This window comes from Halichoerus grypus, chromosome 3, assembly GCF_964656455.1.
Source record: "Halichoerus grypus chromosome 3, mHalGry1.hap1.1, whole genome shotgun sequence".
Lineage (NCBI taxonomy): Eukaryota > Metazoa > Chordata > Mammalia > Carnivora > Phocidae > Halichoerus > Halichoerus grypus.
Genome location: NC_135714.1, coordinates 85,079,077 through 85,367,434, shown reverse-complemented (window position 1 = coordinate 85,367,434; position 288,358 = coordinate 85,079,077). Strand labels below are relative to the sequence as shown.

At 37.1% G+C, this 288,358-nt stretch overlaps 1 protein-coding gene, 1 long non-coding RNA gene and 1 other non-coding gene across 3 annotated transcripts; 2 read left to right on the top strand and 1 right to left on the bottom strand.

Annotated features, from left to right (window-relative positions):
* Positions 1–61,666: 61,666 nt before the first annotated feature.
* Positions 61,667–173,356, bottom strand: LOC118537397 (uncharacterized). The gene is made up of 5 exons (XR_004918122.2): positions 173,222–173,356; positions 161,940–162,031; positions 62,840–62,972; positions 61,984–62,072; positions 61,667–61,799 (listed from the first exon to the last, which is right to left on the bottom strand). It is a non-coding gene; the product is annotated as an uncharacterized LOC118537397 (long non-coding RNA).
* On the top strand, positions 169,180–172,366 carry LOC118537394 (uncharacterized). The gene is made up of 3 exons (XR_013446422.1): positions 169,180–169,532; positions 169,653–169,728; positions 172,199–172,366. It is a non-coding gene; the product is annotated as an uncharacterized LOC118537394 (transcript).
* On the top strand, positions 172,437–191,520 carry CXXC4 (CXXC finger protein 4). Its single transcript, XM_078069037.1, has 2 exons — positions 172,437–173,538; positions 191,381–191,520. The coding sequence occupies exons 1-2, from the start codon at positions 172,456–172,458 to the stop codon at positions 191,423–191,425; spliced, it is 1,128 nt and encodes a 375-aa protein (XP_077925163.1). The 5' UTR covers positions 172,437–172,455; the 3' UTR covers positions 191,426–191,520.
* The last annotated feature ends 96,838 nt before the right edge of the window (positions 191,521–288,358 follow it).

Here is a 288,358-nt window from a genome sequence, read left to right as displayed (position 1 = left end):
ATTTGTGGATGTTGAACCAACCTTGCAACCCAGGGATAAATCCCACTCCCAATCTTTTGGTACTGGTTGAGACCTGATTTGTGATCTAGGATGTGATCTATTCTGGAGAATGTTCCATGGGCACTAGAGAAGAATGTGTATTCCGTTGCTTTGGGATGGAATGTTCTGAATATATCTGTGAAGTCCATTTGGTCCAGTGTGTCATTTAAAGTCTTTATTTCCTTGTTAATCTTTTGCTTAGATGATCTGTCCGTTTCAGTGAGGGGGGTGTTAAAGTCCCCCACTATTATTGTATTGTTGTCAATGTGTTTCTTTGCTTTTGTTATTAATTGCCTTATATAATTGGCTGCTCCCATGTTAGGGGCATAGATATTTACAATTGTTAGGTCTTCTTGTTGGACAGACCCTTTAAGTAGGATATAGTGTCCTTCCTCATCTCTTATTACAGTCTTTGGTTTAAAATCTAATTTGTCTGATATAAGGATTGCCACCCCAGCTTTCTTTGGTGTCCATTAGCATGGTAAATGGTTTTCCACCCCCTCACTTTCAATCTGGAGGTGTCTTTGGCTCTAAAATGAGTCTCTTGCGGACAGCATATCAATGGGTCTTGTTTTTTAATCGAATCTGATAGCCTGTGTCTTTTGATTGGGGCATTTAGCCCATTTACATTCAGCGTAACTATTGAAAGATATGAATTTAGTGCCATTGTATTGCCTCTAAGGTGACTGTTACTGTATATTGTCTGTGTTCCTTTCTGGTCTATGTTGCTTTTAGGCTCTCTCTTTGCTTAGAGGACCCCTTTCGATATTTCTTGTAGGGCTGGTTCATGTTTGCAAATTCCTTTGGTTTTTGTTTGTCCTGGAAGCTTTTTATCTCTCCTTCTATTTTCAATGACAGCCTAGCTGGATATAGTATTCTTGGCTGCATATTTTTCTTGTTCAGTGCTCTGAATATATCATGCCAGTCCTTTCTGGCCTGCCAGGTCTCTGTGGATAGGTCTGTTGCCAGTCTAATATTTCTACCATTGTAGGTTACATATCTCTTCTCCTGAGCTGCTTTCAGGATTTTCTCTTTGTTTCTGAGACTCGTAAGTTTTACTATTAGATGTCGGGCTGTTGACCTATTTTTATTGATTTTGAGAGGGGTTCTCTGTGCCTCCTGGATTTTGATGCCTGTTTCCTTCCCCAAATTAGGGAAGTTCTCTGCTATAATTTGCTCCAATATACCTTCTGCCCCTCTCTCTCTTTCTTCTTCTTCTGGGATCCCAATTATTCTAATGTTGTTTCGTCTTATGGTATCGCTAATCTCTCGAATTCTGCCCTCGTGATCCATTAGTTTATCTCTCTTTTTCTCAGCTTCTTTATTTTCCATCATTTGGTCTTCTATATCACTGATTCTCTCTTCTGCCTCATTTATCCTAGCAGTTAGTGCCCCCATTTCTGACTGCACTTCATTAATAGCCTTTTTGATTTCGACTTGGTTAGATTTTAGTTCTTTTATTTCTCCAGAAAGGGTTTCTCTAATAACTTCCATGTTTTTTTTAAGCCCAGCTAGTATCTTTAAAATCATGATTATGAACTCTAGGTCAGACATTGTACTAATGTCCGTATTGAGTAGGTCCCTGGCAGTCGGTACTACCTCTTGTTCTTTTTGTTGAGGTGATTTTTTCCATCTTGTCATTTTGTCCAGAGGAGAATAGATGAATGAGAGAACAAAATGCTAACAGGGTAACAACGTCCCCAGAAAATATACACTAAACAAATCAGAAAAGACCTGAAGCCAGGGGAAAAGGGAAAGAAAGAAAAAAGAAAAAGAAAAAAGAAAGAAAAAGATAAAAACAAACAAAAACAGAACAAAACAAAACAAAAAAACAGAATATGATCAAATATGGTGAGGCTGGTGCATAGATCAGTGCCACACACTAGATTTAGGGTGTATTTTGGTCTGTTAGAAGAAAGTGCCTCCCAAAATTTTAAAGAAAGAAAAACTTACATATGTACAAAAATAAGGGTTGATACGATGAAGGGATGGAATATGACTGTAAAGATGAAAATTATAAAAAATTTTATAAAAGGAATTGATAAGATAAGTTGTTTGAAAAAAGAAAGAAGAGGATTTTAAAAAAAAGAAGAAAAAAAGGGAGAGAATGTGATCAGGCAGGAGACTAGAACAAAGCCATACACTAGAGATTTAGGGTATATTTTGATCTGTTAGAAGAAACTGTATCTCAAAATTTTAAAGAGAGAACAACTTATATATATATGCCAAAAATAAGGGTAACTACTATGAAGGTATAGAATATGACTCTGAAAATGAAAAATAAAAATGTTTTTAAAAAAGGGATTGATAAGATGTTGGTTGAAAAACGGAAAAAGAAAAATTAAAAAAAAAAAAGACAGTTAAAAAAAATTAACTTTGAAAGACTAAAGAATCATGGTAAAAAAGCCATGGACTCTATGTGCAGTATTCCCCTAGCACTGGCGTTCTGCCGTTCTCATTGATCGGTAAACTTGGTCTTGGCTGGCTGTTCTCACTGATCTTCTGGGGGAGGGGCCCGTTGCCGTGGTTCCCAAATGTCTTTGCTCGAGGCGGAATTGCCCCGCCCTTACCCCGACCGGGCTAAATAATCTGCCCAGGTTTGCTCTCTGGAGCTTTTGTTCCCTGCAAGCTTTCCATACAGCTTTGGAGGTGGAGAGTGAAATGACGGCCTCCCAATCTCCGCCCCAGAGGAGCCGAGAACTCAGGGCCCGCTCCCCAGTGAGCCCCCAGAGAAAAGCAGTCAGTCACTCCTGTCTCCTCGGTCTCTGGCCGCACTCCGTGCTCACCCGGCCTGTGACCGAGCGTTTCTATCTCTGGCACCCAACTCCGTGTGGAGTCTCCAAACCCAGCAGATCCCTGCAGTGTGCTCCCCTGCCACTCCTCCCGGGGAAGGAAGGTGAGTCTCCCCGCATCCGCTGGTCATTGGGTCCCTGCTGGAGGAGCAGTGGCCCAACTGTGCCTCGGATCACGGTTTATGGCAACCCTGAGCTGAGAGCCCGTGCCTCGGCTCCGTCTCTGCAGCCGGCTTCCCCGCTCTGATACCTGGGAGCTCTCCTGCACTCAGGCACCCCCAGTCTTTCTGTGACCCCGAGGGTCCTGAGACCGCACTGTCCTGTGAGGGTTCCACCCCCCGCTTAGCCACTGGAGCGATGTCCCTCAGCGGAGCAGACTTCTAAAAGTTCCAATTTTGTTCTCCCCGGCTTTATCACTTGCCAGAAGCGGCTGATGGAGACCCCCTCCCCCTCCGTCTATCTTCTGAATATCGCCTCGGATTCACTTCTCTGCACGTCCTACCTTCCAGAAAGTGGTCGCTTTTCTGTTCAGAGAGTTGCTGCTGTTCTTTTCTTCGATCTTCTGTTGAGTTCGTAGGTGTTCAGAATGGTTTGATCCCCATCCAGCTGAAGTCCTGGGATCAGACGAAATCCAGGTCTCCTACTCCTCTGCCATCTTGCTCCACCCAGCCTTTTCTTGTCTTTTTTATTTTCACCATTATGATAGGTATAAGGTAATACCTCATTGTGGTTTTGATTTGCATTTCCTTGATGATTAGTGATGAACATCTTTTCATATGTCTGTTGGCCATCTGTACATCTTCTTTGGAAAAATGTCTATTCAGGTCCTCTGCCCATTTTTTAATTGAATTTGTGTGTGTGTGTGTGTGTGTGTGTGTGTTGAGTTGTATAAGTTCTTTATGTACTTTGGCTATTAACCCCTTATCAGATATATCATTTGCAAATATCTTCTTCCATTCATTAGGTTGCCTTTTAGTTTTGTTGATGGTTTTCTTTGTTATGCAAATGATTCTTATTTTGATATAGTCTCTATAGTTCATTTCTGCTTCTGTTTCCTTTGCCTTAGGAGATATATCTAGAAAAATGTTGCTATGGCTGATGTCAGAGACATTTCTGTCTGTGCTCTTTTCTAGGATTTTTATGATTTCAGGTTTCACATTTAGGTTTTTAATGTGTTATAAGTTTATTTTTTTATATGATGTGAGAAAGTGGTCCAGTTTCATTCTTTTGCATGTAGTTGCTCAGTTTTCCCAGCACCATTTATTGAAGAAACTGTCCTTTCCCCATTGTATATTCTTGCCCCTTTGTTATAGATTAGTTGACTATATAAGCATGTGTTTATTTTTGTGCTGTCTATTCTGTTCTATTGATATGTGTCTATTTTTGTGCAGTACTATACTGTTTGGATTACTACAGCTTTGTAGTATATCTTGAAATCTGGAATTGTGTTATCTCCAGCTTTGCTCTTTCTCAAGATTGCATTGGCTGTTCAAGTTCTTTTGTAGTTCCATACAAATTTCAGATTATTTGTACTAGTCCTGTGAAAAATGCTGTTGGTATTTTGATAGAGATTGCATTGAGTCTGTAGATTGCTTTAGGTAGTATGGACATTATAATATTAATTCTTCCAATCCATGAACATGGAATATCTTTCTACTTGTGTCATCTTCAGTTTCTTTTGTCAATGTTTATAGTTCTTGGAGTACAAGTCTTTAACCTCCTTGGTTATATTTATTACTAGGTATTTCATTCGCTTTAGTGCAATTGTAAATAGAATTATTTTCTTAATTTCTCTTTCTACTACTTTGTTATTAGTGTATGGAAACACTACCGATTTCTGGGTATAAATTTGTATCCTGCAACTTTACTGAATTTATTTATTACTTCTAATAGCTTTTGATGACATCTTTAGGGTTTTCTATGTATAGTATGTCATCCACAAATAGTGACAGTTTAATTTCTTTCTTACTAATATGCCTCTTATTTCTTTTTCTTGTCTGATTGCTGTAACTAGGACTTCCAATACTAGGTTGAATAAAAGTAGTAAGAGTGGATATCTTTGTCTTATTCCTGATCTTAAAGGAAAAGTTCTTAGTTTTTCACCATTCAGTGTGATGTTAGATGTGGGTTTGTCATATATGGCCTTTGTTATATTGAGGTATATTCTCTCTGTACCCACTTCATTGAGAGTTTTTATCATGAGTGGATGTTGAATTTTGCCAAATGCTCTTTTAGTATCTACTGAGATGATCATATGAATTTTATCTTTCATTTTGTTGTGGTGTGTTACACTGATTGATTTGCAAATATTGAACCATTCATGCATCCCCAGAATAAGTCTCACTTGATCATGGAGAATGATCCTTTTAATGTATTGTTGGATTTGGTTTGCCAATATTTTGTTGAGAATTTTTGCCTCTTTGTTGATTAGGCTGTAGTTTTCTTGTTCTGTGGTATCTTTGTCTGGTTTTGGTATCAGGCTAATGCTTCCCTCATTGAATATATTTGGAAACTTTTCTTTCTCTTTTATTTTTTTGGAATAGTTTGAGGAGAATACACATTAACTTTTCCTTAAATGTTTGGTAGAATTTACCTGTGAGTCCATCTGGTCCTGCACTTTTGTTTGGTAGTTTTTTGATTTACAATTCAATTTCATTAGTAGAATTTGTCTATTCAGATTTTCTATTTCTCCCTGATTCAGTTTGGGAAGACTGTATATTTCTAGGAATTTTCTATCTCTTCTAGGTTGCCCAATTTGTTGGCATATAATTTTTCATAGTATTCTCTTATAATCCTTTGTATTTCTATGGTGTCAGTTAGTACTTCTCTTTCATTTCTAATTTTATTTACTTGGGTCCTTTCTCTTTTTTTCTTGATAAATCTGACTAAGGGTTAATCAATTTTGATTAACCAATCTTTTCAACAAACCAGCTCTTGGTTTCATTGATATTTTCTATTATTATTATTATTATTTTTATTATTATTATTATTTTTAGTCTCTATATAATTTATTTCTGCTCTGAATTTGTTATTTCCTTCCTTCTACTTACTTTGTTCTTTTTCTAGTTCCTTTAGTTGAAAGGTTGGATTGTTTATTTAAGCTTTTTCTTATTTCTTGAGGTGTGCCTGTATCTCTGTATGTCTTCTCTCTCAGAACTGCTTTCACTGCATTCCAAAGATTTAGGACTGTTGTATTTTCATTTGTCTCCATGTATTTTTTTAAACTTCTTCTTTGATTTTTTTTTGTTGACCCATTGGTAGTTTAGTATCATATTGTTTAGCCTCCAGTTGTATTTTTTCTGTTTTTTTTTCCTTATGATTGATTTCTAGTTTTATACCATTGTAGTCAGAAAAGATTCATGGAATGATTTCAACCTTTTTAAATTTATTGAGACTCACTTTGTGGTCTAACAAGTGACCTATTCTGGAGAATGTCTCATGTGCACCTGGAAAAAAAAATGTGTATTATGTTGTTTGGGGGTGGAATGTTCCATATATATCTGTTATGTCTATATGGTCTAATGTATCATTCAAAGATATTATTTCTTTAGTGATTTTCTGCCTGGATGATGCATTGACATATATGGGGTATTAAATTCTCCTACTATTATTGTAGATTTTATTTAAATTCCAGTTAGTTAACATTCAGTGTAATTTAGTTTCAAGTGTACAATATACTAATGCAACACTTCCATACAACACCTGGTGCTCATCACAAGTGTCTTCCTTAATCCCCATCACATATTTAAACCATCCCCCTAACCCCATTCCCTCTGATAACCATCAATTTGTTCTCTATAGTTAAGAGTCTGTTTCTTGGTTTGCCTCTCTCTCTCTTTTTTTCCCTTTGTTTCTCTGTTTTGTTACTTAAATTCCACATATGAATGAAATCATATGGTATGTGTCTTTCTCTGACTGATTTATTTCCTTAGCATAATACTCTCTAGCTCCATCCATGTCATTGCAAATGGCAAGTTTTGATTCTTTTTGATTGCTGAGTAATATCCCATTGTATATATGAGTCTTCTTGGTTGTAGGTGTTTTTCTTTTGGCATTTTGAATATATCACGTCATTTGCTTTTGCCTGTGAAGTTTTTACTGAAAAATCAGCTGATAGTTTTATAGAGTTTCTCTTGTGTGTAACTTTTTGCTTCTCTCTTGTTACTTTTAAAATTCTCTCTTTATTGGGGCAGCTGGATGGCTCCGTTCATTAAGCATCCAACTCTTGGTTTCAGCTCAGGTCATCATCTCATGTTTCTTTCCGTTGAGCCCCACCTCAGGCTCTGTGCTCAGTGGAGAGTCTGCTTGAAGAGTCCTTTCCTCTGCCCCTTCCCCCACTCATGCTTGCTTGCTCTCTCTCTCTCTCTCTCAAATAAATCAATATTAAAAAACTAAAATAAAATTCTCTCTTTATCCTTAAACTTTGATATTTTAATTATTATGTTTTGTGGTGTGGACCTTCTTGGGTTCATATTGTTTGGAACTCTCTGTGCTTTATGGATCTGGATGTCTATTTCCCTAGGTTAAGGACATTTTCGTCTCTATTTCTTCAAATAAGTTTTCTGCCCTTTTCAAATCTCTCTTCTTGCAAGACCCTATAATATAAATGTTTGTTTACTTTTGTCCAACAGATACCTTAACCTGTCCTCATTTTTTTAAGTCCTTCTCTCTTTTTGCTGTTCAGCTTGGGTGCTTTTCATTACCCTATCTTCCAGATCACTATACATTCTTCTGTATCTGCTAATCTACTTTTGAATCCCTCTCATGTATTTTTAAATTTCAGTTATTGTATTCTTCAGCATTGATTTTTTTTTTATATTTTATATCTCTTTACTGAAGGTCTCACTGAGTTCTTCCAATCTTCTTTCCAGCCTGATAATCACCTTTTTTTTTTTTTAAAGGATTTATTCATTTATCTTAGAGAGAGAGAGAGAGAGAGAGGAGGGTGGGGGAACGAGTGAGAGAATCTCAAGCAGACTGCTGAGTGCAGACCCTGATGTGAGGCTCAGCCTCATGACCCTGACATCATGACCTGATCTGAAATCAAGAGTCAGACACTTAACCGACTGAGCCACCCAGGTGCCCCCAGCCTGAGGAGCACCTTTATAATCATTACTTTAAATTATTTATCAGGCATATTGCTTATCTCTGTTTCATTTATTTGTTTTTCTGAAGGTTTTGTCTTGTTCTTTTAAAGCATATTCCTGTTTCCTCATTTTACTTGACTTTCTGTGTTTGTTTCTATGGATTAAGCAAAAGAGCTACTTTTCATAAACTTGAAGGAATGGTCTTGTGTATGGTCATCCCCTATGTAGACTGTATATGTTTGGTGACTTTTGCTGCCTGGCTGGACCTGTGGCTGGTGTGGGCCAGGGTTTCCTGGGGCTCTCTGTGCAGCAGGTGCCCTGGCAAGACAGCTGAAGTTTAAGTGGCTGCAAGCTGGGGTGTGCCAAGGCTCTACATGCCGAGGCATCTTGGCAGGATAGCTGAAGCCGAAGTGGGTGCTATCTGGGGTATCCAGGGCTCTCTGCACAGAGACAACTGGAGCTAAAGTGGGTGCAAGCCAGGGGATCCCCAGGCTGTCTGTGCAGTACGTACCCTGGCAGGAGAGCTAAAATCGAAGTGGGTGCAAGCCACTATGTCCCAGGGTTCTGTGTGCTTGAAGGCACCCTGGCAAGACAGCAGAAGCTGAAGTGGGTGTAAGCTGGGGTATCCTGGGGCACTCTGTGCAGGGAGTGCCCTGGTAGGGCAGTTGGAGTTGAGGTGGTATGTGAGCCAAGAGGGTCCTGGGCTCTCTGTGCAGAGGGTGCTCTGGCGGGATAGCTAACGCTGAAGTAGGTGCAAGCTGGGGGATCCCAGGGCTCTATGCACAAAGGGTGCTCTGGAGAGGCAGCTGGAACTGAGGTGGAGTAGAGGCTGGGGAGTCCTGGGGTGCTTTGCACAGGGGGACACCTTGGCAGGATGGCTAAATCTAAAGTGGTCATGAGCTGCTGTGGTCCCTGGGCTCTCTGTGCAGGACAGCTAAAGCCTAAGTGCTTGCAAGCCTGGGTGTCCTGGGGCTCTTCACACTGAGAGTGACTAGACAGGATATCTGAAGCTGAAATGAGTGCTGCCAAGGTATTCTGGGCTACTCAGCATGGGGGTACCCTGGCTGGGTGACCAGAGCTAAGACTAGTGCCGGTGGAGATGTACTGGAGTGCTCTGTGTAAAGGGCACCCCGGCAGGGTGGCTCAATCTGAAGTAGACATCAGCTGGGAGGTTCCAAAGTGCTCTTTGCTAGGGGTGCCCTAGCAAAGCCATCTGAGGCCAAAGTGATCTGGGCCTGAATTGTTCTGGGGTGCTTTGTGTCTATCACTGTGGTGCAATGGCTGGAGCTGTAGTGAGCACTAACCGGGGACGTCCCAGAGTGTACCACCTGGTGGCCACCTAGGTGGTATGGCTGGGCCTGGTGTGGGCTAGGGGCCCGGGGCACTGAGGCAGCAGGCCACTTAGGGCACCTGGATTTTGCACTGGTCTGTGTTTTCAAGGTGGAAGGGGAGCATAGACCATGTCCATCTGCTCCTCCCAACCAGAGAGAATTCTAGCAGCTATTCTGCCATTTGATAGAGTTCTATGCCTGGCTTTTTTATATGTTAGCTGTTTTTTTAAACCATGGGTTTTTTTTCTGTGCCCAAGGACAGACAAATCTGCTCCCGGTCCCTGAGTACTATCCCTCTCCACTGCAGTTTGCAGCATCAGGGGTGGGGTTTCCTTTGTTGCTGTGTCTCTGTCTCTCTTGCTGTTCTCTTTTGCGTTCTATCTTTTGTTGTACAGAAGCTGTTCAGTTAGCCCTCAGTTCTTCTTCAAGAAGAATTGCCCTATGAATAATTATACTTTGGTATGTTCTGTGGAGGAGGTGAGTTCAGAGTCTTCCTATGTTGCCATCTTGGACCCGCCCCCTTCCAGTTTGGGAATTTTTTTTTTTTAAGAGAAAGAGAGCGCCAGAGACACAGCACAGGTGGAGGGGAGGAGCAAAAGCAGAGGGAGAAGCAGACTCCCCACTTAACAGGGAGCCTGACCCAGGGCTCGATCCCAGGACCCTGGGATCATCACCTGAGCCAAAGGTAGACACAACCGACTGAGCCACCCAGGCGCTACCAATTTGGGAATTTTTTTTTTTTTTTAAAGATTTTATTTATTTGACGGAGAGAGAGACAGCGAGAGCAGGAACACAAGCAGGGGGAGTGGGAGAGGGAGGAGCAGGCCCCCTGCTGAGCAGGGAGCCCGATGTGGGACTCGATCCCAGGACCCTGGGATCATGACCTGAGCTGAAGGCAGACGCTTAACGACTGAGCCACCCAGATGCCCAATTTGGGAATTTTTTAAGTGATGATTAGACTAAAAGAAAACTCACCTTTCTATGTCATAAATACAACACTTGACGAGGGGAAAGAGGCTTGGAAGTGTTACTATCTCAAACATTTGTTTTTAATAGTGGAAAGTTATAGTTTGTAAATACTGAATTTCTCCTACACTTGAATATGCTCTAGCCTCTTAGATATAGACTATTATACGGTATGCCCCATGTTTCCAATTTCAGTAGATGCTAAGAGGACTTCCTATGCTCCACACACTCTCCCAGATCGAGAAGACAGTGGAGGCTGTATCAGTGTTAGTTAGCTGTCATTGTCCCCTCTTTGAGGTGGTGTAGACCATAAGAATATTTCCTTTTCAGTGGCCACTGGTAGGCTAGGAATGTAAAAGAAGGATTGTCTGCTGTATTCCCTTGGTGCAATTTTAGAATACTAATTTATAATTTCTAAGCTTTAAAAACAAAATTGATCTTCACAGAAGAATAAGAGATAGTATTTTGTATACTATCAACTCATCTTCTATTATCCATATCTAGCTCATTATCCAGTGGGTGGGAGTTTATTTGTTTAAAATTAATCCATAATTTTAAATGTTTCTTGCAGCCCTAGAAACTTCTCCATGTACTGCCTCAAAATAGATTTCTATATGTCTGCTATGATGAAGGCTTTTAAACAATGCCATTAAGACATCAAATGAAATGATTCAAAATTGTGAAATGACCTAACTTGAAAAGATTATTAGCTTATCTACCTGGGATGCTGGTTACCCAAAGTTAGGGCCATGGCTTAGATGATTTTGGGGTTCAGTAATTTACCAAAATAAATTTTATTTGATTTTTAAAATTGTTTTTAATTGATCTGGGTAGGCTTATTCATATCTTGTTGTCTTGCACAGTGATATGTTCAGAATTTACTCTTTTGATTCAGATGTATAATCAATTTAGTTTCCCGGTGCGAATGGATTGTCTTTTAGCCCATCTGTGTAACATACAGGTCAACAAATTTTCTGTCAAAGCCCAGGCAGCTCGATACAGACTGCTGAGGGTGCCAATGTGAATAAGGGAGAGATTCACTTAATTTTATACTAAACACTCTGCAACTGCACTATTTCTCTATTTTTTTAAGGTCTACAATGAACCAGCCAATATGGGTGCATTAACAAGAACTTCATAAAGGATACAGTCTCCAGAGGAGATGGTAAAATATGGCTGTAGATAGAAAGAAAATCTAGGTGTCTCCAACAACAAAACAGGGCGAATTGTAACAAAGAATAAACTGGCACATCTGACGTTACTTGGCAAAAATCTGCAAAGTAGCATGGACTGGGTGTGAGGAAATGTTTGTGGATAACTGGATGTGAGGGGGCATGGTAACATCACAGAGCCACAAAGGAGAGGAGCCACAGATTCTCAACATCTTTGGGGTTTACCTACAGTGTTCAGTCAGGCCTGTTATTTTCAGGCTGTTCAAAACATTTCTACTTTAACTCCTTCTGGCCTTTATCTGAGTCTGGCCATGAATCAAAGTAGAAAAACAATCTGATTAGACATTTTGCTATTAGCATGATGGCAAGCAATTATTTTGACCAAACACTCTTTTCAGCTTGAAAGAATGATACATTCTATAGTACCATCGTCTCTTTTAGGTGATGCTTACTATGCATGTGTGAATGTATGTGTGAGAATGAGTGAATGAGAGAATGAGAGAATGAGTGTGTGTGTGTGTGTGTGTGTGTGTATGTAATATGCTGGGAAACAAAAAAATAGATCAAGAGGGAAGGAGGAAGTCAAACTGTAAAGCCTGATATGGAGTAAGACTAATAAAAAATTTTTTTAAAGATTTTATTTATTTATTTGACAGAGACAGAGAGAGAGGGAACACAAGCAGGGGGAGCATCAGGCAGAGGGAGTGGGAGAGGGAGAAGCAGGCTCCCCACTGAGCAGGTAGCCTGATGCGGGGCTCAATCCCAGGACCCTGGGATCATGACCTGAGCCAAAGGCAGCTGCTTAACCAACTGAGCCACCCAGGTGCCCCAAGACTAATAAAAATTTAGGAGTAAGCAGAATAACTATCATTTGTCTGGGTTTCTAGGAAAGTTTCTCTGCAAAGTCAAATAATATTCCTAATTTCTCAAGTTCTGAAAATTCACATTTTAGGGATTTATTCCTCAGACCTAAAATTTTGTCTTTTATCCTAGCAATTTCGTCTCAATGTGAAGAAATCTGCTATCACTTTTTCTTCTTTTGCACATAGTTAATTCTTACGGAACACTTAACTCTAATCTTATCCCTCACACCTAATGGTTTAAGACCCAGTTCAAGTGTCTTTTAATTCAAAACCTTCCCTGAACTTTATAAGTGAAGTTGACAACTTTCTTCTGTAAGTCAAGTTTATACATAGTATCTAATTCTAATTATTGTATTCATCACATTAGATTGCATTCATTTTGCATCTTCCTCCCCATTAAACTATGAGTTATTAATTGTATACTTTATGCCTTGTGTGTCTTAATAATTCTAGCATCTGGCACTTGAGTCTTACGAATTGTTCATTGAAAGAATACATGATTAAATGAATGTGAGTTTTCAGTGAAGAGGAAAGCTTCAAGCCTGTGGGAGCATTCAGAGGAAGAGGTGAAAGAGAAAGATACTGTGTGTGCACTGAGATGAATTTCACTTACTTTGCAATTTCATTTAGGGTGGACCCTTTGTGCAGTTACCACCTGGACTAAGCTTTCTGTACCTAAAGTCAGGCCCTTGATTTGCAACCATTATTGTTATTTGCAAAACCTATAGGAGACTCTAACTCTTAGAGTCTACTGAAAGCTTTTTCTTTTTTTTTTTCAATTTTATTTTATTATGTTATGTTAATCACCATACATTACATCATTAGTTTTTGATGTAGTGTTCCATGATTCATTGTTTGTGTATAACACCCAGTGCTCCATGCAGTACGTGCCCTCTTTAATACCCATCACCAGGCTAACCCATCCCCCCACACCCCTCCCCTCCAGAATCCTCGGTCTGTTTCTCAGAGTCCATAGTCTCTTATGATTTGTCTCCCCCTCTGATTTGCCCAGCTTTATTTTTCCCTTCCTACTATCTTCTTTTATTTTTTTTTAAACATATAATGTATTATTTGTTTCAGAGGTACAGGTCTGCGATTCAACAGTCTTACGCAATTCACAATGCTCACCATAGCACATACCCTCCCCAATGTCTATTTTTTTCTTTTTTAAATTTTATTTTATTTTATTATGTTTTGTTAGTTACCACACAATACATCATTAGTTTTTGATGTAGTGATCCACGATTCATTGTTTTCATATATCACCCAGTGCTCCATGCAGTACGTGCCCTCATTAAAGCCTTTTCTTAAAGAGCTTTTCTGCTTGTTGCAACCACCTATTATGATTTGTCTTTCGTGCACTTTCCCAGAAGTTTTCACCAAATTGTTTATTCAATTAATCCTTGAAGAATTTCTTCTTCCATGGCCAAATAGATGGCTTCAAATATTGAAGGGCTAAAAATAAAATAATAATATTGCATGTAAGAGGGGGAAAAAAGTCTGATTTTAGACCTGTCACTTCTGAATGGGAGAGGTAATTTACAACAATTCAAGTTAATAGTCAGTGTCGGCAGACAACTCTGCCATGACATTGGAAATATCAAGGTAACAGTTTCAGAGTTGATTTTAAAATGAGTATTTGTAAACATATGAAAATAAATCTGGTACAAGAGTTTTCTTTATATAGGAATACTTTATCTGTAATTAAAAATCTGCCAGAGAGAAGCATTATTATATATTTTTATACATTATTTTATAATGTATTCTGGAGAGCTAGAAAACAGTTCAAGGTCACTGTTAGGTGTGTCCTCCACTCTCAAAGAAAATACTGTGGACTACTTAACAGCACTTGTGTCAAAAAGCAAGAAAACTCATGATGCTCTATCTTTATTACTTATCTGCTCCAATTTATTCACAGGAGGCATTGACTGAACCCTTATTACTTATGTACTTATTACCCCAAATGTATAATATTGAGAGGTTTTATCATATTAAATTCAGGAATTTTCAATTTACAAGTTTGACAACTTTGTTACACCTCAGACGTTTATGTAAGGAAATTGACTTCCCCAGCAAAATAGGAAGTTCTCTTAGAAATTTGGGATCATGACATACACTTTTTTACCCAATACATTGTGCTAGGTACATAGAATCCTGTGGAACTGAATTAGTTTGTAACAGATAGGCAAAAACATAGTTGTTGAAGAGGGAGGTGCAGCAGTAAAATTGGTCTTTGTTATAGGGTAAAATAAAATAATTGGACCCCCTCCCAGCTTTTGACAAATTAATAGGCATTGCTGGCTTCTTCCTCTGGATATAATTCGGTGGATGTGACAGAGGTGATGGTATGGTTGATTCTGAGAAACGAAAATGAAAAGACAGAATTCTTAGGAAGACATAAGGCGATTGGTTTTCATGCATGAAGAGAAAGAACAGCCTAGGTATGAAAAGAGCTGTGTGCAGGGCAACAGAAATTAGGGGAGGAACTTTTCAGATATAATTCCTGCTTTTCCTTGCATTGCCCTGCATGGATTATTGCTTATAGTAAGGAAGAAACACACACACACACACACACACACACACACACACAAACACACACAAACACACACACACACACAAAAACAGTAGCACCAGCCCAGCACTAGCTGGTGGGAAAATAGCAGAATGGCACTCTTGCTGAACAGGGGTGGAGGGTGGATCACAGAATCTGACACTGTAGCTGGCTCCTGAGAATTTTCTCCTGCCCACCATCCCTGCCAGGACTAGAGAAGAGGAAAGGAGTGTCCCCAAAGGTAAAGTTGCTTCCTGTGAGAAGGCGTACACAGAGAGTAGTTCAGCCCAGAGTTTAAAGTTAAAAATCTTGAGGCGCCTGGGTGGCTCAGTTGGTCAACCATCCGACTTTGGCTCAGGTCATGATCTCACGGTCCTCGGATGGGGCCCCATGTCAGGCTCCCCGCTCAGCAGGAGTCTGCTTCTTCCTTTGTCCCTCACCCCACTCGTGCTCTCTCTTTCTCACTCTCTCTCTCAAATAAATAAATCTTTAAAAAAAAAAAGAAAAAAGAAAAGGGGCGTCTGGGTGGCTTAGTCGTAAGCGTCTTCCTTCGGCTCAGGTCATGATCCCGGGGTCCTGGGATGGAGCCCCGCGTCGGGCTCCCTGCTCAGTGGGAGGCCTGCTTCTCCCTCTCCCTCTCCCCCTGCTTGTGTTCCCTCTCTTGCTGTATCTCTCTCTGTCAAATAAATAAATTAAAAAAAAATCTTTAAAAAAAAAAAAAAGAAGAGACCTAGTATGTTTAATGGAAGGTATGAGAGGAGAATTAAAATAATGTATAGAACATATGTAATAGAAAAAAATCAAATATGAAGATATTAAAGAGTGCTAGCAACAATTAAAATAAATACAAATGTGTCAAACTCACTATCAAAACAGAGAGACCTTTATAATGGATTAGAAAAACATCATCCAACAATATATAAAATATAAAAAAAAAACACTTGAAAAAATAGTGAAAGTTGAGAATAAAGATGAGGCTTACAATTAGAAATAATGTTGGATTAGGTTATTAGAACCAAGCCTCTAATTGTAGATAGCTAAATTACAAAATATTAAAAACATTTTTATATTCATGGAAGAGTTGATAAGACCAAGCCAAAATTGAAGGAAAAATGAGAGCCAAGAGAGCTTAACATGTACAAAACCTATTTTGACTAGGCAAATTTGAAATTTGCCTATACTTTGGGAACTGTACTTTTGTCTATTGAGGTCCTTTTTCACATATGCAGGATTCTAGAAGTCTCTGGGAATTTAGTTTCTCTTTGTGTAGCTCTTGACCAAGGGCTGACAGATGCCTGAGTATGACAGCTTAGCTTTCTTGCCTTTGGACAACAGTGAAATATAACTTTACCCCAGAGTTCCCTTGCAGGATCAGGCTGAATCTATTATATTCTGCAGGTCTTTGCCTGAGATTACACTTTTGCTTGGCTTTCTTGCCTTTCCCCTCCTGCTCTCCCCATTCTCTTGCTGGTCTCTCAAGAGAATATTGCCTTATTAAGTTGCTTGTTCATAAATCCTTACTTTAGGGGCTGCTTCTGGGAAAACTGACCTAAGATACCATCTCATTAATAATATCCCTTCCTCATTCTTTCTAATTAAAAAAAGTGGTGGTACTCTAATTAAATGTCTACTAAAAATTCATGTTATTCTCTGTATCTTTCTCTCATATTTTCCAACCCTGTGTTTCTATGTTGTGTTACAGATTATTTCTTCAGCTCTGTCTTCCAATTATTACATTTCCCATTAACTTCCAATTACTACATTTCCCATTGAATTCCCATGAGATTTATTATTTACTAAATTTACTATTTAGCCTATCCATTGAAATTTTTTGTTTCACATTTCTTATTTCCAGAAGTTTTATTTGGCTGTTTTGCAATCTGCTTTGCATTTTTGTAGTTTTACTATTTTATTTATTCAAACATGTTAAACTAATGATTTTGTATCTGGGTACAAAATCACTCCATCATCTGTTGTTTTTATTAGACTAGTGATTATTTGTGGGTATTGTTTCATAAAGTTTTTACTGTGAATCCAAATTCATTTTGGAAGTTTATCTGTAGGAATCCTTTGAAGTCTGGATGGGAGGTGTATTCACTCAAACAGAACTTTCCCAGGCTCATCTCTAGTGCCTAGAAGCACTACTAATGTGGAAGTACTTTAAATAGATTATTAGATATAATTTGTTGAGTCACCAAGTGGATTCAGCTACAAATCAGCATGAGGAGTTTATCTGTGAATACTCAAGGGAGATTTTTTTTCTGAACCTAGCAACAAAGTTATGGCAGAGAATTTTTGCTGTCTCATTCTATAGTGTGGGATTTTTTTTTTTTTTTTCTGGTACAGTCCACACTTAAGGTATGGTAGAGGTGTCCTATTAGATTTCTTGCCTTTGGTAAGTCCTAGGTTTTATTTTATGTGCCTTCTGTCCTGTGAAGCAGGAAAAGAAATGGAAACTAAGATTCAATAAGAGTAAATATCTACCCCAAGGTAAAAATGGTTTCAGTGCTTTTTTAAACTATCTAGATAACAATTTTAATTTAGTTTTTGATTTTGAAAAGTTTTTTTCTGTCTTGAAAGAACAAGGATATATAGTTATAATTTTAAATATATATTTTAACATTTCAGTTGTTTTTATTTCTAGCGTATCTGAGCTACTACTTTTCTCAGAAACATAAGTCAGTTTCTCTATTTTGTTTTTGTTGTTGTTACAATGACCACCACATATGTGTTTCTCCAAATTTCATGTTGACATGCCTTACTTACTTACTTATTGGCAAGTTTAGGGGGTTGGTCCATGTAATTCAAACACACTGCTGACTAATACTTCTATTAGTCAGGAAGCAGTATAGTTCAGTCAGTCCACTTACATTTTATAAAATTTATATTAAAGAATGCATTAATCATCAACAATTTAGCAGTGTCTGTGTTAAACTTCTGAAGATGCTGATGAATGAGATTTAGTGTTCACCTTCAGAGAGTGAAAACTTTAGCAGAGAAAACAGTAAAATAAACAATATATGGTGACAAATGTAGTGATAAAATCTGCTTTGAGAAGAGCAAACTTGATTAAAGAGACTTACAGTGAGGATATTACATTTGGCCTGACCTAAAAGGATAAGTAAGAGTTTCCCAATTTTATGAGACTGAGTTGTGGGGAGATGAGAGAATGGAAGTTTTTCCTGAAAATACATATGCATAAGCAATGTGAGGTTTACAATAAGTAAGTCCTTTATGGCTAAATCAGCAGGGTGTGTATTTGGTGGCATATCTGAGAAGCAAGGCAACAGAGAGATTATAAAGATTGTTGAAGGAGCAATTGTATCATTGGACTTATTATTGAAAAAATAAGCTTGGACTGATTTTCACAGCACCATCAATACCAAACTAAGTAGACTGAATTACTCTACAGGTAATGAATGGGAAGTCACTGAAAGATTTTTAAGGATAGGAGTGATGTGATAAATTCTACATTTTACACAAATATTTGGAATTAAGGAAAATAGAGGGAGTTCCTACTGGAATCCAAAGAAAAAATAATGAGGAATTGAATTAATTGAGCCAGAAAATGGAGAAGAGGATGAATGGGAGACACATTTTAGAGTAAGGACTGTACTGTTCTGTTTGGCAATTAGAATGTCATTCGTAACTTGTTTTCTGTATAGCTTTAAGAGAGAGATAAAAGTAAAAATAGAGACTACTTGGGGCGCCTGGGTGGCTCAGTCGTTAAGCATCTGCCTTCAGCTCAGGTCATGATCCTGGGGTCCTGGGAAGCCTGCTTCTCCCTCTCCCACTCCTCCTGCTTGTGTTTCCTCTCTCGCTCTCTCTCTCTCTCTCTCTGTCAAATAAATAAATAAAATCTTTAAAAAAAATAGAGACTATTTTTTCACGAATTTGGACTGTGAAGAATGAGGCAATGTCAAGAAATGATTTTTTAAGAACGGAGATATCCAAGCAGAATTAAATATGTAAGGAAAATAAGAAGAGGACAATGGAAAGGTGGAGATTGAAATAAATGAAACATTTGATTACAAATATTTTGGAAAAGGCATGACATTAAAATTGAATTTATCTGAGCTAACATATATATGTTCATCTGAAAGGAGTACACCAACTAACTGATTCTAAAATTCCTATGTAAATGCAAGAGACCAAGAATAGCCAAAATAACCTTGACACGGAAGAAAAAAGTTGTAGAGCTCACATTTCTAAATTCCAAAACTTATTACAAAGCTACTGCAATTAAGAAGTGTGGTACTGACATAAAAATAGACATATGGATGAATGAAGTAGATTTGTGGGTCTACAAATTAACCCTTACACTTGTGATCAATTCTTTTTTTTTTTTTTTCTTTTTTTAAATTTCCCTTGAGATTTCCTCTTTAACCCATGGATTATTGAGAAGTGTGTTGTTTGGTTTATGGGTCTTAGATTTTTCTGTTATCTTTTTTTTTTAATTTTTTATTGTTATGTTAATCCCCATACATTACATCATTAGTTTTAGATATAGTGTTCCATGATTCATTGTTCGTGCATAACACCCAGTGCTCCATGCAGAATGTGCCCTCCTCAATACCCATCACCAGGCTAACCCATCCCCCCACCCCCTCCCCTCTAGAACCCTCAGTTTGTTTTTCAGAGTCCATCGTCTCTCATGGTTCTTCTCCCCCTCCGATTCCCCCCCTTCATTCTTCCCCTCCTGCTACATTCTTCTTCTTCTTTTTTCTTTCTTAACATATATTGCATTATTTGTGATCAATTCTGACAAAGATGCCAAAGCAATTCAATGGGGAAAACAGTAGCCTTTTAAACAGGTAGTGGTGTGATAACTGGATACCAACATGCACAGGAATGAGTCTGTACCCCTACCTAATATGATACACAAAGATTAACTCAAAATGGGTCAAATACCTGAATGTAAGTGTTAAAACTATAAAATTCTTAGAGAAAAACATATGAGCAAATCTCTGTGACTTTGGATTATAAAATGATTTCTTTAACCATGACATCAAAAGCACAAGCAAAAAGAGAAAAGTGATAAATTGGACTGCATCAATCTAAATTTCAAACTTCTATGCTTCAATGACATCAAAAAATTAAAAAGAGAAAATATTTGCAAATCCTATTTCTGATAAGAGAATTGTATCCACAATATGTGAAGAACCTTTAAAGCTCAATAAAAAAAGGCAAATAGCCTAATTAAAAATGGGAAAGGGATTTGGATATTTCTTCAAGAAGATATAGGAACATCCAATAAACTAATAAATTAAGATGCTCAACATTATTAATCTTCACAGAAATGCAAATCAAAACCACAATGAGACACCTCTTTAAAACTCACTTGATAACTATAATTTTAAAAGACTAACAAAATAACTTATACAAACAATACATTATATGTTAAAAAAAAAAAAAGAAGAAGATAGCAGGAAGGGAAAAATGAAGGGGGGAATTTGAGGGGGAGATGAACCATGAGAGACTATGGATTCTGAGAAACAAACTGAGGGTTCTAGATTCTAATATTGTATGCCAATTATACTTCAATTAAAAAAAGACTGATAAATGTTGGTGAGGATGCAAAGATATTGAAACTCTCATACTTTGCTGGTGGGGACATTCATTGTTGCAGCTACATTGGAAAACAGTTTGGCAGTTCCTGAAAATGTTAAATATAGAGTTACTATATGACCTACAAATTCCATTCTTAAGTATTTACTCAAAAGAAACAAAAACATATCAATATCAAAACATGTACACAGATATTTATAGAAGCATTATTTATAATAGCCAAAAAGTTGAAACAATACAAATTTCCCACAACTGAATGAATAAACTAAATGTGGTGTATGTATACAATGGAATATTATGGTGCAATAGGAAGGAATGAAGTACTGATATATGCTACAACATCAATGGGCCTCAAAAACAGTATGCTAAGTAAAGGAAGCCAGTCACAGAAGACCACGTAGCATATGATCCCATTTATTTGAAATGTCTAGACTAGGCAATTTTATGAAGACAGAAAATAGATTAATGGTTGCCTAAGGCTAGGGGTGGGGAAGGTTGGGTGAGGGCAAATTGGAAGTGAATGCTAATGGGTACAGATTTCTTTTTGAGGTAATGAAATGTCCTAAAATTAGATTATAGTAATTATAGTGTACAACTCAATAAATATACTAAAAATCATCGAAGTTTAAATGAGTGAATATTATGGCATGTAAATTATATCTCATTAATCTGTTTAAAAGGAATGTACCTTCTTACTGCTTATTACTGAAAATGTGCTTAAAAAAAAAAAGTGCTGCTTAGGTTTAATTAGAAAGGCTTTTGTTATTCTGAAATTTTTTCCAAAGGCTGCTCTCGGTTGAGCCATATAGTGAGGGACTTTAATACTATTGTTTAGGGAAAATTGACTAAACTGTGGACCTAGGTTGTTGCTGAACTGTTCTATAATTCTGTTTCTGTTCTCAGAAGAGTGAAACAAAGGCAGTGGAAGGTTTTCAGGATGAAAGCTCCATATTATCTACCATTGTATGCAACCCAAAAGAGGGTTCTCACCAGAACCTGACCATACTGACGCCCTGATCTCAGACCTCTAGTCTCCAGAACTGTGAGAAATAAATTTCATTTATAAGCTACTTGGTCTATAGTACATAGACAGTTGATTATAGCAGCCTGAACTAACCAGGATTCATGTCAATTCTCTTGTAGAGAGAGGAAAAAAAAAAAAATCAGTTTGTGAGTATACACACCAAAAGGCATCAACTAAAGGTCAAAAAAAAAAAAAAAAGGCTTTGTTTCTGAATAAGAATTCTACTATTTGTGCATTTAGTGCAGAAGAATGTTAAAAGAAGCTTATTTTGCCCCAACTGCATTTGATTATCCCAGGGGATAAAAAACAAAACAAAACAAAAAAAGACTTTTGTTATGAGATGTTCAGGAAATTAAGCACTCAGAAGCAAAGCTTAGAGCTCTTATAAGATTCAAACAGGAGATTATCTCCACAATGAGCTGAAATTTCAAAGTGCCACGCCTTAGAGTGAGATTCATTGGAATAACAGTCTAGGTCATGAGTTTTTTGTGTAATCTCTGGTCTTGAATTGGCAGTACCCCAAGCAAACACAAGCATAACACTTGGAGGAAGGTACCATTATTGTAGTCCCCAAAGTATTTGGCAAATAATTTTTCAAATACAATTTCTAGCACATAGTAAAAAATGTCCAGACATACAAGGAAAGTGTTTCTATGAATAAAAGCAAAAATCCCCAGAAACAGATCAATAAAGGCATTATAACAGAGAATGCCAGTGAATTACAACAACATTAGAGCCTATTGACTACTCAGCTGTAGTGAAAATAAAGACTGAGCCAAGTTTTTATGAATTCAGGAATATATTCAGGGGTAAGTCAGAAGAAGTTGCACTAATTTTTCATACAAAACTTCAAAAAAGTAGGAAAAAAACTTTTATTTTTTTTTCTTTTCATAAAGAGAAGGACTAATAATATGACCTTACTATCTTTTCTCATTTGATGAGGTCCTCTTGTCCTGGAGGGAAGAAGTATGCTTCACTCTTGGATTCTACAATTTTGAATGAATGAATTGTTGAGGAAAACATTGCTTCAAATGAAATCAAATTGAGGTTATATGAGATATTAGTTGTAACCAGTATATAAACAAGAATATTTTTATTGATTTACTTCAAGGTTTAGTTGAGATTTTAGGCTGAGTCACAGATAGGATCAAAGCCCCATAAGGTGATGAAAGTAATAGACAATGAGCCCTGTGGACAAGTTCAAGAACTCCTCATCAATGTCACAAAGACAATGAAAAGGCTTAACAGTAGTTGTGTAGGTGGAAGTATTTTCTCCCTTTTTTTAGTGGTTTCTAATATTATTGCTACCAAGGATCATTTTTATTATTAATACCTATGACTTTGAATATTAAAAACATTTTAGTCCTCAAACTGTATTTAAGAAGTAACTTGATTCACTTTTCCATAGTCAAAGGCCTATATGATAGGACTTCAGAGCAACAAAAAGTAATTGCTAGACCACAGGGTTGATGTAAATTTAGACAGAAGCTAATCTATTTTTTTATTAATTAATTTACTTTTTTCATTCATTCTCCTATTCATTCCCCAATTCATTAATTATTGAGTGGTTTTCATGTATCAGAAACTACAGTGAGCTTGTGAATCTTTATTGTGGTTTAGTACAAAGTTCCTAAGAGCTTTCTGACATTGAAATAACTTAAAAACTCCCTACTATATACTCTGTAGATTGCAATTTTTAGAGAGCCTAATTTATTTATACAGAAAATTGAGACCTCAAGAGGTTAGGTGATTTACCCCAGATAGTACAGATAATTCATGGCTATATTAGCACCAGGTACAAAATGAATTCTAAATATATTAATAATACTTTAAAAAATTAAAAATGACTTATTTTTAAGTCTTCTCTCTTAGGATTCATCATTACACTTAGCTAAAGAATTGCTGCAGAATAATTTGTACCATAACTTTCAATTGTACCAATCAGTAACAATTTTTCTCTCTGACTCCTAATCAGAGAAACATACTTCTGGGTCTCAATCAATTGTAGTTACTTATAAACGGCCTTTGACTGATTAGTACAATTTAAAACTATGGTCAGGTAAGTTTGTCATCAAGCATGTAGGCATAGCCTGAGAGAGTTTGAAAAAATGCTGGAGCAGCCAATCTGTGGCAGCAGATCAAGACAATAGCTACATATCCAGGGCTGAAGAGAAAAAAAAAAAAGTGACAAAACATGGTATTTTTGTCACCTGTTCAAGAACCAACCTGCATCACATCTACTTAAATTTTAAAATCAGATAAAATCAGAATGATCCCACCTTCCTATAGGTAGGTAACTTCTTAAACATTCAACCCTATACTTTTAATAGAAGCTGACTGTGTCTTCATTATTTATTCATTCCAGGATGCTCTTATAAATATGAAATATCATTATTTGAGTTTTTATACCATTAGCTTTAAAATTTTATAAACTACTGGACACGTGACAAATTGGATAAGTTAAAGAGGTTTATTGTAAGAAAAGCATATCAGTAGGAAATACCCTTGGTAAAACAGAAAAACTAAAGAGTATGTAAAATTCACTAAGCACATTTGATAAAAAATGTATTTTCCAAGCTTTCAAAATGTTTAAGTTGTCTTAATGATTGAAATGTGTTTAAAGAAATCTTAAACCAGGAAATTTATTTCAGTTTACCTTTGCAAAAGGTGGTCATCTCACTTTGATTTTCACAAGTTCCCATTTGTAGGAATGTGCTCCATAGGACTCAAAAAGAAATTTATAATGAGCCATGGTTTTCTGATTGAGTATGCATGGATACTAGATTTTTTTCCTTTCTTCTTAAGAAACATTTTAAGTTCATTAAACTTGTTGGAAGTCTAAGGTCCATCCTTTTTATTGGGAAAAGTTTGGAAGAAATGGTTACTTTTGATTTAGTTTTGACCACCAAGGAAACTTGTTCAGTGATGTGACAGTAAAAGAAATTTTGGAAAAAAATATAAGAACTGGAAAAATGCTAAAACTAACAAAAATACCTTTTAATTCATTTAATAGTTAATAAGAATGACTAAGCACCCCTTCAGTACCAAGCACTCTGAAAATCTCTGCCAAAAATATTAGGTCCTTGCCTTCTAGCTTATAGTTAAATGGGAAATGCAGACATGATAACAGGCAATTACAATATAATGTGCTACATTCCATGGAAGACTGTCATGAGGTGTCATGGGACATAGGAAAGGTGCCTAGTTTAGGTGTGGAGGATCAATGAAGGCTTCTCAGGGAGATTATCTCTAAGATCTGATAAACGAATAAAAGTTAGGTAAGAAAGAGGTTGAGAACAAGAGGAATGTTCCCAATGGAGAAGACTTATATAAAGGCTAGGAATCATAATTATGAATGTAGAATAGATCTCCCTACTGCTTAGAAAAGATGGTGAGATGCTAGCAAATACAGACAGGAGACAGAATCATTTCACTCCTATTTTATCTGTCTTTGCCACTATGCAAAAGTTATTATCAAAATAGAACAGATAGAAAAACACAGTTGAGAGTGAACTGAAGTCCCAGAAAAAATAAAAAGAAGAGATTATAAAAAGCCACCCAGACATTTAAATGAATTCTAGTTTGCAGCCATAGACAAATTACATTCCAGGGTGTTGAAGCACTTAAAGATGCAATCACAGAATGATTGGCAGTAATCTACAGAAATCATAAGGAAAGGAAGTGGTGCCAAGAGATGTGATCTGAGCAAATATCACCTCAATAGGATGAAAAGGTAGATTCTAGCAACTATTAAATCAGCAATGTTGTTCATTAATAGCATTCTAGAATGGATTACTCTAACAAGGAATTGAGAGTATTTAGAAAATAATGAGACTATTTGTAGGATCCAGTCTGAAAGCAACAAAAACATTCCTGCCAAATTAACCTAATTTTGTTTCCTATAGATTGTGTAGCCTGGGAGATTTCAGGAGGTTGGGAGGTGGCAGTATTTGTATCTAGGTGAGGATCTGATGAGGTCATTCAGGATGTCTTTGTGAAGTAGTATAGAAATACGCCTGGATGATAGTAAGGGTAGATGGATGTGTAGTTGGTTGAAAAACTGCATGTAATTAATAATCTGGTGTTAGCTTGCAGGGGGTTTCTCATGGTGTGTACCTCATGGCTTTGTCCTTGGCCTTGTCTTGGTCACATTTTAAAATCTAATCTGGTTGAAGAAACATCTGTCTTGAAGAAATAAGCTAATATACTGACTGATAGAAACAAAATTTAAAATGTTTTAGAAAATAGAACAAGGCATAAATATCAGGACTTTGAGATTTAGCAATAGAAATGCATGTAAACTTTTGGCTTTTAAAATCAGTTATATTAGAGGGGCACCTGGGTGGCTCAGTCGTTAAGCATCTGCCTTTGGCTCAGGTCATGATCCCAGGGTCCTGGGATTGAGCCCCACATTGGGCTCCCTGCTCTGCGGGAAGCCTGCTTCTCCCTCTGCCACTCCCCCTGCTTGTGTTCCCTCTCTCGCTGTGTCTCTCTCTGTAAAATAAATAAATAAAATCTTTTAAAAAAATCAGTTATATTAGAGTTTATAAAAGTTCATTTCAAAGCAATACAAAGCAAAATTTTTAAAAAAATTAAGAATTGGAGACCTGGGTGGCTCAGTTGGTTAAGAGTCTGCCTTCAGCTCAGGTCATAATCTCAGGGTCCTGGGATCTCTGCAACAAGCCTGTCAGGGCTCCCTGTTCAGTGGAGAGTCTGCTTCTCCTTCTCCTTCCCCTGCTTGTGCTCTCTTGCTCTTAAATAAATAAACAAATAAATAAACAAATAAATAAATACAATATTTTTAAAAATAAAAAAAATTAAAATTAAAATATTTGTTAACCACAAACTCCAAAAGTTACACTGGCTTTAAAAAATAAAAAAGTGAATTCAAGCTAAGATTGCATTAATAGAGGAATATTTTCCAAAATGAGAGAAGTGGCAATAAGACTGATTCCTAATATTTCACTAAACTCAGAGTTTAGTCAGACCCATCCTGAGTATCACATACACTTATGGGCATAGTAGACAGAAGATATGGTTATTTCAGTGTCTATTCCACCTGCCCTGTTGATACTAGCAATAAGGTTTGACTGGACTTGACTTTATCTCAGCTTCAAGGGTAGGCTATGCCTAGCTAAGGCTGCCCAGGAAAATTCCATCTTTCTTTTCACTATAATTGGTTTAATTAATCTAGGCCTAAGCTTATCAGTGTGTGGCATTTAGGGATTGGTTCAGGGGTGGCCAATTGTTGTAAATCTCAGTGTTTTCTTTTTCCCAGCAGTTAATGGGAAGCAACTTGCCTCTCCTGCTGAATGAGGCATCATGCAGCACTAATTGTTGCTGGCAGGCATCCAACAACTATGACGGAAGTCAGTTTGGGGAGAAAGTTAACACGGGAGGTAAAGGCAGAGAACAGCAAACGAAGGAAAATAGACTCAGAGCTCTGACCAAACTATGCCTAAATTGCCCTGAGGCTGGAGGCTTTAGTTATTCTTTAAGCCAAATTGAGGGGTTTTTTTTGTTTTTTTTTTTAATCACCTTTAACTGAAAGCATTCTAACACATCCAAGGCAAAATTCTAAGATTATTATCAAAAGAGAGGGAGGTGATACCATAAGAAGGAAGTTTGGAAGAACTCAGGGAAAGGGAAACTTTCTAGTCACATGTCTTGTTTGGAAATATCTGCCCCATGGAAGAGACAGTGAATGGCTGTTATTCTTTAAGAAACCAAGGCTAGGCTAGTAATAAAAAAAAAATAAAAAGAAAGAAACCAAGACTAGGCTAGAATCCAGAGTTGTGCGAAGGCAGATTTTGACTCAATATAAGACTGAGAATTACTCTTTCAAAGAACATTTCTAATTTTTAGAGGCCTTCCATTGTAGGAAGAGCTGTTTGCCAATTACTGGAAGTGTTAAAGCAAAGAATAATGAACCATCTGTAAGTTCTCTTCAGCCCCAGGATTTGATGGTATTTTGCCATCCTTTATTATTTAAATGGAGATACTGTAGTTACTGGATTAAGAGAGCTTGATTCTTGCCTTGACTTCCCTCAATGACCTGATCTATGTTTACTCTGGGTCTGTATCCTCACTCTAAAGAGTAAATGGGTTAGGATAAATGGTTTCTAAAACTGTTACTACTTCTAAAAATTTTTGTCATCCAAAAAAATTACTAGAAGCACAGCAGCAAGGACCTTGGCCTGCTACCTCTCAAGAGAGTAGTAAAATCTAAAAATGGGTAATTAGAATATTAGCTTCCCATTAATTACATCACTTCTTGAAGTTAGAATGAGGGATTGCCCTAGGAAATACCACCTAGATCTAAATCCTGAAGATATCATGAGCATATTTCAGACATGGAATCTTCCCTTCAGCTAATTATCAAAAATTCAATCAATGAACAAGAAATTATTGAGCACTTATATCCCCAGGCTTGTGCTAGGCACTATGATAGAGGAAACCTTACCTGGCTAGCTTTGTCTAAGATGCAAAGTAAATCATAAGTTTTCAGGGCAGTACGTTCTCCATTATCCAGAGGCCAAATAATACCTTCCTTAGCTTTTACTCTTGGTACTGACCCAGGATATTGCTCAGATTCACAATTTGGAAAGAAAAAGAGAAGTATCATTTTAAGTGCTTATTAGATTCTTTTTAAAGTTCCAGAAATATCCTTTAAATAAAAGCTATAAATCTATACTATATACCCACACATATAATTTTTTTACTAACTTATTTAGGTATATATTTCTTTTTAGAAAATATGAACCAGCAAAGAGGGGTCATAAACACACGAGGTATCTATCTAATAAATTCCAACTATGTATTCATGACTGTGCAGGTGCTGTAGAATTTGTACAAAATGCTGTTGCTGACTTCTAGGAGTTACTATTGAGAAAGAATCAACTTTTGCCTAAATTCAGCAGGCAGGTGCTATTCTATGTGGTACATACCATGGGTATCCCAGAAGCATAGAAGAGAGGGGACAAAGAGATACAGTGTGAGAAGGTAACATGGAGATAATGGGTCTTAGCTGGGCCTTGAAGGAGAGGCTAAAATTTCAGAGGCAGAAGAGGTGAGGAAAGCTGCCTCAGTGGGGGAAGAGTTGTGAGGGCTCAGATACAATGGGTTTCCATAGTTTCATTGTGAGGATACTGACCTGATTGGACTGAGGAGTGGGGGCCTCCCAGGAAATAAGGATGTGAACAGATTCTGACATGTCTTAAAAGTTGAGCAAAGTAGTTAAGACTACACAAGTTTTGATGTAGGGAGAGCTAAAATGTTTTCAAGCAGGGAGTAGCAAAAGCAATGCTTAGGGAGGTGTGTATTGGCAGTGAACGATAGCATGAATTGGAGGATAAAGAGCCTTGCTAGGAAGCTGTTGTAGTAATCCCTGTGTGAGTGATGACATCAAGACATGGGTAGTTAAACAATTAAAAACAAGATTAAGACTTGTGTAGAAGGTTTTTTGAAGAATGAAAGAAAAGAAGTTTGATAACTGATTGCATACAGGTAATTCATGCCAGATCTCTCAGTTTGGAATACATTCCTTTCCCACTTAGTATAAATATATACTAAATTATATATTCAGGCCACCATCTGAGCTTTTATGTATGTGTCCTTTATCCCCAAGTAGATTATAAGCTTCTTGTAAGCTTTCTAAGGACAGCATGCCCTCCAGTCTATTGAAGAGATGAGAGGTAGAAAGGGAAAATAATAAACATTAATACCAAGGTTTATAACCTAAGTAACCAAGGGGTCTGATCTACCTCTCTCATACTTTCACAAGGATGGAATAATTAAATTTTTGAAGCAAGTGTTATATTTCAATACTAAACTATAAAACTGATGTTAATATTAACCTAAACAGTCATGAACTATCGTTCTAGACAACTCAGCTGACAACTCCTTTTGTAGGAATGGGATGGGAAATTAAGAAAATATATGTGTGATTGATCATACCAAACTACGCTGAAGGTATATGCATAAAAGTTTGCTTAGGCTCCCTTTACTTTTTAAATGTTGTTTTCATCTTTTCGTCTTGGGTGACATGTACAAACAGCTCAAGTTTCCTCTTCTGGTTTATATTGTCACCAGACACTTTGGAAACCAGGGTATACTTTGTTCTCTCTATATTACATGTTGTATGTTATGGATGTGGTTTTGGACTATGTACATGATTAATAATTTAAAACCTCAATATGCTGAGAAATGCAGAATTCATTATAGGAATCCAATAAGAAAGTGAAGATACTACATCTATTACTTATTTCTGCAATCAATCGTGTTGATATGTACACAATTACACAATTACTTTGGGAAGAATAAAACTACTGGGATAGTTCCCAAGAGGAAACAATAGATAAGCTGAAAATTAAACAAACAAACAAATAAACAAAACGTTGGATACAGGTTCACTTGGTTTTATTTTGTTTAAATTTTCAGTATATATAGTTGGTTTATAAATGGTACTAAGAATTATATTATAAATAGAAAAAAAAATGGTTGAAAGTGGCCTTAGACTGCCATCCCTTTAGAAAGGATGGGAGGCAGAGTATATGAGCATGGATGCAGGTAGCTGGAGGTTTGCAGGTGGGAGGATAAGGATGATCTCTTTTTATGGATTCTTATTGTCCAGGAAACAAGAGGCAAGATTATTACCTATGCAGGGTTAAATAGGTGATACTTCAGGTTTGTGGAGGAAGGACAGTGGGTAAAATTGTTACCCTGAACTGGGAAAGAGAACTAATTAGTAAAACAGAATTTCTAGGAGGTGCTGAGGTTTGCCTTTGCAAATTTAAAGTAAAATCTGACTGCATTTTTCTTCAAGTTCAGCTGCACAAGCAGGTGAGAGTGGGTGAACTGGATTCAGTGTGGATTAGAGCTGTATCAGGCAAGAAAGCCTGAGGCATAAAGGGGAAAAGAAATAGAAGGTTCATTCAAGGGATTGATTGTAAGAATAATGCATGGAATCCAAGTGGCAAGGAGAAAATAAAGCAGAAAACTTGTGGGAGTAGAGGTCCTGGAGGTTTGAAGTGGAAATCTGAGAGGTGGTGACCACACCGGGGGAGATTTAGAAGGAGTCATTATTGGTAATGACGAGACCTAGTGGGCACTCAAAAGGGTCGCTGGTGGAGGGGATGACATCAAGGAACTGTGAGGCCTTTGTGTTGAAAGGACCTTCCCCGTGTCTATTGAAGTCACTAAGATTGATGACAGTGATTTTAGGGCTAAAATGTTCCCTGAAGAAGAGGCAGTGGCTGGGAAGACAGGACAATGGCACCAAATGGTGGGAGGCAGTATGACATAATTAAGAGGATGGACTCTAAGAGCTGGACTGTCAGGGTTCAAACCTGGCTCTAATATTTTCTAGCTGACTGGACAATTAACATCCCAATGTCTCCAAATGGATCTGTAAAATAGGGTTAGGGATATATGTTATTGTGAAGGTTATATCACATCCATGTAATCATTATATAAATGCTATTAGCTTGTAGTAGAAACTGATAGGAGTAGTTTTCAGTGTGTGTGTGTGTGTGTGTGTGTGTGTGCGTGTGCGTGTAAGCATGCTTTTATCAGAGGCCATACATGAGTCAGCAATGAAGAGCAAAACCCAGCAAGACATAAGATGTCAGAGAGAAAAAAGCCATCACTTGAGAAGGCTTCAGGGAAAGTTGTAACCCTGGGGAGGATCAAGCTTCAGTGAGGACAAAGGTATCAAGGATGCTGAGCAGAGGCTGAAGATACAGGGATTAGATGATAACAGAGGATGAGTCCCAGACGGCAAAGGCGAGGATTTAGAGTGATGGAGGACAGCAGGGCATGTACAGAGCCATGCAGAGACGAGTGTCCTCATCGTGATGGATAACTTGGGAGGTGTGGCTGGTTCCGCTGAACCAGGTAAACTAATAACATGGAGTATGGGGACTATGGTCCTAATTATATTCCCTCCAGGGACTGGTCTCACAGAGTTTTCCAGAAGTTAGAGTGTGAAAGTCCTACAGAAAACTAGCAGAACTTTTCTGTTGCCAGTGCGGCAGCTGCAGGAGCCGTTGGCCAGCAGGAAGTCCAGAGCACTTTCAAGGAAGTGATGAGAAGTTAATGGATTAGGGCTAAAAAGGAATCCTGACAGCTAATTCAGGTCCCCAAGACTAGATCAAAACATTGTTATACGTTTTCAAAGCACTTATATGTCTTCTTCAAGCATGTATCATGATAGTCTTATATAATTAATTGTGTGTTTATTTAATGACCATTACTCCTCATGGAACGGGCAGGAAGTATGCCTCTTCTATTCACTGATGGAGCGTTGGAGCTTTACATGTAGTAGGCAGTGTTTCTATATGTACCTCTGTTTACGTGTATATCATTTCTCTTTGTGAGGGGATCATGTTAGAAGTTCATTTGCCAAAATAGATTTATTGGCAATGATCATATCTAATTTCAAAGTTTTAGTACTGAGGCCAGCTGCCCATGTCCACTTATCTACGGTAAGACGGGGTTGTTTTTGGAAGAGCAGCATAGTGAGTAATGGAGTTCCTGTCTACAGCTGTCCTGAGAGCTTTACTAGAAACATCTTTCTAGACTTTCCTCAGGAGAAAAACAAGAGACTTGACCTAAAGAATGAAACAGTTTTTGAAATATTTAAGCTTCACTAGCAGCGTATGATAAGGCTAGCAAAAATAAGAGTTCACTTGAGATGTCCTTTCCTCAATCAATGGACAAAGAGATTTTACTTTTATGTTGCCTAGAATTATTCAGTGATTATTTCATGTAAGCACATTTTTTATTCCCCAACTGGATAGTAACTCCCTAGTGACAAGAAAGAGTATCACTTAGGCTGGTGGCAGCTGAGTTTCTTTTGGCCAAAGCCAGTTGTTTCTTATTATACTATGTGAGCTATGTTTAGGAAAGTCAGAGTGGTGTCATGTAATCCTATATGAAAAAGGCCATCTTGTGGTCAGGGAGCTGTTGTTAATGGGTGAGAAAACAAGGTTGCAGAGCACAGCCACCTTTTTATTGGGGCCTTCTGGAATTAATGAGGCCATGTTCTCAGGGCATATGGGATGAGAGCAGACACCAAATCATTTACTGTTGAATCCCCCAGAGTACATAATACTGTCTACGGTCGCTATGGTGTACACTTTAATAATTATTTTTCTCAGTGACTGGAACTAGTATATATTTCATTGTCACACTCTCAAATAGCAGTGTAGCATTACCTTTTTGTACATGTAGTAGCACACTTGGTCGAAGCTGACAACTTTCTAGGGCTGTGAAAGCTATTAGGAGGCTTTGCTAAAATGATGCTGCTTGTGGTCTGTTACCCATGCTTCATTCACAAAGTCTAGTTGAATTAGCACCCAATTTAATGGAAGTATCTGCATTTAAATCAAAGGTAAAAGACAATGCCCAGGTGGGGACTTCATGGAAGAACAATAGTGCTTTTCGAATACCTGGAGTCCAGTGAGGTTGAAGAGTGAGCCAGACTAGACCAGGCTAGACCAGGCTAGACCAAGCAGCAGGACATATTCAGAGTCAATGGCAGGAAGTTGGGTAAAAAGATGGGGTGGGAAGAGGAGGGTATGGACAGTAAAAAAGTAAGCGTTATCATCAGGATCAGCTAGACCTGAAATAACTTGCACATTTGACTTCATGTCCTGTTCTTCTTTTCATCCTAGCCTTATCTGTTTATTTGGCTGAAATCTGTATCCCAAAGTAGCCATTTTAGGTGGAATTAAAAATGCAATTCTAAGAACTCTTTACATGGAGACTTGATTTAAATCCACTAAACTCACTCCTACTGATTTCATACTGTTACTTCTCCAGCTGACAAGCCAAACTGCCAAGATTTAAAAAGAAGGCTGACTTGTTCTTGGACTTTCCTCCCACATCTATCTTTTACCTGCACAAACAGTGCAGAAACATAATTCCACATGTTCATAGGGATTTTTGAATCTGGTATTCAAATGGTAACATACAAAACCATGCTATTTTGAATATATTGTTGTGTTCTAGTCTCTGTGATGACATTCTTAACTCTTATTTCTCATGGATCCTATTATAGCCTCCAGTCTCCCTGCTGCCCCCTTGCCTCTCTCCACATAGCAGCCAAAGTGGTCTTTCAAAAATTTAAATCACATCTTGGAAATCTTCTACCAAAAATGCTTTAACGAATTCTTATTTCTCCCAGAACAAAATCCAAATCCTTACCATGGCCTACAAGGTGTTGAATACTTTGCCTCCAGCCTCATCTCTTAATGTTAACCCAAGAAGCCATTTCCCACCACAGAGTCTTTGTTCCTACTTGTCCCTGCCTGGAATAATTACCTTCCACTGATTATTTTATTTATCAAACTTAGCAGCATTTCTAATTACTTTGATTATACACATGATTATTTTTTAAATACGTTTTCAGTGTTCGTCCTTCCCACTAGAACATAAACTGAATGAGGTCAGAAACCTTGTCCTATCCATTCATTGATTCCTAACACCTAGTACCATATTTGGTGCATAATAGGGGATTCTGTAAAAATATTTATAGATTGAGTGTATACTAGCTTAGAATTCTCAAAGCATTTTCATGGATGTGAAAGAACCACTTCCTTCTTTGACTCCCTTATTAATTTTTTTCTTTGTAATTGCTTATGAAACACATATTTGCCTTTCCAACTCCACATTTATAATTAAATAAGGGCCTGGTGTTGCCCTCTTCATAGCTGGGAACAATTCTTTTTATAATATCAATTATTCTCTCACAGGTATCCAGTAGGCTTCTCCACAATAATACCTTTTGACCTGGAAAACTGGGGCCCAGCTCTGAGTCCTGCACTCAGAGGCTGTCACCCTGGCTGTATGCTGACCTTATGTGGAGTTCGAAGTCCACAAGGCCAATGGGATGCACTCACCCAGAGCCAGAGCACTGCTTTCTTGAAAACATTTTACTACACAGGCCCTTGGAATTCCATGCTTGACTTGCTTGGGCCAACCTCCTGTTCCCATAAGACCTCCTTCTTCAAAACCTGATCCGGCATGCACCATACCCCTTGGCCTGAGGAGTGGCCATTAGCACAGGTGTGGACAAAGCTTGAACAAAGCAGGCTAGGGTGTCCACATGCCTTTGTGCAGGGTCAGAAAGACAAAGTGCTGGAATTGGGAAAAAGAGCAGATCTGGCCTTCAGTAATTCCAGAATTGGTGAGACAGACTTGGCCCCTAGAGTAAGGTGATCCTTGTTTCAAACATTTACTCTAAGACTTTTAGTATTTGTTCTATAAACTTGTTGGAGCTGGAATAAGAAAGAAGATTAGTCATAGAAAACTAAGATAAAAGAAAAATGAATGAAGTGTGCTGTTAAAAAGCTCTCAAGAGTTAAAGATTCCCTAAAGTGAAAATTACATTACCAGGAAGGTGATTTATTCATTGTTTTTTGGCCAGAGGATCCTCATTTTTAGATGAGTTTTTAGGATTAGTTTTTAGAATACTCCACATCCTGTATTTTACCTTTCCTCATGAGCCAGTTCTTGAGAAATGAAGGAAAAGTTACTTCTTGTTTATTCATAAGCATTCTTATAGAATTTAATATAGACGAGAAAGTGATTTTTAAAATGCTTTATGCCATTCTTCCCAAAATTCTGCTCACTTGTACTGATGACCACTGTATCTATAAAATGGCAAAGTTTGTGATTTTAAAGCAAAGTATAGACTTGTTCTGATCATTTAGAACCCACCTTAGTATTTCATGTTCAGGGTGGGAGGGTGACTATGGATCAATTTTCATGGAATAGGTCTTGCTTCCTGCCTGAAGAGACATGAAAGTAGCCTTTCACTCTGGACTAAAAGAGCAGCTATCTAGATTCATATCTACCCTTTCATTTTATTCTGGTTTATGTCCAAGTGTATGGGATTTAAGCAGTATGAAATATGTCCCCCCAGAACAAAATTTATAGAAAAATAGAGGTAAACTATGAACACATTTGCATTTTTCAGAGCGCCTTCAATTGATGAATTCCATGATTTCTATAGATAAGAGCCGTCATTGTACATAATTTTAAATTGTTTGAATAGAGACAGACGTGTTCATTGTATTTCCTAGGAACAATTGGATTTGACACTATATAGTTGTCAGTTAGATGTCCTTAGAAGTCTTGTAAGCATAGAGAAATAAGGTAATTTTTAAAAGCTTAATGAAATAAGTAAAAGCAGGATCAGGTAGGTGAAAGTGAATAAGGAAAATAAAGAGCTAAACAGAAATACAATTGGATCTATTGATAAGGGCAATAAAAGTAAATAATGTAAATTATTTTTACTAGCTTGGAGGGACTTGTGTTAAAAGTCTCCCTTTTCATATTAAAACAAAATAAAGCAAGCAAGCATCTTCCTTTCTCTGTCAGTTCACACAAATGCCATTGTCTCTATATGACCTCAGTAGATTGTGTGATCAGGTAGGAAAGGTATTTTGATAGTCCAAAAGGAGGTGGGGGCAAGAATAATATGGGTCACAAATTTTGCTAATGAAATTTTAAAAAAATCAAAATCCTTAAAACACATTTCAGGCACATTTATCTCAAAGTTGCTAAAGTAAACTATACAAAATGACATATTTTGATTTACAATTTACCTATTTTATTCTAATTTGAGTAACTTTGTAAATTACAAATTATTGACTTATATAATTTTTTGTGAGATGTGGTATTAACTGCTTTGTCTTCAATTAGTAAATATAGAGTTCATATGGGTGTAGTGAGTTCTGCTTATAGTGGGCACAAAATTTAAATGTTAAAACATTGAACTAGTACAATGGTGGGGTTTGGAATGAGGAGATGGTAGTGAAAGAGTATCTTTGATAGAATCCAAAATTATCACAGCAAGAAGCTATTTTCAGGTGCTATATTGCCAATCTGAAACCTCTCCGCCAAAAATTCAGGTGCTTACGTGAACACATACACAACACAATGGCACAGATTAGAAAATGCACAGGAGATGTCTTCCCCAGGAAATAAGCAGCTATAGTTGGTACTTTACAGAGCATATTGAAATAAGGTACACCTTAAATTTCAGCATTATGTGGACCAGGCAAGAACTGTAGAAATACTCTTGGTGAAATCTGGAGTTTGAGTACTTTCTGCCAGAGACTGAAATTCAGCACCATTCAATATGGCATGGCACACACATATAGACTCAAAACATTCAGACAAGACTAGTTTTGAGATTCCAGTTCCCTAATGTGAGTGGCAGGTTAACACTAGAATCACTTTGTATACTGTTTGTTGTTTTTGAAAATCTAACCAAATACTTTGTGAAAATATACTACTCTTAATAAATTGTACATAGTTTTTATAGTATGTATTTCGTGTGAAATTATTCATTCTTGTATAATTCGGGGATTATTTTTTTTATAAATCCTGAAAAAGGGGTCTGAAAAGTAGGTATTTTTAAAGACTTCTTTAAATCAGGTGGACTCACATTAAAAATTATAGTTAGGATTCAGATGCTCAGATATGAGAAACAGGTAAATATTACTCCAGCTGAATGGTGTTTAAATAGAATAAAATTTATAATTTTCTGGGTGGATTTCACATAATCCTTGAATGCATAGGATAAAATAGGCTTTAGTCTGTAGTTTTTGTACCTAACATCATTCAAACTTTACCAGAGTTAAATTGCTTTTACTTTCTTAATGAAAGTGCATCAAATACAGAGTCACAGAACAAGATAATTACAGAAATAACTTGTCCCTACATCTGGTCCTTGACCCTCTCTTCCAACCTTATCATTTTTTCTGAAAGACAGAATTAAAAGTTTTATATGATCCCACTCTGGCAAACTGGGACTAAGAGCTAATTGCTGCATTTCCTGAAGTGCAATATAAATATTCCTTCCTGGCCTCCTAGGATATCTCAGCTGTTTAGGATCATGGTTACTAGGCAAAATGCAAAACTAAGGCTTAAAAACATTCCACTTCCTGTTCACAGTGGAATTTAGTAGATCTTAGAAAACATGCATGTACTATCAATTCTCTTTTTTTTATTGATAATGGGTCAATAAGAGCATATGCAGTTTTAACTCTACAAATGGACACATAATAATTTGTATGTAAAATATTAAATTAAAAAAAAATCTAAGCAGCAATCATTCAAAATGCAAGTAGGTGGCCTTGTAGAAACACTTGCATTTCCCTAAATGTAACACATTCTCTCCTACCACTGTGCCTCCACATAAGCTCCTTAAAATGACCTCACCTCTTCTAACTTGGCTAATTCCTGCTCATCTGTTAAAACTTGGCCTGGCCATCACATTCTCCAGGCATCCTTCTTTGTCATGCTTCTGCCCAAGTCAGCTAGTTTGGTTTGGATAGTCTTCCTGTATGCTTCCCCAATTTCCTTGGCTTTTGTCTGTTATAAGACATTATCATTCAACATTGCATTCATCTCCTACCAGAGAACACCAGACAATGTCTTATGTCTTACTTAGTTTATGTCTTACCGGAGAAGACCAGATTTATCTTTTAACTCTGAATTATTGGAGCTTAAGGTGGTACCTGGCATATAATAAGTGCTCATTATAATTTACAGTTGCCAAAAAACTTTAAGTTGGTAGAAGAAATCCTACAGCATATGCAACAATGTCAAAATTCCAGGGATCAGGATTTTCAAAGAGACTCTGATATGTTAAGGGATGAAATGTTAGTTACCATTAGTGAAAATGTCTTATTACTTATTACCTGGAACAGGTCATATTTTATGAACCTAGTGAATATACAAGCTTATTTAATCATCACAATAATCTTATGAAATAGGCATAGATATTTTATACATACTACAGATGAGAAAATGAGGCTTAGGGGAGAATAAATAACTTGCACAAAGTCATGTGGTAAATGGATGAGATCGAATTCAAACAGTAGTCTATCTCCAAAGTCGGTGATCTTCATGTTGGACTATCTGCTTCCATCATAGACAGCCCAGATATGTTCATAGGTGTTTCGTTTTTTCACTCATTGCCTCTGCCAGGTATTTTCTAACTCTTCCCCTTTACAGCAGTGGATCCTATAACTGATTGTGCTTTCCCAAACCAAAATCCTGCTTCTTTCCTTTTCCAGTGCTCATCAAGCAGCAAGAATAATTGGTCAAGTTTGGGTAGAATCAAAGGAAAATTTGGTCTTCCCACTTTAAGTTCCTATTTGCAATGCTCCAGCTCCTTCTGCTCTGGTATTATGTAAAAGGGAACATAAAATTAAAATGAGAAGCAATGGGTTTAGAGGGGAAGGAAACTCCATTCTGCTGTTTCTGTCCCCAGTCCTACCCGATCCTCATGCCATCACCTACACTTCTACTGAAACACTTCCACTATAAATTATGTGTTAAAGAGAAAAGAAAGGAGAAAGAATGAGAAAAGGAACTAATGTGGAAAATATGAGGTTAAGTACCAATCGGCTTTTTCTTCCACCTCTAGCAGCCAAATTCTCCTAACTACCACACTCATTTATCCCTTATATAAATAAACATTTCTACTGAAATAGATACTTACAAAAATACACAAATCACAAATGTACACTTTGATGGATTTTCACAAAAGTGAACACACATTTGTAATAACTACCCACAACCACAAACAGAACATTATCAATAATAGTCGTGGTTTTAACTTGCATTTTTCTGGTGACTAATGAGGAAAAATACCTTCTCATGTGTTCAGTAGTCATTTCGATATCTTATTTAATGAGATGACTCTTAAAGGCTTGCTTATTTTTTGTGTTGTTTTTTCTTATTAATTTGTAAAGTGTTCTAAATATTCTGAATACAATCTTTTATCAGTTATATGTATGGCAAATTTTTTCTCCTTGGGTTGCCTTTGAATAAATACTGTCTTTGATGAACTGGATTTTTTTTTAATTTTAATGTTTTATTTGTGTGTAATTTAAAAAAAAAGACTTTATGTAACCCATAAAATTTTAATGTAATATAATTTGTCAATAATTTTCCTAATGGTTAGTATATTTGTGTTCTGCTGAAGAAATCTGTTGCTGCTAGTAGGTTATGAAGGTATTCTCTCATGTTATCTTCCAGAAGCTATATTTTCCCTCATATGAATTTATATCTACAATCCACCAGGAAGTGATTTTTGTGTGGTAGTGTGAATTATGTGTTAAGAATCATTTTTTTTTCTTCTAAATATACAGCTAACCCAGAATTATTTATTGAAAAGCTCATCTTTTCTTTACAGCACGGAGTCATATTTGTCCTAAGTCAAGTGTTGGTATAAAGAAGAATCTATTTCTGGACTTTCTATTTTGCTCTCTTGGTTTGTCTATCCAAGTGCCAATACCATGTACCTTATATTAATGTAGCAATGGAGTCTTCAAACTTTATTCTTCTTCAAAATTGTTTTGGCTATTTACATTCCCATTAATGTTAAATCTTGATTGTCCACTTTATAAAAACAAAGTACCTGCTGGAATTTGTACAGGAGTTCATTAAACAGATAAATCAATTTGCAGAAAATTGAAATCTTTAAATACTGAATCTTGCAATCCAAAAATATGGTATAACTTCTGATTATTTTAAGTTGTTTTAGTATTTCTCACAATATTTTATTGGGTTTTGTGTTGATAATGTCACATATTTATGTATATTTTGTTATACATAATGTATATTTTGTTATACACATGTATATTTTGTTATATTTCCTAGGTATTTGATTTTTTGATGTTATTCTAAGTGTTATTAGTTTTATCTTCTAATTGGTGGTACATATAAATGCCTTTAATTTTCTTTAAATTGCCCTTCTGTGCAAAGACATTCCTAAAGTCTCTTATTGATTTTAATGATTAAGCTGTATATACTTTTGAATTTTTATATATTATTATATAAACTGAATTAGTTTTATTTCTTCATTTCCTACTCTTAAACATTTTCTTTCTTTCCCTCCTCCCTCCCTCCCTTCCTTTTTCCTTTTGTTTTTACCTTTCCTGTACTAGTAGGGACCTTCAATATGATGATGGATATAAGATGTTAAAGAATACACCTTATCTTATTCCCAGTCTTAAGGGGATAGCTTTAAACATGATAGCATTAGTATGAGGCTTGCTGTAGGTATTATTTTATAAATACCCTGTATCATATAAATAAATTTTCTTCTAATTATAGTTTGCTGTGATATTTTAATCGTGGTGCTAACCCTAAATGTTTGTGGTTTGTTTTGAATCTATTGAGTTCATCATATGATATTTCTTCTTTATTCTGTTAACATGGTGAATTATTTTAATTTTAGAATATTAAAGCAATCTTGCTTTTTGGAATAAATGTAACTTTGTTATAATATTCTTTTAATAGACATTTGAATTTGAATTGCTCAGATTTTTTCAGGCTGTACATTATGTTTATGAAAGATATTAGCTTGTAAATTTCCATCTTATAATGAACTAACCATTTGCTATCAAGCTTTAATTGGCCTTGAAAAGCGATTTGAGAACAGTTACTTATGTTTTGCTTTTGTTTTTGTTTCTCTGGACTAGTTTGTATAGATGGTTGTTATTTTTCTTAAAATGTTTGGAAGAAATCACTATGAAGTTGTCTGGTTCTTACATTTCTTTGAAGTTTTTTGAAAGATTTTAGTTCCCACTTCAATTTGTTGAATTGATTTTCTAATTCTTTTTTTGGCTGTTTTGAAAAATGGCTAATTTTCTTGAATTTTTTTCTGAATTAAGAAAACTTATTTATACAAAGTTGTTTAAATTATCCTTTTATTTTTTATAATAAAATCTGTAAAAGAAACCCATCTTTCTGTTTCTGATGTTAGTAATTAGTACCTTCTATAATTGTAATATATATAATTTTTACATGCTTTATACTATATATATGGTTTCAAATACTCATTGTTGTATATAGAAAAGCAACTTTGTGTAATGGCCTTGTATTCTGTGACCTTTTTATACTCATTAATTTTAATAATTTTTTGATCAATTCTTTGACATTTTTTATATAGAAAATCATGCCATCTCTGAAAAGACAATTTTATTTCTTCCTGTTCAATCTGTATATATTATTTCATTTTATTATCTTATTACAATAGCTAGGATTTCCACTATGATGTTGAATAGGAGAGGTGAGAAAGGGCATCTTTGTCTTATTCCTGATCTCAGGGGGAAGATATCTAGATCTCAACCATAAGTATGATGCTAGTATTTCTGTAAATGTTCTTTATTAAATTGAGGAAGTTCCCCTCTATTTCCAGTTTGGTGAGGGTGTTTATCATGAATTGGTGTTAGATTTTGTCAAATGCTTTTTCTGCAACAATTAATGTAATCATATGATTTTTCATCTTAAGCCTGTTTGTATAGTGGATTGTACTGATCGATTTTTTCATGTTTAACTATCCTTGCATACCTAAAATAAATCCCATTTGGTCATTTTTATACATTATTGGGTTTAGTTTTCCAATATTTTGCTGAGGATTTTGGCATCTATGTTCATGAAAGATATTGATATGATTTTCCTTTCTTGTGATGTCTTTATCTAGTTTTAGCATTGGGCAAATGTTGGCCTCATAGGATGATGTAAGAAATATTCACTCTCTTTTCTTGAAAAGATTGTGAAGAATTGGTATCATTTCTTTTTTTCCTTTAAATATTTGTTAGAATTCACCAGTGAAATAATCTAGGACAGGTGTTTTTTGGTTTTTTTTGTTTTTGAAAGGTAATTATCTACTCAATTTATTTAATAGACATAGAAATACTCATTAGCTTCTCCTTATGTGGGTTTTGGTAGTGTGTGTCTTGCAAGGAATTTGTTCATTTCATTAATTTATTAAATTTATATGCATAGAAGTTTTCATAGTATTCCTTTGTTATGCCTTTATTGTCCATGAGACCAATAGTGATGACTTCTTTTTCATTTTTAATATTGATACTGTGTGTCTTCTCCCCACCCCCTTCTTGGTTAGCTTGGTTAGAGTTTTATCAGTTTTATTAATCTTTTCAAAGAATCAGATTTTGGGTTCATTGGTTTTATCTAATATTTCCTTTATATTCAATAGTTTCTGTTTTTATTTATATTGTTTCTTTTTTTCTGCTTGCCTGAGGCTAAATTTCTCTCTTTCTCTGGTTTCCTAAGGTGGTAGCTTATATTATTGACTTTAGACCATTCTGATTTTCTGATACATACATTTCATGCTATAAATTTCCCTGTAAACATGCTTTCACTGCATCCCACAAATTTTGATAAGTTGTATTTTCATTTAGTTCAAATTATTTTTAATGCCTCTAGAGACTTATTCTCTGACCCATTTGTTATTTAGAAGTATGTTTATTTAATCTCAAAATATTTGATGTTTTTCTTATTATTGATTTATAATATAATTTTATTGTCATCTGAGAACATATTTTGTATGATTTTTATTCTTTTAAATTTACTAAGGTGTATTTCATGGCCTAGAATGTAGTCCATATTAATAATGATGTTCCATGTGTGCTTGACAAAAATGTATATTCTGCTCTTATTGAATGGAATATTCTATAATGTCAGATCAGGTTGACTGATAGTGCTGTTCAAATCAACTGGGTCCTTATTGATTTTCTGCCCATGGGATCTATCTTGTTGAACGAGGGGTGTTGAAATCTCCAACTATATCAGTGGATTTGTATTTCTCCTTTCAGTTCTGTTTGTTTTCCCTCACGTATTTTGATGCTCTGTTGTTAGGCACATTCACATTAAAGATTGTTATGTCTTGCCAGAGACTGACCCTTGTACCATTATGTAGTGCTCCTCTCTATCCCTGATAATTATTCTTGTCCTAAGATCTGCTTTGTCTGAAATTAATAGAGATGCCAACTTTCTTTTGATTAGTGTTACAAGATATGTTATTCTTAGCCCTTTACCTTTAACTTACATGAGTTCTTATACTTAAAGTGTGTTTCTAGTAACAACATACAGATGGGTCTCCATGTTTTTTACATATATTCTGACAATCTCTATCTTTTAATTGGTGTTCTTAAACCATTCATATTTAAAGTAATATTGATATACCTGGGTAAATATTTGTCATAATTGGAACTATTTTCCATTTGTTGCGTTCATTCTTTTTTCTTTTTTCCTCTTTTTTCTGCCTTTTTAATCTTAATTGAGCATTTTATATGATTCCATTTTCTCTCTTCTATTAGCATATCTATTATACTTCTTTTAGAATTGTGGTTGTCATAGAGTTTGTAACCAATTGCAATTGGTTTTTAACCAACTTAATTCCGCCCCCAAATAGCACTGTATGGCTTCAAGTATAGTGTGATAACTTACAAAACTTACAAAAGAGTACTCCAATTATTCCCTCTCATTCCTTGTGACATTGCTGCCATTAATTTTATTTATTCACAGGCTATAATTGTCCGATACATTGTTTTATTATTATTCTTACTTTAACAAAGATTTTTTATAAATCAATTACAAATAAGAAAAATAAAAACATTATTTTACCTTTAATTTATTCCTTCTCTGACATTCATCCTTTCTTTACGTAGAGTTGAGATTTTTGTCTATATCATTTTCTTTCTCCTGAAGAACATCTTTTAACATATCTTCCAGTACATGTCAATTCCCTGTTTCCCATACAATATGAGGTAAGCACTATTCTTCTATCAGAGATGAATTCTCTCAGATTTCCCTCTGAAAACATTGTTATTTCACTTTCACTTTTGTAGAATAATTTTACTGGATGTAAAATTTTAGGTTGGTTATTTTTTCTTTCAACACTTAAATTTTTTCACTCTGCTCCTTTTTTGCTTGCATGGTTTCTGGTTTCTGAAGAGATTTGCTATATTTCTTATCCTTGTTCCTTGTAGGAAATGCCCCCCCCCCCAGCTTCTTCCGAGATTTTTTCTTTTTTTTTTTTTTAATGGTATGTTATGTAGAACCATTTATGTTTCTACAATTGCTATTTTAGAAGCCCAAATATTTTGGCAATATTTGCTGATACACCTTATATACAATATGAGGTAAGCACTATTTTTATGGCCACCTTACATTCAAAGAGGAATTAAGAGTTAGTAAGTGATTTGGTAGTCTTCAGATCTAATGCTCTTAATTATTATGCCATACTGGTTCTCACCAATAGCATAATCTCTCTACTGAAATAGTTTAGTAACAGCAAATGCTGAATGACCAGTCTTATCAAATCAAGTTCTTCCCTTTCACTGTGCTGCCTTCTTCTTATCTCCTGGGTTTCTGCTTTGAGCTCCTTCTAGATTCTCCTCCTTGAAGCCAGTAAGAAATCAATGCTGGGTAGTTTGTAGTTACCATTAACACTGTCTTATTACATGGGTTGCGTGTCTAAAAACAAAAAATAATATACATTTTCTTAACTACTTGTAACAAAATTGTAATTATAATTACTACTCTAGTAATGTTAATAATGTTAAGTTCAACACACATAATGTTGCATCAATATGCTAACATAGAATATTTTCCATTTAAAGGATATTCAGGTCTAATTTACCTATAGAAAAACTTACACAATAGAAATACTACTTGTTATGTATTCCTACAATTAATGACCCAATATCCTACTGTCTAGTAAATGAAAAAATGGCATGAAAATTCAAATTTTCCAAAGACATCCATCAGTAATATATAATTTCATTTGTTAAATTTTCCCATGATTAATGTGAATTTGTAGTTGTAACATTTGTTTTTACATATTACTTGACAAGAAGGCCATATGAGGTCATCCTCCATGCTGGAATCTTTAGTTCTGATCTGGAATATTGCCTTTTCTCCCCTCCCAGAGATTCTAAGGCTTCAGAAAGCTTCTTTAAGATGTTTCTCTATGGAAAGAATGTCTTTCTTCCTATAAAATACAAAATATGTTCTTTCATGTTAAATTGTTTTAACTGACTATCATGGTAGAATTTTTTATGAATCTTGTTTTCTGGTTTACGCCAATGACATTCATGCTTGAGTTACCTTGACTCTTAATCAGTATTCTTTTGTGAACAAATAAAAGAGAAGGGACACCCAGAATATATTCCTTCTTCCCAGTTCCTGTGCATTAATATTGCATATAATTGTTTTACTTAGCTAAATACTTAGCTAAATTTGGTAGTTTGGATATTTGTTTTTAAAATTAAGACTATGATAGACATGTAATGAATAATTTTATATTTATTTTTGAGAATTCAAAATATATGAGCTAAAAGAGAAAAGTAATATTTGCAAGAAAATTTCACTACCCACCTCCTAACTGCCCATTCCAGCTCTTGGTATATTTCAGGTCTGAGAGCTTCTCTTTAATTCCAAAGAAGAAGGTAAAGAAGGAGTTAGAGATTAGAATTGAATGTCTAACAGACAACATTGCGTCTTCAGTATCATATGATACATCCATCAAAGATAGAAACCAAACACAGTCAACTTATGTGTTTAGGTTAGTACAGGGAAAGAGATCACTGCTTTTAAATTCTTATATATAGAAGGAAAATGTACAGTAGTAAAATGGAGAAGGGAATCATTTGTGAAGAAAGCACTACAAGTTAAGTAGTATTTATATTTTATAGTCAATATTGAAAGATGACCACCAATTTCTCCTCTCTATGAACCACATTTCATATAAATTTCATATCAAAAGAAGCATTTGTTTCTCCTCTCCTTGTATCTGGGCTGGCCTTTGATCAACAAGAGTGCAACCAAGAAGAGGCATTAAGAGACTGTCAGCTTCTGCTTCTTTATTCTTGAAATATTCACCTTCTGAGAGGGGTACTCCCTCTCAGAAACCAGCCACATAGAGAGATCATATGGAGGAAAATTTAAGAGACCTTCTTGCCAGTAGTTCTCTCTGCCAACAGCTAGCAAGAACTTCCAGCCATGTGAGGGAGCCACTTTGGATGTTGCAGCCCAGTCAAGCCCTCAGATGACTACAGACCTGGTTGACATCATGTGGAACACATAAACCATCCAGCTGAGTCCAAACAACTTACAGAATGGTGAGAGAATGTTAGGTCACTACATTTTGGGGTAGGTTGCTATGCAGCAGTAGATAATTAAAACATACGTAATGGAAACAGTTCATCAGTTGTAAAACTGGTAAACAGAAGTCAATATGGAAGTAAACAATTAGGCTGAGGAGGACAAATGAAATTTAAGATAAATACCTGGCTAACATATTTATGCTAGTTAAACAAAATAGCTTCTTAGGGGACACAGAAGTTTTTCATTTTATGTATTTGAAAGTAAAGGAGAAAACTTTTGGAAGGCAGCCTCTTCATAATGCCATTTTGTACTTAATGTGGAAAGAAAAATAGGAGCATTTAGTGACTTCATAAAAGTCAAAGTTTCCTTGAAAATTTTATGTTGTTTAAAAGAAAGAGAGCAGAAACAAGCACACAAAATCTTAAATATAAGTTATTTTAAAAATATTTTTTCAAAAGTTTACTGAAGGTGATTAACATAACATAATAACAAAATAAACTAAAAAAAAGAAGTAAAATACAAACAACTAAAAAAAAAAAGTTTACTGAAAAATACTGTGGGGGAGGAAAGAAAATGGAATGTAATTATGGCTAAAAAATGTCACCTTCAGTAACAGAAGTGAAACAAAGTTTTAGGACATTACTATGTCCTCTTCGTTCTCATAATCCTTTTTCATATATGTTGTGGAAGTTATCACACTCAATTTTAATTCAATTTGTTTATATATTTGTCTCATGTCACTAAACCATAAAAATATACAGGGGAGATATTTGTCCTATTTATATTTATAAATTAGGTTAATATAGACATTAATGGATATTTGTTTAGTGAATGAATGAATGATTTAATATAAACTACTAAGCATGTAAAATTATTTGTGAAATGCAAAATCAACCAATTAGCAGAAGCATGCCCTTTGTCCAAGTAGCCTGTGTTATGGGGTGTTCTAATCCTCTTGGCCTGACATTCAAAGAAAGCCAGGAAAGCCCTCTTTTAGAGAACCCAGGAGGCTGACTATAACATATAAGAAAGAATGCATGTTTTAAAAAAAAAAAAAAACAGTAAATGTATATTCTGAAACCTAAAGCTTACAACACCTCTTCGAGTTGCAAACAAATTATTTATCAATGTCTTCCAATCATTTTAGGTCATTAAGGGCAACTATCTGTTAAGCATTTTGTCTGGATATGTGAATGTGATATTTAATGGTCCCTGCTCTGAAAAAGCCATAGTACATTGAGCAAGATTGATACATAAGGAGAAGGGAGGGGAAAAATAGGCAAAGTTTTCTAAGTGCCTATATGTACAAAGGATTACTCCAAAGTTCTCTGATTTTATTATCCTTTTTAAAACTCACACATTGGGAATAGCTTATTCTCATTTGTAGATAAAAAATTAGGGTGAGATGCAAATCAAAACCACACTGAGATATCACTTCACGCTAGTCAGAATGGTTAGTATCAAAAAGACAAGAAATAACAAGTGTTGGTGAGAATGTGAAGAAATATTGGGAATATAAATTGGTGCAACCACTGTGGAAAACAGTATGAAGTTTCCTCAGAAAGTTAAAACATAGAAATACCAGATGATTCAGTAATTCCAGTATGGGTATATATCCAAAGAAAATGAAAACATTAATTTGAAAAGATATATGCACCCTGTGTTTATTGCAGCATTATTGACAATAGTCAATATATGGAAGCAGCACAAGTATCTATCAGTAGATGAATGGATAAAGAAGACGTGGTGTGTGTGTGTGTGTGTGTGTGTGTGTGTGTGTGTGTGTGTGTGTAATGGAATATTACTCGGTCATAGAAAAGAATGAGGTATTGCCATTTGCAACAATATAAATGGACCTAGAGGGTATTATACTAAGTGAAATAAGTCAGACAGAGAAAGATAAATACCATAGGATTCCACTTATATGTGAAATCTAAAAAATAAAATAAATGAACAAACAGAAAAACAGAGTCTTAAATACAGAAAATAAACTGGTGGTTGCCAGAGAGGAGGTAGATGGGGGAATGTATAAAATAGGTGAAGGGGATTAAGAGGTAGAAAAAAATAGGATGAGAGATATTTAGTAACTTGTTCAAGGCAGGATAGTAAAAGTCAATACTTAGAAATCCATTCTGTTTTACTCTTTCTAACTCTGAAGCTTTAAGTCCCAAGACAATGAATTGAAAGTATTGATAAAGTCTATGTGAGGTACTATCAGGGCAGGATCAAAACTCCCCTGGAAGGAAGAGCTCCACATACATGAGATGCTATGAGAAGGCCCCACTGTATGCGCATCCCTATTCTCTACTGCTCTCTGCTGGTGTAGCTATTCTGTGTAGTGCGGATGGCAAGGAGCATTGCAAGTCTGGTAAATGTGGTAGATGTGCAACTTTGGAGAAGTTACTTAGTTTATCAGAACTTCTTTTTTCCTGTTCATAAAGTAAGAATAACAACATGGACCTGATAGAGCTATTATAAGGAAACACAATGAGATGTTTGTTAAGCATGTAACACAATATCTGGTATAAATACCCTCTTAGCTAATGGTGGGAATTAGTCTAATGAATCTTTCACTATAGCTATTCTGTTTTGTGATTTATATTTTGGTTCAGCATGTGTTCATAGGATGCTTTCCTAGACATTCGAGATTTTGGCAGATGTCCTTAGATACTCTTGCTAAAATAGGGGGAATAATGGAGTACCTTTTATGACCTGACAAATAATTACAACCCTTAAACTTTAGACCGTATCTCCAAGAATGAGGTATTAAATGTCCTTTGGAGACTCAGTCCCATACTTTATGATGTTTTTCTTTGATATTTGGAGAGAGAGGAAGTCACTCAGTTCACTTCATGGAGCAATTTCTCCCCAGCCTTCTCTGGTAGTTGCTTTTGGCTGTGGCTTTAGTGAGGCAAGCAGCACTGGCTCAATTTGTAGATATGAAAACTAATCCCTAAACAAATATTCTCATAGAATTTAAAAAATAGAGTATTTAATCAGGGATCTTTAGGGCCCATCTACTGGTTCATACTTTTACTAAGTCCCTGAATCTGAACAGAAATAGTTAATTTTCAGAAAGCTGTAAATAATAATAAAAAAAAATGCAGTGCTTATTTCCACCCCAATCCTAGCCTCATCCCAGCCAAAGCTGGATCTAGAATATTTAAAGTCTGAGTGTCTGCCTTCCATTCTCCTCAGGCAGCAGGACAAGGAGGGAGGTCAGAGCTCAGAATCCTGACTCCAGATAACACGGGAGGCATGGGAAAAATAAGAGAAAAGACATGAATTCATTAAAGAATAACAGCCAGTGCAGGCACTTACCAAGTGAATTGGGAAGGAAATTTCTTAGAAAGCCTTAAGAATGTGAAGGAAAAGGAGCAGTTAATCTGAAATACAAAATTGAAAGGCATGGCAGATGCATGATTCTAGTCTTCCAGATAAGATTCCTTGTGGAATTCAAAAGCATCTAAAGGAAACAAGACAATTGGCTGCCGGGCTCAATATGTAAACACAGTACTGGTTGACACAGTGAAGATGTTTATTAGAAAAGTTAATGCAATGTCAGGGCAGAAGATCAATGTTTAACCTGATTTCATTGCAATCTATTGGCCTGCCTTGGAATACAGAATGGAAAATTAGCAAACTAGAAAAAGGAAAATGTAAGAGACTTTTTCATAAGCAAACTGTCAAATCATGGACACTGGTATTTGTGATAATAAAAAGAAGTCAAGAATTATCTACATTTTTAGTTAATGCATGTCCCTTACATTGTATATTCACATGTATTTTATTAATTTGAAAATATATTAAAATTTTTACTTGCCTCAATATCCAGGTAAAGTCACTGAATTTTAGAGATTCACTGTGTTTGTCCTCTGATTTTATAAATTAAACCCTAAGGAACAGAGCTGTCTCATGACTTTCCAAGGTTACTCAATCAGGTAGAAGTATGATCAGTGAAATGCACTGACTCGCATTTTATAGGTGAAGAAAGGCGCATGAGACCAGTTAGAAAGATTGTTGCCTAATCCATGACTCCAGTCCTGTGTTACTACCTGGGGAAGCTGTGCTTGATGTATGAGGCATTCTCACTGTAAAAATACCTTTAGAATTCTTTGATATAAAATCCTCGGCAGGTGTTATTTAACTAATCCTCATCATTCTGTAAACAAAATAAAAATCATTCTTCATGGTATAGAAATAAAAATACATACTCAATTGCTGGGACTCAGAGATGTGTTAAAACAGCTTTTGATGCCCTCACATGACCTCTAGCCTCCCTTTTAATTTGGCAATTTGGGTAATACCTAATGGAGTTCTGGCAGTCTTTTCCTACAGAAATTATTAAAGGTGATATTTCAGTCTATATTAAGAAATTCTCACTGGAAAAGGAAACTGAGAAATGATTTCTTTTCATTGGATTATATTTCAGAAAGAGAAACCCTCAGAAAAAAAAAAAAATGCTATGTGTTTCCTGGGCACGAGGAAGCCTGTTAATGGCCCTGGGGAGAGAGAGTGAAGCATGTTTTCCTTCCAGCAGCACAGGGATGACCTCACAGAGGCTCTGCTGCAGAGCTGGCCTGTGGAACTCACTCCCGTCAGAGGCACGATTAGTACAACCCCCCAGCACAGCTGTCCATGGAGGGTGACCAATTTAAAAACAAGGAGACAGCCAATTAATTACATTGTCAGCAATAAATATAACAATGGGCTGTGGTGGGAATCCAATCCCGTGATGTGTCCAGACAGCCATCTGTATGTTGGTCCTTCCCCATCCACTTGGCACCGGATGCTGTAGCATCAGTTCCGACGAGTGGCTTAGCAGTCAGGTGGTGGCTAGGAACTGCCTCTCCTCCTCTGGGAGGCTGTCTACATTAAGTTTCACTCCTTCTAGGGGAATCAACTTTGAGTGCATGTTGGGAATTCAGCAACAGCCCTGGCCCTAATCATAAATCAGATCATTCGTTCAATCTTGGTTTTTTCATTTGCTAACATTTATTGAAAGACTTCTGTTTGCCAGGCACACAACAGAAAAGTACATATATCAGGAGACCTGAGCACATCTATTTGGTAGAAATTAATGTACATTAACATAGCAACACTAGTGATTTTCTGTGTATTTTGTGGCCAAGGCACTGGATGGTTTTCCCTCGGGCAAATACCTTTTTATGACCCACGTGGACAGTTAAAGTTACTGAGATCTTTTTTCCCAATTGTTTTTGCCCCTCCTTCTTTGAATTCTTTGAGTTTTGAAGGTGGTTATTAAAAAATATTAAAACAGAAAGGCAGCACAGAAAAGTCATGTAACATTTGTCTACTTATAATAAGAAAAATGAAATCTGTTACTTGATGTTATTAACATCTGATCTATTACCCCTTTAGCCAAAGATGATGAATTGCTGATTTGATGACCATATGTTAATTTCAACTAGATTTCATCAAATTCCAGAGGAATATCACTCTAGTCCTGCTTCTTAGTCATCAGAGAATAATTTAGAATCAGTTGGATCTTTTTCTTATTCATGCTCAGAGAAGAACATTTAGACTAGGATGAAAACAGCTGAAGAGCTTTGAACAAACATTACCTCTTCTTCTATTTCTTCTTCCCATGTATTGTCGTTCTTTTTCTATTGCTCTATTTTGATCTTTTTCCCCCATTGCTAACCAGATCAGTCTCATCCCTACTTCCTATCCATAAATATGAAGCATAGGTGTTTTAAATGAATGATGCTTAAAGTTTCTTGCTCTTAATTTTAAAAAGTGGGTGTGATAAATGTTCTATATTTGTCTCTTGCTCGAGGTTTTTCGTTTAACAGATCAGAGCTTTAAAAAAAAAAAAAGAAGAAGAAGAAGAAGCAGGAGGAGAAGAATAGGGATTTCAGTAAATCTACCTTAGTCCATTTGTTCCATTTTGCCTCAAATAGGTTTTATGATGAGTTAGCATTTTAAAATAAATATCCTATTACTCTGATGAGAGGAAGAGAACACACTGACATGTGATTTGAAGCAAAATGTAGATTTGGATGGAAAATGAGTTTCGATGATATTATAGTAACTGTCTTATTCTTTGAACATTCTTTTCTGGGAAGAAAGAAAATAAAAATAACCGTTCCTTTCTTTCCTCCTTCCTTCTCTTACTCTGTCTCTGTCTCTCCATCCTTTCTTCCCTTCCTTCCTTTTTTTTCATCTTTAAGTACTTAATATGTGTCAAGACTGAGCTAGAGGCTGGTGAAGAGGGACTGGTGAACGCACATAGCCTATGCCCTCGCAGACCTTATCATACAGTTGGGAAGATTGACAAGTCAAAAAGCAATTTCAATTCCTTGTTTAAGTGCCCTCAACTAGGATTTCATAAAAGCTCTTTTATAAAGGAGGTGCCTAACCCAGACTTGGTAGTGTCCTCTAAGTAGAAATCTGAAGATTGATGAAGCATTAGTTAGGTAAATAGAGATGTGAATTATTTTAGGGCATTAGAAACATTGAACAAGGCCACAGAGCAAAGAGAGAACACAGGACCTTCAAGATGACTTTCTCCTGTCACCTTCCCTCAACCTAATTATGGAAAATCCTGTGGGTAAGAGGGGTGCATGTGCATGTGTGCATGCATGCATCTGTGTGTTTGTTTAGAAGATCATAAAGAGAATTATACTTGTCCGGAGAATGTAGAATTGTCTTAGAATTCAGCTTAGAAATTTCTGGAGAGGAGAAAGAAACAGTTACTATATGGATAATAAATATAATAAAAGCTACTATTTATTGGATGCTTTAAATTGTGACAATCACTTTGCTAAATGATTTACTTTAATGAATTTAAATTAATTTAGGAAGAGGCTATTATTATTGTCATTATTATTATTATTTGGTTTATAAGCAAAGAACTTAAAGTTTTGAGGGTTTAAGCAACTTGCCCAAGGTGCCATAAATAATGAGAGTTTGAGGCTATTTCCAAATCCATCTGTTTGATTTGATAATCCACCCTTTTAAGAAAACCTTATACTGCCTCATGAAAATGTCATAAAGTAAAGATCAAAAAGAACAAAAACAGAGACACTATACTCAGGAGGAGGAGCATGACAGTCGTAGTACAGTATTTCCCCAGCACCTGCTACATGTAAAGTGCTATGCAGTACACTTTGGCAAAAATGTGAAATAATTATACTTCTTACATAATTCTTACATAGTTATTATTCTTATGTAATATCTTATGTAGTTGTTTCTTATATGGTTATATAATTATTTTTATATAATACTGACCTTATCTCTAATATTTTGTAATTTAGACAGGGAAACACAAATATGTACATAAAATGAATTCATAATACCGAGTAGCAATGATCATAAATAACATTTAATTGTGATTTGCAATTTCTAAAATCATTTTCACATAAATAAATTATTTGAGTTTCACAAAAGTAGGTAAGATGGTTATATCAATCAATTTGGGCTGAAACAAGGCTATGTAACAACCCCTAAATCTTAGTGGTTTACAGCTACAAACATTTTTCTCTTGACCTTTGATCTGCAGGTGGGTTTTGGTTTCCTGATCTTGTCTAGGCTTGCCTAGCTTTGGGGGAGGCGGGGTCATGCTTGACTCCAGGCCTCTAGTTAGGTTTAGTTCTACATAAATATGTCATTCTGAGGCCCAGGATAATGAAGTAGTGGCTTCCTGGGGCATGCTATCCTTAAAGTGGATCATAGGAGCACAAGGGCAAATGCAACCATGAAAGCACATTTAAAGCATTTGCTCATGTCATATCTCTTAACTTTCCATCAGCTAAATCAAGTCACATGGCCAAGGCCAACACCAGTGGGAAAAAGAAGTGTATTCCACCCACAATGGAAGGCACTACAAAGTTTCAAGGTAAAGGATATAGATGTATCATCCTACTATAGGGAAGAAAAGAAATGACAGCAATAATCCCATTTACAAATGAGAACAGAATCCCTAAGAATTTAAGCGACCTGCTCATGATTACACAGTTCATAAGTAGAGGAGCTGAGATTCAGCTCTTTGTCTTAGAATTCTGACTTTTGTTTGCTTTGCTGTGACACAAAATTGCTCTAAAAAGAGAAAGTGATTACTTAAGGCCAAGGAGTCTGAAAATTTTTTGGAGAGATGGGACTTGATATAGAATCCCAGTTTGGAAGATAAATTGTATGGTCACTTTAGGCTTTGACAAAAGATAGGAATAAGAAGTGTGTTTCATTGAAGTAGGATGTGCATAATTCCTTGTGCATAATTCCTGAAAGGGGGCAAAAATATACATGGTATGTTCAAATGCCATGAAAAGACTAGTTTGTTTGGTGTGGAGGCTACAAGTTGGAGAATGTTTGGACCAATTTGTTGGTTGCCAGACAAAGAAGATGAGGCTTATTTTCATAGTGAGTAGAAAGCCATTGAAAATACTGGAGCAAGATGGTGACAGTATTACCGGTGGTGATTTAGAAAGAAATGTAGGACAAATTGAATTTAAGAAAAGTATGGGGTAAGGGAGTCAGTTATTAAGCAAATTCATTTGTCTGGATATAATGTCATGATAGTCTAGACCAAATTGAAGAGAATGGACTATAAGGGACAGGTATTAGAGTTGTAACAAGAGAAGAGTATGAAACACCTACACGGAAATGTGGAGAAGTCAATTGGATATATGGAATTGGACTTGAGGGAGAGGTCTATGTTTGAGGTATAAATTTGAGAATGTAGTCTTGCCATTTACTGTGTGACTTTAGACAAGTTATGTAACCACTTTGAACTTTAGGTTTTTTATTTTAAAAAAATGGAGAACAGAGCCACACTTTGATGCAACAGTGAGTACCCACTCTTCTAAAAAATAAAAAGGTTAGCCATGATTATTCATTTGTACATTAAGCAAACTCTTATTGAATTACTGCTACATTATTGGCACTAAGGTATCTTGTCTAAGAAATACAGTGTTCATTAGAAACAGGTCTATTTTTAGGAGCTTATAGTCTAGTAGGAGAGATACATTTAATAAGCCAAAACAAATGACACAGAAGCACAGAGAAACATTGTTGAAATTGAGGTGGAAGTAATTTCCAGTTGTGGAAAGCATTTGGAAAGCAAATGATCTGGGCCCTAGGGAATTACTAGTATTTGGATATATATACAAAGATGATGGCAAGAACACATTCAGCAGAAGGACCAAAATAATAACAACAACCTCTAACTTCTAACTTTATATCCTAACAAAGCTTATCTTGTGGGTCTATGAAGAGAATAAGTGAGAAATAAGCTTGAGTGAGATCAGTGAGAGCCTCAGTGCTTTAAATATTAGGCTGTGGAACATAAAGAAGCCACACTGAGAGATCTGAGGGAAGAAGAAGAAATGGCATGATCAGAGAAGTGTATTATTTAGAAATATTTTAACCATATTTTAAATGAGTTAGTGTAAAAGGAGACTTCAGTTAGGAAGCCCTTGTAATAAATCAAAAGAGAAATTATTAGGACCCGTACCAGGATATAGGCAATGAGAATGGAAAGAAGAAAGTGGGTGAGAGAAATATTAAAAATATAGATTCAAAATTACTGAGAAAGTGGTTGGGTTGGAATGCAAGGGTCTTGGAGCAAGGGAAATGAAACAATCATTGAGAGAGCCAGGGTGATGAAGGGAGTTAGAGCAGAACACGGAGGCCAGAGCTTAGGGACAAAAGGAAGATGTGAGTGAATCTTTCTGTGGTTGTTTCAAGGATAAATAGGTTTAAAATATAGCAGTTTATCTATTGTGTTCACTGGGCTTATCAGGAACCCATAGCAGATCTTTAGTCTTAGAGAGATTTCTGGATCTGGGGACGGTGCTTGTGATCAATACCTATTTTTTAAATACTACTTGCCTCCACTTTTTGTCACAGTAAATGTTTCACTTGACCTTTATATTCCATAAAGAGAACATTTTTTGAAGTTAACATTCTAAGGTATTGATAACAGTTCTTCATAATTTTCTGTTTTTATTTAATTCACCCAAAGCTAAGGTCATTCCCCTTGGAATGAATTAGACTTTTTTTTTTTTTTTTTTTTTTAGTATAGTTGATACACAACGTTACATTCATTTCAGTTGAAACCTGAACTTAATTAAACTTCCAGCTTTCATTTAGAGATGAGGGTTCAGAACCTGCACCAGCTCCACTGCACAGGTATGGTAAATGTTGGGAATCTACTTTATGACAATGCGAAGTAAAGTGGCCACAGCAACAGGAGGGCAATGTTGCATCTTGGGGGCACTTTACCCCCAGTTAATATTAATTGGTTGTTTATGAAGTGTACCTCACTATAATATGTACCACTGGGAATTTTATGGTTTAGGAAAAACCTGATCTCTGCTCCTATTTTTTTTTTTTAATCTAAACCATCTAAAAGAATAGATAATATTCTGTCCTATGGAAGAGGGCCCTGATTCTTTTACTAAAATATTTAACCTTATAGAAGATACTGGATGTTCTCAAGAGGAGAAGAGCACAGAGTAGTGCCTTTGTAGCTTCTGGATTGTCTCAAAAGTTAATATTTCCAGGTTCTGTCCTTTTATTTTGTCCAGTTTTCTTTTTCACTTGTATCTGACTAGAAGGCATCCTACTGCCTACTACTCTGTTAGAACTTGGCCAAGATGTTAGCCCAGTTGTAGCTTCTTCTTGGTTAGGTGTGTTCCTTAGGAGCTGTACCCATCGATGTCTACCCCATCCCTTTCTACCCCTAACATAAGCCTCTTTCCCAAAACCTTGGGCAGTGGCATTGTGAAGGTCTTCATCTAAAGCTCCATCTAAACAGCCGACATTCCTGTAAAAGATGCCATGATGCTATAGATGTCTGTATGCATGGACTCTTCTCTTAAGTCTCCTACTTCTTTCTTAAGCGATACATATTCTTAACTCCAACTATAATCCTTCTCTCAGTGCAGACTTTCCCATTTCTTGCATGCTGTAGCAAATTTAAGGCAGGAAGTATAGTATGGTGAAAAGAGATCAGGAGGGATATATCAGACCAGGTTTCTGGCTTTAAGATTTTTATTTTGGGTAAATTTCGATCTTCTAAGTCTTAGTGGTCCCATCTGTGAGATGAAAGGTTGAGTTAGATAATCTCTAAGGACCAAGGCTAGACCAAGACTTTGTGTCCCTCTTTGCCAAATGATTTGGCAGCCCTTCAAACTGATAATCTTCAAACAATTTTTCAACATGCATTCAGTACAGCCAAGGTCAATAAGGTCAATATTGCAAGGATTTATTTTCCCCACTTGAGGTCCCTGTCTACATTGGAAGCAATGAAATCAATTTCTATTTTCCCAGTTATACAAGGACTCTCTCCTTCTTGTTAACTGGCCCTCCATTTCTTATGAACACTTGCCCAATTTCAGCACCATTTATAGATCAATGCTTAAGAGCACCCCTTAACAGAGCTCTGATAAGGTCCCTTTGATCACCTACAGGAGCCTAATTTAACCAGTGGTGCCCTGTCTTACCTATATTCTCTTACCTAAAATATCCTCACTATTCCTCTCCCCTCTTTATGCAAATGTTCCAATTTTTTTTCTTCTATGGACAATTTTCCTTCAACCTGTCAAGACAGAATGTTCTCAATTCTGTGCTCCCACATGCTTCTTCATACCTGTTTGTAAAATTTATGTTATTGCTATAAGTTATTTGTTTATACATCTATCTTTGTTAATAAACTATGAACCTGAGGAGGCTAAAATCCTTTATCTGATTTTGTGGCTCATATCCCTAGCTTAGAGCCTTTATTAATCAGTCAGCTAGTAAGAAAATTATGTTGTGCTGCATAATAAACCACCTCAAAACCCAATGGTTGTAATAATCCATATTTATTTTTTCTTCATGCATCTGGGATCAGCTGGGAGAGTGCTACTTCAGTCTGTAGGTCTGTGGGTTGGCTAGGGCACCTCTGTCTCATATACCATATTCTGAGGCCTGCTGGATGAAGGGACAGTGGTTATTCCTTTCACAGCAATGGCAAAAGAATAGCACAATTCAAGGTCCTACGTAAGTCCTGAGCACTATCTTCTATTGTCCAAAGCAAGACACATGGCTAAGTTCAAAGTCAGTGGGCATAAAAAAATACTTCTCTCACACGGAGGACATGAAAACAATGAGGATGCATAATAAAGAATCAAGACCACAAATTCAACCTACCGTAGTACTTGACAATATGTTGTTGAAAGAATGCATATACATGAATAAATTTCAAAATTAAGGATGATTCGACAAGGATAGAGTTTAGTAAGTGGGGAAAGATGAGGGCAAAGTGCTAATCTGAGCTGCAAGTTGTACTACTGTTTGAGACTGTTCACTGATTAATAAAATAGAAGCCAAATGACATGACCCAGCCATGCCCAGTGGCACCATGAGGCCCTAGAAAACTGCAGTGTCTGTGGTGATTCATTCCTTGATCTAGACCTAAGCTCAGGCATAAAAGAGGGTTGTTTTTTTTTTTTTCATATCCTGAGAGCAACTGTCTACAAGGGGGAAAAAGAACGAAGTAAATCCGGTATCCTATATAAGTGCCTGACACTGAGTGTAGGAAGTGATTCCACTCTACTATCACTATGCTCCTTAGTTTTCTGAGAGCCTCCCCTTCCAAATACAAATTCTCATTGGGATTAGTTAGCAAGAAATGATGCTTCTCTTTATTAAAGAAAACCTGATACCTAAACCCATAATTCTTTTCATTCTAAAACTGGACAGTAGACATCAGGTCAGCACATAAACTGTAAGTTTGGAATGGTGGAATAATGTCAGATAAAGGAAAGCCTGTTAATGAGGTAAAATGGCCAATTAGGGCTTTAGTATTTTACATGTCTGTAGAAAGACCATGAGAAACTCTCAAGCAAGGAGTCATGTCATGGATGCATGAGGATGAGGGTGAAGTCCTGTGTAAGCTTTTCAGAAATCTGTGTCCTGAGAGAGAGGAGGAAGAGCAAAAGGACTGGAGAATCCAGGAAGAATTAAACAGGAGGGAGCAGGCCAGGAAATCACCTAAGGGGGAATCTGGATCAAAGGCAGAAGAGGGGTGCAGGGAAAGAATACAAAGCTCCCCGAAGTGCTCCTTGGCATTCTGCTGAGTTGTGTGGAGGGCAGGGGACAGAGCAGCAGCTACTTCAATGGGAAGTGAAAGGAGCATCACCCAGGAAAGAGCACTATTCTTCCATAGAATAATGGATGTGGGAGACCCTGAATTGAAGAGTGCAGAGGTGGGATGCGAGACTTCACAGCCCAGAGTCTAGGCCTCTGAGCTTCAGGGCTTCAAAGCCTACAATAAGGTGTGCTACTTTAAAACCTGTGCCATTCAGCAGTGGGAAGCACGCTGGTGACTTTTCCTTCCCTGCACATAGTTTTTACATCAATATGCACTGATATTCTGAAAAGTCATGAACCAAGGGAGGAAAGTAAAGCCGGAAAAGAAAAACATGAGGGAAGGCAGTAGACACCATAAACTTGTTTCCTTCTCTTCCTACCTTCTTTCTTCCTTTCTTGTTTGGCAATTAAAAAAAAAATAGCCACAGTGCTTCTTCCCTTTCCCTCAGGATTTTGTAAAAAGTTATTTATAAATTATTGCAAAGCACTCAGAAAGGGTAAAGCACTTAATAACATTGCAAACCAGGCCAGGCACGGCAAATTTGCTGAGTGTTGCGAGGGATTTCTGTAGGTTTTCAAGTCCCAGTGAGAATGTGAAAAGACCAGTACATTTTTCCTTTACCTGAACTTTGGGTTAGTATGTGCATAAATAAGTAAAGTAAGGCTATTTGACTTTTCTCCAGACAAAGGAATAGGAACTCAGAATCTCACCTATATACATTTTTACACCTCTACCTGCACATCTCTGTCAGCTTGTGTTTTTGAAGTGTATACTCTTGGGAGATGGGGTGGTGTGGAGAAATACAAAAAACAAAAACAATAATAAGTAAACAGCAAAACTACCCAAACAAACCTGTAAATTAAATTTACTTATCTCTGCTTATATTCATTTGTTAAACAAATAAACAAAAAAGGCCGGATGAATGGGTAAGTATCAAATAGTCAGCAAACACATTCTGAATGCCATAAGTCTGTTCAGTTCTGCTCTGGGCACCTTGGAACTGACCCAAATATAAAGCAAGACTATTGTCTTCACAGAGCTTACGACTCAGTGGTAAAGAAGAATGAATACAAGTATGATGAAATGAAAAATACAAGAAAGTATGGTGTGGTACTCTCACACATGTGTGCACACATGTGCACGCATGTGTGTGTGTAACAAATTTCTGACACAAGACAGACATATAACTATTCGTCTTTTCTAACAGTTATAGTATAAAATGAAAGGCAAGAGATTCTTACATCAGCAAATTCTTTCGAAAGCCATTTTAGCCATGATATTTGAAGTAAGGATGACATAGATTATGGGGATGGGGATATGTGTGTGAGGTAACAATGGAAATCAAAACACCATATCAAAACAAAAATTGGTTAAGATTTTATAATTGAGTCATTTTCAATAGTGACCAGGCTTTGAGAGTATGATGCTTTCCCACATTAATACTAAAGAAGGTCTAAGGAAAATTTTGTGTCTGCCTTGCCAGACTTCTTAAAATGCTATTTGAGGTAGTATGGGTTGGTTTAAATAATTTCAAACTAGTCATTCTCCTTTATCTGGACTGTGTCAACTGCTCCAATATATGGAGACATACAGTGAAAAGTAAATGTTAGAAATAAAGCTTAAAGTAATTTTGGACCTGATCTCCCATCTTTCATGCCTCATATTGCCTCATTCATCTGCCTTTCTGCCTGCTTTCTCTGTCTCACACAAATGTCCTGGTTCATCAACATCTCCTGATTTATGGGCATCTTTATGTCCATGTCCTTGCTTTGTTGTTGGCAACTTCTTATACCTGGAATGCTCTCCCCTCCCAACCACATTCCTCAAGGACCAGTCCAGACAACAACCTCTTTATGAATCCCTTTCTGATGCATCCTTGCCACCCATTCTTCTGAGCAGAAGGGAATATGCTCTCCTCTGGGGTCCCCCAGCACTTTAAACGTATTTCTATTATACCACTTACAAGATTGTGCCAAGTCTCTAAAATTAGTTGTTTACATAGTTTTGCCTACTCCCTAGACTTGAGTTCTTTGAGGGCGGGCACTGAGAGAACTCTGGTTTTTCCAGATTTGTATCCCTAGAACATATATAGTGTCTGGCTGTTAGCTGGGATACAATAAACAATAAAGGGATGAAAAATAAAGAATAAATTTAAAAATGAGGTCTTATAGTCTACAGAGGAAAAAAGAAAGACAGGTCATCTCAGATTAGTATTCATACCAGTTTAGAAATTCACTTTCTATTTTAACGTCTCTCTCTTCTTTGAAACTTCAAGCTAAAAAAAATAGAATCTTTCTAGGTCATAGGACTGGCAGACTGGCTGTGACTGCCTTGATGTTTTCTGGAAGAGTTGATAGGCATGTACCTGTAAAAACATTGAAGAAAAGGCACAGGAAGGTGATTTTTCCATTAAGCGGAAGAGAAAATATAAATCTGTATAATACGTATTAATGTATATCTGCATATGGAAAAAATAAAAGCACAAAAACAATTCCTACCCAATAGTAGCCTTTGATTCAACATTTAATCTATCAATTAATTTTATTTACCCAGGGGCCATTTAAATGCTCATTCTCCAGGTCTTTGGCTTCTGTATCTTCTCTCTACAGCTACTCAGATTTCGATAATTTCAGTATTTCTTATACATCAGAAGATAGGTGATGATAGGAAAAAAATAGGAAATTTAAAAGTTAGTCAAATAGTTAGCCAATAAGATTTTTTTTTTTTCCCATGGATTTAGTCTGGACAAATATTTGGAGTTTTAAATTGATTAAATAGGATGCTCTTGGTTTCATCATCTCTTTGGTAATAGTTAGGTATAATCTAAACAATAGTTAAGTGCCAATTTTACTTCTACAATTTTTAAAGTTAAGCACTTTTATATTTTACATTGAGTATAGGCCCAGGTTTACTAGAAATACTGCATCTCTTGTTTGTTTGTTGGCATTTAAAAAATACTTCAAGTTCAGTTCCTGCTGGTCTGGTATGATACTTGGTCCCCTGTAGCAATAACTTTGGGGCTCCTCTGTGGTTGTATCAAACTTATCCACCATGACAACATATTAGGGGGTTTGTGGGGGAACCTTCTAATCTTGTATATGATTTTGTAATTCATCACACAGACATCCACTTTCCTGCCCACTTGGGCCCTTCAGTTCCAACTTTTGCTGCTTCTCTGCTTGGGGAACAAGACTCTTGGTCAAGGCTAGAGACCCCTGATTACCCACAGCTATTGCACTCTGGGCCTTGCTGCCACCAGGATACAGCCAGGAAGCTCCCCCAGGCCCTGGCCTGTCCAGGACAATAGACCTCACTTGTCCCCCACCTCCTCTCAATGTGGAGAATCCCTTTTAGGTTTGAAAGAGTTTTTCTCTTTTTAAATTTCTTAAAGATAGCTACCTCTACCTGTAACTCCCATTTTTCCTCCTGGGCTTTAGTTTTAGGAAACAAAAAGCGAAGAATTATTTTTGCAGAAAGCCACTCTTGCTGCTTTCCACCCTGCCACACACAGTCCTCAGTGCAATAAGCAGCGTCTCACCTGTTTGAATTAGGAGAAAGAAAAGGTGAAATTGGAGGAAAAAATGGTTTTATCTCAAAAGAGTATTCAGCTACAATATATAGAAGAGTTGCTAAGTGGAAGAATGAATCTACCTTTTTCTCAGAATCACTAATGACCGATTGCAGACACTCTCCACCACAACCCGTATTTCCCTGAAAAGTGCAACAATTTGGCTCCCATGAAGAAATTAAGGAAACAAGAAACTGAAATTGTATCAATTTCATTACTTACATTTCTTTAAAATACAACCAACGATGTGTGAAATTGTATAATTATTATATGAATATAATTTGTTAATTAATATTTCCACTGATAGTTAATTGGAAAGTTCTTGCTTGGCAAATTTTTATATTACTTTTCACTCCCTTAGGCGACATACATCTCTCACTATTGTGCATGTTTTTGGCCAAAATTATGATGCTTGTCTTGGCAAATAGAGAGTTATAAACCCAATGATCAATTTTTCATTTTGATTGCTTCTCTCTATCAGGAACATTGGGTTTGGAAGGAAGTGATTTTTTTTAAAAGACACAAAACATATCAGGATTTTGATATATAAAAGAAAGATTATAATGAAAGTATCTGTCTTGAGATGAACCCTGAGAAGTGGAAGTGATCTCATCATTTACAGACAAGGAACCTAAGTATGAAGAAGGATAAATAAATTTTTGAGTCACATAATGTTTGATGGGAGAAAAGAAACAAAATCCTTCTTATTTACCAACATCATTAACATTTTAAGGCTTATAAAGTACTTTACTATGCTGTGCATTTTCCATTCAAACTTCATAATTCTCTAAATTATTCCTTATTTTGTCCTCATTCCATATATAAAGAAACTGAAAGTCAGTGACTAAACAAGGAGCTAAAACCCACATAGCTAGAAAGAGCAACATAAGTCTCTGATTTCAAATACTGTGTATTTGCAGTAAACTATCAGGATTTTTCTAGATTATAGATTTTTACCACACCATGTGACTGTCCATTTCAAATACTACTATATAAAATAAGAATTACTGGTTTAGAAAATACCTACTTTGGTGACTTCATCTTTTACCACATCTACCCACACACATCCTTCTTCTGCAGGACAGACAGGTTGGATGGCATGCTCATGCACGACCCACGGTTATGTATAATTACCAGGTGGCACACTTTGACTTTACTGTTCCAATCAAGAAAGTATCCACAGTTCGCCAAACTCTGGCATTAAAGGTACAGTCCTCCGGATTGCAGGTCTGCCCAAGCCTTTTGATGCTAACTGCAAGGACTCAGGGTCTAACTACAAAGTCTGAGGGAAGATTCCACACAAGACCACTCCCACTTCTAACATCAACTGCAAGTTCAGGGGCCTCCCAAAACTACCCTCAGGTTTGGTAATTCACTTACAGAACTCATTGAAACCTTTTATATTCACAGTCATGGCTTACTAGGGAAAGGATGTAAATTAAAACCAGTCAAAGGAAGAAAAACATAGGGAGGATTCAAATGCAAAGCTTCCATTGTCTTCAGGATGCATATGATGCATCACCCTCCTGGCATCAATGTGTGATAATACACGAGAAGTATTGCTAACCTGGAAAGCTCTCCCAATCTTTGATACCCAGAGTCTTTACTGAGACTCATAATATAGACATGATGGTTTGACTGCCCACATAATTGAACTCTATCTTCAACCACCCCCATTTCCCCAGAAGGTGGCCTACTATCACATGAGCTTAGGGGTCTACCATGAGTCACCTCATTAGCATAATCTGTCAGGTGTGGTTGAAGGGGTCCACCATGAATAACAAAGACATTCCTATCACTTGGGAAGTTCCAAAAATGTAGAGGACTTCCTATGAGGCAGGCACAAAGGCCTGACTTCTCTTTGGGCCAGGCCAAAATCTTTACTACACGGAAGATATCAGCATGGAATGAGGTACTGGCATTATTTGAGAGAGAGCTTTGAATGTTCTCTAATTTATTTCAGTAAGTGAATCAGTCACATACCTCAGCACATTAATATTATTAGTAACAAGTTGCTCACATAATGCCACCCCACATATCAGCGTGACTCTGCAATGAAGTGAGACTGCTGCTCCAGTCACTCAGGAACTCAGTACACTCTCTGCACCCATGCTCGCACTGTAATCTCTTCACTGAAAGCACTTTTCAACACTACATGCTACATAAGAAAAACTCTCATTCTTCAGTTTAGTCTGCCCTCCCCTGTGTTGGCCCTAGCTGCTTGATGTGGTAGCTTCTGTTTGACCCAACACCATTCCCTGAATAAAGGGATGGCTGTGAGCTGTTACTAGCTAACATTCACAGAAGCTATCAAGATGTATCATGTCTGGGATGGGAGGGGTGGCTGGTAAAGAAGAGTGGGTCACCAACGGCATTTACTATAGTCTACCTATTGAAACACTTAAATTCACTTGCTTCTCAATTAAGTCTACTCAATCCAGGCACAGCTCAAAATTTTCTGGTCCGTCACAATTTCTGGAAAAACTTATAAGAAGTGTTAAGAGAAAAAACTATGGTTTTCCCTGCACCATTGGTCCTGCGTCTAGGACTGATACTCATCATCTTCCTCATCCTGCTGGTCTAAGCAGCTTGGCTGGTAGGTTGCCAGGAGGGGTCTGAGTTCTGGTTACCTTCTCAGATTATTACTGGGCATGGGCATGTTAATGGATGGATGACTTGAGTGTCAAATTTATTCCTTCCTATCCTCACTCCTACTTCTTCATGATTCTCGGGATCAATTATGCCTGCCAGAGATTCTGTTTTCTTTTCTTACTGGTTTACTGACATGAAGAGCCCAAAGCATTAAGATGGTAGCTACAGCATAAAGTTCAGGGGGACTCTTACTGAGTTCCTTGTGGAAGCATCCCTCCCTTTGGAACCTGGAACTCTAGACCTACAGAGTGTAAAGGTGAAGAGACAAAAAGCCCAAACTTCCTAAGTAGGTAAGGAGAATGGCAAACAAGACCACTCCTACTTCTACTCCTTGTTTTCTAGACCCAAATATTCTATATATTGGGTATGAGGTACCACATGGCGTAAGGTATGTACCTCATCTTGAAGAACACCATCTCATCCTGTCACCTCCAAGCTGTGCCTCTGATAAGACTTCTGGAGACCATTCCAACACTTTATCAGAATGGCACCTTCTGAATGTTATAATATGTGATTAAGGGCAGTGGATCTCATGGTTATATGCCCATTGCCATACTTGCTTTGCCATAAAATGAGTCCCTCAGTTTAAGACAACATTTTGAGAGATCCCATGTCCATTGCTCAAATACTCTGTGAGTCTTTGAACGGTGCTGGCTGTGTGGCACTCTAGGAAGGAAAGAAAACTCATTCCCAGACATGTTAATCAAGGTCATGATGGAATATTGCCCTTTCTAGGATATAAAGGGTCTAATGTAATCAACATGCCACCAGATTTCTGTTTGGTACCATATGGGGAATTCAGCACTAGATTCTGTCACTGGCAGGTTGGGTCCTTATGAGCAACAGTAGCTAGATCAACCTTGGCGAGAAGCAATCTGTGCTCTTGGGCCATCTTTTCCACGTGCTTACTCTATTCATAAGCCTATTCTACAAGCACTGAGATGGCCAAGGAGAGAGGCTGGCTGACATCTACTGGCCAAATTATCTTATGCCTTAGTTATTTCAGGTCTCTTTTTCAGTGGATTTTTTTTTTTTTTATGAACATTAATATGTGGTACAGAGCTCCTAACATGTTTTGCTTTTAACCATAGGTCCAGTCACTTGTACTTGCTTGTTTCTTTGAAGTGCCTGTTCCTGATTGTGGAATCTCCCCTTCCATGGTTCCAACCAGCAAGCTAAATCAGTCACCTCTGTCCATGAGGCTGTAACCTCAGGCAAGTTTTCTTTTCACTCAAAGTAGATGAGCAGACATAAAGCCCAAAGAGCTGTTCTTTGGGAAGATGTCCTCATTGCTGTCTTTGGGGTTATTGTTAAGTAGGGACTACAGCACAACAGCAATCCATGTTCTGCTTGTACCCACAGAGCATGCCATTAATGAGCCAGGTTCATGCTCTTTCCTCTGTGTATGGTTACTTGAGTAAATGACCATAGGCCCCTTTAAGAAGGAAAAGAGAAAACACTTCTGAATACACGCTATAGTTTCAGAGTCCTTCTTCATGAAGATCTTATCTCTCCTTTGGTTACACGTTTTGGTCTTAGAACTGGTATGAATCTGGAAACTGTAAGGGATGGCGACTTTCAGTGAGGACAGCTGATCTCAGGCTTCTGCTCATTCATTTTTTATCTCTTTTTAAGCAGTTCTCTCATTAGTGGCTTATCTTCCTTGCCTCTAAAAACATTCTATAAGCCACCTCAGTAAATTCCTGAAAATCAGCGGCTCCCCACCCCTACACCTCACTCCCATCTCTGGTACTGCCCTTTTGATCTTGCTGCCATTGAAAGTAAATCTGTCCACTTTGCTTCTGAAGCTAAGTGCTGCTCTCTAATCTCTGGTATTCTGGATCCTATCCCCTTTGCTACTAAGGAGGCTGGTTTTGTCACAGCATCTCCTACTATTAGTCCCAGTCTGGAAAAGACAGCCGCTACTGGGTTTTCAATGTGCCAATGCCCCTGCTCACCAGCACGTTCTTTATAACTCTGGTAAAATTTTGTTTGGCATGAGGTTATGGATTTGGTGGCTGAAAAAAAACTGGTTACTTGAGATATCAGACTGAATTTATTCAGCATTTTCTCAGAAAGGGTGAGAGAGAGAGACCTTGTACATCCAGTTATTAGAAATGTTCTCTCTGTAGTTGGACAGAAATAATTTATGAAGCTTAGTTCATGACTTGAGGGGAAAATTTCATAATAATACATAATTTTATTTCCTATTATTCTAAGTTTAGAAAGCATCCTTCTGATTATTCATCCAGTTTCCAGATACCTTGCTAATGAAAGATAGTGCCCAGAATAGCAGTCATATGGTTCTATTTTCTGATCTCCCTGGTGACCTGATAAATCCAGATTTCTAGGCCTGAAAAACATAATGCCAGCAGTAATAGGAAGCTCTTCATTCACTATAAGATAGAACAGAGTTCTCCATTCCCGAAAGTGCTTAGGCAGAAGTAAAGAATCATCTGTCATGGGTGTTGTAGAGTGGATATTTGCATTGGGTGGAAGGAGATGACATCTACAGTAGTGTTTGTCTTACTAGTGGGCCCTGTGATGTTTGACAGTAGTAATTTTTTTTTTTAAAGATTTTATTTATTTATTTGACAGAGAGAGACAGTGAGAGAGGGAACACAGCAGGGGGGAGTGGGAGAGGGAGAAGCAGGCTTCCCGCTGAGCAAGGAGCCCGATGTGGGGCTCGATCCCAGGACCCTGGGATCATGACCTGAGCCGAAGGCAGACGCTTAATGACTGAGCCACCCAGGCGCCCCGACAGTAGTAATTTTAAAACTGCTGTGAGTACAACTAGTTTGTGCAAAATTGTGCGCTATTGCTAAGTGTTTCATCTTCTGTTGCTAAACATCAGATTCCTCTGAAACCTTCCCCCTATGGATTTCTCAAGTTCAACTTTACACCCCAGCAGCTTCCTGAAATGTCGAATGTGCATTTTCTGTGGATTATGCTGAGCATGGGGGACATCCAACCAAGAGGATCTGGAGCCCGGCTGCTCTCCCAGTGTTAAAGAGAGGCTCGCTGCACTGTTTTCTGTTGGGAGGGATCTGCGCTACGAGATAAATGGTAGCTATAAAACTGCATACTTATCTGCTAGGTGGATGAAAGCAGGTGGACAACATAATGCCGTGAGCACATACTGAAGTTATACATCAAGAAATAGAGCAGCTATTGGTGGCTGAGAAGCAATCCAGAAAGGCTAGGACATAGTGATCAGAAAAGATGCACACATGTCAGGTGGCTGGTGGGCATCACTGAGAGCAGGGATGCTAGAGTCAGAGACTCCATCACTGACTCTATGTCTAGCTGGCTCTACCAAGCTGGACAGCATGGATAACAGCTTCAAGGCTACGTCTTCATCTGTTAATGAGGATAAAAAACTTATTGTGTTGCTGTGATGATTAAATTAAATGATACACTTAAGCACTCAAAATAGTGCTGAAGCACTTAACAGTGCAGTAACTATATTATTATGAGCAGTGCCATTATTACTAATAAGCAAATTCAGAAGCATAAGTAATTATGAAGCCTTGCAAATACCAATCACATCTAAAAGTCAGGGGTCTGAATGTATTTTTTGTATAAATGTTAGTAGGTGATTTATTAGCTTTATTGTTATTTACAATCTATACTGTCTGCTTGCAGACTTATCCCACTATCACCTTTACTTTTAAATAGGAAATATGACATATATATTACATATCACATATATATGTATCACATGACACATATCATATATATATATATATTTCATATAGATAGAGATATATATACCACAGATATATATACCACAGAAATATATATTGTTAAGTTTGTAAAAATAGTGACCTTTATCTCCTTGGAATCAGTTTCTTGGTCATATCCATGTTATAGTAGACATAAAAGATGCTATTTGTTCAGCTCCCTGGATCGGCTGGGAGTTTACTAAGTTGGCTGAGGATGCACAGGAAGGTGGGAGCTCTGGCTGTCCCAGGCTCCTGGAGACATTTGCAACCAACCATAACCTAAGATATGGTAGAATCAGGCAAAAAACATAACCTGAGTCAGAATCCTAATCTCATCAGAAGGATAGAATCATAGGAATTTTGACTGCCACTGTGGATTTTTTTTTTTTTTTACAGTACTCTTTTCTGATGACCACATAGCTCTGACTTGAACTCCATTAGTAGCATAGAGTTCCCACCTTTCTAGAGTTATTATGTCATTCTTTAATAATTTAATTTTGCCTTATTTCTTATCATGTTTAAATCTGCAAACCCCAGCTCCTCTCTTTCTCCCCCACCCCACATGTAACTTCCTAGTCCTACTTTCTGTTGTAGAAACTCAGGAAAATTCTCCTCCCCCTTCCACTTATCTAGTGGATTACTTTGTATATTTCTTTGGCTGCCCACCATTTGAACCCTTCCTGTGTTTAGAGAATTCACTGATTTGTGAATCCGAGGGGTGGGGAGGGCGGCTAAGGGAGAAGGAAAGGCAGAAATATTTATTTCCAGTCTCCCTTAGCTCAACTTTTAATCTGGTGCTAGTGACTGAGAAAGGGGGGAGACCACAGACCATGCAGCGAGCTGTGGCCCGGTTGCAGTTGCAGGGCTGTGTTTCTAAGGGTGGCCGAGCGGGAGAGCAGCTGCGGTGGTGTTCAAGGTTCAGAGTTGGGGTGATAGCAGTCAGTACAAGCCATGGGGTCCCTTGTCCACTAGTGGGTGCTCATTGGACTGGTTTTGTGGGATAATTTGGGACGGGATCCTGGCTGCTACTAAGCCGTCCTTGTTCATGTCCAGTGTCCAAGCCTGGTTCTGTAGTCTTACCAGTGATTTTGTCAGCTTACCCAGTACAGTCTCCACAATTTGCTTTCTGCTTAAGTCATTGAAAGTCCCATTTCTGTTGCTGGAAACCTGGCTGATACAACATGACAGCCATTTTTTTTTTTTAAGATTATTTATTTATTTGAGAGAGAGGGAGAGAGAGAGAGGGAGAGAGAGAGAGAGCATGAGAAGGGGAAGGAGCAGAGGTTGAGGGAGAAGCACTCCCTGCGGAGCAGGGAGCCCGACCCAGGGCTCAATCCTGGGACTCCGGGATCATGACCTGAGCCAAAGGCAGACACTTAACCAACTGAGCCACCCAGGCGCCCCTTAACAGCCATTTAAATAATCGGTGATAGCTGCTGCATCTTCCTCAGTTTGCTGTTCGCACTTCTTCAGAGATAAAAACAGTTCATACCTATATCCTCAGCAATATGTATTGTTTGCATTCATGTAAAGTCTGATGACTAAGAAATTTTTAAGAAACCTTATAAATTTGATATATTTTGGAATCATTCACAATCTGGCTATCTCTGCACATGGAAGAAGATGATTGAACTTCTTAAATATAAAATATACAGCATATCCTTTTTTTGGAAGCTTCCTATTCTCCTCAGAGGAGAGCAGCTTTTTCCTGGAATCTATTCTTTCTTGGTCTCCTGAGCTATGGGATAAAATGAGACTGTAACCTGTCATAATAATGGTGAACAATCAGATGAATATGAATGGAAGGAAATTATAAATTAATTGGAATTCAAAAAGAATATTTTTCATGCATTCTTTACATAAACTTTAAATTAAAAATAAGGTGCAATGAACGTACTGAATGTTTTCTATGTGTCCTTCAATAATCTAGGGGCTTTATTAAGATTTCTTATCATTTAAAAATACTTCTAGGTAGATCTAAATCCCACTTTCAAATGAGAAAACAGGCTCAGAGAAGTTGAACAATTTACCTCGAGGTCTGAATATTGATGGGTGGATTGGAATTCCATGTGTTTAAGACTCCAGAGCCCTTCCCTTATACGACATTGCTTCCTAAATGTGATCAATGTTTTAAGTTATTCCTCATATAAAACAGTTAAAATAGATTATCATACTCAATATCACTTATGATAAAATGAGCTAAATGTATGGTTGTAACTCTATGTATGTGTGTGTGTGTGTGTGTGTGTGTGTGACTGTGTGTGACACTAAGTTATTTTTGAACCATTCATATGTAAGACTGTCAGACACATGCATTTACACCACTTGACCTTTAAATTGAAACCTTTAAAACTGCTCTTGAAAATTCAACAAATCAGCAAAATAGAATCAGAACATAAAATCAAAACTTTTTTAAAGCCATAACTTTATATTTAATATACATTTTTACAACCAGGAGTGCCTTTGAAGCAATTTATTAAGATTAAAAGACACATTTTTAAAGGGATAAACTAAGTACTTTAAAATTACATAAAGACAACTTCAGAATGTCAAATAAAGTAAAGCAAACAATTTCAGAGGGAAAAAGTAATTCTCTTTGGCTCTTTTGTATACACTATGACCTTAAATGGACTCAACATCAGAAAACGTGGCTGCAGTGAACAAAATAAGTGACCTTGGGTCATTTCTTAGTCTCTTTGAACCTCAGCATCCTTATCTGTAAAATTAATGGGTTAAGTTGAATGATCTCTTTCAGCCCCAAATGATTTTATGATTCTAAGAATCTCTGTTTATAAGTGGAGAAACAAACCAGTAACTATTAGTTTAAAAAGTCAAAAGTATATGCCTATTGTTAGCATGTTATAAAATTAACTTAAGGGTCTCAGCAAAATTGGTTGCTATTGAATAATTAGGTTAAAAGATATGGCTAATTTTATATACATGTAAATCTGTCATTAGTAACTAGATATATTTATTTATGTAATCTATACATTACATATAAATATGCATGAAACATGAAGGAAAATTTACATCTAACTATCAAATCTGCATGTTAAAAGAGTATCTCAGAGGAGAGAACAAAAATTTTATTTTTAAAGTTAAAAATACCATTTCTGACAGAATAATGTTTGTTGTAGTAATATTAAAAATTACATATAAAGCAAAAATCTTTAATAACTCCATCACTTAGAGATAATCTTTACTAATCCATGCTTATATGTACTTAAATATTTTTTTATTCCTTGCTCACAAAAATGATGAGTTGCTGTGCATACTATTTTCTAATTTGCCTCTTCCATTTTAACAATGCATTTAAATGACTTCCCATATTAATAAATATTATCTAATGGCATCCTCCACCTTGTTTTCAAGATCAGTTGCTAATTCTGCTGCCCTTCTTCCAGGGTCAATCTAAGAGAACTCTGATCCATCAGTCAGATAGAGACCTAGATCAAGAGCAAGGAAAAGTACCATCGTTCCTAGAACTTTCGTTAGCCTCTTTCTTGAGCTTTCCTCACCCTGGGGTCTTTCTAAAACTGGACAAATGTGAAAACTTCCCATGTGGTGGCATATTTTTAAGGACTTTAGACATTATCTAATATGATAGAGTTACATAGTTTGGAAAATTTGATATAAATTTTTAAATTGGAGGCTTACAAAGTCAGTACCGTGGAAACTTACAGAGTAATCATAGGTATTATATCTAAACACAGCTGATGGAGCATATATTCTATACATTTTTAAGTATACTACAGTGGCAACATATGCTTGGTTAATCCCAAAGGTACTTTTATGAAAATACCACATGCAAATTAAAATGATGTTTAAAATAGTATAGCATCCAACCCAAATGATCTTTGTGGGGAAGGAGGAGGGCTATTAAAAATCAATTTTTGTCCACATGAACAGGCTTAATCTCAACTTTGGACCTTTTAAAAAATATTTCTCAGACTATTCCTAGCTATTTTTAGGAATATGGTTATAAATTATTTCTCTAATATTTTTTGAATTCAGAAATATCTGTAAATTGTATAGGAATGTTCATAGACACAATTGACATTTGGACCTGTAGGTTGGAGATGGACTATGTATATCCAGATGCTAAAAATTATAGAGAATGTATAAAATTATTTTTGAAATACTTTTTGTCTTTTACCAAGTTACCTTTTTTTTTACAATTTACATATAGTATTCAATATCTAAAAGTAAATTATTGTTGCTTGAGAAAATCAGACTAAAATGTGTCTGGAAAGAAAGTGTGCATTAAATTTGGAAGAGATTTTGGAATGCCCAGAGCGTGTGCCACTTGATGGAAAACCATTCTTTCGAAGAAACTAACTTACACCTACTACAGCATCGTTCTGGCTTTTGCCTTAGCATCAGCAACGATGCAGCCAGGGCTGCAAACAAGGGAGAGACATGAAAGAGATGTTGACAATAGGGAAATGTTTTCCCTCATAATGGAAACTTTTCTTTCAGAAGCCATGCCTACATATGTGTCAATATCTCAAACATTTTCACTCTTATATTTTGGCTTTAGGCTACCATTCCTTCCAGGAGAAACAACCTCTTAATTTATCCAAGTATTGTTTCCAGAAATGTTCCTTTCTTTCACAAATATTTATAGGGCTCTGCCATGTATAGTGTTATTTTAAAGTAATGCTCGGGGGCGTCTGGGTGGCTCAGTCGGTTAAGCGGCTGCCTTCGGCTCGGGTCATGATCCTGGGGTCCTGGGATCGAGCCCCACGTCCAGCTCCCTGCTCAGCGGAGAGCCTGCTTCTCCCTCTCCCTCTGCCTGCCACTCTGCCTACTTGTGCTCTCTATCTCTCTGTCAAATAAATAAATAAAATCTTTTAAAAAAATAAAGTAATGCTCATCATATGGTACTTATTGCACTTATTTTTAATGTTCATCTCTTAAATTTCAGCAATTGTTTGGGTGGCTAGGGAGATTTAAAAATAAAAGTCTTCATTTTTAAAGATGTGGCATGTGAGTAAAGATGAATTTTAATTGATTTGCCAAAGGTCAGAAAGCAAGTCAAAGGTAGTCTTTGACCCGAGCTCCAATTTGCTGAAATCAGCTCAGTGTTCTTAATCACATATATGTATTGATCAATTGATATTTTTGTTCCTCGATTACCTGTCTGAGAATTAAAGTGACTCATAGACCCTAATTTTATTTGCAAATTGTTAATTAATTAATCATTTAGTACATATGATTTCTAAAAATCTAATATTATTTGGTATAACCCACTTCTGGCTTGAAATCAAACAGCAGAGAAATAACATAGGTGGCATGCAAACACTTTTTTCTTTTCAGTAGGAAGCCTACTTTCTAAGTCAGGTAGATGAAATAAGTTGCTTTCATGTATTTTTATTTATAAGCATGGATACTCCATGATCTAGCAACTAAAATTTAAATATTGGCCAATTTGTGCAAGACTCTAGCATTATAGCAGTGTAGTGTTAGATGTTCAATATTTTTAATGTCATATTTACAGGGCCTCTGGTAAGTCCCATAGCAGCCCTTCCCAGTCCCCACCTCCCTCCAGACAAATTTCTTTCATCTTGCTCAGTTTGCTTTTAAATTCCTCTTACTTAGGGATAAAGATTTGTCTTCTACAATTAGTAATGACTTACTTAATAGGAAATAACCCAGGTAGAGTTGGCACGTTATGTGCTATAGAGAAATGATTAGAGGTGTTTCTCCAAAATGTAGGGCTTCATACATTGTTAGAAGGAAACCAGATTAAACAAATATGTGGAAGCAGGAAGGAAAAAGGAGACTTGGGGTTACTGAAAACAATTCCCATTTTCTGAGAACCCTGCTTCTGATGCTAAGATTGAGGAATGTGAGTAAGCACAGTGACTCCACCATCCATTCAGGTGAAGATGGTAAGAAAGTTAAAGCTGGGGTGCCTGGGTGGCTCAGTTGCTTGAACTTCTGACTCTTGATTTCCGCTCAGGTCATGATCTCAGGGTCATGGGATAGAACCCCACATCGGGCTCCGCACTGAGCATGGAATCTGCTTGAGATTCTCTCCCTCTCCCTCTGCCCCTCCCTCCACTCTCTCTCCCTCAAAATAAATAAATAAAATCTTGAGAGAAAGAAGAAAGAAAGAAGAAAGAAAGAAAGAAAGAAAGAAAGAAAGAAAGAAAGAAAGAAAGAAAGAAAGAAAGAAAGAAAGAAAGAAAGAAAGAAGAAAGAAAGAAAGAAAAGAAAGCTGATCGGTGCAAAGCCAATTTCCTGGCAGGGCTCTGCTATAGGTACTAGATGAGGAACAATGGGTGTATATTCAGGTCTCTAGTCTCATGGAGCTTTAGAACTAGAAGGGGGTGATGTTGAGTACTTCTTGAAAGAATGATTTCACTAGTTTCTAATGGGATGGTTTGGCATATGATTTCACTCATATGTGGAATCAGAAAAATGAACATAGGGGAGAAAAAAAAGATACAAACCAAGAAACAGACTCTTCTTTTTTTTTAAAGATTTTATTTATTTATTTGACAGAGAGAGACACAACGAGAGAGGGAACACAAGCAGGAGGAGTGGGAGAGGGAGAAGCAGGCTCCCCACGGAGCAGGGAGCCCCATGCGGGGCTCGATCCCAGGACCCTGGGACCATGACCAGCGCCAAAGGCAGATGCTTAACGACTGAGCCACCCAGGCGCTCCCAAGAAACAGACTCTTAATAATAGAGAACAAACTGAGGGTTGCTGGAGGGGAAGTGGGTGGGGGATGGGTTAAATGGGTGATGGGGATTAAGGAGGGCACTTGTGATGAGCACTAAGTGTTGCGCATAAGTGATGAATCACTAAATTCTACACCTGAATCTAATGGAATGGTTTGGTAAGAAGAATTAGGAAGCGTTATTTTCATGTTGACCTTCCTACGATGGCCCCCATGATGACTCTGGTCCCATATTTTCTGCTGTGCAATCTTTTATTCAATGTTATGAAGGCTAGCCCCAGCAATGTGATTGTCCTCTTTCTCACATGAACTATTTCTGCTCCTTTATGTCCAGAGAGCCTGATGCTTTCAATCATGTCAATATTGCTACCTCTCTTCACCATCTATTTACTTATTTATTTATTTATTTATTTAATATTTATTGGTATGCCACAGAAATTTCACTTTTATATTATGCCCTTCCAGGTCATTAATTAAAAGGTAACAAAAGTGCATCTATTTCTGAAATTTATGAGCACTTTTATTGTATCTTTTTTCTAAATCACCCAGCTCTCACCTTGTTCTGTTTCCTGCTTTTGTTCTTCTCTTTCTGAGAGGATATAAGAATTCAATTCAATAATAAAGGTAGCTAGTGTGGTAGGATTTGGTAGAAAAGAAATATAAAAATTCAGATGAGGGAATAATCTAGTCATGTCATTTTGTAGTTCACTGTGTTATTTCTCCTCCAAGCCCTCGTAAATACGCTATTTATGTTTACAGTATCCTTTCTCAGGTCTCCTTCACTTGGTTAACACCTATGCCTTCCTGCTCTACCCCACCCTCTCCTTGACTAGCCTGGGGCTGTCTTATACACTTCCTTAAATGGTTCTGGGTACCCTGGGCTTTGTGCTGTTTTTGCTGCCATCATACTGTTGATATTGCCACAACACTGGGAATTATTCAAGGGCAGTAATACATGTTTGCATGCCCTATTGTTAAATCTTACAATCTGGAAAGGAAATGTAATAAATATTTGCAGGTAAGAAGAAACATAGCAAGGAAGGAAGGAAAGAAGGCAGGAAGGAAGGATGGAAGGGAAAGAAAATACAGTTTGTAAGTGATTAAGGAACATTAAATAATGCCATTTTTCCTTCAGATTTTAACTCCACAGTGCTGTAACTGTTTTTATTGATTTATCAAAACACAGCTGGGGGCTGTCGGATGGAGCAGTTGTCTACTCTAAGCACAGCCTCAGAAGTGGAACATTTTTATTTTGGTTTTTAAAAGTAATATGGTGACATGATAGTTGGTAACATAATGACGGAAAGGGACGAGATGAATCAGTGTGAAATCCACACCCTGCAAGAGGGAGAGAAAGACACCCCCACCAGCCTGCTCCCTTGCTGGAGTATCTGGTAGGCAAGTATGCGTTTAATAGTCAGCTTGATGATGACGGTGATGAGGAAAGTAGCAATGGTGGTCGCTCCCACAATCCTTCCTTTCCGTATCACAATACACACGTGCCCTTGGGTCTAAGGGTAGTTCAGATTTACTCTCCTTTACTTTTATACTACCTCATTTAATGCAGCTAATTACAGATGAAACTCACTATCCTAAGGAACTTCAGAAATTTAGAAGCAGTGCTTACATCCTTTTTTTTTTTTTTTTTTTTTTTGCCTTGTGGGATGGTGCATAAACGCCCTATTTAGGAGAAAATGCCTATCATTTGTGATTTATCAAGCTAATGTTAACTCTTCACTAGATGATGTATTTCCATAGATTGCAAGACAGGGGTCGACACTATCCGCTTTGCACCCGCGACTCAGTTGTTGGTGCTAGGTATCTAAAGATGCCGAGGATTTCTTTTAAACACCTAGTCCGAGAAGAGTCCCCAGCTGGATTGATTCTTCACTCTCCTGAGCACACTCTCAAGAAACGCTGCTGAAGGCATTTCCTGTTTCCTTTGCACTTCTTTCAGATTTCTGTGACATACTTAATCTGGGTCTTGTGCCCTGTCAACTTTTAATAGTTATAATTGCCCAACTATCTGCTCTTGTGTGATCATAAAATCCTTTTAACATTTCACTTTTCCCCTCAAGAAAATGTATCCCGGTTTCCGGGACGTGACCTTCAGCTTCTTTCGTAAATACGCAGGCAGAGAATTCATTCAGGCTCTCAGCAACGGCAGCCTCATCTGTCACTGACTTCCCACTCATCCCCTTAATGGCCCTATGGATGCCTTGCTGGGTTGTGTGCTTTTAATGTCATAAAAGAGGTTTGTCCTCTGATTTGGTAATTTCTTTGCCTCTTTTTCTCCCCTGGGTCCTTTTAGAGTTACCTTCCAAAGTATAGAGGATTTGATTTTCTATTCCTTTAAAGATTTTGGATCTTGAAAAAGGGAGGGGGAGCCTTTTCTTTGCTGCATCATTCTAGAGACATTACTTTTCCACTTTGATCTTGTAAAATGCTAAACAAATTTACCACTTATTAGTGGGACTGGCATTCTGGGTGATGCTGTGTTTTTCAAAACCACTTCCTTGCAATTTACCCTGACCTTAATTCAGTGGCTTGTCTCTTTTTGAATTAATGATTATATGCTGTATTTTATTTTCTGTCTTCCTAAATTTCTGTGTTGTCTCTAAACACCTCTAGCTTCTATTTGGGATTAAATCATACACTTAATGAGATTTAATCACTGCTTTCCATATTCTCTCTTTTCTTTGAGTCCCAAGTATTATTTAATCCTAAATGTAGCCCTCTTTTCTCCCTTTTCGGATTGACGTACACATTAAATGAGAAAGCAGCTTTGCACCAGATCCAGCCCTACTTCCTCCACTTGATGTAATCCTGTCCTATGCGTAGGTAATTAAAATCTTCCACTATTACTACCCTGCCCTTTTCTTGCAGTATGTGTGTGTGGTATTTCATAGTTCGTTTCTGCAGAGACAGCGTATAATGTTTCTGTTATCACATTTTAAACCAAATTCTAATACGTAACTCCCGTCCTTCATCATGGCTTGTTTCAGAAAACTATCATTCAGGAATTATCAAATTTCCCAATAAACAAAGCCACGTATTTTTTAATTTCTGTTGATTCTCACAAATATGAGTGCCTAAATATAGAGTAGTCATTAAAAGGCTTATAAAAGCCCCAGGATTAATGTACTAACCTTAACAAGGTTTTGTTAAACAATAATTGAGCACTTTAGGTAAGCCATTACACATGGTGACTAAGAAATTATTAGGACATATGCACACGTCGCATGTGTGCTGATGACCTTATAAAATGGCCGCATATTTTAAAAAGAAACAGAGCCCTGCGTATAAAGGAAATTTTGAAAACCTAGGAGCAGTCTTTGGATTGTTTGCTGCCACTGCTTCTAGGCAACAGGCAAGAGATGTTTACAATCTGGGCTCTCCCCTGCCCCCATCTCTAGAAGCTTTTCATCTGCTGCCGCTGCCGCTGTTGATAGAAGTAGGAGACCCGGAGCCTGATAATGCCCCTCCTCCACCTCGCTTCCATCTCCTGGAGCCCAGCTGTTAAGGCCTATCTAGCTAATCACCCCTTTACCACCAGGCTCGTTTATGGAAGTTAATGTCATGTTCAGAGAGGACAGTGCTGCAGGGAGAGGAGAGGATTTGATTTCTCATTTTACCTGTGAGAAAAACAGCATCAGGAAGAAGGTGCCTCTTTTGTCCTTGATGCTTGACTCCATTGTCACTCACCTGCAGCTGCTTCAGGGGAGCCCAGGGAAGTGGGGTCCCAGTCCTCCAGCTGAAGGTAGAACTTGGAATCGGGACCCTTGACCTGAGTTTCACAGAACAGCTTTTCTTAAAGGGTATGCTCACGTTTTCCAAAATGATAATCAAACAGAAAGGAATGTGATTTTCATTTACTTTTTAAAAACATGTGACCTACATCTATTTAAGAAATAGAGGTGGGGGGGGGATTCTAACAACCAAGAGAATATCAAATTCTAAAGGTAACTTATTTCTGGCCTCAGAAACCAAACTCTAATTCTTTTTATTTATCTCATGGAAGGCAAGAGGAAGACATTTGGGAAAGGAAGGAAAGACATGAATGAGGAATTGAGGGAAAGAAAAATTGAGGACCGGGGCTGTTAGGCCAAGGTTGCTTTTCTAGTTGCCAGGAAACCTCCTTCACCTTGTTTTGATATCACCCAGAGCTGGTTCAGGCTGACCAGCTGAATTTTGAACATGTCAGCTCGACAGAGGCCGAATGACAATCTTTTAGCAATGTTGTAAGAGACGGCCTCCTTTTCTCCACCTGAGGGGAGGATAGACTAAATCATGTCTAGTATCTTTTCGTTCCAACTTTCACTGATTAACTATGCGCTCAGTATGTAGTGCCCAGTCAAATGGGGAGGTCGTCTAGTCTACTTGCTATGAATGCAGACTGCGGGGTCGGATGTCTGTGTTCCAACCCTGACACTGTTGCTTCTCCATGAGGTGAGTAATTGCTCTTTTGTGCTTCAGTTTCTTCATCAGTAGGGTGGAAACAGTACCTCTTAGGGCTATTATAATGGTTTAATGAGATGATACACACAAGTCGCTTAGAATATGGTAAGCACTCAAGAAACACTGGCTGTTATAATTAATATTCTTTTCGATGAATTAAAGGAAAGAATCGGTAATTAAAATGCATCTTCATACTATTTGCTATTGTAACATTACCAAATTTGGTTAGTATTAAGTATCACTGGGCCTGACATTTTCCACATTCTATCAAAATTAGAAGAGAATCCAACCAAAAGTTTGTATTTTAAAAAAATGAGCTTAAATGTAGACATCTCTGTTCCTTAGTGAGGTCAGGTTAGTACCTTTGCCATTCATATGCCTATAAATTCTTGTTTCCTTCAAACTCTGAAGAATATTAATAACACTTTATAGTGCATGATGCTTTCATGCATCCTCAACCCTGATCTTAAAATGGTATGGTGATTATTCCCATTTTACAGAGTGGGAATTAGGCTCACAGAAGTTCAGTGATTCTTCTGATTTTCATAGCTGTCAAGTGATAAAAGTTGAAGGCTCCTAAGTCTTCTGATTTTAAATCCTGCACTTCTCTCACTAGGTACTTGTGTTTCTTCCGTGGGAGATGTGGCATTGAGTGGGGGGTAGATTGAAAAGATGGAAAGAATGAATGAGGAGGCAAGAGAGAAAGAAGGAAATACATACATATGCAGAATATATATTATTTGTATTTGTACCCTGCGTAGTCAGAAACACATTGGTGAGAGGAAACCACCACAGACCCTAACATCTGAAATATTCAGGATCAGGGCCTTAGTTCTATTTAAAGACACATGGGGAAGGGCACCTGGGTGGCTCAGTTGGTTAAGCATCTGACTCTTGATTTCGACTCAGGACATGATCTCAGGACTGAGTGTGGAGCCTGCCTGGGATAGTCTCTTTCTCTCTCTCATTCTCTCATTCTCTCTCTCCCTCTTTCTCCCCATCTCTCTTCTTCTGCATGCATGCTCTCTCTCTCTCATAAAATAAAATAAAATAAAATATATTGAAATAAAAGACACATCAGGGAAAAGCATGACCCCCAACTCCTGGCCTTCACCCACCAGCCCAGGTACAAACAGAAGTCTCTTTTTCAAAGACTCCTTGTCTTTTCTGTCTCGATTTCCCTTGTATTTCAAACATTTACTCATATAATTCCAAGCAAAGCTTTATCAGGAGAACAAATTGAGAGTTTGGCTGGAAGTTTTGAACTACGATGCTCTAAATATAACATGTTTGGTTAAGGCTGTTGGTCATAGAGATTATGGGACAGCTGTACTTCAGAGCCAGTGCAAGATACCATTTCACTTTAATGTAAAAGTGTTGACTTTAACCTATAGGCTTTATTTGACTTGGTCCCTTGTTACCTTAGAGATCAGCTATCTTCCTTTACACCTTCATAGCAACTGGGAGCTACTAAGAAGCATTTGGTCAGAATGCTTTTAACTGCCAAAGGCAGGGGGGTGTGTATGTGTGAGAGAGAGAGAGAAATAGAGACAGAGACAGAGACTTCCTATTCGCTTTCCCAAGCCGTCCTCTTTAATACGTTTATAAGTTTTTCTCTACACAGGATTTGAACTCACAATCTTTCTTAAGTGGGCGCTTCAAATGGCCTGAAAGAATACCAGAAGCCACAATGTAGGTTGGCAGTTACCTATCTTATGTACTCTGGACCATTAACTGGGTCAGCAACTGAACTCTAGGGTAGAGATTTCAGGAGGAGAGATAGGTTAATGCTTGGCCCACCTCTCTGCTTGAAGACTTCCGAAGAAAGGGAATTTTAGATTATCATAAAACATACCTAACCTCACCAGAAAGGGAAGCTGCAGTGAATCTGGGTTAAATACTGTCCTGTCTTGAAATTGAGAGGGATTTCTGTCCTCTGTTTCTAGGAGTATTATTAGATTTTTCTTTTTTAAACATATTAATAAATATGATACTGACAGAGAATGAAGAAACATGTCCTCATTAAGATGGAAGTCATGAGAGAAAGGGAGAGCTGGAATCACCTGGGAATTAAGGAAAAGCAATATTTGGGAGGGACACCAAAGGACTTAGCAGGAAAGAATGAAGTGTGAAGCTCTAAAACCAGTGAGATTACAGGAACTGAGTAGGATTGCAGGATGATGTAGGACTACAGAGATCATAGAAATAGAATTGGAAGGCATCATGAGGGATTTAGGGTAATTTGTAAAAAATTTGGTAGTTTTGTGACTTGATGTGCATTGCACTATATAATTCTAAAATTTACTGATATTATTTTATATTAATTTAGCAACTTCCTTATATGTTGTTCTATTAGAACTTGCAGTTGCCCATGCTGAACTGTCCAAGGACATTATTTCCCAAGTTGGGAGATTGAGTCAATTGCAATTCTGCTTAAAAATACCTTGCACTTATGTGGACAGGCATGGTTCTGCTATAAGGGTTATAGTATACTTTACATTTCCATCCCTAGAAGCCAGGTCACATAACATCCTCCAGAGTGGTTGCACACCAAAGGTTTAATCTCTGATGAGACTGTACCAAAGAAGGTGGAGAGTCTTATGCTGAAAACAGTGAGATTAAGTGAAAATCTACATTCTGAATGAGACTCCTTCCCTACTTGAATCTGAGAACAGGGGTAGCCAGACCACATCCCCCAGACAAGAAAGTAAAGCATTCCTTTTGATAGAAGATATTCTAGAAGTATTGAGCATAATGGTCCAGGCACCTTACATTGCAGAGAACCAGTAAATAAGCCCAGGCTGTGAAGGAAGAGCATCCAAGCAACTTCTTAGCACCCCAACTGAAATATCAACAGAAAGCCCAGCACTCCAGAAACATGAAGGCAAAAAAAAAATCTCATAAGGTGGAAGACAGAGCACAAATAAACCAATGACAAAAAAGGTTTGAAGAATCATGAAACAGTTCAGAGTAGAATTTTTTTTAAATTTTGTAATTGATGTGTTCAAATAAATAGTGAAGATGCTGTGACCTTGAAATAAGAAGAGGAGGCTATTTTAAATGGGAGAAGAACATAAGAGTACTCTTGGAAATAACCACAGGAACCAAACATCTAAAGTATTAAATTATGAAGTTTAGCAAATCTCTCCCAAAATGGGAAAAGATACAGAATAAAATTAGTTCACTGTAGGAGATGAACATTCAAAAAATAGGGGTTGAAAAGGAGACAGAAGGGAAAAAAAATAAGGATAGAAAATTATCAAATACATTATTTTAAAATATTTTCCAGAACTTAAGGAGATAATTTTCAGATTGAAAGGGACTGTTAAGAAGATCTTGGCACATAACTGGCCCAAAAAGATGATTCTAAAACTTTATGAGAGGGGCACCTGAGTGGCTCAGTCGGTGAAGCTTTGAACTCTTGACTTTGGCTCAGGTCCTGCTCTCAGGGTGGTGAGATAGAGCCCCGTATCTGGCTCCATGCTGGGCGTGAAGTCTGCCTGGGATTCTCTCTCTCTCTCCTTCCACCTCTCCCACACTCATGTGCTCTCTCTCTTTCTCTCAAATAACTAAATAAATAATAGAAGTAGAACTTTATGAGAAAAAAAAAACAGATTTCATAAAAGGATTGGGAATCATAGTATCAGACTTCTTAAAACTAACTCTGGAAGCTAGGGGAAAAAAGTAGAAATGCCTTCAAAACCCTGAGGGAAATCATTTTATTTCGTTTTGTTTTGTTTTATTTATTTTTAAATTTTTATTTATTTAAGAGAGAGAGAGAAGGCACGAGCAGGGGGAGGCCGGGGGGGAGAGAGAATCTCAAGCAGACTCCCCGCTGAGTGAGGAGTCCAATGTGGGTCTCCATCCCAGGACCCTGAGATCATGACCTGGGCTGAAGTCAGATGCTTAACCGACTAAGCCATGCAGGCATCCCAGGGAAATCATTTTAAAAGGGAATATATAGAATTCTCATATTCAGTTGAATTCTCAATCGAATGTAAGTGTAATAATACAGACAGCATCAGATAAGCAAAATCTCAAGAAATTTGCCTCCCATTTGCTCTTAGGAAGTTACAAGATTCTGTGTTTACCAACAGAAGGGTATAAATGAAGTAGGAGGCAGATCTGGGGTGTGAGAAAATGGAATCTTTAACAAGGGAGCAGTATGCAGAGAAAGAAAAGTAAGTAAGAAAGAAGACAAGGGGGGAAAGTAGAAATAAAAGAATGTACATGGGATCATTATGATATACAGCTGAACTATGATGCTATTTACATAGCTTTAATGTTAAAACTGAAGATTACTTCAAACAAAAATTGTTATATGGCTATTAGGAAGTTGATATAAGGAGAGATGTGTGTGCACACACAAGTGCACGTGGAGAGAAGAGTTGTAGGCGATATAAAGGAGATAGATTTTCATCTTCCAAAGTAAAAAGTCAATAGTTAATATTTAAAACTGCAAAATCAAGAAAATTTTCAATGTATATTTAGGCATGTGGAAAAAATTACTAAAAAAATAGTTAAAATGATTAAAAGCATTTGTCTTAAACAGTTGAAAGATTGCTCTTTTTTTTTTTTTGTTCTTGATGTAATTGTTATAAACCGTGTGCAAATATTTATAAATTTCATGGGGAAAATTCAAAGCAGGAAATTTCCATACTACTAGAATGAGTAGTGAGAAACCTGATTGCTACATTTTGCTTGAACAGAAAATTTAAAAATTAATAGTACCAGATTGCTAATCAAAGTGTCTGAGGCATTTGCGAAGAAAAAGAAATTTCTAAATTGTCCCAGTAACGTTGAAAATGCTTTTTCTATGAATAATTTGCTGATACACTTAATATTGTGGTAGCCAAGTCTTAATCCACATGGACTCCACCTTTGCAGGAAACAAAGAAATTACACATAAATTTATGAAAATTTCTCATAGAGAAAAGATATGTTACAAAAGAAGCAGAAGTATCAAATTACGGATGTGTTCTGATGGAACAAATATCATGTGTAGAAGTCTGATAATTTTATTTGGTGTATACCTGGAAAGGTTTTTATATTCTCTTCCTGAAACATAGTTAGTCAAGTCTTCTGCTTTTTGACATCCACACAGTACCTGATATATGGTGAGCATTCAATAACTTTCTTTTAAATGAATGATTAAATAAGTAAATGAATAAAATTTTGGAAGGGATTTGGAGAAGTTAAAGCAAACAGGAGAGAAAAGGGCCTGTTCTATTTAAAAAGACTTATGTCATAGATTCTATAATCCTCATTCCTGTCTCTTAAAAGTCTCACTATCATAAAATGTCTTTTTATATCTAAATTAGACCTCTAGTTTCAGAGTTTAAGATCATTTCCTCTTTTCTACCCACTCATTTTTGGATATGGAAACTCTTCTAGCAGAATGGATCATGGGCAAGCTTGAAACCTGGGCAAGCTAGGAACGTGCTATGCCTGGAAAAATTTAACTCAGACATGTGCTGAGGTTTTTACAAACTTCTTGAACCTGGTGAGGAGTCAAGCACATAGCCAGAGTTTGAATAACACCTAGAAATAGCCAGAGGTTACAAAACCTTTAAGAATGACAAATCAAGTCTGTTTGAAGGATGTGACAGAATCCTCACTCAGATTAGGTAATATGCAAGTAGAAAGGCTGTTTCATGGACTTGAGTTAGGGGGCTTGGCTTGTCTCTCTGAGTGTGGCAGTGTTTTATCTGGCTTGTATAGCTGTCTGCTTGTAGTAAATTACATCTTTTACCGGCATTAAGAGAACTTCTATCCTTTGCATGTATGAGTTGGTATCTCCTGTTAATCACAGAGTCATCACCTTTTTGACAACCATGCAATCCTACAAGTAAGGCTCTTTCATATATGTGAAGATCACTCTACCTTTCAACTTTCTCTTCTCTGGGTGGAATGCCTTTTTAAAATGAGTTATTTTAAAGCCATCTAATTATCATTGCTTCCACATACCTGTCACTAACTTGTTCAAGCTTGTAGAAAATTCTTGATATCTTTTTTTCTTAACATTTTTAACCACAGTATCCTCTTCTTTCTCACTGTAATCCAGTAGAAAATGCATGATCTTGATATTAAAGTCCCATGTTCAGATTCAAGTTTCAGCCTGTATTCTGGGTTCTTTGGAACTTATTTCACCTCTGAGCCTAGTTTTTAAATGAAAATTATAGTAAATTGAGAAAAATCTACAATGCAGTTGTGAGGATTATAATGTGAAATGTGTTGAGCAATATACCTGATACATAATAAAATGAAAGTTAACTTCTCTTTTATATTTGTCAGTATATGATAGTTCTTAATATCTCACACTCATGCAAAGCATTTATTCTTTTTTTTTTTTAAAGATTTTATTTATTTATTTGACAGAGACAGAGACAGCGAGAGCGGGAACACAAGCAGGGGGAGTGGGAGAGGGAGAAGCAGGCTTCCTGCTGGGCAGGGAGCCTGATGCGGGGCTCGATCCCAGGACCCTGGGATCATGATCTGAGCCGAAGGCAGCCGCTTAACGACTGAGCCACCCAGGCGCCCCCAAAGCATTTATTCTTAAATCTTTGTCACAAGATTTAATTTTCAATGATTAAAACGAGACATGATAATTTACCACAGAGGTTGAAAAATGGTCTTATTGAAAAATATTGAAGTCTATAATTCTCTATCCATTTGTGATGGTTTTGTAAATGACAATTTAGCTAAGTTGAAATATATTTCCCAGAATTCTCTTCCCTGTATGGTTTCAAGTTAGGATTGGCTACAAGAAAATTTATGCAAGATTTGAAAGATGGAAGTGAAACATCAGCTAGTATGCTTGGAAGGTCAGCACAAAACCCCAGATGGCTGCAATTTACATACATTGTCTTTGATTTACAGATTTACTTTGTTGATTTCCAGCAGCAGGGTCTGCAGGTCCTTTGACTTTTGCTGGATGTTTTCCTTCAGCTTCTCTGAGACCCAGGCCAGGAACATACACAACTTTGAAGTCAAGTGTGCAAACTTTATATACAGGTTACCACGTGGCAAAATTTTCAAGTTAGGTAGCCCCTTTGCAACCCTGTTATGGTAATATAGATATATTGGCCAGAATATAGATAAGCATAGATCATTGTTGGTTTAGATGCAATGAGAGATAGCTGTGGGCAGTTTCCAGTTTGTCTTATTTGTTCTTCTTTATTCTTTCAGATTCCAATTTGCCTTTGCTTTCCACCCACTTCATGCCCAGCTTTTTATCTTATATGTATGCCCTGCTTACATCCTATGCTTCAGCCAGTCCTACCAGACACAGAGACAATACTTTTTCATAGATGTTATTACCAGTTCTCACAGTTCAATAAGTTCTAAAATATATCCCTCATTCCTTATCAGTCACAGTAGCTCTTCTTGCTGGATTGAATCCTAACTTTATGCTTTAGATAAGTGGCCCACTTTTCTCCAAAGTAGTCTTTTTTTTTGTATTTGTATAGATAAATTTTCTATATCTGAGACCCTGAAACTGATATTGTTTAATAATTTCAGAGCCAATTTTATGTGAGGCACCAAAGCATTGTTTGTGTCCATCTCCCATTTACATCTATTATTCTTTTTCCCCTGTTAGATACTGCAGATTTATTAAATTCTCATTATGTACCATGGACTATGCTAAGTAGCTTGCATTATTTCATTTCATTTAATTCACAGAAATTCCATGAGGTAGGTTACTATTACTACCCCCTGTAGGGATAGAAATGAGAAAAAAAACTTTCAGAGATGCTGAATTTGCTATTATCTCTGTTACTGGAGCATCGTTGGTGGCTCATTTGAAAAACTACCAACACATCAGTTTAGAGAAAATCAGAAATGTTATTTACAAAGTAAGAAGACATACCAAATTGCAGAGAGAGCAAATATTATCAATCCATCTGGGAAGAAGTGATATCTTAAAAATATTGAATCTTTCAGTCTATAAATCTTTTACATTTCTCCATTCATTTCCATCTTCTTCACTTTCTCTTGGCAAATTTTTGTGCTTTTCAGTACAGAGGATTTATACATCTTTTGTTAAATGTATTCTAATTACTTTCCTTTTATCATTTAAAGTATCTTCTAAGCCCAAATAATTAGATAATTTGGATTAAGACACAAAACCCATGGTGACGGAGTTGGACCAGGAAAGACTTGCTTATTAATTGCAACATTTTCAAGTTGAGTAGACCCTTTGCAACTGTCTTATGGTAATATAAACATGTTGACCAAAATATAGATGTGTAGATCACTGTACCTTGAATAAGTCCACAAAAATACATTGTTAGATGATACCCCAAATGTTGAATGCCTTCAATTATTTCTTTGTGAGTTGCTGGATGTTGGTGCAGGATGGCAGAGCAAAAATTATCAAATACTAAAGGGGAAGATGAGAAAATTGGTTCCATAGGCCATTTGACAAAGATCATCAAGATTCCAATCCAATGAATGGCGTAAATGGGGCTCTCAGATCAAGGCTGGTTTCAGTTTCAAGAGCTATAGGAATATAGAGTTCTTCATCCCCTCAAAATATGGGAGCATTTATGAGGGGTGACCTAGGGCTTATTAGAGCTTCCATCCAAGTGACTGCAGATAAGATGAGCATTTTGAGGATCTAGTGTCAGTTCCAATATTGTGACAATGAGAAGATAGGAAATGATCTTTCATCATGAGCCCATAGTATCCTGTTCATCCATATTAGAGTTTCCACCATGAAAATGAGTAGAAAATGAAAGGTATTTTTCAGAGTGCATTGACAATAATGTATACTTATTCACCAGTGTTAAACTAGAAGCTATAAAATAATGGTTCAGCAGCTGATTATAATTCTAGTATTAAGGATTTAGCAATAAAGAAGCAAATGCTCTTTCTGCTGGAACCACTTATAATTCTTGAAATTTTCTGTAGGGTGGCAGTCAGAGCTATTTGTGACACTCAAAATGTGGTATCTTGAAACCCAGTCCTTCCCTGCATGGATGTTTTGGCATGGTCTCATCAAGAGTGGTATATAATTCTTTGCTACTGGGCTTTAGGCTTAGCTACAGGACATGTTTGGTCAATGGCATATGGGGAAAGAAGTGACAAAGTGCCAATTCCAAGAGTAGACCTTAAGGGCCTCAAGTGTTTCACTCTTCTATTTGCACTGCTGCCACCATCGTAAGAAAAGCTTCCCTAGGTAGCTATTATTCTTTCAGCTAGGGTCTTGGAATGATCATATGTGGAGTAGACCTGAGTAAGCAACCAGGTTTAGCTGGACTTGAAGCTTAATGTAAGAGCCACCCAGCCAAGCCCAACCTAGATCATCAAACTCACATCTCTGAAAATAAATGATTCCTTTGTTTTAAGCTCTGAACATTGGAATTGTTTCTTTAGAAGCCTCATTGTAGCAATAACTAACTGATACAAACTTGGTACTGGAAATGGGGTGCAGCTATAACTAAAACACAAAGTATGTGCCATTGAATTTGGGACTGAACAGTGGGTGAAGGCTGGGAAAATGGTAAAGAAATTGAAATGTATTTGGAGATTTATATCTGGAAAACAATGGCATATAGTGAAGAAGCAAGATATTTAATTAAACTTTAACCTGCTATGACTTGGAAAATAAAAATTGTACCTCACCAATTTGTAGACTTGGGTAAGATAGTTTCTAAGCAAAATATAAAAAGTGTGAGCTGGTCTCTTATAGCTGCATATACAGTTGGTCCTCAAACAATGCAGGGGGTAGGTGTGCTGACCCCCTGCACAGTTGAAAATCCATGTATAACTTTTGACTCCCTCAGAATTTAACTACTAATAACCTACTTTTGACCAGAAGCCTTACCAATAACATAGACACTCAATTGACACATATTTTGTATGTTATATATATTATATGCTGTATTCTTAATATAAGGTAAGCTAGAAAAAAGAAAATATTATTAAGGAAATCATAAGGAAAGAAAATACATTTACAGTACTATACTGTATTGATTTCTTAAAAATCCACATTATGAGTGGACCCATGCTGTTCACACCTGTGTTGTTCAAAAGTCAACTGTAATCTATTTCTACAAGAAAGAGAGGAGATCAGAAAAGAATTTGCCAGTTTGTAAGCAGAATGTTATAAATCCAGAGATTACTGGCTTTGAAAATTAAACTATTCCTCATCTTCAGCTTCTCCAGCCAGTCAAAGATTCTCAGATTAAGATATAGGATGGGAGAGAAAATTAGATCAATATTAGTATACAGTCTTGAGTCATAGAATGAAACAGAGTTTCGCTTTCACACCATTTGTTAAGATATCTGAGAGAATTAAGGAGGTGCCTAATAGAGCTCCTCCAGCTATAAAAAAGAGCATCTAAAGAAAGGCTTTCCAGATAAAAAAGCCTGATTTTTTCAACTGTTTATTTATGACATATAAAACACTAACATTAATAACAATTTTATATGAATCTGGTGAACTTAGTTTTTAACATACATATTTTGAATTATACAAAAGAATCATGTCATATATTTTAGAAGGTTAATATTTTACTTTTGATAGAATACTTTGGTTTTTGATCCTCAGGAGCAATTTTTTTGCCAAAAAAAAACATAAAGAATTTTGGGGAAAATAGTCATGTTATGAAAGTTTACAGGCATAGTTCCACAGAAGCTTAGTGTCTCCAAGATTAAGAATAGAAAGAGAAGTGCACATTAGAGAAAATTGTGACTGCTTTTTTGGGCCCACAAAATATACTGAAAAAAAAAAAAAACCAGAGGACCCACAATATTTTTGAGAAATTTGACTGGCAAAAGTACTGAAATCCAGGACTGAGGGGGACTAGGCCTGTTGGAAATGTAAGAAGACCTCTGGATTCCAACTGTCTACAAGCAGGAAAGAGTTTGAGAAAGCTGCTCAGCTTCCCTAAATAGCATTTGAGACAAAGTTCTTTTTAGAAATGGCCAAAAAAGATAATTGGGGAAAGGATAGCCAAGTGGGTAGAGCAACAAACCAGGAGAGTAAGGTCTAAGGAACCACTCCCTGGAAGCAGAATTGGGATTTTTATCAAAGATCACACCTACCTCTAGAAGATGGTGCCTAGCAACATTTTCCCAATGGAATCTCAAAATCATTATAGACCAATGTCTACCATATCTCATTCTTCACTTTTCCCTTTTTCAAATGGGAAGGCTTACTGCAATTATTCTTTCTCTGTTCCAGCAGTGTGCATTGTGTTTTGGGGAAAATAGCTGGCCATTTTAACTCACAGGTTTCCAGATCAAAAAGGACCTCATCTGGACTGATGTTGATTACAAGATACTAGACTTTGTGACTAATAGGTGACATAAGATTTTTACAGGTTCTGGGAGGAGGGTGTTTTTGTTTTTGTTTTTGTTGTTTTGTTTTTACATGGAGGAGGGTTTGCAGAGGAGTAGTTGTGGCCAGAGTGTAGACTGTGGTAGATTGGAATTTTGTCTCCAGTTTTTCATCCTTTTCTACATCCATATTCTTCTATGACCTCATCTGGAGCATAATGCTCTTTCTTTTGCCTTGATTCTGACATTAGCCATGTATCTTGCTTTATCTATTTGCATGTGGAGAATAGTGGCAGTGTGCTCATTCTAAGCCTAGAGCAGAAGGGCGTTGTTATTTCTGTACTTGCCATCTTTGTATATCTGCCATCTCCACAGAAGAATGTCCCTGCTGCCCTGTTCGCCAGAATTAACTGAGTGAACCAAGCCCAAGCAGACCTATACCTTGAAGCAGAGCCACCTAGCTGGATTCAATCTAGATTAGTTGATCCCCAGCTGACCTGCATATATGTATGAGAACAGATTATTGTTCTTTTAAGCCACTGAATTTTGGAGTGGTTTGTTAAACAGCATTAGTGTGGCACTATGTAACTGATATGTAAGGTATCAATACTCACAAAGGAGGAAAAACATAGAATAGCATGAGCAGGAAAGAGTATATCTGCTAGTACAGCCATCTACCTGCCAATGAAACTACCCATTTTAGTTTCTGACTCCTTTTCTGTTCATCCTAACCCTGCTAAACCCTTTTCCATATTCAGATGACCTTAGTTTGCAGTGTCATGTGCTGAAGAACTCTAGAATGAAGTAGACTAACAATGTCCTCTGGGAAACAACAACAAAACCCACATTATCTTCTAGAAAGCATTATGAGTATGTGGTGATGGCTGATGTTTTTTCCTTGTGGTATGGACTGAATGTCTGTGTGGCTGCAAAATTCATATGTTGAAGTCCTAATCTGCAAAGTGATAGAATTTGGAGCTGGGGTCTTTGGGATATAACTAGGTTTAGATAAGCTCATGAGGGTGGAACCACCATGATGGGAGTAGAGCCCTTATAAGGAGAGGAAGAGACCAGAGCTCTCCCTGTTTCCAACATGTAAGAAGGCAAGAAGGCAGCATACTGCAAACCAAGACGAGGTCTGTTACCAGTCACTGAATCAACCAGCCCATCTTGCTGTTGGGCCTCAGAACCGCCATAAGTGAGAGAAATAAATGTCTGTTGTTTAAGCTACCCAGTCTATGATATTATGTTATAGCATCCCAAGCAGACTAAGACATCCTATTATTTGAAAATTACTTCAAAATGAGGCATTAAGGGAGTAATATTAGCTATTTGGCTGAATAAGATGTCCTTCATCATATGCTCTTCAACAACAATAATTTGGCATCCATCCATGAACAGATATGTCTTTGTGGGATCTGTGGGATCCAGCATCATACAGCAAGGCACCTAGGAGAAGTCTCATGTAACCTTACATTGGATAATAGGCAGATAGACATTGGTCTTAGCTGGGGACACCAAAGTGGCCAGTGAACTAGCTCCAGCTCCTCTTGGCCATGATCTGGAAGCCCTGGATAACACTATTTTAGACAGTCACCTACAGATGAGAGAGCCTTTATGAAAGTCCAGGTTCCAGGAAAGAAGTTCCAGCACACCGTTGGACACACCAAATATAAGTTTAGATGTATATAAGGAATTGTTTGACTTGACTCACATGACCCCTCCCCCAAGGTGCTCAGTGCCAAGAGAAATCTTCTCAGCCCCTGATTTCTCCCATAGGGAAGTGTGTGAGTGAGTTCTAGGCTTCCCCAGCTGTGTGGGATGCTGCCAAAGAGACTCTCTTACCCCATTTAGATTACTAAGGTTTGGGTGGGAGAGCAGCAGATAGTACTCCTGAAGAGCATTAAAGGAACATAAATCCTACTAGCTGCATCATGAGAGAACATCAAGTGGAATACCTTGCCCACAGATTCCCCCAACTGTACAATGGGCATCCCCGGCATTCTGCATGCCTCACCCACAAGCACTCCCACCCTATGGCTGGCTCTCTGTGCATACTCCCAGTGGCAACAAGAATGAGCTTAGACAGATAACTAGTGAGCACACACAGAAAATCAGCCCAAATTTGCAGACCAGGGAGAGACCACAAAATTGAGTTTTTCTCTGCCATTGGGAAAGCAACAGGGAAGCTTGTCAGCATGTGGCCTGGGTACATCACAGGATCTAGAGAAGGCATACATGCTTAAGAATTCTGTTCCAAGAGGAAGCAAGAAGTGTGGAGCAGGCATATCCATGGAAAGTCTGAGAGAGCGTAAGAATCCCTAGTAGGGCTGATAGAAGGTATTTGTCTCCCAAAGTCAGTTAATAAAGACTGGAGGAAGTGACTGCTGCTTCAGACACAAAGACAACATTACAAGACTTCAAGGAAAATGAAAAATCAAGGCAACATGTCACCACCAAAGAATCACAATAATCTTCTGGGAACCAAACTCAAAGATATGGAGATCTGCAATTTACCTGATAAATAATTGACAGTAGTTGTTTTGAGTAAACTCAATGAGCTACAAGAAAACACAGAAAGATTATTCAATAAAATCAGGAAAACAATACCCAAACAGAATGAAAAGCTTAACGAAGAGATAGAAATCATAAAAAAAGAAACAAACAGAAATTCTGGAGCTAAAGAATACAGTGAATGAAATGAAAAATGCAAGAGAGAGCATCAACAAAAAGAATGGATTAGCAGAATAAATGTGAATTAGAAAACAAGACCTTTGACATTATCTAGTCAGAGCAGAACAACAACAACAACCAAAAAAAAAAAAAAAAAAGAGTAAAGAAATCTTACATGACCTATGGGATACCACCAAAAGAAACAATCTGAATTATTGGAGTCCCAGAAGAGAGAGAGAAGAAAGAAGATAACTTATTTAAATAATGTCTGAGAACTACCCAAATCTGGGGAAAGATTTTGGATATCCAAGTTCATAAAGCTCATAGGTCACCAAACAAAATCAACCTAAAGAAATCCTCTCCAAGACACATTATAATAAAACTGTCAAAAATAAAAAACAAAGAATCTTAACAGTATCAAGATAAAAGAAGTTTGTAACTTACAAGGGAGCCCTTACAAGGCTATACATGTTTTTCTCAGCAGAAATTTTATGAGCCAGAATAGAGTGGAATGATATATTCAAAGTATTTAAAGAGGAAAAACAAACTGCCAACCAAGAGCCCTCTATCCAGCAAAGTTGTCCTTCAGAAATGAAGGGGATGGGAGCCTGGCTGGCTCAGTCAGTAGAGCTTGTGACTCTTGATCTCAGGGTTGTAAGTTTGACCTCCATGTTGGGTGTAGAGATTACTTAAAAATAAAATCTGAAAAAAAAAAAAAAAAAAAGGAAGGAGAGATAAAGATCAGATAAAGACTTTTCCAAACAAACTAAAGCTAAAGGAGTTCATCACCACTAGAAATGCCTTACAAGAAATGCTGAAAAGATTCTTTAAGCTAAAATAAAAGGATGCTAATTAGCAACATGAAAACATATGAAAATATACAACACAGAGTAAAGGTAAGTATATAGTCAAAATCAGAATACTATAATACTGTAATATGTAATACTGTAAAATAACTATAATGATTTGTTAATGAATATACAATATAAAAGATAAATTATGACATCAAAACTCTAAAAAGGGTGGTAAAAGAGTAGTTTTTTGTATGTAATTAAAGTTATTATTAACATAAAATAGAATTTATATCTGGAAGATGTTTTATATAAGCCTGATAACTACAAAGCAGGAACTTACAGTATATGCACAAAAAATGAGGAAAGGAGAATCAAAGCATGCCACTATGGGAAATCATCAATTTACACAGGAAGGCAGCAAGAGAGGGAGAAATAAGGGAACTATGAAACTCCCAGAAAATAACTTGGTGACATTAGTAATAATCAATATCAACTGATCATTATTAATATCAATAATTTCTCTAAATATAAATGGATTAAATTCTCCAATCAAAAGGCATAGAGTGGCTGGATGGATATTTTTAAAAAGATACACTATACGCTGCCTAAAGGGGATTCACTTCAACTTTAAGGACACACAGGTTCAAAGTAAAGGATGTAAGTGGAAACAAAAAGAAAGTGGGGGTAGTTATACTGATTTCAGACAAAATAAGCCAAAAACTGTAATGAGACAGAGGTCATTATACAATGCTAAGTGATCAGTTCATCAACAGGATGTAATACCGTTAAGTATATATGCGCACTGAGTGCTTAAATATATTAAACAAATACTAACAATTTGTAAAGAGAACTGATAATACAATAATAGTAGGGTACTTCAGTACACCACTTTCAACAATGGAATGATATCCAGATAGAAAATCAATAAGAAAACATTGGACTTCAACTATATTTTAGAGCAAATGAACCTAAGAAACATATACAGAACATTATATCCAATATCACCAGAATAAATATTCTTCTCAAGTGCACCCAGAACATTATCCAGGAAAGATCATATGCTAGGTTCCAAAGCAAGCCTTATGAAATTTAAGAATATTGGAATCATACCAAGTATCTCTTCTGACTAAAAGAGTATGAAACTAAAAATCAATAACAGGAGGAAAACTGGAAAGTTCATAAATCCATGGAAATTAAAGAACACACTCCTGAACAATGAGTGAAGAAGATATCAAAACGGAAATTTAAAAATATTTTAAAACAAACAAAAATGCAGACACAACATACCAAAATGTAGGGGATGCAGCAAAAGCAGTTTTAAGAGGGAAGTTTATGGGGGTGCCTGGGTGGCTCAGTGGGTTAATCATCTGACTCTTGATTTCAGCCCAGGTTATGATCTCACGGTCATGATCTCAGGGTCATGAGATTGAGCTCCAAGTCGGGCTCTGTGCTCAACGGCAAGCCCGCTTGTGATCCTCTCCCTTTCCCTCTGCTCCTCCCCAAGCTCATACACTCTCTCTCTAAAATAAATAAGTAAATCTTTAAAAAATTTCAAGCACATTTAATTTTGACACATTTTAAATTATACAGAATCAATCAAGTTTTATTTTTAGAGAACTAATATTACTATTTATGATAGCATGCTTTGGCGTTTGGCCTTCAGGGGCAATTTTTTCTTTTATCACACAACTAAAATATTTCTTATAGAGGGGTGCCTGGGTGGCTCAGATGCTTAAGCATCTGCCTTCAGCTCAGGTCATGATCTCAGGGTCCTGGGATTGAGCCCCGCATCAGGCTCCCTGCCAAACAAGGAGCCTGCTTCTCCCTCTCCCTCTACTGTTCCCGCTGCTTGTGCTCTCTCGCTCTCTCTGTCAAATAAATGAATAAAATCTTTAAAAATAAATAAATAAATAAAATATTTCTCATAGAAATACATGATAATATTTCTTAATAGAAAATGAGTCATATTACCTGGAAATATGTGTGTGTTTAGAAAGCGTCAAATACTTGAAAACATTAGCAGAATCCATCCATCTGTTTGGGGGTGAGACATTTAAGTTATTCATTACTAATAACTCAAGTCAGATTCTTTGGAGAGTCTCATTCTCAGCCAATACTGGAAAAGTGTTGATGTATATTCACCAGAAACCTGTGCTTTAAATTGAAGCTATGACAATCTGGCCACATTAGACCATGAAGCTGGACGTGCACATCTGAAATGGATCCATTTAACTTTTTAAGGGAAGAAGTTGAAATCCCCTGAGGGTGTTCTTACAAAATGTAAATTCACTGCTATAAAGACTTCGGCATAAAACCCTTTATTTTACCCGATGGCTTTTTAACACCATCCTCTCCTAAAGAAAGGATAAAAGCAGGGTGAAAGAAAACTGATAACTTGAGAAAAGAGGCAATGTTTATAGAAAATATAGTGTCATTTTAAGATCAACAGATGACGGCTGGCCTTCTAGAAATTCTTTATGCTTCCATTTGAGGAAAAAGAAGCCCACATATTTATGTTGAATAACCTAAGTGCTCTCTGTCTGTCTGTCTCTCTCTGGCTCTCTCTCACACACACACACACCTGTGTGTGTGTGCAAGCACAGTGGTTACGAGACATAAATAATTCTGTTCTTCCCATTGAAATCTTTGTTTAAATTTCTTTCAGCGGCCTGGACTACAGTGGCAGTTCTGTACTGTCCATGATAGGATTTTGGGGGATAATTTCACCAGGCTAAGACGGAAGGGAATAGAAGTGAAAAACTGAAGAGCATAGGCTGGGAGCTGAGCTGAGCTAGTTGGATTCCCTTTCACCTTCACAGACAGTCTGACTTAGAGGGGTCACTATTTCAACCAGACCTCAAGGACAATATAGGATTCCGTATCTTAGAACTGTATCAGGACCTCATCCTAGAAAAGTTATTTCGATTCCAGATTGTTGAAAACAAGGCCTATGTTGTGCTGAAAGTGCCCCAAGATCTAAAAGTATGCCTAGAAAATGACAAAAGAGTGGGTTTTTGTGGGGGGGGTGGTTAGAGAGGGAGTAGGTTGGGGGGTGGTTTCAGCAGCCTAAATCCCCCATCAAACTATCCTTTCCTTTCCATTTCCATGACTACTATTCAGTTTTTGGCCAAGAACCTAGGTACACGATAATAAGCTCCAAATTAACCTTCCAATCCTGGTATTGTCTCTCTCTGGTCCCTATATCATGATTAGGTTAATTATTAATTAATAATCCCAGATTAGATTAATTATTAATTAATAGTCCCAGAAATCTGATTCAATAGGTCTGGGTCAGGCCTGGAAATTTGCATTTCTGACAAACTCCCAGGTGATGATGGTGCTATTTGTCCATGGAACACACTTCGAGTACAACTGCCTTACTCCACTCATCTCCCAGCTACATGGGTTTGGACATGTTACTTAGTCTCTCACTGTAAAATGGGGATGCTAACAGTATTTCATTGGACCGTTATGCAACTTGCACAAATCAAAGTATATTCCATGTTTGTATATACTGGCAATAAAAATTAATTGGTCCACTTCCCCTTTCTCTGATTTTTCTTACCTATTCAGTCAACAGTATTAATTCAGGGTCTGTTGTACGGTACTTCCTTAAAATAAATTCAACGCGGATATAAATTTAGATGGTGGTATGTTGTGGCTCTCTAATTAGATTATAAGTCACTCAGGACAGGTGGCATAGCCCCCACGAGTGCTTTGTACAGTATGCCTGTCTGGCCCTCTTTGAAGAGGCAGTGGGGTGACAGGGTTAAGAACAGGGAAGCGTGGCACCCAGCTACCTCCGTGTGAACCACAGCTCTACAACCTGGACTCTGTGTGACCTCAGGCAAGGTATGTAGCCTCTTCCTCAGTTTCACACTCTGTAAATTGGGGATGATGATAGTAGCTTCCTCAAGGTTTGCTGTATTAAATGAGGCAATGTATGCAAACACTTGAAAAAGTGCTTTACCCAAGGTAAGAATACAGTCTGTAGGTGTTGGTTGTTATTATTAAACTCATTTTTCAATTTCTCCCAGTAGAAAGACCAAACATTTTTAAAAAGTGAATCCATGTGGAAAGCGGAGGTAGTATAAAACGTACTACTAAAAATATATATATATATATATATTTTTCATTTTGAAGTCTCACAAGGTAAAGTTCAGTTTTCAGGTTGTTCTGGGTTCACAAATATAAGTTCACATACATAAATCCTCAGCTTATATGCTAACTAAACATTTAAATCTCCTTCAAATTTATATCAGCTGCGAGTATCAAAGATGAGCTCATCATCTTCACTCATGGTACACAGCTACTTTGTTCAAGACCTTTCCTGAGCATCCGCTTCCTAGAAATTGTAAAAAGTGGCCTTGGGGTATGACTAAGAAAGAAAACTCGTGTGCAAAACTGTAAACCATTGAATCAGCTATTGTATAAACACAAGGGGTGGAGCATTAAAATATACCCATTGCCACAGTATTTCCTTCACTGCTTTATAACCGTTCACTTGTCCCCCACCTCCACCAAAATGTAACTGATTCAATCACATGCATTGTACATTTTCCATAAGCCAGTAAGAGTGCGGATATCACAACAGAAAGAAACAAATTTTAGAGTCAGTCTGCTGTGACTTTAAGTCAGATCTTCTTCAAACCAGCTATGTATAAGTGGGAAAGTACAAAAAGGAAATAAAACTTGTGGATAGTATCACTTACCATCGAAGTATCATAGTAAAGATAACATTTGATAATGTATGTAGAAGCACTTGGCTCAGAGTAGGTATTCAATTAATAGTAGTTACTATTCTTTCTTGTATTCTTGGCATCTACCATGGTGAGTAATATAGCGTAGGCACTTGAAAATGTTTCTTGAAATAATCAATGTATAAATTCAGCAGCTTGGTAGTGCTTCATTTTCAGTGTTGATTAATTCCAGATCACAAATCAGCATGTTCCATAGCACCAAGTCACTAAGTCACAGCTCCCCCCACATTTTCCCTAGAAAATTATGACAATTGCAGTTCCCTCAGTTCATTAAATGAATAACTGAATTATTTTGTGGGTTAGTTCAACCCAAGGACTCAATCATATACAATAAGAAACTCTGACTATACTCTTGTGCCTCTCTGCAAGATATTTTTCCTATTCTGTTTTGTCTCCATGGAAGGCAATAAAAGTTACTTCATCTCAATAGGATAAACACCATTTAAAAGCAACTTTATTGCAATAGGATGAACCCCATCTAAAAGCAACTTCTGAGGGAATTCCAAATAGCATGTGCTACAGTGACCATAATTATTGGTTGTGATTCTCTGGTCAAGTTACTTGAAATGTTTCCAAGCCTCAGATTTCACATTGGTCTAATCGTAATGGTAATATTCACTAAACTGCGCTATAATGAGGATTTATAAGTCTATCTAGCTCTTTTCCTGGCTTTTTCTTTTTCTTTACAATAGCTAACTATTGAAGAAATCTTGATTATCCTTTTTCCTTCTGTTTAGATAGCATACTTATGTGAAGCTCCCATTCACAGTTGTATATATTGCCTTATAGCCAGACAGTGGGGATGTGGCAGCGTCAGCCGCCTGGACGTTGAAAGTCACGTGCTCTTCCTAGAGTATATGGTACCAGGGCCTGGAAACAGCTGCCCAGCCAAGGCGACATTCATTTAGGTGTGGCCACATGGCTAGTTCTCTCCGAAGAAATGTAGGCCAGAATGGTTAGACGGTGGGCATGCCTTCTCCGCCCCCTCTTCCACATCTGCCAGGTGGATGCAGAGGACTTGAAGGCCCCAGGAAATGGTGGGGCTCTAATCCTGGATCACTGAGTAGGGAAAAGCCTCTGCTGAAAGGGAACAAGGGTACCAAACCATTACACGAATGAGAAAGACATTTTTATTGTGTTACGGCACTAAAATTTGGGGGTTAGAGCACCTAACATTACCTTAACACAGTTTTTTTTTTTTTTTCAGAATGGCCATGGTATTTCTTAGAGTGTACATAGACCTGGAAGAAGACCTGATACTGAGAAAGGAGTAACACACTGTTAGATAAGTAGTAATAAGTGGAAGTTATACATTTCCAACCTTCAAGTTATAGGGGGCCTGCAGAAGTGTTTAATTTGGACTGCAGTCTTTATAAATATTGAATGAGCTGCCAACGTGTTCTAAATAGCAGATTGTCCATAAAAATCTGAATGTTCAGCCTCTTTAAAAAATTCATAGGGTTTGACTACTCTGTGCCCATGTTCCTGCAACGCCCCAATCAGCCCACAGGTGAAGAACAGGTGACCAGAAGGTTCCGACCATTTCCTGGAATCTCATCAGTTATTCTTGTATCAAAGCTTATGGATTCCATGAGATAGAGCCTAAACAGGAATACGGAAACCCAAATTGTAACATAGGGAACTAGTGACACAGGTAATGGAGGAGAAGAGGGAATCAGAGATTGACACAGCAAGGAGCTACTACTACCACTTGGCCAGAGAGAAAAAGGAGACAGTGTTGCAGGAGCCCAGGAGCCATGGCTAAGTGGTACCCACAGGAGATGTGGTGGGTGGAGAAGCTATGAGAGGCAGAGAAAGGAAGGCAGGAAGAACTTGACTTCCTTCTTTATCTTGCACTCCAGTCTTCTACTGTTGACTTCACCCGGCAGAGAGCCAACTTACTCAAGAGCCTGGGAGTGTATCCTACAGGAGTGAACCCTTCCCTGATACAGAGCAGAGCAAGAAAAAGACCTAGGTATCTGAAGGCAAGCAAGCCCAGAACCTGGATACTCATCTGCTTTCATCATTTATATTGTCTTCCCTGATCCCTGTCAAGATTTCAGCTTGACGTGTCTGTTATAGGGTGAGAAGGTACCCCTTTTAATGTCTTTTCAGAGGAGTAGCAACTTTCCCACTTCTTTTTCTTCTTGTTTCAATGCACGGGTATTGAGAAAACACTATTTGGTTTCTTAATTTAAATTGCATTTTCATATGACATAAGAATACTTTCTCTAACCTTAAGAGTTATGTCAGGTAAGATAGAAAAATACATACAATAGTAATAGCTACCATTTACGGAATGCCTACTATGTATCAGACCCTGTATTGTGTGGCTAATTATAACAACAATATTGCAAAGTCAGTATTATTCTCCTCATTTTACTGAAGAGAAACCTGAATCCCAGGTGGGTTAAGGAAATTTCCAAGGTCACATAACAGAAGTAGCAGAATAGAATTCCAACCCAGGTCAGCTAGACTAATTTAGACACTGCTTGATTATTATCATTCATTATTGATCATTATTCATTCTACCTCTTAGGGTAATCTTCTTATTTGTCTTGCTGTGGAATTCTTGGTATATGGTTGTCCTGAATGCCTGATAACCACCTGCCTTATTGTTTAGATGCCAGAGTGCTGTGATTGCATAATTTAACTCTGGTTGTATGTACAATAGCAAATAAATGCTTTCACTAAGAGATTTCGCTGATAAGGCCAACACACTTGTATGAAAGAAAAGTTTGGTTGTTAAGGGAAACTGGGATTCTAGTTCAGGATATACCAATAGATGCCTTCCAACATGTATATTGTTACTGTACTGACAAAGATATAAATACAGATACTGAGAGACAGAGGAAGGCTCCAAGAAAACATATCGTTTTTGGAGAATACATTGAGAAGTTTTAGGGATGAAAAAGATTCCATATTGGGGTTGTGATATAGGTAAAATAATAACTATTATTATTATAACAAACACAACAACCACAGTTTTAGTTACCTCAGAAATTAAGTATGTGATATTTCGTTTTTCCCCTCTCATTTATTATTTCAGTCACTACCCAAGACGGATAATCCAGTGAATACTAGAGTACCTGGCTTTTCAAAGCTCATAAATAAAATCCAATTCAAATAAAGGCTGAATTTTCATTTTTCTTGCATTTGATTTTTCTGCTGTGTTTCAAATTAATGGCCACTCACTCCATTCTGTGTGAAATTCGTTCCTTTCCTTTTTTTTTTTTTTTTTTCTTCAGACACTGTCTGCTTTCAGGTCTCCTCCATCTTGAGCACAGTTGTCCAAATTCCCTAAGGTGTCTGCTCTCATTCTGCTGGGAGACAGTGCAGTATGGTGTGGTGGTTCTGAGCGTGGGCTCTGGAGCCAGACCTCCTGGGTGTGAATCCTGACTCTGCACTTACTATCTGTCTGACCTTGGGCTGTTTACCAAACCTCCCCTTAATAGGTGCTTGTGGCACAGAATACACATTAAGATTGAAAAGTCTAATTTTAATGTCTACTAGATATTTACAAGGATCTAGATATTTACCAAGTCTACACAAAATTCTCACACATAATTTAAGCTTTCAAAGTATATGCATAATGTCAAATCCTTTTCGGATAAGACATAAAGAAAGGGCATTTGTGTGTTTATAAATGAGCAAGTCTAGAGAGCTAGCTGTGCTGTCGTTCTGGGTAGATCCTGGGTTTTTCACTGGTTCTGTGAGGCCACAAGGACCAGGCTCTTTCTGTCTACTTGGCTGCCCACACTCAGATTCTATTCTCAGGTGGTTTCCCTATTGTGGCAAATTTGCCACCAGTGGTAATCTGGGTTTTCTGCCTATTCATGTGGCTTGGGGCAGGGGGAGTGTCAGGGGGGTGAGGAGAGGTCAAGAGTAAAGAGAGGAGATCCTGAATTCCTGACAGGAACTCCTTTCCCGGAACCTGCAGCAAGTCTCTCCTGCTCTCTCACTAGTCACCATTGCCTTAATCCTCCCTATCTCTAAGAAGGGGAAAAATTAGCATGATTGGTTAGCCTAATCAGCCTGAGGAGGAGGAAAATAACTACTACAGGGCCAAACTTCTTCATGTGCAATGGTAAGACTTTCTGACATGAGAGTATTTAGTTAAATAAAATATATTTTGTTATAAAAATTACTTCATAATCATGTGACTCAATTTATGTATTTAAAACTTCTTGGCAGCTTTAAACAAGACATTTTCATTTAAATTATCATTTTTATGTGGCCTATGATTGGACAATTTTAATTGCTGGACTACGAGGGAGATGGGGAAAAAAAAAGATGAATTACCATTCTGTGTGCAACTAACGAAAATAGAGGCCAACTGAAAAAAAAACAAAACAAAAACAAAGGCTATACTAGAGATTACTGTCTGAATATCAATTCTGTTATGAAAAAAATATACTGTGAGTAACTAATACACATTTCCCTTTTTACATCTGCCTCAACCAGAAAAAAACATTTCCCATAATCATTCAAAGTAGAAGGCACATAAAATTAGAATGAATTGGAAAGCCAACTGAATTCTATTGAGGTATCTTCATATTCATATCACACACACAAAATCACAAGTATGACTTAGTTGCCTAGGAATTAATATTGGAAAATGAAATATAAATGGCACTTCTCTGACTGACTTTTAGAAGACCAGCGGTATTATAAAGCTCTAGAACTACTTCGTAGACTTCTAAACCCCTCCAAGATGACAGTTTCATGTTCCAAGGATAACTGGGATTTGTAAATTAATTTTACAGGCCAATGAGGGTGTCTACAGTTTTTACGGAATTATTAATGAATGTGAGAAATGCAGCAGGCAGAACATATTTGATTTTAGTAATCTGAGATAGAATCTTAAAATTAAGTTGTGTTGAATATTCTGGTGCCACCAGAAAAGAAAATTGATAGAAGAACTGTAAATGAGGAGTAATGATGAATAATGATATTTTATTTTGAAGAAATATCCAACCAAGCCATGAAGGGATTGACGTTAGGTATAGTCATGTTTTATATCTACATTAATCACCTGGAAATGGGAGTAAACAATATGTTAATGAAATTTGCAGATGATACTTAAATTGAAGGGTGCCGTTAGCATGCAGAATGACAGCATGGGTAAATGATTTTGAAAGAGTATATGTGAGTAAAAATGACCTTTTACTTTGAAAAATCAGATGAATGAAATGGCGTAATTTTTTTAAGAAAGTCATTCTATGAAAGGAAACATAAGGCATAGATAACATACAGAAAGAATTTAACATCTATTTACAAAAGATTTGACTTTGGTAATAATGTAATGGGGGCAAAAGCTAATATAATATTTGAGGACTAGCTCTGTTAAATGTTCTCTTTACAATGGGAGGAAAACACTGTTTCTCTCTATATTTCTGATGAGACCACTATTTAAATATTGAAAACAATCTGGTGTTTATCAATACACCCAAATATAAGAAAACAGAATTAAATACATCTGAAATGAGATGGGCAATAAAAATAATTAAGGAGTTAGCCTGATGAACTTCTAAGAAAAGATTAAAATAATTAATCTTATAGTCTGCAAACCCAAGAAAAGTAAGTGCAAAGGACAGTGTGTAATAAGTTTCTTCACTAAAGAATAGGACAGTAAAACCCCATTTATTCAAAGTGCTAGGCATAAAACAAAAACCAAACAAAACAGTAAACAAAAACAAAGTGCTAGGCATTCCTTGGAATACTCCAGATTATCTAGTATTTCATAAAAACAACAACTATGATGATATCTGTGACAGAAGGGTAAAAAAGCAGCTGTAACATGTTATACAGCTATTTACTATGTATTCCAGGGGTCATGTGGCAAAAGGAAGGTAATGTAATAAGAATCAGTTATAATACCAGTAAGTGCTGAACAGTTGGATAAATAGTTGTCCAAAAGCAGTTTGGACAGTGCTACCTTGGCCATTAGAGGAGGTGATGTTTTTCTCACCAGCTTTTAGGTGTGGCTACAAAACCAGTGCTGTTGAGATTATCCCTCTGACAAAAGCTCAAAATTTTTCCACGCTTCATTCTTTGAAAAACTTGTATGCTTATTTTACTCAACAGTTGTTTCCAAAAGTTAGTATCTTACTCATGTATTTCTTTTTTTGGTATGCTACTTGTTTTGTTTTAATCCTGGGAAATACAGATGTCAAGTGCGTGCAACAGTTACAGAGGCAGGAGTCTTCCCCTACTCAGGAAGAATTAATTTGAATAATCAGGCGCTTGAGTGGTTCAGTCCGTTAAGCATCTGCCTTCGGCTCAGGTCATGATCCCAGGGTCCTGGGATCCAGCCCAGGCATTGGGCTCCCTGCTCGGCGGGAAGCCTGCTTCTCTGTCTTCCTCTACCCCTCCCCCCCTGCTCGTGCATTCTCTTGTGCTCTCTCTCTCTCTCAAATAAATAAATAAATAAATAAATAAAATCTTTTGAAAAATATTTTAACAACAACCAAAAAATGGGTTCTTATCCAATTTGAGGACATTGAGGTTTTGACATTTATGTCTGACTCAAAAGTAGGGTGATCAGTAAAGACCACAGTTGCAACAAATAATTAAAGGGAACATTCTTGCAACATTTGTTCTTTATCACCCACCTCTGTAGCTGGCTGGTTTGTTCAATGAGCTGTAGTAGATAGGGGGAACAGATCATAACTCCGGGTAAAATGGAACAAAGTCTTCCCAATCACAGAACACCGTATGCCTATGTTGTGGAGCAGTTTTAACATGTCTTAAAAATATTTGGGAGGAAGAAAAGACAACACACTATTAAAAAAGTAGTTTAGGGGGATCTAGGAGACTGCTGAGTTAGTTCTCATACAACCTTTAGGGTTTTGTGCCTTTGGGGCTAAATTCAATGACTTACAAGGCCTTTTGTGATTTGTGTCTTCCAAATCTTTCGTGTCATCTCCAGCCACTCTCTCCCAATACACACACACACGCGCGCACACACACACACACACACACGTACACATACACACAGACCATAAATTACCCACACACAAAAACTTGATATTCCCCATACATGTTATACACATGTTGTTCCCTCTGATTAGAATGCTTTTCTTCCGGGGCTCCTGGGTGGCTCAGTTGTTAAGCGTCTGCCTTCGGCTCAGGTCATGATCCCAGGGTCCTGGGATCGAGCCCCGCAACGAGCTCCCTGCTCGGCGGGGAGCCTGCTTCTCCCTCTCCCACTCCCCCTGCTTGTGTTCCTGCTCTCACTATCTCTCTCTCTCTGTCAAATAAATAAAATCTTAAAAAAAAAAAAAAAAGAATGTTTTTCTTCCCTTTATCTGCCTAGAACATTTCTGTTGATCCTTCAAGACGCAGTTCAAGTGCCACCCCCCTTGGCAAACCTCACAGGACCTTCCCTAAACCACCTTCCCTGCTCACTCAGGCAGAGTCGGTCGTTATTTCTTTGTGTACCCACAAATACGTTCATACGTCATCACACTGATAACAAAACCACGACCACCACCACCACAATTGCAAGCATCACTGCTTAGGACCTAATATGCGCCAGGCACTGTGGTAGGTATTTTCAGTGTCTTATTATCTTTACAATAACACGCGAAAGTAGGTATCATTCTCTCAACAAATAATTTGAGACCCAGAAAAATTGAGGAATGTGTCCAAAGACATACAACAGCTAAGAGAGCCCCACTTAAGCCACTCGCTCCAAATCTGTGTTTTTCACGTAATCAGCTTGCCTCTTCTGCAGGTCTTCCTTCTTGCCCTTATAATTGAATTTGGTAATTTTTTATTTGTAAGAAGGCAGTAAGTCATTATCTTTCAAGACCAGGCTCTGGAGCCATATTGTTTGCTTTTAAATCCTGCTTCTGACTCTTATTAGTTGAGTGACCTTGACTGATTTATTTCGCCCCTCCATGCCTCAGTTTCTTTATCTGTAAAGTGAGGATAAAACAGCTCCTGCCTCATAGGGTGGCTTTGAGGATTAAATGAGTTAGTACTTACAATAAATGTAATAGCACCTGCCCTGTTATAAGTACTCCATATCTCATTACAGTACTCCATACTTGTTAGCTATGATTATTGGCTTATGTATCTCTCTTTCATAGAGACTATGAACTCCTCAGAGGTAGAAATAATATCTCATTTATCTTTTCATATCCTCCACCTACCACAGTGTCTTGCAAATAGCAGCGACTTGCAATGTAGAATTACAAAAGTAGATTTACGCCAACAGTAAGTGTGTGGGGGGCGGGGTCAGAGGCACAGGGAGGAGAGAGTCATGTGTATGCCACCAATATATGGTTGCTATGAGTCACTTTTTCCTGACAGGGGAAAAAAAAAAAAGAAAGAGCCTGTCAGCTGTGGTAGACTCCAGCGTTCCATAATTGCACTCTTCCAGCTGGGAAGCTACGATACATGCTGCAGAACCAATTCCCCCTTGCAAAAGGTACTGAAGAGATAGTGAAAAACTCTCAAGAGCTAAAGAAGGCATGCTAAGGTGTCAGGAGCTGCTCACCCGCAGCTGCTACTGATCCCCTGTCCCCTTCGCCCAGAGCTGCCAATTCTGCTTCTTCGTGCTGTGCCTAGACCAGCAATCCCGAATTGGTGCCTGCTACATGCAACAGTAGTAAAAAATCCCAGAGGAGGGATATGCTTCAGTGATTAAGGTCGACAGACTCTATACGATGCTCTGCTCTCCTGCTTGTTGTCCTGACCCTTTCTACTTTGATATATTCCCTGATTTCTGCCCACTTGTCCAGGATTTCAAACTGTCCTCCTCCTCAATCCCTCCAAAACGCCTTATATTCTTAGGGCCTTGTGCCCTATTATCTGTCTCCCTTCCTCAAGGCTGACTCCTGAACACACTGACACAGGATATTTATCCTTGCCGTGTTTCATGCTTGATGGCACTTTCAAGTCCTAATCCTGTGCCCAGCGCAGCAACACTGATGACCTCCCTAGCTGTAAGGAAGGAAATTTGCATCTGTTCCCAAGTAATGGACACTTCACACAAAAAAACATTCTTACGAAAGAAGCTGGGTAGAATAATAAATAGACAACAGTTAAAGACCTGGGAATCAGAGTCAGAGAGAGGTGATCCAGAGTCCCGGGTCTGTTATGCAGTCCTCTATAACCTTGGGCAAATTAGTTACATTCTACCTCAGTTTCCTCATCTGTATAATGAGGCACATAATGATGCTTATCATGTGGAATTGTTAAATCCAAGCATCTAATTAATATTTACAGTAAGTTAAAATTAATATTAAAAATAGATTCCCAAATTACTGGTTCAGAGATGAACTGCGGCTGAATATATGGCTCAAAAACTTAAAAATCACCATTGTTATGAAAGTATTTTAGACCTAGAAATGATCTTAAATATCGTCACCTTCTTAAAGAGATGAGGACGTTGTGAACCAGAGAGCAAGATTCATAGCTCTGCCACTAATTAAAGGAAAAGTCCCCATCCTAAATCCCAAATGAAGATTTTTGACCTGGATTTCATCACTACAATTTTGAATGTCTTCATTCACTGTATTCACATCTTCATCTATCCATTCATCCGTCCACCCACCCATCCATCCATTCTTTTAGGAAATATTTACTATAGAGCATCTGCTACAATGTCAATGACATGTGTCAATCTCCATTCTGAATCCTGGGAATTTACAATCATAATCCCTACCTTCATGTGCTCTTATTCTTCCTCCTTCTACTGCTTCTTATATCACTCTTTGCTTCTGTTTCTGCCATTAGAAAATGCATTAATGGCATTTCTGCATATCAAAAGTAACCTTTTTAGAAAGACATAAGCAGCAGCAAATTTCAAAGAAAAGTTCTCACTCTAAAAGTTCTCACTCATAGTTGAGTGAGATAAATAGATAAACCATTTTCATCAAAACATCACTTAGAAGCCTTTAGGTAAACATTTCTTCGTGCAAACATAGTGAACGGTCTTTTCATCTGTTTTTCCTATCTTGCCTTTGGTTTCCTTTCTCTCTCCTTATTACAGTTAGGTACACACCAGAACCTTAAACAAATGTAGAAACCTGAAAATTTTGTGGGTGTTTTAGTGGATTGTAATCCAAGCAACAGCAGTGGCTGAGTTTTATACCATTTTCGGACCCTTAGCACTTGGTAGGTGCTCAGTAAATGTATTGGTAATAACAATAAAGATTCAATGAATAGTTAGAAGATCTTCTGCAAAATGGTTAATTAATGACTATTGTTAGCAGCTGAAACTGTCAGCCTTTTGAGTTTAATTTTTGCTTTTGTCTAGGATGAGTGTGCTTTGGGATTAGTTAGCAGGTAGGGAAAGCAACTGTCTGGCAACTGATAGTAATCAATGCAATTAAAGAGGAGTTGTCCCTTTCAGCATTTATACCTCAAAGTGTCCCATTTATGACAATGCTAGGTTCACTGAGAAAGCTTTTTGACATCTTAAGAACCCTAGCTATTTGGAAGCTGAAAATATTCAAGGTAAAAAGGATGGGAATCTAGGTGGAAATTTTAGCTTTGTGGAAGCCATTCACAAGGGAATTGTTGAAGTGTTGGAAAGACACAATCTGTCTGAATCACTCCTGAGCAGTCTTGTTTGATATAGCACTGGGTGACAAGAAGGTTTCCCCTTTTGTCACAGGATAGAATTCATTTATGTATGCCTTTGTTTGTTAAACAAACAACTCACAGGTGTTCTTGGTCTGGCAAAGAAGAACCAATTTGTGAATCAGATGCTCCTCTTAAACCCCAGCAGAATATTCAGGCACCTAGCTTTCTTCCCCTCTCATACTTTCCCAGCTTCTCTCCCCAGTAAATCCACCCCATTGTTCAAGCCAAGAATCTTGGCATTATCCTCAATTTTTACTTATACTCCACGTCCACTACCTCATCAGGTCCTGTTGTCCCTACCTTCAAACTATATGCAGAATCAGACAACAACTCACCACCACCACTACCACCTTAGCTCATTAATCTGTGTTAATTCCACAGTTTCCTAACCAATTTTCCTGTTCTGTTCTTGCCTTCTTTAATCTATTTTCAACAAAGGAGCCAGAGTGATTCTGACAAAAAGGGAGTTTGTTCATTTCATTCATGAGCTACAAATCCATTATTGTTTCTCATCTCCCTCGGAGTAAATGTCTAATTACTTACAATAGCCAATAGGTCCCTACATGACCTGGCCCACATTACTGCTGTGACCCCATTTTCTACCCCTTGCTCACTCTATTGCTATTCCTTCAACACTTAGCAGGCACACTACTGCTTTAGAAACTTTGCACCTACTATACCTTCTACCTGCAGTCCTCTTTCCTCAATATCCTTATGGCTCACTGTCTGATCTCCTTTAAGTCTTTACTCAAAGATAAGCTTCTCAGTGTGACCTTCCCTGGTATTTCTATATAAACTTGTAATCCATGACATGTACTTTCTATCTCCCTTCCTACGCTTTTTTCTTCTTCTTGTTTGCATGCACCACTATCTAATATACTATGTATTATGCTTATTATTTATTGTCTGACCCTCAATGAAAATGTAAAGAGCTATGAGGGTAGAATATTTGTTTTGTTCATTGTTAATGCTCAGAAATGTACCCAAGACATAGAAGATACTTTAAATATTTGTCCAAAAACTGGATGAATGACTTTATAGGCAGGGTCTGGTAGATTAATTACATTGATATCCCATCCAGTTAATGACCTCCTGGTATCCCTTTTATGGCAGGTTCTGGTTTCCAAAGATGGTTGCAACAATATCTCCTCTATCATTTGTTCTTCTATAATGTAATCTTACCACTCTTTCATCAAGAGGTACACTGGGCTCATAACTGTTTCAACTAGTAGGGTCAAGATAAAGCCAAGGGTTGATGATAAAACCCTTTATTAAGACCTCAGGAAGATTAACAGTCACACTTCATAGGCCTTTCTAACAGAAATAAATCTTTCCATGGACTTAAGGGCATGCCTACCAGAAGGTTTCTATTAAAAATTAGGGTTCCTATGAATGTTAAGAGCATTGTTCCACAGTAGCCTGACTGGGAGCCTCTTTAGTTGAAAGATTTTCAGAATTAGAGAGAACTGGAGAAACTGTATTTTAGGATCTGTACTCAAGGGATTACACTTAAGAAGCCTCATCCATAGTGGGACCTGATTTAGATAATGAGCCACTGGATTTCAAGCTAATGCCATAATGCAGGTTTTGGGGTAAGGGGTGAATGTATTTTGCTTGCTGGGGGAATGTGAATTGATGTAGCTAAAATGCAGATTACAGCAGAGTGCATTTTTCTAAGGTGACTAAAACAGTATCTCTTATCCTACATAATCATCTACAATGGGGTCTTGGTGTACTCTGTTATCAAGAGATGGATGCTAATTCCTCTCCCCTTGAGTCAGGGAAGGCTTGTGATTGCCCTGACTAATAAAGTATGGTGGGATATTTTCTGTATGACTTCCAGGGCTGTGTCCTAAAAGGCAATGCAGCCTCTGCCTTGTAGCTCTGGGTCTGGAGCCCTGAACTACCATGTAAAGAGATTGACTACCTTTTGGCTGCCATACTATGAGGAAACCAAACCACATAGAGGCGCCACACACAGGCTCCCCATTTAGCCCTCTTAGTCTTCAAGTCACCTTAGCTCAGGTCCCAGACATGTGAGTGATGAACCTTCAGGTGACTCCAGCTTCCAGGTGCCAAATCCCTTCTAGGTTTCAAGTCTTTCTAGACATAATGGAGTAGAGATGAGCCACCTACATTCCGTCTAAATTCTTGATGCATAGAATTTGTGAGAAACATCAAATGGTTGTTTTAAGCAACTATGTTTTGGGGGATGTTGTTATGCTACAATAATACCTGGAACAAATCTCTTTACAATGTGACTTTGCAACTCCTCCAGCAATAAGTGGGGCCTATTTTCCATCCCTTGAATCTGGTCTAAGAATGAGGCAGAAATGAAGGTGTATCTGTTCTAAGCCTAGACTTCAAGAGACCTGTGTACACTTCTGCTCTTGGAACTCTGACTGCACCCCAAGTTTGGGCTAGCCTGATGGAGGATCAATGACCTAGACTAGCTTACAGACAATCGATCATGTGAGAGAGCCCAGCCTTGACCACCGGAGCTATGGCCTTGAGCTGCACCTGACTGCGGGTGCACTAGGGAGCCCAACTAAGGCCAGAAAAACAAGCCTGCTGACTTACAGACTCATGAAAAATAATAAATGTTTATTGTTTTAAGCTATTGAGTTTCTTTTTTTTTTTGAGTGGGGAGGAGTAAGGAGGTCACTACACAGCAATAGCTAAATGATACAAGAGGAGAAAGACTTTCGGGTAACTAAATTCATGTATATTTTTGAGTGGGAAAAACTATGGCTAGAACATTGAAAATAAGGATTACTGTTTATTTGTGGTCAACAAATTATTCCCAGTCTTCTCATACCTATGCTTCTACGCTCATAGTACAGGCCAAGAGAACACGCAGGAGGAACTATATCATCCATGAATGGGATAAAATAATTCTTCTTCTTCTTGCTCTGCTATTCTACTCCTTGTATCAAATCCAATGAACCTTGGGGGACTTTATAACAACCCACTTCCTCTGTAGGATCAGACTTAACACATATAATGACATAAAGTGCTATACAAACAAGCAGTGTTACCATGTTCCTGAGCCTAGAACTAGAAAGAAGGAATAACTTTTAAAGTGCAGCTGAAGAATTCAAATTTTTTCCAAGCCAAATTGGAATATGGAAAAAGATTTTTAAAAATTCTAAATTTAGGTGCAATGGTTTTCATGTGTTTGGAATCTGGCAAACCAGCTTCTTCTCTGTCCTACTTTAAAAGGTTGCATACAAGAGGAAAAAGGAGGTTTTGTTTAGTTGTAGGGGAACCTTTTATGGTCCCCCCAAAATAATAATGCATGTATGTTCATATCATCCAAATGTCAGGAGGAAGAATTAAATGTATCATTTTAAGAGCATCTATTTTTAAATTAAGATACATTGTTTTCCTTGAAAAACTAAACATGCAGTTTTTTTTATGTAGAAATAATTTGTATTTTTCTAATACAGGAAGGTGTCTTTTATAGACTACAAACTTTCTATCCTTGGAGTAAGAATGATACAATGGGGAAAAATAAGTATGTGACATAATGAAAGTAAGAATAATGCAAATAATGCACTAAGAATTTGGAGTGGGTATTTTACATTTCTTCAAAATGATGATATTTTAACGATGACTTTATAAGAATAAAAGTAACCTACAATCAATAACTTGCCTTTTTTGTTGCCACACATATGATAGCTGGTTAAGCCCATAGTCAACTAACTCCCAGCCCATCACTGGACATAGAACATGAAGTTAGTATATGGGTAACTGTGTGTTTTCTCATTCTTTTTTTCTGAGTCAATGCCTTCTGGAGGAGAGGGTTAGGTTTCATGTAGAAGGAAATTATTAGTTTTATTGTATTAGTTTTGTTGAACTCTAGTTTCCTCTAGAATGTTCAGAAGGAGATATTTGGCCTGGAACTCAGGTAGATAATTGCTACAGATATTTGTTTCAATCATGAAAGTATATGAGCTTGCCCTCAGAGCAGCAGAATGTGAGAAGACAAAGGGAGACGGTAAGGAACTGCAGTGTTGGAAGGTGATTGGAGAAGGACCCAAAGGAGGTGACTAGAATATAACAAGGATCAATTTGTCCAAGGAGGTAAATACCAAAGAGGCTGATAAAGTCCATTATATCTGATGACTAGGACACCATTATAAGGACATTAGCAAGGATCGTTCTGGTGGGATCATAGAGGTGGAAATCAGAGATCTGAGATGTCAATATTGTTGAGGAAACATTGTCATGGGTATAAAAAATTGTTAGGAATTTTGTATGGAAAGGAAGAAAAGAAGAAGAAATATGGGAAGATCAAGATAAGTAGTGAGAGAAAAATGAGGGACCAGTTGCAGAACTGAAAAATTGATAAACCAGTTATTGGGACCCTTGCCCACTTTGTTCTTACTGCATATATATCCACTTGTCATTTATGGCCTCTTCCAAGTCACTGATAAAAATGTCCATCAGAACAGAGACAATAAAAGGATTCCTGAAACATGCTGCTGAAATCCTCTGCCCAAAGTTCCTCCACCATTAGTTAAAACATATTCATATATCTTGTTTCAACATTTTTTTTCACTCCGTGACATTTTCTAGTCTCAACTGGGTGACCTATAGCATACTTACATTCATGTCTCCTTTGTCTTTCATTTAAATTCCCCCATAGCTTCCCATGGGCTTCTCTACAGTTATAGAGGCCCTTGGTATTCTATGCTACTTTGCTTCCCCCACCCCCATCTTTATCTTTTAAGCCAAGAATCATTCTACTTCCACTTTCCACATATGGCCTTATCTCACAAAAGTTCAGTTCTGTTTTTTACTTCCTTAGTTTAAAATCTCAAGTTAACTAAGTTTATATACCAGACATACATGAGACTGCAAGTTTTGTTTCTCACACCATCCCCAGTGTATGTTCTGGTGAATTATAAGTCACTTTCACCACCAATAATCCTTATCCGATGTTTTACCCAACAAAGGCTATAGTACACACAGAGATTATATTTGGAAATGTTCCTCTCTCTTCCTCAAATTTTAGATTAGAATTTCCCTCTTCTCCCTCTTTCAGTTTTTAAACATATTACCTGATTTCTCAGAGCTGTATCACTAGTAGATTAATTAATTCTGATTTTTTGCTTAATTATGAAAATTGGTTTATTTCTGGCAAGCAATGGGACATGGAACAGGAGAGACAGCAGGCAGGACCCAGGAGCAGGTGTACAGAGCAAGAGGAGGGGAAAGAATCAGAGTTTAACATTTCTCCGCAGCCACCTGACTGAGTCGGTACTCCCTTGACCCCCGTACATTGTGATAAAATCTCTCTGGAATTGGCTTATCAAGAATAAGTCATCAAAAACTAAGCCTTGCCTAATCGGTTCTGAGCCCCTCTGTAATAGGACCCATATCCTCATGATTTCTATATAATTTAAAATTACTCTGCTTACCTCATTCCCAAAGCTGGCTTCTCCATAGTTTTCTATGGAAATATTCTAATTTGACTAAAGGATTACCATAAGATTCTGTGACATTCTGGCTTATTCACTTCTTTGGGTTTTAATCAATAAAGCTCTAGGATTTTTTTATTCTTTTTCTTTTATCCTATACAATTAGAATGGAAAATATTTTTTCCATATTTTGAAATTCCCCTACCCATTTTTAAAATGTTTTTACTCGTTACACATTTGAAGAAGGCCACGAGTGTTTACACACCTCGGAGTCAGTCCTACACCAAATGAATCCCTGGACCCTGGTTGCTCTCAGTTGTTCAAGCTTCAAAAATTTTAAATCACATTTGTTTTATTGAGCCCAGAAGTGAATGATATCATTTTAACAGAAGCCTCTGAGAAGTATAATTGTGTCTGAGTTAAACTGGGAAAGTTGTCTGTATTGACTGAAAGAAGAAACTTGGAAAAGGCTAAAGTTTGGAAAGACTTCTGAATAATTAAGAAGAATGATTGCTAAGCCAAGTACCATATTCTTAGTTGTATAGTCTATAGAAATTGAGAGTGGGAAACAGATGGAAGTTGAGGTGTAGACTCAATATCACTGGGAATGTCAGATCAGAAATTATTTTTGGAAGTGTAAAAGGAGCTTTGTGTGTGGGAGGAGCTCAAGAGGTGGGATATGAATCCCAGGAGGTACTAGACAAAGAATGAAAAACCAAGGCTTGGGTGGTAAGTTGGGTTTATCTGCTTTGTGGAGGAGCTATTCGATATTTCTCTAAGTACTGATAACACATTTTTTCAAATCCCATAGCTTTTGAATTTTTAAATTTCAGTGCAAACCCAGATGATTTATAACTATTTCGTAGCAAGAGCAGGGAGTTTTTTATGAGATTTCCTTCGCTTATGCTTTTCCTCCCTACCTCTCTGGTGTTCTAGAGGTATCACATTTATCTAGATTTAATTCTCATGTGGATTTTTGGCTCCTGAAGATCACAAAGTAGATGGAGCAGCTATATGGGAAAGGCAAAATAATAAAAGGATTTACCAGACTTAAGGACCAGAGGAAGAGACTGAACACAAGGGGAGCTTCTGTGTGTGCATGCTTGACAGGACTTGCAGTACTCATTCAATCTTGGGGAGGAACAAAGGGCTGGCAGGTGAAAGAGAGCAGCAAACACTGTCAGGCCAGGTGTTCGGCATTAAAACTCGGCTGTACCAGGGATCCCAGATGGCTTGAAAGAGAGGTGCGAATGAAATGACCCAGAGAAGGCAGGAGATGGGAGAGGAAGGCAATAAGCTACATTTAGGGTCCTTGCAATTAGAGGGATTTCAATTGCTTGGCAGGTATCTAAGCGATAACGAGTGTTTGAATCATTCTTGAAGAGTGGATAGATCTATTTTTTGAGGAAGGATTGTCTAGCCTCTCGTCTGCAGCTTTTCCCAAGCCCCTCTCAAATGTTTTCATTTTAACAGAACATGAATGTATTTAACGACTCTTAAAAGCAGAATGAAAAGCAGGATTTTTCAATTAAACATATGCTACATAATCATATGTATTATCAAAATATGAGAATCTAAAATACTAAAAACAAATTATCCATACTGAAATATTACATATAACCTATTTATTATGGGTACTATAGATATAAGATACTATGCATTTTAGAGAGAGAGAGAGATAGATGGGCCACATTTGTTTCATAATGGTATGCTGGTGGGGTTTTTCTATTTTTCTTTTCTGGAGATGTAAACATCCTGAATAATCATACCTATTATGTGTGTATGTGTGTGCATATCGGTAGCAAACTGATTTATTTATTGCATATGAATTTTAATTTTGCTTAACAAACAATATTCTCCATGATTTTCAAAAGTAGCATAAAGTAATGTTGTGTATGTTTTCATATAATGAGAATATGTGAATTTCAAAAGAAAAAATTGATATAAATTTCATGAATAGAATTCTAATTCTTCCATTCTTCCAAGTGCTATTTTCTTATCTTGACCTTTTTTTTTTTTTTTTTTTTTTTTTTTTTTGCGTTTTGACTGAGATAGATGCTTGACCTATTTATTTGGAGATTTATTCTTTAAAAACACTAAACTATATTTTACAAGACTCCATGGCAAGGACAAAACACAGGCACAAGGTAGCTCTAAAAATGCCAAAAACCGGATTCATTTACTTATATGCTTTATGTATTTGGAAAACTAAAAAACTGGTTCAAAATCTTAAAACATAGGCAGGTATTGTCACTAGACATAAAACATTAAAGCTGTAAAAGAAAAGGGAGGTCATGTATCCCAATAAGGTTAATGTGAATATGTAGTTTAGTATTTATTTTATATGCTCAGAAATTATCACAAAGTACTAAACATATTGCAAATGATTATTGGGTGTCTTGAGCATCTTGCATTTCTGCACATCTTGGGAGTAAAGTACCAACTACCCTTTGTTCTGGACCACCTTTTAAGGATTTTTTGTATAGCAAACATCCTTGGGAATTAGATATAATACCTTCCTCCAGAGTAGAGGGCAGACATGATATCTTCCCATTATAAAGCATTCAGGACCTCTAAGTTCAAAGTTCTTCTGTAATGTAACCTATTGGGTATGAAGTTGTCACCTGGCCCCATTAGCATTATACTGTGGCAAATGGAGCTTGAAGAACCAGCACAAGAAAATGCTGTTACTCTGACTCTTGCTATTGCCACGAGTAAGAAAGTCCTTTATCTCTATCCCAGAACTGCATGAGTGTGGGACAGCATTCATGGAACTATGGCAAGCTAGCTTGTTACCCAGAAAGTACAGCGGAGTCTCAGATTCTTCAAAGTCCTTGGCAATTATCATTAGGAAGAAAGTACAAGTAAAGTAACCTGAAAGTGAAGAAACCCTTTACTACACGACAACTTAAACAAAATGTGTACCTCACAGTAATAAAGTAGCAGGTGTATTAATTTTCATGTGGTACAAAATTTACATAGTTGTTACAATATAATGTGCCCTAATTTTTAAATAATTTTAAAGTTCTAAACAATGTGTACACTATATATGTGCACATATATACTAATTTTTAGCGATGTTACAGATTTTAATAGAAAAATCTGCTGAAATGTGTATTTTAGGGTTTATATTATAATGCCTATGAAATTTGAAATATATTTAAATGTGAAGGACATACTTCATATGAGTTGATAATGCAAAACGTGTGAGTTATAAGACATTTAGAGTATTATAGTACTTTCAAACAGAAGTATTACCAGGTTATATAGTGAAATAAATAAAGTGTGTTAGCCTCTTCTTTTTTGATGAGCACCTCTTTCCTTTTTAGCTTAATCATCGTACATTTCTCACACTAGTTGTTCTTTTCTTCTGTACATTCTAGTACATGCTCAAGATTTGTCCTTAAGGAAAACTATGGCTTGATTTTTCTTGGAAGTCTTATATTTCAAATGGGTTTCCTGAAGAAAGGAAAATTCCTTATGGGCCAGTTTAATCAATCCAAGATGGTAGACTCTCAGATGGATAGAATGAAACTTTTCCACATATACTGACACTGATACCAGGGTCTTACTCCAGTTCATGGAGGCTGTTCCTCCATCTCTTGGGTTCATAATTACATAAATTATGTAAAAAAAATTCAACATAATAGGTATAACAAACAGTATTTGGAATCAGAAGACCTGGCCTACAAATCCTACTCCAGGACTTAATAGTTGGATAAACTGGGGAGAGTTTCTGAACTGCTCTGAGCATCTTTTCCCTGATCCATAGGATAGGAAAATAATAACCAAACTTCCTTCTCATAGTTGTGATGGGGATCAAATTGAATGATGTGCCTAAATGTTCTTCTCAATCATTCTGTCACATACAAATATATTATAACTAGGAAACATAAAAATGAGCAAATAACTCCTGAGGCAGAATTGAATGATGTACCTATCTAAATACTTGCCAAAATCTCTATAAGTTTATATTGCTACATAAGTCTAAAGGTTTATCAGCATCACACATTTAATACTACTGTTCTATAGTTGAGCAGTTCTGCATTAAGAATGTATTGAAAATTCTTGTTTTATATCTTAAGAGAAAGATGCCAATGTGTGATTACTTTTCACTGCTGGCCCTTGATGAAGTTATTCTACCAAAGTACTCAACTGAAGTTAATTCTGAACAATCAATCCTAGACATAGTTTAGTAAAAATTGCTAAGTTTGTGGATAAAGAAAAATCCTTGTAAACAACAGACGGGGGAAAAAAAGACACCTGTAAAAAATAAAACATGGTGACTGGATATTTCTGTTTCACAATACTAAATTCCAGAACATAATCTGAAATATTAAGCTTCATAGGGCAAAAATATCACTTAAGAATTCTATGGCAAGTCAAATAGTTAACTATTTGTGAGGAATACAGCAGTTACACGTTCTCTAATATGTAAGTGCTTGGAAAAACCACACTCTTACCTTTATTGAAAAAAAATGTTATTAGTTATGACAATAAAGGTGAATAAATTAAACTTTACAGTTAGAAAGTTAAAATTCTTATTTGGAGTTAAAATATGTTTATATAAACAAGCAAGTTAAATGTCAAATAATGGGGGAAGCAAAATGCTTAAATAAACCAACACAAATCCATATATTTTAATGTTATCCAACAATTAAAAAAAATCACATTTAAAAATACCAGTTAGAAAATGTATAAAATAATATTTGATGAAAATGTAGAAAAAAAATAAAATGTGGATATCATTTCACTTCTGTCAAATATATTAGGCACAGAGAAGGCAGGAAAAGTATCAGTATGATGGCAGTAGTAATTGCTAGGTGGCATAATTATCCATGATTGTAAATTTTATGTTACTTTCAAGGTAATGTTTAATATCTAATATGCTATCATGGCCATATTTTACTTTTATAATCAAAAATTAAAGAAAGGAACATGAGAGAACCATCAACAAATCCTATAAGAAGTAAGCGTATGAAAAGCAGACCTGCAAAAGAGAATGAGAGAAAACAGATAGAGGAGAAATTGCCAAGAAAGGAGACAATATGAAGATGAAGGGAACAGCTAATAGTTTCAAATACTGCGGTGGGATCAAATAAGACAGGGGATAAAAAGAATCCATTGGGAAAGTCTAACTGAAAGAGTCTTGGGTGAGCTTGAGGAGTGCGTGGAGTGGAGGAAGAAATCATCGTCCATTCTGTTGAGGAACTTGGCTTTGAAAAGGAGAAATACTGGGTTTTGGCTAGAAGGTAATTATAAAACTAAAGGTTTTTGTTGATTTTATCCTTTGTTTGAAGGTATGAAAAGTTACGCAAGAATTGAATAATGTTACCATAGTGGTTAAAAACAAAGGATTTGGAATCAGATGAAGTAGATTTGAATTTCGGTTTCAGGAAGACCGTAGTATAGAGGGGAATGTACAGTAGACAGCATCCTATCCAATGTTATTAGAAACTTTAGTTGATCTCATTTCAAATATAGACTGAAATGGGGATTCATCAAGTATGACACATAGTTTTAAAGTTTATTTTAAGGTAAAGCATATAAGGGCACACTTTTCCATCACGCTTGCATATAGGTCAAAGAGTTTAGTTCAATAAATTACACTCATGAGACATCATTTATAATTTCTCAGTTGTGAATTCTTTAAAGTGGAATTAAACTTAAAGCCCTTAGAAAATAAAAGCTTTCTCAAACTTTTACAGACTGTTTCTGTCCACATCTAATTCAACTATAATTTATAACTTAACTTTATCAAAACTTTCAAAGCATTCAATTTAATTTTCATAGAAATAAATTGTGGTTTTTTTGTTTATTTCTCTCACACATACTTAAATGGTTTACAAAATATTTATTTAAATTTAAAGTGACAAGTGAAACGGAATAAAAATAACTTTGGGGGCAAACTCAACTAACTCCTGGTAAACCTGTAAGTCAGCTGGAGGGTACAGGAGTGCTCAAGGCTGTGGGATGGTGGCTGATCAGTCAAGAACACTGGTTGTTTTATAGAGGAATGGAATGTTGGTCACCAGTGTTTTGGTAAGTGGAGATAGGACAAGAGAGTCTATAGAAACCAAAGTGAATAAATATTGGAGCAAGGTATGTGACAAAGGTATGTATGTGACAGAGAAGATATGTTTCTTATCTAGAGCCCAATAGTAAAAGAGCATTGTAATTAACTGTAAATCATATACCTTAATGATATATGGGACTTTCTGAAGTATAAAATGATAAAAACAAAAAAAACCTGGAACCACATTTACTAGATATTGAAATATTAAATATCTTTATAATATCTCTAATAAATATAAATATCTATTGCATAATAAATGAGATTTTGAATGCTTCATTTGGCTTGAAGTTGAAGAGACATAATTTGAGCAGGAATCTTTAAAGCAATTGATTGAAAATAAGAGTCCGGTGATTTTTATTTTTGAGAAACCAATGTAGAATTTTAGTTTTTTTGCTATTTCCTCACTGCAAAATTTTATGAGGCAAATGGACAGTAGATCAAGTTATATAATTTTCTACTGTGATTGAAATCAGAATCATTTTATTAAAATTGCCCCATTAGTGTGCTTTCTTGCTAGCTGTATTTAAACAGAGGAGAGCGGTGTACATCCCATGATTCCTGCGTACATCCTATAGGACTACCGAGGCACATACACGAAGCAGGTCTGGGAGCCAAGGCAAAGAAGCATTTTCCAAAACAAGTGGTAGGCCAGAGGGGAAATTAAGCCATCAGCTGGGAAATGAAGAGAAACAGTAGAGAGCCAGAGAAACTGAACGATTGGTTTGCCAAACTGGAAAATCTAGAGCAGACAGCAGATTGCAGAGACAAAAAGAGATCAGGCTGAGACAGATGGTAGCTATGGGAGCTCAAGGGCCAGTTTCCAGTGTTATGAACATTGAATACTACTGCTACGTTTCTGTTTTCAGTGGGCTGTACTTCCTTTTTCTGGGATCATCCTACTGGGTCTAAAGGTGGAGTTCTTGCTTCTTGCTGCTCCCCTTCTTTCTGAGTTAACACAGGTCATCACAGCACATCATCCTCTATCCCTCATTTTACTGCTATTCTTCAGGACATTCTTTCTACCTTTCAACAATTTATCTCAGTTTATTACTCTAGCCAATACTGTCTTCTTATTTTTAGACCATTTCAGTATTTCAGCAAGGATGAGATTAGGGTGAGGCAAGTACAAAGTTTAAGGAGGCATGCACTCTCAGGGTCATGCCAGTTTCTCTTCACTGCCAATAACTGCAACCCCTTGATAACCTCCATGTCCTACATTTCCAAATCTTCCAGTACCCCAGTCCAATAAATCTCCAATCCTGCCAACTGACTGATCCTGTTACTTCAATAGCCCTTTATCCCCTTGAATCCTTCACTTTCTTTTTTAGTATCTTCAATTCCATCATCATCATCCCCCTATATATACACCTTCTGCTCCCTCACCCCTTTTTGGCTTTCCTTGTAAGGAAAAAAACACAGACCTGAATAAATTCAACCCTGCCTGCTTTACACTTGCACCTATGCAGTTGAATGTGGTTGGAGAAAAGCTTAAAATCATGCTGAATGCTTTTTCTTCACATTAATTTTACTAAGCTCAAGTAGGATCTCCAGACTGCTAGGAAATCATACCGTACTTACCTAGTTTCTTTACTCTGCCACCCGCCCCATGTGACAATTCCCTACCTTCTTGTCTCCTCTAGAACACCAAGGCCATCCTTCTGCATCTAATACTAGTTGTTGATTTTGCTTTCTACTTCCTACTTCATAGAGAGCATTAAACATTGAGGAACAAAAATTATATAGATGATAGAGAGATAGATAGATGATAGATAGATAGATTATGTGTATATATATATATATATTATATTTATATTTATATAGAGAGATTATATGTATCTCCACCCCCTGACTAGAATGTAAGCTCCCTTAGGGCAAAGATCATTGTCTGTTTTGTTCACTGATATCCTAAGAGTTTACTATAGAGCCTGACACCCATTCACTTTATTTTTTTTTAAGGTTTTATTTATTTATTTGACAGAGAGAGACACAGCTAGAAAGGGAACACAAGCAGAGGGAGTGGGATAGGGAGAAGCAGGCTCCCTGTGGAGCAGGGAGCCTGATGCAGGGCTCGATCCCAGGACCCTGGGATCATGACCTGAGCCAAAGGCAGATGCTTAACGACTGAGCCACCCAGGCGTCCCCCATTCACTTCAAATAAATATTTATAAATGAGTGAACAGAAAATATAAAAAATATTTTAAAATTATGCTTTATACCATAATACATTTTAGTTTTCCATAGTTAAATATTTTTTTAAAAACAGAGAATTGAAATTCATAAGAAAAGGCACCTAGGTGGCTCAGCCAGTTAAGTGTCTGACTCTTGATTTCAGCTCAGGTCATGATCTCAGGGTTGTGAGATAGAGCCCAGCATTGGGCTCTGCACTGGGTGAGGAGTCTGCTTAAGATTCTCTCTCTCCTTCTGCCCCTCCCCCCTTTCTGCCTCTCTTAAAAAAAAAAAAGGCGGAAAGAAAAAAGAAAATGAAATTCGTAAGAAAATATAAGTGTATATGTTTTTTACCGTGGGTCTGAGTGATGATTTTCTAAATTCAAAATTTCCAAATTTAAAAACAATGGGGAAAAAGCACAAGGAAACCAGACCAGATCACATAAAAATTTAAATTTCTCAATGGCATAAAACTATAAATACAATTTAAAAAGAGACACACATGGTAAATATTATTTATCATGAATAGAGCTTCAAGGAATTAATGTCCTTACCATGTAATAATAAAGTAACTAAACAGCACACACAAAAAATTAAAAAGCTCATAAACTTAGAGAAAATATTCAATTTTATTAAGCAATACAAATTTACACATTAGAATCTTAATATCTTTCAAATTGTCAAAGTAAAATAAAAATAAATGTAAATTGAATAATTTTATTAAATTTAATAATTAAATATTTGAATAAACTATTAATAGGTTTAGTACTATTGATTAGAATAATAATAATTTTAAAACGAGGGCTATAGTGAATTAGAAACTGATTTTTCTCCCAAGACAATTTGAAAATGTATTTTAAATTTTAAAAAAATTCCTATCTTTTTGATGCAATAATTTAACATCTGAGAATCATTTGGAATTCAAAAGAAAGTTATAGTTTGAAATATACATATATGAAATTATTTTATAATAGTAACTTTCCTAAAAGCAAAAATTGGTGGGGTTGAGCTTAACTTTACAAAAAAAAAGAAAAAGAAAATTTTGTGTATCCATAGCATGAAGAATAATGCATCCATTAGAAAATTTTTTAAAAGAGGTTATTTTTAAAAAGAGGCTTTGATAACATGAGAAATTCATTATATAATAATTTTAAAAAAGAATATAAACTTGTAATCAGTATGCTCTCAATTCAGAAAAAAATGTATCAAAAAAGATAGGAAGGAAATACAGCAAAATGCATACAGCCATTATATCTGAACAGTATTCCAGTGTTACAGGCAAGTTTGATTTTTTTTAAGTGTTTACATATTTTTCAAAGTTTCACCAATGAGCATATTTTACTTTTATAATCAAAAAGAGACTTCATTTTTGACAAAGAAAAGATATAGATATAATTAGCATAACATCATAAGCAAATCACCATATCTTGGTCATATCCTATAGAGAGTTAAGTAAAATTATATCTTTATAATTATATCCATATCTATATTCTCAGGGTAATCATTTCTGTTGACCTATATTTATTAAATATATTCCAGACTCTCTTTCCCTGTATTCTTGCTCTTTCCTAATTTACTTTACTTCTATTTCTAGACCCAGTCTGACAACTCGATCTCCTTCTGTCACTACCTTTGTAACAAATGATATGGGTAATTGCTTGAAAGGGCTCCTGGCAGCCTCTTTTTCTGCCTACTCTTGAGTCTCCTTCCTTCACGAAGTCAGCTTATCTGGTTCTTATGTTGCATGTCCAAGGTTTCTGCCTCTGTCCAGTTCCCACATCATAGAAATATAAGAGCCTTTTTTGGAGAGAGACTGTGGCAATTCAGGTTAGACTTTCCCCACTTCTGTCTGGGTACTACATGCTCCCCATCTCGACCACTTCAGGTCTATAATGATCTATTTCTAACCACTTAACATCTGAGCCATTGCAATTTTCAGGGCTTTGCCAACTGAATGCCTGATTAGCTTCACTTACACTACTGAGCATCTTCCTCTGCCCCCTTAACTAGAATGCCCCAATATAGCCAACATCTGGATACTTCCGTCTTCCCCACCTCCCCTTTTCCTCCTTTCTGTCCCTCTTTTCTCTTTAAGGGATCCTTCTGTCATTTGTTATTATCACCAGACTACCTGAGCCTCCAACCTCATCAGGCATCTCTTTTCTTAGGTATATCTTCATCTCTGGGAATTGTTCCTTCACAATAACATTTACACAGATCACAAAAACGTTAGAATTTAATTACAGCTCAATTCTGCTTTTCTTCAAATCAGAGGATGGCTTTTGAGGCTTTGAGGCAGGGAATAGTTAACTCAGGAGAATTTCCACATTCACATTGCATGTATATGTTAACAGGAAATTATGTTATAATCAAGTATTTAAAGATCACTGGGAAAAAGTGATGATAGGATCTTCATTACTGTTACTGATGTTGTTGTTATATTTGAAACTCAGATAAGCATTCATCTTCATACATTTAACAAGTTGCATTAATTAATTGCATGAATATAATCTATCACTGAGATTATTGTCCCGTTCATGTGAACAGAAATACCAATTTCTGAATTTATGTCATGGCCAATGAAACCCCAGTTCCTTATGTATGTAGAACTTAATCATCAGAAGCATAAATGGCTTTACTATGCTTCCCTCAAAACTTCATTTGTTTTATTCTTCTTCCAATCCCAAATACTTATTCATATTCTGTACACACATCCTTGAGATATTTCTGCTTAATGAAACAGCAATATTAATAAGCTCTACCACTCTATTGAGTTTAGCAAAGAGAGGAATATCTGATATATTAACAACAATATGCTGGTTGTTATCAAACTTCTGCCAATATATCTTATAGCTACTATTTCAACAATTCCAAGTTTACACATATATTATACTTATACGTATTTGCCTACCAACTTTCAATTAGGATGCAACCATACAACCTTAGGAAAATCATAAAAATTCACCAGCGCTTTCTTATATAACATAAGCAACTATATTTTCTATCATCCAATTATATATTTTAATGCCTAGTTTTTATTTTACCTACTTCAATTGTGCTTACTATCATTTATGTTTCCAAGCAATCTATCCTAAATTGCCACCGTCTTTCTCAAAAAAGTACTCTTACATCCTCCATGGGAGGGGAACTGGGCAGAGGCAGAAATCTGTGCAGTGTGAAATGTAAGAAGCAGATGAGCCACAGGCAAAAGAGCTCAATTCATGACACAAGGAGACTCAAGAGTAGGCAGAAAGAAAACACTGTCAAGAGCCATTTTAAAGCAATCCCCCCCCCACCCAGTACAATTTGATACAGGAGGAAACTAAGATGAGTGCTTCTTTCTAAAGAAGAAAATAATCATAGGATTCTATATATCATTCCTCTACATAGGGTTCTAGATATCATTCTTTTCACCCTAACATGATTTTGATGTTCCACAGCATTTCTTTTTCATGTGTATTTTTGAGGTACCTCTCTGCTTCTGGCATAGCTTCTCTCTCCTGGTCATCAGGAGGCAGTGCTAGAAGTAAACAGTGAGTCAGGGATGGTACCCAGAACTGCAGCCAGGTCCCAGGTCCACTTGTTGGTAAGTGTATCCCTTAGTTCACTAGGTGCTAGAAGAATCTGTCCCAGCATTGGCTGCCATAAATCATAGTACTTAGATGTATGAAACTTTATTAAATTCTTTTTGGAACAAGATGGAAAACACTTTTCATTTAGGATACTCTATCAAGGTAATATTCAGTGCTTATAGTTATTAGGTGAGGGGCTCCCCATGGAGTACAGAATCCTGCCTGATCCTATGTAGACCAATGGGAAAAAAAAAATCCTTCCAGGTGGCAGGAACTGTAGGTGAAAGCCACAAAATTAATACCTTTCTGTCATCAGTGTTTTTAATATGGCTGAGTAAGCTAGAGGAGATCCAGGAAAACTTCTCACTAAGACGAGCTCTCCAGGAGTTCAACTCCTGTTAATGGTTCTTTAAAATAGTCTGTAATGTGACCTGACAGTTGATCTGAACCATGTTCCTATAGATAATTTTTTATTGTAAATTTGCAGATGTGGGTAGGGTAAAATACAAGGTCTGAAAACTATAGAAACAATAGCATGGGACATTCTGAGTTGAAGTGTAGAATGCATTGATTAAATAAAACCATGGTAGTTGGCAAAGTACTCTAGCCATTCTGTCATTATGAAATATAGCACCATAGGAACTGCTTTTGCATGCTATTTATACAGTGAAGCTGGCCTTTAGGTGAGGATTGTTATTCAAATAGCAGAAGTACCTTGATATGAGGCTTGTTAAAAAATAGAGGTCACTAGAGGTCCAAGGTTCAGGATACTTGCTCTTGTCAGCTAATGTTGGGAAGAAATGAAATTTTTAAAGTGATATCCTTCCATGTTAGACAGTGTTCCTATAAACAGCCCTCCCCTGTTTCACCACACTCAGGCTACGCTCTATTCCTCTGCCCCACCCTGCTCTGTGCTGGCTCTGTCTTTTGAAATGTTCAGCCAAAGCCACACCTCCACCTTTTCTACTTTGTCCTCTTTGTCTTAGTTCTCCAACCATCATCTCTTTCCTGTTAAACCTCTGTCTTGTCTTTCAAATCCATTGCTTTTCTATTTTATAAACTTTGTTCTATAGAATACAACTCTTCGTCCAAAATGAAGGACTAAAGTACCTTCTTAGTGATAGGAAAAGGCACTGGTGAGAAAAAGGGTAGAGATGCACTGTTGCATGACTGCTCAAAGAGGTAAGAGCTGTTACTAGAAGCTCTGATAGAAATAGGGATATGGAAAATAAATATAACAAATGAAAGTGTGAGAAGCTAGACTGGCTGAAATTTCTTTCTTTCTTTCTCTTTCTTTCTTTCTTTTCTTTCTTTCTTTCTTTCTTCTTCTTTTCTTTCTTATGTGTTACCTTGACAAGATTTCATTCTTTTTGATGGATAATATTCCATTGTATATATACCACCTCTTCTTTATCCATTCATCAATGAATGGAGACTTGAGCTCTTTCCATAGTTTGGCTATTGTTGATAATGCTGCTATAAACATCAGGGTGCATATGCCCCTTCAAATCAGTATTTTTGTATCCCTTGGGTAAATAAATGCCTAGTAGTACAAATGCTGGATCATAGCGTAGTTCTATTTTTAGCTTTTTGTGGAACCTCCATACTGATTTCCAGAGTGGCTGCACCAGTTTACATTCCCACCAACAGTGTAAGAAGGTTCCTCTTCCTCCGCATCCTCATCAATATCTGTTGGTTCCCGTCTTGTTGATTTTAGGCATTCTGACAGGTGTGAGGTGATACCTCATTATAGTTTTGATTTGTTATTTCCCTGATGATGAGTGATGCTGAGCATCTTTTCATGTGTCTGTTAGCCATCTGTATGTCTTTTTTGGAAAAATGTCTACTCATGTCTTCTGCCCATTTCTTAACTGGATTATTTGTTTTGGGGTGTTGAGTTTGATGAGTTCTTTATAGATTTTGGATACTAACCCTTTAACAGATATGTCATTTGCAAACATCTTCTCCTATTCCAAAGGTTGTCTTTTGATTTGTTGATTGTTTCCTTCATTCTGCAGAAGGTTTTTATCTTGATGAAGTCCTAATAGCTCATTTTTGTTTTTGTACCCCTTGCCTCCATAGACGTATCTAGTTAAGAAGTTGTTATGGCCAATGTCAAAGAAGTTGCTGCCTTTGTTCTTCTCTAGGATTTTGATGGACTCCTGTCTCACATTTAGGTCTTTCAACCATTTTGAGTCTATTTTTGTGTGTGGTATAAGGAAATGGTCCAGTTTTATTCTTCTGCATGTAGCTGTCCAGTTTTCCCAACACCATTTGTTGAAGAGACTACCTTTTTCCATTGGATATTCTTTCCTGCTTTATTGAAGATTACTTGACCATGTAATTTTGGGTCCATTTCCGGGTTTTCTACTCTGTTCCATTGATCTGTGTGTCTGTTTTGTGCCAGTACCATACTGTCTTGATCACTACAGCTTTGTAACATAGCTTGAGGTCCAGAACTATGATGCCTACAGCTTTGCTTTGCTTTTTCGGGGTTGCTTTGGCTATTCTGTGTCTTTTGTGGTTCCGTACAAATTTTAGGATTGTTTGTTCTAGTGTTGTGAAAAATGTTGGTAGTATTTTGATAGGGATTGCATTAAATGTGTAGATTGCTTTGGGTAAAATAGACATTTTAACAATGTTTTTTCTTCCAATCCATGAGCATGGAATGTTTTTCCATTTATTTGTGTCATCTACAATTTCTTTCATAAGGGTTCTATAGTTTTCAGAGTATAGATCTTTTACCTCTTTGGTTCGGTTTATTCCTAGGAATCTTATGGTTTTTGGTGCAATTGTAAATGGGATTGATTCCTTGATTTCCCTTTCTCCTCTTTCATTATTGGTGTATAGAAATACAACAGATTTCTGTACATTGATTTTGTATCTTGTAACTTTACTGAATTTGTGTATCAGTTGTAGCAATTTTTTGGTGGATTCTTTATGGTTTTCTACATAGAATATCATGTTGTCTGCAAATAGTGAAAGTTTTACTTTTTCCTTGTCAATTTGGATGCCTTCTATTTCTTTTTGTTGACTGATTGCTAAGCCTAAGACTTCCACTATTATGTTAAATAACATTGGTAAGAATGGATATCCCTATTCTTGTTCCTGACCATAGAGGAAAAGCTCTCAGTTTTTCACCATTGAGGATGATATTAGCTGTGGGTGTTTTGTATATGGCCTTGATGATGTTGAGATATGTTACCTCTATCCCTACTTTGTGGAGGGTTTTTATCAAAAATGGATGCTGTACTTTGTTAAATGCTTTTTCTGCATCTATTGAGAGGATCATATGGTTCTTATTCTTTCTTTTACTGATGTGATGTATCATGTTGATTGATTTACAAATATTGGACCACCCTTGCAGCCCAGGAATAAATCACACTTGATCGTAGTGAATGATTCTTTCAATATACTGTTGGATCCTATTGGCTAGTATTTTGGTGAGAATTTTTGCATCCATGCTCATCAAGGATATTGGCCTTTAATTCTTTTTTAGTGAGGTCTTTTTCTGGTTTTGGAATCAAGGTAATGCTGGCCTTGTAAAATGAGTTTGGAAGTTTTCCTTCCATTTCTATTTTTTTGGAACAATTTGAGAAGACTAGGTATTAACTTTTCTTTAAATGCTTGGTAGAATTCCCCTGGGAAGCCATCTCACCCTGGAGTTCTGTTTGTTGGGAGATTTTTGATTACTGATTCAATTTCTTTGCTGGTTATCTATTCAGTCTGTTCAAGTTTTCTATTTCTTCCTGTTTCAGTTTTGGTATTTTACATGTCTCTTGGAATTTATCCATTTCTTCCAGATTGCCCAATTTATTGGCATATAATTGCTCATAATACTCTATAATTATTTTTATTTCTGTGGTGTATGTTGTGATCTCTCCTCTTTCATTTGTGATTTTATTTATTGGGGTCCTTTCTCTTTTCTTTTTAATAAGTCTGGCTATGGGTTTATCAATTGTATCAATTCTTTCAAAGAAACAGATCATGGTTTCATTGATCTGTTCTACTGGGTTTTTTGTTTGTTTGTGTCTATATCATTTACTTCTGCTCTAATCTTTATTATTTCCCTACTTTTTCTGGTTTTAGGCTTCATTTGTTGTTCTTTTTCTAGTTCTTTTAGGTGTAAGGTTAGGTTGGATATTTGAGATTTTTCTTGCTTCTTGAGATAGGCCTTTATTGATATATAATTCCCTCTTATGACTGCTTTTGCTGCATCCCAAAGGTTTTAGACCATCAGGTTTTCATTATCATTTGTTTCCATGCATTTTGTTTTTAATTTCTTCTTTAATTTCCACATTGTCCTTCTTTGGTAGAATGTTCCTTAACCTCCATGTACTTGCAGTCCTTCCAAATTTTTTCTTATGGTTGATTTGAAGTTTCCTAGCATAGTGGTCAGAAAATATGCATGGTATGACCTCAATCTTTTTGTACTTGTTGAGGCCTGATTTGTTACCCAGTATGTGATCTACTCTAGAGAATGTAGCATGTGCACTTGAAAAGAATGTGTTCTCTGCTGTTTTAGGGTGAAATGTTCTGAATATATCTGTTAAGTCCATCTGGCCCAGTGTGTCATTCAAAGCCATTGTTTCCTTGTTGATTTTCTGCTTAGATGATATGTCCATTGAGGTAAGTTGGGTATTAAAGTTCCCTACTATCATTGCATTGTTATCAATGAGTTCCTTTATGTTTGTTATTAATTGTTTTATATATTTGGATGCTCCCAAGTTGGGGGCATAAATATTTACAATTGTTAGATCTTGTTGGGTAGACCCCTTTATTATGATATAGTCCCCTTCTTCATCTCTCTCTTTTTTTAAAAAAAGATTTTATTTATTTATTCATGAGAGAGAGAGAGAGAGAGAGAGAAGCAGGCTCCCAAGGAGCAGGGAGCCCAATGCGGGACTCGATCCCAGGAATCATGACCTGAGCCGAAGGCAGATGCTTAACCATCTGAGCCACCCAGGCACCCTTCTTCATCTCTTGTTACAGTTTTTTGGTTTAAAACCTAGTTTGTCTGATATAAGTATGGCTACTCTGGCTTTCATTAGTGTGATAAATGGTTCTTCATCCCGTCATTTCAATCTGCAGGTGTCTTTAGGTCTAAAATGAGTCTCTTTTAGGCAGCATATAGATGGGTCTTGTTGTTGTTGTTGTTGTCGTTTTATCCATTCTGACACATTATGTATTTGATTGGTACATTTAGTCCATTTACATTCAGAGTGATTATTGATAGATATGAATTTAGTGCCATTGTATTACCTGTTAAGTTGTTGTTTCTGGAGATTTTCTCTGTTCCTTTCTGATCTTTGTTGCTTTTGGTCTTTCTTTCCCACTCAGAGAATCCCTTTAATATTTCTTTCAGGGCTGGTTTAATGGTCACAAACTCCTTTAGTTTCTGTTTGTCTGGGAAACTCTTTATCTCTCCTTCTATTCTGAATAACAGCCTTGCTGGATATTTTTCCCATTCAGCACATTGAATATATTATGCCACTTTCTTCTGACCTTCCAAGTTTCTGTGGAGAGATCTGCTGCTAACCTTCTTTGTCTTCCCTTGTAAGTTAGGGACTTCTTTTGTCTTGCTGCTTTTAGGATTTTTTCTTTATCTCTGCATTTTGCAAATTTAACTACAATGTGTCTTAGTGTTGGCCTGCTTTTGTTGAGTTTGACGGGAGTTCTCTGTGCCTCCTAGATTTGGATGTCTGTTTCCTCTCCCAGATTAGGTAAGTTTTCCTTTATAATTTTCTCAAATAAACTTTCTGCTCCTTTTCCCTCTCTTCTTCTGGGACTCCTATGATACAAATGTTATTATGCTTTATGGAGTCACTGAATTCCCTAAGTCTATATTCATGATCCAATATTTTTTCTTTCCCTCTTCTTTTCAGCTTCATTATTTTCCATAATTTTATCTTCTATATCACTTATTCATTCCTCTACTTCTTCCATACTTGTAGTCAGTGGGTTTCACATCTCAGTTGTAGCATTTTTAATTTCATCTGACTAGTTCTTAGGTCTTTTATCTCTGCAGGAAGGGACTCCCTGGTGTCTTCTATGCTTTTCTCAAGCCCAGCTAGTATCCTTATGATTGTTGCTTTAAATTCTGGATCAAGCATATTACTTATATCTGTTTCAATTAGATCCCATGACCTTTTCTTGTTCTTTCTTTTGGGATGAATTCCTTCATCTTGGTATTTTCTCTAGGTCTTTGTCTTCTTCTCTGTGTTAGGAAAGCCTGTTATGTTTCCTGCTCCTGAGAGTAATGGCTTTATAAAGAGGTCATATACTGTCCAAGGCCTGACACTTCAAGAAGTGTCTCTGGTATATGCTGTGTGCACTCTGCTGCTGTGTTTTGGCTGCTCTTTCCCTCAGATCAGTCCTCTGTAGAGTTTCGCCTTGCCTGCAGTGGGGAGTGTTTGGACCTTGGCCAGAGTGTGGCATGTTTTAACTAGGTGTGCTCCGGCCTGCTTGGTAAAAGAGACCTTTTGTGGGATGCATGGGTGGCTCAGTCAGTTAAGCATCCAACTCTTGATTTTTGCTCAGATCATCATCTCAGGATCATGAGATTGAACTCTGTGTCCAGCTCTGTGCTCAACATGGAGTCTGCTTGTCCCTCTCCCTCTCTTCCTCCTCATATTCTCTCTCTCTCTCAAATAAATAAATAAAATCTTTTTTTTTAAAAAAGTGAGGTTTTTTATTCAAAAATAAAATAAAATAATAAATCTGATGCTATTTCTACTAGCGCTGAAGCTTTGCAGCACTCTATGGTCAGTAGACATGGTGCATGTGGTGGGGGGGATGATTGTGCTGGTCTTCTAGGGAAGGGGCCTGCTGCACTGATTCTCAGGCACACTTGGCTGAGAAAGGCAGCACCTGCAGAATGCAGCGGGGTGGGGCTTGGGGTAAGGGATTTAGGCCAGAATTCTTGGTACTGTGCTACTTACTGAAGTTAGTTTATGCTGAGGAATGGAGGAGAGAAATGGCACCCACTGGCTCCTTTGTCCCCAGAGAGGCAATGCTACCTCTCCCAGATGCACTTTAAGAAGGGAGAACTGTCTCTCCCAGTGCATCCCAGGGAATCCTCAGATTGTGCCATCTGCTACTGGTCCTCTGCCCTCCTTGTCCACAGGAGTACTGCAGCATCTGCAGGGATCCACACCAGCCATGCCGTAGACCTCTAAAACTCCAGTCTTGGAGGCTTGCTGGTTGTAAAAACTCACAAAAATCAGCCCCCCTGGTTTTTCCAGTCAGTGGCTTTTAGGAAGTGTTTTCCTTGTGCAATCCCCTACACACTGCACTCTCTCATCTCTCCATGACCAAGGCTCCATCCCTATTGCAGCACCCATGATCTGCCTCTCCCCCAAATCACTTCTCCATACCTCCTACCTTCCATAATGTGTCCTCTTCTCTCCCTCTAGTTGTGCAGTTTGTTCTGTCAGTCCTTGGATTGATTTCTTGGGTGTTCAGAATGATTTGATATTTATCTAGCTGAGTTTGAGGGACCAGGCAACCATAGGGTCCTCCTACTACTCCACCATCTTAGCTCCTCTTCAAGCTCCACTTCTAATTCTAGTTCTCCTGCTATTTCCACCACATCTGCAGTTACTTGCTCCAGTCTTAAAACCCTCAAAACCACCATGAGGGTTGGAATTAAAGTTTCTAAATTTCTGTTTATGTTAATATTATGACTTCTTCCTATGAATCACAAAACCTTAATGGCATATAATAGTGAATCCTTTCCAGAGGTTTTCAATTTGCTTTGTATGGATCCATCAGAGAAATCACTATCTATGGCAGCTATGCCCTTATGAACTGTATTTCTTCAATAAGAAGACTTGAAATTTGAAATTACTCCTTGATCCCTGGGCTGCAGAATGGATGTGTTAACAGTCATGAAAACAACATGAATCTTGTTATACACTTTCATCAGAGCTCTTGGGTGAACAGGTGCATTGTCAATGAGCAGTAATATTTTGAAATTTTTTTTTTTTTTTTTTTTTTTTTGGTCTAAGCAATAGGGCTGAAAGGTGGGCTTACAATAGTCAGTAAATCATATTGTAAACAGATGTGTTGTTATCCAGACTTTGTTGTTCCATTTATAGAGCACAGATAGAGTAGATTTAGCATAATTCTTAAGGGCCCAAGGATTTTCATAATGGCAAATGAGCATCAATGGTAAATGAGCATATATGAACATAAACTGTCAATGAGCATAAAGTTGCCAGCTGCACTAGCCACTAATAAGAATCAACCTGCTCTCTGAAGCTTTGAAGCCAGGACTTGACTTCTCCTGTATAGCTATGAAAGCCTTAAGTGACATCTTCTATCTATTGAAGTCTGTTTTGTCTGCATTGAAATCTGTTGTTTAGTGTAGCCACCTTCATTAATTACCTTAGCTAGATCTTCTGAATGACTTGATGCAGCTTCTACATTAGTATTTGCTGCCTCACCTTGTACTTTTATGTTATGGAGCGTCTTCTTTCCTTAAATTTCATGAACTAAGCTCTGCTAGCTTCCAACTTGTCTTCTGCAACCTCCTCACCTCTCTCAGCCTTCATAGATTGAAGAGAGTTAGGGCTTTGCTCCGGATTTGGCTTTTTTTTTTTTTTTAAAGATTTTATTTATTTATTTGAGAGAGAGAGAATGAGAGAGACAGCACATGAGAGGGGGGAGGGTCAGAGGGAGAAGCAGACTCCCTGCCGAGCAGGGAGCCCGATGCGGGACTCGATCCAGGGACTCCAGGATCATGACCTGAGCCCAAGGCAGTCGCTTAACCAACTGAGCCACCCAGGCGGCCCGGATTTGGCTTTGATTTAAGGGAATGTTGTGGCTGATTTGATCTTCTATTCAGACCACTGAAATTTTCTCCATATCAGCAATAAGGCTCTTTCACTTTCTTATCCTTCTTCTGTTCACTGGAATAGCACTTTTAATTTCCTTCAAGAACATTTTCTTTGCCTTCACTAACTTATTTGGCTGTTTGGTGCAAGAGGTCTTGTCTTAGCTTTGACATGCCTTCTTCACTAAACTTAATCATTTTTGGTTTTTGATTTAAAGTGAGGGACATGTAACTTTTTCTTTCACTTGAACACTTAGGGTTATTAATTGGTCTAATTTTAATATTGTTGTGACTCAGGGAATAGAGAGGCCCAAGGAGAGAGAGAGAGATGGGGGATTGGCTGGTCTGGGGAGTAGTGATCACACACTCAACATTTATTAAGTTTGCTATCTATGTGGGTTCAGTTGGTGGCACCCAAAACAATAATAGTAACATCAAAGATCACTGAACACTGATCACCATAACAAATATAATAATAATGAAAAAGTTTGAAATATTGTGAGAATTACCAAAATGTGACACAGAGAAAGGAACTGAATGAATGCTCTTGGAAAAATTGCACCAGTAGACTAGCTCTATGTAGGGTTGCCACATACCTTTGATTTGTAAAATATGCATTATCTGTGAAGCACATTAGAGCAGAGCTCAATAAAGCGAGGTGTGTCTGTATAATTTGAATAATAAATGTCTATGATGTAATAAATTTAGAATAACAATTAACTATAATTTAAGAATAATAGAAGGAGAATATCCAGGATGCTGAAACAATAAGATCTGGTGCTTAAAGTTACATTGTTTCAGTGTTTCCTAAAGCATGAATAGAATGTGTATATGCATGGCCTTTAACAGTGTAACAGAATGAAGCATCACTTTCAAAACAGATTTGATAAAAATGAAGTAATTTCAAAGTACAGAATGACTAAAAACTCCCTGCTAATACCTGTGATTGCACACTCAAGCACCATAGTACAGCCTGTAAGACCATGAGCATCAAGCCATCCTGAGCAGTGTGTAAGATTTGCTGGAAACACAGCTCTTTGAGAGATGTCTGAAGATGTAAGCACAAAATCCTTGCTCCACTAGAGAGCACTAATGACCAAACTTATTGCTGAAACTTTGGCAGAGATAATTTCACTTTTTTTAAGTCTCCTCAATACAACTTAACCGTTTGAACTAATTTCCATGAAGGAGAAAAGTTCTAATATATGTGTGATGAAAATAACATCTTTAATAGAGAAGAGCTTTAGTATTCTGTGTCACATTATAGTATCTGACAAAAAGAATATGGAAGTAGATCACAAAATCATTAATATTACCCCTCTCTCTTTTTTAATTTCTAAACTCCAACAGAGCACCATAGGACTTAAAAATTGCAAACAATGTCAACACCAGACAAGGAAAGTGATAAAATATGCCTGGGTGGAATGTGGCATCATTATACTCCCGAAAATGCTGATGTGATATTGGCCAATTATGTTATGCTCTCTCCTTTACCAAATAGCAAATGTGTATTTTCTGTGGTTCATAGTATATCTTAAAGCACTCCCGTAGTTTTTAGATACCAAAATAATCCAAGAACAATACCCAGATTATTATGTCATTATAGAACTACAAAACCCTTGGGTATAAGTGATGCTGGTGGGTATTAAAGACATCACATTTCATCAACACAAAACTAAAATAAAATAGCAAAAAAAAAAAAAAAAAAGAACTGAAAAAATAGCAAAAAATAGCAAAAAAATTAAATTTTTAACTAAAATAATTTTTTACCCTTATTTGCATTTATTTTATGTCGAATTTATTCACAGGATGTAAGCTTTTGTTTCTTCAGTTTCTTCAGGGATATCTTCTTCTGTGCAATCTGTTCCTGTGACTTGGAAACCATTTGTTCTTTTTCATAAGATTACCTCAATGTGTCAGGGCAAGATCATATATGGGTTAATCTGCCCATGATGTCTATGAGTGGGCAGCACATCACGGGAGTTTTAGTTCACTTACAAGTGCTCAGTGATCAGAGAATCTACATCTAAACCATCAAGTTCAGTATTCCTCTGCATGTGTAAATTCACTCTCCTGGGGCCTCTGACCCTGTGCCCACCCGACTGGTTGCATGGGCATACATACCAGCTCCACCATTATAATGATGGGTTAGCTTCTGCAAAATAATACTTTTCAGATACTTGGCGGCTTTTCAGATGCATACCCTCAATGGCCTGGGCAATTTCACAGATGCTCTTAAAGTGAACACAAAGACTTGAAACTCTTGATTTGCATGATTTTGTGCAGTTTTCTGGGTTAAGTGAATAGCAAAGTGTTTTCAGGAATCACCTTAGGCCACTTGTGGGAAGAGCAAAATGAAATATTTTTGAAGAATATATTTTTTATTTCATCATGGGAAACTTTGAGAAATAGTGTTCTGTTGAGAAGTCTTGTATAGAAATTTGTTCGGTTGCCAAACAGAGTCAAAATCCCAGATAATAATTAGGAACTAAAACTTTCTATAGATAAATGAGTATTGGATATAGAATTTCTCAGGCTTGGTTGTATTTCTACTCAGGATCTTGGTTGTGTTCTCCTTCCCTCTCCTCCATGTCTCACACATATTTCATAGTTGGCTCCACACTTCCTCCTCAAATCTGTTCTCTCTTCTGTATTTCCATTTTCATTGAGATACATCAATCCATTCAATCTATTCAATCCATTCAGCTAGAAAAATGTGTCATCACTCTGTCTCCAACCAACTAGCCAAGTCTTAGTGATTCTGCTTCTTAAAACCTCCCTCAATCCTTTTGTCTCATTTCTAGCCTCCCTATGATACCTTTAGTTAGGTCCTCACTTCTCTCATTTGGATTTAGATATTATTACTCAGTTTATCTGTCTGCTTCCAGTCTCTTCCTTTCCAAATTTACCCTCCCTATTAGCATAAGTGTTTCCTCTTACAACTAAGTGTCAGTCATTCTCTACTTAAATAGTCAAAATCTTGTATGGCTCCTTGCTGCCTGTGACTGTGCTCTTTATATTTTTTAATATTACAGTATGTTGTAATAAGTGCTAGAGTTGACATACGCAAGATATGTCAGTGTTGCAAAAGTGGGTGAAATCAACATTAATCTGTTATGATGCAAAACCTCCTGTGTGCCCCACTGCTTGTAGGAGAGATCACACCCTTGGGACAGAGGACATTTTACAAAGGAGTGGGTGCTTAATTAAGCGGAGACTAGAACACAGGCTTTAGAGTCAAGCAGTCAAAAATTCAAATTTCTGACTTACCATGTACAAAATGTATATTTGAGCAAGTCATTATACCTTTCTAAGTCCAGCTTTTCACCTATAAAATGGAGATTATTATGCCAATATTACAGAGTTTCTGTGATGATTCATTAAGGCAATTGATTTAATGCCCTGAACACAGTGCTTAGTGCATAGTAGGTATTCATAACTGTTTTACTTATCTCTGTAAAGACAAGTAGGAATACAAGAGAATGCCTTACAATGAAAAGTTGTTTCAAGCAGGAAAAAGCACACAAAATGGTTTATCTAAGTAAAAAAAAAATATGAACCATTTGAGAAATTTCAAGTGACTAAGGAGCTTAAAAGGGGGGAAAGGAAGAATATGGGAGTTGAAAAGAAAGCAATGGCTTGTTTATGGAGGGCCTTATGTTCTATTTTACCCTTTGTCTTTTTCTCTATTGATATCTTCAAGCCTTTTCAGCTTTCTTGTCATTTTCATTCCCTTCATAACTAAGCCTAGGAACTTAAGAGACCATATTCACCATTTCTACTTCCTCAAGTCACTTCAATCTAGCATCTAGCTTCACCACCCACTGACATCATCATCATCAACACCACTAACAACTTAATGGCCACATCAAGTGGACACTTGTCAGCCCACGGTCTTGAATATGAGATTCTGTCCTTGGATCTCTCCTTTCTTCATTCTGGTTCTCTCTTGTAAAACTTATCCTCAAAGCAATTTCAGGTATCCACTAAGTACTTAAGATTCTCAAATCTAATATATATCTATAGCCCACACCTCTCTACTTGTAATTTCCGTCTCCCCAGTAGACTACTTTCTGTAAAGGCCCAGATCATATCATTCTTGTTCACTCCTCTGAATTCCTGTCTAACTGTGATAGACTGCCTTTCTGTTCTCAATTATTTGCATCTTGATGTATTCACACCCTTTACCATATGACTTTATAGTGCCTCCTTTAAAGACAGCACACGTTTGGGGCCCCATGGTGACCCAGTCAGTGAGCATCAGACTCTTGGTTTCAATTCAGGTCATGATCTCAGGGTCATGAGATCAAACCCGGCATTGGGCTCCGACCTCAGCAAAAAGTCTGCTAAAGTTTCTCTCTCTCCTTCTCTCTAAAGTGAATAAATAAATCTTAAAAAAAAAAAAAAAAAAAAGACATCACACTTCCCCTAACACATTTATATTAGACTTAGAGAACTGACTTGTGTTGAGCAATATGGGCAGAAGTAACAGTATATCTGTTCAAACCTAGTCATAAGAGGTGTCATGTATTCCTACTCTCCCCTCTGTAAGCTTTCAGATTCTGTCATTAAGTGTTTCTACTGAGAAACCAGTGTCCTTCCACCCTCAGACCCAGAATGAATCTGGTGAAGCAGAGCCATCCCAGCCACCCTACAGATGTGCAGAGTGAGGCAGAACAGCTCCAGCCAACCTACAGTCTTGTGAATGAGATAACAAATAAGTATTTTTTAAGCTGTTGAATTTCAGGGTGATTTGTTACGCAGTATCTTTGTAATTACAGCTAAGAAAGAGACTAGCTACAGTTCAATCCTTGTGATGGGAAGATAGACAGAGAACATAGGAACAAATGCAGATAGATTTATAGATTTGATGCTGTAGTGTTGAGGGAGTTTTTGCCTGATTACTTCTATTTCCTCAATGGAGAGTGAAGAGACATAATTAATTGAGAAGTGGGCTGGGTACAGGAGGAAGGGTGAGAAGAAATTGAAATTATAAAAGTCTTGAAAGATGGGGATGCATGGTATGGGAAAACAGTTGGCTTTTCAGGCAGCCTAGTACATTTATTCATAAGTTTATCAACCATATGAATTTTGACTTTTGTGACTCATTTTTATGTTAGCTACTTACTTTTTAAAATGTGAATTTTATAATTTTCTTTTGTATTTGTGTAAGTTTTTTTCATATGTGAAGATACTATGCTTTAGCATGTTCCTTATAAATATTTTTCCTTTTGGGAGCTTGCCTTATACTTTTATTCATAATCTTTGGCATAGAAAATATTTTATCTTATTTATATAACACAGAGGATGTTTGATTTAAAATGGTTAAATCTATCCATCTCTCCCTGTGTTTTATTTTCCATGCTTCCATTGGAACTTCTGTAGAAAGTTCAGGAAAGTAAAGATTTTTTTAGCACTAGAGAATTTTAGAACTAGAAGCCATCATTTTGACGTGATGAATTTCACTGAGGAAGATGAGGTTTAGAAAGGTGAGGAGAGTAACGCAGCAAGTGGTACAGCCTAGGGGAGAGAGCAGTTCTGCCCGACTCCCGGGCAGCATATGATATTAACTGACGGTCCCAGTCCCATCTCTTTTGATAATATCTAATATTCCAAAACTAGGAAGCCTCAAATTTCACACACACTTTGTATGGCATATAGATTGTGAGAATAGAAAGATACCTCTGCTCGATGGATGATCTAGAGAACTAGATTTTGGGGACCAGTGCCTTTCTCCTGGTGCTATTGGACTGCAATTCCTATCTATGATACCTGCCCCTTATTATTACTTTCTGTGTCTCTGCAAAAGTGTTTCATGGATTCTTTTTAAATTGAACCTCAAACTGGACCAAAGATATTAAGCATTTATTTAAACATGGGGTAGAATTCAAATATCATTAAAAGTTTAAAACATAACAGTAAGAGTGGGATTATCTGCTGTGAACCTGATTATAATATTGTTGGCTATATTAATGAAATTCTATGCAGGTTGTACTTTTGCAAGGAAGCTCACCTATATAATAGTATTTCCCTTCAGTTATTAGTGTAAAGAGGGGGGAAAAGGGAAATAATTTTTGAGAGTTTTAGCATGTAGAAACTAACACAGAGAGATTAGAATATGGTCCTAGGAGCAAGGAGACACTTTTGTCTATTTATGTGGACTTGAAAATAAGAGTTGCCCCTCAAAATCTTTCTTGATGAAAATTAGTCAGATATTAAGTAAACTTTCTAATTCACTAGTCACTTTGCAATAAGATCTGTAAGAAAACTGTGACTCAGATGTTACAAAGAAAAGCTTTTGTACTCTTACTCAAATATGTACCTCAAAAACAGGGGATCATCCTAATTGTCCTCAGTTGTTACATTTCAAAAATTTACCCAATGCTAGTCAGAAAAATTACAGCTGTTAATCCAGGCAGGTATAACTTCCTACACATGATATAAATCTCTAAACCTCTATCCCACTAACAAGAGCACAATAGCACTTCTACAAATAGCTTAAAACATTTCCATCCGGCAGAGGTTCTTACCAGGTTAGGAAATCTTCACTAGTCCTAATATTTACACTGCTATGATGATTATGCTTTCTTAGCTGTCAGGATCTGTATCCTGACAATAACATTCCTATGGATTATCACTTCCATTTTTATTAAAACTCTCCTTGTCAGAGAATTTTCCCTTTAATAAACATAGTCTGTCTTGATCTTTGCTAATTAGCATAATGACTTGTGTGTGGATACCTGTATGTTTGTATGCACATGTGGATCCATGTGTACTTAAAAACCTTTGGTCTAGGTGAGCTTTGTTCTCTGAATCTGAGCAGCTGTTTTTCTTAGTTGTGTATACTTTTGTAAAAACAAGAGTCTTCAGCTGATAAGAAATATATCCCAGAAAGGAGCAAGACCCTATCTGCTAAGCTTTTTATTTTTTTCTGATTTTTCCTAGGAAGAGTCTATTTTTACTTTCTATCCCTGATACTGAATAGAGCAGCTTGAATTCTATACAATGTATTTATGTAGCCAAAAGTAGAGGTGATAGGTGCAGGAGTAACTATGTGTTCTACTAGGTAACATGTAAAACAGTGAGGTTGTGATTAGCCTAGCAGCATGTCTGTATCTGTGCAGGGTTTCTTAGTTGGGATATGGACGACATTTTGCAAAAACTGATTCATTATTGGGCTGAATTTGTAGGAATATCCACAGGTATAATACCATCCCCGATCACTGCCAACAATATGCAAGTAATAACCCTCAGTCATTGTGAGAATCCAAAATGCCCCCACATATTTTTGCATGTTTCAAAGGGGGGGGGCAGGTAACACCCCAGGTTGTTAAATAGAAGATTTCATAAAGATGTTATAGATATATTTAATAAAATTTTCCTAAGCAAATTCTTATTCTATTATTAGATCTTCTAATAACTCATCCTAAAATGTTATTTTGTTATAATACTTAAAGCATAGGACAGCAACAGCTTTTGCTCTAATGTTTCAAAAAGCACTATATCAAAATGGGGCTTGGGACTTTTCTCAGTGTTGGCTCCGCCATGGATTTGCTCTTCGCTGCCACAAACTTTGGGTAAAAATGTAAAGAGATTATCTTTGAAAGAGAATTCTTTGCTCCTCTTTTGTTTTCACTTGAAAATTTTCTGCTTTTAACACTATCCACTGCTCTCCAACTCATGGTTTAAGCACCTAATCTCCAACAGGTGAGAGACTCTGGGTTGGTTGAATCACCTTTCACCTGAAGAAGAGATGAAAGATCATGAGCAATGTTCCTAAATACCTGGATTAGTAGAGTTGCCAGACAGGATGGAAGAAATAATCCAAGAAGAAAGCTAGAAGGTCAGAGGGAATAAAAATCAAGAATAAAATTTTGCCAATTAAGGAATATGTTATAAAATAGGAGGTAAAAGAAAATTTGAACTACTGGTGCTATATAACAGAAGGATCATCTGGGAAGAAAAGCAGCATCGTGTTCTTTCTACAGCATTAAGGAGGGCTCATGGGCATCCCCAGCTGAGGAAACCAGCTCCTAATGCAGGAACAGAAAAGCGAACTGACACTGGTTGACTCCATGCTGAGGGTTCTGCATTAGCTCTCATTCAGATAGGACCTGGTTCCTTGAATCTATAATGGTTTATGTTTTGTTTTGTTTTGTTTTGTTTTGTTGCTGTTTTGAAACTGAAAGTGTGGCTCAATTTATAAAGTCTATAAACTTGTTCTATCCATTTCTGCTTTTTCATGTGGCCAATGAACTACACTCTGATTACTTAGGAAATACAGAGAACCTGGAATTTTAAAAGGAAGTAACTTCATCTAATTAGATATCGCAAAGTCCACATGAAATGTATTCTTTAGTTTCATTAGGCAGAACAAAGGTGGATTTCTTTCAAAAGAAATAACGTACAAAAAATGTGAGCATAGCATTTTTATACACATGTCTGCATGGAAACCCAAGAATATGAGGAAAATGATTATAATGATTTATAGACTATCTTCTCCATGCCAAACACTTTGCCAGAGGTGGACCTCTGGAATCTTCAGTTCTGTAAAGATTACAGATCACTAGAACACAGTAGGGCAGGTACCTTTTACAGATGAGGAGAGCTGAGAGAGTTTGAGTACTTAGATATCAGATGGAATATTTTGTATAGCCAGTATTCCAACCTAGTCTGTGGATTTATAGGTCTTAATATTTTCTTCAGTTCATGTAGATCAGATTAAGACAGGAGTAAGGTTGGCATTATTACTTTTATGGGAGTGATTTATCCCAACTAAAGAAGAATATAGATAGTATTGTTTTCATATATTTCACAAAGTTAGAGAAAGACTGATTGAGAAATTTTGAAGACTTTAATTCTATAGATATAAGCCATGCATTCCTTAAATTATTGACCTGTGTTGATAATATTAGAACTCTCAGAAAACAAGTAGACCACTGTGGACTTCATTAAAGAAATAAAGGAGAAATGATTAGTGAAGGAAAGTAATAGGAACTTTGCAAGTAATCATGTAATTTTGAGTTTAAATTGGTCTGTGACAGGGACATTTATTTCAGTACTTTACATATGGTTAAAAATAAAATTTGGAAACTACTAGAATGTTCCCTTGTATGGAGACTTGAACAAATTGTGATACATGAAAACCCTGGAAAATTACATAGTCATTCAAAAGAGAGCATTTGATGTATGTCAATTGTCTGGGACAGAATCCATGATTAGAGTGAGGGAGAAAAGCAAGATGCAGAGATGAATACATAATAGGGTCTGTTACTCAGGTTGGATTCTCCAGGAAGCAAAATCTCAGATGAGTTTAGACTTTAGGGTACTTATTAGGAAGTGGTTTAGAATCATCACCTGTGGAAGAGAAGGGGAAAAGAAGACTGGGCAGAAGATGAAACTGAACTGTAAGATAGGCCTGATGAGAATCTCAGCTGATCCAGCAGGGAGGTCTAGAACTAAAATGGGCCATCAGAATGTCCCTGCATTGGGCCAGAACGGCCCATAAGTCATACTCAGTCACTTGGTGGGCTCAGAAAATGGTGTGACCTTGGGTGAGGCAGCTCTCTGCCCCTAGGGCAATCCCTGAAGGAACTGAGCATGAGGGCATCCAATGGCAGCATTCCCAGCTTCTGGCTCTTGGTTGAAGGGGGATCTTGGGGACTGCTTCTCGCCACCACAATACCTGAAACAAATCGTGCCTAAACTCAAAGGTGTAAGCATGTTTGTAAATGATTATACACACAAGGAGAAAAGTAGAATACAAACCTTGGTGCGGAGGAAAGGGATGGGACTGGTGGGAGTGCAAGTAATCAAATCTAAACAAAAGGTAAAGATATTAATAAAAAAAGAAGATACAATATCTTATTTAGATAAACTTAAAATATATGTAGTGCTTAGCAGGATTAAAGGATGGTCATCTAATAGTATTTATCTCTGGGTTGTAACATTACCTTTCCATTGTGCTTCTCTATGCTTTTGGAGTAAAAATAAACAGTAAAAAATTTGCTATTTAAAAACTAATAGCAAATTATGATCATTGGATATACTTAAAACAAGGCCTTAAGTTTTCAGAAAACAGATTTCAAAAAATTTAGGTCAAATAGCAAGATGCTCTAAAAGACAAGATGGTTTTAGAAGCCTTGGAGTTGTAAAACCAGTCACACTCTCCACAAGTTAAAGTTAATGAATTAAGTCTTCATATACAACATGCGTTGTTCAAATATTTCTTGGATGCTTTCAATGAGCCAGGATCTGTACTAGGTTGTTGAGTTTTGTCTAAAAGGAAAGCAAACCAAAATTCCTACCCTCAGGATGCCTGGGTGGCCCTGTCAGTTAGGCATCTGATTCTTGATTTCGGTTCAGGTTGTGATCTCAGGGTTGTGAGATCGAGTTCGACGTCAAGCTCATGCTGAGTGCAGAGTCTGATTGAGATTCTCTCTCCTTTCTCCCTCTGCTCCTCATGCTTGTGCTCTCACTCTCTCTCTCTCTCTCTCAAAAAGTAAATAAATCTTAAAAAAAAAAAAAACAAACAACACAAGAAACAAAACCCTGCCTTCATGGATCTCACATTCTATAAGGATGAGAGAAAATAAGCAATAAGAACAATAAATGAGTAAATTCTATGGTAGTTTTGAAATTGTTGAAGGCCAGTTCTCAGGGAAACAGAGACTGTCAGATTCTGTGATTTGCATTCAGGGGTGTTTTGGAGAACACTCTTGGAAAGAACAGCTAAGAGAGGAGAAGGGAATCGGCACAAGTAGCCCAAAGTGACCCACTGACAACCCTAGCTTAAAGATGAAGAACACTCACTGGGCTTTTTTGGAGGCATTCTCCTTCTGGGAACATGTCTACAAGGCTAGTAGAATCTATAGTTGAGGTACCTTCAGACTGTATCTTGATTTAGGGCAGGAGAATTAACACAGTGCTAAATTAAGACTATGAAAGTATACTTTGCCCATTTGAAGTGAATACAAATGGTTTCTTGGCCTCTTTTCTGAAGATACAGAAAAGGATTTTCTGGCCAGATCACATACTATATAACATGTGCCTGACATGTTATTAACTAACTTAGGCAGAGATGCCACATCTAGCAAAGAAACTGCACTTGAGATTTTTTCTAGGCTGACTTTTCAGTAAGCAGTCCACTGCAAACCCAGGATCTATCTGGGTTTTGTAGGGGCCCAACTGGTGAGTTAAGTGGAGATACAATGTGGGTCACTAATCCTGAACCCATTACATCTTGTAATGGAAATAATCTGCTTATTCTCCCCTGGTTTCAATATAAATATATCCAAGACCATTGTGAGGGGCAAGTTTCAGACACTTTGCCTTTGTCTTTCCCTCTATGATGGTTTTTAACCTATAAGCCAAAGCCAAGCAGCCAGTGTGGGGTATTTTCAAAAGCTAAGTATGACTATTTCAATTGTGCATTCAGAGACCAAGTGAGTCTATAAACCCAGTAGTTCCTGTGAACCCGCTGTGAGCCATGCTAGGGATTTGACTCCTGCCCCAAACAGGAGGCCACAATGATGCTGTGGTCTTCCAGGTAGCTATAGCAACTTGGACCATGTGTCAAGAGATCTTGAAAGGTTTGGGCTCTCACCTCTCACTCCAGTGTAAAATTACCCAAGTAAATGGCGTGGTCCTTCAGGGAGGGACTGGAGAGTTGTTACTGTATACCCTTGCCATGGTTTGGGAGTTTTTTCCCTCTGAGGTATAAGTCTCTCCTATAATCAATAATTTTTAGGTCTGAAAACTGGCTCACACCTGGAATCTGGGTAAAAGATTAACACATTTTTTATTAAGGTAACTGCATTCAGCCTCCCGACCATCCATCCTTTATTTCGGCTGTACACATTGAGCAGTACCTTTATTGGTTGCGTGCATATCTTACCCAGAGACCCACCTCTGTAGCTCTCTGCAGGTCCTCTCCTGGCCACCAGTCTGATGTCGCCGTTCATTATAATAATTGTCCCAATTAGTTTCTGACAGTTCGGCACTGCCACCTTGCCTCTATTAACTAGAAATCCTTTGAGTATCATCGCTGTCAGTGAGCCCAGTTATTAACAGCATCTCCTACTGTCATCCCTGGCCTCTAGAGGACAGCTACCACTGAACATCTAGCTCAGCAATGCCCATGCTTCTCTCACTAGCACATTCCTTCCTCCTTTGGTTAGTGGAATTTTCTCCCATGAATCATAGTGATCTAGTAGGTTTTCTGACCTATTTAGCGTAACCACTCGGGCATGCCTACTTCTGTAAACCCTTTGATCCCTCTACAACTGTAAGCTACAGCAATTCTAGCACTTCTACCTGCACAGTATAATCCATCACTTTCTCTAAGCTTCTGGGAGCCCTCCCACTACTTTGTTTGCCCCTCTCCCAGGGACTTTGCATGTGTTTTAAATCCTGTAACCTGGGAGAGTGCTCTCACATCAATAAACTCTCTTTTATCCAGCATCCTCTGAATGTAATCCCACATGTACCCTCTGGGATCCAGCCAGTATATATTGGCTAGCTTTTCCTTCAGCTCACAATCCTCTTGCTGTGTTAGCCGACTCAGCACTTCCTCAAATGGGTTAGGTTGTATTTAACCATCGTTATTGGCTTAGTGATAGGAGAGGGTGGGGGAGAGGTAGGAGCATATCCTGAGAAGAGCACATTTGGTCTTGCAGGGAAGACAGCTCAAGCAACTTAGGCTAGACCATCAATTCATAAGGAGCAGTGTATCATTTTAATAGTCTAAAAGGGTTCAGGAGTATCTTGTAATTGGAAAATTCTACAACCCAGATATCCACACCCCAGGTTCCACAGTTCTACTCCTTCTGAATCCAGGACCTGACCTGACATAACAGATCTCCTGGAGCAGAGGAATGTACTTTCTAGGAAGCTCTACTCCTCTTTAATTAGATACTGAATCTTCAGTTTTCGCTCTTCACTGGCCACAGGAGACCCTCTGAATTTCATACTGTTACTTATAATCACCCTCAGATTTTCCATGCTTCCAATCTATCAGTGACCCCCAGACATAATCATCAAATTCCAAAGTCTTTAAAATTATTATTTTTGAGATTCTCAAACTCCTGCCAGTGAATTCCATTCAATATCTATCTGTTCCCAGTTATGTACCACTGCACCTAACAATGTTTAATCTACTCCTACTGAGGAAGTTGTTATTGCAACTCACTTGCTGGTGATCCAATTCTAAACATCTCATTTTAGACTTTGCCCCTTAGAATCAACTCCAGTACAATTGTCATGGGTCAAATTTTTGAGACTCTGGCATTTGTGTGCAGAGGAATATTGGGTAGAAGTCCCAGGAATGACCACTGTGAGGAATGAGAGAAGGACTGAGCAGAAGAGGAAGCTGAACTGTGATGTAGTTGCTGCAAGGGACTCAGCTAGCCTACCCTCCAGGGAGTTGTAGAGTTTGGCTGACCCTTTACAGTTGTCCCAATTTGAGACATGGGGTACAGATCATTAGGCTTCTTGAACTGACCAGTCAAGTTCAGTGTGCTGCCCCCTAGCAGGGACATAACCCTAAGTGAAGCTGCTTTCTTAGCTGAGAGTGACTGTGGAAGAGGAATTCAGCTTAGGATCATAGCCATCACTGGTTTCCACCTTAGAAAACTGGGGAAAGAAAAGCACGTTAAACCCAAAGTAAGCAGAATAAAAGAAATACAGACATACCTCATTTTATTGTGCTTCACTTAATTGTGCTTCACTTAATTGTGCTTCACAGATACTACATTTTTTACAAATTGAAGGTTTGTGACAACTCTGAGTCAAGTAAGTTCATTGGTGCCATTTTTCCAACAGCATTTGCTCACTTCATGTCTCTCTGTCACATTTTGGTAATTCTCACAATATTTCAAACTTACTATATTTGTTACAGTGATTTTTAATCAGTGATTTTTGATGTTACTATTGTCATTGTCTCAAGGCACACAAACCTCACTCATTCATTACAGCAAACTTAATAAATTTTGAGTATGTTCTGATTGTTCTGCAGACCAGCTGTTTCCTTGTCTCTTTCACTCTCCTCAGGGCTCCCTATTCCCAGAGACACAGTAATATTGAAATCAGGCCCATTAAGAACCTAGAGCGGGCCTCTAAGTGTTCAATCGAAAGAGTCAATCAACACGGCAAACTTCATTGTTGTCTTATTTTAAGGAATTTCCACAGCCACTCCAACCTTTGGCAACCGCCACCCTAATCAGTCAGCGGCCAGGAACATAGAAGGAAGAGTCTCCATAAGCAAAAAGATTATGACTTGCTGAAAGCTCAGGTGATGGTTAGCATTTTTTAGCAGTGAAGTATTTTTTAATTAAGGTATGTACATTGTTTTTTAGATAATGCTATTGCACTCTTAATAGACTGCAGTATAGTGTAAACATAACTTTTATGGGCAGTGTAAGCCAAAAAATTAACTTGACTTGGTGTATTGTGATATTGGCTTTATTGTGGTTGTCTGGAACTACCCTGCAATATCTCCAAAGTATGCCAGTAATAAGAATTAGTGCAAAAATCAATGAAATTAAAAACAGGAAATCAATAGAGAAAAATCAGTAAAACCAAAATCTGGTTCTTTGAAAAGATCAGTAAAATTGATAAGCCTCCAGTTAGGCCAAGAGAAAAAGAAAGGACACTAATATCAGGACTAAAATCAGAAATGAAAGAGGGAGCATTACCACAGATCCTATGGACATTAAAGGATAGTAAAGAAATACTAGGAACAATTCTATGCTTGTTTCTACTATTTGTTAAAATACAAAAACCGTCTCAAGTACATTCTTTGCAGGACTCTTAATTCTATCATCTTCACTAAATTTAGCCACACTCACCATGGCAATCATTTATTCTATATCAATCCAAACACATATTCCCTCTATTCTGCTCCTGAGAAGCTAAAAATCCACTGCAAAGGTATAAACTTATTCATTTCAGGGTCAAGTGTTAATATTGCTATTAACCAATTTACTCTTCTTTAGCTTACTTAATTGAAGTCAACAGATATTCACTGAACATTTAATATATTCTAGATACTCTGTTCAATCTTGGACTCTACTCCATGCTTCCTGGAGTTAATGTTTCAAATATTACCACTGATTTTATGCACTGCATCTACCTTCACTCCCTCATTTTTACTAGATGATTACTGCATTAATGAAAACTGGAGGTAGTCAAAACTGAAATCTCTTTAATCCCCTACACTGCCTTTATAGTCCCTTATTTCTTCTCTTTACATCTTCTTCTCTCTTTGCTCCTTTTTTTCAGAAAACTATTGTTTCTACTTTTTCCCAAGGCTGGTTCTATCATTTGGGCTTCTGATCCAATTCTTAAATTTCCATTGTTAACTTTATAATTATTCCTTCTCTTGTATATTTTATATTACTCTCTTCTATTCATACTTTTAAAAATTGAGTTACTATTGGGGCGCCTGGGTGGCTCAGTCAGTTAAACATCCAACACTTTTTATTATTATTATTATGTTCAATTAGCCAACATATAATACATCATTAGTTTTTGATGTAGTGTGATGTGGTTCTTATATACAAGCGTCCAACTCTGGATTTTGGCTCAGGTCATAACCTCAGTGTCATGAGATGGAGCCCTGTGTTGGGCTCTGTGCTGGGTGTGGAGCATGCTTAGGATTCTCTCTCTTCTTCTCCCTCTGCCTCTTCCCCCACCCTGCTCACTCTCACACACACTCTCTCTCTCTCTCAAAACAAAAACAAAAACAAAAAACAAACAAAAACAAAAAAACTGAGTTACTATTGCATGCCCTACATTATTCACAGCATTGAACAATTTCTCTCTTCCCATATAGCTTACCTTCTGTGAGGAGAGACAGTTTTTGAGTATATGTTGTTTATATACTGTTAAGGGGTGATAAATACTATCACAGAAAATCACGTAGTGTATTAGTCAGAATTCTCCAGAGAAATGGACAGATATAGATATAATAAAGAATTGGCTTACACTATTATGGAGGCTGAGAAGTCCCACAAACTGCCATCTGCAAGCTAGAGACCCAGGACAGCAAGTGGTATAGTTCCAGCCCAGGTCTGAAGGCCTGTGAACCATGAAAACTGATGGGGTAAATTCATAGTCTGAGCCTAAAGGGTGATGTCCCCACTTGAAAACAATCTGGCAGAGAGCCAATTTTCTATTCCTCTGCCTTTTTGTTCTATACAGGACCTCAGTGGATTGAATGAGGTCTACCCATACTGGGGAGGGCAATATGTTTTACTCAGCATAAAGATTCAAATGCTAATTTCATCCAGAAACACTCTCATAGACACACCAAGCAATGACATTTAGCCATGTATCTAGGCATATACCATATACATATAGATCTGCCAGGTTGACACATAAAATTAACCATCACAAGTAGGAAAGGAGAATAGGGAGTGTCAGGGTGTAGGATAACATTTTTAAAAGAGTAGCCAGGTAAGTCCTCACTGAGAAGGAGTCATCTGAGTAAAAGCAGGAAGGAAGGAAGGAAGCGAACAATCCATATGGATGCTGAAGAAGAGTAAGCCAAGCAAAGGGAACACTGCCTGGTCTCAAGGCAGAGCAAACCTGAGCTGATCCAGGAATAGCAAGGAGACTGGAGTAATTAAACGTGGAGGAAATGAGGTAGAAAGGTAAAAAGGAGCCAGATTACATAGGCCCTTTTTAGCCACTATAGGGACTTTGGCTTTTACTCTGAGGGAAGTAGGAAGCCACTGAGATTTTCACACAGTGGTATGAAAAAATCTGACTTTCGTTTTAATAAGATCACTGTAGCTACAGTGTTGATTAATAGACTGTAGAAGAGAGGGGGGAAACGAGAAGACCAGTCATGACGGTCTCTGGCTAAGAGATGCTGGTGGTAAGAACCAGAGTGTTAGCAGTTGAGGTGGTAAGAAGTGGTATGTTGTTGTTGTTGTTGCTTAATATATTTTGAGAGTAGGGAAACATGACAGATAAAGAAGAGTCAAGAATGACACCGGATTTCTGATCTGAGCAACTGGAGTGATGTAGTTGCCATTAACTGACTGAGGGTCAGTTTTGGTGGCATTAGAGAGAGGTGTTCAATTTTAGAAATTTAGATGGACTTTTTTTTTTTTTTAAGATTTTATTTATTTGTGAGAGAGACAATGAGAGACAGAGAGCATGAGAGGGAGGAGGGTCAGAGGGAGAAGCAGACTCCCTGCTGAGCAGGGAGCCCGATGTGGGACTCGATCCCGGGACTCCAGGATCATGATCTGAGCCGAAGGCAGTCGCTTAACCAACTGAGCCACCCAGGCGCCCTAGATGGACTTTTCAAATAGTTAGATATAAAAGTCCATCATGACTATGCCTATTGGAGATTTACATATTAGAATCTTTGGAATATAGATAAAATTTAAAACCATGAGATTGGATGGGATAAGCAAGGGCGTGAGTGTAGATAGATAAGAAAAGCATTCTAAAGAGTAAACCTTGGGGCACCTGGGTGGCTCAGATGGTTAAGCGTCTGCCTTCGGCTCAGGTCATGATCCCAGGGTCCTGGGATCGAGTCCCACAGCGGGCTCCCTGATCCTTGGGAGCCTGCTTCTCCTTCTGCCTCTCTCTCTCTCTCTCTCTCTCTGTCTCTCATGAATAAATAAATAAAATCTTTAAAAAAAAAAAAGAGTAAACCTTGGGTCACTTCAGGACTATTATCAAGGCAGAAGGTAAACCAGGAGAGTGGTTTCCTAAAAGCCATGTGAAGAAAATACCAAATGCTGTTGATGGGTCAAAAAAGAGGAAGACTGAAATTGATCTTGGATTTAACAAGATACAAGTCGTTGGAAATCTTGACAAAAGACTGACTGGAGTCAGTTTAACAGGTAAAAGAAAGAGGGAAGTTGTAACATTGTACATATGTGATTCTTTCAAGAAATTTTCTATCAAAAGATGAATGAGCTCTAGGTAGAATGAGGAATGGGGTTAAAATGGAAATATACGTACAATACAATTGAGAGAAATTGATGATGAAGGAGAGGGGAAAACTGCAGGAATGAAGTTCTGAGGTGGGGCCAGAGCAAATAGATCTAGTGAAAATGCGGAGGGTTTGACTTCAAATAGGAACACTCAGAGTTTATTCCACTAAGAGGAAAGGAAAAATGTCTATGTACACTTTCTACAAGATGAGTAGATATGATGGTGGGAGCTCATAGAATTTTTATTTTTATAGTTTTCATGACTCAATGAAAGCAGAGAACTGGAATAAAAAATAGGGAGTTGGTGTTTGGGGTTTGAGAAGAATATGAAACAGAGAGGAAAGAGGAAGAGTAAAAGTAACATAATTGCTTTGCAACATTAAATGCCCACTTATGACTAATTGCCATGAAGTTAAAGTGAGACAGAGATTTGTACATTTTTTTTTTTTTCCCCAGCCTCTACTGACACCAACTCTTCCCAATTTCAGTTCCAATGTTGCGGTAGGAGGGTTGTCCCCCGGCAACACAATACAAAACAATTCTTGGACATCACCAGGGTGTCTGAGAATTAAATTCCACTTAATACTAACACTATCTGCTTGGAGATAGCATCAGATTCCATAGGTTAAGGTCCATTTGTACAAATCTGTCCCCCCTACCACCACTTCACATGTCAGTGGCAAGTCCCAGGCTGTTACCTGAGCCTCAGATAGGAGGTTCCAGTGACTTCTCCTTAGGTTCTTTTAATTTGCTGAAGTGGCTTACAGAATTCAGGGAAACACTTAGTGTACCAGTTTATTGAAGAATATAATAAAGAATACAAATCAACAGCCAAATGAAAAGATATATAGGGTGAAGTATAAAGCAAGGGTGCAGAGCCTTCATACCCTCTGAGGGCACACCACTCGTCCCATTCTCCATGTGTTCACCAGCCCAGAAGCTTTCTGAACCGTTTTGGGTTTTTATGAAGGCTTCATTGCATAGTCATGATTGACTAAGTCACTGGCCATTGGCTGATTCAACCTCCAGCCCCTCTCACCTCCCCAAAGGTCAGAATTGTGTTGGGGGTGGGGGACTAAATGTTCCAAACTTCTAATCATGTGGTTGGTCCTCCTGGCAACCAGCCTCCACCCTTGGATGCGGTCCAAAAGTCACCTTCATTAATATAACAAAAGACACATTTATCACTCTCAATACTTAGGAAATTCCAAGGGTTTGGGGAACTGTGAGCCAGGAACTGTATGTAGACAAAGACCAAATACATATGAGAAATATATTCATGTTGTTCACATGAGAAATATATATTTCTTATCAATCATGGTATCAAACAGCCACATTCAGCTATTCAGGTACAGGAACGAAGGAGTTACAGAGCTGTGTTTAATGAGGGTAAGGATTTTGCTTAGCAAGTTTTGCAAGGAGAAAGCCAGTGGATTAAGATATATGAAAGAGTATTCAAAATGATTGCTCATGGAAAATTGAGAACGTTCACAAGGGAGTGCTTGTAATGATTGACAAAGCTGAGTATGGAAGGAAGTGAAGGCCATGATGGGTAAGGGAAATGGTGGTAGTAGGATCAATAGATTGGAGGTCTGATGAGAAAGAGGGTTGAAGGATATTTGGGAACCGAGGATTTGAGGATCTAGAAAGTCAGAAGGTGACAAGTAGACAGTGGATCTAGGGTCTGTGTGACCCTAGAGGTCAGTGACTGAGGTAAGGTGAAAGAAACCATCATTGGAGGGGGATGGCAAGGAAGAAAGAGTCCTTGGAGAATTACATACCTGAATACTGAAATCCCTCAGAATCAAAGAAAGACTTGTGGTAGAATGAGCCAGGAGCTAAAGATAAATTTGTCAAAGATTGAGGTGAACCTCAAAGTCCTTAAGATGATTTTTAAAAAGAACCAGAAGTAGATGGTGTGATGTGATGACATTAATATTAAAGCAGGGAAGGGAGGCATTGGAGAGCATAGACTAGTAGTCAGTAAGCGGCAATGAAGAGCAAGGATGAACCTTCCCTAGTTCACCATGTGTGAGAGCTGCAGGGCATGCAGTGTCTCTAAAGAAACCACATCTCAGCAGGAGCAAGAAAATGAAGAGAACTTTCAGAGAGGTTGTTGAGGACATGGGGGTGGGGGTTTGCTAAGAGACAATCAGTCTCAGGAGACAGGGAGACAGCTACTGAAATGTGGATGTGCAGAGCTATATGGAAATGAGAATGTGGAAAATGAACTCTGTCCTGGGAATCAGGGTTTCTCATTGTGACTGACCAAAGTAGTGATAAAGTGCCTTGGATATGAGTCCTGATGATCCTGATAAGTTCTGACGAGGAGGCGAATATTAGGAAGGACACAAAGTTTGGAATCTATGAACCTCTCTTCATTATCTTGATGGAGGTGTGGAGACTAGAAAAAAGATGGTCTTTTTTTTTTTTTTTTTAATTTTATTTATTTGTTGGAGAGAGAGAGAGGGAAAGGGAAAGGGAGAAGCAGACTCCCCTCTGAGGGCAGAGCCCGACTCCCGACTCGGGGCTCGATCCCAGGACCCCGAGACTATGACCTGAGCCAAAGGCCAACGCTTAACCGACTGAGCCATCCACGTGTCCCTAGAAAAAAGATGGTCCTAACTACATGGTTATCATGTAACCACAAAGCCTTTGAAACTCTTCTCTCAAATGCAAAAAGTCCTTCTTATTGCCAAATTTGTTGGCTTCTGTATGGGGTAAGCTCAAATATATTAGCAGGCACCTCTAGTTTCTGTTTCTCCATATCAAATAAATAACAGTTTCCCATAAAATAAATTATAAAATAACCATGATTTTGGCACGTGAGTGAGCAGACGCCAATTGTGGGGTTGCGCTCAGAGCAGTAATAGTAAAGGGACTCTGCCTTCTCTTCCCAAACCAATTAGTGATGAAAATAAAACTGCTCTGAATACAACCCTAGGATTTCCCCCTGGCCACTTCTTTCAAGGCTTTTTGGATTTTTCAGCATCATTATTTCTGTGGACCACTTAGCAATTTAGGAATACCCTTCCTTTTGGGATTTCCTGTCACTATCTCCTTTCCTGATGACTCTTTCTGAGTCACCTTGTCTTCTGAAACTTATTGGTCCCTTAAATAAAATCTAGGCATTCCAAAAATTTTCTACATGGTCTCCTTCCTGTTCTAGTCTGTGGCAGGAATCTGAATCTAAAATGCCCTCAAAGGGGGCACCTGGGTGGCTCAGTGGGTTAATGGGCCCACTCTTGATTTCAGCTCAGGTCGTGATCTCAGGGTCCTGGGATCCAGCTGTGTGTTGGGCTCCATGCTCAGCAGGGGGTCTGCTTGGGGCTTTCTCTGCCTCTCTCTGCCCCTCCCCCTGCTCTCTCTCTCCCTCTCACTCTCTCTCAAATAAATAAATAAATCTTAAAAATAAATAAAATAAATAAAATGCCCTCAAGGGACACGATGTCTCTCCTCACTCCAAATCATCTTCTCCAATGGAAGTCAGAGGGACATTAAAAACAAACAAAACTGCTAATAGTAAATGTCCTATACTCAAAACATTTAATGGTTTTTTTTTTTTTTTTTTTTTTTTTTTTTACCATGAGACAAGTCTTTTTTCCTCAGGATAACGTTAAAGATTTTATGCAATTTGACCCTATTCTTCTTCCAGGGTTTCATTACCCATCACTTTTTCTCTTCTCGGGAGACCCTTTATGTAAGCCACATTCAACAACATGCCCTTTGTGGGCGCTGATTATGTACTGTGTTCCCTCAGCTTTTGCTTACACTATTTCCTTTACACCGAATGTTCTTTCTCCTCTTCTCCATTTGTTAGTCATTTCAATTGAGAGACTTCTTTGTGAGGTCTTTCTGAAGAGCATCCCAACCCTCAAATTGTCCAGTCATTCCTGTTTGCTGCCATGGCCCTCTATTTACCTTTCCAGTATAGAAGTTGTCAGAATCTGTTTTACGCTTTACCTGTTCACTTAAATTCTTCTTGCGAAAAAAGAAGTGGGATGGTTGTCATTAGGGGTGTGTGTGTGTGTGTGTGTGTTTTCTCCTTGTCTAAGTATTCTCCGTTAGATTATTAGTTTCTCCAGGGCTGTTTTTCCTTCCCTCAGTACTTCACACAATACCGGGCACATAACTGGTGGTTAAGGAATGTTTATTCAATTAAAATACGATAGGGAATAATTCAGGCTGGAAAGGAAGAGTGAATAACCATCAGCTGAATACGGAGATGACAATAGAACTGAGTTCCACAAGGATAAGTATTTTAAACTGTTTTGTCTTTTGGGAGCATCGTAAAAGTTCATTGAGGAAAAATACTAACATAGGAGAGTTCACACTTATATTTCAATACTTTACCTGGAGCGACATTCAAGTGTTATATGAAGGGTGGAATTTGTCACATCCCAATTTATATGCACTATTGAGAAATGGTGGCTATCTTTCTCAAAATCATCCTTTTAAAAAACTCTGAACAGACGTAAAGGAGAAAAATGTTTTCCCAAGTATAATATTACAAAAACTAGTCAGTCTTCCTTTTCCAAACTTTTAGGTTTAAGGGATGCTTAGACTCCTTAATTCTATTCAATTTTTTAAATCAATCACTCTTGTGCTGAATATTTTTAAATGAATATGACACTTTGCATGGATCCCATAAATAAACAAAACGTGCACAGCTTTGTTTATGTTAGGAACCTTCTGCTAAGTGTTGCTTCTATTTATTTACTTTTAAATTATGCCAGATTTTTGCAAATTTGAGTCAGTTTGGGGATCAACTTGAAATTTTAAAGACTGGCTATTTATTTTGCTTCTTATACCTTGCAAATATGTTAAAGGAACGGTTTTAATGGCCAGCAGGAGGTAAAAAAGGAAATTATTTATGATGGACTTAGTTATGGAAATAGATGTGCTGTACCTTAAAAATGTTACCACTTCTCTTAATTTATTTTAACTTCTTCACTCTCTCTGCTTTCTCCTCACATCCAGAGTTTTTAACGCTACCTGTTATATCTGAAGATTCGATATGCCCTGATTTGTATAGGACAGCACAGAAGTTCTGAGACAAAGATGAGAGTAGCGATAGGTTGATAAAACTTTGCTCAGAAAGCCATGTTGCTAAGAACAAGCTCTACTTATAGACAGTCATAACTGGAATTATAATTCACTTATTCACTCATGATAAAACGCTGACATCCATAAGCTGACTTCTTCTTATCATCTATAATCTGGCATGATTCATGAGATTTAGGGATGGTTAGGTTTTCAAGAGAGCAGAAATGAAGTGATGGAGTTATATAAGGGCAACAGCAGACACTGATACTCGTCTCACCAACATCTATCCAGGCTCCACCTCCTTCTTCCTCTTTCTCAATTGAACCATGATTATGTTTAGATATTTCTTATCCTCCATGCGGTCATGTGCTTCAGGATGATCTCATCGCTAGCTCTAGGGTTCGTAGGTACTTGTAAGACTAAGTCAATCTCATTCTTTTTGAGAGTGGTTAGTGTAGGTGTGGACATGTGACTTAATTTGGGCTAATGAGATTTTAGCAGAAGTCAGCCTTAGTGCTTCTAGATTTTATTGCTCTGAAGATGTAGACACAAAAAAGACAGTCCTTTTCTTTCCCTGAAATCTTTTAATGCCTGGAAATGATGATTGGAACTGCTGCAGCAGTAACTGCGAGGGAAACCTGCCTGAGGAAAGAGCCAAGGTGATGGGGATGATTGAGGGAGGAGATGGAAAGAAGCTGAACCACCCATGACACACTGTTCCATGCCTGAAGCCTGCCCTATCTGGGACCTCATCATTCAAGCCAGTTTGAGTAATTTTCTCTTACATGTAGTGAGTAGAAATCTGACAACCTTGCTTCTCTCTATGGTGGAAGAATAAAGTTCTATTATGTTGTGTATAAAGGAAGGATATACATATCTGGGTTTCTTTTGCAAATAGATTAGTGGTCAGGAAAATATCTAGAGGTTAGCTATCATTGGACCTTGTTCAAATTTTGGACTCTTGAAATTTGGGAAAGAAAGGAGTGCAAATCAATTAGTGCTGCCATTGGGTAACATTTCTTTTTCACTAATATAGGGTAGCAAACATTGCAGGGAATAGAATAAGCTCTAAAATTAGAAACTTTCAAAAGGAAATGCCATCAAATCATCATCACTTTAAGAGAGCCAAGTTACTAATAGTTAAAAACAGCTACTCTTTCAAGCACTGCTACCATTACAAAAGGTTAGCAGTTAACAGAGAATAGGGTGTAAACAAGTGGTCCCTCTTTCAAAGAGCAGTTGTCCCCAAAGAAAGAAATAACATTATTACCACTATCCAATATATATTACACTTTTAATTATTTTCTTAATGTTTAATTAAATATAATTCCTATTTCAGCCACAGTGAGTTAACACAACTAAAATTTTCATTCTATTTATATCCCATTTTAAAAGTGGTTCATGATGGAATGTGTTTTAGGTACAATGAGTCCACAAAAGAAGCGGGGCAGGGGTAAAAGATAAAATTGAATATGATTTTAAGCTTCATATAGTCTTGTGGGGTATAATTTCAAAGATGGGATGTTAATTTTTTAATACTAATTAAGGTCACTGTGGCAGTCTGGCAGTCGCTGTTTTTTTTTGGGGGGGGGAGGAGTGGCAAGAGAGGGAGAGAGAGAATCCCAGGCAAACGCCCCACTAAGCACAGAGCCAGACGAAGGGCTTGATCCCACAACCCTGAGATCATGACCTGAGCCGAAATCAAGAGTCAGACGCTCAACTGACTGAGCTACCCAGGCGCCCCTGTCACTGTTGTATTTAATTGACTTATAGCTGGGAAACTGACAAGGCCACTTCTGGTCCCTAGAATGCCTTTGTGCAAATTAGACCCACCAGAACATGGCTTGGCAAGCTGCACAATGGGCTGGATTCCAGCTACTACTTGTCCATTTGGCCAGGCATTGTTGTGCAGTGAACAGCTAGCACAAATGTACTCCGAGGCCCTGAGTTGCACATTCCAATGTTTAGGAGGGCAAGTGTTAGAGAATAGGGAGACAAACTAGAGACCCCATCCCTAATCACAGCTCCAGATACTATTTCCAGAAGGAGATGTAGACACGGGGTTTTCAGATCTCCCAATATTTGGAAAAAGATTGGAGGTCTAACTCGGCTAAGACCATGAATCCAAGCAAAAGGTGTTTGAGGCCCAAATTCAAATTGTTGTGGGGGGGGAGTGTCTGTGACTCTGACTTAAGGCCAGTGGGCAGCCACAGCTGCTTACTCACCTACTGCAGTTCTCCTGATCCTGCTGGGCTCAGGGATGTCTCAGCTCTTGGAGGAGACGGACAACAGAGAGAAGGGGAACAGAGACCATGTGCTTCATCCAAGGCAAGTCCCAAGTAGGAAAGACCATTGATAGAGATAAGGAGGGGAGGGAAAAGCAATAAATGTGATATTAAGTCTGAAGAAAAAAGAAAAAAGAGTGTAGAAAATTAAGTACCATGTGGGGAGGAGGGAGTTGTGATTTTCAGGTAGTTTGCCTTTTATAGTACTGTTCTACTAAATAGCTCCAACACTCTGCTAACATTAATTAAACCTCACAAACCCTGTGAGATAGGTAATTACTATAATTAAACTGATATTTCAGATCAGTAAAATGAGACTTAGAATGGCCAAGGTCATAGTGAGATTTTGTGGCCCAGTTTGGCAGACAAACCACATGTTCTCACAACACATTACTCCCCTACAGAGGGCTTCCCTAGCTCTCTCTTCCAATCTCTCTTTCTCTTTCTCCATGTTTACATTAAGGATATAATGATAGGATAAATAAACTTGATCTTTGAGAAGTTAAACTGCAAGCTGATGAGGGAAGCTTAAAGACAAAATGGAAAAATATCTAAATGAATGAGCCAACTCCCACAAATACATATTATATGCAAATTCCATTTCAATTAATTTCATTTATTTAAAATATTGCCATTTGAATTCCTGGTTTTGCTAAATACATCAATAAATCAAGAAATCGATGCACATAAAGCATTCTCCATACTATACAACAGCATAGAAAAGACTGTCATTAGTTTGGAAAGAGAACACCACAGACAGACAGAAGGAACTCTTCTTGTTGCTATAACTACGGCATAACAAAGGTCAGCACTGGAAAAAACAAAAAACAAAAAAACAAAAAAACCCTTCCTGGACTAAACATTAACAACTCAGGGACATTATCCTGAATTCTTCCTCTCAACAAAGAAAGATAATAATCCTTTATTTTGAAAAGGGTTAACTGAAGATAAACTAAACAATGGAAACAGACATTTTTAAAATCAAGCATAAAAAATGGTTTTAATTTTAAATATAATATTGACAGCAATATCAGACGCCTGTGTTTTTGCAAGTAGGGATATCCAGGTTACACTGGAAGTAAAAATTTCTGAGTTCAGGAGAAAAAAAAAATCAAAAACTTGTTATGAAAAATGTCTTTATTGTATTTAAAATTGTCACATTCAAAAATGGTGATTTCAGTGAACATTGTTTAATAGAAAATGGTTTAAAATAAACTTAATTTCAAGATGTGATAGAGCTTAAAAAGCATGACTGTCCTAAGCCTAATTGTATGTCTCTAAAAAGTAAATTTTAGAAATAGCTTTATTATTAAAATTCTTGGAGGTTTTTTGTTTTAAATAAAGTCCTGTCGGGTAATTTGAAGATTCACAAGCCTATTTACAAGATGTCCAGTTTCTGCATATGAATTCATTTTAAACAAAAGCCCACCTCTTGTCTTTGAGCTAAGGAGAACGTTGGTCATCCGAGGTACTGGGTTTGAGGTTTTGGGTGAGAGTCAGGAGAGGAATAAGAGAAAGGAGACTCTGTTACTTGTTTTCCGGTGTCCTGTAAATCCTGGCAGGTGAGACTCGAGTGCAGAAGAGAATGGCTGAAAGCAGAAGGAGCCCACGCTGCCACGTTGCCGAACCCCTGTCAGGAAGCATGGACTGCTGCGACACTGAGTGCTTGTTGACAGAGGTGCGGGAAGTGTTTTCTGGTCAGCTCACACTTGCCAATTTCACAAGATTTCCAGACTTCATGTGACTTTATCATTACTCATCTATCTGGAGAAATACGCTTTCAAGAAAGCACACAGCTCCATGTCTAAAGCAAATTTTCCTGGGAGAAAGGCCAATGAAGGGGGCCTTGAGACTGCCAGACAGAGAAAAAGAGAGACCCTGCTGAGCAACTTGGGGCTCAAATTGCAAATCTACATTTAGATCTGTTAGCATCCAGAAGCTACTTACCAGGACTTGGTGTTTTGTACCAAAATTGATCCATTATTTCCTTCACGAGTGAATACTTTGAAAAAATGTCTGTGACATTATTGCTCATGTTTTTTAATAATCCAATGAACAAAACACACCAAATAGTCATGGCAAAGTACAAGGAAGCCCATATCTTAGCAAAACCAAGCCAGTTACGGAGGCTACAGAGGAAGTGTTCTTCTGGAGACTTCCCTTCCTAGCCTATTATTATTTCATTTGTACAGGATTCTGTGTGTGTGGATAACTATTATACTGCAGGGGCATATCAAAGATGTAATTTTATAGAAATGAGAATTTACATAACGAGAAGGAGTGCCATGAAGAAATAAGAATGGGCCTAGACCAAATTAGGCCTTGTGAAGAACAATTCTAAAAATGAACACCCAGAATAGTATTTGGTACATATCTGTCTAGTGTCCAGACTGTATGTAAAAATAGGTGAATGCGTGTCCTTGATTAGTATAGTTGATTTGAATATGGTGCTAATGAGGCCAACGTAATGGGTTTAACCCTGTGAACCCATTATTTTCATTATCCTCAACAGTCACAGATTTTATCCTTAACGGTGGCCAGCCATTTCATAAATTCATCCTGTTAGTCATTAGAAAGACAAGGCCAGAGAGTGTAGATAGCTTAAGACAAATTTATTATTGCTGGAAAACAGCTCAAAGCACATGACCTGCTGTTGGCAGGTTAAGAGTATCAGCTTCAAATATGAAGGTCAGCATTGCGATAATGATGTATCGATATTTAATTAAAAGTGAAAGAAAATACCAGGTGTGCAGAATATTGATTTTAAGAGCTAATATTATCAAATTCCACTTGTTGAGTCACCAAGAACATCTCTAAAAATTTTCTGGAAAATGTTCACTTACGGGATTTAAAAATGTTATTTCATTATAGTATAGTAATTCACTACAAGGAAGTTTCTCTTATGTAAATAACAGTACTTCCTCTTAGCTTATGATTCTTTAAGTAAAGGTTTTTGTTTTGGTTTTTGGTTTTTGATTTTTTAAGGTCATGGTAAAGTGAACAACACTGTCTGGGAGAAGTGGATATGCTGGGGTGGGGAGTTCTTGCAACGTATAATAAGTGATGAGATTCAAAAGGTAGGGCAAATTGGAGAAGGGCTCCGAATCCCATTGTATGAAACTTGCATTTTTATCCTACAAACAGTGGGGAACTTACTTCCATGTTTTCTGTGTGCTGCTTTCCTTCAGAGTGCATGGCACAGAATGTTAGGAACCTACCATGTGTCAAGCTTGTATGAGCTAGGACACAAAACTGAACTAGACACAATTCCTGATACCAAGGATCTCAACTTTCGGTAAAGAAGACAGATAAATAAAATTCCCAGGTAGCTCCAAAGAAGAGTTAAAGAAATTATTCCCTATTTGTGTTATTGGTATATTCCTTCTATGAAGGATGTGGCTATTGTATTATTATTATTTACAGTGTGAATTACTATGGAAAGAGGCAGTTCTCAGAGACTGCTAACACCATTTGGGAAGGTGGGTTCTAGAATGTTAGGTGAGAGAGCTCCACATAGCTTTCCTAACCTGGATGGTGGGTATTTTTTGTGGTTCATGGGGAACACGTTACTGGTTGGGGGGTTCAATGTTACCTCCAGGTTTTGAAAACACCAGCAAGTGAGCTGCTAATGCCTAAGATTTATCTCTAAGTCGGTTTATTTTATATTTATGGTATTTCCTCTGCTTGTGTTACTTAAGCTTTCTTTATTCTTTAGTGAATTCTTGTTTGAATATTCTAACCATGCTTTGGCTGTCCTACAGGTATTTAAGCAATGTAATTTATTCATAGTTGCCGAACTTTCCCCAAAGAGCAAGACTGCTCTTAATGGTAATCTCTAAGGGTGGTAATCAGCAAAAATGCTCTTAGGGGAAGAGGAATCTTAAGGTCAGTTCAGGGCTGTGTGGTCTATCTAACCTCTCCAGCAGGTTATTCTCTGTCCAGTGTCACTCTGTGGGGGAAACTGCCGGCTATCCACCAAAATTGTTTCTCTACTCCACAGTAATAGAGTTACATCTAGGAAGTGACTGCCCAGCAGTCTTTGCAGCTGGTTGTGGCATGTGACAATTCTTGACAACTGCCTGTGAATCGCAGCTCTGTGGGTCACTTCAAGACCAAGGGCTTTAAGAAAGGATTGGGCCTCCTCCATGCCCTTCTGCTTGCTTGATGTAGTTGATGAGCGGTCCTTTGGGGACTGCAAAGTCCCAAGATGGAAGCAAACTGGAACCATGAATCACTCATAGAGGAGAGTGGTCTTCTGATCTGAAATTCCCATCCTGGTCTGTTTCATGAGCAAAAAATAGACTCCAGTGGTTTTTGCACTGATACATTTTGGAATCTATTTTGTCACAACAGATCAGCTACCTTTTTAGAGATTCTGGGATAATGATGATGATACTGATTATGAGCATGATGGAAAGCAGCAGTGCTTTAAAGACATTTCATAGCACATTAAAAAATGTTTGAAGAGTAGAGGATACTTCTTCAGGTGATACTCAAGTTGGAATTTTGCATTTTCCCATGAAGATATAAATGAAGCCCCTGTACTCCTACTTCAGATCACAAAACACATAAAGCAGAGTAAAGGCACAAACCACTTCCAGGTAATTGCAAGCTGTAGCAGACATTTTGCAGAGGGAACAAACCTTAAGTTTTAGTACTTATGGAACCGTGGATTCCGAAGGAGAGTTAACAGAGAATCAAGTATTCTCAGCAATTGTTACAAAAATCCTGACACATCATCTGGAGCAGGCAACATAGGACAAGGAGTAGTGTGAAACATGGCAGATATGCAAGTGGCGAAACTATTATTATTATTACTAATAATAATAGTGGATAAGAGGTAGACCAGAAAAGAGATATTTCTCTTTATCACATTTGGCTAAGGATGTAATCAATTCCCTAAGGAAAGAAAATGATGTACCATTAGGACCATGAGGTATATTTTATAATTCGTTCTATACGTGCAATTAATGTCATATTAATAAGGGGCCTATGCTCATAATTAAAGCTAAGTTTCAAGTATGCAGAGAGGGTTTATTGATTAATTCCCAATCATGAAACTAGGATAAAGGTTAGAAGCATAAGGCTTTGGAGATAGACAGGACTGGGTACAAATTTTAGCCTTGTTACATACTAACTTTATGACTCGATCTAGGTTGTCTAATTTCTATGGGCCTCAATTTACTTATTTGTAAAAATGGAAATAATTCTTCAGACAGTCATTGCAAGGACAAAATAAAATATCTGCAGATCAGTAAAGATCTGATATGAATGGGTCATTAATAGTATTTCTTATTAATTAAGACTAAATATTCTGGAGTTTTTCCTTTATGAGTTAGAAAATAAAATTCTTTGGAACTTAGAGCTTATTTCCTCTCATTTGCTTAGGTTTTCATTTTGAAAGTGAGCTTGGTGTATTCTGAAAAGGAAAGCAAATTTGGCATGAGAAAACATGGTGTTTTGATTTTAAAAATTGTTCATTTACAAACTTCAAAACTTCTATCATTGGACTGGCATTATAAATATCTTGAAAAGATGTTTAAGAATCTATCAGCTTTACAGTATGTTTTCACTCATTAAAAAGTGCCTACATTTTGCTGATCAATTTCCTATGATGCTCAGTTCAAAAAAGATTAGGGAAAAAAAAGACAATCTTGATATGGTCAAGGTCAATCTTTTGAAAATTCAAATACAAAATGGTTTATTTTTTTTTTAAAGATTTTATTTATTTATTTGACAGAGAGAGAGATAGCGAGAGCAGGAACACAAGCAGGGGGAGTGGGAGAGGGAGAAGCAGGCTTCCCGCCGAGCGGGGAGCCGGATGCGGGACTCGATCCCAGGACCCTGGGATTATGACCTGAGCCGAAGGCAGACGCTTAACGACTGAGCCACCCAGGCGCCCCACAAAATGGTTTAAAATGTCTTTTCAGCATTTTATCATAATAAAAGAGACAACTCATTATACTTTTCCTCCTTCTCTGGAACTACTGCATTATTCTAGAATATAGTTTTAATTTTAATACAAGACTTTATAATACCAATTTAATCAGCCTAATTTCTTTTCTACTTCTGTAGCTTCTCAGCCACTCTTAGGAAATTATTATCAAAAAAGATACCCATTTTATATATTATTTCATAACTATTTCCACTAGAGAATACTTCATTTCAATAGTAGGATAGTAAGAATCCAGGAATATCTCATTTTCTTGAAGGCAGCAGTGAAAAAGTTAATTCACAGCTGCATTTATGAGTTTTATTTATACGTGACCTGTAGTAAAAGATTTATCTGTCAATTATTAAACTATTTTTCTCAAGCGTCAAGAATTCATACTAGTATGAAATCAATTAATGCAGATATAAGAGTAGTTTTTAAGTAAAGTTTGAAATTAAAAATAGGGCAGAACGTTAAAAATCTGAGTTAATACTTGAAAGTACCAGATGGAACAGAAAAGAAGGGGATTGGAAGAGAGAGAGAGAGAGAGGAGAAATGAAGAGAAGAAGAGAGGAGGGAGGGAAGAAGGAGAAGAGAGGGAGAGAGGGATTGAGATTGATTTTGAGATCGGTCAAGCATCACATCCCCAATTTTTTTACATTCGGGCATAATAATATTTAAAAGATCCGGACAACCAGAACACTGATCCGTTTTCCCTTACTTTAAAGACACAAGTGATATGATTTTTTTTAAGTCTTTCTGGGTACACCAGGAAAATTATTTAAAAGCCATGCGGTAGGGTGCGAACTAAGAGCATTCTTCAAACAAACGCGACCTTTTCTGTTTCTTGTACTCCTTTTCTCAACCCAGCCAGAAAACCCAGACAAGTTTATTTACACACACACCCGCACACCCGCGCGCGCGCGCACACACACACACACGCAGAGAGAGAGTGGCGGAAACGCCCTCTTTCCATCCCTTCCAAACAATTATCTCTGAGAGCAAAAGAAAATAATCAACGGCCCTCTGTGCTGGGCGGCTGAGCAGGAGAGCCGGGCGCCGGGAGGGAGGGCGAACGGCAGGCCAGCAGGGAAACGTGGCTCCTCCGCCGAGGAGAGGATTTGTGAAGGGGAGCGCTGGCCCGCGTGCGCCTCTTGTTCCCCGTGTAATTTGCAGCCAATCATCAGTAGGTGTCCACGTCCCTGCGTCCTCCTCACCTCGGCGCCAATCACCCCCCCCGCCCCCGCCCCCAGCCTCTACACCTCCTCCCTCGCCTTTCTCTCGCGCTCCCCTCCCCCAGCAACCACACACACGCACACACACACAAACAGAGAGGGAAGGGGGGAGGGTGAGAGAGAGAGAGAGAGGGGAGAGAGAGAGAGACTCCCCGGCTCCCTCCCTCCCTCGCACACAGCGACTGGAGACGGACGGAGAGCAACGCGCTGGGAGAGGAGAGACCACCGAGAACAGCCCCGCGCTCTCACACATACACTCACACTCGGCTCTTTCCTCTCCCCCCACCTCCTCCTCCTTCCACCCCCACCACTAACACCATCTCCTCCTCCTTCTCTCTGCAACAAGAAAAAAAAAGCCATTTACAGGTATTTTTTTTTTGATCCGCATATTTATTTATCCCCCCCCCCCAACAGTTTGTTTACAAGTATTAAAGTTGTAATTGGGAGCTGCCAAGACACATCTGGATTTGTGTTTCTTTGTGTTAGGGGGTGATGTGCAACTAATTAAAGGCAGACTAGCAGCGTCTGCAAATTCTAAGGCTCCCCAAATAAAAAGAGACTGGTAAGTGATTGTTCTTTCTCTTTCTCTGGCTTTTTTTCTCTTAAATGTTTGCTGTCCGTTGGGATTGTAAAAGTAGATTATTAATGCTGGACTCCAGCAATAAAAGGCGTCGCTGTATTAATTTATTAATTAATCTGCACCCGCCCCTCCTCCTGAATGTTAAATATGACCTTTGATCTCTATGTCTCTGGTAGACCAGACATACAATATTAGGCATGTACAGTCACATTGTTTAAAGGCAAAACAGGATCATGAAGTATGGTTGTCTAATTTAGCTTTGGAATAGGACTACAGTTATTTGTGTGTGTTTTATTTTGTTTTTTAAAGAAAATCCAAACAATAGCTGTGGCTTAGGTACCTTTTTCATGCTCCAGAGATGCATTGATTAAACAATAATGACCTGGATACTGGGCACAATCATTTTCTACAGTTTCTGGTGGCATTAAACCTTGAGGGAGGAAGGGGGAGGTGATGGCAATAAGAAAAGCAAGGAAAGCTTCTGTTTGCAAACAGCACTCTAATACTCTGGAAAAGGGACATTAAATTATTTCTTTATTTGGAACAAGGTCAAAAGACTAAAATACTGAATTTTTTCCCTTCCACTCAATGTGGTCGCTAATGCATGGTTGGCATAACTAGTTTTTACTGAGTAGCAGTTATTATGGTCTTGCAGTTACAATGTGATTCGCAGAAACTGAAGCTATATGCATATTCTTGCTGTGTCTTCCCCTACCCCCTTCCAAGCATCAAGAATATTTAGCCAGGAGCATTTTGGGGGCACCCTTTGTATTGCCATCAGACCTCTGAAGGGAGCAGTTTTCCCTAATGCGAAACCACAGAGGTGGTTCCTGAGTGATTAGGGACTTGCTGTGATTGAAAGATGCCTGCTAGCTTCTAATCCAGCCTGGGGTGAGGTTCCTTATCTTGATTTACTTTGCCTAATAGGGATTTGTTTACGTAAACCCCTCTTTTTAGGGCACCTCATCAGCAGGTCTTGAAGTTTTTGCACTTGGAGTTTGGGCATACATGGTTCATTAATCTAATTATAAGCATAATTACTATAATTGATATCCATTTCGAACTGAATATTTGAGACTGAGACTACTGGGCCCCCATTTAGAATTCCCTGAACTCCACATTCCAGACCAATATGTGGGCTTCAAAAGATGTCACAAAAAGATATTCTGCCCCCCCCCAAAAAAATCTGGAAACAAAGAAACTGTTTTTTTAGGTTAATATACACTTTATGTCTTTGCGTTAGTTCTTAAAAGGCTGAGATGTACCTCTTCCTCTGTGATAAACAACTAAAATACCTCTTCCCAAAGCATAATAATGGCCTGTAAGCAAAGGGATGAATGCAAATACCCAGTTAACATGAAACTTTCCTTTTAAAAAGAGCAAAAGAAAGAAAATCTTTTTAATGGTTATTTCTTCAGGTAAACAACACCTTAAGGGATCTCCCTTCCTTCCCCCATCTTTTACTCAATGTAAAAACCAGTGACTATGAGAGAGCCTTAAAAAAAAAAAAAAAGTCCCATGCTTTCCTCTTGTCTTGGGAAGACACAGGAGTCTCCATTAGGAATTATTGGCGATATTCTTACAGAGGCTGCAGGCACTTGGTTTAAAACCGGTGACATTGTTTGTATTATTTTAAAAAATTTGTAACTAGTCCATCTTTTCTTTCTTTCTTTCTTTCTTTTAAACAAGTAGAACACCACCCTCTTACCCCCACCAAGCCCCACCACCAAATGGCTTGTACAATTGAGACCTGTCCTTGGTCCATTGAATTAAGACCCTAACAGAGCCAGCTGTGCTGGGATTCAAACTAATGACCGCAGACACAGAAGGACACTGTGGCAGCTGGTAGTTCTTTTTTCCCTGCCTCTTTAGTTCAGATTGTATGTGGGCAGTCTCTTAGCTCTCAGTTGTATTGTGTTTGCTTACAGTTTATACTCGGATGTATTGTAGACTTTCTCAGTACTTCATTTGCTAATTTCCTGTTCATTTTCCTCATAGGGCCATTGCTGTTTTCTACTTTACAGCATTTGCATGCCCAGGCAGCACTTGTTCACACATTTCATAATGTTTAAATGCCCTCTGCTTATAGGTAGTATCGCCCTCCCACCCCTGATTTGCATGTCTTTAGCACTCCAATTGCCCTTTTCCCTCGGCATTTGTCACCCCCGTCTTTCCTCTTTCCCCGGGTATCCTGGCTATTAATACATTTTCTCTGGAGGGTTATGAGAATAGGGGGGAGGAGCTGTGGTGTGCTGTGGGGAGGGAGGGAGTGGGTTGGGAGCGTGGGGGGGGGGGCGTGGGGGGGGGTCACGTCTTGATGATTGTCATGCAAACGACCTGACGAAGAATGTGGGAGCTCTCAGTGTCTGCGGTGGGGTAGTGAGGGAGGCTGTTTATTTATTTTTCATCTTTTTCCTCGTGCAGCTCGTTGGAATGACTTTCTTTATTTTAGTTGTAACAGTTGGAGGATAATGCTAAGGAAGACGCTGCCTGGGAATTCACCGTCTGTGGAAATGCGCCCCAGAGAGGAATAAAGCAGTCCTCACCTTGCTCTCCCCATCCGGACCCACTTTCCCCTCCCGCCTCGGCCCCCACCCCAACACCACCATCACCCCCTTCCCTCCCCCCCACCTTCCCCCCTTTCCCACCCAGGTGTCGGACCAGGCGGTCCCCACTTCCACCCTGCACCCCTTCTTCCCCCCCTGCACCATGAACACCAATGTCTGCGTGGAGCCCGGGCCGAGCCCGGAGGCCCCGGGCTTGCCCAAGGAAAGCCACCTGCCCGAGGGGGCCCTGAACAGCCTTGTGGATTACAACTCGGAGATGGAGCGCTACCGCTCCTTTGCCACCTCCTTCTACAAGACCAACGGGGGCGCCTTCCCGCAGGCGGCCAAGATCGCGCGCATCACCACCCCCATCTTCCCCAGCAGCGCCGCCGCCGCCGCGGCCGCCGCGCGCATCGGCATGTCCCCCTGGAACTGCGACAACGCGGCCACCGCCGCCGCCGCCACCGCCATGCTCTGGGGCAGCGGCGGGGGCGGGGGCGGCGGCGGGGGCGGCGGCGGCGGCGGGGGCGGCGGGGGCGGTGGCGGGGGCGGCGGGGGCGGCAGGAAATCCTCCTCCGCCGCCGCCTCCTCCTCCGCCTCCTCCTCGGCAATCCTCCCCGCCGGCGGTGGCGGTGGCGGCGGCGGCGGCGGCGGCGGCGGCGGCGGCGGCGGCGGCGGCGGCAGCAGGACCAGCATGCACCACCGAAACGACTCCCAGAGGCTGGGGAAAGCTGGCTGCCCGCCAGAGCCGTCGTTGCAAATGGCAAATACTAATTTCCTCTCCACCTTATCCCCTGAACACTGCAGACCTTTGGCGGGGGAATGCATGAACAAGCTCAAATGCGGCGCTGCTGAAGCAGAGATAATGAATCTCCCCGAGCGCGTGGGGACTTTTTCCGCTATCCCGGCTTTAGGGGGCATCTCATTACCTCCAGGGGTCATCGTCATGACAGCCCTTCACTCCCCCGCAGCAGCCTCAGCAGCCGTCACAGACAGTGCGTTTCAAATTGCCAATCTGGCAGACTGCCCGCAGAATCATTCCTCCTCCTCCTCGTCCTCCTCAGGGGGAGCTAGCGGAGCCAACCCGGCCAAGAAGAAGAGGAAAAGGTGTGGGGTCTGCGTGCCCTGCAAGAGGCTCATCAACTGTGGCGTCTGCAGCAGTTGCAGGAACCGCAAAACGGGACACCAGATCTGCAAATTTAGAAAATGTGAAGAGCTAAAGAAAAAACCTGGCACTTCGCTAGAGGTCAGAGGAGATGATTTCTTGTTTCCCAGTCTCCCCCCCTCCCTCCTCACTCCCCTCTCTTCTCCCCTTCAGGGCTTCTTGTCTGGCTTGAAGATGCAGTACCCCTTTCCTGAAGCTTCATTCAGGCTGTAAGATACAGTTGCAGGCGGTTGCGAGGGCTCGGCCTCCAACCACCCTCCCCAGCTGCACTTCGCGTGGAACTGGCCTCCAGATGGGGGGTGCGCCCCTCCTTTTTATCTGCGGTGGTAAACTAATGTAATTGGTTTAAAAAATCAGAAGTTTCACATTCAATATGCTCAAAAATGCCCCTTCGCGGTTTAATATGCCCCCTCCCTCTTAGTATTAGTTTTAAAAGCATCTCTGCCCAAAGGATTGGACACATCACATTTTATATAGTTTTACTGGCTAAAAGACTTATCAGTGGCCCAGTTATAACAGTGAGGACACCATTTGTGGCGCACAAGCCTATGTTTCCATTAAAACGCACACACAGAGTTATCTTTGAAGCTGAAATAACACGGATTCAAAAGGGTGTTCTACCCCCTTCTAGAATAATTGTTCTCTTCACCATGATAAAAATGTTTGTTTCCCATTTTCTGCATATCTGGTAATTTTGAAAAAGCAGAAATAATATAGAAAGCTGAAAACCACCTGCAATTTTTAAGGGGATGTGACTTAGAATCAAGGGACAAAATTAGTTCATTTCGGACAGGTGATGGCAATTTTATTTAAGAATTGTTTTACATAGTCTCACAAATGATTACTAAAATTTGGTTACCAAAGAATATTTCCTTTGGGCTCTGCATTTGACAAAGTAATCATTTTGTGGTCACAAAATTGTTCTATAAACCAAGCACAGTTTTGATTGATACCCTAGATGGCCAATAATCATTTCCTTTTCCTATATGTCCTTAAATCAGACAATGCACTGATTTGTCACTAAAGTAATTGTCAAATTAGGCTTCTAATTATGTTAAATACAAACAGTGATGTGTTTGATGGAAATTTCATGTGGTAACGTGATCAAAACAAAAAGGGAAAAATGTACAATCATAGGTAAATTATTTTAGTGGCGTGTTTAGCAAAGATGTATGGACAAGTAATCATATTTAGTCCCTTGACATCATTTACAGAGTAGGTGGCAGGATGTTCATATATACTTGAGAATATAAGTGGTGGATTTAGCATTTGGGAATATTCTATGGGCTGGATTATAGAATGAGACTGGCCCTCACAAGTTATCATCAGGGGGGCACTTGCACATTCTTTTTAAAAATTGTGAGCACTGCTTAAAGGAGTTTTCTCCATGAAGGACTGGTCTTTGAAAGGATTTTTTTTAAAAAAAAAAAAGGGAAGTTAAAGAATTTTGTTGGAGGTTTGAACACAAATAAGATAATAGATTTTTTTTAAGTTTTATTAATATACAAAGCAAACAGCGTTTTGGGATTCAAAAAAACCCCAGTATTATATTGATATCATTATTGATTGTGATCAGTTCCATCAAAATAATACATGTATTCCTCTTTTTAAGAAAACCCATCTCTGTCGAAAGTTTGACTTTACTCCAGGGTGGTTTATTACACGTCTTTTGACAACTCTGCTTGAACAAAGATAATAGCAATTATAAAAATGCAGGTCCCTGTTTTTTGCTAGGTGGCAAAAATTCGTTTTTAGTTTTTGAATTCTGTTTTCTGGATTGGTTTGTTGTAACTTACCTCTAGGTCTCTAAGGCCCATGGGAAATTAAAATTCAGTTCATACTAAAATTTCCTGTTAATGCCCAGTTGATAAGGACTAGATGGCTTTTATTTTTCCACTTGAACTGTATAGTATCTAGAATTACAGATTTCATGTTGCTAGTAGGCCACATCTGCAGCTAGATCCATGGCACTCCCTGCATCCTGATTTAGGTTATGCAGTGGGTAAGACCACTGAATAATTCTGATTTATTTAGTAAATAACCGCTCTGAAGGAGCTTAGTGTGGCTACCAATAGGTTTTCTGCACAAGTTTCTATGCTGATTTATCAGTCTAGACAAACTTCATAAATTTCCTTTTTTTTTCCTCCTTTGGATAGTTTTCCCACAAACTTGTTGTGATGCTTAAATTCCTTAGACATTTTGATCACGTATGATCCCATAGTATTACCTTTTCCTCTTTTTTTTTTTTTAATCCAAGTGCACAAAAGTTCTGTTGATCTTCAGAAAATGGGGTGTGGGTGAGAAGGGAAACACATTTCTGTCTTTGTAGAGCTCTCTGAAGATGTTTTCCTAAAAACATACCCCTTCCTACCAGAGAATGGGTCATGGCTCAAGGCTAAGATTGTTAGTAGAGTGCTATTTGGCAGAAAGAAAAAGTTTTTTGGGGGCGAGGGGGTTGGGGGGGTTGTTTTGCTTCATTTTTTTAATTGGCTAAGATTCTCTCTAGGTTATTTTAAAAAGGCAATGGCAGCCTTCACCACATGTGCAACCACACCGTTGTGGTTGTAGGGAAGCAGCTGGATGCATGTCAGAGTGACAGGGTTTACATGACTGAACCAAAGCTGGAGCAGTGTTTGCTGGTCGGTGAAAAGTCCCCTGCTGACCTGCTTCCCTCTCTAATTTGGTTCCTGTAAGTTATCATCATCTGTGGAGATGTTTTAGAGATTGGATAGACTCCCTAGCTGAGGATGATGATTTGGGGATTCATTTTGGATAATACCTGTGGACTTCAGGTTTACGGTCAGTAACTAGTATTTGTTGGCTTTAAATTGTGGACACCGATTAATATTTGCATCATAATCATTAGTTATATTCTTATTTATCATTTCAAGCCTCATGTGTCCTTCTTTCCTTTGACTTATTCTCATCCCAAAGGCTGGAGGTTTAATCAGATTTTCAGGGTGAGTAAACTGAAATTAAGACAGACTCACATGGATGTGTTGGGATTCTTGCCCACATTTTTTTTGAAGCCTCCCCTCTGGCATTCCTTTTAAAACAGCGTTACTTATTTTCACATTTTGCTGCTTAGTCTCATGTTAAGAGCATCTGAATGCCTTGGAAATATATTTATAAAATCACCTCCTTGGTAATATTCCATAAGATAACAATGCACATAAAACAAATTTAGTTTTTCTATGATACTGTGCACTGTATATTTGCATAGAACACTGTTCATTTAATCAATTACTACATTAAAAAAGTCACTAATTATTCAAAGCAGTTATTACAAATACTGTATGCCCTTTCTGCAACAAAACTTATTTTAAAAACTTGCATCTTAAATGATCAATATTAAATTGAGAGATTTTAATAAACATGTGCTTATGCATTATGATAATAAGTTACATAATAGCACTTTGTCTCATGCATAGGTAATCAATCCTTCAGTTTTCATATTCGCAGCAGTTACATTTCTGATATGAAGATCTAACTTTTTAAAATATCCCAACCCGATATGGCTCAAGGGATAGAATTATCCCACGGGCAACCCCAGCCTCTTAGTCCCTGAACATTGTTCAGGTGACATGATTGATCTCTGTGGGACAGCATTAGAGACCACACAGATCTGGTTTCTCTCCCATTAGCTGATTTATGGAATTACATTAGTAAGCAGCACCTCAGGAGATTTCCCTGCCCCCACCCTTGGCTCTCAGCTCTAAGTTACCCGCTGCCACCACAAGCTGGAGGGAAGGACTTTAAAAGGATACCTTATAGTGAAGAGACTATAATGAAGAGAAGCTGAAACCTCAAGGAAAAGGACAATCTCAGTCTCTTTCTTTTCTTTTAAAACTTTTCTCTCATTGAAAACATTTATCAACTGAACATACAGGCCAACTAGTTAGATTGAGCTACTAAGGGGTTTGGTGGGAAACACCCAAATATTGCCCCAAACTTGATAACTTGATTTTTTGAAGAGTGTTTTAGGGGAGGAGGGACACATTTCTTTATATATGCTATTAAGTTCTAAGGGCCCCCACCGCACAAAGGGCAGTCGTCAAATTCTGGACACAGCATTGTCTACAAGGAAGATGGTACCTGCTTCCAAAGAAATTTATTTGTAGACCATATGTAAAATAAATGTGTCCTTCAAACTTAGCATCTATATAGTTAACGAAACCGGTCAATAATTGAACGTGTTATAAGTTTTTGAAGTTTGGTGACTTTAAAAAAAAAAATGTATAGGTAAACACAGATGTTTCATATCTTAAATTGAAACATCCACCAGTTTGTCATTTTATATCACGATTTAAAAATGAGTTCTCAATTTTTAGTTTCAAAAATCAAAAACATGCCAGTATAAAAATGTAAATTTTTGTTTTATTCTCAAAATGCAAATATGTAACTATCAAAGGGAAAGAGGAAAGTTGTCAATTAATTCAAACAAAATCATAGTATATTAACACTAGAGTGTAATATAGAAATAACGTAGGAAAAAAGATCCTGAGTTTCATAAATGATAAGAAAAAAGTTCAGAAAAGTTTAGCTTTGACTAAAATCAAGTAGATTTGTAGTCAAGACATCAAGCTGTAATACAAATCCAGAGAGATTTTCCTTCTATCACTACATTTAATACAAGGTAGTCAAGGTTGTTTTTAAAAGGACCATACGTTTTTAATAATTCCAAAATGAAAATAATACCCCCACCCATGCAAATATCATGTAAATTCTAAGCAATCTTTTGCATGGCAATTAGGAATAGTAAAATAAAAGTAATTAAAATCCATATGTAAGTTATCCTCTAAGAAAGTTTGTTTGAAATTCAACTGTCATTCAAACAAAGTACAAACAAATAAACAATCAGAAAGCCAATCAGAACAAATCAATAATAACAACTTTTAGACTAATCAGATAAAAATATCGTACATTTTAAATAAGAATGAAAGGTGTGTCTAGTGATTAGGAAAATAAAAGTTACTTGACTTTTTAGACTTTTTGCTGAATTGATGACTGAAGTATTGCTGCCTATTTTGGTTAGTCCCTTGATTCCCTGGGTGAACAGTTAGGGGTTTTCTATAGTCAGACTTAGAGATTGGCAAATACAGAACAAATTAATCAACTAGTCTGTAAGACTAAAACTGGAAAGGAGTGGAAGAAGGGTGGGTGTTTCATCCACATTGGCTCTAGTTTGCCAGGTTGTGGACTGAGGATCTATGGGGAGGGTGATCCTGGCAACCCTGTGGAATACTCTTTCTGGATACACGAGTAAAACATGAAATTATTTGCATCTGTAGAAGTGTGTTTTTAAAAACTCTTTTGAAGTAGTTGGTGCTTAGAACTGTTTGAACTCGGTTAGATTATCTGAATACATAGTTCATTTTTACCAGGAAACAACTCACCTTTTAATTTTGCTTTGAAAAAGCGTAACAAAATGTCCCACTATCCAATAAATTTCACAAGAGTGGATATGCTTCCATTTTTTTACATGTATTTTTCCTCACATTATACAGAATGTTAATCTAATGTGTTCATTGCATAAAAATATCTAAACAAATTAATAGGTTAAATTCAACATTTGTTGAAAGGAAGCCCCACGTAAATATCTAAGTTGGATAAAGGACTACTTTTCTTTTAGTTTTCCTTTATTTTTAAGTTAATCTTTAAAAAGCAAAAATGAACCCAAAATAATGGTAAAATTTTTCATTTTTATGTATGATTTTCAGTCACTGATTAGAATGTAGATGATCTTGGTAGGGGCCGTAGAACACTCTAGAAAATACCATTTTTTACAAAAATTTGTTTTCAAGGATTTTTTTATTGTCATCAGTGTAAATTTTGAAGATTCTACATATGCATTAATTTTGTTCCTTGTGTTGCAGTGTTTCTGCTCATTCTTAACATAGTTCTTCATCTGGCATTATGCTATTATCCTTAAGAGTTTCAAAATATTTGGGGGAGGGGCACAGGGATGGTTTATCCTTCAGTCATATCTTGTACCATCACATACAAACACCTGTCCTGATATTCAATTATTCTGCACGGTAATCGAAAAGCCTCCCTCCATTCAGCATCATATGTTTTCTGTTGTTTATTGAGTTATGTTGCACCATACTTCAGATGCGACAGCCATTTAATAATGTTGAAGACTTAGCTCTGCAGGGGCTAAAAGGATCCCAGCAGGCTTGTTAACTTCTACTCTAAAACATTATGAGAAATATTTTTTTCCTCTGTGAAACTTCGGGGCTTTCTCTTAATTTATTTTAACAGCATAAGAATCCAAAGCCAGGTATGAGAGCGAGCCTGTTAAATTTGTTCTGTTTTTCTTTTTCTTAATATTTAATGCATTTATTTCACATTACATTTCTTAATAGCAAGTGGCAAAGCAAAAATTCTTTAAAAAAAAAAAGTAACACTAAAGATGTATTTCTTTGGCTGATATAAAACCAAATATAAATTATATTAGGAAAGTACTCCTAGTTTCTTGGCTTTTCATTTCTTTTATAATTAAAAATTATATGTGGGCCATATGGCCACATTCTGATGATGGGTTATGGGAAGAGCTAATAGTATCAGGTAACTTACAGTTGAAATTAGGTACATCAGCATAACTTCTCTGAACTTTGTTTCCTCATCTATAGAATGGGGATAATAGTATCCGTTAGCTTACAACTTTTTGATATTGTACGTAGGTTAGTGTACTTTGTATAATGAAAGAGGCTATGCAATTTCTCATTCCTATGTTAAAGTCCTCAATGAAAAGTAGAGAATAAGACAATTATGTTTACAGATAATTCCGTCCACCAACAGGTTACTTATAGTTTTCAGAAATTAAAGCACAGATAGACTATGTTGTGGTTTGTGTTTTCTGAATTTTTGCTTTAATCATCCAGTTCACCAAATATCTGGCTTGATTTCACTTGGAAAGAGATAAACCTGATAAACGAGTTTTCCTTGTTCTTGTACTTGCACTGCCAAATGCCCAGGAAAAGTGTACAAATTACCTAATCAAGTCAGTCAGTGTGGTGAGCCAGGTTAAATAAATTAATGCTCTTCCTCCTTCCTCACCAAAGACACACCACTGCCATTATTTTCTATAACTTTTGAGAGAGAGAGAGAGAGCTTGACTTTAACACAACACCTTCCTTTGGCTACTATTTTCTTATTTGGACAGACACGGGGAGTTGTTCTAAATGTGTGAATTAGTTTAAGAAAATCATTGTAAGAAAGAAATGGTTAAATGTATATGAATTCTAGTTGGAGAACATATTTAATAAATATTGGAAAATTTTAGAGTTACTTTTGTTTTGGAAGATAGGTGTGTGGGGAGTAAAACAGGTAGATACACATTTTGAGATAAAAAGTAAAGTAACATGCAGAGCTTTCTTTTTTTAACAAGGAGAGGTATTTATGAAATGAAGAAAGTTAGTGAGCAACAATAGAAAAGGCTAATGGTTTTTTGGGGGGAAAAAAAACAACAACAGTGATAAGCCCTAAAAGATTTAGAATACTAATCCAGAAAGCATTAAAAACCAAGGAGAAAGGAATATTCAGGTCAGGATGCAATGCAGTATCTAGAAGGAACTTTGTCAAGACAGGATATGGATGTCTGCTTTCCTTCAGCAGATATAGAAGTTTTGCAGAGAGTGGAAACTATAAAAAGAGGGAAGATAATATTTTTATGACTTCACTCAATATATTTGGTTTGGGAGTCAGAGCTGAAGCTCAAGTTCAGTGGAGTGGCAGCTGAATCAGAGACAGGGAAAACAGATTGTGTTATAGCTGATGTTATTATTTTTACTTATGTCTTTGAAACATTTGGTAGAATAATTCCAAAGTGTAACTAAAAGAGAATGCTTCCAAGATGGGTGGAAAATGGGATCCCATTTGGATCTCCTCTGCATCTAAATTCATACTTTAGAGGACATTCTTGAGAACGTGAACAAGTATCAAACTGGGGAAAACTCTGCTGAAAGTGCTGTTTCTTGCCCAAAGACTTAAAAAAACAAAAAACCCAAAAACCCAAAACTTGGATGATTGATAGACTCAAAAGGATAGAGATCTAGGAGGACCAGAGGGAAAAGGGGCATATGTTTATAGATCATGAAGACTCATGGGCATTTCTGTGTATTTCAGCAAATCTGGCAAATTCCAGAGAAGATATATTTTCTCCAAAACCTTACAGAGTGAAAAGAGATGAAATACATTTTAAAAGAAAGACCATATAAATTTAATTGTGTGGAAATGATGATTACGGTTGCTGGTGAATCAGTGGCAGGAATGTAACTGGTGGGGAAAGACATCTATGGGAAGTGTTCTTGTGTGTCGGTTAAATGAGACCAGTGATGGTTTTAACGGAGTCAAGAATAAGGAAAGAGCTAAAATTCTCAGTTGTACATAGAGGGATGAGAAGTGAGAAGATGTGGAATCTTCTAGTAAACATTAAATACATTGCGTGCTCTAATTTTCATCCATGAAAAACAAAATAGAGAACACTGGCCTTTTCTGTCCCAAAGGAAATACAAATTGGATCTTTTAAGTAGGGCTGCTATATAGAGTTAAATTCATTATGAAGTGGAGTGGTTTTTGGATTTTCCTCATGTGATTCTCTTCACATGAATATGTTATTTGTGTGGCGTGGAGCTGTGTTTTTCAAACTGCAGGTGACAGAACATTAGTGGTCCATGTGTTGGCTTACCACAAGGATTTTCAGAAAGTAGAACAGAACAGAGTGGAACATAAAATATATGAGTGCAGCACATATAGTAAGAGTACATATTGTTAAACTTCTGTTTCAGTTTGTATGTATACATAAATGTATGTGTATGCATGTTCTAGGCCGCTATGTAAAATGTATTTCTAAGTGTTGGTTGCAGTCAAAAAAGTTTGAAAAACACTAGTTTAGTGACAGCAACAACACTATTGAACGAGTCTGTAGTGAGGAAAGAAATTATATTTGTAAATGGAACAATGTTAACAAGACAAAGAGTAAAATTTAAATGTATTTCTATAAATAGTGTGTCTTTACTTCTCCTAGGCAGGTCTGTACCTATGCTGTATGTTCATGAATACATGGTATGTTACTAAGCACATAGCCCTGGATAAATTCAATTCAGTTTGACTAATCTTTAGGTAGGAACTGTTATTTTCTAAGATTTGTGGTAAGCTCTGTGGATATATACATACATATATGTTTACACACACACACAGACACTTGTTTAAGAAACTTAAACTTTTCTTTATTTCTGCCTTTTGCAATACCCATCTAAATCCCTAACTCTATATCTTAGTCCTTCATCCAAGATACTTAGTTCCCTACTTACATTTTTAACTTTCAGGCCAAGAAGTGGACACATGTCAAATGACATAATTGAATTAAAATGATATAATTGCTCTGGGAGCAGTCTCATACCTATTTAAAAGCCTTGGGATTCCTTGACGCATCCTTGGCTTAGTTCTTCCCAGACCTAGATAAGAAATACAGGTTGCTATTGATGATCTCTGCCTGGTTACCCCATGTGATTATGTGGTGTACTATTAAGTTTTTTCTGTTAGTAGAATTTTTCATGGAATAAGAAAAAAAAGAATACTTGCCTTGAACATTTGAACATACTGAGAATCTACAGTATGACTTGTTATTTCAAGTATATTTTTACAGAGTAGTGGAAATCCTTGTTTGACCTGAATAAGAAAGAAGGAAGGGAGGGAGGGAGGAAGGTCAGGCAGAGTGTAGTGTTACAGATCCAAGAGAAACGAGAAAGGAGCATATTGGTAGAAAGGATTGTCATGTGCAAGGTCATCTTCTTGAGTCTGGTTTAAATAAGAAATTGGTAGAAACAAAGGCTCAAAATTTTTGGCAAGATGCCATGAGTCTGGGCTTAGACCTACTAGAACTCTTCAACATTGTTTCTTTTCATTTACCATAGTGGAAAAAGTAGTTTCATGGAAACTAGTTCCCACCCCCACCCCCTTCTCATTTCTCTTTAAGAGTAATTCACTCAGGTCTTCAGTTAGTCTTCAGTTAGAAATGTAGAAAAGCCAACGCTCCAAATTAGCGATGGTGTTTAGGGAGATAGAGGCCATCCTATAAACAACTAATTGTTCCAAAATATCTCTAATTTTTAAGTGGTTATATAGAGAATCTTAGAAAATACAGAATGCACTTACAGAAAAGACTCCAGGAAAATGGAAGATGATTAATCACTACATCTTATAAATTCTATGCTTGAAAAAAGGTTAGGCTTATTAATTGACTCTGCTAGTTAGTTAACTTTCGGAAGGTGGATATGTTTGCACAAAGATGGGGTACAGAATACTCATAGAAAAAGAAGTAGTATATGGAAATTCTCTGAGGAGAAATTTGAGTCTAAATATTTGAGAACTTGCTCTAGCACAAGATATGCTGATATCATGGTAGCATAGAATGCTTAAGAGTATATATCCTCTTAATGAGGGAAATAAGCCAAAATATATTTCTAAAGAGCTAGGTGACATGTAATAACTTGATAAAGTTAAATTATAATAATTGTTGATTATATACCTTTTAATTTTATTATTTAAAAAGAAAAAAAAAAATGAGAGAGACCAAAAACTCAGAGTGATTGTGAATTTGAGCATTTGGTGTGATGGCAGTTACAATTGAATTACAATTATTTAAAAAAAATTTTTTTGAAGAAATACTGCAAAAGCTACCTGTTATTTTCAGAAGTATAGTTTTTTAACCAAGTACATTATTTTGATGATAACATCTTAATGACTGAAATGTTTGGAATTTACTCTAAATTCCTCTAAGAAATTCATGGACATAAAACATGCTTTGGTTTCTGGGCTGGGTCTATCGAAGTGGCTGGAATTTTGTCACAGAGGATTCTAAACCAAATGAAGTCCAGTGACTACATCCAAGATGCTAAGGAACTTAACCTAAGAGAAAAATTTTTATTTAAGTTATTTTCACTTTTTATATAATATAAAAAATGAATATTTCTCAAATTCTCAGATCTATAGTAATTCAAAGAGAAGCACTGTAATTTGAATTTCTTATGGAGGTTTGGTGTAACTATTGTATTTAATTTGAATACATGTTAGAGACTGTCTAAATCATAGCTTTGATAATTTTAAAATGTCACCTCTTAATATTTTTTATGGCCTCCCATTTCCTCACATTTTACAAGAATATTTCTCCTTCTCTTCAGTAAAAGAACAAGACAGTTCACTGTCTGCTTTAAAATTAACCAAAATTTTCAAAATTGTCCAACATCTTTATCACAAAAAGAATGCTGGTGGTTTTTCAATAGCTGATTAGCAATGATCTCACCTAAAGGCATTGTTGCATTAAACAGGATTAGTGGAGTGACTTTGAGGGGAGATAGAATTATCTAACTTCTGTCTCTGCCAGATAGATAGATAAGTGATAGGTAGGTAGGTAGGTAGATTGATAAAGATTCATTTATCATAAAACCGTATGTATTTGTGTATATAGTCATAAATTAAATATAAACATATGGAACATATAAATAGAATTGACTCTGTTCTAAGCATTCTTGACAGTATTGATGTTATTAATCTAATTTTTGCTTTTTAATCTCAATTTAATTTCCTTTCACACTCCCTCTAAGAACCTTTAACATAGGGTTAAAAATATTGCATAAAATAATTTTTCAAAAACACCTTTTTAATTGGTGGATCATTGAACACTTTTCCTCTTTCTGCTTACCCTGGTATCATCCCATTACAGTTTATTTGTATATGTCCAAGAACATTTTAATCACTAAACAACTCATTTATCATACAATAAATTTACTTATTGGTTAGAATGATGTGATTTGAAGTGTTCTTACCAAAATTAGTTGAAATATAATCCTACATAACATTAATCACAAGAGTTGCCTAAATAAAGTAGTTCATTAGATACTAGGGCCAAAAGTGGGCAACTTTTTTGGCCACTTTCGGACTCATGTAAATCACGGTGGTAAGCTATTACTTTCCTTCCTACCAACCCATTCCTACCCTTTAGACACACACATTCTCCTTTAGACAGTTGTTTTCCTAACTGGCTCTACCAGCATATTGACCTGACTTAGCATCTGTATAACGTAATATATAAACGCATCTTCCGTCGGCAAATGTTAGCTAGGTTTATCGTCTCAAGTCATGCTATCGTTGCCTAAAATCATGCCATCACAGTAGTGATGGTGAGGGGGGTGGTATTCATCTAGGAGGGGGAGGAGGAGGAGGAGCTCTCTATTGGCAAAGTGGGAAGAGTAGCAGGGGAACAGCCCACAGAGAATGGTTACTAATGAGAAAGCCATTGACAGTTCTCCACCATTAATCAGAGAAATCCTGGCCATACATGTCAATTTGAAAACCCAAAAACTAGAGTTTTCCTTATAATCTTATTTAAGGCCTCCAAAAAACTGGGTCGTAAAAGTTATGCAGTTACCTATTTGGTGCTTCCTCTCTTTTAGAGAGGGGTCTAATATTCCAGTTAGTGGTAATTTTGATAGATATATTTAGTTTACATCTGGATAATGGCCAAAATAAAATGTGAGTATACAAATACTTATACAATGATATGATTGATGAATCTGAATTATGAGAAGAATTAATCTGATACATATCACATATGTGATATATGTGCAATATATATATGACATGTGATATCTGTCACACATATATATATATTACATAATGTATATGACATATATATTACAATGGGATAGAAAAAGAAAGCAAGGTGTAATCTAAAAAGTAGAAAGTGTTTATATTAATTTATATATTTTTAATTGAGGTATTAAAATATAAAGTTGTTTTTTTATTATAATAACAAATTATTGGACTCTGAGATCATCCTATATCATAAATTAATTGTTCTCTCGGATTTACTGACCTATTCTATACTTGTGCTTGCTAATAATTCTAGTAAAATCAGTGGAGTACTGGTCTATGGTTTCTAAAATATATTAATTATAAATAGGATATAGAAAATATTTCTGCTAAAAGCATTTTGGGGTGTCTCTAACATTTCCTAGGTATCATTTTAGATCGTAATTATTAACTATCCAAAGATTTGTGTTAATGTGCATATGTGTGTATTCACAGTCACAATATTGTATATATAATACAATTTTCCATTTCTCCAAGTAGGTTTTGAAGTTTTGTCAGTAAAAACAATTGAGAACCTATATAACTTGATGTTTTAGCATTCTTTGTGAATCAAATCAGGAAAAAAAACAAGCAGTTTTTTTCACCATCAGGAATCTTTTGTTGTTGTTGTTCATGCAAAATGCTCCAAAGTTTTAAAGTTTCATGTGAAGCCAAAACAAAATATAATCAAATATCTAAAGGCAAACAATGGTACCTACTCTTATCTTTTGTAATACTCACATACTTTCTATTGTGAAATTTCAGTGGTTCATTGAGGTTTTCAAGTTCTAGCGTGAAGAGGTCAATCAAATGCTGTGAGGTGCTCCAATTTCAAGGTCTTAGATGATTGGAGCCTAAGAAACTTATAGGGGACTCCTCACAGGAAAACACTATTTCAGAAGAGTTTGAATGAAGCTGTATCCGCTAACTACAGTTTGATATTGCTTTGCTTTTGATTGGAAAAAGCATACTTCACATCATTACATGAGAATCAGAAAATGATTGGATGACTTCCGTTTCTTTAATAATAAAGGGGAAAACCGGAAATTATTTTTGATTAGCTTAAGAATAATGGTAGCCCAAAGTACTGACTGCAGCTTGGAAATCATTGTATTAGAAGCATCCTGTTTCACAGTAGAATTCTGAAGACCTAGGGGAATCACCACGACTTTTGGATTAGAAAGTATATGAAGAAATATTGGAAAGATATATTTAACTTTAGATGTCATCATTATTATCTCAATTTGCGTAGCCTTATACATTCTGAAGAAGATTTCAGCATCTAGTTGTCTTTAATTTGCCCTTTGAAAGTTCATGTCTGGCTTTATTAAAATGAGTTTTGTTTAGTGCCACGCTTTACATATTGTATCTAAATATGAATAGCCAATCCCACCCATCTTTATATAAAGGGAAATGTAGATACCGTTTTTGCAGCTTTCAGGAGGTGAATTTTTATCCGACTTGCCATATTTTACACAAGAGTGTGTAGATGCATCCTCAACCTGAAGATACCACCTGCTCAGCAGGCACCAAAAAAGAAAAATACCCAAATTCTTTAGGCGGCAGCTTTGGGGATTTTTATTTATTTTAGGTTGTTTAATTATTTCTTCATTGTTGATTTAACAAAAATTAAATATACCTCTGCTGGAGACATATTGATAACTTTTGTCTTCATTTTTTAAAAAGCATGTGTAAACTGTACTTGGGCTTGGATTATATCATTCTTATATACCTTATACAAAATTCTTATATATCTTCTACAGGGAAATACCATTACTTTTTAAAGTTATTTAGGAGGGAAACAGAAGTCATGCCTTTAAGCTCGTTAGTTTAAGGTCTTCGGTATATGGCTCTGGCTATTGTAGGGATGAATGCTCTGGAAAACCATGCTTTACAGCAATACGGGAAGGAGAACTGAGGGCTGCGGGTTTTTCCACAGGCCTCCTGGGAGCAGGCTGCTGTATGTCAGTGTTTGCACCTGCATGAGCAGTGAAGGTTGCCTTCAACAATGCTGATCAACTCCATTCTATTCTTTACCTCCCCGCCCCCTTCTCTTCCTGGGGAATCTGGCTTTCCTGTCACTCAGGATAACGATTTCCTGCAAGCATCACGGAGATCCAGAAAGTCACTGTAATCTCATCAAGAGTGTGATTCCCCAGCTGGGACTGTTGAATTTATATAACCCTAAGGTAGCTGGTCAGGGTGCTTAATCCTCCACGTTGGTGTGCTGAGCCCCCACACCATTTGAAGTAAAAGTCCTCTAACAAAGATGACCTCATTAGTTGGCAGGAATAGAGAAGATATGTCCCCAAATTAGTACAGACTTAATAAAAAACCTATTATTTAACCAATATTTTATGGGTGAACGCAAACAATGTTGTTTTCCCCATCTTGACCAAAAAGAACTCAGTCCAGGAGTAAAGTAAATTTCCACTGAGCCCAGTGAAAATTGGGCAGGAGGCTGGGCATACATCTTCTGCTTTGTGTGGCCTATGGGACACTAAGGAGTTTTGTTACTTTTTTAACCCTGGAATAAAATTTAGAGAAACCGGACTTCAAACTTCTGGTGAATGCCTTGATAATTTGTTCTAATTAATGCACTAGTGGTTTTCCTGTTTTCTCACACATTTTAGGTGATTTCCCAACAAATCATTTCTAGGCTTCATGACCTCAAAAATCTTGATATAAGGGACAAATAGTTTTTAAAAGATGCATCCCTGCTTATCTTCACCCTTCCCCTGCAGCGGTAGACTGTATCTTTATACATGGAGCTACACACTGGCCTCAATGTATGCATAATAATATGCACACATCACAGTGCTATATTTTGTGACAGGTTGTATTAGTAAAGAAAACCAGTTCTCTGCTTTTCTCATATTTGCATTATCTAATTAATTTTTGGTGCTAACAAGCATTGAGAAGTGATTTTCTTTCTCCTCACAACAATGACCTTTGATCTCAGGTGGCATTTTATTAAGTGCTTTTTCTAAATATTGCAAATAAAATTGAGTAATGGAAAGGGGCACAGGAAGAGCAAAGAGTTGGAAAAGAGATTTCAAAATGTATCCAAGACATAAGGAGTTCACCTCATTTAAAAAATGTACTCCATACATTTTTCTGTTTATCTTCATAAACATATATGTTTATCAAGATACAAGATTATCTAAGTATATACTTACAGTCTTGTTTCCAGTTGGCATCTGAAAGTAAATTGGCATCTCTATGTCATATTCTATACATGTAAATGTGAATATATATGAATATATATGCACATGTTTATTTTTCATATGTGAATCTGTAATTGCATGGATATGTTTGGATCTAACTTATCTTGTTAAAAATGACTACATTTATATAAGTATGCATACTTATATAAAATTTATTCTTAGTTGGCATCAGGCAGCAAGCTTAGCATCTGGTATAAACGTCTAAGTTTTCATTTACTGCTTGTGTGTGTGTGTGTGTGTGTGTGTGTAAAGCATGAATATTAGAATGAATATGTTGTTTCTTATTACTTCATATACTTCCTTTAATAATGACTAAATAAATGTAATGAGCATATACAATTACATTTATCATTCAAAAGTTAATTTTGGAAAGTGGTAAAGGGGTTTTTCTCATCAACCGAATCAAATGATGGGGATTCAGGTATTCATAGTGGGCTGGAGAGAAGAAAACATTATACCATGAGGAGTAAGGAGTAAAATATTAATAAGTACTATTTATGCAGGAATAATGGACTTTCTTGTTTGCATTTTTAGAGAATACTTCACAAGTTAAATATTTTTGTATATACATTATACAAACTTGCATTAGAATCATTAGTTTCGGGTGCCTGGCTGCCTCAGTTGGGAGAGCATGAAACTCTTGATCTCGGGGTCATGAGTTCGAGACTTACACTGGGAATAGAGTTTACTTTTAAAAAAATCATTAGTTTGTTCTTACACATTCTTTTGAAATTTATTGACTGCGAGGACAAGTTTTTAAAAATTCTTTTTAGTGCAAATAATGAAAAGTAGCTTTGCTTTCCAAAATGGTTATTTTTTTTCATTTAAATTTCATGGACATTTTTAACCAACTAATACACTTTTATTTTTAGATGACATTGTTACAGTAGGACGGTGTCAACCAAATAAGTCAAATGTGAGAAAGTAAATAAAAGCTAGCCTCAATTATTAAAGAGCACTTAGAGTAGAATTTTTCATGTATTTTCTGAAATATGAAATTCAAGTGCTATAACACTGTCTTAAGATGTGTTTATAAGAGGTGCGTGTGTGTGTTCGTGTTCTCTACCTACCCAGTAATTTAGTAACATTCAACATACCAACTTACATACTTACTTATTCTTGGCAGACATCTTGTATTCTACACAGGATTGTTGGACTGGTCTAAGGAATAAAATCAACCCTCTTTCATTTGCCCCTATGGGAAAATTTAGCTTATTGTTTCTTATGTATATGTTCTCATGTGATTCTGTTTTTTAAAGAATACAAGTATAGTATAATATTCAATACTTTACCGTTTTTCTGACCAAAAAACAACAACAACCAAAAAAAAAAAAAAAAAACCCACCGTAACTCTAAGCATTTTGTTAAAATGATTGCTCATACTTTTGGTGCTAACTTACTACTCTTTAGAAAACTATAGTCTTTTTATGGTGCAAAAAGATAGTTATGCTCCACTGAGTATCATTGGCTAGTATAAGTTTGTTTCATACTTATGACATTAATTTGTTGAAAATGCAGACTTTCAAATAGTAGCATATATTGTCAGTATAGTTCTCATTAGATTATTTGTAGGAATGTTTAGCATTAGGAGTTGTTAAATGATAGAATTAATATCAGTGTAATATTTGTTGTCCTGTCATAAACGAAATTCCCAGAATAAAGAAATTACCTCACTGAATTCTCTAAATATCAACCTTATATAGGATGCATATGTATGCAGCAGATACAGATTTTCTGGCTGGACTTCCTACTATTGGCTAATAGTTTGAGCCTCCCCCTCTATTCTGATGGTTATCCATGTTCTAGGCTGTGTTCCCTGTATTTTTTAGACTAATGTGTTTTAATCATTATATTCAGTAAATTAGCATTAAAGTCAACATCCTAAATTTTGTAATGTTCTAAGAATGAACATTTCTTTTTTTTATTAAATGTTGAAATATACAAGTCATTATGTTGTGTATTGCTGACTAAAAATATTGCTGAAGTGTAAAGGAGAAAAATCTAATTTTATATTGGCATAGAAAGAAAGCTTAACTTGTTTTCTTGCTCTTTTTTTATAGAGAACACCTGTTCCCAGCGCTGAAGCATTCCGATGGTTCTTTTAAAGCAGTAGTGTATCTTATTTTCAAGGCATTTGGAAGTGAAGGGCAAACTAATGTCTTGTTTTAAGAAACTGCTTAGTCCACCACTGAAGAAAATATCCAGATATTATTTTCATTTTATGTATAGGGGTTTCTTCCAAAAAAAAAAAAAAAAAAAAGGAAAAGAAAAGAAAAAAGACATATAAAAATAATCCGGGAGCTTGGGGAATTGGCCAGTCTATTTACTTTCAATACACTGATTCTTTCTTTGATGTAATTTAGCTATACTAGTGAAGTTGTTGTCTATTTTGAAAGTGGCTGTAAAAAATAAGTTTGGGTAAACCCCTGCTGTAAAATCATGTATCTTTACAAAGTACATATCTATACTTCATTTTCAAATATATGTGTTTCAGTACTGTAAACTGTACAGATAGCAGCTTGTATTTTGTGTGTTTAGACACAAGGAGACAATCATGTCTGAGCATCTATGGAGATTAACAGTTTGTACACAACAGTATGGTTCTGCGAGTTAAATCTGGAGCAATAAATTTTAGCTTTAAATATTTTTTGCCAGTTGTTTCTAGAAGCAGCAACAGCAGGGGCATGTTTTGCCGTGCATCTTTCCGTAGAGACTTGATGCCAAGTTTTACAAGACTGAAAGATTATGATGCATCCAGCAATTACCTTCAGTTGTATTGTTACAAGAGGGGAAGATGTTATGAAAGTTTCCATTAATCCTTTGAGCACTATATTAGAGTAGTGGTTATGCACTTGCATTGCTTACAAACAAGCTGTACAGAAGGGTATCGCTCCCAAATACTTAGTGTAGTTGACTTGTCTTGGGTTGCACTGTAAGGCGGAGTACTCAGAGTAGTTGGGAACATGCAGAATCAGTTGTATAAATTAAAAAAAAGAAAAACAGTGTTTGCTAGGATACAGAGAGAAGTATCATATCTTAGGGGGAGAAATTCATGATTGACTTTCTTTTCTCAGCCCAACACGGGGTATATGTCTTTTTTGTTTGTTTATATTTTGCTCTTTTTTTTGGTAGGAAAAAGAAACACTTAATAAAATGGACCCAAATGTTTTAATTCAATGTATGTTATGAAATGGGGAGTTTGTTTTAAAATTTGAATACATAAAGACCTCCCGCACTGAGGCATGACTAGATATATTTTTAAGGTAAAAAAAATTAAACACATTCATGAAAGTGAGGCTTTTAAATCTCTTTTTAGCTTCCTTTCTCATAGCCTCCCAGTTGGACCAGTGGCCTTCCCCTAGGCCCTCAGTGGCATGTTCCATTGCTCCCATTCCCACTTTTGTCACTTGATGCTTTCGTTCCTGAGAAGGCAGGGCCACATTCTGTGGAATTCCATAAGTGCAAACAGCCCCAAACACAAAGGAGCTAATGCTTCATAGGATCTGCGCTACCTTTTCACGTAGGATTTGGTTTTCTTATGGCAGTCAAGGTTCCTAAGGCTGTGCCGATAGGACAGATATTATTTGTCATAACATGATACCTAGGAAGTTTATTTCATTTTCTTTTTCTTGCCAGGTCATTAAGACAGTGTACATCTTCAGGAATAAAATAGAGTTTAGCAAAAATACATGGAGTATCGAAGTTGCCATGTTACTGTAACTTTTGTTCTTTATCCACGAGCCAGCTCTTTTAGCCTGTGACATCCACTAGTCTGCTGAAAAATGTTAGCGAGATGGATCATGCAAAGAAAAATAACTTGAGAAAGGGTGATGAAAAGGGCTGTAAAGTTTCAGGAAGACCAGCAGATTAATAATTTTAAAAGGCTAGTTGTAGTTGTGAATGGGAAATAATACGACAGGAGATTTTAAAAAACACGGAAGGAGCACTTCACCATCAGAGTCCGGGTGGGAGGGTGGAGAAGGTACCTGCAAACTCCAGTGTGAAAAGCAAGTGACTGAACCTGGCTAGAGTGGGAATGCAAGGCCTCCAGTTACAGTCAAGTGGGCTTTTTAAGGAAAATGTATTCTATATTACACCTATCCATGTTTCAAGAAGATCATTAAATAATCGCAAGCTAAAATGTGCTGTATGTTAATTCTGAGATAGCTTTCTGCTTGATGTATATTCCTTTGGGGGTTTCTAGTTAGAATTTCTGTTTCTGCTGTGGGACCAATGAGAACTATATGAGTTCTTTCTTGTCCACTTTGATTTGATTTGACTTATTTTTTAAGCCAATGTGCTAATTAATTACAAGTAAGCGAAAACTTACTTTCACACTAGAATGGTAAGTCTGCCTTGCTTTTTGGAAAATGATGATTGTTACTACAGAATTGAAGCAAACGTCAATTCAAGCTGCATTAGGCATACAATAACATGTAAAGATCTCACGACAATGTACTGAGAGTCTAAAATACATGCTAGTATTGCATGTCTTGATGTGTTTTTGTTCGTTTTCTTAAAGAACTAATGAACCTGTATATTGTAAGATGTGGTGTTTTACATGTCAATTCAATTTTTTTAATGGAAGAAAATCTGTTGATTATTGAAATGGAAAAGTGCAGCTTTTCTTTAATTCTTTGATATGTTTTTATTCTTGACATTGTTCTTTTACACCACCCAATTTTTATGTTTTGGGTAAAACTCTGTTTATATAATGTAGGGTACATATAAAGTTCTCATTGGTGATGTTGAAGAAAGATGTTACTCTTCCGGTCTCCCTTTGGTTCTCTTCTCCGTAAGTCCATATACTGAGAACTTGTAAAGCATATCATTATAACCCCGAGGGAGTGATTTAAAGGTTTACGTTTTTCACTATTCTAAAATACCAATGCAATGTAACTTTTGAAAATTGTTCACTGTACGTATCATATTCGGTACCAAGAAAATTCCGAAGATAGCAATCAGAATATAGATCGTGGCGGACTATACAACTTAAAAATTACATATCAGAGAAGCCAGATTAAAAGCTTTGTAAGAGAGGTCGACATACACAGGACTCTTACCTTCTCTAGGTGTAGACAAGGAGATGCCACATTCTGTCAGCAGTTGGGGAGAGCTGGAAAATACGAGGGGTGTTAGTACGAAGTGCAATGAACCGATTTCCTTGTCAGCTGTCACTCAGCACCCTAAACATTACAAGACCCTCATAATGCAAACCTCCCTCGTTCCAGGCCTTCGGACCAAAGTGGCTTTCTGATGGATTTTGCCTGCCTGTGTACAAGAGGAGGCATATTTACAAACACAAAATGTATCCATCCTTAGGAAAGAAAACAGTAAAATCTTTCTCCAGTGTAAGAGTATATAAAAACATCTCCTGGTTGCTTAATCCCCAACACCCAACTTCCTACTTCTAAACACATTTATAGGGAGCAAGAGATGGTTGGCTTCCCATGAATTAGTATTAAGCAATCACTAACAGAAAGGAATATTCCCTTCCTTTCATTTAGAACCCCTGGCATGTAAGTTGTACAATTAATGCTAAAGCATATAAAGTCTTTAAGCCGATAGTATCTGTAATCAAATAATGAAAAAAAGGAAAGCAGTTAAATGAGCACACTCTTCAGGGTCAAACATGTTCAGCAAAAAGCCGTAGTGGGTCTTTGATCATGGTTAGATTCACAGTGATATCAAACAGTTGATTCTCATGTAACAGCTAAATGTTTCAGATTTTGTTTTTATTAAATTTGGCAGTTTCACACTGAGATCTGTATTCCTAGTGAATAAAAGACAGCTACTATGTGAGGAGGGATTCCATTTTCACAATGGCAAGGAAGTCAGATATTTCAGGAACATGGGCCACAAAATGTACTCCTTTCACAACGTTCTCCTATTCTGAACTGTGCAGTCATCTATTAAATTTTCTAATAGATATTTGTGTAAGGTGTATGTATGCTTGTGCAATTATAAAAAAGCAGTTTTGGAAAACAGTGTATTTATTAAAGAAAATTACTTATGGGGCATGTACAAAACTGTAAAAAAAAAAAAAAACTCTAAAAAAAAACCACATTCAATTTGCCCAGTAAAGTTGTTTTTGTGAAATTTCTGTGTTGTTGAATAAAGGACTTTAGTATTCAAAATATCTCTATTTTTCCATGAACAAATTTTTATTTGTGGGAATTGAAGTTATGAACATATGATCCTGAAAATCTAATTTTGTTTATGATTAAAAAAAAGTTTATAATTCTACACTTGCCCTTATGTCAGCAGAATGAATACTGTATATAAATCTTTCATAAAATATGCCAGTTTTGTTCATTTTGTTTTTCTCATAGATTTTGTCTTTCTCATATATTTAAAGAAAAGAAAAAAAGAAGAACACGGTTCTTTTCACATTTTTAAAGGATATATTCTTTGTTGAAACTTTAAAATGTCACCTAAATAGAGGAAGAAATGAATGTATCCAAACTTGTCTCCTTCCTTCTCCATCTTAAGTGTGCCAGGAGAAAGCATCCCATGAATGCCTTGTGCCATGAACGAAACGTCCTGGTGGTAATACTTGAAAGCCTTCAAGTGCATGAAGAAATGAGCAACACTGGAATTCTGTCTTCAGCCCCTCCCAGCAATTCTCTGAGATTAAATTTTTATTGTGTTACTTTTTTTATTATGGAATACTGTGGTCCAACCATGCTGCTTATTACTTGGTGGTGAATGTGCTTAACCCTTACTTACTTCACTGCTTCTCAGAACAAAGCTCTCTTTTTTTTTTTTTTTTTTTTTTGATGCCTCATAACCTACAAGAAACATAGAACACAATTTTATATCTTGGAAATCTTTAATATGATTGCAAACCCGGGACTTCAGACAATTGAGAGAGTCCATGTCCACAGAAAATCATACCACATTAGAAGATTTTTATAAATTTTAGGAATTTCAGGATAGTATAATATCACAAATATAAAATGTCTTGGCCATGGCAACAGAATTAGATTACATAGTCTGAGAAAGAAGAATTAGGTAACTTGAATTATGGGAGTTCCTGGATCCTCAGCAATTTTTTCAGGTGAGTTTCTGTGTTTCTTTATTATATTGTGGTATAAGCAACAATAGGGCAAAAGTACAGAATTGGATTTTCACAGAAAATAACTTTCCTTATTTGAAATCTTCAAGGATACAAGTACTTGGAGGTTCATTTGTAATGATAAGAATAATTCAGAATAGTTTGAATTAACCAAGAAGGGAGAGGGGACGAGTTCTATACCTTATTTAGACATTGAGTCTGATAATTTCATATGGTTTCTGCAAAAATCATGTATTTTTTCAATTTGTTTATTGGTAAGAGTTTTTATTCGCATGTTTTATGCAGAAGCTATTCTCCATTTTATTTCTACTCTTGTCTTTATTTTGTCTCTTTTTAGTGTGAAAAAATGTTGTTTGAAGTAAGCACAATGAACACAAATCTAAGGTTTTATTTGCATACACTATATAAGTAGAATAGTTACCTAAGAAATGTATTCCTATTTGGAGATTTTATTTCTAATCTTTCTTCTAATATCTTGGCTTAAGATCTGTCTTGTGTCCTTTGCAATTCAGTTTTTGGGCCAATTTTTAAGGCATATATATATATGTGTGTGTGTATATATATATATTTAAATGTCAACCAAACTATCTTTTTAGTCTAAGTCAATGCTTTGTTTATAAATGTTACTTATGACAAAAATCATTCTGGTTAACAGGCATTATAATATCACAAATTGGAAGCAGTATACAGACCTCTTTCCAAGAACAGTACTTTTAAATGCTACTCTTAATCCTGTGTAAATCCTGCATGTAAAGCATTTTTAATAGAGGACTGTATTACATGACCTCTTCAGTAGTTAGGTGGTAGGAGAATCTGATTGCCTGGTTTGAATTATGATCTTCTGCTTATGACTTTTCTAAAAAGTGATCTTCTGTCTAAAGTTATATGGCTTCAGGAAAACTGCACAAGTGGAAGGGAAGGTAGAAAAGCATACAGTTAAATGGTACTGTTTTACTTTTGATACCATCGTAAAACACATGTAGCTGAAAATCCATATCCGTTGTATCCTTCAAGATCTTTTCTCATGTTTGCATGAACTGCTTTATGATTTTATTTATAACTTTTATTGATAAATATTTATTTGTAATTTTATTTATTAATATTGAATTAATATGTGTGTATGGGTGTAGCTAGATCAATCTGTGTGTGTGCGTGTGTGTGTGTGTGTGTGTGTGTGTGTTTAGTCAGCAGAGTTTAAATCATGCCCCACAATAGCTAAGGATAGTGTAGGTTATTAAACATTTTTCATGGCTAAGATTTGGTCACTGTTGTGCCATTCAATTGAATTTGATGACTGAGCATCTTATAATACTTAACCTATTGTCTGGGAATTGGAAAATTCGGGGAATCTTTTGGGCTTTTTAGGTGCTCTTCCTTCAGTTCACTATGTGCTACTTTGAGTCATTTAAGGGACTGTATTGAAAATTTTGTATACAATTTGCTCCCCAAATGCATTATTAATCTTTACATAATTTTAACATTGTAGGTATATTTATATACTATTCAGTTACTTATATGTATGTATATCTGAGGGTGAAGTGCACATCCAACAGCTAATAGATGACTTAATCCATAGCTTATCTATTTTGACCATATGGAAATGCCTTTATCCACCCCAAAATTCATGATGTCTACAGAGCAGCAGTAAGAAGAACATTGGGAATATTTTTTTGTGTTGGCAAACCAGCAATTGATTTAATTCCTCATTTATTCAACAAGTATTATTGTGTATCTTCAATGTGCCAGCTACTGGGAATATCAAGATGAATAAAACATGATTCCTGACACATTTACCATCACCATGGAACTCAATCAAATGGTTGAAATAAATATACAAATAAATAAAAACAGTGGAAAACGTGAATGGAGCAGGCATCATGTGGAGGAGTGGCAAGAAGAGATAGAGTGAAGCTCTTGAACTTCACATTCTTCCCAGTTGAGAAGGGGCAAGGCTTGAACACCCCTGGGATGTAAAACTTGAGGGTACAGTAGTGAGCCAAAGAGATTGGAATTGCAGGAAAGAAAAAGACAAAAGTTCAGAAAACCTGAGAGATACTACCAACCTAGTCCAAGTTGCTGTCATTTCTCGTTGGGATGGGAGGAATACCTTGAAGGTATTGTGGGTTTAGTTCCAGACCACCACAAAGCAAATATTGCAGTAAGTCGAGCCAAACAAATTTGGTTTCTCAGTGCATTTAAAAGATGTTTAGACTGTGTTGTGGTCTATTAAGTGTGGGATAGCATTACATCAAAAAAAATGTTCATTCCTTAATTAAAAAATAGTTTATTGCTAAAATATGCTAATCATCATCTGAGCTTTCAACAAGTTGTAATCTTTTTGCTGGTGGAGGGTCTTGCCTCCATACTGTTGGCTGCTGACTGATCAAGGTGGTGGTTGCCAAAGGTCGGGATGGCTATGGCAATTTCTTAAAATAAGACAACAGTGAAGTTTGCTGAATTGATTCTTCTTTCATGAACAATTTCTCTGTAGCAAACAATGGTATATGAAACATTTTACCTACAGTAGACTTCTGTATTAGAGACAGTTCTCTCAAATCCTGCTGCTGCTTTATCAGCAAGGTTTATGTACTATTCTCAATCCTTTGTTGTCATTTCAATGGTCTTCACAGCATCTTCACCAGAAAGAGATTCCATCTCAAGAGACCACTTTCTTTGTTCATTCATAAGAAGCAGCTCCTCATCCATTTTTATCGTGAAATTGCAGCAATTTAGTCCCATCTTCAGGCTCTACTTCTAACTCTAGTTCTCTTGCTGTTTCCCCTACATCTGCAGTTACTTTTTCCTGCTTAAGTTTTGAACCCCTCAAAGTCATCTATTGGGGTTAGAATCAACTTCTTCCAAACTCCTGTTTATGTTAATATTTAACCTCTTCTCATAAATCACAACTGTTCTTAATGGCATCTAGAATGGTGAATCCTCTCCAGAAGGTTTTCAATTTGCTTTGCTCAATTCCATCAGAGGAATCACTATCTATGGCAGCTATGCCCTTACAAACTGTATTTCTTCAATAAAAAGACTTGAAAGTTGAAATTACTCCTTGATCCCTGGGCTGTAGGATGCATGTTGTGTTAAAAGACATGAAAACAACATGAATCTCACCGTACATCTCCATCAGAACCTTGAGTGACAAGGTACATTGTCACTGAGCAGTAATATTTTTAAAGGAAACTTTTTTCCTGAATAAGTGTGGGCTTAAAATAATGTTGTAAACAGATGTGCTTTCATCCAGCCTTTATTGTTCCATTTATAGAACACAGATGGAGTAGATTTGCATAATTTTTAAGAGCCCAAGGATTTGGGGGATGGTAAATGAGCACTGGCTTCAACCTATAGTCACCAGCTGCATTAAACCCTAATAAGGAAGTTGGTCTGTCCTTTAAAGCTTTGAAGTCAGGCATTGACTTCTCCTCTCTAGCTATGAAAGTCCTAGATGGCGTCTTCTTCCAACAGAATACTGTTTCATCTACATTGAAAATCTGCTGTTTAGTGTAGCCACCTTCTTTAATGATCATAGCTAGATCTTCCAGATAATTTACTGCAGCTTCTACATCAGCACTTGCTGCTTTACTTTACTTTGATGTTATGGAAATGGCTTCTTTCCTTAAATCCCATGAACCAACCTCTGCTAGCTTCCAACTTCTGCAGTTTCCTCACATCTTTCAGTCTTCATAGAATTGAAGAGAGTGAGAGCTGTGCTCTGGATTAGGTTTTGGCTTAAGGGAATGCTGTAGCTGGTTTGATCTATCCAGACCATTCAAACTTTCTCCATATCAACAATAAGAATGTTTCACTTTCTTAGCATTCATGTGTTCACTGGAATGGCACTTTTAATTTTCTTCAAGAATATTTCCTTTGCCTTCACTAACTTATTTGACTGTTTGGTGCAAGAGGCCTAGATTTCAGCCTGTCTCAGCTTTTGATAGGCCTTCCTCACTAAGCTTAATCATTTTTAGTTTTTGACTTAAAGTGAGAGACATGTGACTCTTCCTTTCAGTTGAACACTTAGAGGCCATTGTAGGGTTACTGACTGGCCTAATTTCAATATGTCTCAGGGAATAGGGAGGCCCAAGGAGAGGGAGAGAGAAGGGGGGAATGGGTGGTAAATGGAGCAGTCAGAACACACTCAACATTCATCTATTAAGTTCACTGTCCTATATGGGTGTGGTTTGTGGCACCCAAAGCAATTGCACTAGTAACAAAGATCACTGACTACCATAACAAATATAATAATAATAGAAGAGTCTGAAATACTCTGAGAATTACCAAAATATGACATGGAATCATGAAGTGAGTAAATCACACACAGAGTTCATGTGATTCCATGCTATTGTCAGTGATTTCTCATTACTCTTAGAATAAAAGCCTAAATGTCATCTGTGAGGATCTTGTGATCTGGCTTTGCAATCTCATGTCATCCCTTTTTCTCTTTATACTCCAGCTGCTTCAACTTTTTATTTTAATCCTTAAACTTGCAAGATGGGTTTTTCTTCCCACCTCAGGACATTTTGTCCACATTGTTTTTAATATTTAGAATTTTCTTTCTTTATTCTCCTGGATAACGCCTCTCCATTACTCAGAACTTAACTAGAGCTTCACTTTTAAAAAGGAAGTTCTAATTTTTGTGACTATGTCAAATTCACCTATTATAGGTCCTTAAAGTACCCTGTACCTCTTCCTAGGAATTATTAATGAATTAATTCATTCAATAAATATATATTACACATTTACCATGTGCTCTTCACTCATTCAGGCAACTAGAATATATGCATATGCAAATAAGACAAAAATCCCTGTCCTCATAGAATTTATTTACATTCTAGTGAAAAGAAAGAGGTCAAAACAAAGAAGTAAACAGGTTGTAAAATAGGTTGTAAAAAGCAGTTGAATTCAGCATTTAGTTTGAATTATAGGAAATAGAATTTGTAGATAGATAGGGCTTTAGGTATGTAAATAAGAAAAATTAATAATAATGCCAGGGTTTTTGATGTGAATAACTGGAAAAGTGAAGTTGTAATTTACTGAGATGGGGAAGACTGAATTTTGGTTTTGGACATATTAAGTTTAAGCTGTTTCCAGACATTCAAATAAAGATGTCAAGCATACAACTGGTATGGGCTTGGAGTTCAAGGTAGAGTTATAGGATGGGCTTATAGATGGTATTTAAAAATAATGACCCTAGGGGCACCTGGGTGGCTCTGTCGGTTAAGCATCTGACCCTTGATTTTGGCTCAGGTCATGATCCCTGGGTCCTGGGAATGAGCCCTGTTTCAGGCTCCATGCTCAGCAGAGAGTCTGCTGATTCTCTCCCTCTCCCTCTGCCCCCCCCAGTACACGTACGCGTACGCGCGCGCCCATACACACACACACGCGCGCACACACACACACATACACACGCCCACTCTCTATCTCTATCAAATAAATAAATCTTTAAAAGGAAATAATGAGCCTAAACGAGATTATCAAACTATGGATAGATAAGGGACAGTAAAGGACAAGGACTGAGATCTTGGACTCAACTATCACAGTTGTATTTGACTTTTATTGTAACCATTATTGGATTGGTGCTAATCTCCCACACTGACCAAGGTAGAGAAGAAATGGAAACCCAAGGAAAAATTCTGCAGGTACATTCTTCCATTTCCCCCTCTTCCCGGTGACCCATGTTCTTTTATCCTTGAATTAGCCTAGTCTTTAGCCTTCATCCCCCTCAATTTATCCCATCTCCATTGCACACAAAAGCGTGCACTTACTAGTTATGTTTATCTGTACACATTCTAATGCAATAATTACATAGGACTTTTCTCATAACACAAATAGAAATACATCAAGTTCAGAGTTTGATCTTGACCAGAATTAATGCAATAAAAAAATAAGCACAGTTTTACTGTACTTGGAATAACGTAATTTATCTTTGTGTTCTTAAATTTTTTGTTAGCGATTCCATTAAAGGAGATGAAATTAGGATCTCTTATTTAACATCTCAGGGACCAAAATGTTTGAACAGAAAGTGCATAGATGTTAAAACCACAAACCGAGAATTGAGATTGTTTGGTTGACTCCTAGTCATGAGACAGAAATAAGATTTTCAAATTTGCCCAAACTTTCCTTCACAAGGAAAGAAGTTGGCTCATTAGTACAAAAATATTAGAATGGAAATTTCAAATACGTACTGTTTTTGTTATTTACCATTGATTAATCACAGAGTTAGTCATGCATATTTTCATTCATAGCCTAAATGAATTGCAGGGAGAGTGGTTAAGAGAGAAGTGTGTCTTCATATTTTGTATGCAAGAGAAAGCATTTTGTACCAGGATCTCCTTAGACTAGAGTTTCAGTTTCAAACCTACCATTTGTTTTTTTTTTTTTTTTTTTTTTTTTTTTAAAGATTTTATTTATTTATTTGACAGAGAGAGACACAGCGAGAGAGGGAACACAAGCAGGGGGAGTGGGAGAGGGAGAAGCAGACTTCCCGCGGAGCAGGGAGCCCGATGTGGGGCTCGATCCCAGGACCCTGGGATCATGACCTGAGCCGAAGGCAGATGCTTAACAACTGAGCCACCCAGGCGCCCCTCAAACCTACCATTTGACAGAAATTTCTACATACCAGAAGTTTTCCATTGAATCCTTTCTGCCCAAGTTCTGAGGACTAAACAATGAGTAGCTCCAAATCTGAAAGAACTGAATGGTAATTATTTCAGTCCATTAAAGTCCTGAGGAACCTCAATATATCCAGAACAAGAAAAGAAATGAGCAATGACTACAACAAAAACTGAAATGCTTGGTTTCACAGTTTGGTAGAGAATGTTGAGGCTTTTATGAAATGTCATGAATAAAAAAAAAAAATTTGAGTTGAAAATAATTCAGCAATACGACCACAATCTATACTTTCTTTAGGAGCATGGGCAACATTGTCACTGAGGATGTAGAATTTCTGAGGTTTACCAACCGATTTCATCACTAAGAGAAACATCACATAAAGATCCACAGCACTCTATCTGTTGCATCAAGTACGGGTTAATTACAGGCTGAATTATTAAATGTATTTCCCACACCATAACAAAACTGTGGACCTGAGAAGATGTAGTGCTTTCCAGTTTATAAAGTCTGTCAGAGACGGAGTTCTTAAATGGCCAATTTGAAGTAAGCTGGCACACAATTTAAAGATGTAATTTGAGTCATGGCTGATGATATACTTTTACTTGTTTAGCCTTTTATGCAGCTTGTTTGCATTACTTGAACAGATTTGCTGTTTCTATTCTAACTGCATTGTGTATGGCATGAGGAATGCTGATTAATTCTTGTCAGTAATCATCACACATGCTGCCAATGTTGTACATTTCCATCCTCCATTACATAATCTATGTATGCATTCCTTATGTTATTAGTGGAAGTGGCTTGTAATAGGTAAATAAACCTGCTCCTGATTTAGATTTAAAATGACTGCTGATCCTTTTCTGTCGTTAAGAGTTAGAAACTGCATCAGATGGAAGAATCTGGTATAGTCTCCATCCGCTTCAACTAACTTTAATTAGAATTCTTTAATTGTCCCTACAGCTGCCACCAATAGTAAACTCTAGAATATCAATTGGAATTGGAAGATAAATTTGCATTTTATTCACGGCATGAAGTTAATATGTCTTATTCTGTGAACTTTAAGACAGTGAAGCTCTTTGGTGCCATCGGGGTGTCCCTGAATAGCCCTTTTTGATCATTTTGATACTTGTATAGTAGGTGATTGTCTTATCTACTTACTTCTAAAAAGAAAAGTAAGTAAAAAATGACTTCTTCTACACTACTTACTGGTTAATTCAGAGCCTAGTGAGTAGACAGGTTTTTAAATAATGGGTTATAGTTTGAAAAGACATTTCACTAGAAGTCCTAAGGCATTAAGAGGAAGTAAACTGTGTCACTTCTTGCTTTATACTCACGGTCAAATTACAATGTACAGCAGAGCTGGATAGGAGAAGGAGAGACAAATAAATAACAGATAATATAACAAAACTAATGTATGCATGTCTGCATAACCTTATTCCCAACTTTCTCAATCTTTGCTTGAGTTGCTAAGTTAGAACCACCCAATCAGATGATTAGATTCAATATAATTAGCCTTCCTGTTTTCTAGAAGAGTAAATGAAGTTCTAGTTTCTGAGAATGGCACTGTTCATAATCTTTTATTTCACAGTCATCTACTCCTTAAAGAAAGTAGAAAGTGTAACTACTCACAATGGCTTAAATAATAAAGAAGGAATATATTATCTCAGCAAATTGAAAGGTCCTGAGAAGACTAAAGCAAGGATCACACTGTTTTATCTTATTCTCTCTTCCTCTATAGTACTCCTGGTCAGCTTTCTTCTGAGGTCTCATCTGTTTTTGTGGCCTCTACTACCTCTAAATGTTTATTTTTCATTGCTAGGAATTCTTGCATAAGGAAAACTTTTCTTTCCAGACAAGTCCAACAAAAATCCAAGAATTTCTTGGCAGATCCAGTTGGCCTAAGTTTGATTATGTGCCCCACACTTAGTCACTGTTAAACAGAGAAGGTTTGGCTAATCTTATGCAAATGCAATATGCAAGTTTTGCTTAACCTTAGGCTATGCTTAAGATCTGAAATGGAGATAAGACTTTTCTAACTACCTTTACTGAGAATAAAAGAATAGCAGTTCTCCAGGGCAGATCAGAGTATGACTGCCATAAACAAAAAGGTGACATTGGACAAGGAAAAAAAAAAAATGAATGAAAGAAGAGTAGCAAGGAAGGACTAAAGAAGGGGAAAGAGAAGGAAGAGAAAGTAAGAGAAAGAGAGGAAAGGAGAGAAAAAAGAAAAGGAAATGATGACTAGTGTCTGCCAAATGATGTTTTATTGAAGGGTTAATGGACAAGGAAGCAGCAGGAGGGAAGAGGCACAAAAACGGAGATGTTCACTGGAATCCTAATAGGATAATTAATTTCTGTATAATTGTGTGATAACTCTATTTGGTTAACTTGAAAGATCCATTTTTATTAATTAGTCATGTATATGCATAAACACACACATACAACACACAGGCAGACGCAACAACATTATGTCTGTGGGTCTACATGAGTTACCCCATTGCTTTACAGAAATGTGTACAAATATTGATTAGCTATAGGCTTATGTATGAGATGATTTGTTTCAGAGAAGTCAGACAAGATCACAAAATCTCAAAATACAGATCAGATTTAAGCCACCAACTTTAACGTGCATTTCACACAAATTCCTTAATTGTGTTTGCTGCCTCATCACTGAAGCTACATCGTAACTAGATTTGGCCCAATGCATACAATGCGTATGACTGAAGCCCAAGGTGTACTAGTTTCAGCATACTAAACGTTTTTCATCTTGGACTCAATTACTTTATGCTCATGACAAAAGTCATATTTGCTGTTCCTAGGAACAGCAGAGCCACATTTCCCATTTTGTGCTATTATTTTATCAAATAGTAAAACCATACATCATAAAACACTTAAATGATGGTAAGAACATTGGTATGAAAACAAAGATGGCACATTTGAAGAAACTGTACCATGGGTGGTAGTGACAGCTTAATATGTTTGTTCCTTGTTGAAAAGGAAAGTGTAAATCCTGCATACGGGACTTCCAGTTTCCACTTAGGAATACAGAGAACTAGGAAATGTATCACTCTAAACTTTACTGAGAGGAGAGGGGGATCTGTGTCAGAGGAAAAGTGGAGTCAAAACCACAAGATGGGGGAGTAAATGCAGGGGAGGTAAATGCAATAACTGTCCACTACATGGAAAAATAGAAACTCTCATCATTGCCTGCACTTTAATCTCTTAGCTAGAGAAGGAAGAAGTACACAGTAAGGGGAGCCTATAATCTTGTGAGAGAAATGGGCAGTATTCCTAAGTGTTCGAATCCATACTTTCTTTGTTGCCAACATGTGAGAGATCCTCCTCTCCTCTCTGTCCCTGTGGTTCAGGGACACTGACTTCACACTGGTAGCTTTGGGGCTGAGGGAGGGAGTACATGAGCCCATACTTGATTAATAAACATATGGACCGGTGATTCATGTCTAGTGAAACCAGGATTCTCTCCCGGCCTCTCTTTCTCTCTCTCAGAAACCACTGCAGAAAGTGAAACATTTTTTTCTGCTAAGATTGCCAAAATGGGATATGGTATGACTGGAACTGCTGGTGACCATGTTGCTCCTTCCCAAGAGTGGGAATCCTCCTGAAAATGAAGCTAAACAGATTCAAGCCTAGATTGGAGACAGAGAAAAAGACATCTAACAAGATCTCCTAAACACACAGATTCAGCTATGCCTGTTACTGGGTTTTTAGTTACAATCAATTCTCATTATTCATTAACAGGGAAACATGGAACGTTCAACATGGAAAAAAGATCTTCGAGTAATTAAATATATGTTTGCTTTATACAGGCTGTATTTGAGTCTTATACATATATAAGTGTTCTTCTTCTTGCTCTCCAATCTGGAATAGAAGAAAAGAATGATACAATTTTGGATAATTTGACCTTCTATGTTGATATAAACATGTAGAGATTAAAATATAGATGTATAAATATCAAACACCTAAAATAGTTAATGCTAAGAAAGAATAATTTATAAAGTCCTGAATTCGGGTTCTCTTTATATTTGACTAGTAAGAGGTAATTTTTTGGACTAAAAATTGATATTTATTTTGAAAAAAAAAATCTTTATTACAGATATCAACATGAAAAGTTTGATCCAGGAGCACTGCTGTAAAATCTAAGAAGTGTGACATTTAAATATGCTTGTAGGAAATTTAATTATGCTTTCTTTTATTTATGACAATGAATGCTTTCAATCTAATTGGAACATCTTATTTAAGATAAATGGTTAGGCTTAATAATGAGTCTTTATCCATATTTATGAATTTTCAAATTATTTATTATTCTTGAGTCATTAGTAGAATACATACTCACATATAAACACCATTTTTTTTAAAGTGGTGGTATTCATCCTAAAAGCAAGACATTTATGTTTACAACATTGAGAGCATTGATAAATTCACATATTTCAAAGTCTAACTGATTAGTTGACAGAAAGTATTCTTATGTCATTTGATAGTAGATAGTTCAAATATAACTACTACCATTTTTATTGTTCTGTAATATTTACCATGTTTATGTTCAATCACTTATTTGCATATCTTTTCTTTAGGGTGAGAAAGTCAACTTCTCTAAGTGGATCCTCTGCTCAGGTCATTCGTAAAAAGTAACTCTTTAGAGTTAATGTCACCAACAGCTCACAAACGCATGCAATTACATAAAATACTACATTTTTCAAAAGCTTCCAACTGAAAAAAAGTATACAATTAAGTAGACTCCAAACATACATTTCAATAAGCCTCACGTATATTGGATGCTGGCAGTATCAGTACGACATTTATTTTAGTTCTTTTTGCTTTTTTTTTTTTTTTTTATCGTGTGACACCACACACAAAAATAGACACAAAAGGGTTGAAAGACCTAAATGTGAGACAGGAGTCCATTAAAATCTTTTTACTTTTTTAGAGGAATGACTGATATCTTCACAAATTATTTTCTGTTTTCCTAAGAAGAAAGTATTTCAAAAAGCGGGAAGTACTGAGAACAAAACTAACCAATCCTGAGCAACTTTGACAGAAACCTACCCTGTTGAGGTCTCCCTCCTCCCCCACCTCAGTCCTGGAAGCACTCTTTCATCTGGTGACAGAGTTCTTTTTAAAGATAACTTAATGATTTTTTTATCACATGTCAACACGTACGTGTGATGGTTCATTTGTAAATGAAATGCATTCATTTGTAAAGATAGTAACCTTTCATATTTAATCAGGTAGCACTTTCTTAAATGGACGCTGTCCCGTCTCTTATTTTGCCAGAGATCTGCTAAGGGTGAATGACAGAGCCTCCTAACCCAGCCTTTGGGTTTCTAGGATGGCTCCAAGGCAAAATGAAAAAGGGCACCTACTGATCTATTATTTGCCTTTTTCTTAGTCAAGCATTTTAATATAATTACCTCACCCATCCACCCAAAGCATAGATGCATTATGACCTCACATTTAAAAAAAGTTAAATGATTTTTCAAACGTTTGATTCCTAATCCTTTTTTCTTTTTTCACCCTAAGTCCCAAATTATTATACCCACAGCGACCTTGGTTTATGTTAAATGCTTACTATAAATCTTCATCAGTTTTCTTACTATGACACTTCACTGGGGGATTAAGACATGATTTCTCAGCCTGGCTTTTTAGGTGCATGATCAGATCCAGACCTTAGTTTTCAACCTCATTTTCTATTTTTGCTCCTATAAAACCTATGGCTGTGTTTCCTTTTTGTGTTAGTATAAGTCTATCCAGAAGCAGACAATACAACAGGATTAGAGGTGCAAGAAATTTATTATGGGAAGGAGCAAGAGAAGGCGGGAGAACCTTCAGGACACAAAGGGTATGCGAGGCTCGTGTGAGACAGTGCAGGACTGAAGGCTGGGTGGAGTGAATGTTGGATGGCCACACAGTTCCAAGAAAGATTACTTAGGCTGATCCACGCAAGCAGTGAATTTGCCCATTCCCTGAGGGCCCTTGTCAGAATGCTAAATCTGGAGAAAGTTAAGTCTGAAGAAAGCATCCCTTTCCCCAAGTCAATGAACTCTTCCTTATCCAGTCTTACATTCTGGCCCTCTTGCTTAAGCACTTTCTAAATGCAACCCCAGGGCTACTTTCCAGGCTCTTGCTAGCTAACTCTTACAAATACATTTGAATATAGTCTTTTTCCTCCCTTATCAAGCAACACTCAGCTGGGTAATTCTGGGATTTAACTTTAGTTATGGTCCTAGAAGCCAGGAGAGGTGTTGACAATAGGTCCTTAGGAGACACCTGCTACCTTGCCGAATAGTGGCCTCTGCAGCCTCTTCTAACATGGCGGGGGGGGGGGGGGCGGGCAGAGCTGTAGGCCATCTCTGCAAGCTCTAAGGGTCGATGCAAAGCCAACATCCTCAAGAACATCCATCTGTGTGCTCTCATCCTATATTTCAAAATCCCTGGTTTTCCCAACCAGGACCCTGAATGTGGTATTACAGATCTGCTTTTTCTGAGCATTCTAAGGTCTCTGGAACTCTGTGACTCTATCAAATGTTTGATCTGCTGTTTACTGTTCTGCTCTTCCATTCCAGGAGTCAAAAGCTTTTTGTTGATTACCAAGAGTCTCTCTGGTTTTCATACTTATTAACTACTTGTTAATTGTCCTTGGTGCCTCACCATTTGTAGGGTGTCAATGTCAATATGATTTAGCAGTAACCAGCCAACTCTACCATCTTTCAAATTTCTGAACCATTATACCTGAAAGACAGATCATCACCCAGTGAAATCTTTAGCAATTGGGCCTTGTACCAGGGACTTTCTCTTAACCACCTTCTGTTCAGACTCAGTGGTTAAGATAAGCCGTATCTAAATCCCCATCTTACCACTCGTTTTATTAGACCCTCTCAGTACAGTAGATCTACACTTGTATTAGTTGGGATCTGCATAGAAGCAGATGTCAAAAGAGGGTTAGAGATGCAAGAGATTTATTGGGGAAAGGAGCAACAGTCAGTGAGGGTGAGCGTTGCTTCATGATACAGGTTTAACAGCTGTGGCAGAACAGAGGCAGAATGGGGATTAGGTAGGAAGAATCTCAGACCACAGGACAGTTCTGATAAAGATTTGGTTAGGCCAGTGGTAGTTCTTGAACCAAAGTCCACATTGGAGGAGTCCCACGTGTTACCTTGCCATGCTCAGTCATTGGATAAGAGCAACCAGCAGGTGTAACATTAGAGTGAATGTGGAGGAAGACCTAGAGGGATGGCGTTGGGGCCATCAGTCAGTCACGTATCCTATAGCAGGAGATCTAAGCAGTGCATTTTCATGAGCATCACAGTAGCCATTTCCTGAATAAATGGATGGCATGATTGGGAACATGGATTTGGGAGTCAGACTGCATGAGTTCAAATACTGATGGGCCACCTGCTAACTACGGTAACTTGGCCAAGTTAATATATGTAATTGCCCACTTGTTCATCTTTAAATTGGTAATAATGGTTGCACTCATAGAGCCACTGGAAGAATTAAAAGAGATCATTCACATGAAAGCTGCTATTATGATGATGATGATGTTCACAGTTCAGTCATTCCAAAAAAATGCAACTTTCTTTCTTTTTCTGTAACTGAACTTGTTGTTTTCAAGTCCATCCCTAATCCTAGCTGGTGTTAGAAACTAAATCTTAGGTAATTCTGTGTCTCCCTAGATAGCATGACGATTATAAGCACTATTTAGAATCAGACTACTGGGATTCAAACAGCAACTCTGCTATTTCTAATTGCATGAACTTGGATAAATTACTTAAACTCTCTGTGACCTAGTTGTGCCATCTGTAAAATGGTGATACTATAATGGCAAATCCCTCTTAAGCTGGTTCTGACTCAAAATTTGGTAAGAATAATGCCTGGCCCTATTAAGTGCTTGATCAAGGCTGGCTCTTACTGTTCCTATCCTTAGGTTTGATTATATCCAATCCTGTTTTTGGTATCTCAATCCTACGTGTTTAATTATACCTTCCAAAGTTGAGTGGGGGGGGGCGGGGGGTTGGCGGTCGTGGTGGCAGAGTACAGGGCCCTTTCCAGGAACCTAACATGTTGAATCTAAGCCCTAGCTTCCTTTTGGGTTATCTTCCATTTTTCTCACTCTGTGGAATCTTTATGTAGTCTGAGTGAGGAGGTCTGGTTCTTTATTCCTTGTTTATGGCATAAACTTTATGCCTTAAAAGGTTCAGGGCTTAGTTTCTTTCACTGCAAAAAGCCTTGCCTTTTGAGATTAAAAGGTTTTTTGTTTTTGGTTTTGGTTTTGGGTTTTTTTTTTAAATCAAAGGTTTTTCTTTGTATATTGTGATATCCTATCTCTCCCCTAATATGAGAGGAGGAATAGAGAAGGGGTCAAAGAATCAAAGGAAATACAATTTCAAGAGGCAAATCTTAGTTAATATCTCAAAATATTATTCCTCTACAATGTTTCTGTTTAGGCTCTTCTTGCTATTAATTGGAATTCTGTATAATTCAAGTTGTAATTTGGATGCATTCTCTTCTTGGGAGCACTCCTTATCATTCCAGTCCAAAGTGCTTTCTTTTTCTAACTTTATTAAAGCCTTCATTATCACATTCATTTTAAATGCCCTGGTCCATACTCTATCCTTTCCCAGTAGACCATGTGCTTCTTGTGAGCTGGCAATAAACCTTATTCTTTTTTGATATATATATTCTTTTCAGTACCTAACATAGGGCTTGACACATAGAAGCACTTAAAAATGTTGAACATGTTAATTGAACAAATTATTGGAAGCTGGTTATAGCAAAGGTTTGCAATCCTGTCTGAATCTCTACTTACATTTTCTTCATCTTCAACAAGCCTTATCTGTTGTTATGGATCATTGATATTGATGTAACTAAGTACAGCATATTAATCTTTATTTTGGTTAAAGAAAATATTAAGCACTCTATGTGCCATCCATTTTACCAGACTCGGGGGATGCAAAATTGAATAAGGCTTACCTTCAAAGATAGAGATTCTTAAAACAAGTAATTTTAAATGATACATATACCCAGCACAGAGCCTGACACAAGGTAGCCGTGAGAACTGTCAGAGAAGCAATGAATAAAGAATTCTGGTGCAGTTATGCAATGGTTTACTTGGGAGCACGGAGCAGATGCCTTTTGTCTGTCCCAAGGAAGTCTTAAAGGAGGCTGTGACCAAGCTGAGTCTGGGAGGATGAACAGCAGTCAGACAAGGAAAGAAAACAGAGGGACAGGCTTGGCAGCATAAGCAAGAACATGGTGGTGTAAAGCAACAGAATTATGTACTTTAGGTTTAAAAAAAATCAGATTTGTTTATATTTTAGCCAGAATACATTTTCTGTGCAACACAGGATTGTGGTTTAAACTATGGACTCTGGAGCAAGACAGCCTAGGTGTAAATCTTGGTTCTATCACTTAGTAACTGGCTATATGATCCTAGTCAAGGATTTCATCCTTTCTGTGCCTAAGCACTCCACATGTAAGCTTGGAAATCTCTTACTGTTATAATGAACTTCAAAAGAAGCCGTATAGGGGCACCTGAGTGGCTCAGTCAGTTAAGCGTCTGACTCTTGGTTTAAGCTCAGGTCATGATCTCATGGGTCATGGGATCAAGCCCTGCACTGGGCTCTGAGCTCAATGCCGGGTCTCTTTGAAAGATTCTCTCCCTCTGCCCCTCTTCCTGGCTAGCTTGCTCTTTCTCTCTCAAATAAATAAGTAAATCTTTAAAAAAAAATGAAGCCATACATGTAAAGCATTCGAAAGTATCTAACAGAGGGGGGGAAAAGGTATCTAACAGAGTAGTAAGTGCTCAACAAATTTTAAGTTAATGAAAATTAAATATCATATCCTTCTTTTTACAACTTTTCACAAGAACTAGTTCACATTGAACATCGTTGAGATCCCTGTTTCCATCCAGAGATTCATAGTCGGGAGACAATAGGAAGAAGGGTCCACTCTCCTAGGAAACTCAGCAGAATCACTTGGGGATCTTTTAAAATCACCTATCCATTTGGCTTTCCTTCTATCCCCCAATTTCAGAAGTACCACCACTGCTTTAGTGAATCACTGTTAGTGGGGGAGAATGTAGCGTGACATTTTATTCAGGGATGCTGGGACAAAAACGACTTTGAATTGAACTTGTCAAATGTTCTGGATACAGAATGGGTACAGTTTAGTTCTAGATTGAGAGAGCTGTTATATCTGATCTCAGGTCTCCTATGTTTTACCAGTTGGTCTTGTTGCAAAGACTGGGAAAATACCAAGATGGCGCACTTGTTCTGGGTACACTACAGTCTCCATGACTTCTAGGAAGCACTCCATCATCAATCCATTCCTTTGCTTTTTCTCCTAGTGAAAAAGGTGTTGTTTTTAAACTGTTTTTCTACAATGAATCAAGAGAAAATAGAAATGAACAGGGGAAAAAAAAAACAGTGTTTCAACTCAAAAATCATCAATTTTAAGTTATGGCAAATAAATTCCACAATGATAAATAAAACCAGCGAGAATGGACTTTGGCTTCCCTGCGATTTTCATTCCTGGGAGGAAGTGGTTGGGAAGTGTGGTGTGCGAATAAGGAGTGTGTTACAATGTTTTTCTTGGCTCAAATTCATTAATTCACTATTTAAAACCTGTTCATGTTTTAGCTAGATATATTGGTTATAAAGATTTATAGTTAAATTAACTTATAGTTAATTCATAAAATAATATTTTGCGTGAATCTATCACTATAACTGTAAAGCTATGTTATATCCAACAATCCGATATAGGTGTGGCATTTTGATGTGCTACAAATTGCTACTTTCAAAATCTATTTTAGAGCAACTCCCCTAAGCCGTAAATAATTATATGTAATCATAATGGCATCTTAAACTTGTGTGCTATTTTACAATCTTCAAAATGTGATAATTTTTATAAGTTTCCTTTCAACCTCACGCAAATCGAGTAAAAAGTCGGCTCCATTAGACGTAATAATGGTTTAGGATTCGAACGTACAATATGTTCCAGGCGTTGTGTTAACGTGCATTAGCTATGTATAACTTAAAATGCCGTAACTCTTCTAATCTCCATAAGAAACCTGTGGAGGAGGGTCTAGCACTATCCTCATCATACAGAAGAAGAAACTAAGACCGAAACCAAGTTAACATAGCTGTTTGTTGGTAGGGCAAGAATTGGCCTAAAGATCTGCCTGATGTGAAGTCCACGTCCTTAAGTGTTGTGTCACACTGCCTCATGGAATTTCTCCTTGCTGGCCTCTATGAAGTCATGCATTTCTTTCATACACCAATACCTGGGTAGGATATTTTGACATCATATGATTAGAACCTTAATCACCTGATGTGTTTGAAACTGGTTCCATATACACAGAATGTAAAAATGATAGTTTAGCAAAGAATTAATCTGTACATGTACAGTCAATGAAAAATATCTCTAACTGTTGAAAATGCACCAGTTCATATTTGGACAGCCTGGGTCCAGAGCTTCTCCTCTTTTGATCTGATTTCCTTGTCTTGTTGAAGAGCCTCCACTGTCCTTGCACATCCTGCTGGCTGAGCAGGCTGTCATTTCTTGGACAATCTTTCCCAGCTAGCAGACATGCTATTCCAAGGCTCTCACAGTTGTTATGAGTTTTGTGGGAGATTTACAGATTCCTTCCACAGATACCTCATTTTCCTGCTGGTACCACTGCCCACTTTCCTTGCAGTAAATCCTTATTATCTCACTTCATTTCTCTGTTTTCTCCTTCCTTTCTAGTCACATGGCTGCCTCTTCTTTCCACCTATCACCAAAACTCACTTCTCTTTATCCCCGTGCTGGTGGCAGTCTCATTCAGACATCACTCTTGTTATGTCGCTTGTTTATTTGCGGTGATATGCAGGCTTTCCTAATTTTTTTGCCTCTATCCTCCATAAACAGCCCCATTTTGTCCGAAAGGACCACCTTCTGGGTAACACCCCCAGGAATACATTTCTCCCCCCAGGAAATATGACAAAACCTTTCTCTCCAGTGCTTCCTGTTCTTTCCCTTTAAAGCATTTCTCTGCTGAAGCAGCTAAGTGGCTGCACAACATAATCCTGTATAAAGCTGGCAGAATTGCTATTTCGGAGCATTCGCGTTTAACTCTTCACTGTCCATTGCGTGCAAGTTGTACAAAGGCACATGAATTTTCACTCAAGATACACTTTTTCAAGCAATTCAAATCTGTCAACCTCTTTAAACCCTGCACTATATATTTTTTCTCTGCTGTTCTAGAGTGCTCCGAGCCCCCGCAAAAGCTAACCGTATGGACCACATCGATGGGTTGCATTTCCCTCCGGCTTCGGGGTTGGGTTCAGAATATGGGAGACACTGGCAGGTAGGAAGGACACTGAAGAGAAAGGATTTATTACCTCAGTCTTCTCCCTGTGGGGTTTGCTTCTGACTGACGGTATCCCTGTAGCCAAGGCCACAGCTCTTGGGCCAGGAGACCCTCTCCAGAGAACTACCCACTCTGGGTTCTGTAACTGCTACCCCGCCCCCGTCCTCCAGTCTGGCTTTCGTCTAAGTTAGCTTCCCAGTCCTGAAGTATGCATTATCGGTTCCCACAAGTTCCTGCCACACCCCTTGAAATAAGTCTCATTACTGGGCACTCCTCAAATTACAAACTTGGAGCGTAGCGTCTGTGTTCTGAGCTGACTGACATAGACTTCGAGTACACCATAAGGAATCAGATACAGTTGTTGCCTTTAAGGAACGTGAACTGTAGAAACAGAGCCAACCCTGTAAACACATGAATTGGGAATTATAGGACATGTGAAAGAAGTCGATATAAGATACAGAAGAGAAAGTGACTGGTACTGTCTGGGAAGAGGGTATCGGAAAGGGCTTTTTGAAGTAATGCTTGAGTGGTACCCGGAAAGATGAGTCGGTTATCAACGGGTTGATGAAAGGGCTGGGCTGTGGCCGGGGCAGAAAGGCCATTCTCGGATGAAGGAACAGGGCTAGCGAAGCAGGAAAGCCTGAGAAGTTATCCTGTGCACACCACTGCAAACTCCTGATCACCAGAGCTCACAGGGGAGAGGAGCGTGAGAGTCGAGAAGAGTCGGAGGATCTTAGAGGCGCTAATACACCACACTAAGGAATTTGGACCTCATTGTGTATGTCATAGGGAGCCACAGAAGTTTGTATCCTACAAAGTGGAAAAATGAATTTTGTCTTTAGACAGAGCGCTTCGGTGATAGTGAAACTCATTTGAAGGAGAACACAACTGGAGACACAAAGAGGGATAGAAGCAGGGAAGAAGCAAGAGACTAATTCAAACACTAACAACACAAAGAAATGTTAAAGAGATAGAACTGATAAAACTGGCCCATGTATTGGAAATGGAGGTGAAAGAAAAAGAGAACCCTAGGGGTGCCTGGGTGGTGCAGTCGGTTAAGCGACAGACTCTTGGTTTCCGCTTGGGTCGTGATCTCAGAGTCGTAATCTCGGTGTCCTTAGATGGAGCTCCCATTGGGCTCAGTGCCAAGTCGGTTTAGGATTCTCTCTCCCTTTGCCCCTCCCCCGCCCTCTCTAAAATAAATAAATAAATAAATCTTAAAAAAAAGAAAGAGTCCTCGGATGATCACCAGGCTTCTGGCTTGGTGGTTGGTAGCACCATTTCATGAGACTTGCAGTGAAAGGGAAAGGTATGCTTTGGGATAAAATAATAAAGAAAGACAGCTCGCTTTGTAGTTGAGCTTTTCGTGGGACACACATGTAGAAACTGGAGTGTGCACAAGAGGGCTCTGGACCCATGATAGAGATTTAAGCATCAACACAATAAATGTAGCTGCTGCTACAGTAATGGTTGGGAACACTCGGGAGAAGGACATTGACAGAATGAGCAACATTTATGTAATGATTTAAAAAATAGAGATATATAGTCTTCAGAGTAGGCTAAGCATATCTGTAGTCAGTTTCTCATATAACTTAATAGATGTGTACCACATAGCGAGGTTATAGACATCTTATTTTCCTAATTTCACAAATGAAGAAACTCTGCCCTAGACAGTTAAGCTAAGGTCACACCACCACAAACTAATATAAATGAGGCTAGAATCCAAAACTTTTTTCTCTTTTCCAGCATATTACTGCCTTCTTACTGTTTTATTTTAGCAATATTTATAAACATAAGGCAAGAAATAAAGAATAGGAGAAAATATAGACAAAGGACTCTGGGGAACCATAAAAAAATGGCTCTAGTGATGGAAATGTCTGTCCGTCCTTTATAATGTGCCCTTGTTTAAGACATTTTATTTTGAGGAGTGCAACTTTATTTATTTTACATGGTTGAAGCTGTGTTTCAAATTTCATCTGTTTAACCTGTTTATGCTTTTATTTTGAACTTACTTTATATTTTCTCTACTTACCCTGACTGCCACGGGAGGCTTTCCTCACTATCCTGTGACTCTCCCACACGCACTACATGGGGGCGGCGTTGAAAGCACCAGGGCTCTAAAGACTGGCCTATCCTGCCGCAGCTTCACAGTTAAGCATTACATAAGGGTATAGATCTTGAAACTAATTTGGAAACTGAAGAGGGCATTTGTACCAGGTTCCTGCTTCACATCTCTCTGGTAGTTTCCTGAATCATAATCTAAGGCTAGGAATTGGAAAGGCTTTGTGAAGCAAACTGCAGAGATAAGAGTCCTTAGATTAATGTTAATGCTATGCATTATGCAACATGACCCATACACTAGAATATTCGTATTAGATAGATGATACCGTGATATAATACTTTATGGCTGACTTTCACAGAAACCATTGGATGGATTCATGGTTTACTAAAGGAAACGAGTTAATCAGGAAAGCACTTATACTAATGCCATATCCTAATGCCAATTTCTGAGTATTTTGCCGAAGACTTAAAGTAAGCTTTAAGAAAACAGATTGAATAAAAGTAGACTCATCATGTGGGCCTGCTCCACTCTGCTGATGAGAAAAAAAAAAAAAAAAAACGAATCCTCCATCATCAAATTAGTTGCAGATTTAGTGGGGGGGAGGATAAGGAAGCTCTTTTCCAACTGCTTCTATTTTCTTAGTATAGGGAACAAAGCCATAATCTGAAATTCAGGGAGTGAGGAGGTGTTGATGATTGGAAGAAAAAGGAGGGAAAATGCAGACGAGTAGTTTCAGAGAACAGGAATGTAAATTGGGAAAACATACTAGGCTTTTCAGGCAAGGTGAAGCCTCACTTGGAGTCTGTGGTCATTGATCAAAAGTAAAACCTGTCAAGATGGCTGTGAGTTTTCTACCATCCATGTTCACCAGAGGTGTGGAATCTAATGTAAACAGGGAGTTAGATTTAGCAGGAAAGAACTGTGAAGAGATAGATGGAGCAAGGGAGTTTATGTAACGTAGTGTTTTTAATGATGTAACATGGAATCTAAGCTCGTTGAGGGGAAAGGGAATATGAGTGGATTATGGGTAGTAAAAATTTAGTAGATCAAACTGGTGATGGATTCAAAGAACTGTTGGAATGGGGCTACCCTAGAGAATGAGATGGATTAGCAAGATAATTGGCTTAACATTTTAAATCACTGAAAGAAAAATTGTAAAAAAAAGTAAAAGTAAAAGAATAGCAAACACTCTAGATGTTAAAAGTTTGTCTGAGAATATTGCAGCAAAAAAGGTGTGAGGGCAGACATAAGGGACATTTTCTTCTTTTGTTACACATCTGGTAACCTAGCTTAAAGTACATATTTGAACAGTATTCTCTTGATTATCTGCTAAACAAAGTGAGTTTGTTTCATGCATATAAATGCATGAACATCTCATAGTTAGATTCTAATTGATTTGTACATAGTAAACCTATCACATAAAGTGGGACCAAGGCATGCTAAGTGTCTATTTGAAATGCTCTCATTTTCAAAGGGTACCAGCCAAGAAATTATTTTAGCTATATGACCCCGTATATCATAATTTTTTGGCAAGATTGCCCTATATTTTATTTTATGTTTTCTCCCAGGAAAAGAGAATTCTAAGAATGCCAGTGGTATGAGCTTTCTGGAAAGGTATTTACTAAGTCAAAATTTTAGAAAAGCAAATGCTCTGATAAATTTTGCAAAAATGATTTCAAGACAGTGTGTACTAATTAAACTCCTAATAGTTAATGTCTCTGCTTAATAGACCTTTATCACAATATTGGGTTTTATTATTTTATTCTTCACTAATTTTATAATAAAATAGTATCTCATAGATACTTTTATTGGCATGTGTCTGGTTATTAGTATGATTAAAATCTTTGCCTAATTTTAGTGTCTTATATTTAGTCTTTTAGGTATCAATTCATATCTTCTGTCTATTTTTCTACTGAACATTCTGCCGATTTCTTAACAGCTTGTTTTTAAATATAATATTAAGTCTTTAATTTTTTTGGCAAAGACTTGTCCAATTATTTTTAATCTGATTATTTAAGGTTTTTGACATATGCATTTTAATGTATATGTAGTCATTCAAATATCATAAGAATTGTGCACTATATGCATTATTATTCCCACTCTGCATATGAGAAAATAGAGATTCAGACGGGTTGAATAATCTGCCATAGGTTCCACAAAGTAAAGTTTTGCTGCAGGACTCTCTGGCCCCAGAACTCATTCATTTTCCTGTGTTACACTGTAACTGGACACATAAAGTCTGATGATGAGAGGATTTTAATAGGAAACATGTAATAAGGGACTAAAGTAAAAGCAGAGTGAAGAATCATATTTGGGGAATATAAGTACAATTACAGCAAGGGCTGGAGAAAATGGATCTTATAGAACAAAGGACAATGATGAGTTGACAATTACTCCAAGATTTCCTGCGTGGCTGGCTGCTGATAGAGTGGCATTACCCAGTGCGACAAAGAAACCAGGCACAGAGCTCTGTCACTGCAAGATGATAAGCTGAATTGTCTTCTCCACATTTCATTTCTGTTAGTGACAGTACATACAGTTTGAAATGCCTTGTACAGAAAGCTCCCGCCAAGTTGGGTGGAGAGGCCAAGTTCACAGTTAGACAAGTAGATTTGGACAGGTTTTCTGTACACAGATGGAACCAAATGACAAGCCCAATGTTTGGTATATGGCAAGAAGAGCAGAGCACCTATTAATTTCCAGAGGAAGCTCCACAGAAGCAGTTTAAGAAGGAAGGGAGGTAGGGGGATTTCTGCTGGAACACAGTACATAGGTCTCTGAAAACCCTTGTGTTTCATAACATTCACAGAAGACTAGCAGAGTGCACAGGAGGATAGGTTTGGGATAGACCACTTAAAACTTTGGTAGTTTCATGAAATTAAAAAAATTTGAAAGTCCGTAATCTATGCACTAACAAAACCCAGTAACAATCCTAAAAAAAAAAATACCAACACAGTTTGAAAGATGTGTTAAGTTCCTTGAACATGAAGAACAACTGGAGTAAACACAGGAAATTTACCCCTAAAAAATAGGTGGAGGGAGGCTTGTGAGAAAGGATTTTAACAAAGGTTGAGGTTGCTGAGTTATAGAGAGAATGAGAAAATGCACACCCATCATGGAGAACATGCAATACTATTTCCAAGACAGAACATGTGGCCAGACTGAGCTAAGAGCAATAGCATGGGGTGAGTGGCCATCATGCTGTGTTTGATACTCCTGTGCACTCCTGCTGGGTTCAGCTGTGCAAGAACTTGGAGGAACAAAATATCAACACACTAGGGAAAAAAAAAACTGTGCCTGAACCAATGCAACTCCCATGTCATACTGACATTGTTCTCTCACTCACAAATCATAATGGAGGCAATTTGCCCACAGAATAAGAGCAAACTGTATTTCAGAATTCAAGGCCATGGAAGGTCTACTTTATAATCCAAATTAGTCCTCCCACCCTTGACACTCCTATTTGCTGTATAATTTTCCTACTTGGCATTTCTCACAATTTGTATCTTCTGCCCACTATCCATTAAGCTCTATGAGGGCAGGGACTTGAATTATTTGGTCACCACTATATCCACTTCATCTAGTATAGAGCCTAGTGTATAAGGTGTCAGTGCATTTTTGTGAATTGAATGAAAACAAACAGGATAATCATTTATTGATTCAAAGAAAAATGCTTACTATGTCAGACCCTGTGTAAGCTGCTAAATACACAACAGTGAACAAGTCACAGACCTGCTTTTTGAGAAGGTACCTCGCTAGATCTAGTGGGAGAGAGAGATAAAAAGTCAATTACAATACCGTGTGTTTAGTAAGTGCTTAAATAAGGTAGGTATAAGATGTTATGAGATCACACTTTAGTATAGATATGGCCTCTGGGAACAGTAGCTTTCTGAAGAAGTGGAGTTTAATCTGAAAACTGACAGATGATCAGGAGTGAAAGAAATGTAAGGAACAGGGAGGGCAGAGATTTCTAGATGCTCAATAGCATGTGCCAAACCTGGAACTGAGTGAGCACCTGAAACATTTCCAGGAAAAGTAGGTAGCTGGGGTCAGTTAGAATTACGTGGAAACTGAGAGGATGCTAATTGCCATTAAAGAGAAACCACAATTTCTAATTCACTTCCAGTGTTCCTGGTTGGGCAGTTTCCAATGTAATAATTCAGGGATCCATGCTTCCCTTGTCTTATATGCCTACCTTTTTCTAAGTCCTCACTTAGCAGACAGAGGGAAAAAGACACCATGGGAAAGACACACCCATGTCTTAACTACTCTGATGCAGAAGAGACATATCATTCCTACTCACATTCCACTGGTCAGACTTTGGTCATATGGGTACCACTAACGGTAAAAGATGTTGGGACATGTAGTCTAGCTCTGCGAACAGTTGAAACCTAAATGGGTTTTCATGAACATAGAACAGCCTTTGCCATCCGTGGGGGTAGTACAATAAAAAATGACAAGGTTGGAGAGTCAAAATAGGACATGATGAAGGACATTTTATTCCATGTTTACACTTCACCCTAAAGAAAATGCAATGCTAGAGAAAAATTTCAAGGTGAAGTATGGCAATATCATATTTGGACTTTGAGTTGACATCTTAGTATACAGCTATTAAGATGGATTGGATAGAGGTGAGGCAGCTTAAAGCTGAACAATTCAGATTCTAATGTAGACAATGGCAAATGTGGGTAATGGCAGTAAGGTTGATTCCAGAACTGATAAAGAGGCATCATAATTAGGACTTTACCATGTGTGAGGGACCATGAGGAAGAGAGGGGGGGAGTCACTAGTTTCAAGCTTGAGCCAACTGAATAGGTAATGATAATAGTATTTGTTAAGACAAGGAGCAGAGATAGGTTGAAAAGTGGAGATATAGATGATGAACTCAGATTCAAACTCTTTGATGGCTGTATATTGTATCCCTCAACTTCTGGTCCCCATGTTGTACTTATTACAGAGCCCAACTGATGCATATTCATTACTCGTCCAAATGGAGTGATTCACTCACTTAGATCTGATTGACTATTTCAGTGGAGTGGGAAAAAAAATTAAGTGTACTAGAGAGTATCTAGGGAAGTTAATACACATGGTGCAGGAATTTGGTTAAAGCTCACTACTTCCATTTTATAGTTGTGTCATAGCCAATATTCTAATAATATGGTTCATAACCTTAGAAAGTAAGCTCAGACACATATTCTAACTCTCTATAGGCCTGTGTGGGATTCTTCCTTACAGTATGTTTCCAGTGTTTTCTCTCTCTCTATATATAGATACAGATATAGATAGATAGATGACATAGATAAAGATAGATGATATAGATATAGATATCTCTCTCTCTCCCTATATATATGCATATATAATACATATATATAAATTGAAACATATTTAGATATAGATATAGATCTCTCTCTCTCTCTCTCTCTCTCTCTCTATATATATATATATATATATATAAAACATTGGAAACATATTTATTTCCTGATATTATATTTCTGAATATTTATGAATCTGTCAGAGAGTTTTTTCCCTGATATTGAGTTTAATGAAGCAAAGAGACTGTATCAAGTATAAAGATTAATTACAGATGAAAATATGTCTCAAAAGGTTTGAATCACCCAATAGAAGTCATCCCGAGGACTGAGCAGTTATCTGATAAATTCATGTAGATAAATAGCCAGTTTGTTATTGACTCGTTGCTACTTATCTCACTTTATTTGGTAAAAAGCTAGTCCTAAGTAGCTAGTTAATTCAAATTATTTTTGCTGGAATTATCCTGGTTGATGGTATATTATAATTCCTAGATAAAGGTAATTCCTAGAGAATTAAGATAAAGATAATTCCCAGAGAATTGGTCAACTTTCTGTTTAATTTTGACTGTTGACAATACATTTATATGAGGACCTATGGAGTCATTTACAGAGGTAAGAGGAAAAAGAAACCATCAGAAATCTTGGTTTATGAACTCAATTGCATGGCTTAACACTTGGCAACCTGTTCCCAGGTCTTGTATTGGTTTACTGACCAGCTCCCCAGCTCCCATAGCCCTTTGTGAAGTTAATGAGGTCATATGTATAAAGCTCTTTGAACTGAAATGGAAAAGGGATTATCTAGCTACAAGAAGATATGATAGAGAAAACAGCCATGATGAATGAGAGTTTGCTGGAAGGATCCCGGCTGGATTCATCTTGATACTTTAACTGCTATCAAATTCATTATTTCTACGAAGGAAAGAATATAGGGGAAACATTCTGTTCCACACTTTGTAAGTCAACCCTTTTCTTCCAGTTGTTTTTTTTTTTTGAGACAGCCTGGAAAGATGATTAAAAAGAAGGACTGGATTTTTTTCTAAGAGAGCTGTGCCATTTCCAGTGCATATGGGAAGAGAGTTCTTTGGTCATAGTGCCCCTGCTATTGTCTTGTGGTTCCTGCAAAAATGGGGAAGTCTTAGCTGCAAAGCTAAATGGTAGTGTTTTGTTTGGTGACAGTGTGATTGGGTTTGTACCAGTCATACCCAATCCTATGTCTGATCTTTGTGAGTAAAAGGCAGGAAAACTTCGTATCACTCTCCCCTGCCTCACTGTTTATATTAATAATTAGTTATAGCTTCATTTGATGAAGGCTTATCTCATCGCTTCTCGGCCTTTTGGCTAAGATCAAGTGTGATGAAGGCTTATCTTTATAAGCCTGATTTTTATGAGGCTGATCGCATCATCAGCTGCAAGACTGGGCAACATGTGTGTGACTTTTGCAGGAAAAGAATGCTGTTTTTCACTGCTACGTTTTAACCACATGGAAAGAAATCTCAAACTGTAGAATAACTTAGAGGTAAAGGGGGAGGAGCAGCGGGAGAGTTTATGACCATTCCAAATGGGCTTATATTTGACTATGATCCTCAGGAGGTTTGTGTCAGGAATTTCAACTGAGCATGCTCTATAGAAGCCACACATTCAGTAATGGGAACATTTTTAGCATAAATTTTAGCCTCTCCTGAGCACCCTCATGGGTATGGTAACATTGTAGAAATGAATCAGAATACCTTGGAATTTCTAACAAATTTTATTGTTTTTAAAGATGATTTATTTATTTATTTATTTATTTGACAGAGCGAGAGAGACAGCGAGAGAGGGAACACAAGCAGGGAGAGTGGGAGAGGGAGAAGCAGGCTTCCCGCTGAGCTGGGAGCCCGATGCGGGGCTCGATCTCAGGACCATGGGATTATGACCTGAGCTGAAGGCAGATGCCTAATGACGGAGCCACCCAGGCGCCCCTCTAACAAATTTTAAACAAATATTTATTTACCAGTATGTGTGGAACCCTGCAGAGGCTGGAGAGATGGATTTTGTCCCTGTCTTCACAGAAATTATACTCCAGTTGGTGGGCAAAACGTTAAACTAACATTAAGTGTTAAATGAAAACACTAATTGCCATATCAGAAGACCAACTGAGTGTCAATAGGTAGCAAATAATTATCTCCTGTCCCATTCTGATGGTGAATAATGGTAGCTTGGAGCTACTGTGTTGAGGAGGCTTATAAAAGTAATCCTGAATTCAGTGTAAAAAAAGTGTCTTGATTAGTTTTTGATGTCTGTCCATGGTGAGGGAGAGAGACACAGAGGCCCATCCATGTATAGTAATTACAAGTTATAAATTTGAGAATGTCTGGAACTTAAGAAAAAAAATCATTTTATTAATTCAAATACTGAGTAGTAAACTATGTAATCGGTGCTTGTGAGTAAAATATACACCATGATTGCCTTCATGGCTTCATGGCTTTGTCATTGTGTGAGTGTGTATGAGTGTGTGTGTGTGTGTGTGTATGTTTTAAAGTTGACTTGAAGTTGAATTTTGGTAAAAAGTATTCTCAAATCCAATTCGAATTTTTTAAAACACACACAAGTTAGATGACAAATTCCAGTGAAAACCACCGCAGTCTATTTGGAGGGAGTTCTGGTAAATAAGGAGAACACTTTGCTAAAAAGAATGACTTAATTGAAGGAGAAAAGGAAAACAATGTGAATAATATGCAGGGACCAATAACTTGGAGTAGAGGATTCAAGTAAATAAATCTTGACAGATAGGATTGGAATATGACTTCATTTCAGACACTAGAAGTTCTTGAATTCTAGGCCAGCTGGGCATTTATTGCTTTATCTTGTGGGCTGTGAAAAAATATTGGAATTATTTGAGCAGAGGAGTGATGTAGGCAAAGCCAGACTCTATCTTATCAGGTCCTATAAAGAGAGATGAAGTATTCTAAATGTTGTAGATAAATATAATTTATTGACTCCCTACTATGGGACTTTTTATTTCAAAGCTTTTTCTGCATGCAATCATTAAGTTTTAATAAACTAAATATCACCTGGGTATAAATGTATCTCTGTTATGATGAATTATATTAAAATTCAGATTCGCTATAGTGAAATAGTGTTAGTGTTATGGGCTTTTTAATAACTTATAATTTGGGAATATCTATCAAATGTACAGTTTTGATTAAAACAGAGATTTTAAATGTTCTTTGAAACTCTAGACTTCTGTAGAGATGCTTCAGGAAATCTTCAAAATTGATCTGGCGGTGTTTGGATCCTGACTGCAAGTGTCATCTAGAATCCCTTGTACGAAAAGTTTTCCTTTATCAAAACAGCCTTAGTTATTCTCAACACCTTCTTAGTAACTTATATTATAATGTCTACAGAGCTTGTAATTTACGTGCCTGCTTTGGACACTTCCTGTATATTCGTGCTTCTTTAAAATTTCATTAAAAAAAATAATGGTTTTGCTGCCAAAAACATGTGGAAATTGCTGGAGTCAAACAGGATTCTAGGTTGAGTTACCGGTCTTTTCTCTATCACATTTGCGCATTTCATATATGTCTATTGTTCATTCGACAAATGTTATTTGCAAGGCTTCTGTGCCAATTATTGGCCTCGTGCTTCTCAGCTTCCTTTCCACCCTTCCTTGTTCTCCTTTGTATCCCAGCAGGCTAAAAGCCTACAAACTGCTCTTCTAGACTCCCTTGTCAGCCGCTTCTAGTTAGGTTCTGCCAATGGGAGACCTTAGTAGGAGTTTGGAAGACAAAAGAAAAAAGGAAGCTTGCCCCTCTCCATTCCCAGCCCCAGGAGCCCGCTCCCCGGGTGGCGCACAGCAGGGGACACAAGTGCCTGCTCCGACAATGGCTTCTTAGAGCAGAAGCAGCAGCAGCCCCAGGGGCATGAGCACACGTGCGTGCTCCTGGGTCTCTTGCTGCAGATGGGATGCAGCTCCAACAGGGTCAGAGCAGTGGTGAGCACAGGCGCCTGGCTTCAGCCTGGGGGCAATGGCAGCTCCCTGGTGTCCGGGTAATCCTCTTCTCTGTATTCTTTCACCAGCCCCAACTTTCTTCTTTTAGCTCTTACGGCTCTTCTAACTCTCTTTAATGAGTTCCTGACATTAAATTCCTCTCTCCAGGAAATACCTTCTTCTTCCTGACTGGACATTGACTGATTGACTAATTATATGTTCCAGCAAGACTGTGCATGGGGGCCATTGGTGAGTCAAACACGCTGAAAGCCAGACTTCATAGAACGAGAGGAAATGTTGAACTTCACATGTAATATTTTATTTTGTTATTTTTTAAAGATTTTATTTTTAAGGAATCTCTACACCCAACATGGGGCTCGAACTTAAAACTCCAGCCAGGTGCCTCCCCCTGCGCCCCCATTCTCCCCACCCCCCGCCCTTAAAATTTTAAATATTGTTTGCAGGTCACTGTCCTCTGTCAGAGTATAAACTCTATGAGGGCAATGAACCCTACTAGTCCTTTTATTTGTAGAGCCTGTCACACTGGCAGAGACTTAAAGGTACCCAAAGAGCTTTCTAGTTGGATCCCTGGAAATGGTCAAGATGCTGGGCTCAATGTCCTCAAGGAGTTTATATTTTCATAGGGAGAGGCGACCCATTTACCTTTTACTTCTCTTTCTTCTACTCTTCCTTCTTCCTTGTGCTTGTGATCTATTTAGTCCCATACTGTATTCTTATGAGCCAAAATACTGAGAAAAATGGGAAGGAAAGAAACAGAACTATTGCAGACCAGAATAAGTAACTTTGCATTTTAAATCTCTAGGTAGGATATTTCTATCTCATTGGAAGGAAGAGCATAAAACTTGTGGAACAAAGCCCTTTTTCTAGATTTGCACAAAATGTCAAGATACGAAACTTCCCTTTTATGATGTGAACTCAAACTTCTTGTATATTGGTCTGACAGTATGTTTTGAATTATCTCTAATCCCAGGAGGAGCAGGGATGGTTGAGTGTATATTATTCTTATTTGGCTGGGTGGCGAAATTTACATCAGTGATGTTGACTGTAAAATAAAGGTTTGGTTATTTTAACTACTGTGTAGGAGAATCTATGAAAGGAAAAATTCTTCATTTTCTTAGCTAGATGGACAGATCCATGAGAGATTTTGCTAGTTATTTCACATTGTGTTCTAGCTGTTGTAGAAATAATTGATATTTAATGAGGATAAGGATGTTATACAGTATAACCCTTCAGGTATTCCACGTTAGGTATAATTGTGGTGACATACCAAAAAAAAAAAGAAAAAAAAGATGATGCAAATTCATCAGCAGGGTGTTTTTTTCCAACTACGGGGCAAGAATATGAACCAAGAAATATTATCACTTGTTCTTCTTGTCATAAACAGTCTTATGTCTCTGCTCATTTTTATCACACATTTGGTTATTACTTGTTGTTATTCTGTGTTCTTTTATCAAATATTGGTTATTGGCTCTTGTTTATTTTACTATGTGCTTCACTTGGCTTAGGTTTAGAAGCCAGTAATATATCGATAGGAAGTTGCCTTCAAAAACGATTCCTTTTTACCCTGACTTTACCTTTAGTGAAATTTCTTAGGGATCGTTACTCTTAATTCAGCCAGTTTAGAAACAGACAGTTCAACACTACTGCCTGGGTGGTTGGTTTTATCCAATTTTTTAAAAAAAAAATTGTTAGAAGTCCTCATTTCTAAAACTCCATCATAATTCCCCTTACTCTTGCTGAATGCTTATAGCCACCGCTTCACCACATTACACCTCCCTGGGAGATGCAGAAAACACATAAGATTGTTTGTTTTCACAATCTCTAATTGAAGGGTTGAGAGGGAGGGATTTGGAGCGGGAGGGACTTAAGACAGATTAAACTGCTGGGGATTTCTCACGTTAGATCACAACTGTTGTGTTATATACCCAGCTGAAATCTGAGCTGGTTGCCTTGGCTTCTCCACGCTGGATGATGGAGAAAAAAGAAGTGGCTCTAAATGGGACTACACTTTATAAACATTTACATTTTATTTCTGGGTTCTAGGGATATTTTAAATAAAGTTAGTACATGGGATTCCATTTCCTCAACAAAGAAATCAAAGAGTGGTTTGGTTTCTTGTGCTTTGGATTTTTTTCTTCTAATAACTCTGAAGTGCAGTTACAGGTCACATAAAAATGTACCTGTCGGTTGGCATCTCTAAAACAAAATAAGTGTGCAAGAGAAGCTGTCTCAAAGAGAGTTTTCTTATATGCTGCCCAGGAAACTTGTGCTGAGGAGTATATTCAGAGCTTAATAAATTCCATTTCTACTAAAATTTTTTTAGTTCAATAAATAAGTAGAAAAATTATTTTTTTTAAGGAGAGTGGGTCACATGGCCCCCCCCCACATTTTTTTTTTTCAAACAATTGCCTCAATATTACTGTAAATAAAGTGTAACCAGATTGGGATATTTTTTTAAAGGCAGCTTCCTAATGACCTGAGGGTTACCAGCCTTATGCTTCCTTTTTGGTATTTCCAGTGTGGAGCCACACATCCCTGATCGTATGCTATGGCCTCACACACAATCCAGAGAAAGGCCCGACAAGCAGTCAGGGCGGTTGCGGAGGGTTGTCAGGTGGATTGTGCTGTGTGAAGTGAACTGTGCAGGAAAAGAAGAAAAGAAAAGAAAAAAAAAAAGAGTTCTATGCCAGTTCCTCAACCTTTGGTAGGCTGACAACCTCACAAGGCAACAGAGCTGAAGGTGGCCAAAGAAACGAGGCGCTTGGGTGAGGCCTCTCTTGGTGCCACACCTCACAGGGATTTGAACCCAGCCTTGCGGTGTGAACTGCCAGCGGAATGTATATGTGGGTTACGGACCACCTCCCTCTTCCCCATTCATGCTAATAACGATACTACTACTACTAATAATGATGAAGCACCTTAGCTCTTTGCTTCTGTGTGTTGCACCTCTGTGCATTGAGCTGGAACAGCTTCCTCTGAGCACTAGCCTGAAAACAAAGAGGGAAACTACCAGAATCAAGAGACTGGTGCCGTGTGCCCCGTGCACAGCTCAGACCTAAGCCTCTTTGCACTATGCTAAGGCCGCTGGGTCTGAAGAAAGGAGGATATTCATCAATAAGGGTGGGGACCATGGAACTTTAATGAACCACTTTCTTGCCCACTTTTATCTCCAAATACCTGTACAGATGTAAATATGAATAATGGCATGATATCACTGCACAATGGTGATAACGTTAATTTGTGCAGTTATCCGAAAGAAAGAAAAATCACCCATGCAATAATTTTAGTGTGAATAAATTATATGGAAAAGGACTATATCCAAATGTGTTCTTATCTAATGCGGGAAAAATGACTTGGCCTTCAATATATTATGACTCTTGTGTTTTCTCTTTTACGTATAGTAAAGAAATAAACACAATCGGGTTATAGAACTCTGAGCTTTCTCAAGTTCATTTCTGACCTGCTACCCTTCCCCAAATAACAACACATCCTTAGCCTTTAAATATAATACCTTCCTCCCAACTCTAAATCGAAGTTAAAAAGAAGAACATTTCTCTCCTGAAAGCCTTACATTCCATCTTGTTTCTCACCAGCCTTCTGGAGTGACTACACAAGGTTCCACAGCCCTGAAGGATTTATGAATATAATTTTTGTTTTAATTGCAACGGCAACATTTAGGTTCCACCTTAACAGTGCACCTTAAAAGATTATCTCGGTTATTTCACGGGCGCCGAGCCGGCACTAATAGTCCAAGGCAGATATTGAAAAGCAGCACAGGGCCAGGCAGATCTATTAGAAATTCCCATCCACGCGCCTCATACATATTGATTTCTGACACCAAGCAGCAGTGAAAGCCCCCGTGGGAATAATATATTTAGCAGGGTTCGCTGCGAGGAGGTCACAGAGTGCATACAGATTAGCTTCCGAGGACCAAGGCACTAGTGTTGGAGCCAAATGCTAGATTTTATATCATTTTAATCTGAACTTTTATAATCCTTTTAGTTCTTCTTTCTCTGGATGGCAGAGAGAAGGCTCCTTCACATGTATCATGCATCTTTTTCTTTATTCCTCCTATAAATGTGCAAATGCCGTTGTAATGGGGAGGAATGTTCCTTGAGCATAAGCAGCAGAGCCCCGACCAGATTTGCTTTTATAAACGGTGGTCAATTCAGATGAAGACATCTTTATTTAAAGATTTCTTTCCGTGGGGGAGGGAAGATCACAAATCTGTATCTCCAGTTTTAAGATATAAGCATAAAACCTGCTCTTATTAAAACAACCATCCCTCCCTCCCCCCCCACACCCCCCATTTCTGACACTGGGGCTTAATTGAGCAGAAGTTGCATTTACACTGTTACGTCTATGAAAACAAAAATCTAAACATTTTTTTAATTACCTTTCTGATGGGTAGGGAATGCCTGCTCATTATGCAAAGAAGTGTTGTGACTGTATCCGATGAAGGTGTCAGAGGAGAGTCAAACGGGCATTTTGGAGACTGGAGAGATGCCAGCAGTGGGAAAGGAAAGGTTAGAGGGGACACACTTTGACAGAAGGGTGAAATACATCAGACAACAAAGGGAAATAGGAGGTTTCACTCAACAGACACAAAGGCGTATTGTCTTCCTCTAGACTGCATTTAAATTGTAGGTGTTCTATAAAAAGTTCCCATGATTACTAATAATCGGGAAAAAAAAATAACTACATCTGTGAAGCGCCTTTTGAATCCAACTTATTTTCTCTGGCATCCCAAACAAGCATAAAAGACTGAAAAAAAAAAAAAAAAAGGAAAAGAAGAAGAAAAGTGTGGGGATGAGCAATCATGACCTATCCTTGAAAATATAACAATAATTACAAGGAAAAGGTGAATTTGAGTTTTGTTTTTAGTAATAAAGATTTGTTTTACCAATAAGGAATAATTAAAGTATCAAATTAAAACCTGGAATTTTGCCTGTCAGATTACCTAACTAAAATGTGTCAAACGTTCAGATTCATTTTGCAGGACTGTCTCTAATGATATACGTTAATTTTTATTTTATTTTCTGATATGTTCCAGCCGAGCGCAAGCCATAAAAGAGAGCCACTAAGTTTGGAAAGGGAGAGAAAAAAGAGAAATGAAATCTCAAACACAATTTTAAAAACTTGGGAAGTTGCATGAAGATCTGCTTTGGGCAAATGCCCCCTGTCAGAAATGCTTGGCTATCTTGTTGCCTCAAAACCAGACTTAGCCAAAAACATTTTACTTCCTACTTTAGTTTCTTTGTGGAATTACAAGTATACTGAAAGAACAAACAATGCTTCCTCTTAGCTACTAGAGAAATTATAAGATTAAGAAGTACCTGGGTGCTGAAAAATCCGAGAGCCTCTCACTCAAACCACTGTGGTCTGAAGAGATTGTACTAAAACACTCAGATTAAAGGAAACAGGTGTAGACATTCCAGAGGGAACTGGATCAGCTAGCTAGTTGACAAAACTAAAGGAATGGTACTTTATAGAAGTTACAAGTTCCTTCCTTCGGAAAACAAGAGAGTGTGTGTGTGCGCGCGCGTATTCACTCCACGAAGTTGGTTGAATTTTAAACTGCTGTAACACAAAAACAGCACGTTTAGTATAATTAAGTTATTTTTGCAGGTGCTCATGACAGGGTACATGATCACCGACTAAAAAAGTCCAAGGTAGACTTTGACCAAAGACTAAATCACATCTTCCGTCAAGTATCCCTCTTCCTTGGCGGCAGCAGCCACTCCCTCATTCGGGAACTCTGCAGGCTCTACCAACTTCTAGAATAAATGACTGTCAGTCTGGGCATGCGCTTGGGCTGAGGGAGAGGTCTCCTGGTTAGAAAGAGAGAAGCAGGCAATCTTGAACCTAGGAGCCTGAAAGAAGCCTGGAATAAAGCAAGGACGCACTCAGGACTGGATGCACATCTACCGAGAAAGCCAGAGACCTGTGTGAGAGTGAGCGCCTTTATCACAGCGCTGGGTAAAATCCAACCCCCCACGTGGATGACCAGGAGACCCAGCCTATGGTACCACCCACCATTCCCAGTTGTCAGCACGATTCTTAAGCTCCTTGTACATGCATGTGAGTCCATAAATACCAGGTGACTTGAAGGCATGATATTAGATAGAAATTATACTTGGGGCACAGAGACCAAAACATATTTGGCAAAAAAAGCAAAAACGAAACAAAAATAACCAGTCATTCATCCAGCAGCTCTGTCTTTAAGGTGTCCCTCCATTCTGCCTTGCGCTCTGTTCTGAACTGCCCCTGCGTCTGTGTGTGAGGTAGGCAGTGGGAGACTGATGAAGCTGTTCATTTTTGCCTGCAGGGGGAGGGGCACATTTTCCCTCAGAAACAAGCTAACATTAGTCCAGGGCCAGGAAAGTACAAGTATCGATGGTTGATCTCCGGAATTGGACTGGAGTTCCACTGCCCAGGTGTCACTTAACAATTTACATTCCATTTTTCACCCTGAGTCCACAGTACATATCTCTCTGTCATATAATCCCATCTGGCACCCAGCCCTGCTAGCTATCTGTCCTGATGAAAGTTTAAAAATTGAACATTTCTTCCACTTGCAGCTCTGAGCTTGTTTTAGTAGATGAATTGCTCATGGGAGAGGTTTCCTGTTAAATTCCTAGGAAGGACCACAACAAAAGAATCTCCTAAAAAATGAAAACGAGAAACCCTGACGCAGCCTCCCTCCACCAGTTTCCTAAAGCTCCCTCCTATTAAAACCGTCACTATGTTGCATTTATTTTTATTACAAATGTTGGTGAAACTCTGCCAGCAGGGGAGGGGCCAATGCCACTGGCAGGGTTTGTGAGCTCCTTTGGTTTCCGACCAGCATTTCACCCCTGTTCAGACCAGAGGCTTCATTCTGCTGGCCATCATTTGTAGTGTCTGCTGGGTGACTCAGAAACTATCCTTGGGCTTAGCAACAGCGGAATGCAGGTGTTTGGAAAGCATTTTCCCGGGGGGAGAAAATTCAGAATTTTTATTCACTTAATATTCTATGTAATCTTGGCAATCCTGAAGGAGCAGGCACCCTAATTTTAATTATGTACATGAAAACTTCACCCAAGTCAAAAGAAGCAGGGTGGTAGAATTTTTTGGATGATTTTTTGAGAGTGTAATCCCTGATCCTTACATAGTTAAGGATATAAAAATAAAATAGAAATTAAGTGCTGTGGTTATTCCTAAAATTAAGTTGGGCTTCCCGTTTGCCTGGCTGGGTTAAATAGTTTCTTTATCTCCATGAAGAGCTTAAAAATAATGGGCAATGTGCGTAAGGAAATAAAATGTGAAGGTATTATAAACCAAGAGCATAAACTATGTGTGTGTGGTCTACAATTCCAAATTCTGACAATGTCCACAGTGTAAGGGTAAGATGCAGAGAGAATATACAGATGCCTTTGTGAGCAGGAAAGAGGGAAAAAGTCCCTTTTAGTTGGGGGCAAAAATATGCATTTACTTTCAGTAGAAGTAGACACACTTAAATCCCTGCTGAGCACTGGGGAGGGGTTGGATGAGCTGTCTAGAAAGCATTTTCTCTCTCTTTATAATGTTAGAAATCCTCGGACTGCATTGTGCATTGCAATGCAAGGATTCTGCAGTGTAAGAGCACATCAGGGCATTGAGAAAGGCTTAATGTGTTCTCATTAGAGAAGGATGGGGGAAGGGGGAGGGAGAGGCGCCTTGGGGGATGGAGCTGAGCTCGACCACTCTGGGAAGCATTACAATTTTGTGCCTTCTCACTTCAACTCCCTCAATCCCCTAGCTTTACATAGCTCTTTCACAGACAGTTCAGTAAAATGTCTCCCAAGCCTCGTGTAAAGAGAGCAGTGTTGTATATCGTTGCTTACAGTTTAACAGTTTGTTTGCTTGAGCCTTCTAAATTTTTTCCCCCCTTTCTGGGCTGCCTCCATAAAACTTCTTTTTTACATTCACTTCTAATCAGATGAAAACTAGAAAGGAAAAGAGGGCAATCTGATCGATGAAAGAAAATCTAGATGCTTTTAGAGTTACCTAAGCTCCACAGAGCTGCCAGCATGGGAAGTCCAGGAGGAGCAAAGTGGGCTTTATAATTGAGAGTCTTCATAACTGGTTTGATAACTGTCATCTTCCAGACTAATTTATTTCATTTTCCTCCTCCAATTTGCTTCTTTTCTAGAAGAAATCAAACACAGGCTTTTCTTTTCTTTTTTCTTTCTTTCTTTCTTTCTTTCTTTCTTTCTTTCTTTTTTTTATTTATTTTTTATTTTTTTTTTTTTAAAGATTTTATTTATTTATTTGACAGAGAGAGAGATAGCGAGAGCAGGAACACAAGCAGGGGGAGTGGGAGAGGGAGAAGCAGGCTTCCTGCCGAGCAGGGAGCCCGATGTGGGACTCGATCCCAGGACCCTGGGATCATGACCTGAGCCGAAGGCAGACGCTTAACAACTGAGCCACCCAGGCGCCCCTCTTTCTTTCTTTCTTTCTTTCTTTCTTTCTTTCTTTCTTTCTTTTCTTTCTTTCTTACTTTTTCTTTCCTTCAGAACATTTTATATGTAATTTGGGGATTTTAAGTTGGAAACAAAAATTTCCACGTGGGAAGACTCCTTCTTAGTAGCATTTCATCTTGTGATGAGCAAGATCATGCATCCCAGAGTCAAGGAATAAGTTGAAGGTAAGGTCCCTCAGGCATAAAATGTTGCAAAAGGCTGGGGACCCCTTGTATTCGTTCACGACTGTGCCTCCTAGGTGGACCGTTGGAATTTTGTGCTGCAGACGCACAGCTAGCCTACTCAGCCTTATGTCATGGATTTCCCCAGATAGACTAATAACCACAGCAAAGTGTACAGTCTACTCTCAGCCATTTCCTATTTCAATTTTGAAATCTTAACTTACTCTAAAAATGTCCTTCTTATAACTACAGAAATACAAATAATATGTATTCTAACAGAGAAAGCCACCAGAGCAGCTAGACCTTAGTCATTATACTGAAATTGAGATCTTTGCCACCTGACTTTGATGAGGTGTGCTTTGATGAGTTTCCTAAGTAAAATCGCATAAGAATTATAGTTATTATTATTGCTTATACTGAAAAATAAATAGTTCCCTGCATTTATTTCTTATACAAAGACCTGGAAAAACTACCAATCAATGCATATTTCACATTCAATACCTTGGGATTTTCTTCTTGCAATTCATCTAAGATTTTAGTTTGGGGAGAATTAACTAAGAAATGTTTGGTTTGGTTTGGTTTGGTTTGGTTTTGGGGGATGGGATGGGGTGGCAACTGATTCCAAGCTGAAAGAGAGAGTGCTGAAAATTGTCAGACAAAATTCTAGCCCTATTATATAGGATTGGACAACTGCTCAATTAGATGTTTATGGAAAAGAATAGAAGGATTTGGTAACACAGATTAGAAATGAACCTCCAAGTCTGTTGGCTATTGGCCATAGAAGCGTAATTTCTATGTTTTCTGAAGGATAGCCATTTTCTATATCTTATTATTAAAACAGCTAAATAGTATCACAGTATGTCACTTTACTTAGGTGGGGTAACTAATACTTTATACAAAGTGTGTACCCCATTTATATGACTGCAGTGTCACCAAAACAATGCCATACATACAGTTGCCATTAGATCGACAAATAGAATTGGGTTGCATGACATTAGTATTATACATTGTGTATTGCCTCTTGAATTTTTATAATTGCGTATTTCTGTGTTAAATATGTCAAATAGGAGTATGTCGGAAGTTTGTATAAAATGGATTTCATAGTTTTTGCCAAAATAAAATGTTGGCTAATTTTTATGTATTTACTGCTAACTGAAAATAAAAAAAATAAATAAATTTATTTTCCTTCTCATTTTAACATTGCCCAAAAAATTATAATCTAGTTAGATTATAATTCTCATTATTTGAAATTAAGCAATTATTTTTTTCATTCCTATCCCACATTTTCAGAGAAGGTGTCAAGTGATAGTGTGGCAAAACACTTTTTTCCCTGTTATCTTAACCAAAATAATTAATAAATAATATTTGGACAAATAAGTGAATGGCTCAGGTATATATGTGTTCTTACTTTGAAATCTTCAGTGCTGGTTGTTTATTTTTTATTCATTGATTCAATGTGAAAAGGGGGATTTTTGATTTTAATTTCTTTATAATGGTAATAAGAGTTAACATGTATTGAGTACCAGGTTTTATGGTAAGAGTTTTATATATGTGATTTTATTTAGACTACATACAGTGCTATGTGGTAATACTATGACTATTCTAGTTTTAAATTTGAGGAAACTATGGCATAACTAGATCAGATCATTTACCCAAGTTCATAAAGCTTGTAATTAAAGATGTCGGGATTCTAAGCAGGTCCGTTTGACTTCAAAGTTCTGTGCATTATGTTTTATTGGTCCGTTAAAGATTAGGAAATCTCATAAATCATTGATTTTTGCTAGCCATTAGAGTGACTTTTTCTTCAGAAGGTAAACAGAATTTTATAACTGACTGAATGGAAGCTTTTAGCTAATCTATTTTCTTGGATAATCCATTTATTTATTTATTCAAAATGTACAGAGCACCAATTGTCTGGGTAATGTCATACTGTTTCAGATATCTGCATGCCTCAAATTGAAGTGAACAGCAGGAAAAGTGCCTGCCTTCATTGTGTTAATATTCTACTAGGACATGGGAGATAGTAATAAAAGTAAACAAATAAAAAAAGAGATTTTTTTGCAGAATGATCCAGTTCGAAGGCAATAAAACAAGATGACACCACAAAAGGTCTGGGTAGGATCTACCTTAGATGGAGTGGTCAAGGAATAGTTCTCTGAGGAAAGTCATGAGAGGAGTGATCTGAATGATAAGGAGCCAGTCACCAGAGTCTGGAGAAGAAAGAAAACAAGTGAACTGGAGGGCTTTGAGTCATAAAAGGAGAGTTATGACCCTAGGAGGTAGAGTTTGGGATGGGAGGATTATTCTGTAAACCACCATAGCAACTGTGGATTTTATTTTAAGGGCAGTGGGAAACCGCAGAAGGATTTCATGCAAGGTAATGCATGATCTGTATTATTATTATTATTATTATTATTATTATTATTATTATTTTCGGACACTTTCTCTATTGCTATGTAAAAATTCATTTTTGGGAGCAAGAAGATGGAATCAACACCAGAAAACAAAAGCTATATAGATTTTGTACATCTAAACATATGTGTGTCGAATTATATATGATATTGTCATGATGGTATGTTATAACATGTTATGTTACAATCACAGATTGTAGTCAGTGAAGCTCTAAGAGCTAACAACTAAGAGCTTAGTTGTTAAGAATTTGGAGCCAAATTGGGGGGTGGAATCTTTAACACTTTATAGCAGTGTGATCTTGGAACTTTTTTTTAAAGATTTATTTTATTTTATAGAGAGATAACATGAGCAGGAGGGGCAGAGGGAGAGAGAGAGAGAGAGAGAATCTCAAGCAGACTCTGCACTGAGTGTGGAGCCCAACATGGGGCTGGATCTCACAACCCCTAGATCATGATCTGAATGGAAACCAAGAGTTGGACACTTAACCAACTGTGCCACCCAGGTGCCCTGATCTTGGAACTATTTATTAACCTCTCTGAATTCTAGTTTCTTCATTTGTCAAATCAGGGTAACTGTAGACTCTATTGGTCCTACCTCACTGGGTTGTTTTGAGGTGTAAATAAATTTGTAAAATAAACAAAAACAAAAACTTAAAACAGCTTTTGGAACCTTGTAAATACTATAAAAGTGTTTGTTAACTCACATTAATTAAATACAATATAAATACACAGTTACTCACCCCTGAGAACTGAAGAAAGCCTTTGAGAGATCTGAGAGATGGGTTTCTGTCCTGGCTCATCTAGATTTCTCCTTTCCTCAAGCTCTCTGAGTCCTCCGGGGCCTCTTCTGATTGCACCATGCTGATCTGTGCTGGGATGTTCTTTGTTATTTCACGCCCCTCATTGCTATCTCTTAGCAGATGCATTTGTTCTAAGTTCCCATTGAATGCCCAGTTCTTATCAGAGGCATCACCGTGGAGGCCTTGCTACCTTCCAATGGGCTGTGCAGAATTCTGGTTGCCAGCTTCCCTCATTACCCCAGAGATTGCTGTGTGGCCTTGCAGCCATGGAGTTCCTGGGCACAGACTGAATCCTCATCCAGCGTCCGTGTTCTGCTGCCCCTGCGTTCTCTCTAGCAACAGGGAGGGATTTAGTCCTCGGCTAGTAGGGAGAGTACTTCTCTGAGCAGAAAGGTCTGATTAAAACAAACTTGCTCCAGGGGCGCCTGGGTGGCTCAGTCGTGAAGCGTCTGCTTTTGGCTCAGGTCGTGATCCCAGGTTCCTGGGATCGAGCCCCGCATCAGGTTCCCTGCTCAGTGGGGAGCCTGCTTGTGTTCCCTCTTTCGCTCTCTCCCTGTCAAAAAACAAAAACAAAAACAAAAAAACCCCACAAATTTGCCTCTTGGCAGGAACTATTTAAAGCCTAAGATTATAGTGAGATTCCTAACTTTTACATGTCACAATGTTACAGGAAATGATCATTTTTATAGAATATAGTGAGAAAAATGGGCATAGCAGTTCAAGGTCTGAGGTGACTCATGCCGAGGAGCTGGCTAACTCAGGTCCCTCCCGCCACGTGGAAGCTGGAATGATCACAGGTGTAACCGATTCGCAGCTCATCCATGTATCCCAGCACAAGGGATGAAGACTCCCCCCTCCAGGATAAAATCCAAATCCTCTGGAATTTGATCTGTCTACCCTTCCAGGTTAATTCCTAACTGTTCGATCATTTAGGCATTTAAAGCCCTCACTTTTTAATGACCTCTGAGCCTCTACTTCTTTAATTCCCTTTACTAGAATGCCCTTCACTTCATTTCTTCTGAGTCGGCCCTTATCATGCTTATGTCTCCTTCCCAGGGCCACTGTTTCCAAGAAGTGTCCTGAAAGTCTTCTTTTCACTCCCACATGATCAAGCTGACTCGCTGCCTTCATTTCATACCCTCCAGCACCCTCCCTATTTGTCATAGCTTTTAACACACTGTCTTAAAACAACTATACTCCCTGGTATGCAAATCTTATTTATGAGTAGGGATTCATTTTTGGACCCCTTGAAAAACTGACACACTAATTAGTAAACAGTAAGTGCTGAAATTATATTTGTTGAATGGAAACTTGGATGCCTTACCCTTTCTTTGTAGATTTATTAATTATCTTCCTTGGTGAAGGAGCACAAGGATTTTCCATTAAATCACTTCCTGTCTGTATAAACTACATTTTATGTTTTGTTTTTTTGTTATTTTATTTCATTTTTTTTTAAAGATTTTATTTATTTGACAGAGAGACACAGCAAGAGAGGGAACACACACAGGGGGAGTGGGAGAGGGAGAAGCCTCCCCACTGAGCAGGGAGCCCGATGTGGGGCTCGATGTGGGGCTCGATCCCAGGACCCTGGGATCATGACCTGAGCCCAAGGCAGACGCTTAACGACTGAGCCACTCAGGTGCCCCATATTTTATAAGTAAAGAAGCAGAGAGGTTGATGATGTGCCCCAGGTCATGTAGAACAGGTGGGGTAAGGCCTGGGCCCCAGAAATTACATCCTCAGATCCAGCAAAACCAGGAATCCTCAAAACCTTAGTTATAATGGTTTCACACATACACACAACAGTTATAGAACTATCCTTTCAAATTACATTAAAGTACACTTTTATATTGGGCAATAAAAGGAAACAGAGAAATAATAAGTATTTTAGTATATTTTTACCTGTTATCTGTTATTCCACTTTTAACATACTAATTAATGTAACTTTAATAATTAGTTTAAAATGATGATCAGCCTTTGGATAGCTTATAATTGGATTTGAATATTTTATTTAACATTGGGAAATGCTTTTTGAACCTTATTAGTAATACGTTTCACTTTTAAAATTCACAACCCTCCAGATTTTAAGAAACCTATTTTTATCATTAGAAACGTGGAAATTGATCTTTTTGAATCAAAGAACCGATAATTTTAAAGGATACCTCAGAGAGCAGTGATTAGTAACTTTGCTTTTTAAAGTCTGTTTTCTAATAAGTGATTGTCTTAGTCAAGACATGTTCTGTTTAATTTTATGACTTACTGAAACATTGGCCAAGATTTTTCTCATCCTTTCCTTTTCTCAAATCTATTCATAGATACTAAAATGCTGAGTATAGCCTTTGTGAAGATGAGAATTTCATATTTGGAGTCCAGATTTGAAACATTTACAGAATTAACTTTTTCAGACTTAGGAAATGTTTGATTTTGATATTATCTTTAGGGTGTAGGAATCAATAGTGGCATCAGTAGAATTTATAATTGGCCTGAAAATAAATTTGACTTAGATGAAAATGTCAAAGTAGATATCATTATTTTTGGTTTATTTCTTGGCCAAAAAATAAATGTCACTTGCTGTTTAAGAAGCATCTGTATACAAATATATTGAAAATATTTTTAATTTCTTAAGTAAATATCATTCTACTTTAGGTAGAAAAAAATTAACATAATTCCCTTTATATGTCTATTTACTACTGTGCTGTCATTGAAGACTGGAATATAATCTTATTCATATCATAAGTTATTGCTTTTTGAGGTATGTGCTGATAAAAGAAAAGCACAAAATATGGACAGAATTATTTTAATAACTTCAATTTACCAGACAAATCGTCATAATAACCACACTTTTATTTTTACCCATTCTATTTTTCTTTACTTGTATTCTTGAATTAAAAATAACCATCAAATAATAATAATAATAATCAACCTGTTTGGAGAGTAAATCCAGACTGGGATGTGAAGCATATGATGCTTATGGAACAAAGACGTGAAAATGACTTCAGATGGTGTGAGTGTGTATCAAGAAAAGGTGAGCCTAAATGAGTCGGCCAGTCATTCTCTAGTTATCAGTATCATTTGCCATGGGAATAACCATGTAACCCAGTCCCCGCTTATTTATTTTACAAGTGAAGCAAATATATTCATAAATACTCAAGTATTTGCTTTAATTTCCTCTTTTGTTTGCTTGTAAGTTGACTTCTTTTTTTTACATTCCCCATCTATTCTCTCAGAAAGTCTGTCAGCTTAACTTCAAAATATATCTAGAATCTGATGCGACCACTTTTCCATCTCCACTGCTATCACTATAAACCATCCCACTATCATCTCTATCCTGGCCTATTGCAGTAGCCCCTAACTGCTCTCCCCTTGTCCCACATTTCCTTCCTTGCCTATAGACATGTCTGCATGGCATCCAGAATAATCCTTTCAAAACAGAAGTCAGCTCATATTATTCCTCTGTTTTCCTTCCCAGCCCTCCCTACTTTCTCAAAGTAAAATCCAAAATACTTCCAATGGTCTACAAGGTCCTGTATGTTCTTTTTGTTAACTGACACTTGCTTACACACATCTTCCCCACTTTCCCCCTTGCTCACTCTCTTATAGTCACATGGACCTCATTCTTTCTAGATCATAGCAGTTACATTGAAACCTCATGGTCTCCTCTTTGCACATGCTGTTTCCTGAGATACACACACAGCTATCTCTCTCACCTCCTTCCAGGGTTTGTCCAAATGTCTCATTCTCAGTAAGGCTTTTATCAAGTACCTTATTTAATATTAAAAATATTTCCATCCCAATTAGGAGCTCTTATTCCATGCTTTATTTTGGTGTATGCCACATGTCATATTCTAAGCTATTATATTATGGGGCACCTGGGTGGCTCAGTCAGTTGTGTCTGCTTTCGGCTCAGGTCATGATTTTGGGGTCCTGGGATTGAGCCGCGAGCCAGCCTCCCTGCTCGGCAGGGAGTCTGCTTCTCCCTCTCCCTCTGCGCCTCACCACCCATCCCATTCATGCTTTCTAGTGCTCTCTTTATCAAATAAATAAATAAAATCTTAAAAAAAAAAAAACTACTATATTATTTGCTTTGCTTACTCGTTTTGTTTATGGTTTGTCTTTCCTCATAGAATGCAAACTTTATGAAGACAGGGCTTTTGATCTGTTTTATATTTGTCTGAAACAAATTTAGTGCTTAATACATATTTGTTGAATAAATGAATGGACGAGTCAATGTAAAAGAGAAGACTTCAGAAAGTGAAAATGTCAGGGCGCCTGGGTGGCTCAGTCGGTTAAGCGTCTGCCTTCGACTCAGGTCATGATCCCAGGGTCCTGGGATGGAGCCCCACGCTGGGCTCCCTGCAGGGAGCCTGCTTCTCCCTCTGCCTCCCCCCACCCCCTTGTGCTCTCTCTCTCTCAAATAAATAAATAAAATCTTAAAAAAAAAAAAGTGAAAATGCCTGACATAGTTAGAACCCAGTGATGTTTGTTGAATGAATGGGTTCCGTGAACATTCTTTTGAAAGAATGGTTTGTGGAGAATTTTCTGTGAGTTGTTTCAATATGATTTTAAATAATAATTATTTTTAAAAACTGATTATTTGAAATGAAAGTTTAGTTGTTGCCTGTCTTTCTGTAAAAGTCTGTTTGTTATGGCTTGAATCAGGGTACATCAGGAAGATGGAAATGTGATTAATAACGCCTGAATTTTTTTTTCAGAGAAAACTGAAATGAGGGACTCTGATTCCCTAATCTGCTGCTGAAATTTGCTTTTTCTCGGATCTAGGGAAAAAAGAAACGGGCACACTTGCCTCCCTGCTGCTGCCATGTTAAGCATGCTCACTTCACAAGCTCCTGCAGATGGAAGTGTAATTGTGTGGAAGGTGAATTGATTGCAATTAACCTCAGGACTTACCCTCAGGCTGGGGTATTCTACCTTCTTTTCTAGGAATGTGCCACCAGGGCCATAATACATAGCTGATGAATACATATATCATACAGGGAAACACATATATTATGGGATAAAGTACATAAATCATGTAGAAAAACATGCATTATACTGAGATGATCAAATTATAAATGAAGCACATAAATCATAAGATTACACTGTTGAATTGTATCAGGAAACATAAATTATATAGTGAAATCCCAGGGTCACTGGAGGGTTCACTGAATAATGAAATGAGCTCCTATAACTTAAGGAAAAGTGGAGTAACTCGGTGAAAAATCCATTGTGCATTATGTTGAATATTCCATTTAATCCAATTTTATCTCCTCCACCTCCTGTGCCCAAGGAATCGAGGTGGTACACTAGGAGGCGAGGGGACTAAACAAACAAACAAACAATAAATGCAATATTCAATGATAATGTACTCTAACTACATTCAAAAAATAAAAACTTTCAAATACAGTGCACATCTATAGCTGAATTCTCAAGTCAATGTTGGAAAGGATGGCAGTTCTAAAGTCAGGGGCAAATAGCAAAAGGGCAACGTCTCGTTCTAAAATGAAGAATGTCTTGAATCTCAAGAAGATCCTAAAAAGAAAGAGATGAAATTAAGATTGGTTCGCTCTAAATGTAGATAAGCAATTGAAATTTGGATTGATTCATTGCACTGAATAATGAAGAACAAAAACATTTATTTTAAATTATGCATATATAAAGACTTTGCTTACCTTCCCTTGGGGATCATTTTTCACATTTGACTTTTTTTTTTTTTCCCTCTACTTCTCTGTACCTTTGTTCACGCATGTATTAATAGGATGAAAGAGAAGCAAAATGGAGAAGAGAATTCTTTAACTTAGTTTTGCTTTTTAAAGGAAAGTCACAAGCTGGTAGAGGCCACTCTGGGAGGTTTTAACAGAAGCTCAAGCAAAGACAGACTTTCACACGCAATACAGAACAATGATACAAATCAGATCAATCTCACAAAGTTTCTCAGTGCAACGTTCATCCACATGAATTATGTTCTCACTAAAGCAAGGGCCTGGAATTCACATCCATTCGTAGCACTGGTGAGGTAGGGTTATGGTCAAAGCCCGGTGTACTGAGGGATTCCTTAGTCATAAACAAAGTGTTTGACCCACTCTATTCCTCAGGGCAATGGAGAGCCCGAGCTAACTGAATTTATACAGTGGGAATTGATAGTTTATTGCTGACCCTGGAGGGGCAGGGGCACTGACTCACATCCTATTTCTGGCTTTTCTTGGCATTTGTTACCGCAGATAAAGGTAGATTGTGTCGAGATGTGCTGCTGGTCCTGGAATACAATTGTGTCAAAATGCAAGTGCTCAATTTTATTTGAACGGGAGCAATAAATTGGCACCCCCAAATACCCCCTGCCTTCCCTAAACATCATATTTCAATTTCTCACTGTTGCTCATGTTTAGTGCTTGTTAACACACCAAAGGATGTTAAAAGATATAAATCCTGGTAATTGTACATTAGTAATTGTGGAAGAAACTGAAGAGCTAAAGACACATAGAATTCCTTTGTTTTCAATGGCAGGTGAAATACAAAATATTAATAAAAATGTAATCCATAAAAATGTTTAGTTTGTTATTTGTACATTCAGCTCTGGCCTGCTAACCCAAATTGTTTGGTCCCCAAAACATCCATAAATGGTTAAATCTTCTCAATATACGTATAATCATTTTACTCTATGATCTATGTGTTTCATTAGTTGAGGTACACATTTTGCTATAATAAATGTGCTTCAGTAAATGATCTATGCATTTCTTTCTGAAATGTATGTGTTTCACTAGAAAAGGTATGTGTTCATCAACTATGAATAATGTTCCTAACGGCACCACATTATATTACTTGGCTGGTATCAGCACAGCATTACACATCCATTCCCTCATGACCATGAGCACTGCGTCCGCGAGAAGACACACATCAGCCCCTGTCACTCTCAGGTGTCGATGCTCATGTGCATGAACTCTGCCGTCTTGGGAAACACAAATTGGGGGGGGGCGGGATGGAGTCATTTTCGAGGTGAATATGTTTGTTAAATGAACAGGAAACAAGGGATTTTTCTAGGCCTGCCCTTTTATAACCCAGAGGAGGAAAAAACAATGCGACAAAACACAGTTGAGATTTTATTGTTTTTCATAGGCAAACTTCCTTCCATTTGCTTCAATTAAACGTTACTTGGGTAACAAAGGAAAGAATATAATTCCAAGTGAAACATTAAAACCATTTTTTTTTTTTTTTTTTTTGTAGTTACGTGACTCCTCTCTCAAAATTCCACCCAATTCCTGATTTTAGTGAATTGGCTTCCAAAAATGAAGTGAAATGGTCTTTATAGAGTGAAACGAATTAATTACTTTAAAAGTTAAAGACCTTATCTTTCTGTAAAAGGTGTTGTTGATCACTTATTGATGAGAGGTTCATGTTAGTTTATAATTCAAAGGGAGAAGAAAGATTTTTGTAGGTATAACAAAACATACAGTGATTTACTTCTCAACATATTGAAATTCAAACGAAGCGATTACCCAATTAAACCCACAATCAGTTATTTGTGGCCTCCAAGCTATCTGGGAGTACTAACAAACAAACCCTTAGATTATCTATGGAAATCCTTTCTTCCCCCAGGTGTATGAGTTTCTTCTGTCCAGCTGTCAGTGTTTCGAAATGTGCCTGATTCTTAGAAATGTGCCTTTCTTCATTGTGATACACAGCCTGTAATTCAAGGCACACGGTATTTGTGAATATTGTCATCCCACCAAATGACTTATATTCTGCTTTTCATGTAAATGTGTTAATTATGACAGAATCACTTATTTTTCACAGATGAAAACTAATGCTTTGTATATGAACTTTCCATTTAAAAATCATTTTTCAGTAAACACTGAATCTCTTCTACATATGACATCACATGATTTATTACACGTCTCTATTTAGTGACCTAATTTTCTCTCTACTTTACATCTATCATTGCAGATATTTCTTTCATTTATACCTGCCTTTTACATTTTTTATTTACTGAAGTGACTGAAACCTGGTGGTTATTTTTTACTATTATGGGGATTAGGAATTTCTATAGGTCTTATCAGCTGGCAAGTCATTCATCTTATATTTGAGACACTCTCTATGTAGCAATAGTCTATATTAAATAGTTCTGGAATAATTAATTCAGTGCTTTTAGGGAATTGCTACAATTTTTCTACAGTAGAATGTTTTGATGATACTGCCATTCTCATTTTCTGAAGACTGCAAAAATGCACATGTGAAAAAAAGAGAAGATTCTTGACAAAAGCAATCTTTCTGACAAAAATTAGTTTGGCATTAATAGCAGTTGAATCCACCTATGTATAAAACTGGATCAGCCAGTAATATTTTAGGGACCCCCAGAAACCATTATTTAGGGACACCTAGAAATAAAAAAAAATGTTGGTTTATACATATAGGTCGGACATAATACTTTTCTTTAATGCATGTTGCACTAAATATTGCTTAGTGATTTTGTGAATTAAGTGTTAGTAATACTATAATGACCTTGTCTTATATTTTCGATAGTTAATAGTTAAATTCTTTATGGTAGCCTATAAATTGTTGCCTAAAAACAGAAGCAGGAAATTGTAGTAAATGTTATTGAAAACTCTCACAGAGAGATTTTGATGTCTATATTGAATTTCCCTCTTACTCAGTTGGATTAATATCCTCAGTTGCATGTTACATCTTACTTAGAAAGTCCTCATTGGGCCCAAATCAGTCATATGTGAATAGTTCATAAACAAGTTCCTTGAGACCTGAAATGGTCTAAATGATAAACATTTAATCAATTTGATTCCACTTTGCACGTGATTGTGTATATGAGAAAAATCTCTTCGGTAAAGATTCCTTAAGACCCATATACTGAGATCAACCTGAGCTGAAAGTATTCTACTTTGTGAGTAATGAAAAAAATAATATATATGTTCATAGTTTCAAAAATATCAGTTTGTTCATAAATTTCCACCACCACTCACCTCTTGTACACATAGGTCTGTGAGATATTTGTAATGTTTAAAGTTTATAAAGAATAGTTACATAATTTTTGTTTTACTTTAGTCCAGGTTCATCGTGATTAGCCTATTTACTGGTACTGTGAGGACCTTTGTGATGCTTGCTAAGTCTCAAATGTGATCTGAATTGGTGTTCTCTGCCAAAATCTAGCTCTGGCATTGTCTATAACCTGGATGTTTTCAGCTCCAGACACCATGGTATCTTTCTTGTGGTTTCTATAATCTTCGAGGGCTATGTCATCAGCTTTGCTAAAAGAAAAAAAAAAAAACCTCCAACCACTCTCAGGTGAAAAAAAATAAGTTGAATATTAAATACAACTTGAACATTCCTTTAAGAATCTGTGTAGCTATTAATACATTTAAAAATAGGGTTAAAATCAGGTTATATTAGGCCAAACACACCTTAAATTGCTAAAGAGTTTCACAGTGACATTTTGGTCATCAGTGGCAGCCATTATCTGGGGATAAATCAATTTGCAGCAGCCGTGGACAGCTATTTGAGTGTAGAGCAGAGCAGCTTAACTGCAGAAGCATGTTAAAAGTTAAAAGGCCAGAGTCCTGCTGACTACACATAAGAAAATTTTTTAAGGTAAAACCATAACACAACATTGCCTGACTCAGAACACATCAGGCCTTTCGTGTTAATTCCTGCTACCTAATAGCTGATCTGATATGCTTTCTTTTCTAGCTCCCTTGTTAAGGATGGTGCATATTATAGAAACTTGTCTAGATCCATTTTTGTTCTTCCTTTTGGCAAATAATTCTCTTTAGAGTTTCGGTTAGTGCTTCTGGCAATGGCAGAACTAGCACTTTTATGGTCTTTTAATCTGTGAGAAAGACTGTCCTTGGTTTCTTTAAAAGGTCAATATCAGGTACAGAATTTTCTTCAACTGTAAGCAGAATGGTGCCGCACTAGATAAGGCATCTCGCGGCAAAGTAGAATAAAGAAGGTGCACCATTTGCCACAGTTATACATTCGCTTATTCATAACCTAGAAGTTACCATCTTTTTACCTTTGCATTTCTCACTTGCCATAATAGTTTGTTTTCTGAGTTTGAGACCTGGATTTAGAAAGTAAAATAATCTGCTGTGTTGGGTTTTCCTTTAAGTTCCTATATTGGCATCTCTAGAAAATGGATGATGGACTGAGAGGGAAGGACGGGCCTTTACAGGAAAAAAAAAAAAAGCAGCTTTCTGAATTAAGTTGGAAATTATATATACAAATTCAAGTGTGTATCAGTTGTGGTTTATTTCACAGATTTACTTTTCACAATGTAACCTCAATATACTTTTCAGTAAAACCGCAAAGGCCTGAGACAATGTACAAAGATGGCTTATATTCCGTGCAGTGATGGAATCTAACATGGACCAGTTATTGTTGAAGTTAGAATAATGAATTCTGTCAGAGCTCAGGGAATATTTGTAAGTGAATCGTTGTCACTGAAGACATGACATTGTTGTGATCTGAGGCTTGTATTGGGATAATTTTAATAGTCATCACTCAAGTAAAAATTGTATTTGAAATACCTGGCATATTTTTAGTGTCCTATGCAAATCTTAAATGAGGTAATAAAATGAATGGTAATTAAACATGATTATAATTTCCCAAAGAAAGAAAACTTATTTCTATGGGCTAAATATGCTTGCTGGAAATTGTGATTTAACTGATCTCAATGCTGAATTAAAAATTTAAAAATATATAAATATAATAGCTTCAGCTTCCATAGTTTGGTCATGTTATTTTTTTTTTTAAGTGTCGAGTTACATTAGTGTAAATTCTTGGCATAGTGATTATTCGGTGAGCCTACACAAATATTTTTCTAGGAACATGTAAGAATCTGAGAGAGGCTGGATCTAAATGCTATTATCCTTCAATCATAGGTAGAAAAAGAAGAACCTACAGATTCATTTTTAAAAGTATGAATGAAAGTATTTTGGCTAATAAAAATCAGCAGAAACACTGATGTCAATGTAAATTATTGGTAAGTACAGTTCTTGGATAAAGTGCTACAGAAATACCATTGATGTACTCTATGGCAAAGTCTTGAGCTTGGAAATCTTGAAAAATCACCTGGGAAAACATTTGTCCTTATATTAGTAGTGGAGGATGGAGGGAAGTGTTCGTTGAGGCTTCTATTAACTGTTCTTCAAATGAAGCCTACAAATGAATATTAATAACCAACATCTTCTGGCACCCAACCCGTTGCCAGACACCTCCTCAGTGTTTGGTAGAATTCTGTGGTGTGTGTTTGATCAGAATTCCTATTCTACAGATGAGGAAACTGAGTCAAGAGGTTAAATGCTGAACTTATGGTCATACAATGAGTAAGTGGTGTTTTGGAGACTGCTAGTTTGCTCCCCATTATTCTGTCTTCCCTTCTCCTTTTGGTAATAAAAAACCTAAGTTTGAGTTAGCTACAGGGTTTAAACGCCAGCAAGGCACCGCATTTCCCATCCTCTCTTGCAGTTAGTGATGCCATGATAATACATTTTTGTTAATAGTTTTGAGCCAAACTATGTGGTTTGCAACTTCTGGGTCTTATCTATAAAGGGACCGGAACTTACTTGCCCCATGTTTGAAAGCTCTGTGCTCAGTGTGACAAAGCAACATGACGCAGGGAGGCTGAGAGCCCAACACTATCAACCCGCAATGCTAGACCAGGACGGCTTACCCAGACTTCCACATGAAAGAGAACTAAGCTGTCTAAACCGCCTGCTTATGCTTTTGTATTCAGAGTTCCCCCTCTTTCTTACTCTCTCAGCAATCAAATAAGTATCCCAACTAATATAGTGTGAGAACTGAGTTTCACATCCAGAATCCAGAGCCGAAGCTCTTAAACGTTAGAACATGTCCAACTGAACTTGCTGTTTGGTAGAATCGTCAAGGTCATTTTTAATTCAGGAATTTTTCCAGTTAGTAATTTATGTCTCTAAAACTGTCGGATCAGCTGTCTTTGACAAAAAGAACAAGTAAGAGAGACATACTGTAGGAAAACTATAGGTGCCACTACTTTTTTTCTGAATTAATAGTCCTTAAATACACTGCAAACATAGATGTTCTCTTTTTTTACTAGTAATTTATTCCTTTAACTTTACATCTGTGGCTTACATTTTTCCTTCAAATCTTTCCGTATTGTCTCCTGATTGTGGGTCTCCACTTGCTCCTTTATATATTTCTTTCATGGGGGCGCCTGGGTGGCTCAGTCGTTAAGCATCCGCCTTCGGCTCAGGTCACGCTCCTGGGGTCCTGGGATGGAGCCCCGCATCGGGCTCCCTGCTTCGCGGGAAGCCTGCTTCTCCCTCTCCCACTCCCCCTGCTTGTGTTCCCTCTCTCGCTGTCTCTATCAAATAAATAAATAAATAAAATCTTAAAAAAAAAAAATGGACTCCTGGGTGGCTCAGTTGTTAAGCGTCTGCCTTCAGCTCAGGTCATGTCCAAGGGTCCTGGGATCGAGCCCCACATCAGGCTCCCTGCTTCACGGGAGGCCTGCTCCTCCCTCTCCCACTCCCCTGCTTGTGTTCCCTTTCTCACTGTGTCTCTCCCTGTCAAATAAATAAATTCTTTAAAAAAAAATTCTATATATTTCTTTCATGATTTCTGATTTTTCAGAGTTCTTGTGTTTTTTTCTCTTGCTGTCTAATCAATATTAGGTAACTTCAAGCCCTCAAATGACTCCAATAATTTACAAATCACTCTTGTAAATATATTTAATTAATATAATTAGCTGGTAGAATTCTCCTGTGAAGCTATCTGGCCCTGGACTTCAGTTTGTTGGGAGATTTTTGATGACTGATTTTTGATTACAATTTCTTTGCTGGTTATCAGTCTGTTCAATTTTCTATTTCTTCCTGTTTCAGTTTTGGTAGTTTATTTATTTCTAGGAATTTGTCCATCTCTTCTGGGTTGTCCAATTTGTTGGCATATAGTTTTCCAAAATATTCTCTTATAATTGTTTACATTTCTGTGGTGTTGGGTGTTATTTCTCCTCTCTCATTTGTGATTTTTTATTTATTTGGGTCCTTTCTCTTTTTTTTTGTGATAAGTCTGGCTAGAAGTTTATCAATTTCATTAAATTTTTTCAAAGAATCAGCTCCTGGTTTCATTGATCTGCTCTATTTTTTTTTTTAAAGTTTGTATCATTTATTTCTGATCTAATCTCTATTATTACCTTCCCTCTGCTGGCTTTAGGCTTTATTTGTTGTTCTTCTTCTAGCTTTTTAGGTATAAGGTTAGGTTGCTTATTTGAGATTTTTCTTGCTTCTTGAGGTAGGCCTGTATTGCTATATACTTCCCTCTTAGGACCACTTTTGCTGCATCCCAGAGGTTTTAGACCATCATGTTTTCATTATCATTTGTTTCCATGTATTTTTTAAATTTTTTCTTTGATTTCCTGTGTGACCCATTCATTGTTTACTAACATGTTGTTTAACCTCTATGTATTTGTGGGCTTTCCAAATTTTTTCTTGTGGTTGACTTCTAGTTTCCTAGTGTTGTGAGCAGAAAAGGTGCTTGGTATGATTTTAATCTTTTTCTATTTGTTGAGGCCTGTTTTGTGACCTAATATGTGCTCTATTCTAGAGAATGTTTCATGTGCACTTGAAAAGAATGTGTATTCTGCTGTTTTAGGATGAAATGTTCTGAATATATCTGTTAAGTCCATCTGGTCCAGTGTGTTATTCAAAGCCATTGTTTCCTTATTGATTTTTCTGCTTAGATGATCTGTCCATTGATATAAGTGGGGTGTTAAAGTCTACTATTATTATGTTATTATCAATTAGTTCCTTTACGTTTGCTATTAATTGTTTTATATATTTGGGCACTCCCATGTTGGATGCATATATTATTTTCTATTGGAATATCTTCTTGTTGGATTGTCTCCTTTATGATTATATAATGCCCTTCTTTATCTCTTTTCACAGTCTTTGTTTTAAAGTCTCATTTGTCTGATAGAAGTACTGCTACTTCAGCTTTCTTTTGACGTCTATTTGCGTGATAAATATTTCTCCATCCCCTCACTTTCAATCTGCAGGTGACTTTAGATCTAAAATGAGTCTCTTGTAAGCAGCATATAGATGGCTCTTGTTTTATTTATCCATTCTGACACCCCATGCCTTTTGATTGGAGTATTTAGTCCATTTATATTCAAAGTAATTATTGATAGATATATATTTATTGCCATTTTTCTACCAAACATTTAAAGAAGAATTAATACCTATTCTCCTCAAACTATTATAAAACTAGAAGGGAAAGAAAAACTTCCAAATTCATTCATTCTATGAGACCAGTGTCACTCTGATTCCAAAACCAGATAAAGACTACTAAAAAAGGTCAATATCCCTGTGGAACACAGATGCAAAATTCCGAATAAAATATTAGCAAACCTGGGGTGCCTGGGTGGCTCAGTTGGTTAAGCATCTGCCTTCGGCTCAGGTCATGATTCCAGGGCCCTGGGATGGAGTCCCACGCAGGGCTCACTACTCAGCGGGGAGCCTGCCTCTCCCTCTGCCCCTCCCCCACTCATGCTTTCTTTCTCTCTCTGTGTCAAATAAATAAATAAATAAAATAAAAAAAAATATATTAGCAAACCAAACCCAGCACTACATTTAAAAAATCATTCACCATGATAAAGTGGAATTTGTTCCTGGGTTGCAAGTGTGGTTCAATATTCACAAATCAATCAACGTGATATACCACATTAATAAAAGAAAGGATAAGAACCATATGATCCTTTCAATAGATGAGGAGAAAGCATTTGACAAAGTACCACATACATTCATGATAAAAACCCTCAACAAAGGAGGTTTAGAGGGAACATACCTCAACATAATAAAGGCCATATATGACAAACTTACAGCTAATATCATCCTCAATGGGGAAAAGCTGAGAGCTTTTCCTCTATGATCAGGAACAAGATGGGGCTGTCCACTCTCACCATTGTTACTTAACATAGTACTGGAAGTCCCAGTCTCAGTAATAAGACAAAAAAAGATATAAAAGGCATCCAAATCAATAAGGAAGAAGTAACATTTCACTATTTGGAGATGACCTGATACTCTATATAGGAAACCTGCAAGACTCTACCAAAAAACTGCTAGAAAGGTTACACAAATTCAGTAAAGTTGCAGGATACAAAATCAATATACAGAAATCTGTTGCATTTCCATACACCAATAATGAAGCAGCAGAAAGGCAAATTAAGGAATCAATCCCACTTACAATTGCACAAAAAACATAAGATACCTAGGAATAAACCTAACCAAAGAGGTAAAAGACCTGTACTCTGAAAATCATGAAACACTATGAAAGAAATTGAAGATGACACAAAGAAATGGAAAAACATTGTAAATGTGTATCCTACTCAAAACAATCTACATATGTAAGGCAACTCCTATCAAAATACCACCAGCATTTTTCAGAGAGCTAGAACAAACAATCCTAAAATTTGTATGGAACTACAAAAGACCCCAAATAGGCAAAGCAACCTTGAAAAAGAAAGCAAAGCTGGAAGGATCACAATTCTGGACTTCAAGTTATATTACAAAGCTGTAGGGATCAAAACAGTATGGTACTCGCACAAAAATGGACAAGTAGATCAATAGAACAGAATAGAAAACCCAGAAATAAAACCAGAACTATATGGTCAACTAATCTTCAACAAAGCAGGGAAGAATATTAAGTCACAAAAAGACGTCTCTTCAACAAATTCTGTTGGGAAGACTGGACAGCAACATGCAAAAGAATGAAACAACCACTGTCTTACACCAAACACAAAAATAAATTCAAAATGGATAAAAGATCGAAATGTGAGACCTGAAACCATAGAAATCCTAGAGGAGAACACAGGGAGTAACTTCTTTGATATCAGCCATACCAACTTCCTTCTAAATATGTCTCCTGAGGCAAGGGAAACAAAAGCAAAAATAAGCTATTGGGACTTCATCAAAATAAAAATCTTCCACACAGTGAAGGAAATAGGCAATAAAACTAAAACGCAACCTGTGCAATGGGAGAAGATATTTGCAAATGACTTATCTAATACAGGGTTGGTATCTAACATATATAAAGAACTTATAAAACCCCACATCCAGAAAATGAATAATCTCATTAAAAAATGGGCAGAAGTCATGAACAGACATTTTTTCAAGAAGACATCCATGTGGCCACAGACACGTGAAAAGATGCTCAACATCACTCATCATTAGGGAAATACAAAACAAAACTACAATGAGATATCATCTCATACCAGTCAGGATGGCTAAAATCAACAAAAAAGAAACAACAGGTGTTGGTAAGGACATGGAGAAAAAGGAACCCTCTTGCACTATTGGTGGGAATACAAACTGGGGCAGCCACTCTGGAAAACATATGGAGGTTCCCCCAAAAGTTAGAAATAGAACTACCCTACAATCCAGCAATTGCAATATTAGGTATTTACCCAAAGAATAAAAACTACAATTTGAAAGGATACATACACTCTGATTTACAGCAGCATTATCTACAATAACCAAATTATGAAACAGCCCAAGAGTCCATTGACTGATAAATGGATGAAGAAGATGTGGTGTAACACACAATGGAGTATTACTCAGCCATCACAAAGAATGAAATCTTGCAATTTGCAACAACATGCATGGAGCTAAAGAGTATAATGCTAAGTGAAATAGAGAAGGACAAATACCATATGATTCAACTCATATGTGGAATTTAAGAAACAAAACAAATGAGCAAAGAAGGAAAAAGAGAAGCAAAACAAAAAAGACAGACTCTTAACAATAGAGAACAAACTGTTGGTTACAGGGTGGAGGTGGGTGGTGGAATGGGTTAAACAGGTCATGGGGATTAATGACTGCATTTGTTGTGATGAGCACTGGGTGTTGTGCTGAACTGTTGAATCACTATATTGTACACCTGAAAGTAATATTACACTGTATGCTAACTACCTAGAATTTAAATAAAAACTTTAAAATACAATTAGATGGTTTTAAAAAATTTAAAGTTGAAAAAGTACATCAAAAAAGATATGTGGGAAGGGCAACCCATGGAATGGAAAAAATATTTGCAAACCACATATCCAATAAGGAGTTAGTATCAAGTATACAAGAAACCCATTCAACTCAACAGCAAAAAAATTAATAATCGAATTTAAAAATGGACAAAAGATTTTCCTAAAGACATACAAATGGCCAACAAGTGCATGAAAAGATTTTCAACATCACTAATTATTAAAAAGATACAAATCAAAACCATAATGAGATATCACCTTATTCTTGTTAGAATTGTTATTATTTAAAAAAAAAAACAAAAACAAAACCAAGAAATAACAAGTGCTGGTGAGGACCTGGAGAAAAGGGAACGCTTGTGCACTGTTGGTGAGAATGTAAACTTGTACAGCTACTATGGAAACAATAGGGAGGTTTTTAAAGAGATTAAAAATACAACTACTATATGATCCAGCAATCCCACTTCTGAGTACATATTCAAAGAAAAGGAAATCATTATTTTGAGGCGATATCAGTACTCTCAAGTTTGTAGCAGCATATTCACAACAGCCATGGAATGGAAACACCCTAAGTGTCCATCAATGGATAGATGGATGGATGGATGAATAAAATGTGTCTCATATATACTGTCTTTATATATGCCATGGGATATTATTCAGCCATAAAAATGAAGGAAAATCTGCCATTATGTAACCACATGGATGAATCTGGAGGGCAATAAGGTATGCGAAATAAGCCAGACACAGACAGCTATTGCATGGTGTCACTTATATGTGGAATCTAAAAAACTAATGAAGGAAGTCAGACTCATAAAAACAGAAGGTAGAATGCTGGTTACCAGGAGCTGGGAGTGGGAGAAATAGGGAGAGGCTGATAAGAGGATATAAGCTTTCAGTTTTAAAATGAGTATAACGTCTGAAGATGTAACATACAATAACATGTATAGTAATAAAGGAAATTTCCAACTTTTAATGTTTGTGGGCCCTGCTCCTGGGCTCCAAGAGAAACTATACTTTAATATTTACCAAGGTCAAAATGACTCCGCAAAACCTCAGAGTATGGGCTCGATTTCTGTCCCAGACATTGTATGTCTGCTTTGTTAAAAAAAAAAAAAAAAAAGACCAAAAAGGAGCATTGCAAACATAAAGATGAGAAAAATGAAAAAAAATCCCTGGTTTCCATAAGCTTAAGTCATACAACCTTGCACATACTAATATCATACAATAAAGTCTGTGACTTTCTGGAATGTCCTTTGTCATGATGACTTGTAACTCTTTATGTATAAATCATATTTGCCCTGCACTAAATGTTCCTTCCCTGGGGCACCTGGGTGGCTCAGTCGTTAAGTGTCTGCCTTCAGCTCAGGTCATGGTCCCAGGGTCCTGGGATCGAGTCCCACATTGGGCTCCCAGCTCGGCGGGAGGCCTGCTTCTCCCTCTCCCACTCCCCCTGCTTGTGTTCCTGCTCTCGCTATCTCTCTCTTTGTCAAATAAATAAATAAAATCTTTAAAAAAAAATAAAAGAAATAAATGTTCCTTCCCGGGAGCACTCTCTTCTTTGTGAAGATTGTGTATTCCAAACAGCTGTCCTAACCTGGCTCAAATTAAACTTTTTTCCTTTCTCTTTAAAGTTTTAAAAGGTTTGTTCATTTTGCATTGACGATAGTATAGTCAATAACACCGTATTGTGTAATTGACATTTTCTAAGAGAGTAGAACTTAAGTGTTCTCTCACACACTCAAAGGGAAAGTGAGGTGATGGATATGTTTGCTAATTCTATTGGGGAAATCCTTTCACAATATGTATGTATATTGAATCATCATTTGCATACTTTATATATCTTATAATTTTATTTGTCAATTATACCCCAGTAAAGCTGAAAAAGAGTAAATGATATGTGGAGACTTCTGGTTTCTGGTCCAACATACAAAAAGTTTGGCAGTAGTTATTCCATCCTACTAGTAAGAAAATCGAGACAATCTACAGATTGGGAGAATATTAAAAACACATATCTGATAAATAACTGCTGTATAAAATATACAAGGGACATTTAAAAATCAACAATAAGAAATCAATCAACTGAATTAATAAATGGGCAAAATTCTGAACAGACATCTCATCAAAGAAGATATACAGAGGACAAACATATGACAAGGTGCTCCACATCCTATGTCATTAGGGAGATACAAAATAAAACATCAACGAGACACCAATACCACTACATACATATCAGGTTGGCTAAAATCCAAAACATCGACAACACCAAATGCTGCCTAGAATGTGGAGCAAAAGGAACTCTCATTCATTGTTGGTAAGGTTGCCAAATGGTGTAGCCATTTTGAAAGACTGGCTGCCTTTTACAAAGTTGAAGATGGCCTTACTATATGACTCAGCAATCATACTTCTTGGTATTCACCCAATTAAGTTGACAATGTATGTCTACACAAAAACTTAAACATGAATGTTTGGAATAGCTTTATTTATAAATTTGCCAAAATATTAGAATATGTCCTTAAATAGGTGAGTGGATGAACTGTAGGATATCTATGAAATTGAATGTTATTCAGTGATAGAAAGAAATGAACTACTAACAGACACATGAAAAGATACACAACATCACTCATCATCAGAGAAATGCAAATCAAAACCGTGAGGAGATACCGCCTCACACCTGTCAGAATGGCTAAAATTAACAACATAAGAAACAACAGGTGTTGGCGAGTTTGCAGAGAAGGGGGAGGCCTCTTGCACTGTTGGTGGGAATGCAAACTGGCACAGCCTCTCTGGAAAACAGTTTGGAGGTTCCTCAAAATGTTAAAAATAGAACTATCCCATGATCTAGGAATTGCACTACTAGGTATTTATCCAAAGGATACAAAATATATAGATTCGAAGGGGTACATGCACCCCGATGTTTATAGCAGCATTATCAACAATAACCAAACTATGGAAAGAGCCCAAATGTCCATTGACTGATGAATGGATAAAGATTTGGTACACACACACACATATATATTAAATTTAAAATGTTTTAAAAATTAAGAAAATAAAGAAATGAGCTATTAAGCTACAAAAAGACGTGGAAGAACTTTGAATGCATATTGCTAAATGAAAGAGGCCAGTCCAAAAAAGGTACATATTGTATGATTCCATCAAAAAGAATGAAATCTTACCATTTGCAACAGAGTGCATGGATTTAGAATGTATTATGCTAAGTGAAATAAGTCAGTCAGAGAAAGACAAACACTGTATGATTTCACTCATATGTGGAATTTAAAAAACAAAACAGATGAACATATAAGAGGGGGAAAAAGAAAGAGGGAAACAAACCATAAGAGACTCTTAACAATAGAGAACAAACTGAGGAGTGATAGGGGGAGGTGGGTGGGGAATGGGCTAAATGGGTGAATGCATTTTAAAGAGGGCAATTGTTGTGATGAGCACTGGGTGTTGTGTGTAAGTGATGAATCGCTGAATTCCACTCCTGAAACCAGTATGGTGCTGTATGTTAACTAACTAGAACTTAAATAAAAATTTAAAAAAAGAAATGAGCTACTAAGCTACAAAAAGACACTTTAAATGGATATTGCTAAATGAAATAAGCAGGTCTGAAAAAGCTACATATAGTATGATTCCAAATATATAATATTCCCGAAAAAGAAAAGCTATAGAAATAGTGAAAAGATTAGTGGTTGCCAGGGCTTAGAGTAGAAGACTAAAGGCGGCAGAGACAGGTAGAGCACAGGAGATTTTTAGGGCAGTGAAACTATTCTGTATGATACTGTAATGATGGGTATATGATATTATGCATTTGTCAAAATCAATAGAACTGTATAACACAAAAAGTGAACCATAATGTAAACTATGGACTTTAGTCAATAATAATTTACAATATTGGTTCATCAACAGTAAGAAATGTACCACTCCAATAAAAGATGTTAATAACAGGGAAACTGTGTGTAGGAGGGTGGGTGAGAGGTTATATCAAAATTTGTGTACTTTCTGCTTAATTTTTCTGCAACCTAAAACTTATCTTAAAAAAAAGTCAATTAAGGTGAAAGATATGGGAAGGTACATTTTGTGTAGGTATATTTCTATTTTAAATAGCTCAAAGAAATATTAAAATTGCTATATTTTAATCCAGATCTCTTTAAAATAAAAAAAAAATGTTACTGTCTTATTGAACTCTATTGCTTATTTCCTCTCTGTAGATATAATTCATTTTATTTTTGTTTATTTATTTTAGTTTTTTTAAATTTAAATTCAATTAGCCAACATATAGTACATCATTAGTTTTAAATATAGAGTTCAGTTAATCATCAGTGCATATAACACCCAGTGCTCATCATATCACATGCCCTCCTTAATGCCCATCACCCTATTACCCCATCCCCCCACCTCCCCTCCAACAACCCTCAGTTTGTTTCCTATAGTTAAGTCTCTCATGCTTTGTCTCCCTCTCTGATTTCTTCCCATTCCGTTTTCCTTCCCTTCACTTATGATCCTCTGCACTGTTTCTTATATTCCACATGTGAGTGAAACCATATAATTGTCTTTCTCTGATTGACTAATTTTGCTCATCATAATGCCCTCTAGTTCCATCCATGTCAATGTAAATGGTAAGATTTCATCCTTTCTGATTGCTGAGTAATATTCCTGTGTGTGTGTGTGTGTGTGTGTGTGTGTGTGTGTGTGTGTATCACATCTTCTTTATCCATTCATCTGTCAATGGGCATCTGGGCCCTTTCCATAGTTTGGCTATTGTGGACATTAGTGCTATAAACATTGGGGTGCAGGTACCCCTTCGGATCACCACATTTGTATCTTTGGGGTAAAGACCCAGTAGGGCAATTGCTGGGTTATAGGGTAGCACTATCTTTAACTTCTTGAGGAACTTCCATACTGTTTTCCACAGTGGCTGTACCAGCTTACATTTGTAGATATAGTTTAAATTTTGTTTGGTGATAACAAAAAATACTGATCTGTAAATTGTTTTAAATACACATATTTTATTTTTAAGACTCTTAACTCTTTCTTGAAAAATACTATTATATCTTTCTACCATAATGTGCTTGATACATCTTTATCTCTTTTCAAAAATTCTTATTACACTTTAACAAGTATTCTTTTCAATATTTGCGTTTAGCAGTGGGTCCAAGAATTAATCAGATTGTTTTTCACAGGAGAGTAGCAAGGATATTTTTTGATTTATGTGACAATAACATGGATGGGGTAGAGGTTATAAAATATTTGGTTTCTGGTCAGTTGGTATGAATATAGTCCTTGAATCTCTGTCAAGTAGCTGCATGTATAGCCATTGCTAAGTCAGTTAGGCAAAACAGCATTTATAAATAATTGTCAACAATTAATGCACAAAATCAGCTTTAATGCTACAACTGAGCTCTTTGCAAACCAGCTAATACCATTTCTTCATTTATTGCAATTCTGAGATAACCAAAGTAAAAGTATTTTAAAACCAAACATTGACAACTTTTAGAACTTATGGTAAATATTTATCTGCCTCTTCTCCTTCCCTCCTCCTTTCTCTCTTATATTTATATTTATTTCTCTGATTATAATACTATTTAATTTCATTCAATTAATCATAAATGTCTACTCTGTGTTCTAGTAAGAAGAGAAAAACAAGTGAAATCTTAATCAAAATATCCATCATGTATAGACTCATTTTCAGTGGTGACACTGTAGAGAATTTTCTTGCCAAACAAGATACCTTTTATTTTATAAATATCACTTGAACAGTGATATTTCTGGTGTACATATTTAATATGTACATCAGAAAAGCAAAACAAATTTATGGGTAGGGTGTTTAAGTGGTTTGTTATTTTTAAAAAGTTGGTATTGTAATTGTATTCATTTAAACAGGATTCTATTGCAACTCTTAGGTGTTATGATTGTTACTATGTAAAATGATGTCTTACTGCTATGTTCATAGCAGTCACAGTCTTGTTAACAGTCCAATAAGCATAATACTGTATCCATATGATAGAGTAGAGCAAATCAACAGCAATTTATTGACCAGCACTCAGTAACCAGAAAGAGTTAATTGCTTTGTCCAAAGTGCCTGATTGTATTCAGGGAAACGTTTAAAACTCCAGGAAGAAGTAGACTCATTATCTATTTCATGTATGTGACAGAGACTTTCTAATTAACAATGGTCCTGTTTAAGCCCTGATTTATAATTTAAGGTAAAATTTATACGCCATGAAATACATAGATCTTAAGGGTATGATTCAGTGAGGTTTTACAAACTTCTGTGACTACCATTCTAATAAAGATAAACTTTTATAATATCCAGTTCACTGATGTCCTATTCCATTTAATTTGCACCCCTATCTCAGAGGTAACTACTCTTTTGTTTTCTAACATCAAAGCTATGTTTTGCCTGTTTTTGCCTTCTAAAAATTAGAATCAACCAGCATGCAATTTTTTTGAAGGAGGGGAACTTCTTTTGTGCAACATAATCTTTTTGAAATACATAAATGATTTTGTACGTATCAGTAGTACTTTTTAATTACTGATTGGTATTCCAACATATAAATATACCACATTTTGTTTTTTTTTATTCCTCTATGATAGACATTTGGATTTTTGGGTTTTTTTGGTTAGTTTCCTAATACTATGAATGAAGCTGTTCTAAACATTATAAATCTTTTTGTGAGTATAAGTTTTCACTTCTTTTGGGTAATTACTCAGGAGTGGAATTTCTGGGTAATGAAGTAGGTATGTATTTAACTATATAAGAAACCACCAGTTTCCACATTCCCAGAATCAATGACTGAGAGTTCCAGTTGCACTATATTCTCACCAAAATTAAGTTTGTCAGTCTACTTTCATATTGGTCAATCTAGTGAGTGTGGAATAATATCTTATTTTGGTTTTAACTAAGGACAGCTGATGATGTTGAGCATCTTTTTCATGTACTAATAGCCATTCTTATCTCTTCTGTTTAGAAATGTCAGTTCAAAATCAGTTTTCTATTTTTTAATGGATGGTCTGTCCTTTATATTATTCATTTGTAAAAGTTTGTTATATATTCTGGACAAAAATCTCTTGCCAGGTTTATATTTTACAAATATTTTGTTTTTCATAACAGTGATTTTTTTTTAATGAGCACATGTTTTAATTTTTGATGAAGTCCATTTCATCAATTTTTCAATTGATAGTAAGAAGTTTTTGTCCTATTTAAGAAATCACAAAGATATTCTCCAATGAGTTTCAGCATTTATATACAGGCCTATGATACCTTGAATTAATTTTTGTCTGTGGGATGAGGTAGGTGTGGATACTCATTCTTTTCAATATGTTAATCTATTTCTTTTCCATCACCCTTTGTTGAAAAGACTTTCCTTTTCTCGTTGAATTACCTTGGGACCTTGTGAATCTAATTCTATATATGTGAATCTAATTCTGTTCTCTATGTTCCATTCCGTTGATCTAGTTATATGTTGTCACATCAGTATCATGTTGGTTGATAACTGTAGCTTTATAATAAGACTTGAAATTAGACAGTGTGTGTACTCCAACTTTGTTCTTCTTTCCAAGATTTTCCAGGCTACTTCAGGAACTTTGTATTTCTTTGTGAATCTTAGAAATAACTTGTCAGTTTAAACACACACACACACACACACACACATTAACAAACTTTTTGGGACTTTGATGGAGATTGCATTCAATCTACAAATCTACTTAGAGAAAATTGTTATCTTAACAATATTAAGTCTTCCAATTCATAAAAATGGTAGATCTCTTCATTAGTTTAGGTCTCACAGGATTTTCAGTAGAGGGGTTGTACATATCCATCTTTTGATTCTATAAGAAATCAAAATTTAAAATTTAACTTTCCAAATACAATCAATTTTGAAATCTTGATCTTGCATTTACAACCTTGCAAAACTTACTTATTAGTTCTAGCAGTATTTTTGTGTTTCTTAGCATTTCCTACAAATCTAATGTACGTTGTTTCCTGCAATGACCATCTTGTGTGTGAATAAAAAAAGTTTAACTTTTTCTTTTCTAGTATTTATGATTTTTATTTATTTTTCTTGCATTTTTGCACTGGTTAGGACCTTCATGTTGAATTGGAAGTGACAAAACAAAAATCCTGGCCTTTTTCTTGATCTTGGGGGGAATTTTTTTTTGGATTACTTCTTTGATTCATGTTATTTATTAGTATGTGATTTAATTTCTAAATATTGAAGGTTTTCCAAATATCTTGTTGTTACTTGTTTCTGATTTAATTCTATTTTGAATAAAGGACATATTTAATGTTTTATTCAATGGAATTGAATAAAAGGAGTTCAATGTTTTGAAATTTGCTGATATTTGTTTTATGAGCCAGCACAGGGTCTACCAGTTAGAACATTCCATATGCACTTAAAAAATATATGTATTCTGTAGTTACTGGTTGTAATGTAATGTAATATCAATTAGGTCAAGTTGCTGGTAGTATTGTCCACATTTTCAGTATTGTTAATAATGTTTAACTTGTTCTATCAATTACAAAGACAATGCTGTTAAATTCTCCAACTATGTCATTGGGTTTCATACACAGTTAGAAATGTTATGTTCTTTCTCATGGGCTGCTTTTTAATGAGATGTTTTCTAGTCCCTTTGATAATAACTTCCTGTTTTAAAGTATATTTTACACTGTATTAATATAGCAACCCTAGTTTTTCTTTTGCTTATTAACTTCATAGTAATGTTTCCACCATTTTGCTTCCAACCTATCTTTGTATTTGTATTTAAGTTTCATTTCTTATAAAAAACAAACAAACAAACAAACAACAAATTAGGTCTGACAACCTTTGCCTTTGAATTGAAGGCTCTAATCCATTTATATTTAATATAATTGTTCATCTGTTTGGATTCAGGTCTATTTTCTTGCTATTTTTTTTTTTAAGATTTTATTTATTTATTTGACAGAGAGACACAGCGAGAGAGGGAACACAAGCAGGGGGAGTGGGAGAGGGCAAAGCAGGCTTCCCGCCGAGCAGGGAGCCCGATATGGGGCTCGATCCCAGGACTCTGGGATCATGACCTGAGCCGAAGGCAGACGCTTAATGACTGAGCCACCCAGGTGCCCCAATTTTCTTATTTCTTTTCTAGTTGTCAATTTCACTTTCTGTTTTCTTTTTTAGTTAATAAAACCTTTCCAGGTTTTTGTTTTAATTTCTCCATTTTCTTTTATTTTTGCATTATCATTTTACTTTTACCCTAGAAATTAAAGCTCTAATTTATCACAGTATTCTTCATGGTAAGAAAATTTTATTATATTTTTATATACTATATAACAATATGCATTACGATTTCATTTCTCCTTCATCCTTTGACTATCACATGTCTGTATATTTTACTATTATCAAAATGCAAGTTGGGTTCCTGGCTGGCTCAGTCAGAAGGGCTTGTGACTCTTGATCTCAGGGTCATGAGTTCGAGCCCCAGTTGGGTGTAGAGATAACTAAAAAAAAAAAAAAAAAAAAGATTATTAGTTTTAAAAAATGCAGTGTTATACATTTTACTTTTTTTAAAGATTTATTTATTTATTTGAGAGAGAGAGAGACAGAGATAGTGAGAGAGAGAGCAAGAGCAGGGAGGAGAGGGAGTAGCAGGCTCCCCACTGAGCAAGGAGCTCCCTGGGATCATGACGTGAGCCAAAGGCAGACGCTTAACTGACCGAGCCACCTAGGTGCCCTATATATTTTTTTAATTAAAGATTTTATTTATTTATTTATTTAAGAGAGAGTGGGGGAGGGTCAGAGGGAGAGAGAGAATCCTCAAGCAGACTCCCCCACTGCTGAGAGTGGAACCCGATGCAGAGCTTGATCCCACGACCCTAAGATTATGACCTAAGCAGAAACCAAGAGTTAGATGCTTAACCAACTGAGCCACCCAGGCACCCCAAATACTTTCTTTTATATTTCTAACAGTGCAGTTCTCCTAGTCACTGATGCTCTCAGTTTTTGTTTCTGTGAAAATTTGACCTGAGTTTTTGAATATTTTGCTGGATATAAAATATGGCCTCAAAATTATTTTTCATTTCAGTACTTTAAAGCTCTTCTTTCAGGGTGCCTGGGTGGCTCAGTTGGTTAAGCATCTGCCTTCAGCTCAGGTCATGATCTCAGGGTCCTGGGATCGAACCCCATGTTGGGCTTCATGCTCAGCAGGGAGCCTGCTTCTCCCTCTCCCTCTGCCTTCCTCTCCCTCTGCCTGCTTGTACTCTCTCTCTCTCTGTCAAATAAATAAATAAAATCTTTAAAAATAATAAATAAATAAAGCTCCTCTTTCATTGTCTTCGATTTTCTATTGTCTCTAGTCAAGTTAATCCATCAAGACTGAAAGTGGGAATTCGCCAACATTTTCCCAAAGTAGTCTGTTGAGAAAACATGTACATCTCCTGTGTTTCTCCTTTACTCTTACATGACTACTACATTCACAATTCTGACACCAGATCTGTGTGGGTTTTTCCCACATCAAGCAATTCTGCAATACCAGCTAGGTGTCCCACAATTTAACTCAACTCAGATGCTATCTACCTAGGACTGAGCCCTTAACCTGTGGGATTTGACACTATACAGGTTAAGGCTCAGTGCATAAGGTTGCACTCCCCACTTCAGATATCAATTACAGGTTTGGGTCATTACCTGTGCTTCTGACTGACTGGTTATAGATTGGAGGTTCCAACAGCCCCTTTCTTGACTTTGATTACTTTGCTGCGGTGGCTCAAAGAACTCAGCAAAAAGTTTTTACTATTTATCACTTTGTTATAAAAGGGTATGATAAAGGATACAGTTGAACATCCAGATGGAAGAGATGCCTAGGGCAAGGTGTGTGGGTAAGAGCACAAAGCTTCCATGCCCTCTCTGGGCATGCATCTCTCCTGGCATCTCCACACGTTCACCAGTCCATAAGCTCTCTGAACCCTATATCTTGGGGATTTTTTTTAATGGAGGCCTTATCATATAGGCATGATAGATCATTAACTCCATTTCCAGCCCTTTGTCCCCCTCTGGAAAATGGGGGGTGGGACTAAAAATTCCAAGCTTCTACTCATGGCTTGATATTTCTGGTGACTAGCCTCCATCCAGAAGCCCATCAAGAGTCACTACATTAGAACAAAAGATACTGGTATCACCCAGGAAATTCTAAGGGATTTAGGAACTGTGTCAGGAACCAGGGTCAAAGAACAAATATTAGAACAAAAATTCTCCTAATGCTTTCAACACTTAGAAAATTATAAGAATTTTAGGAGCTCTGTGGCAGAATCCAAGGACAGAGACTAATACTTATATATTTTTTGTATTATGTCATATACTCTTTAAATTTTAAATAAGGCTCTAGTCAGATATCCTGAGATTAGATTTGTGGAATGTTTTACCATGTTTATGTCATTGGCTATTGGCCACTGAATAATTTTTCACCATGACACTCAGAATGTGTTCAGCGTGCATTTATATCTAAAGTAGCATTACCTGAATGTATAACTGTTAAATATGCAACTGTACCAAAATTTGTACAGGGAAAGTTTAAAAATTAAAAGGGTTTAATATTTCAGGAAAACCGTGTATTTGAATGAATATATTATGAACTATAGATACTCTTGACCTAATTCTTAGTAAAATTTCCTTACATAATTCCGTATTTCACTACTCTTCAGTATTCCATATAGACTAAAATTAGCACTGTGCTTATGACTCTTAATATGTGTTTCTAAATTGCTAAAGCCCTAGCATTGAAATCTATAGGGAACATAATGTACAATAATCATCATTGTCAAATTTTCCTAATTTCAAGCATAGAATTGAACATAGAAATTAGGAACATGATTTGGTCACTTCAATTTATATATTAGTAACTTGTTCAAGAATATAATTTCAATATAATTTCATAAAGGAGGTTGATAGGAGATCAGAAAACCAGTCTCTATTGCCAGCTATCTTGTTCTAGTATTCACTCTGGTACTAACAACTTTCCTGGGCCTAAGCAACATGGAAGCTTTGTGTCAGAGTCCAAGTTCACATGAAAGCTACATGAGCTACTTGTCCACAATGCAGATTTCTGTGCCCACCCACCCCAAGCTTATGTGTACTATAGGTTGAGAATCTTCTGAAAAGTGTTCTCCAACATAACATCCATATGCAAAGTATATATTAAATCAACATGTCCTTTGCCAATCAAATAATTTCCATAGCCTCTTATGGCTATTAAACAAAGTCTTCTCTTTGGAAAGTTAACAGATGTGGCAAATACGAGGATTTAACCTGTTATTAAAAAATCATAATATCCAGGAACCAACTTTATATACCACATTATTTCATGGAAGGAGTTTGTGTTCTACTATTAACTTCAAAGCTATTCAGCTTTAGTAGACATGTAAAAAATGTATCTTAAATATAAGTTAAATGTGGAACATTATATGGCTGGAAAATGATTTCTTTTTTTTCTTTTAAAGATTTTATTTATTTGACAGAGACAGACTCAGCGAGAGAGGGAACACAAGCAGGGGGAGTAGGAGAGGGAGAAGCAGGCTTCCCGCCGAGCAGGGAGCCCGATGTGGGCCTCGATCCCAGGACCCAGGGATCATGACCTGAGCCGAAGGCAGACGCTTAACCGACTGAGCCACCCAGGCGCCCCTGGAAAATGATTTCTAATACTCATATTTGCTTGTCTCTATATTTACAAAATACCAAATATGAGGATTGATGTCATTATCCATTTAACTTTTATTATATAGATTATTAATTAATCTATTAGGTTGTTTATAATAAATATCTAATGATATTTTTGCCCAATTATATTTTATGAACATTTTTCTCTGGTTAGAGTAAAAGTCCAAGATTTTTTCTGGCTACTCTCCTATATTCATGTTTCCATAAAAGAACTCCTATTTCTAGAAGGAAACAGAATTGGAGCAACAATTATAATTCATTTTTTTCTCACCCCTTACTTTTCAAAAGAAGGAGGAATTGAAACTCAGCCCTTAATTTGTTCCATATTTAAACCTTTCTGAAGTTCTGGCATGCAGTGTCAGAGACTTCTTAACCCAAACTGTACTAAGAATATAATAAATGAACACATTAGGCTCTATTACTTGTGAAGCATACACAGGACTACAAATAAATTGCTTTTAAAATAAACCTTGTCAAATTACAGAAGTGTGGTGTGGGATCATACCCCTGTCTAAGAAAGAGGGAGGGTGGGATTGTGTTGGGCAGATTTTCTACAAGAAAAACCTCATGTAATTAACATGACTCTGGCCCTTTAACTTTTAACATACTTCCCCAATTAAGCTCTCAAGGCCTTGAACTACAATATCTGGCCACAGCAGTTAGAAATTGATTTATTCCGGAAGATCATTGGAGCCTCTGACCTCTCTGTTGGAGAATTTTATTTAGCTTTTTGGATATTTGTCTCCTTTTTGCCCTAGAAGGAGGGTGAGAAAGAAATGATGTAAATATTTGCATATGTTCTAAGAGGAGCTTTCATTATTTCAATCTTCCTTTTTAGACACTAGATAATTGTACTTAGTCATTGTCCTGTGAATGTAGAACTGTAACTATTTCGTGTTAGAAGCACTTTCAAAAGCATCAATAATGCACAGAAAATTCAGAGTTATCTTATAAATAACATGTGGCGGATGTTTCGCTTACATGTTAAGAAATGTAATTCAATCCAAATCCTCATGTAAATTACTACTACTATTATTCCTATTAACGTCGTTGCATTTCTAAAATTAATGCGTAAGTACTCACTAAATAATAGGGAACTGATCATCAAATGAAATTGCATCTGCTTTGAGATATGCTAAATAATCAAAGACTGTCCCCTTGGGTACAGGACCTGTATGGCCCTTTCCATGGGCATGCTCCGCACCCCCCCCCCACCTTTTTTAAGGGTGATATAACTCTCCGACATGTCTCTTTTTTAGGAGTTGAAGACTAGTCTACGTTGTCTTGACTCTGCTGAAGATCAGCTCCTTGCACACGGCCCCTCATGTTTACATGCGAGATTTGCCTTTGTGACGATGTCTTCCTCAGCTGTGTCTTGGCACGTAGAGGCCCCGTGGGACGATGAGCCATCTCCAGGGCTGCTTGCGCCAGCTCTGCACTTTTGCTTCTGTCAGTCCCTTGCCTTGGTCCTGGCGGTGGTAACAAACCACAGGTGTTAACAAACTCTAAATTGGAATTGGACGTTGGATTAAAAAAAAACTCATGATAATTACACAGCTGTTTTAAATTGTGGTTAAGTGGCCGAAAACTGCCAAGAAACCCCACCCACATTCATTACTGTCTAAACGAAAAGGACGTGTATACAGTGATTATGAGGTTTCATGCGAATCCCCCAAGCCATAAAGCAGACTTTCCTAATTGTCAGCTGGACTGTGCAGTGCTTGTTTAAAATAATTAGAGCACGGCAGCACATTCAGCAGCAAGCCTCTTTTTTTTTTTTTTTTTTTTAAACCTCAGTGCAGGTTTTTCTATCAGATACTATCAGCTACCTGTTCATTTTGACACTATCATTCTGCCAGTCTGGAAAATGGGGAAAGAGGAAAGAAAAGAATTATCCTTAATGTACACAAATAATGCAGCCCCAAAGTCAGGAAGATCCAGCCCCAAGTGTGAGATGGATGGAAACAATTCAGCAAACAAACCTAAACTGGGGGGAAAAATGTGATTCTCTCTTATTTTTTTTCAAGAGGGAGAGCTGAAATCTTTCTTAATTACCGCTTATTCCAATGACAGAATTGTAATTTATCATTTAGTTGTAATTTGACATATGTTCACACCTTTGCCATTTCCAATTTCCTCCTTCATTCTAATTGTCTGCTTCACTCGCCTGTCATGCGCTCCTCTTGGGATTAATTCGAGCTGTCTGTCTGCACCAGGCTACCAGCACACTTGGGGCTGCCGAGAGCGTGACAGTGTCAATGTGCACACAGTTTATCGGAGGCATTACCTAGCCATCACACTCCCCAATCCTCGCCTCCCTCACTGTTTACTGTTTATTCCACTTTGCATTTGTGACTTTTCCGTGTTTTATTAGACTCTAATTATGCTCTTGGCTGTCAGCTGTAAAGAGAGAAAACGTTACATTAATTACAGTGGAGGGGGAGGTGCTTGGGATTGGTAATAAATGGACCAGTAGATGTCTCTCTCTGTCTCTAAGATCCATGCATGATTTAAATACTCTTCTTGTTCCACTTTGGTTTGAATCCTTGATAGATGCCTATACTCAGACATAAACATGCAAACGTTCTAGCTAATGTAGCTTTTATATGCAAAGCCAGTTTCCCCCCCCCCCATCTCATCTAAGATTAGGTAAATTGGCATTAATAAGACAGGAACCTCAGCTTTCAAATAACCATCGGTTTTCAAAGGTCAATCGTTTAATCCATGGCTGGTGTCAAAACAAACGTAATGGTGAGTGGTGATGGAGAGGAGCATACTCACTGAACACTCATATAGTTCAACTTTTTAGAGGTAGATGTTTTTTGGGTCCATTGGAAACTGTTAATTTCTCTTTCCTAAGGTCATCTCAGCTCATTAAATCCAGCAATAATTTTGCATTTGACATCACTTTTTTTGCCTTCAGAAAAACAATTCTTCTTGTTGCTTCCAGCCTACCTAAACCATAATGATACAAGTTTTCTGTTCTGAATAGATTTGCACTCTAGCTAAAACTTTCCGGTAATACAAAGCAGAGGAAATATAACCTCCCCCCCCCTGCCCATTTAGTCCATTAGGATGGACAGTAATTCCTTGAATTAGTTGCATCGTTCCCCCTTTGGCCTGAAAGAGTGAATGTGACTCTTTCGAATATCTAATTAACTATGAAGATGGACTTATACGTTGTTTTCTCCTCTTAGAATTTCCTCAGTCGTGCTTTAGGTAATTATGGGGCTGAGGATATTCTGTAGAACAGATTTCTTTTCTTTCTTTTACAATCCCAGCAATTAAAATTCTGCTAATTATGGTATTTTAGCTTCAGACTCTGTATACTATAAATACTGCCTAACTGTATGGTCATTATTTCACATATTCTCAGCTTATGAAATAACCTGTATTTCTGAAAATGCACACATAAATCACATTGCTGTTAGAGTTTTTATGAAAAACTAATAAGCGATTGGTAAAGAAAGTAACAGTCTGTAAAATATGATATCTGAAGACAAAAGTTGTAAAATACTGTTCAGACTTCTTAAAAAATAGTTTTAAATAACAGACCATAAATTTCTGGCATTTGCCTAAACTTTTTTTTTTATTTATTAAAGATCTTATTTATTTATTTGAGAGAGAGAGACAGAGATAGTGACAGAGCATGAGCAGGGAGGAGAGGGAGAAGCAGGCTCTCCACTGGGCAAGGAGCCTGATACTGGGCTCGATCCCAGGACCCTGGGATCATGACCTGAGCCGAAGGCAGATGCTCGACCCACTGTGCCACCCAGGCGCCCCATACCTAAACTATCTTAACTATATATATTATACACTAAAAGAATATCTAAGAATATTATCATCTCTTGTCTTTTTTTTTAAAGCAAAATTTGATGTTTCATTTTTATTCCTCTATCCTCACTCCAGGGTAAATCAGTTCTAAAATATTGAAGCCTAAATTGAGTTTTTTAAATGTCATGTGAATAGAATATAGCCAATTATAATAAAAATTTCAGCAACCAGAATTTTCTAGTATTTAATGGTTTTAGCTAAATATATTTAAGAAGAAAAAGTTCAAGAATGAGGAGATAGGTATGAGAGGATAAAGAAAACAGTAGGATAAGAATGACTCAGAGGACAATTACAATGTAATGGCAACAAATCATTGCATTAGCTAACATGCAGTATTAAACTGAACAATCAAATCATGTCATATAATATTTGACATCAGCTTTGAAGGATTTTTTTTTAGCATTGCATATGCCCTCTTTATTTGCTAGGTGTGCTTTATTTTTATTTTATGGAAATAATGCAAGACCTTGATTAGTACACATCTGCATCTTTGTGGCACATTTTCAGCTGGCTTCTTTTCAAGTGTGGCATCCTTCTAGTGCATGTTTTGGTAATCTTGTAATGAATCTAGCTCAAATAATTTATTTTTATTTATCAGTCCCTATTTTAACTCCTTTGCTGGCTTTCAAGGTCATCCATTGTGCATAACTATTTCCCACTATTGTATCACAAGAATAATGCCACTTTTTCTTTAAAGATTTTTATTTTATTTATTTGACAGAGAGAGAGGGAACACAAGCAGGGGGAGTGGGAGAGGGAGAAGCAGGCTTCCCGCAGAGCAGGGAGCCTGATGAGGGGCTCGATCCCAGGACCCTGGGATCATGACCTGAGCCGAATGCAGATGCTTAATGACTGAGCCACCCAGGTGCCCCAAGAATATGCCACTCTTATTACTGATAGATTGATTGGTTCACTCATCTATTCACATGTTTGTTCAACAGGTGACACTATTGTATATAAAGCAGTGAACAAGACAGAAACTGTTTCTACTTTGAGGTAACTATCTTGTTCTTTGCCCTGATTCCCAAACAGTGATTATTTCTACCTCTGTGCTCTCGCTCATATTATAATTTTTTTTCCTTTCCATGTATTTCTAACAGCTCTGCAAATCTTGAAGGTATAGATCAATTTTAATCTTCCTAATGAAGTTTTTCTAACTCACCTGTGCCAGAAAATTCAATTTTTAATTACATGTTATTTTACATATTTTTAAGTGTTTCTTTTATTTTTTTCAACTTCCCTGAGTCAATGTCCATTTATTCTTCATCCTTCAATGGCTAAAGCATGTCTTTCAAGTAAGACTGTGCATCCCAATCATTTGTGGAGCTCCTTAATAGTCCACAGGTTTCAAATTGCTCTACCTTAGGGGTTAGGACCTTAGATGCATTTCTTTTTTTTAAACCATTACAGGAGAATCTGATGCATCCTCCTGGGTAAGATTCACTGCTCCAACCAACGCTGAGCACAGTACACATTGATTAACAGATGAACTGATTGATCTGGGCACTAACTATATTACATTGCCTGCCCTACCTGGCCCTAAGCAAGTTAAATTGCCTTGCTTGTGCCTCTGTTTACACATTTACTATATAAACGATATACAAAAAAGTAAAGGACTTTGAGATATTTGTGTGAAAGGTAATAACATTCATGCAATGTTCTATTTCATTTCTTTTTATTTATTTAAATTTTTATTTAATTTTTCAGATAAAATTGATCATAGTTGACTTTAAAACTATTAAATGATGAGATGAAAACTACAAAGAAATTTATTATTTCTTTTTTTTTTACTATATAAGAAGGAAATTTTCATGGCAATAAGATTTTGCAATTAAAGAGTAAAATAAGAGCTAGGAAGTAAGTATCTTCATTGTAAAAATGTCCCATTAGATAAAAAAAAAATCAAGATACTTTATGGAAAGCATGAGATACAAAAAAGAGTTATTTCTTAATGTCTCGTAGTTGAAAGGCTTCCTAGCAGATTATGTGGACTTATTCTGATAAACTGTAGTTGAAGTAATTTGGTCTTTCAAAGTGAAGTTACAGGCATTTGAAATTATGACTAAGTGGCCAAATAAGCAATTCAGTAACCCATTAAAAATGTATATGGTCAAGGTGCCTGCTCATTTGAATGGGCATGACTGTGGGAAGGGAACTTTAATGCATATCAATCTAAAAGATTATAATAGGAGAGGATCAGGAGAGTTTACATGAAAACTGCAAACCTAAACCTAAATAGGATTCCAGGATCCTGCTGGTATGAAAAAACAAACAAGAAATAACATAAAATATATGTTCTTTTTTGTCAATTTCAGTGGTTTTAGGATATAGAACAGAATATGTTGCTGTGAATATCCTCTCCCCTCTCTTTGCTTAATGTGAAAAAAGAGATTATATGGACATACACACACACAAAAAAGATTCTTTTGTTATGCCACATTAGCTTGTTGCAGATCACACTCCTGGAAAAAAATATATACTATAATATATATCATATAGAGAGAATATATAAAATTTGAGCAAAATTTAAAATACAAAATCTCTTTGAAGCCATCAATAGCCAGAAATTGAGAGATAATGATCCTAAAGGGAAGGGAAATTAACAGAAGTAGTTCGTAGTTCTCATGATGTTTGTTTGTTTATTTATTTATTTATTTATTTATTTATTTATTTATTTATTTATTTTAGCTCTCATGATTTTAGATTAATGACCAAAAAAAAGAAGAAAAATTTCAATATCAGATACTACCCCTCTCCATCCTTCCCAGCAATATGCACTCAGGATGAAAGGAAATTTTGGGAGCAAAAAGAAATTTTTCCAATATGGAAGCTTGGAATTTTATAAAAGAATGTTGAGAAGAGCTATGGAATGAGAAATGTGATTAAATCTAAATTATGGATGCATAAAAATAATAATGATGTCTTATGGAGAAAAGTATATAGAATTAATATATGACAGTAAACAACACAAGAAGCAAGAGGGGGGTAAAGGGAGTTCTAAGATTATCTAGGAAGTAACAAAGGGCTAATTTACATAAGATCATAGTAAATCTAAAGGATGCATGCTATAATTTCCAGCAAAATCATTTAAAGACTAGTAAAAGAACGTATAATGTAAAAACTGAATGATGGGAAAAAATCCTTAGTTAATCAAATAAAAGGAAAAAAGAAAAAGAAATGTATCACAAGTAGGACAAAGAAAAAAAAATAAGATGTTAGATTTGACTCCCAACATATGAGATAAAACAATATAAACTTAATACTTTTTTTTTTTTTTTTTTTTAGAGAGGGAGTGGGGAGAGGCACAGGGAGAGAGAATCTTCAGCAGGCTCCATGCCTAGCATGAAGCTGCCATGGGGCTCAATCTCACAACCCTGAGCTCATGACCTGAGTTGAAATCAAGAGTTGGATGCTTAACCAACTTAGCTACCCAGGCGTCCCAAACTTAATTAATGCTTTTAAGAAGGGCTGGAAAATTACACTCCACAGACAGAAATAGGCTTGCTGCCCCCTTTTTTTATAGATAAAGTTTTGTTGGAACACAACTACTTTCATTCATTTATGTATTATCTATGGCTGCTTTTGCATGGTAATAGCAGGGTTGAAGAATTGTGATACACACTAGATGTGACCCACAAAGTCTAAAATATTTATTCTCTGGGGGCTCATGGGTGGCTCAGTCAGTTGAGCATCTGACTCTTGGTTTTGGCTGGGGTCATGATCTTGGGGTCATGAGCTCGAGCCCCACATGGGGCTCCATGCTAAGCATGGAGTCTGCTTGGGATTCACTCTCTCCCCCTCCCATCTGCTCAGGTGCCTTCTCTCTCACTCTTGCAAATAAATAAATAAAATCTTAAAAATAATAAAATAAAATAAAATAAATAAAAATAAAATAATATTTACTCTCTGACCTCGTGCAGAAAGTTTCCCAACCCTTGTCCTAAAAGACAGAGATGAGGTGCCTGGGTGGCTCAGTCGACTGAGCACCTGACCCTTGATTTTGGCTCTGGTCATGATTTCAGAGTCATGGGATTGAGCCCCATGTCAGGCTCCCCACTCAGTGGGGAGTCTGCTTGTCCCTCTCCCTCTCTTTCTCTCTCTTGTAAATAAATAAAATCTTAAAAGAAAAAGACAGAGCTGATCAAACTAGATTTAGGAGAAGGGGGGAGAAAACAACGTATGGCACTTAAAAGTGCTATAAATAAATATATAAATAAAATATAAATGTCACTAAATAAAAATGTATTGAATATTTTATAAAAATAAATATACAGGAAAATAGAAAGTAAGATGGAAAAAAGACATATCATGCAAATTCTAATCAGAAGAAAGCTGGTGGAGCTACACAAATATCAAACAAAATAGATATTAAGGTAAGAGGCATTATTTGAGATAAAAGGGGATATTTCATAACAATAAAGGAAAAACTTGAAGAGGAAATAGTAGTTACAAATTTTATGCAACCAATAGTATAGTTTAACATGTATAAAGCCCAAATTTATAAAATTAAGAGCTTTATACTCATTTATTGCCTCTATCATTAACTGATAGAACAAACATTTCTATCAGTAAATAAGTAAGGAAGAATTGAGCCACACAATTACAAACAACCTAATTAATATTTGTTGTCTATCATCTATTTATCTACTCTTTCTAATTCACTTACGACCATACGTATATATTGTTTTCAAATGCATATGTCATAACAAATATCAAAGAATGGAAATCATACAGAATGTGTTCTTCCTATAGTAAAATTGATCCAAAAATCAAAAGCAAAGTTAAAATGAATTATCACCAGATGTTTTAAAATTATGCAACAAACTTGCCCATAGATCAAAGAAGAAATCAAAATGTAGATTAGAAAATAGTTTGAGCTGATGGATCATGAAAATAAGACTTATTAAAACCAGTAGGATGCAGGTAAAATCATACTTAATGGAAATATATTGCATATATTTTGCTATAATAATAAAATGATTTTATTATAAAAGAAAGAGACTAACATCAATATTCTAAAATCAATTATTTCTAGCAGAAAACAGCAGCAGATGAACCACAAAAGTAGTAGAAAGAAGGAAATAATGATAATTAGTGAAAATTAATAATATAGAAGAAAATCAATACAGAGAGGGTGAAGAACATCTAAATTGGTTCTATGAAAATACCAGTAAAACACTGATAATAAACTTGTTAACCTGACCAAGAAGGTTGGGGAAGGGGGCTGAGAACAAATTAGCCTGTCAGAAATGAAAAAGGGGAAAACCACTAAGACACTAACTGTAGGTTCTAAAATGATAGTAAGAGCAAGTTGAAAAGAACCGTATTCCAGGGCGCCTGGGTGGCTCAGTCGTTAAGCGTCTGCCTTCGGCTCAGGTCATGATCCCAGGGTCCTGGGATCGAGTCCCACATCGGGCTCCCTGCTCGGCGGGAAGCCTGCTTCTCCCTCTCCCACTCCCCCTGCTTGCGTTCCTGATCTCGCTCTCTCTCTCTCTGTCAAATAAATAAATAAAATCTTTTAAAAAAAAGAGAAAAGAACCGTATTCCAAAGAAATGGAACATTTAGATGAAATTGACAGTCTCCTCACTAAAGAAACCCTGAAAATATACCAAAACACAAGAACTGAAAAAATGAAAGCAATGATCCTATATCTATTAAATTAGTCAACTCCCTAAATAAGAGCTGTCTTCCAAAAAAAAAGCTACAGATTGTGTTTGGTTCAATAGTAAATTCTGCAAATGATTTAGAGGAAGTAACATAATTGTATGTGAACTATTTCAGAGAAAAGCAAAGAGGGCGCAATTTCCAATTTGTTTTACAAGGTCAATAATTTTTTACAAGAATGGGAAAAGATACACCAATCTCAAGTCCTTAAAATAAAAGGAAAAAAAGTAAATCAAATCTAGTGATCTGTAGAAAATAAAGTACATTATAACCAAGTTGGATTTATTCTAAGAATGCTGATATGGGTAGGTAGCTCATGCATCACAGTAACAATAAAAAATAAAAATTATATGATTATCTCAAAAGAAACAGAAAAAGGTAGCTGTCACAAAAACTATTAGTAAACCAGGAATAGAAAAAAAATTTTCCTTTAGATAAATGGTACCTACAAAAAATATTTATGCTAAAATTTCCATCTGAAACCAACTGGGTAAATATACTTTCTATCACTACCTCTATCCAAATATGGACTTGAGATTGTAGACAGTACGAAGTATCATGAAAAAATGATAAAAGAACTCAAAAGGAAAAACCAAAAATGTCTTTTCCAGATTTAATTGTATGTTTGTAAAAATCCCAAAGAATCTATGGAGAAACTATTAGGATTAATATCTAAACGTAAAATGGTCTTTGGATAAAAAGTCAGTAAATAAAATCAATTGTATTTCTGTATATCGACCATAAACACTTAAAGTGAAACTAAGAAAATTACTATTATTTGCAATAGCATCAAAAACCATTGAATACCTAATAATAAATCTCACAAAAGTTATACAAAAATTTTACACAAAAAAGTACACAATATTTTTGTGAGATTAAAGAAAGCCTTAATATGAGGAAGGGCATATTATGTTCATAAACCAAAATGTCAATTTTCTCCAAACCAATCCATAAATTCATTATAATATCTGAATATTTCAGAAGTTTTAGTTTGTAGAAATTGACAAGATTCTAAAATTTATATGGAAGTGCAAACAGACAACAATAGCCAAGATAAGCTTCAAGTAGAACAGTTTTGACTTGGAGTAGGGGTGTCTGGGTGGCTCAGTCAGTGAAGCGTTTGCCTTTGGCTCAGGTCATGATCCCAGGCTCCTGGGATCAAGCCCCACATTGGGCTCCTTGCTCAGTGGGGAGTCTGTTTCTCCCTCTTCCTGCCACTCCCCCTGCTTGTGCTCTCTCTCTCTCTCTGTCAAATAAATAAATAAAATCTTTAAAAAAAAAGATTTGGAGTAAAGATTGTAAAAATTATTATTAAGCCATAGTGATTAAAACAATTGGAAATATGGGTGGAAATATGGGTAAATAGCCCATTGACATAGATTAAGGTGTCCAAAAATAAACCAAAATATAAAGCCATTTTATTCATAAAAAAAGGATGTTTTAAGAGCAGTGCGAAAAATATAGTCCATTCAATAAATGATGCTGGTTCATTTGGACATCCCTTTGAGAAAACTAAATTTTAACCTTCTCTCATACCATGAGCAAAAACCAATTCCAAGTAGATGATATTATTATTATGTTTATTATAATAAATTATTATTATTATAAAGTTTTATTTTTATATGAAAGCTAAAGCATAAAGCTCTTAGCAAATAACATATGGAACTTTATGATTTTGGTGTGGGGAAATATTTCTTAGATAGGAAACAATTATTCCTAACTATAAGAGAAAAGATTGATAATTTAGATCTATTAAAATAAGGTGTTCTCTTTATTAAATGTTACTATTAAGGCAGTGAAAAATAAGCCACAGGGCAGAAGAACATATTTTCAACATATTTAATTGACAAATTACATATATGCAGGATATATAAAGAACTTCTAAAAATGAGTAAAAAAAAAATCCCCAGATAATCAAATACAAAAATTGGCCAAACACACACACACACACACACACACACACACACACACACACACATTAAAAACTATTTAGGAAAATGCAAATTAAAATCACAGTTAGATAGTATTGAACACATACAGAATGGTTAAGATGAATTGGACTAACAATTGGCAAAAATGTAGCACAACTGGGACTCTCATACATCATTGTGGGGGTTTAAATTCGTCGCACCACTTTGGAAAACTGTAGGGTGGTATCTACAAATCTGAATGCCCACATCCACTCTGACCCAACAGTTCCACTGCTGGTATATACCTACCAGAAATGTGCATGTCTGCGTTCCAAGGCATATACACAGAAATGTCCACACGGTGCCTTATGTATAAGGGTTCAAAGTAGGGAAAAAAATGACTGACCACCAAAAATAAAATGGGTACATAAATTGTGTAATTTCCACACAACAGACTATGGTACAGCTATAAAAATCAATGAAATATTGCTATGCCAATTGTACAGACTAATCTCAGGCTATTATTGTGAATGAAGAAAAGCCAGACACAAAATAATACGTATTATATAATTCTGTTATATAAATGCTCAAAATAGGCAAAACTAATTAACATTAAAAACTAATGAATGCTGTTAAACACTAGGATAATGGTTGCCTTTGGATGAGCAGTGTGGTTGGGCCTGGAAGGGACAAGTTGTGGTTACTGAGATTTTTGCAGTATTTTATTTCTTGACCTAGGAGATTTTGCTAGTTTGTCCACTTTGTGAAGATTCACCAATCTGTGAATTCACTATCTTTATCTTCTTTAGCCCATGCTATGGAATGATTTCAGTCCCCCACCTCCACCCCCCCACCCCCATTCATATGCTGAAGCCCAAATGCCCAATATGATGGTATTTGGACGTAATAAGTTAGATGAGGTCGTGAGAGTGGGGCCCTAGCCCAATGGGATTAGTGTCTTTATAAGAAGAAACACCAGAGAGCTTGCTCGCTCTCTCTCTGCTTGCACACAGAAAACAGGTCATGTGAGGACACTGGGAAAGTGACCATCTGCAAGCCAGGAAGAAAGCTCTCACCAGGAACCCAACTGACTGGCACCTTGACCTCGGACTTCCCAGCCTCCAGAACTGTGAGGAATGAATTTCTGTTGTTTAAACCACTCTGTGGTATTTTATTACGGCAGTCTGAACAGACTAAGATAACCCAGAAGTTCCAGGAGGATAAATACTGTTTTTCAAATCTTGTATCTCCTGCCTGTATCATTGTGCCTGTCTAAAAGTAGGTTTGCAAGAGATATTTAAATACTTACTTCCTTTCAACATGCCCTTTCAGTGAAAGTAAAAATCTCACATCCTTTCCTTAGTTTGACTTACAAAAATGAAATATCACTTTATCTACTGTACATAAAAATTACAAGTAATATTAAATATACTTTTCAAATACACTCCCTTGCAATTTTACTACATCCCTTTACTTTCACTCCCACCCTTTACTCTTTGGAACTCTTGTACCACTGGTTTACAGTCCTTAATAGAATGATTCACCTCACCTTCCAAATTAGTATTGCAACTTGGGTACATCTGTTAGGATTAAATCATAACTAAAAAGTAATGTATGTTCATAGTGTTGTATAATGAACATTCTTCTGTGGACCAAAGGTATTATCTGGGATCCATTGTGTAATACAGGTGGTATATAAAGTATATGTGATCATGGATTATTGAAAAATTCAATGCCACATTTTCTGAGGCATTTTATAACCTATAATCTATAATAATCTGTATGCTTTTGGTTTTAACTCAGTAGTGTATATGATGCATTGCAAATCTTTCTAATTTATGTCTTTTATTCATTGACTTTTTTTTTTTTAGGTTTTCACTCCCTTTGAAGTCTTTCTTGATCATGTGTTTTTAGCCATTTTTGAACAATGATGCTCAAAAGTATATACTCAGATATGAACTATATTTTAATTCTTTTATTTAATTCATTTTAATTCTCTCAAATACCACTCCTCCACCCTCAAAAAAGAGGGAAAAAAAAAGGAAAAATAGTCAAAACAAGACACCAGTTCTCTATATATGGACAAGCATCTTGAAATACAAGGACTTCAAAGAGGAATAAAATAATGTTTTATATTTTGGTAGTGCTTGGCTTTCCAGTGAGCTTCACATACTTATCCTCTTTGTATCTACATATATATTTTATTAGGATATTTTTCTGATGCAACATATAAAAGCATAAAACCTTTCTATTACCTATTCTTTTAATACCCATGTTTCATTCTGGTTTTTACATTATCAGTGTTAATGGTCAGTTATCTGCTATTTGTCCTTTCAAACATTTCATTGCAAAACCAGTGTTAAAAAGTACTTGTAAACAAAGTGTGACCTCCTCCTGAATTACTTCATACTCAACTTTGTGTCTCAATTGCATTTTTTGGTTTTTTTTCTGGCATTTTTTGGTAATAGTGTTCATTCAGTTTTTAAAATAATCATAGTATGTTTATTCTAAAGAGCCTTACTTGATTACTGCCCTATTGATCACAGTTAATTTTTTATCATCTGTTGCTAAGTAGCTTAAAATCTTAAATTGTAGATTTCCAATATTTTTTATACCTTTTCATATCTTGATCCTCCAGGCTTCCTACCCTTGAGCAGCAACCTCTTATGAAGTGATTTTGCATCTCTCTTGTTCCTTTTTCCCCCCACATTTTGACCTTGGCAAGATTTTACCCTGAAACATTGTATCTCCTGTGAGCAGCATTCACAATCCCTGCTACAAGATCGAATCTCCTCCATATGATTTCAATTGCTGCCTTTCAATTGTGTGAGCTTGCTGTTCCATAAGCAATAATAATAGTAATAAAAACCTCTCCACAAAGATATCCTACCTCCAGGTGGCAGTTGACAAACATAATTAATGCATAAAAGATAAAGGAAATAAGTTGCTTTATAGTACTCCATGTTTCTATGAAAATTCGTAGAAGTTTCTTCACTAAACTATCATCAACAAACATGGATTGAGCATCTTAATAAGGGTGTTGATTGATAAGCATCTTACAGTCCCTCTTTACAAGTTGAGTATATAGACTATTCCTAAAAAAATTATGTAATATATACTAGCCAAGTTTTTCATTCCCATTACATTTTTTTAAATTTCTTATTCACTCTAAACCAGTTATTTTTATTGATTGTGGATATTGACTTTTTGCATTTATTTTGATCCCAATAATTCTTCTCTTCTGACATCATCTCTATGATTCTGTTCTTGCAGTAGTTTACTAGTAGACCCGGCATCAATATTTATAAATTAATTTCTTTAATTCATTATTTACTACACTGGCGTTAAGTTGTGCCCTTGTTTCCCATTAGAAAATCTATTGTTTAAAATACACATAGTAGAGGTCTTTGTGGGCTTTAAATATATATATATATATATATATATATATTTAAATATATATATATATATATATATATATATATATATATATATATATACAGTTTTTCACATCAGAACTTATTCAGCAAGGTGGAATAGCCTTGAAAAGTACCAGGACAAGAAATCTGATTAGGCCAGAGGGTTGGAAAGAACATGGCAAATGCGGACAAAGAAGGGGTACAATTGGTTTAAAATGGGCATGGACCTATCATTGATCTAGATAGAGAATAAAATCCAGAGTCTAAGTAATCACAATCAGGTTTTCAGTAGATCAGTAATTTAACCAAAAATGCTTTGGCTGCAATTGACAAAAATCCTACTCGATCTAAGTTTAAAAAAAAAACAAAGTGCTGACATAAACACAGTGTTACTGGCTTCAGGATTGTATAGAACCAGGGGTTCAAGTGATGTCTCTAGTTTCCTCATCCCCTAGGTGATTGGTGGGCAGGAAGGCATTGGCAGTCCAAGAACTCCCTCAGAAGAAAGAGAAACCCTTTAGAGAGCTCAGAGTAACATGTCTCACTGAGATCCATCCTGAATCATGAGCCTTTTTCTGAAACAAGTGTAGTGCATGTAAAGTGAATAGTGTAGCATCAGCCTTACCTCAAACTGTATGACATGCCTTTCCCCACAAGGAATAAGTGGCTTTGTTACCTGAAGAGGGTAAGGGCACCAGGCAGGGAAAACAAACCTCTGGCCAAAGTCAAGATGGCTATGACCAAGCTGGAGGAAGTAGGAACCAATCCCATAAACATACATAACTTCTAGTGGTGGGGGGCAGAGACAAATGCTGGCTATGAAGGGCCAGACCAAAATAAGAAGGAGGGCTTGGCTAATATCTCTAGAACCCAAAGTCAGAGGAATTGGCTAACAGGGGTCAGAATAGTGGCAGAAGTCTGTGCAATGGATATGGAAATAACTGTGAAATTGACACTGATAATGAACCAGTATCTTTGGAGGCATGGGCTCCTCTTGCACTTCCTTCTTGATGTCTGAGTTGATAAGTATGGATTGAAACAAAGTGCAGGAGGAATTAATTGCAGGCCAAGCAAGTAGAGGTACAGTCCTCAAATGCAGAAAGTCATAAGCCTCCTTTAACTTGTATCTGCCTTTTCTAATTATTTGGTTACAGCCAAGGAATTAGATGAACCTGTCAGATAAGCAAATACTGTACCATTGCTCAAAATGTCAGTTTTCATTTCCTTCTTTCTTTTTTTCCCCCCCAAACTGATGTTTTCTGTAGAGGAGTTTGTTCTGTAAAAGTCCATATATCCCCACCTAGTTAAGAAGCCTATATTCTTTTTTTAAATTTTTATTTAAATTTCAGTTAGTTAAAACAGTTTAATATTAGTTTCAGGTGTACAATATAGGGATTCAACACTTCCATATAACACCTCGTGCTCATCACAGCAAGTGTGCTCCTTAATCCCCATCAGCAGTTTAACCCATCGTCCCTGCCTGCATCCCCCGTGGTAACCATCAGTTTGTTCTCTATAGTTAAGAGTCTGTTTCTTGAAGAAACCTATATTCTTGCATCAACTTTTAAACATTCATTTTGCACCTTGTTTATGTCTTACTTTCTCTTGTTCCTGTTTTTCTAGGCAATACTGATTATTGCAGCCCTGCGAATCACTGGTTGAGAGCCCTTAGCCAAGTTCCTGGAGTTCTCCACGTATCAGTACCCTCATCTGTAAAATGGAAATCATGTCCGTGGCCTTCGCATAAAGTGCCTTGAGGATTTAAGAAGCTGATCTAGGTAAAGCATTCATCACAGAGCTTGGCCATTAGTAAACACATATTCCATTTCTTTTCTGCATAGGAAAGAGTGACAAAATCACTCACAGTCTATTTTTCCATGCAGTGGCTGACTGAATTACTATACACTGAATTGGAATCATATGAAGACAAAGTCTCAGCCGAAAACAAAATTCTGATAAACCGATGGGTCAGTGACTCCCATGTTATTTATTTTCATGAGTTCATAAATGAGGGAAGCCTAATCCTTTGGGGGGAAGTCTCTCAGAAAAAGACAAGGAGAGAGACAGAAGAATCAGGAATAACAACATGGTGACTTTTCTCAGCTGGGCCCTATATTCCAGGACTAAGTCCGTGGAAGAAGGAGAAATAGTTTAAATGAGATTTCTTCGTAAGGGACTTTGTGAGACTCATGCACAGACAATGTTATTTCTAGGGCCCAAATGACAAAAGTGCCACACAGAGTTGGAGACCTGAGCTTTCTACTAACCTTTGCACGATATGCACTCTGGCTGAAAATTGAAAGGCGATAGTTTCTGTGAAGATGCAGCAACTTGAGGAGCAGAAGACCACAGTCAAGGGAGTGCTACTTAAAGTGTGGTCTACCTTTGGTTCCCAGTCCATGAACTATTAATAGATTAATACAGAGACTGAAAGTAAGCATTCAGAAACTCATATAGCTCTTTGACATCGCTGTGACATTCTAGAATATGTTATTTCTCTGGAAATTCTTTTTCATTGTATTTTACAAATGTATTGGCTTTGTGTCAGATTATAGGAGAAAACTCTTCTTCCAGCACAGGTAGTGTGAGAAAAACTGCTCTAGGGAATGTTGTGTGTATTACTGTAGATCACTGTCAGCTCTGGAGGGGGCAAGTCACCTCCCTTAGGTGGGTTTGGGTAGTGAACATCACTGAACACTGAAGTGGGAAAGCTTAAATGAATTGATCTTTGAACATATGTGTGCTGCACACAAGGGTTTTGGTTACTTACTGTGTGCAAACAGAAGTAAAATACGTATTTTTCCTCACTGTGTATGTGATACCCACTAGACTTTGAGAAAGAACTGGGAGAGGTTTTGTCCTGGGAATTGATATCCTGCATCATGATGTGGGAAGCAATGAATCCATAAAATTTGGGTTATTAATATCACTGTTAGATCATATGGTCCTGCCTAGAAACTTTTGGGTTAATGTATTATTTTCTATATATGTCCTTTAATAGTAAAATAAGTAATAGTTAAACTGATTGTTACAGGAGAAGTGGAAACAAAACAAAACATGATAGTTGCTCAGTCATGCCAATGAGCAAAGGGTAATCTAAGCACCTCAGTAGGTCCAAAGGAAAATTTGAAAAGGAGGAAATCCGTTAGTGCTGAGGAAGAAGGACATCAGGAAAGAGCTCTGGTTATGTTTATTTGAGGATACAAACCAGATCTGAGAAAAGAAACCAGAGACCAGAAATAATTTATATATTTCTGTCAATTAACTGTCTTCAAGTACACAGGGAAGGGGATTGCAACTAGAAGGATAGGTTTTCACAAGCTAGAGAAAGAAGATTCTGGGTCAGAAGTAGGCACGACTTGGGAACTTAGATCCTGGTATCCAAAATACGCAAATCTTAAACATTGAATTAAGTGCTCTTCCTACATGAGATGGCAATTTCACAGAAGTATCAAGCGCTTTCAAAGTAAACAGAGAGAAGAAATGAATTCTGACTTGGTGGACTCAAGAATTCCATTGTATGATGGTAAATATCATGTGCATTGAAGGATTAAAACAAGATTTTCAACAGACTGAGTTGAGTTGGTGGGAAAGAGAGTATTCCACACATTACTGACCTTGTAACCTTGAGTGAGCTAGTTCAACTCTTTGTGCCACAGTTTCTGTATCTCGAGGAGATGGCTACTGATAGTGATTCTATAGGTTTAGTGACAGAAAGAAGGGAGTAGATAGTGAGAAAGTAAAAATTTGTCCTGCTGGTGATCATGTGTTGTTCGCAGAACATCAATGATATTTGCAATGAGAAGCGATGAGGTCAAGAGAACAAAATAATTTCAACAGGACACACACAAGGCCACATTTAGCCATGCAATAATTAAAATCCTCTCTTTCTGAGTGACTGCTGCTTTTCACCAATGACATTCTAGGTCTCCTTTTTTCTTCCCTCCAGAAAAAGACCATGTAGATATCTGATGGCTAGACTGGTCCTCACAAACACACCTCACCAGCACAATCTCTGTAAAAAAACTCTCTTAACACTGAGATGCATCCAGGGTATCTGAGGAGTGCGTTTCCCCCTCGCTGCAGCAAACCCAGTAGACCTTTTTTTTTTTTTTTTCCTACAAGGTGTTCCACTGGCCTTTGGTGGTATTTAACACTAGAAATCATTACAACAGAGGATGCAAGGAATAGAAATACTGCAGGGGGACATGGGACATGTAAGAAGGCCAACCAGTATTCTTCTATTTCACAAATGAAAAAGCCAGAGTGGAGTTAGTAAAGTCACTTTCTTCAGGACCCAGAATACCACTTAGGTGGTAAATCTGAGGATTAACCAAGTATCCAGATCTGGCGTTTGACATTATTGTAAAGTTTTTGTCAAGAGACTCAATTTGGGGAGAATAATGGAAGAGATGATAAAAGACCAGAGTGGACAACAACAAATCCTAAAAATGGCAAAGCATCAGTAAACACGGGATGGCTGGCCAGGCTGCTCATCTAAATCTATTACTCTATCGTTACCATGCTAACATTTACCCCAGTCACTCCATAGTTTCTCAACTATACTCAGTGGAAGATGACCTCACTTCATGAAGTCACTCTTCTGGAAAGGGTACTTGCAGGGCCACAGAACTGGATCATCTAGCACTTTATCCTCCTCCTCATATACAAGAGGAGAGAGAAGTCTAAGTAGTTAGTGGGGAAGCCAAAAGTACAGGTTTCCTTACTATATAATACTCTTCCATGAGAAAAAGTGTTTAAATTAGCTCTTGTGATGCAGAAATTGCAACATTCTCTTCATTCACAAACATGTATTCTGCCTTCCTACAGTGGCAGTGTGTACTTCTGCCAAAAGTAGACCAAAACAGACAATAATTCATAAAACCTTACTTGCAGACCCTGTGTCTTAAGCCATTTAGCTTTTTTCAATAGCTTCATCATACCATTTTAAACTCTTTAAGTATTCTGTAACTTCTCATATCTTAAGGAAAATACCACACTCTTCACTCAGCTGTTTTCTCTTCAATTAATAATTTTAAAAATCAAGTAAAGTTATCGTATTTTTACTTGATTTATTTAGATTATTTAATCACTTTCTTTAAGTTTTAAAATATTTTAGTATATCTACTAGGAGCACTTTATTTTGACTATCTTTGCTCTCCTTCTCAAGTTATGTTGACTTCTCTATGCACATCCCTTTTATTAGTTCCTTGACCTTTCCTGCTTTTCT

Coding starts and splice junctions, on each gene's coding strand:
- CXXC4 (XM_078069037.1), top strand. CDS start 172,456: ATGAACACCAATGTCTGCGTGGAGCCCGGGCCGAGCCCGGAGGCCCCG. Junction 173,539..191,380: donor AACCTGGCACTTCGCTAGAG/GTCAGAGGAGAT, acceptor CTTTTTTTATAG/AGAACACCTGTTCCCAGCGC.